The sequence below is a fragment of the Giraffa tippelskirchi genome, chromosome 5 (genome assembly GCF_054371585.1).
Source record: "Giraffa tippelskirchi isolate mGirTip1 chromosome 5, T2T-mGirTip1v1.2.pri, whole genome shotgun sequence".
In the NCBI taxonomy this organism is placed as follows: Eukaryota; Metazoa; Chordata; class Mammalia; order Artiodactyla; family Giraffidae; genus Giraffa; species Giraffa tippelskirchi.
This window is the reverse complement of record NC_137279.1, coordinates 90,923,692-91,146,222: the sequence shown is the minus strand read 5'-3', so window position 1 is coordinate 91,146,222 and position 222,531 is coordinate 90,923,692. Positions and strand designations below refer to the sequence as shown.

General features: G+C 40.9%; 3 protein-coding genes and 4 pseudogenes across 14 annotated transcripts; 5 read left to right on the top strand and 2 right to left on the bottom strand.

Moving 5' to 3' along the window:
• The first annotated feature begins 29,506 nt into the window (after positions 1-29,506).
• Positions 29,507-141,489, top strand: CD1D (CD1d molecule). 12 transcript variants are annotated; one of them, XR_014055242.1, is made up of 12 exons: positions 29,507-30,959; positions 31,102-31,248; positions 32,539-32,600; positions 89,590-89,856; positions 90,150-90,428; positions 91,145-91,423; positions 92,184-92,280; positions 92,377-92,464; positions 95,561-95,623; positions 104,418-104,458; positions 105,698-105,826; positions 108,813-109,125. XR_014055242.1 is itself a non-coding variant. In XM_081495422.1 (7 exons), exons 3-7 carry the CDS (start codon positions 89,841-89,843, stop codon positions 92,396-92,398), a joined length of 693 nt encoding a protein of 230 aa, XP_081351548.1. In that variant the 5' UTR covers positions 30,044-31,248; positions 32,183-32,600; positions 89,590-89,840; the 3' UTR covers positions 92,399-93,880. The 12 variants fall into 12 exon arrangements, 6 of the variants coding, with proteins under 6 accessions (XP_081351548.1, XP_081351547.1, XP_081351549.1 ...); XR_014055245.1 differs by lacking the exons at positions 32,539-32,600; positions 108,813-109,125 and adding an exon at positions 140,262-141,489 and having other exon boundaries at positions 30,874-31,248; XR_014055243.1 differs by lacking the exon at positions 32,539-32,600 and having other exon boundaries at positions 30,874-31,248; positions 108,702-109,125.
• SMIM42 (small integral membrane protein 42) lies at positions 31,928-32,909 on the bottom strand. The gene is given in 3 exon segments (XM_081495426.1): positions 31,928-32,175; positions 32,390-32,531; positions 32,534-32,909. Coding segments are annotated over 2 exon segments (273 nt in total). The 5' UTR covers positions 32,739-32,909; the 3' UTR covers positions 31,928-32,175; positions 32,390-32,463.
• Positions 55,290-55,975, top strand: LOC145507936 (ferritin heavy chain pseudogene; annotated as a pseudogene).
• On the bottom strand, positions 122,733-125,060 carry LOC145505229 (glucosaminyl-phosphatidylinositol-acyltransferase PIGW-like; annotated as a pseudogene).
• A 16,340-nt stretch (positions 141,490-157,829) lies between the features above and the next one.
• On the top strand, positions 157,830-160,749 carry LOC145507933 (T-cell surface glycoprotein CD1a-like). The gene is given in 6 exon segments (XM_081495417.1): positions 157,830-157,911; positions 158,222-158,488; positions 159,105-159,383; positions 159,855-160,133; positions 160,447-160,537; positions 160,707-160,749. Coding segments are annotated over 6 exon segments (1,041 nt in total).
• A 13,358-nt stretch (positions 160,750-174,107) lies between these two features.
• LOC145505228 (T-cell surface glycoprotein CD1a-like) lies at positions 174,108-177,195 on the top strand (annotated as a pseudogene).
• Positions 177,196-198,052: 20,857 nt separating this feature from the next.
• LOC145507790 (large ribosomal subunit protein eL19 pseudogene) lies at positions 198,053-199,944 on the top strand (annotated as a pseudogene).
• Positions 199,945-222,531: the final 22,587 nt, after the last annotated feature.

Below are 222,531 nucleotides of genomic sequence, written 5' to 3'. Positions count from 1 at the left end.
ATCGGATTCCTTCTTCCACTTTCAGTGCCTTGAGTGTCCGGCTTTGGTTGACTGGCCCTGTGTGGGTGGCTGCGCAGGGATCTGGTACTGTCAGCACAAACTCACTGCCAAGTGTTGCAGAGTTTAGGCGATAGATGGGTGAGGGGACCTAGTAAGAGAAAGGGCTGACCCGGTAAAGTCACGTGGAAAGGCACTGCAGGCAGCCGCGGCCCATGAGGCCTCTCACGTCCACCCTCACCTCCATACACACACCTGCACACACGCCCACATACGCATTCCACATTCTCAGCCGCCACCTCCTCACCAAAGAGAACGGGCGCTCCAAAGAGAACTCATTCCTCTGCCCCAGCCTTCCCTTCCCAAGAAGCGTGGTCTGCTCTTCCCTTAGCTCAGCCCTAATGGGAGGGTCCTCTGGTGGAATCCCCAGAATGCGTTTTGCCCTTTCTCGTGGTCGCCATTCATTAGTCATGTTCGCTTTAATGAGTTACATGCTCATCAGCCACGGGCCATCGCCACCTTTGCAGAAGGGTCTGTGGGGTGACATTCCTCGCCATCCCCTGGCAGTAAGGACAGCACATACCCTGTAGCTCCAGTTCTGGCCTCTCAGGCTGCATCTGCATCCTCCTCCACTTCAGCACGGGCAAGTCTCATGGACTGGCCCTTTCAGAGGCCTCATGTAGGTTCACAGCGTTATTCCATCCTTACCCCTGGAAGCTGACTCCTTCCTGCACAGTCCTTTTCTGTGAGTTTGGTGACATGGTCTAATAAGGATGCAGGTTCCTGTGCAAATTCAGGCATATTTTGTTGATTTTCACAGAAGCCATGGGGTCATCTAAACAGTTAAAATGTAAAGATGGTGGCTTTTTAAACAGGAACATTCCAAATGACTTTTGTTTGGGGTTTGGCCGCATTCTCTTGTTTCCTCCTTTTTGGTTTTAGTACTGGATCCATTCTGTTGGTGGAGAGGAGGAGGCCCTGAGGTCATTGGTAACTCAGCTGACACTGCAGGGGCCATGGGTTTCAGAAGCCAGATAGATAAGAGTTATTTCCCTGTTCTCTGTTCCTTAACGCATTACCTGGGTATCAAGTGAGCACCGTGCAAGGCACAGGGAGATGTGAGCATTCAAGAGTGTCTCTACCCTGTGCAGTTTTTACTCTGGGCTGATCAGAATCTGAGTGGGGACCGATCTGTTAAGCCAATGGAATTGCCCTTCTGGGGCCTGGCAGATGCCCTTGAGCTTGGACGATTTTTACCTAAGGCTAGAATCCTCCAGCATGGTGCCTCGGCCCTTGGTGTGGTCACTTTGGTGATCCTGACTGCCTTCGGCATTCTAGTGTTAGTGGGAAGAGCAGGGCATCCGGAGACGTGGGACCCAGTTCTGAAGCTGCCATTTACTGAGTGACCTTAGCCTAACCTCTAGGTTCATTGCCCACTATTTTCTAGTCTTTAAGATGAGGAGGGAGAATTGTACGAACCTCAGATTGTCCGACTCTTGCATATTTTCATCTGTGAGGTGGAGGGGCCTGCCATTCCTGGCAAGGATTTGGTGACAGCAGGTGGATGGGTGGGGGGAAGTTGAAAGGTCCTTCTCTTGAAAGCTTTCACTGTGGACTTCATCCTCTTGTCAGAAGTGTTGTGCATGAGTTTCCACTAAAAACCCCTTGATCTCAAACAGCAGCAAAAAGAATATCCTAAACCTCAGTGAAATTGATGTGGGATTATCCTTTGGACATTGTGCTGCTCCCCACTCAGAATCCTAATGGGTTTGCAAAGGTGTCTCTGGCCAAGGCAGGGCATGGTGAGTTTCCCTCACTGTGCCCCCAGGTTCCAGGTACCCTCTGTGGGGAGAAATGGAAGCAGCCACACTCTGCCCGAGTCCTCTGGAGCACTCCCATGGCCCAAAAAGCTGGTCTCACTGAGCAAGGGGAAGCCTGCAGGCTAAGGCATCTTGAGCTAGAGGGCAAGGTGTGAGAACAGCTGACCTGTCTGTTCAGGAGCAGTTCAGAAGGGCAGGTGGTAGTGAGGAGGGAGTCCAGCAGTTATTGACTTCAGTTCTGCATCTTAAAGAGGTTCTTGTGATTCTGGATGATTCACAGTCTCCTTATGGAGGGTCCAGCTAGCATCCTAAATCTGGGATCCCCTACCAAAGTCTAGCCACAATATTTGCATGAAGCAAAAGTCCAAAGTAAGTCAGAAAGGAAAGCAGCGCTATGCTCTCACAGATCTCTTGCCTGCTTGGGATGAAAGAGGTTAGTTTGATCTCACCCCAACCCTTCTTGTCTCCAAGCACTGTGCCCTCTCCTTGTCCAAGTGCTGTTTTTCTGGTAATTTTGAGGGCAGCCTTTTCTGCTTGACAAGATGGAGCACACTGCCCTGGAGTCTCTTTTGCCCTGGTACCCTCTCACTAAATGGGTGGCTGGCTGTCAGGAGCAACACGTCCTGGGCTTTCTCAGATAGAATCAGATGGTGTCTCAGTGTATTTGGCTCATGTGCATTGCCATTGTGCACGGGCCACTTGGGTTTGGAGAAAGCCATGTTAAAGCCAAGACCTACCCCAGTTATGCTGAACTGGCTCAGTCACATCACTTCCTTCACTCTTTGCTGAGAGAGTGATTCTGTCCCCACTGCTGTATGCAAAGCACCCAGGCCTCAGAAACCCTGGCTTCTCTGCCAGTTTAGCGCTGTGTGCCATGAGCCAGGTCACCCACTCTGTGCCTCTCCAGGCCCTTCTGCATGGCAGGGAATCACTTGAAAGGCATTAGTGAAGCTTCTGACCCTGGTGGGACCAGTAAGGAGGTGATAATAGACCACTGAAGTGCACAGACCAAGGGATGTAATTGGAAAGGCATTTATTTTTGTGAAAAGGCTATAAAATTAGCATTTAAATATCCCATCCCCTTCTCCTGGCCTTCCCCTTACCACTGCTGCTCCTTTCCTGGAGGCCAGCCTCTTTCTGAAAGGCATTGGCCTCACTTATCAGCTGCGTCCTGACACTCCACCTCTGGGCTTCTGGAGAGGATGGAGGGATGTGTGGCTCAGGAGGTTTCGGAATTTAGGGAGATGGGGTGGGGGTGGGGGGGAGGATCACATTTTCTTGCATCACTGTGAGGGAGCTCCAGGCCCTGTCCCTGGAGGAATAATTGCTGCGCAGAAGTCACAGGCCATACTGGGCGATTCTGGTACAAGCTTGCCCTTAAAAATAATAACAGTAATGATAATAATTCTGTTTGCATAGAGCTGTCTGTCACTCATTCCTACCAACCTCCTGTCCCCTAATCCTGGCTTTTTGCTGTCCCCAACCACTGGCCTTTGCAAGTGTTGGTGGGCCAATGGGTTCTTCTCTTCTCATCTGGAGATTTTTAGATGCTGTCTTCTGGGAGTACACCTGACTCTGGGGAGAGAGCAGCCAAGTTGCCAATACAATCAAACTCTGACACAATCTTGCTAGCAATAGTGACCCAGGAGATTTGGCTGCCTCCAATCACACCAGAATGAGGTCCAGGGCTCCCTGTGGTCACATTTTCTAACCCCACTCTTCTTGGGATTACAACCTCCATTTCTGGCTCCAGTTAAATTTTCTCCACCCAAGCCCTGATAATAAATGGGTCCATGATGATAATTAAGAGGAAAAAAATATTATTTTTGTTAGGACAAACCATCGTAGATTTTTAGCAATGTGTATCTGTGTGTCCCTCACACCTTTTCCTATTCTGCCTTTTTTCATTTTCCTTTTTTTTAAATATTATGTACTATATTTTTAGTCTCAAACACACTATATATTATATATATTTAATTTTTTTATATATATAAATATAAATGTTTTAAAAAGTACCATGTTTTGTGGTGTTTAATGCACAAGCAGCACTAGTTACTTAAAAGCTTGCCTGATTTGGGGTGAAATGATCTGAATTGAAGGAGAAGTTCCATTTTTGGATTGAGATGGCAGAGACTATCTATTTGTGTCACCTTCAGGCCGTGGGGCAAACACGTTTTATTCACCAGTTTGTGAGTGTCACAAAAGCCTGAGGCCAGTTATGGCAGTTCAGGGACAAACAGCCAGAGGCTCCCTGCTTTTGGAACACAGCATCCAAATGTTCAGTGCCAAATTTGATTATGGGGATAGGAAGGGGAGACTGAATCTGGGATCCAAATCCCAAAGGATTTGGGAGTGTGAGGGTGAACAGGACTGATTTCATTTATTTAAAAATGCAGTGGTTTGGGTAAAAGTTCAAAATTGCCAGGTCACCAGCCCTTTGAACTTGAAGTGAGACAGAATGAAAACACAGATGGTGCAGCAGTACACACACACAGGCCATCCTGCTGAGAAATTCTGGATTCCCCAAGTTTAGTAGAATTTGCAGAGACTTTACTTTGCTCTTTTCACAGCAGTGTTAGAGGATAACTGGCAAAAAAAAAAAAAAATGTTTTCAGATAATGTTTTTGAGAACTATAAATCACAAAAGAAATACAAGGGTTTATTTCCTTCATCCAGGTTTCCCTGGTGGCTCAGACGGTAGAGAATCTGCCTGCAATGCAGGACACCTGGGTTCAATCCCTGGGTTGGGAAGATCCCCTGGAGGAGGACATGGCAAGCCACTCCAATCTTCTTGCCTAGAGAATCCCATGGACAGAGGATTCTGGCGGGTTGCAGTCCATAGGGTCACAAAGAGTCGGACATGACTGAGCAACTAACACATACACATTTCCCTGATCCTGTTAAGAGTCTGGCAAACTAAAGATGGTCCACAACAGCCAATTTGTACAGAAGGGACACAAGACACAGTCATAGACAGATAGGGATGTAGGGGCTGAAAAAATACTTGAGATATAATGCAACCCATTTCCAAGAAGATTGTAGAGCACAACCAAGAGCTACTACAGAGGGAGGGGCAGGATACAGTGGGGACTGCAGTTTAAGTGTGTCCTGGACCGTGAGCCTGTAGGTAGTCCACAGGGCGTTCAATGATGTTTGCCTGGATGAGAATGAGAGGCCCATGCAGTGTGAATCTTGAGTCTACAGCCAGGTAAGTTGAACTGGCACAGGTAAAATATGGCATGATAGTTGAGATCCAGAAGTAAACAGAAGAGAGTTGAAAAAAAAAAGAAGAAGCAAGTTTATCCAATCGTGGAGGCCCAAGTGAATTCTGTTAGGCCAAGTAGTGTTAGGCAGGGTATCTCCTGTGCTGTGTGTGTGCTTGGGATGCACTTGATTTGTCTCTGCATCCCCAGAGCCCAACCCCAGGGTCAGCAGGCACATGGGGACAAGTCTGAGCTGTATAGGGTGCCACATGCTGCTTGTCACACCAAAGTTCGTGTGCCCTAGGTCCAAATTGAAACGCTGGAGTTTGGAGCAGAGAAAGAAGACACCAACCAAGAAGATGGGAGACGTAGGTTTGTCTCAGATTCATCTTACCAGCCGGCTGAGGTGTAAGATTTGAGGGGAATGAGGGTTGTAGGCGCCATGACTTTCTTTTTGGTTGGTGTTAGAAAACAGTGTGGAGAAGGCAATGGCACCCCACTCCAGTAGTCTTGCCTGGAAAAATCCCATGGACGGAGGAGCCTGGTAGGCTGCAGTCCATGGGGTCGCAAAGAGTCGGACATGACTGAAGCGACTTAGCAGCAGCAGCAGCAGCAGATAACAGTGTGGTGTTTCAGGAATCTTAATCATCAGCTTCCTGGTTCCAACCAGTCTGGGGTCTATGGATTTGTGGTCAGCATGTAGTCACCACCCTCCACCTGGGTGGGGGGTCTTAGTTGCCACAGAACAACTCAGAAAAGTGTGTCCGATTATTAGCTATGTCCCTCAAGAGGAACTAGGACTCTGTTTCATCACTGAACTGTTGTTTCTTGACTGCTTTCCCTGTGTTTCTACATCCCCTCACATCCCTAATTAGTAACTGCTGGAGTCTGCTCTTCGGAACTCAGAGAAGGCCTAGGACAAATAAGAAATGGGGGACACAGGACCCTAGGAGGGTCCTGCAGGGTCCTCTTCAGTTTCAAGTGCCCCTTTTCTTTGATATTCCTCAATCCTTAAGGGAGCAGGGGTGGGTGGGACAAGAAATGGAATAAGGTTTTAGATGGCGAGATTAATCATAAGCTTGGCAGGGGCACTCGGTTTTAGGGGGAATCCATTCATATCTAGGCCACAGGAGCCTGCCTCCTGTATTAGACCTATTCCTGTGCAGGGGCCCAGGCCCTTCTTTAAGTCACTCCCAGCCCGAGGGCAAGTAGTAATGACACCAACAGCCCCTTTACCACCACTCTCTGCAGAGTTTAACAAGTTACTCTCTCCTTGAGAGGTCTCCTGCTTCACAACAGGAGCTCTTGCCCTTGGTACAAACCTGCTCCTGTCTGTACTTTCGCACCGAAAGTGTGAACTTCAAAGTCTTCCACGATCACCTTAGATCACTCAGCCCTCCCTTTCACTCACCCAACATTTCAACACAGTGTAACAGAATCATGTTAGATTCCAATCATTGTTTGGAGTAACCCCTGCACTTTGCCGCCTCTATGCTTTTGTCCAGGCTCCTTTTTTGCCTGGAATGCCCATGTCCTTTGGCTTTCTTATTGCAAATTTTACCTATATTTATGGCCCAGCTCAAAGGCCATCTCTCTCAGGAAGCCCTGCCTGATTTATCATGTACTCACCTTCTCTCCCTCCTGGGAAGTCTCAGGACAGGTGGCTACATCTCACTGATCTCATTTGTGACTGATTGCTTTGATCACAGGGTTTTGTGTATAACACATCAGTATTTTCCTCTTAAAATAAGGGCATTTGAAGGCAGAGATCCTATATCTTTTTGTTTGTTTGTTTGTTTAGTATGCTCATCACCCAACAGAGTCCCTGGCATATAGTTGCTCAATATGTGCTAAAGGAACACAGGGATGGAGAGAAGGGAACCAAGTGCACCAACATAATGCATAAAGGAAATTTACACTGGAGGAGTCCATCCTTGATGAAGTGGGATAGCATGGTGATTAAAACATGGGCTCTCAAGTCAGTCTGCCAGGCTGACAGACATTACCAGTACTCACTAATACTGAGTCCTCTATTTGAGTCCCCTGGCTATTGGGCAAGGCCAGCCTGACTAGTTTTGGCCAGTGTTCTGTAAACAGAAGTGACATGTCACTTCCAGACCAAAGCATTTAATTGCTAGTGAGACCCTCCAGCTCTTTCTTTGCCTGCCATAGCAACGGGAGCTCATTTATTCCAGATGGTATAACTTCAGTGGAAGTCCCTCTCGGCCTGGGTCCCTGAGTGATAATGTGAAGCAGAACCCTTTTGCCAACCCATGATGAGCATGCAGTTTGAAGGAGAAGTGAATCTTTGTTTTGTTAAGATACTGACATTTTGGAGCTCTTTGTTACTGCGACATTGTTGTGTCCTATCCTGATTGACACCCAGCTTCATTGTTTGCTCCTGCTTCATCTTGGATAACGTTGGGGATGAAGAAGTTTTCTTCTACCCTTCTAGGTTCTTCTGACATGTTTAAGAATTAAATTGACATGAGGCAGATTAATAGGAGCAAATCACCCAGAAATTAGTAACATGTATACAGGGTAAAGATCCAGGAAAACTGAGTAGTTTACTTGACCAAAGCCCTTTCCTTAAATACCATCCTAAGCTAAAGACAAAAGAGGAGGTTGAGCATGGGGAGAGTCAGTTATGGGAAGTTATAGACACCCACCAAAGAAGGGTGATTATGATACAGGTTTAAGTTTTTGTCTTCTTCCTTGATAAGAACTTCTAGAGATTTGGTCATCCTACTCTTCCCAGTACGAGGAGGGAGACTCGCTGACAAGTGGAGATTTCTCCTATAAGTGTAAATGTTTCTTGTTGTTGTTCAGCTGCCCAATCAAATCTGACTCTTTGCGACCCCATGGACTGTTTCTTACAATAGGGCAATTCCTACTTCCTTTAGAGCCCTTCCCAAGTCTACTGTTTCACAGAAAATACCCAGATTAAAACAATATGCCAAAAACATATTTTGGGGTGGCAAATTCTGTTCCCCTACAGTAAGCTACTTTATCTCTCTGCATCTCACTTTTCTCCCTGTGAAATGGACTAGTAGTTCCTTTTCCCATATAAAGTACTTAGCAGAGTTCCCAGCAAGTAAGTATTCAGTAAATGTTAGCTTGTATTAGTCTGGAGAAAGGGGAGCAGTGAGCATATACCACTTTCCCCTCTGCCCCTTTTCCTTAGAGACATCACAAAAGATGTCAACAATTGCCAAAGGGTTATGAAAAGACCATGGCCTCTGGAATGAGAAGATTTAGGTTAACATCCCAGCAGTGTCTCCTGGAACTCTGATTCAGGGCAGGTCAGCACATCTTTCCGAGCTGCCTTTTCTTTATCTGTAAAATGTTGTGAACACTCAATGAGATGAGGTACACAAAAGCCCTTTGTAAATTACTAAAAGCTATTCAAATGTGAGTTGATTACTTGGGTCTACTAACACTCTGGCATCGCACTCCCACCCATCGCCACTCTCTGCAGCATGCATGCCACACACCTGGCTCCTACAACCATACCCCAACCCCTACCCTTGCACACAAGATACTGGCAGCTCTAACAGTGACCTGGTATTGATAGAATGTGCCCATCCAGCTGGGACGACAGAGCCTGTCTTTATGGTCCCCAAGGTTCTAAAACCAAAAGACCCACTCTGCAAAGCAGAAACCTAGGGGAAGAGAGAGATCACTTCATGGCACTCACTTTCCCATTTCCTTTACTCATTATAATTAACTACACAGAGGCGACCTCCTGGGGAGAGCAGAGCCATCAGCTCCCAGAACTGAACCAAGAGCTTTGTCTTTTTGTTCCTCTCCACATAATACTGCTCTCTTGGTGGTCGCTATGCAAACACATCCTGCATTCATTTGCAAACTGGGGAATATTTCATATTTTGAGGCTCAGATAAATGTTCCATCTCCCCAGAAGAGACACAGGTTGGGACTTCTTTGCAAATAGTCTCATGTCAATCCTCCTAGTCCAACTGCTCAGTGATATTGTAGCCTGAAGGATGACCAAAACCTTGCTCTTCTCAGAGCCCTCACAAAAATAGATGCTTACCTGTGGAGAAGAGAATCTCAAAAATTGAAGGCATCTCTAGGGCCAACTACGGACCCAAAGGAGGAGCCGCTATTCTGCCTCAGAGACAAGCAGGCTTTGTGTCAAGGCTGTCAGGGGAGTGGAAAACAGGGTGGCTTTTTATGGAGTCTGGGCTTTGGAATCTTAATGTTTGGGCTTCCCTCCAGCTTTTTCAGGCACCAGCTTGATGCCTTTGGGAAAATCATTTGACCTCTTTGGGCCTCGGTTTCCTCGCTGATAAAAATTGTTCCTTCATTCATGCAAAAAATATTTATCAAACATTCCCCATATGTCTGGCATTATTTCAAACCCCGGGGGCTACAGCATGGAACATTGCAAAGTCCCTGCTCTTGTGGCATTTATGTTATAATGATGTGAGAGGGACAATAAACAGATAAGTGTGTGTCAGATAATGGTAAGTACTCTGAAGGGACACAGAGCTGAGTACAGGGGATCATGAGGGATCGACTTTGTGTTGGGTGGTCAGAGAAAGCCTCTATAAGAGGACAGGTAAACTTGGAAAAAGAATATTCTAGGCAGAGGGAACAGCAGCTGTGAAGATCCTGAGGTGAGAAATGAGTTTAAAGGATTTAAGGCTCAGCAAGGAGTCTGTCTAGGGAGAGTAGAGAGAGGTGGTAGGAGATCCTATTAGAGAGAAAGATGGAGTCAAACAGATCCAGGAGAACTTGTAGGACATTGAAAGGACTTTGAAAATTATTCTGAGATGGGAAAATTAAGTAAGTCAAGCCATATATGATTGCTGTTTTCATAGATCAGAAATGGTCGAACATCAGCAATTTTATATGGTTCAACCTAATAGATGTAAACATTGCTGTTGCTGTTTAGTTGCTAAGCCATGTTCCAACTCTTTTCAACCCCAGGCTCCTCGTGCAGTATTGTTAATTTATTATTACTACTTTTTTAAGAAACCAAGTTTTTCTATTATTTCAGCAGGATTAATTAAAAGACATTTCTTCCTTCCACTGAGCACAAATCTGCTTCCTTGCAATTTTCTCCCAATGCTGTAATTCTGCCTTCAGGGCACTGCTGTCTGTAGTCACCACCCCCTTTTCCCAAACAACTCTTTTGATATTGAAATGCAGTTGTCAAGATGTCATGCTTCTTCTGGGGTACCTCTTTTCTGAGTTAAATATTTCTGATTCTTCATTTCTCTTATGATATGGTTTCCTGAGTCTTCTACATCTGCCCTTCTAAGCGAGTTTTGAACAACTGCTAGAAAACAACCTTACCCACTTCACCCTACTAGTCTGAGGGACCATTCCCAACCTCAACCCAGTAAGGTTCTTTATGTTCCTTCACCTCCTTACAGTCAATAAGTACAGACAGTATCTTCTGGCTCTTCCCCCAAAGAGAGTGGAGGCCCCTTAACCTTCCAGTGACCCTGAGTACTACCCTCTTCACTGCAGTGAGAGTACCAGATTCTCAGACAATAATCCCTAGAAGATGGAATAAGAGGGGTTCCCAGCTCTGGCACCTCAACCTAGATTATTCAGGGTCTCCCAAGACTTGGAATGCTCTGTGTAGTGGGCCTACTTGGCATTTTTTAATGGCTAGCATCACAGTGTTTCAGACTTGGCTTCTAGGATTTAAGATCTGTTAGCTTCTGGTTTCGAAACCGTGCAACTCAGATTGGGACTTGAATACATGGCCTCTTAACTGAGATCACACACTTGGTCTCAGGAATTAAAGAAGCACAGATTCTTGATGTCTCCTTACAGAAAGAATTCAGAGGCAAAGTGATAGGTAAGAAGTGGGTTTATTTAGAAACACTCCACAGACAGAGTGTGGGCCACACCATATGGTGAGAGCAGCACCAGGGTATGGGGTTGTGTTTTTATAGGGGTGGGTAATTTCATAGGCTAATGAGTGGGAGGAGTGTTCTAGCTATTTTGGGGAAGGGGTGGGAATTTCCAGGAATTGGGCCACCACCCACTTTTTGACCTTTATGGTCAGTCTTGGAACTGTCCTGGCCCCTGCAGTGTGTCAGCTTGCTGATGTGTTAAAATGAGTATGCACTGAGGCTCAAGGTCTAGTGGAAATTGATTCATCTGCCATCTTAGACCTAGTTGGTTCTAATCAGTTTATGTCATGTCCTTGGGCTATGTCATTTTTTTTTAAAGGTTATACCCTGTCCCCTTCCTTTCTGTGTTCAGTTTGAGAATCAGGCGATATGGGTTCAAGTCTAGTTATGGAAGCTTTCTGAGTCTTAGTTTGCTTATCCATAAAATGGGAATAATGATCCTGTGTCATCAGCTGAAGGAAGAGCTAGCACAATGGAATATCAAGTGAGCATGTTTCCCCAAACCCACCGTGAGGCCTAGCCTTCACTGCTGTCCCCTAATTGGTCGTTCAGCAATGCCCAGACCCCTGCAGTGCCTAAATGTTTTCTCTGTTCCCATTCGTTGTGTCCCTAGATTCTGTTCTCCACAGCAGGGCATTGATAGTGATTCCCTAGGGAATTGTTACCCTGTGTGCATGCACGTGTGCTCAGTCATGTCCTACTCTTTGCAACCCCATGGAGTGTAGTCTGACAGTCTACTCTGTCCATGGGATTTCCTAGGGAAAAATACTGAAGTGAGTTGCCATTTCCTTCTCCAGGAAGGGATCAAACCCAGGTCTCCTGCATTGCAGGTGGATTCTTTACTACCAAGGAAGCCATTGTTACCCTACTTGGGGAGAAAAAGAATCTCTTCTTAGTTTCACCATCAATACTAAAAAATTAGACTTTAACTAAAATATGCAACCTGAGTAATCATTTTAAATCACATCACTTCACTGCTTTGCCCTGGGCCTTGTGGCTTCTTATTCTACTTAGAATAGAATCCATTCTCATTTCCAATAGGCCCTACCTTACCTGGCTCTTGCCGACCTCCATCTTCAGTTGGTTGCTTACCACTCTAGTTACACCTGCCTTGCTCTCTCGATCCCTGGACCCCTTTCTTCAGTGGAACTACCTGAAATTTGGGGTACGCTTAGGATAGGGAAAGTGTAAGTGTGTTAGTTGCTCAATCATGTACGACTTCTTGTGACCTCATGGACTGTAGCTCACCAGGGATTCCATGGCTTTCTCCAAGAATACTAGAATAGGTAGTTATTCCCTTCTCCAAGGGATCTTCCTGACCGAAGGATCAAACCCTGGTCTCCTGCATTGCAGGCAGATTCTTCATTATCTCAGCTACCAGGGCAGGGAAGAAGCTAACATTTATTAAGTAAATGTGCCAAGCGTTTTCATAAATATGATTACGTGCAAAGTTCAGAAGAATGGGGCTTGGAAGCCAAGCCTTAAAGGGAATTCCCCATTCTCCATCTCAGGTCCCACGGGGCCAGCTCAGAAAAGCTCAGCAAATAAACCCAAGAAACTTCCAGTCTCAGAGCCCCCAGGCCTCCAGCTCTCTCCTTCTAATAACCTAAAGGGCTATTAACAATCTCTTCACTTATTAAAGCAATACTTTTTTTTTGGATGCCTGTCCCTTTGGTCTGGCCACATGTCACAGAATGAAGCTGGAATCCCAGATCATCCTTTGAAAGGGCAGCCCCTCTCTAGGGTAGGATAAGAGAGACAGACCTCATTGTTCAAAACTGCCCTTTTCTTTCTCTTTAAAAAAATATATTTATTTATTTATTTGGCTGTACCAAGTCTTAGCTGCAGCATGAGGGATCTTTGATCTTCATTGTTGCTTGCTGAATTTTTAGTTGAAGCAATTGAACTCCTAGTTGTGATGTGTGGGGTATCATTCCCCGAGCAGGGAGCAAACCTGCATCCCCTGCATTGGGACTGCAGAGTCTTGGCCACTGGACCACCAGGGAAGTCCCAAGAATTGTCCCTTTCTTATGGGAGGGCATAGCCCCCCCACCCAGTGCTGGGCACAGATTTGTCTTGGATTAGAAACTCCATAGGGGGAGGAGAATTCCCTGGTGGTGCAGTGGTTAGGACTCTTCACTGTCACTGCCAAGGGCCCAGGGCTCAATCCCTGGTCAGAAAACTAAAATCCCACAAGCCATGTGGCCAAAAAAAAGAGAGAGAGAGAGAGAAAGAAAAAAGAAAACCCCATGGAGGCAGAAAAACCTTAGGGCAAATATAGATACTTTGGGAATTCTGGTAGGTTGAGGACAAAACGTCTAATATTTGAGTTCAAGCACGTGGGCTGGTTGTGCTCTGAATCAGGGAACTGGGATCTGTCAATGATGATGAACTCCCTGAGGACAGGGAAACATCTTCACACTTTTTGTCTGTCAAAAATCAGGGGGAATTTGGACCACTGAATTGTGAATTTGCTTCTAAGCACTAACAACTAGGATTCCATGATTCTGATATCTTCTAGGGATACCAACCTAGTGGCAATGAAGCAACCTGGATTTTCAGGACAGTACATTTCCAAATGCTCCTCGCCAATTTTCCATTCAGAACACTTGGCTTCTGTGTAATGTTTATGGCAAACTGGTAGCAAGAGGAAGAATGGAAGTTTTTTGACCCTAAGTCTTTCCCACCAGAGCTTGTTTCCTTCATAGTTGGCATAGACTTAGTGCAACATCTCTGACTCTTGGGCCTCCATAATCACAGGAAAGAAAAAGAAAGAAAAGAAAAGAAAAAACAAAAAGACAACTCACTCCTATTTAAAGACTCAAATCAGGAGTTAGCTCTTTTGGGAAGACCTCCACTCCTATGACAAATAAGTGATCCTTGCTTGTCATCCTGAAGCACCTCCCTAATACATTCCCCTCCATTTGTGCCTCTGTCATTGTTATTATACCCAGCACAACTTACCAAAGTATTGACACTTTAAAAAGGAATTGTGGTGCGAGGTGTAAAAAAAAAAAATACTTCTTCCTTTCCATAATATGGTACCCCCCTAATAGCCAACTCTCTCCTTCCATTCCCAGCTAAGTTTCTGGAAATCCAAGGCCTGTGCTTTCCTGTTTTTATCACTTCACCACCTGAACACACTACAGTCTATCTTCTGATCCTGCCAAACCTTCCAAATGGATCTTGCTCTAGTCATCAGATCTAATGGTCACTTTTCAGTTATTTTCTTCTGTTATAGTGTCACTTTAAAAGTTTTATTTATTTGGCAGCACTGGGTCTTATTTTCAGCATTTGGGATCTAGTTCCCTGACCAGGGATCAAACTCCAGCCCATTGCATTGAGAATGTAGAGTCTTAGCAATTGGACCACCAGGGAGGTCCCCAGGATCATTTTTTTTCAATTTGGCTGCCTTGGATCTTAGTTGCAGCACATGAGTTCTTCCTTGTGTCATGTGGGATTTTTTCATGCCACTCTCTAGTTGTGGCTTGCAGATTCAGTGGTCACAACACTTGGGCTGAGTTGCTTCAAGGCATTTGGGATCTTAATTCTCCAACCAGGGATTGAATCCACTCCTGCATAGCAAGGTAGATCCTTAACTACTGGACTACCAGGGAAATCCCACTAGAATCATTTTTTTAAACAAAAATTAATCATGATTTTCATGCAAATATAAAATAAATGTGTCAAAAACTGTATTTAACCATTAATGGGAGATACAGTTAGATGTTTTAACTGGTTCAAAGGAAAATTCAAAATATCACATTTAGATAGGTCAACCAGGACTTCTGAAATGAACTTTTGTCCACAAGGCACTAATCAATTGCACTCTACTATACACAACTTCGGAGAAGGCAATGGCATCCCACTCCAGTACTCTTGCCTGGAGAATCCCATGGATGGAGGAGCCTGGTGGGCTGCAGTCCATGGGGTCGCTAGGAGTCGGAGACGACTAAGCGACTTCACTTTCACTTTTCACTTTCATGCATTGGAGAAGGAAATGGCAACCCACTCCAGTGTTCTTGCCTGGAGAATCCCAGGGACGGCGGAGCCTGGTGGGCTGCTGTCTATGGGGTCGCACAGAGTCGGACACGACTGAAGCGACTTAGCAGCAGCAGCAGCAGCAGCATACACAACTTATTTGCATTTCGATGGACATGAATCATTTGCATTATCAGTTTTCCACAACTTAGAGGGTATAAAATAGCAAATAGACAATGAAGAACAGAGATAACCTTAATGGGGAAGTTAGGCAGGACATCCATCCATCTTTTTTTGTCCCTTTTAAAGCCTTTCCCATTACCTCCTTGACCTGTCTACTAACAACCATGCCTAAAACTCTCCCTTTTGCTCTGCGGTGTCACCTCAAATTCTCCTACACTTGACTACTCCTTCTCAGCAGAAGTAGGCTCTTCCTCTATCTGTCCCTTAAATGCAGGTAGTATCCAGTGTATTGTCTTGGACCCTCTTCTCCCTCTACTCAGGCTTTTGAAGTTAATCTCATCTATTCTTTTGTTTTTAAGTCACTAGAGTTACACTGATGACTCTCAACTTTCCATCTCCAGCATAGCTTCCTTCAGAGTTGCAGGCTCTAGATTTTTAAAGCACTCTCCCAGAACCTCAAATACAACATGCTTTACCTACAAATCCACCTTTTCTTCCTTGGATAAAGTCACTTTTTATCCACTTACTCAATCTAAAACCTTGGGAAGCAAGCTTATCTTTTTCCCCTTCCTCTGCCTCATATCCAATCAGTCACCAAGACCTGCAGATCTTGCTTCCTTGCTGGTGCTAACCCATTCCCATTATGCCTGCCTTGGTTCAGGCTTCCTTCACTTGTCTGGATTAATACGGGAGACTTCTATCTGATCTTTCTGTCTCCAGCCTGATTCTATCTAATCCATATTTGACTTGGTTGCTAAACAATCTTCTAAAATGCAAATCTGATGTGATACTCTTGTCCCTGAAATCATCCCATGCATGGCTCCCTGTCAAGGTCAGAACAAAATTAAGCCCATTAACAAGTCAGTCGAGGGTTCCATGAACTGCCCCTCTCTGTCGAGCCTCATGTCTGGTTCAGTCAGTTTCTAGGGTTTTAGGAGAACACTTGTGAGTCTACTTACAGTTCCTCATCATGTGGGCCGTGCCATTTCCTGCCTCCTTCGAATGGGTTCTCTCTCTTGTTCTTATTCATCCCCCTTCACCTTTTCTAAGCTAACCCCTGGGCTTTGCCTCCTGCCTGGAGATTTTCTCACCTGCACTGTCTTGATACAGGTTCCTCGTAGGTGCTCTTTTCCTGTGCCCCCATCTCTGCACCCAGAGTCACAGACAGGTTTGTGATTGTTGGCTTATCTCAGGAAAAACTCAGGCTCCCCTGCTTTTTTCTTTCTATGCACTCAGCACGCTGGTTTGTCACTGTTTATTTGAGTGGCTTCCTCATGAGACTGGCAGCTCCTTGCAGGCAAGGACTAGGCTCCATAGGTACCTCTTTCCCCTCTCAATGTCTTCTTCCTACACAGTTTCTGAGGATGGCTAATCTCCCCTGGGGAGTTTTGAAATCATGTAACTCAGACTGGGGCTTGAATCCACAGTCTTTTAATTGAGATCACATACCTCATCTCAGGACCTATTGAAACTCGGTTTCTTGATGTCTCATCCCAGAAAGAATTCAGTGAGAGACAAGTGATAGGTAAGAAGTCAATCTATTTAGAGAGAGGCACACTCCATAGATGGAGTGTGCGTCATCAGAAGGTGAGAGGCCCCCAAATACGGGATGGTTAGTTTTTATGGCGGAGAAGGCAATGGCACCCCACTCCAGTACTCTTGCCTGGAAAATCCCATGGACAGAGGAGCCTGGTAGGCTGCAGTCCATGGGGTTGCACAGAGTCGGACACGACTGAAGCGACTTGGCAGCAGCAGCAGCAGCAGTTTTTATGGGCTGGGCAATTTCATAGGCTGGGCTTCCCAGGTGGCACTAGTGGTAAAGAACCTGCCTGCCAATGCAGGAGACATAAGAGCTACGGGTTCAATCCCTGTGTTGGAAAGATCCCCTGGAGGAGGGCATGGCAGCCCACCCCAATATTCTTGCCTGGAGAATTCCATGGACAGAAGAGCCTGGTGGGCTACAGTCCATAGTGTCGCAAAGAGTTGGACATAACTGAAATGACTTAGCATGCACATAATTTCATAGGCTAATAATAGGTGGGAAGATTATTCCAACTATTTCAAGGAAGGGGCAGAGATTTCCAGGAATTGGGCCACTGCTCATGTTTTGATCTTTGATGGTCCTCCTGGTAATTGTCATGGTGCTGGTGGGTGTATCACTTAGCATGCTAATGTATTACAATGAGCATATAATGAGGCTCAAGGTCCACTAGAAGTCAAATCTACCACCTTGGACCTAGTTGGTTCCAACCAGTTTTTGTCATGTTCTGTGGCTATGTCATTCTCCCAAAGATTGTGCCCTGCCCCCTTCCCTCCTGTTTCAGGTTCACCCAATATGTAACATCTATGTACAGTTCCTCTGCCCTATACAGAATCTCAAGGCAGAACAGGAATTGCAGGAAGCCAATAGTAAATGGTGGAGAAGAAACTGTGATTAACTGATTTGGATCTCTAGTTTCATTTCTTACACTCATTCATTGTTTCATTCAGTGACTCAGTGCTAAGTCTCTGGGGTATACAGATAAGTAAATAATGCTTTCTGCCCTTCAGAAATGTGCAGTCAAATCGCAGAGACCTGTATGCACATAAATGTAATATGTGATGTAACTGCTAGATACCAGGAATCTGAACACAGAGCCACCTTAGCAGAAAGAAGAAAGCCATTGCTTGTAACTGTTGGGGGTTCAGAGTGAGAACTGCTGCCCTCTGACAGGGACTGGAAGGATGAGAAAGCTTGCTTTTTCAAAAGCAGAAAGGCATTCCAGGCAGAAGCAAGCGACCCGACAAAGACAGAAGCTCTTGGTGTTGTTTTCCTGGAATCAGCCAACAGTCAAAAACTTGTCTGTGGACTGGATGCAGATGGGCATACGGGTGCACACCGGTATTTAGAGTTTGGAGATTCTCCCAGACTTATCCCCATGTGCCCTTGACCTCTCGGGCACCCGGTGCAGCCACCCACGCAGGGATAGGGACTCCAGGCTCCGGGAGCGGTGGGGGCGGGCGGCGCTGCGGACCCGGTGGGCACCGCGGGGCTGCCTCTGCCCGCCGGCAGCCGGGGCCTCCTCCGTGCGCCTCTCCACGCCTGGTTTATTATGCACGAGGCAGGCAATTTGCCTTCCGCCCCGGGGACCCATCTCGGAGACAAGAAGGTAGTTTGTTCTCTGTAATGGCTTCTGCTGGAGTGTGGCGGGGCCGAAGCGCGAGGCGGGAGCAGGGAGTTCGGGCGGGCGGGGAGCCGGGAGTAGGGAGCGGGGAGCAGGGAGAGGAGAGCGCGGTGCGCAGGGCGCCTCCCAGCGGCCACTTGGAGCCCGAAGCCAGCGCGGAGGAAGCCAATTTGTTTTCTCTACTCTTCTTTCTGCAGCCTTTTTTGTTTCTTAAGCGGTTTCCTTTGTTTCTCCCATTTCCCTCTGTCTTTCGGCTTCATATTCTTTGAGCCTCACTTAGTGTTTCCTTCCTTCTCCCTCGATTCTTCCCTATCACTCTCTTCTTTGTGCTGGGACCGGAGACGACGAGATGGGTAGGAGGGATACAGGGATGATTAAAACAGTCATATCTCCCCGCGTGGAATTCAGCCTCACAGGGAAATTTGGCTCACTCCTTTCCTGGTCTTGGCCCCCTCTGCCTCGCTTTTCCCCTTTGGCATATTCCTTATTAATTTCTTAGCCAATTCTAATCTCTGTCCCTATGCCCACAGGAAGACACCCTCAGGACTCTGCCTATCATTTCCAGGGGGCAAAAAATCAAGATTGATCCCAAGGAACTTCCCTGGTGTTCCAGTGGCTAAGACTGGGGCTCCCACTGCAGGAGTCCCAGGTTCAATCCCTGGTCAGAGAACTAGATCCCACGTGGTGCAACTAAATTTGTGTGCTGCAACTAAAGATTCCCAATGCCAGAGCAAAGATCTGGAGTGCCCCAACTAAGACCTCATGCAGACAAATCAAAAAACAAAATATTAAAAAAAGAAAAAGAAAAAAGACTGATTCCAAGAATGAGCATGTCCTCCTCATTCACCTGAAGTGTTTCTTTCTTGAAGCCAAAAGTCTTCTAGGACAGTGAGAAAGAGAGAGAGTGAAGAAAGAGAGATGGAAATCCAGAGACTGCAGGCTGGCATCTCTTGGGATTATCTTCTCCCAGTGAGGGTTGACTAAATCAGCCACTTGACCATCTTCTCAACTGTAAGTTTCATTCACAAGTCTCAGAAAGAAGCTGGAAGCTGTCTGTCTCTTTCAGAATTACTCCCCTAGATTTCATCACTCCCCACCTCGTTACTGCACCATCAACACCACCAGTTCAGGCAATGGAACTTGTGTCCATACAGGCATCTGCATAGCAGGATATGACCACTGAGTGAGCAGCAAGTGCTTGCTGTTTACATTCAGGTGGATCAGCTGTGTGTTCCTGATGGCTTTCCTCCCCTCTGAACCTCAATTCTCTCATCTGTAAAAATAAAAAGATTGCATTGGATGGGCTTGGAAATCCACAAACGGTGCTAATCCATGACTCTATGTTACAGGTAGAGACTGTCTCTAATATCCCAGGCAGAAGACTGTCTTCTGTGGTCATAGATTCAGGAATGTTCTCTGTACAAGGGGAGCCTGTGAATGGAAGGGAGTGTCAGGGTAGGCAGGGGCAGGGAAGAAGGAGCAGGAGTCATTTGGGGCAAATGTGTTTGAAAGAAGCAGCTGGGCTGAGGAGCTGGGATGGGATGCAAGTGTAGCCTCAGGAAGAGAGTGTGGGGACTGGGAAGGTTGGAAAGTGAAGGGGTGGGGGTTGAAGCCCAGAGCTTGAGGACACCTCAGGAGTGTCAGGAGGAGCCAGAAGGGCCCCAGCAGGCCTGGAGGAAGAGAACAAGAGAGGGCCCAGGCCCAGGGTTGAGCAGGGGCGTGGTCTATGAGCCTCAAGGACATGTGACTTGGAGAGTGAGGAGGAACTGTGTTGTGGGGGACCTGAACCTTCCTGCTGAATCCCTTCCAAGCCTGCTGTCATCTGAGGACCCTGTCCCCTGAGGTTTACTGGACTTTCTTATTTCCAAAGAATTTGTGGGTTTATGCCCAAGGGGTCTCCTCCTCCTTCTCAGGAAAGGATAAGTGGTTTCTTGTGGAAAGGCAGGAAGACCCTGGGTGTGTGTGTTTGTGTGGGGGCAGGTGTATGTACAGGGAGGTCTGTGTAGGGAATGGGGATGCACATATGGACTGGGGTGTGCCTGGATCAGGGTGTGGATGTGTGTGTGTGCACATGCGCCCACAGGAGTGGGGATGCTGCTGGGGCTGCGTGGGGCTTAAGAGCACCTGCCAGAGCCCAGCCACAGCTCTGCGAAAAGAGGGAGGAGCCAAGGGAAGGTTGAGAACCGGGAGAGGAGTGATATAAATCGAGCAGGCCCAGGCTGCATGGCGGAAGGGGAATGAATGGGCCTGACAAGGAGGAGGAACCTTTCCTCAGTTACAGATCTTATGAAAGAGAACAAAGGAGCAGGGAGGAGGCACAGCACCGAGGGAGAGAGGAGCCAAATGGAGGAGGAGGATGGAGAAAAGAGAAGGCAAGAGGAGAGTGACAGAGCTTGTCGGAGACTGATCCGAGAAGGTGAGGCCCATTCCTTGTGTACCTGCCCTGGGCGCTGTGAGGCTGGGGAGGGACAAGGCGGTTCCAGCCTTTAGGGTGGTGGAAGATGCAACCGCAGGTATGCATCTATGAGATGGGGTGGGGGAAGCTGCTAACCTCACCTGGGATGTCAGAGGAGGCTCTAGGGAAGAACGAGCAACATACTGAGATACACTATATAGATACAGCAAGAGGAAGAGTGTGGCAGGCTCTGTGCTAAAGAACGTGGCCCAAGAGAGAACTATCGATCACAGAAGCCTCCTCACTGGAGCTCTCCAGGCCCCTCGATAGAGGACATCAGTCACCCTGTCTTGGTGGGCTGCCCAATATGCCTCACATATTCTGCTCTGCTCTTTGGTGATACATATGTCACACTCGGTGCCAGACATTCCATTGGTACTCAATAGATGCCCCACGAATAAATGACTGAACAAGGACAATATTTTTTTTTAGTTTTATTGATGAAGGATTCGAAGCTGTCCCTCAGCTTTGGAAGAACTGAAAACTAAATTCTTTGTAGATTCCCTGGGCTTAAACAGTCTGTTTTTGTCTTTCTTAAAAAAGAAAAAAAAACCTTAATATGTTCATAGGTTTGATTTATTGTTATTAGCTTTCATGCTGCTCAACATAAAATAATTATAAGAATACAGTGAAAATCACCACCATTTTATTTATTTATTTATTTATTTTAAGTGTAGAAAATTCGTAGGCTATATACATTATCTTCCACGTTTTCTCCTGGGAACATTAAAAAAAAAAATCCTGTCATGCAACAGAAAAAGTTTTAATCGAAAGAGGAAGGAAAAGGGGGAAGATAGGGGAAGGAAAAGGGGGAAGATAGTGGGTGTGGGGAGAATGCAGGCAGGAGTCTGGGAGATGGGGAGACCCTTCCCCTATCCGTGAGAAACTGCAATTCCCACCAGCCCCCAGAGCAGAACCAGGGGCGCCAGTTGGGACCGCTCCAGGCTCTGAGCGGCTTCTCCTCTAGGGGGCGCAGCAGAACACCTTGTGTCCGGTCCGCACGGCCCCCGGGGCTCTGGCATGTGGCCTCTGATAGAGCAACCAGCTTTGGACGAGGCACGGGGAGCGCACTGACTCTCCCTGCGTCTGTCATCGCCTAGGAGAGCCACGACACAGTTCAGAGACGCCTTGGCGCTTCAGCCAGGGCCCGCCCCAGTCCCTCCCGGCTCCACTGTCCGCCCAGCTGTAGATGAGTAATGGGTCAGCCGGGCTCAGCGTCGCCCCCTCCCGCTCTGCCACGCCCCTCCCCCCGCCCCGCCCCCTCCTCCCCTCCAACACGCGCAGTGTCTGGGGGTTGCCATACTCGGGAGAAGGGTAAGGCCGAGCACAATTTGTCTTTGTGTGATTATCTGTCAGGTACAGCTTGTGAAGCCTCGGCCACCTCCCCCCAGCCCTGCAAGAAAATAAATTACACACATGCACTTGGAGACACGGATGGCACGATGTTGCCCTCCACCCCGCAGCGGGCTCATCTCTGGGAGGAATGCGCTGCTCAGGCGAGCCCAGGACTGCTGATACCCGCACTGCGGCCGCCGGACACCCATCCTCCCTCCTCCCGGCCCTGACACTTTTGCTTTCATCTTTTTCAGCCCGAGTGCCTCCCCTGGAAAGAAGGGGAAGACCATTTGGCCGCTAAGGAGTCATGGATGCTGAGAAAGAAGGAAAACAAATTCTTAGCCTTTTCTGATAAGAGGAGTTGGAGATGGGAGAATGGCTTGAATGTTGCCTATAATTTCTAAAATAGACTGTAAGGCAACCGCAATGCAATGACTGAGTCTCTTCTCTGTAACAGCGACGGCGGCCAGTGTACAGTCAGCGGATCTGGGCACCATGCCGAGCTCTTTACACACGTTGTTTCATGGAGCTCTGCCGGGAGACCCTATGGAATGGGGGTTTTTTGTACCCACTGCAGAGATGAGGACTCGGAGACTCAGAGAAGTTGAGTGACTTGCCTTCAGTCACACAGCTGGTTGTGCCTGACTTGAGGCCAAGCTCTTCACTATTATGGAGAGGGGCTCCGCTGAGTTTTAGCCCTTGAAGGCAGAGGGCAGGAGATGGGCTGTTGCTCATTTCTTGTGTGAGCTTTTGTTTCTTCCTCTTTAAAATATGCACAATACGGTCATCTCCGAATTCTTGTAACAGTTAAACAAGATAGCAAGTCTTAGTGTAGGGGCTGGAGAAAGGAGGTACCGCATTCTGCCCTCTCTCCATTGTCTCTCTGTATGCAGGGAGGTTGGTGCTATGAGCCTGGTTGGATACAGACACCCTTGAAGACTCAGAGGAGCATTTGGGATCAGGGGACCTGATCCTTTCTGTGTGCAGGACTCCACTGGCAGTCTGGTGAAGCTGATGTTCCCAAATGCGTACACTGAAATACCTAAGATTATGAAGGAAGCCAATTGTACTGAAATACCGTTATTGAAAGAGTAAAAAAAAAAAAACCACACCAAATTTCTGACAGAATAATCTACCACTTTCTTTAACAATGCATTCAATGACCAGATCTAGCAGCAGATCTAATAACTACCATAATTTCCAAGTTGTGATGAGTGCAAATAATATTTCAAGAGACCTGCAGCAATTGAGAGAATATGAAAGCATCTTGATTTCAATTAGTGACAGGAGCACAGGCACTGCTAATCCTACTGGGGCTTGTAGTAGAGAAATACTAAATTCACTTAGAGGTTAGTGAGATGTATCCCCCTCTCCAATTTGTTCCCAGACCCCATCACCCCCTAAAATCTATCCATGGATCCCAGGTTAAGAGTAGAAGTGATTGGCTGAAATACATGTTAGTGTGAATTCAGTTCAGTTCAGTCGCTCAGTCGTGTCCGACTCTTTGCAATCCCATGAATTGCAGCACGCCAGGCCTCCCTGTCCATCACCAACTCCCGGAGTCCACCCAAACCCATGTCCATCGAGTCGGTGATGCCATCCAACCATCTCATCCTCTGTCGTCCCCTTCTCCTCCCACCCCCAATCCTACCCAGCATTAGGGTCTTTTCCAATGAGTCAACCCTTCGCATGAGGTGGCCAAAGTATTGGAGTTTCAGCTTCAACATCAGACCTTCCAATGAACACCCAGGATTGATCTCCTTTAGGATGGATTGATTGGATCTCCTTGCAGTCCAAGGGACTCTCAAGAGTCTTCTCCAACACCACAGTTCCAAAGCATCAATTCTTCAGCGCTCAGCTTTCTTCACCATCCAACTCTCACATCCATACATGACCACTGGAAAAACCATAGCCTTGACTAGATGGACTTTTGTTGGCAAAGTAATGTCTCTGCTTTTAAATATGCTATCTAGGCTGGCCATAACCTTCCTTCCAAGGAGTACGCGTCTTTTAATTTCATGGCTGCAGTCACCATCAGCAGTGATTCTGGAGCCCCCAAAAATAAAGTCTGACACTGTTTCCACTGTTTCCCCATCTATTTCCCATGAAGTGACGGGACCAGATGCCATGATCTTAGTTTTCTGAACGTTGAGCTTTAAGCCAAATTTTTCACTCTCCTCTTTCACCTTCATCAAGAGGCTCTTTAGTTTTTCTTCACTTTCTGCCATAAGGGTGGTGTCATCCGCATATCTGAGGTTATTGATATTTCTCCCGGCAATCTTGATTCCAGCTTGTGTTTCTTCCAGCCCAGCGTTTCTCATGATGTACTCTGCATATAAGTTAAATAAGCAGGGTGACAATATACAGTCTTGACGTACTCCTTTTCCTATTTGGAACCAGTCTGTTGTTCCATGTCCAGTTCTAACTGTTGCTTCCTGACCTGCATACAGGTTTCTCAAGAGACAGGTCAGATGGTCTGGTATTCCCATCTCTTTCAGAATTTTCCACAGTTTCTTGTGATCCACACAGTCAAAGGCTTTGGCATAGTCAATAAAGCAGAAATAAATGTTTTTCTGGAACTCTCTTGCTTTTTCGATGATCCAGCGGATATTGGCAATTTGATCTCTGGTTCCTCTGCCTTTTCTAAAACCAGCTTGAACATCTGGAAGTTCACGGTTCACATATTGCTGAAGCCTGGCTTGGAGAATTTTGAGCATTACTTTACTAGCATGTGAGATGAGTGCAAGTGTGAATTACAAAGTACAATTTAGGGGTAGACAACTGGGGAGACAGACCTTCCCTGGTGGCTCAGACGGTAAAGAATCTGCCTGCAATGTGGGAGACCTGGGTTCAATCCCTGGGTTGAGAAGATCCCCTGGAGAAGGGAATGGCTACCCACTCCAGTATTCTTGCCTGGAGAATGCCATGGACAGAGGAACTTGGTAGGTTACAGTCCTTGGGGTCTCAAAGAGTTGGACACTACTGAGTGACTTTCACTTTACAGTTGGGGAGATCAAATGAAGCCTTCCATCAGACAGAGAGGTCCGATAGTACTTGGGCCTTCCTTTGACTTGTGTTTATACACAGAATAAAGGTATGTTAGGGAATATACAAGGTGTATCTATGAATGAAGCAACCAAGGACTAGGGCGGTTCAGGGACCTGCTTGAGTGACCTGAGGAATAAGTGGAAGTTAGCTCAAAGTCTTCAGTGCCCCAGATTCTGATCCTAGGTGGTCTCCACCTCACTGTGGCCCCTTTTCCCTCTGCCTTCTGTTGGGTTCTGCTCCCCACTCACCTCCACCCTGCCCTGTGCCCTCAGCTGCCACATGGCTCGTGTGGCTCCACATGGCTCCACATGGCACAGCTGTGGGCTGTGAGGAAACTGCCTGGGAGGGTTTGGGCTGGGTGGTAGGAGGGAGGCGGGCTCAGAACAGTGGTGGCAGGTCCTTAAAACTGAAGAGTAAGGCCATTTTACCATTCAAGAAAAAGCCGCTGGCATTTACTGGAGGTTGAGGAAGTGGGGGCCAGGAGCCCTCAGGCTGGATAAAGTCGGCCTTGCAAAGTGGTTGGTGATGGAGCTGCCAACATGCCATGTCTGAGATGTGAGATGCAAGTAGTGATTCCTTCACCACCCCAGTCTTCTGAGGCTGCACAGTGGAGAGAATGCAAACATTGGACTCAGAGGGTCTGGCTGTACCCCTGACTTGCTTTGAGATCTTGAGCCAAGTGACTTCACTTCTTTGGGCCTGTTTTCTAACTATGAAAGAAGACTAATGAGAATGTCTTCCTCTCTGTTCTCAGGAGGAGTTGGGGGAATGTAAGCAAAACCACTTTGTAATCTATAAAGTGTTACATAGGTGTCAATTCTTATTAATGGGAAAGTACGGTTCTTCTCAGGTCACATTTGTATGGTTGTCTTCTAGAGCCATCTTATTTGGACTGAGCTTTAATTAAATCAGGAGACCCAGAAAACTCTAAGGAACTTGATCTTGCTCAGTCACTGGGCCTTTCTGATCCAAGTCAGGCATATATATATATATTTGGCACACATTAAAAAAAACTTACATATCTATATACATATCTATATATATTTCATGCATGTGTATTAAGTCACTTCAGTTGTGTTCAACTCTTTACAAGCCCATGGAATACAGTCTGTAAGGCTTCTCTGTCCATGGGATTCTCCAAGAAAGAATACTGGAGTGGGTTTGCCATGCCCTTCTCCAGGGGATATTCCCAACCCAGGGATGGAACCCGTGCCTCTTATGTCACTTGCATTGGCAGGCGGGTTATTTACCACTAACATCACCTGGATTTACCTATTTGGCTTTTCCTATGATATTAAATTATTAAAGAGCTTATAGCACCTCAGACTTCACAAAGATTCTTTACATCATTTTCCTTTGAGCCTCATAATCTGTTGAGATGGGTATGCTTTTTTCTTTTTCACTGATGAGGAAACTGGGGCTCACTTATACAGGGAATTAGTGGCCAAGTGGATTCAACAATCCATCTTATGACTCCTAGCATTTGCTTTCATTGAAATTAAAACAGGCTTATGGAAACAGCAGTGACAAGTTGGGGACTTTGGGAAGGTCATGTACAGACTGCTATATTTAAAATTGATAACCAACAAAGAGTTACTGTATAGAACATGGAACTCTGCTCAATGTTATGTGCCAGCCTGGATGGGAGGGGAACTTGGGGGAGAATGAATACATGCATATGTGTGGCTGAGTCCCTTCGCTGTTCACCTGAAACTACCACAACATTGATAGTCGGGTATACCCAACAAAATGTTTTGGGTGTTAAATAAATAAATCAATCACTTAAAAAACAAAAAAGAGGGTGGGGACTGGGGAGGTAATACAACTTTTGAAATCTTTACTTGAAAACAGATCACTGGGACTCTTAAGGGTTGTTTCTCATATTCTTGGTTTATCATCCCTGTTGCCAGGTTGGCTGCCCTTACTGGTTGTTGGAGAATGTCACCGAGGTTTCAGGGGCTTCCCTTGTGGCTCAGCCGGTAAAGAATCCATCTGCAATGCGGGAGACCTGGGTTCGACCCCTGGATTGTGAAGATCCCCTGGAGAAGGGAAAGGCTACCCACTCCAGTATTCTGGCCTGGAGAATTCCATAGACTGTATAGTCCATGGGGTCTCAGAGTCGGACATGATTGAGCAACTATGACTTTCACTTTTCTGGCAGGTCAGCTCCCCTTACTAGTTGTTGGAGGATTGTCACATAGGTTTCAGGGAGACACTCTCTGAAGGGAGGCATTCTCTGAAGTAACGTTTTCTGTTCTGAAAGCGCCAAGCTTCTTTTTTGTCCTGAGTGGGCTCTGTTCTACTTGTGGGGGCATGCTGCCCTCAGGTGGTGACAGAGGTGAACTACAGATGCACAAAGGTTTCTGGGCCCTCTCTGTGGCACAAGGCAATCTAGTACAATTGTCACTCTTTCTTTGCTGACCTTGGTATGGGGATCTGCCTCAGGCAGACAAGGGGCCTTTGTGCCTGCAGACATTGGCTTCCAGTAGCATACCATCTTCATACCCCACCATGCTTCATCCCCCTGACTCTAGGGTCTCTGAAGTGAAAGTGTGGAAGTGTTAGTCACGTCTGACTCTTTGCGACCCCTTGGACTGTAGCCCACCAGGCTTCACTGTCCATGGAATTCTCCTGGCAAGAATACTGGAGTGGGTAGCCATTTCCTTCTCCAGGGGATCTTCCTGACCCAGGGATCGAATGTGGGTCTCCCACATTGCAGGCAGATTCTTTACCTTCCCAGAGAAAGTTAAGAACAGATCTGAGGTGAGGTTGGAGAGGCTATTGTTCAAGAAACACAATACCAGGAGACCTTGGGCAGACATTTTGCATTTTATCTGGAGTACCTTTTTTTAAGTCTCAAACTATCCTGTGAGATAATATGCCCATTTTGTATATAAGGAAATGAAGACCTAGAGAGTTTAAATTCCTACTTCTCAAACTTTTTAGTTTCGTTATCCTCTTGCACTTTTAAGAAGTATGGAGAACCCTAAGGAACTTTTCTTTATGTAGGTTATATTTATCCATGTTTACAATATTAGAAATTAACACTGAACTTTAACTAGAACTTATTGATTTATATAAAATCACAACAACAAACTTATGTGTTAACATAGATAAATTTTAGAAAGGAGGAAGAATAGTACTGTTTCACAGTTTTGTGAATCTCTTTAAATCTTGACTTACTAGAAGACATGTCATGTACCCTCTCAAAAACTCATGAAGGAGTGAGAATGAAAAAGGAAAATAAGAATTGACTGTTGCTATGAAAATAGTTTCAATCTTTCAATTTTCTCAAAGGGTCTTGGGGGAGCCCCAGGGATCCCGGGATCATACTTTGAGAGCCACTGGCTTAAATAATTTGCCTGTGGATGCATAGCTAGTGTGAAGTGGTGGAGCTAAGATTTCACCCTATGCTTGTCTGATCTTATCTGCTCTGGCCTCTCTTCCACACTCACTGTTTCCTTCACTTCCCCTCTGGGCATCAGGGGGCTCTTCTGTAAAATGAGAGTGGGGTTCTGGATGGCCTAAGGCCCTTCTGATACTGACACTTCATGGCTCAGTCCAGACGGTGGCAGCTCTGATTCCCAGGCTGCAGCTGGTTTAGGAAATCCATAGTGTTTGAGCTTCAGTTGGCTGGAACAGTTAGAGCATCTAACGGACTGGGGAAAGAGCAGTGGCGGGGGTGGGGGGGTGAGGGGGCCTACTCTCATCCTCACATCCTCTTGAAAAGGTAGCTCTGAGAGTTTAAGCTTTTCAAGGAAATAGATGTCTCACCCCACCCCCAGCTTGTAGCATCACCTGTTTCAGCCCCTGACACAGTCACTCAACTCTCAGGGCCAGGAGAATGGGAAAAGTCAGAGGTACTCATCTCTATGGCCTGCTTTTAGACCAAGTCCTAGGATGTACCTCTCTGGATTCCACTCTCCCTTAAAAACTGTTGAGCAGAGAAAGGTTTACAAAAGGACATTTAAAGTGGAAGGAATAGAATGAGCAAAGTCATAGAAACAGGAAAGCACCAGAAATTTCATAAAGTTTTGTTACTCAACTGGCACTTTAACTGGTCTTCTTACTCAGTCTCTCTCTCCTCCCATTTGCCTGACTCATTGACTATGTCAGAGTAATCTTGTTTAATGTTTATTTCACTTGTCACTCCCCTTGTCAAAAACCTTCACTGGGTCCCCCTTAGTTGAAATACAGCACTCTCATCTGGCATTCAAGGCCCTTTCCCATTGACTGGTACTCTATTCTAGATCTGATTTCCCATTGTTTCCCTTCATGCATTGTTTGGTTGACTCACTGTCCCTTATGACTATCACATGCTCCTTCCCACTCCTAAATCCAAGCCATATGTTTTCCTAACAATTCCCCTGCTTCAGGAAGCCCCTCACCCCTGATTGATTTAGCCCACAGGGGTTCCCCAGGCTTCAGAATGCTTAAAGCATTCCATTAGTACCCCATCCCTGGCCTTTCTCAGAAAATTCCTTGCACTGTGATTGAGGAAGCCCTCAGTCACAACTGGCTCAGAAACTCCCTGCAAAAGGGAGCAATGTCTTATCTTTTCCCACTACCTTTTCCCTCTGGTTCCGATTACCCACAAGAAAAGATTGAGGGCAGGAGGAGAAGGGGGTGACAGAGAATGAGATGGTTGGATGGCATCATCAACAATAGACATGAGTTTGAGCAAATTCTGGGAGATAGTGAATGACAGGGAAACCTGGAGTGCTGCAGTCTATGAGGTCGCCAAGAGTTGGACATGACTGAGCGACAGAACAACATCACCACCCCCTACAGGATGCACTATGGTGGTTGGTATTTGTTGACTTCATCCCTTCAAGTACAGGACCTGGAGCTGCAGACAGACCTCTCTGAAGGTGCTGGAGAGAAGCCAGAGGAAGTGACAACAGAGGAAGATGCAGGGCACAATATCAACTCATGCTAGCGGCAATTTGGGGCAAAGAGACTTCTGATAGGGAAAGAAGAGATGCCTCTGAGCAGGAGATGTCTTATTCCTCAATGAATGGAGGAGGCAGCAGGGAGAGGAAAGATAATCTGGCCCTGCTGTGAGACACTGGATAGAGAATCAGCCTCTCTGTTTAGGAGTCTCTGAGCCTTACTCAACTTCCCACCTGTGGGCATAACGTCCTTTACATAGAGTAGTTAAACAGAAGAGAGATACTGCTAAGAGCCAGCACATAATTGATACCAAAAAATTATGAAATTTCTAGCCCAGGAGATCTAGATAAGAGATTCCCATTATCATAAATAACCCGATTATCTTCTCTTGGGGACTAACTTTCCTACTGTCATAGGGTGAGGGAGAGAGGCTCGCCCAGCCTAGGGGTTGCCGCAGGGGCCAGGTTTGCTGACCCTTTGCTGCCATCAGGTGGCCATAAGCTCACAATGCAGTCCGCTTGATTTGTCTGCACGTATCCAAATTCGGATAAAACGGAAAAGATTTGGGTGCGTGAGATGTTTGGGGAAGGAGGAGATCCTGGAGGGCAGAAGAAGATGGGAGGAGGGTGACTTCGAGTCCCCGGGGAGCATGGAGTGACCTGGCCCAGGAGTCTCGTAATCAGGCACAGCGCTATTAATTCAAGGATCTTTGGAGGACTGACCCATCCCGCTCACGATCATCCTGACTAGTATTGCTCACTGTGTGGTGAGATCCAGTCCCACAAACTTCTCCAGCTCCGTATGGTTCCGTTCTCGTGCTCCAGAATCACCGTCTTTCTGGCCCATTATTACAACAGGCCTGCTGTTACAGGTCTTTGCACACGCTGACCTCTGTCTAGAAGGCCGTGCCCCTCCGCCCACACCCGTCAGTGTCTAACTTCCGCTCGCTCCTCAGTTCTTAGCTCAGCTGTGAGTGACTTCCTCAGGTAAACCTTCCCCAGTCCACGTCAGTTTCCTTTGATACACTCTGTCACAAAGCCACATTCTCTTCAGAGCACTGTTCTCAGCTGATAATGAAGCTTTCATCCATGAGTAGTTGGTTAACATCCATCTGGCACTGCTGTGTAGGCTCTCCTATCCCGAGCTCCCAGGTCGGAGCCTGATACACAGCAAGAGCTCAGTAACCCTCTGCTGGATGAAGAAAGGCATCGCGGGATGAGAGAGAAAGATCTGGAGCGAGTGAGGAGTGGTGAGGATCTTTCTGCCAACTCTGAGGTATGACTGACCTTTCGTGGACCGTCACTTCCCCAAAAAGAGATGCGTAAGAACCCCACGCATCTCATTTCCCACTCCACTCCATCCTACCTCACCCCCACCTACTTCCCAAGCAGGCAAGGTGGACCGAGAAAAAGTGTGACAGTCATCTTGAAGGGAAGGCTAGCCTGCTCTATATAGGGTCCGCTCTACCACAGGGGAGAAGGATACGGCTTCCTTGGCCTTGGGTCCTCTTGCGGGCCACCTGTAATCAACCCCCAACACACACACCACCACTTCCAGGCACTGGAGGAAGCAGATATGAGGGAGGGGCATGTGGGCTCCCCTTGGGTCTGGTAGCATAGTAACCTCTCCTCAGCAACAAGTGAGCAAGCTCCTTCATTTCTATGGGTTCAAGTGAAAGGGAATGAATGACCCATGGGTTGAGATCCAGAGTACACAACCCAGAAGGCGGGGGTGTGTACTCAAGTCTAGTTTTCTGAGGGTATGGATTTTCAAACCATTGTGGCTTTAATTTAGATTTCATTTGAAAAGGAAGTTAATGTGTTCCAAATTCAGGAAAGATTCTAAAAAATTGAACAAAGTTATGGTTTTAGAATATGATATTTTAAAAGTTTGCCAACCCACAAAGTTGGAGGATGGGGAAGAAAAGAGAAAAAGTACTTGGTGCTTCAAATTGTTTTTTGAGAGGAAATACTCTTTATTCCCAGAATTAGGTAAGGAGGAGGGAAGATTTTACCTAGAATTCAGGGTAGGTGAGCCTTTCAAGGATCTTCTGAAACTGAGCTTCCACTATGGTTTCATTGTAGAGTTTGAGATGCCATGAGTTTCCAATAATTTCAATATCCCAGAGTCAAGACATATCCAATTTTAAAAATTTGGGCTTTGTAAGTGATTTTTAATCCTCCGTGTGTTTTATCCTTTCATCTGTTAGTGCAAAAATGAAAAGCCATTTATAATTTCAGTCTGGAAAGATCCATGGAGAGAAGACATTTAAATTCAGGAGTTGGAGAAGACAAAGATCAGAAGAATGAATGTGAATTATAGCAGAAGTGGTCATAGAGGAGGGAAATGAGGCCAAGGAGAGCATCTGGCATGGGGGGATGGAGTGCCCAAAGCAGCTCTTTTTCCCGCTCTCTACCTTTAAGACAGCTCCTAAGTGGTCCGCCTCCAGGCCTTCACCTCAATGGAGTCTCCACCAAGAACCATAGGTCTTCATGCCTGCAGTGTTGCCTCCTTTCTTTGGTCGGGTTCTCTGTTCTTGTTGCCTTTGTCTTTGGTTACTTCCAGACTAGGATAAGTAGAGTGACCAGAGTCATCAGGAGTGCAAAGAAGAAGAGGACTTTGACTAGGTAAGCAGGATCAGATATGGTAGTGGCGAGTGTATGCTTGTCCCATAAGAAGACTGGAAGCTGTGGGGAAGACACAGGTTTCTCAAAGCAGCTGAGATATGTGGTAGAAGCAGACTGCCCACACGACCAAGAAAACATGAGGAGAATTGGTCTTGCCCTTTGTTATGGCTTAGGAACGAGTGTCAAACGATTGAACTGGTTGCTCACATGGGGCCATTTTCCTTCCGATGTGACTGAACAGGCAGATCAGTTTGCTCAGCAAGGTTGAACAACTGCTTCCAAAGCAAACACAGTCCTGACATGTAGTTCAACTGGCAAGACTTCTGAGGGGTAGGTGGGGTTTCTGAGGCTTTGTGATGTCACTTGAGGATGAGGCGAGGGTCTGACTGAAGGTTCCTGTCCAGAACGCTCCGTCCTCTGGGCACCACCTCCCTTCATGTCTGGCCTCCAGAGTGAAATGGGAACTTCTAAGTGCCTGTGAAGTTGCCCCTTCAATCCTCTTTTAATTAAAATTTTTTCATTTTGAAATTATTTTAGATATATAGGGATTTACAAAGATAATACAGAGAGGTTCCATGTATCCTTTACCCAGTGTTCTCCAGGGTCCTCCAGTGGCTAATCTTGTATAACTATAGTACAAAATCAAAACCAGTAAATGGACTTAGAAACAAATGTGTGCATATAGTATATGTGTGCATATCGTATATGTATAGGCATTTTATCATGCAAGTAGATTCAACCCTGAAATCAAGATACAGAATGATTCCATTACCATGGAGAGCCATTGGTGTTTACATAGTCAGTTGGAGATAAGTGTAGAAAACTCACCTCCTTTTAAGCCCCTTTACCACCTCCATATATAATTTTATTAAATATTTCTTCTACATTCTTTGAAATTAACATTTACGCAGTGTTATAATTTTTGCTTTAATTTTCAAATATAATTTAGAAAACACAAGAGGAGAAGGAAAGTCTATTATTTTTACTCAAATTACTCTTTTTGGATAATTAACTCAACTTGGTTCGTTTATATTGTTCGATCTTCAAGTTCATTGTTCATTGTTTCTTTTCCTCCTTCCCTTCCATTCTGCTGTTGAGCTTATCCATTGAGTTTTTAATTTTGGTATTATATTTTCAAGTTCTAAAATCTCCATTTGGTTCTTCTTTATATCTTCAGTTATTTCACTGAGATTTTCTATTTTAAAGTTGTTTGTTGAGACATTTTTGTGATTCTTCAAAATCCTTGTCAGATTATTTCAATATCTGCATCATCTTGGTTTGGGCCTCTGCCAATTGTCTTTTAAAATTTAAGATGAGATTTTCTTGGTTCTTGGTGTGATTTATGATCTTGATTGCCTGCTGGACATTTTCGGTGTAATGAGACTCCGGATCATATTTAAATCTTCTGTTTTAGCAGGGTTCCTCTGACATCATGCTAGTTGTGGCTAAGGGGCATCACCTCACAAACACTTGGCAGGAATGAATGTCCACATCCTCCACTCAGGCCCACTTGTTCACCCAGGGGAGAAGGGAGAGGTAACTCCTTATTGCAGGGTGGAGGTGGGATTTCAAATTTGCCAGGCGGCCTCCTCTGACACTCTGGCAGAGAAGGGGAGAGGTGTCTTATTACCTCTGGATGGGGAGCTCATTACATCTGGGCAGGAATGAAAGCCCAGGCTCCCCACTCTCTCTTCTCTGATACTGCTCTGATGAGGGATAGGGTGTGGGGAAGGGTACCTCATTATGGCCGGAGCCTAGGGTCTCCACCTTCCTATAGGGTTGGAGGTGGGACCATGATTTTTTTCATGGTGTTTGGCTGGAATAAGGCAGTGATTGTCCAAAGGTTTTTTGTCTTGCCGAATTGCCTTTTTCCTTGTCCTTTGGCAAGCAGGCTTTTCTTGGGACTTCATTTTGTCTGTGCCTGTTGACATTTCCAGATTGTTTTCCAGCATCCAGCCCAGGATATATATGAGGCAAGAAAACCCAAGAACTCTTGTTATGTCAATCTTTGGGTTCCAAGAGCCCTAGCCAGACTGCCTTCTTCTTCCCACCTTTTAGATTTTCATATGTTGGCTTTCTATAAAGTGTCCAGGATTTCCAGCTGTGCTTAGCAGGAAGAATAGGGAGAACTGAATTTACTCCAAGTGCATCTACCCTATCCTGGTCTAGAACCTCTTGATGCTATACCAAGATTCAGGCAGGTGATGGTAGAATGGGTACCAAAGGATGTGGAGGGCAAAGACAAAGGCCGGAGTCCAGCCCTGACACCTTCCAGCGTGGGTGACCTTGGTTAGGTCACTTAATCTTTCTCACCCTCCATTTTCTCATTGAAAATGAAATTATAGTGATAATAACAAATTTATAGGTTTTTATGGGATTGCAATGAGCTGACAAATGCATAATAACTTTTCAAACCATAAAATTCCACACAGATGGAAGTTATTTTAAATATGAACTAGGAAGGAAGGGAAGTGAGGAAGGGGGTGTTTAGAGAATGTAAGGCAGTTAAAATTTTCTCAAGTTTGTTCTCTCAACTCTCCTATAAACTTGCAAAGATCTATATATGAATTACCCCCCTTCCCCCAAGATATCTATGTCAATTACTTGGAACACGTGAATGCTACCATATACGGCAAAAGATGTGATGTAATTAAGGATATTGAGAGGAGGAGTTTATACTGGATTATCCAAGTGGAAAGATAGAGCAGAGAAAGATGCAGACACAAGCCTAGGAACAAACCCAGAAAAGACATGAAATGCGTTCTCACCTAGGGCCTCTGGAGGGAGGATGGTATTGACAATACCTTGATTTCATCCTTATAGCCTCCAGAACTGTGAGAAAATAAATTTCTGTTGTTTTAAGTTTGTGGTAATTTGTTACAACAACTCCAGGAAACTAAGACAGGAACCTTACAGGTCATCTACTCCAATGCCTTCATCTAACAGGTGAGGAAAATGAGGCATGAGAAAGGAAAGTGAACAAAGTCACACAGAATCCACCTGCGACTGTGGGAGATGCATGACAGAGGGTTGAATCCCTGGGTCGGGAAGATCTCCTGGAGTAGAAAATAACACCCCATTCCAGTATTCTTGCCTGGAAAGTTCCATAGGCAGACGAGCCTGGAGGCCAGACAGTTTGAGCTCCTTTCAGTAACTCCAGGGGAAATAGACCATGGGGCTGCAAAGAGTTGAACAGGATTGAGCGACTGAGCGACTGAGCAACTATAAACAAGGTCACACAGTTATTGGCACAGTAAGGAAAGGACTGGAATTCTGGTCTCTCTTCTCCTAGTCCACTGTGGCTAGTGGTCTGTGTCTTTTTTAAAAGAAATTAATCATCTTTATTGACATATAATTCACATACTATAACATTTACCCATTTAAAGTATATAGTTCAGGGGTGTTCCCTGGTGACCTAGTGGTTAGGATTCTGGGATTTCACTGCTGTGGCCCGGGTTCAATCCCTGGTTGGCGAACTGAGATCCCACAAGTCATGTGGCACAGCCAAAAAAAATAAACATAGAGTTCACTTTTTTTTTTGGTAGATTCATGGGATTGTTCAAACATCATCACAATCTAATTTGAGAATATTTTCATCCCTCCCAAAAGAAATTCTGTATCCATTAGCGTTCTTGCCCATGTCTGTTATCCTTCCTTGATTCAGGTATATTGGTCTTATCTCCCCTATCAGACTAGATTTCTCCATCTTTTATCTTTTATGCTCTTTTCTCCTTCTCTAGGCTGATGCTTTATTGGGATTGTGGTTTGATTGCTGACACTAACTCACTTTAAATGAGGTGCTGAGGAGTCTTTGGCGAAGCTCTGGACCTGGCAGTTTCTTTTATGTTCCCCGGTTATGTTGCTGACTTGTAGGAAATGAGTGATCAATTCATCATTCTCTGAACCAACAGCCAAAGATAAGCAGGTTGAATTGTCCTTCATGTATTTCTGGAGAGGTAGGGCCCAGAAATGAGTCACAAAGGCCAGAGAGTTTGAGGTCCTTCCAGGACCTCCAAGGGAAATTCCACTGTGTCACCCACCACAGTGTTGAGGAAGACTGGCCGGGCCACCATCTGATGAGACCCAAATGGTGATGTCTGGAAGCCTAAGGCGAAAAAAGAAACAGTGTGGTATTGCGGGAACACTTTCTAGACATTCCTGATGTTTTCTTTCCTAGGACAGAAGCCTTTTACTAACACTCCTGGCATCTCTCCACTCAGCTTTCACTCCCTTTCTCCCAGGTGCAGGGAGCAGCCACCTGAATCTGCTCCTTTCCATACGTTTCAGAGAGGTACACCCCCACAAGTCAGAAATCTATAGTTTTCCATGGATAATTATGATGGGGTGGTGAGTCATCTAATTCTGAACTTCCTGTTAGGAAAAAACTTTTTTGATAAATGGAGTTTCCTGGAGGCCTGATGGCTAGAATTCTGTGTTTTCAATGCTATTGCCCAGGTTCAATCTCCCGTCAGGGAACTGAGATCCAAAAAGCCACACGGCACAAGCAAAAAAAACCCCAACTTCATGTTAGGAAGCCCATGGTGGCTGCACACCTAAGCCATATCTTCCAGTATGGTCTTTATCAGTTTTAAAGGTGAGCATTGCCATCTGCCTCATTTTTCTGTCTCCACTGGTTCAGAACTTGGGTGGAGAAGAGAGACCTGTTATGTACACAGGTGGGGAAAAGGGGGGTGTTATGCATTGACCACTTGCTGCTGCTGCTGCTAAGTCGCTTCAGTCGTGTCCGACTCTGTGCGACCCCATAGACGGCAGCCCACCAGGCTCCACCGTCCCTGGGATTCTCCAGGCAAGAATACTGGAGTGGGTTGCCATTTCCTTCTCCAGTGCATGAAAGGGAAAAGTGAAAGTGAAGTCGCTCTGTCGTGTCCGACTCTTAGCGACCCCATGGACTGTAGCCTACCAGGCTCCTCCGTCCATGGGATTTTCCAGGCAAGAGTACTGGAGTGGGATGCCATTGCCTTCTCCGACTGACCACTTAGATCCTAACATATGTGTCTTCCATGAATTCTGGAGGTCCTGAGTTGTGATGGTGAATTTTATGTGTCAAATTGACTAGGCTAAGGGATGCCTGTATGTGTATGTGTGCATGCTCAGTGGCTCAGTCATGTTTAATTCTTGGTGACCCCATGGACTGTAGCCCACCAGGCTTCTGTGCATGGAATTTTTCAGACAAGAATACTGGAACGAGTCGCCATTTTCTATTCCAAGGGATCTTCCTGACCCAGGGATCAAACCGTGTCCCCTGTGGCTCTTGCAGTTGGCAGGAGGATTCTTTGGGATGCCTGAAAGTGAAAGTTGCTACCCCATGGACTGGAATTTTCCAGGTCAGAATACTGGAGTAGGTAGCCTTTCTCTTCTCTAGGGGATCTTCCCAACTCAGGGATCAAACTCAGGTCTCCCACACTGTGGGTGGATTTTTTACCAGCTGAGCCACCATGGAAGCCTATGGATACTGGAGTGGGTAGCCTATCCCTTCTCCAGGGAACCTTCCTGACCCAGGAATCTAACTGGGGTCTCCTGCATTGCAGGCAGATTCTTTACCAACTGAGCTATCAGGGAAGCCTCTTAGGATACCTAGATAAAAGTAAACTGTTTCTGAGGAAGTCTGTGAGGGTGTTTCCAGAAAAGATTGCATCTGAATGGGTAGACTAAATAAAGAAGATTGCCTTCACCAATGCAGGTGGACTCATCCAATCCACTGAAGGTCTGGAAAGAGCAAAAAGGTGAAGGAAGAGAGCATTCACTCAGTTTAAGTTGGGGCATCAATTTTCACCTGTCTGTGGACATCAGTGCTTCTAGTTCTCAGATCTTTGGACTTGGGCTGGATTAAACTGCCAGTTTCCCTAGATTAAACCCATCCAGCTTGCAGATGGCAGATCATCAGACTTCTTGGCTTCTGTCATCCAGTGAACCAATTCCTATAGCACATACACTCACACACACACAAAGACACACACAGACACACACACTCCTGTTGGTTCTGTTTCTCTGGACACCCCTGACTACTATATGAATTTTCTCACCTAGATGACGGCAACAGAATCTCAAGAGCGTCCCAGCTTCCAGAGCCTCTCATGCCCTGTTTACAGAGAGCATTTAGTTTAAATTTCTAATATGAAAGAGAGGAAATTAAAGTTCAGTGAGCCTCCGTTAAGACACTATCCTCGGTGCTTTGGCATGTTATTTTATTTAAAACAATAACTCTGGGAGACAGTAATAGCAATAATTTATTGTATTATTATTTCTTTACGTAGCTTCTGGGCTAAGTACTTTACCTGTATCAGCTGGCTTCATCCTCTCAGGCAACTGAAGCGCAAAGAGATTGTGTAATTTGCTCAAGGTCATGCAGAAATTAATTCTAGAACCAGGCATTTAAATTAAAAACAAAAATAGCGTTGTTTTTTTTTTTTTTTTAAATTCCAAGTCTCTTTCTATTGTAGTGCTGTTATTACATCTTTCAGAATCCTAGGGCAATTCTTAGTTTATCTTGTATCGGTGCTAACTCATTCTTGGGGCTTATAATATCCTCTACTGATTACCTGCTCAATCAGCTCAGCCAGCGTTTAAGGAGGGAAACTTGATCCCAACATGCCACCTTGCACTCCCATATTCTTTTCTACCTCTGAAGAATCCTTTCCACCTGTAACACTTCCTATTCTGTTCTTTTGTTTGTTTGTTTGTTTGTTTTTAATATTTATTTTGATTTATTTGGCTGTCCTGGGTCTTAGTTGTGGCGTGTGGGATCCCTTCTGTTCTTTAAGCTCACTCCTTTCAGGCCTTTGTGCAGAAGTCTTCATTGTTGGGAGTTGTGAAGCCCTACCAACCATCTTGATCATCCTAAATCAATATTCTCCCAGTCCTTTAAGTTTGTTAATTTCTTTTTTCATCGGTTCATTTATTTGCTCATTCCCAAATATTTAGTGAGCATCTGTTTTGCAAAAGAGGCTAAGCCAGAAGCTCTGGGTGAAACAATGATCAGTCAGAAGTGAAATTAGGAGGAGCTTACATGACTGCGTGTGGGGGGGCTTGTCAGGCTGAAACAGTGACAAAACAATGGTCCTTCACTGGTGCAGGCACATTTAAAGGAATAAAGGAGAAGAACAAATATGAATTGAACAATATATTAAAATTTTTTGTCATTATCTCACTTAATGTCCATGACCCACAACATTCCTTCCTCCATCTGTGTTCTGGATACAACCCTTTAAGACTAGGGGTTCTTGCTTTCTCTGTCTCTCTCTCAGAGTCTCTCTCTCTCTCCTATGCTTGTAATGTCTTTCTGATGGCTCTATCTCTTCAGCGTATACATTTAAATATTATTATCAGTAATAATATTTTGAGCAACTGCTATGTGCCAAAAGTGATGAGCTGTGAAATGTCTCTTCAAAGATGTTCCATCCTAATCCTCAGGAACATGTGGATATGTTCTCGTACATGGTAAAAGGGACTTTCTGAAGATATGATTAAGTTAAAGATTTTGAAATGGAGAAATTATCCTGAATTATCTGAGCAGGCCAGATGTAGTCACCAGTATCCTTTTAGGAGTCAGACAGAAAGGCAATGTGACAAGAGAAGCAGAGAGAGAAGCAGAGGCCAGTGGGGATGAAGAGACAGAGAAAGAGACAGAGCCAGAGATTGGAAAATGCTACTTTGCTGGCTTTGAATATGGAAGAAGGGGTCACAAACCAAAGAATATAGGCAGCCTCTAGAAGTTAGAAAAGGCAAAGGAATAGATTCTTTCCTAGAACCTTCAAAAGTAACACAGTCTTGCCAAACATTTTAAGACTGCTGATCTCCAGAAGTTAAGACACTAAATTTGGGTACTCCCCCGCCACACCCTGCCTCACTGCACTCTGCCATTTGTGTACTTTTAAGGCATGAGGTTTGTAGTAATTTGTTACAGCAGCAATAGGAAACTAATATACCAAACGAAGTCTCTCTTATCTTTAAAAGAAAGAAAGGAAGGAAAAACCCATTCCGCAATGTTATGTTCTCTCTCCTTTGCATCAGTTTCTTTAAAAGTGCTAATCTCCACCTCCTTTCTCCCACACTTGCTTCTAACCCCACTTTGATCTGGTATCCATCTCTACTACTGAGTCATTTTTCCCCCAGAGTCAATAACAACCTCTTCCTTCCAAATACATAAGCACTTTTGAAATTCTATCCTGATGTTTCAGAATTGACCAATTATTATTTCATGAAACACTTTGCTCCACCTAGCTTTTTCTTTTTTTAATTAAAAAAAATACTGATTTTTGTCTGTACTGGGTCTTTCTTGCTGCAAGAGAGCTTTCTCTAGTTGCAGTGCAAGGGGACTACTCTCTAGTTGTGGCACTTGGACTTCTCACTGTGGTGGCTTCTTTTGTTGCAGAGCATGGGCTTTAGGGTGCTGGGCTTCAGTAGTTGTGGTTCATGGGCTTAGTTGCTCTGCAGCATGTGCAATCAAACACAGTTGCTGTTGTTGTTCAGTTGCTCAGTAGTGTCCGACTCTCTGTGACCCCATGGACTGTAGCATGCTAGGCTTCCCTGTCCTTCACCATCTCCTGAAGCTTGCTCAAACTCAAGTTCATTGAGTCAGTGATGCCATCCAACCATCTCATCCTCTGCCATCCCCTTCTCCTCCTGCCTTCAATCTTTCCCAGCATCAGGGTCTTTTCCAGTGAGTTAGCTCTTCACATCAGGTGGCCAAAGTATTGGAACTTCTGCTTCAGCATCAGTCCTTCCAATGAATATTCAGGATTGATCTCCTTTAGGATTATAACTGGTTTGATCTCCTTGCAGTCCAAAGGACTCTCAAGAGTCTTCTCCAACACCACAGTTTAAAGGCATCATTTCTTCAGCGCTCAGCCTATATTATTGTCCAGTTCTAACATCTGTACATGACTGCTGGAAAAACTATAACCTTGACTCTGCGGACCTTTGTAGGCAAAGTGATGTCTCTGCTTTTTAATATGCTGTCTAGATTTGTCATAGCTTTTCTTCCAAGGAGCAGTTCAGTTCAGTCACTCAGTCGTGTCCAACTCTTTGTGACCCCATGAACCGCAGCATGCCAGGCCTCCCTGTCCATCACCAACTCCCGGAGTCCACCCAAACCCATGTCCATCGAGTCGGTGATGCCATCCAGCCATCTCATCCTCTGTCATCCCATTCTCCTCCTGCCCTCAATCTTTCCCAGCATCAAGGTCTTTTCCAATGAGTCAGATCTTCGCATCAGGTGGCCAAAGTATTGGAGTTTCAGCTTCAACATCAGTCCTTCCAATGAACACCCAGGACTGGTCTCCTTTAGGATGCACTGGTTGGATGTCTTTGCAGTCCAAGGAACTCTCAAGAGTCTTCTCCAACACCACAGTTCAAAAGCATCAATTCTTCGGCACTCAGCTTTCTTTATAGTCCAACTTTCACATCCATACATGACCACTAGAAAAACCATAGCCTTGACTAGACAGACCTTTGTTGGCAAAGTAATGTCTATGCTTTTTAATATGCTGTCTAGATTGGTCATAACTTTCCTTCTAAGGAGTACGCGTCTTTTAATTTCATGGCTGCAGTCACCATCTGCACTGATTTTGGAGCCCAGAAAAATAAAGTCTGACACTGTTTCCACTCTTTCCCCATCTGTTTGCCATGAAGTGATGGGACCAGATGCCGTGATCTTAGTTTTCTGAATGTTGAACTTTAAGCCAACTTTTTCACTCTCCTCTTTCACTTTCATCAAGAGGCTCTTTAGTTCTTCTTCACTTTCTGCCATAAGGGTGGAGTCATCTGCATATCTGAGGTTATTGATATTTCTCCTGGCAATCTTGATTCCAGCTTGTGCTTCCTCCAGCCCAGCATTTCTCATGATGTACTCTGCATATAAGTTAAATAAGCAGGGTGACAATATACAGCCTTGATGTACTCCTTTTCCTATTTGGAACCAGTCTGTTGTTCCATGTCCAGTTGTGTTGCTTCCTGACTTGCAGGAGCAAGCATCTTTTAATTTCATGGCTGCAGTCATCATCTGCAGTGATTTTGGAGTTTAAGAAAATAAAGTCTGTCACTGTTTCCATTGTTTCCCCATCTACCTGCCATGAAGTGATGGGACCGTATGCCATGATCTTAGTTTTTTGAATGTTGAGTTTTAAGCCAGCTTTTTCATTCTTCTCTTTCACCTTCATCAAGAGGCTCTTTAATTCCTCTTCACTTTCTTCATAAAGGTGGTGTCATTTACATATTTGTGGTTATTGATATTTCTCCTGGCAATCTTGATTCCAGGTTGTGCTTCACCCAGCCTGGCATTTTGCATGATGTATTCTTCATAGAAGTTAAATAATCAGGGTGACAATATACAGCCTTGACATTCTCCAGTCCATTGTTCCATGTCTGGTTCTAACTGTTGCTTCTTGACTTGCATACAGGTTTCTCAGGAGGCAGGTAAGGTAGTCTGGTATTCCCATCTCTTTAAGTAAGAATTTTCCACAGTTTGTTGTGATGCACACAGTCAAAGGCTTTAGTGTAGTCAGTGAAGCAGAAGTAGATGTTTTTGTGGAATTCTCTAGCTTTTTGTATGATCCAACGGATGTTGCCAATTTGATCTCTCATTCCTCTGCCTTTTCTAAATCCAGCTTGTACATCTGGAAGCTCTCAGTTCATGTACTGTTGAACCCCAGCTCGGATAATTTTGAGAACCACCTTACTAGCATGTGAAATGAGTGCAATTGTGCAGTAGTTTGAATATTCTTTGGCATTGTCCTTCTTTTGGATTGGAATGAAAACTGACCTTTTCCAGTTCTGTGGCCACTGCTGAGTTTTCCAACTTTGCTGGCATATTGCGTGCAGCACTCTCATAGCATCATCTTTTAGCATTTGAAATAGCTCAACTGGAATTCCATCACCTTCACTAGCTTTGTTCATAATGACGGTTCCTAAAGCCCACTTGACTTCACACTCCAGGATGTCTGGCTCTAGGTGAATGATCACACCATCGTGGTTATGTTGGTCATGAAGATCTTTTTTGTATAGTTCTTCTATGTATTCTTGCCACCTTTTCTTAATACCTTCTGCTTCTGTTAGATCGATACCATTTCTGTTCTTTATTGTGCCCATCTTTGTATGAAATGTTCCCTTGGTATCTCTAAGTTTCTTGAAGAGATTTCTAGTCTTTGCCATTGTATTGCTTTCCTCTATTTCTTTGCATTGATCATTTAGGAAGACTTTCTTATGTCTCCTTGCTATTCTTTGGAACTCTGCATTCAGATGCAGAGTTTTCTTCTTTGCCTTTCATTTCTTTTCTTCTTTGCCTTTCACTTTTCTGATTTCCAAACCACAGACCAGGGTTCAATTCCATGTCCCCTCCATTGGCAGGTGGATTCTGAACTACTGGACCACCAGGGAAGTCCAACTCCCTTAGTTTTGGCAGTGTTAGTCGCTCAGTTGTGTCTGACTCCTTGTGATCCCATCAACTGTAGCCTGTCAGGCTCCTCTGTCCGTGGAATTCTCCAGGCAAGAAGACTGGGGTGGGTGGCCATTCTCTTCTCCAGGGGATCTTCCTGACCCAGGGATTGAACCAGTCTCCCACATTGGAGGCAAATTCATTACCATCTGAGCCACCATGGAAGCCCCAGTTTTGGTAGATGCCTGCACAATCTTCCTCCTACCTTGGCTCCTTCTTAGTCTCTTAGCATCCAATTACCTTCGTGTATGTTTGGTATTTCCTCAGGGTCCACCCTCAGTTTTCTTATCTTCTGAAATCCTCTTTGAGTGATCTCATCTATTCTCATAGTTTCAATAACAACCTGTGTGCTAGTGGTTCTCCAGTTTGTGTCTTTACCCAGATCTCATTCCTTACTCCACACTCCTAAATGTAACTGCTCATTGTCTTGCTTAGTTGACTGTTCAACGGTAACACAAACATCTTAAACCCTCATATCCAAATTCATTTTAAATATCTTTCCTTTCAAGCTTGCTTCTCCTCTATACTTAGTCTCTGAAATAAAATAAGAAATCTGGGAATCATGAGAGAATGCTCTTTCTCCCTGACTTTCTGCACTTAGTATCAATATACTGTCAGTTTCACTTCAGAATCACATTCCCTCCTCTTTATAGTCATTGCTACTACCTTAGTTCAAACTTTTATTTCCTAGTGCTTATTCATTCTTTCCTGCATCACTGCAAGAGCTTCTTCTTTTTTAAAGTGAAGCATAGTTGATTTACAATGTTCTTCTCACTTCTAGTACTCTTATTCCCTTATAATTTATCCTACTTCATGTTAAGAGTAATAAATATAAATAAGTCAGACCACTTTACCCCTCGAAATCCATCATTTGGATCCCTGTTACCTTTAAGATAAAGTCCAAATGTCACCAATGTGGTATATAAAACTCTTCATTCATGTTGTCTTTCCCTGCCTGTGTGGGTGTGTGTGTGCCCAGTCATGTCAAACTCTTTTCAACTTTATGGACTGTAGCCCACCAGGCTCCTCTGTCCATAGGATTTCCCAGGCAAGAATATTTGAGTGGGTTGCCATTTCCTTCTCCAGGGAATCTTCCCAATCCAGGGATTGAACCTATGTCTCCTGCATCTTCTGCATTCACAGGCAGATTCTTTACCACTAGAGCCACCTGAGAAGTGCCTTCCTTGCCTATCTACCTAGTTTATTTTTCAAGTATGCTTTGCCATGAATCTTATACTCCTTTATGAAAGACAACTCATCAACCCCAAGTACCAGGCAAGAAGCTGGTGGAGGGTAGCAGTTCTGGACTCAAACTTTCTGATTTGTGCCTTGGCTTCATCACTTAGTGGCTTCCCAGATGACACAATGGTAAAGAATCTGCCTGCCAATGCCGGAGATGCAAGAGATGTTGGCTCAATCCTGGGGTCGGGAAGATCCCCTGGAGGAGGAAATGACAACCCACTCTAGTGTTCTTACCTGGAAAGGGCAAGAGGAACCTGGCAGGCTGTCATCCATGAGATTACATCACTTATTAAGTGAACTGTGATCTTGTTCAATATATTTACTTTGCCTTTCCATGCCTTATCCATAGCTTATACTTGAACTCCTTCATCTATCAAGTGGGCCTACTATCTATCTCAAAGAGTTGTTGTGACAATCTAATGAGGTAATACTTGTTGAACTCTTAGGGTGGTGTCCAACAGTGCTTAGCATGGGTTTGCTTATGTTATCTCTTGGCCTCTGTACTTGGTGTGTATCCTGCCCGCGATCCTGCATCGCTTCCCTCCTTTTTCCTGCTTGGTTAATTTCTACTTTAAAGCTAAACCAGTGTTATTTCTCTTGGGAAGCTTTCCCTGACTTCCACCACCTCCAGGCCATAGATGCAAAACTCTATCATAGTTCTTAGGGCTGAAATTGGTTTGCCACTCACTAGATTGTAACTTGAGAGCAGGAATTGTGCCTTTACTGTAGTATACACAGAAACAAGCATATAAATACTGCTCCACATATATTTGTTGGATAAATGGGTGAATGTGATATTCTGGATAAATTCATATTTTAGTTAATCCAGGAACTTGGTGCTTCAGATAAAATGCTGCCCCCATTTTAAAAGAGAGAATAGACAATTCAGGGCATAGGATAGTAAGAGGATCTTTTGTCTGGAACTGACTTCCTAAAAAACGAGATCATATTTCATGTCGGGGTTCTGAAAGCCAAGGGGCATTTCCCACAGGCCTGTGGCACAACTTTTCCTTTCTGCTCCATTGCGGGGGCATGGACAGGAAGGGAAAGGGAGAGGAAAGGAATGGCTCAGGCTCTTGAGAACTCTAGGGTCCGAGCATAGGTATATGCTTATCTTGGAAGGCTGTTTATCCTTCATCCTGTTGCCAGTAGCCTGAAGGGCCCTGGTAGGACACACTGTAAAGCTCCCTCAGCTCTTCTAGATCAGTTAAAAATATTTTGCATGAAGGAATGTTGCATCCAGAGACTATAGTGTAGTCATAGGAGAAGCCATCGTTTCCTTCCACCACAGACAAATAGAGGGAAGGGAGCTCCTACTGGGCAGATTCAAACTTCTAAACAACTGAGAAGGGAATTCTGGGCATGTAAGGAATGGAGTCAAAAGTGTAGGGTAACACCCCACCCTTGACTGCCTCACAATTTCCTCTTTTACAAACTTTGCCGATGCTTATGTAGCTGATCAATTGAATAAAACTGATTTATAAAAGTGCAGATTTTAATACAGCACTTTAGATGTTTCAGAGATGTTCCAGCAACACAACTTGATATACAAAGTAGGTGTAGAGCACAGCAGCTCTCAGGGAGGTAGAAGCAGCAGGGACAGAGGCATTATAGCAGGACCCGGGCTCTTTTATATTTTTAAAACTTATTATTTTGGCTGCACTGGGTCTTCATTGTGGTGTGTGGGCTTCTCATTGTGGTGGCTTCTCTTGTTGTGTAGCTTGAGCTCCAGAAAGTGTGGGCTCAATGAGGGCTTAGTTACTCTCTGGCATGTGGGATCCTAGTTCCCTGACCAGGGATTGAATCTGCACCCCCTCACATTGGAAGGTGGCTTCTTAACCACGGGTAATGGAGAAGGAAATGGCAACCCACTCCAGTATTCTTGCCTGGAAAATTCCTTGGACAGAAGGCCTGGCGGGCTACAGTCCATGGGGTCCCAAAGGGTAGGACACGACTGAGCACACATCATTTTTTTAACCACTGGACCACCAGGAAAGTCCCACAACCCTAGGCTCTTTCAAACCACACAGACTCTTCCCCAAAGCCTAGGAATCCTTCGTTTATGTATTTAGTGCTTTCTGTGTGTGAGTGACGATGAGACGAAGATGAACAAAACTGACACGGTCCCAGTCGTTGTCCTTGGGCTCGTGGGGAAGATGTATGGTCAAGAGTCATTTAGAACATAACGTGGTAAGTGTCATGATGAGAGAAGCAAGAGGACCTTTGGAGGTGATAGATCAGTCTGCTGCCTTAGGCTTGGCAGTGTTAGAATTTCTTCTTGGCAGAGTTGATAGTTACATTGATACACTGATAGTAAAAGATGAGAAGAGCTAATCACAGATAAAGGGAAAAAAAGAGAAGGTGTTGAAGTATATGGCAAGTATTCTGGGCAAATGAGACAGCTTTTTTGTTTCAGGATGTTAAGCAGGACTCATTCGGTACCCTGGAATTGTCAGTTTTGCCACAAAAGTAAAAGGTACCATCAAGAGGTGGCAAGTGAGTTCTGCTATATCCCCAGTACCCCATCCTCTACCTCCTCAGGAAATAAATAGAAGATGATGTGGAGGTGGAAAGGGGAAAGGGATTGATGGAATCACGTGTCTATCACCAGTCAGAGGATCAAGTGCTGTGCATTTTGTCCTCACCTCCCTCGAGTGAGGGGTCTCTTAGAAATTGGTGGCTTGGCAAGGAGAGACTGCATCTCAGTCCCTGGTTGGATATCTGCTGATGGGCTTGCTGATCTGTTCTCTGTGATCACTGGAGTAAGGAATGAGGGCTGACTGGCAAAGAGCTGTCACTTGTTCAGTGTGGTTTAGCAGGATGTATGAATTTCCTGTAAGTCAAAAAAACAGTGTGAAGAGTCAATAGAGCTTGAGCCATCTTGCTGGTCCTCCTCCCAAGAAGACTAGTAGCAGAGGAGCTTAGTTATACAGCCAAAGGCAGGACCTGAGGCCTTGTGGGAAGCAGTTAGACTGGAGCAGATTTCCCGTCAGGGGATTGTGCAATGGGGAGAGCTCCCAGGAAACTAATCCATGTGCCCATAAGCACTAGCATTTGGGCATCTTCTAAATGGAAGGTCTCCACCTTCCATCAGTCAGCTTTACCCTGAGAGTCAAACAACAAACAGATGATTACCATGACTTGCCCTTTAGGGAAAGGATATTTTGCCCTTCCTCCTAGACCCTCCCCAATCCTTCCTCCAGGTTCCAACACAACAAGTAACTTCAATTAGCAAAAGAGAGTTCTATTAAAGGACAGGATGTACCAATTCCTCAAATGGCATCCCATGCTGAAGGCTGGCTGGTGCTGAGGGTAAGGAAGCTATGTAAACTTGATGTGAGACTGAAGCTCTAAAATGGACTCATTACACTAGGCTGGACTTCTAATAACTAAACAAACAGAAAGTTACGGAATCTTTCAGAGAGGAAAAGGGAGAATTGACAGAGTATGGTGGAAGGCACTGCTTGAAACCAAGCCAGGACTGTGTTCAGCAGAGTTCAGAATGTTTATTACGTTGTTTCCACACATAAAAAGGCCAGGTGGTAAGAAGCAGCTTCCTGTGTTAAAAGAAGTATTTGAAGGTGATTGGAACATAGAGTAAGAAAAGACTGGGGAGAAGGAAGAGACCAGACAATAAGAGTCTTCTTAAGGTGTTGGCACTTAATTTTAGGGGCAAAGAGAAGTCATGACACATTTTAATGATCATGTTTGCAGTTTAGCATAGTTCAACAGGGGGTGGGGTGGGGACTGGAGACAGAATTTAAGCAAGAGATGATCTTGATCTGTCAATGACAGTAGAGATGGAGAAAAGTCAGATGGGATGATATTTAAATAGAGAATTATCAGGAATTGCTGGTAGAGGGGAAAACCCAACAAAACTTTTCTTTCCCCATTTCTCCTTCCAGCTTGCCCCCCAAATGTCGTCCCATTTCCAGTTCCTTTCTTTTCACTGCATTCGACGATGCTCCACCAATGCTCAGCTCGGTCATTTGGTTTTCTGGCGCACTGCCCTTAGAAGTTTCCAGTGGCCTGGAAACTACAGTCCTACGAGGACCTAGAGGGCTGTGGGCACCAATAGTTTCCATACAGCCCTGCCAGCAGCGCGAATAAATGACCTGCCCAATACCCCAAATCTGGTGTGTTACAAAGTGCATATTTCAAATATAGCTTTAGGGATTTTTTTCAATAACACTTCATTGCTGCTTCCCGATGTTAAACAAGAGAAAGTTAAAAGAAAAAAAAGACAGCATTACCCAAAATACAATGTCCTGAGCATAGCAACGGAAACAACCAGAGACCCCAGACGGCCTGTCAGGTCTTTTTCCAGGTGAGTGTTGTAAGTCCGAGGCCAGTCTCAGCGAATGTGGAGAAGTGCGCATGTGCTAAAGGTCCTAGGCTCGCCCCACCACAGGGGCGGTGAAAGGACAGTGCGCATGTGTTGAAGGTCCGAGGTCCGCCCCGGAAGAGGTGGGGAAGGGGCCTAAAAGCAGAGGTTTGGTGCTATTCGTTAGCCTTAACAGCCTACGTTCTGTTAGCGGAACCCATGCCATGGACCATTCCTTCATTACACCTAGGACCGCTGCCTTACGGCTTCTCCGTAAGCACCACATCTTTGGATTCCCCGAGCGCCAAAGAGAACACGGGACCGGAAGCGCTGACCTCTCCCGTGGTAGTTCCAGGGGCAGAGGAAGATGGCGAAACCCATTGGCTAGTGGGAATCAGAAGAGACCGGTTCACTCGGCCTGCGCGTGGGGAACTATGGGTATTGTAGTTCAGGGCTCCGCAGTCCAACTTGCAGCGAGGAATCTTGGAAGCCATTGGGTCCAAGCTGGTCAGGGAAGCGCCTTGAAAGGGGGAATCAGGTGTGGAGTAGCTGCGGGGGTGTGTCTTCGTTCTGCTATTTCTCTTTCGGGTGAGGCCTCACTCTGTCTCGCCTTCAGGGCCTTTCACTTCATCCCATACTTCAGGCTACTTTTATAAGCCCCAGTCACCTACAGATTATCCCTTACAATTACAAGCTGGTCTTGAGTTCCTCCTCGCGTCTATCTCCCGCACATCCAAGCCCTGGAATTCTTCTCTGTCCTTCTTTCTCCCGTGAGTACCTTTTCTTGTTTCTGGACTAGACAGAGCCTCTCTTAACACTCTGCCCTTAACCCATGAGGCATGTCAACGGCTCCAATAAAAGGCTGTCACGGCAAATGTTTGTAGGCACGAGAAGATCTGAGCCTTCCTCTTCAGCAGCCTTGCAGCTCACTTCTTTTGTGTTTCTCTTATGATCATTGCAATTGCCTTTTTTCTGATTCCATTTCTGTGTAGTCTCTGCCTAAGTCCGGTGGGCAGCCTTGGTCATAGACGGTTCCCCTTTGGTCCTATCAGTTTGGCTCAGGCTGCCACATTTTGGTAATACGACAGAGGGCGCACACGTGGGTTGACTTATAGGACAGAGAGGGAAATGGGAAAAAAAAAAAAAAGCTGAATAGAAACGAAAGAATAAATAGCAGAACTAGGTTTTTATAGAAGTCAGGAAGATATATGGTGAAAGAGGGAAGAGAGAGCAATCCTTTCATTCTCGTACTTCCACAAACAGTTTAGTGCTGAGTGTGAGCAGGGCTCTGTGGGCTCCACGCTGGGAATGCACCACCAGAAACCACCTAGATACTGGGGGATCCAATCCAGGAGGGCACAGACACACAGCTAAACAACAGTGCAGGATGATATCAGTGTGTGTCCTACCTTCCTGTGTATTTCTCTTTTCATTCTCATCCCTCCATCAGTTCATTCCAAAGTACTTTCTCTTTTCACATCTCCTTCTGTTCCATGCTCTTCTTTCCATTCTCAAACCCCTTTCTTTCCGTGTTCTGACCCAAGCTGTTTCTTTTGTATTTTGCTGTTTTGCCACTTTGACACCAGAAAGTGTTGCAGGGAATGTCATGCTCATAGGGGATTTAGTAACACGGAATGCCTGACCTTCATCTTTGTGTGAGAAATATCTATTAATTGTTATCTCATTCCAGGGCAATCTCAGCATTTATACACACTGCTTGTAGTAGAATCAATTGCAGATCTTTTATACCCCTTGTGCCAGAATCATGGAATGTAAATCACAATTGATGTAATTCTTATGCTGCCTGTTGAGTGATCGGAGGAACCTGAGGTTTGGAAGGTTAATCTCATGGGAACAGTAGTCAGGAACGACCCTTGATGTGTGATGAGAAGTAGAACCCTGCATGACTGGAGAAGATAAGCCTTGGCCTTTTTTTTTTTTTTTTTAAAGCATACCTTAGTGGACTGACTAGGATAGAACAGGAATATTACCTTGGCTAGAACAGGAATATTACCTTTTTGAAAGATATTTTTGAACCTTTATTTCAGAAATCTACCCCCTCCCCCAGTCTATTCTAAATTGTCTTATTGGAGGGAATAAGATTCTTAGTGTAGGGTTGTGGTGGATAGATTTCCAAGTAATAAATAATCTAATAATCATGCTTACTTAGTTTAAGAATGCTTTGCCATGCCTTTGAGCAGTAGATTTACCTCTAAGATTTTCTACAACTAATTCTACTTCCTTTGTGTTTCTTGAGAATAGGACTCACCATGAAGAAGTGAAATTTCAGCTTTGATTATACCTAAAGAAATGCATATCCAAGTCCCTACATGATTTGATCCCCAGTCACCTCTCTAATCTCATCGCCTTACCCTCGTCCTTATGGTCCCTCTGCTCTAGCTGCCCTGGCTTTCTTGCTGTTTCATAAACACCCTGTGTATTCTCCTGCCTGGAATACTCTGTTTCAGGTACCTTTGTTATGGGCTTTACTCAAATATTCATCTCATCAGAGAGAACTTCTGTGATCACCTTATCTAAACAAGAGCTTTTATAAGAAAAATTAGAGCCTTCATCACTCTATCCCTATGTGAAGTAGTATCACTTCTTGAAAATATTATGTATTTGTTTACTGTCTGTTTCTCAAACTAGAAGATAAGCTCCATGAGAGTATGGTTCTAATCTGTTTCCTTAGTCCCTAGAACATGTTGTATAGAAAGTTCTCATTTGTAAAATGAAAGGATTTTTTAAAAAGCATGAACAGAGCACTTATGTGTAAGTCACTGTGTGTACAGTGAATAATGAGGGATATACAGATACAAATAAGATATAGTCCTTAACGTTGAACAATCTGAGGTGTAGAAAGACTATAGAATAATCTAAGGATCTTTCATTAAATTGTAGCTGAGCAAAAAAGTCTTAAGTCTGAAGAGCCAGGGTCAGCTGTGCTGTATTTAGAATGTAGAAGCATTTGTCCCTTTTATCATAGTTTTGAACTGGCCTCTGTGCTGCTCTGTTATTTCTGTGACCACTTCCCACTGTGTCCTTGTGTAGGATGAACTTGAGCAATCAGGGACCACACAAAAGGAACTATTGCTTTAATTCTATCTGACCTCCTGGCTGCCAGTCTTACTTCTTTTTCAGGGCATCCAGTTCGTTTCCACCAGTGTGCCTGTCATCAACCACATATCTCATAATGTCTCCCACTTAAAACCCTTCAACTGGCAACTCCTTAGTTGGCATTCCAGGCATCCCCTTCTCCTCTCTCCTACTCTGACTCCTTTTTATCTCAGCATCATTTTTTTCTTTTAAATTATTTATTTATATTTGTTTGTTTATTTGGTTGCACCAGTTCTTAGTCGTAGCATGCAGGATCTTTAGCTGTGGCACATGGGATCTAGTTCCTTGACCAGGGATCAAAGCTGGGCTCCCTGCATTGGGAGCACAGAATCTTAACCACTGGACCACCGGGGAAGTACCTTACCTCTATATCTTTATCTTCGTCAGTGCTCTTCCTGAATGTATGACTCAGAAATGTGAAATTTGCAGTTCCCTATTTGATTTTTCTCTATGTTGTTCTCTTTGCCCAGAATGCCCTTTCCCTTAATTCTTAACTTACTATAGTTGCTGGTCTTCCACAACTTAGCGGAACCAGCCATCTTCCAAGAAGCTTTAGCACTTCTCCTCTCCTATCAAGGATAGGTGAGTTTCCTTCTGCCCCACTCCTTTCCTCAAAATAAAACACATTTCAGTATTGATCGGTCTCTTTTACCTACTAGATTGTTGGTCCTTTGAAGGTAGTCATTTGAAAGGCTGTCTGCATGGTTTTTAAGAGTCCAGGCTTTGGAGTCAATCAGGTCTAGTTTGAATTCCAGCTCTGCCTCTTGTTGGCCAACTGTCTTTGGGCCAGTCATATGACTCATTGAACCCCTTTCCTTTTCAGTAAAATCTAATTGTACTTGCCTTTGTATCCCCAGCCTCTGGTCCCATGCTCAATGTGCTCTACTTGGTTATCTCTCTGTAGATTTCTTTACATTCTCTGCCCATCTCTTGTTTCTACAGGTTTGAGATGCTGACTCTTGGCTATAAGGACAGTAGACCTGACCTGAGTGAGTGATGAATGATTGTGTCTGTGTGTATCTGAGAGAGAGAAGGAGAGACAAAGGAGAATATTAATGTGTGAGTAGGCTGTATCCCACTCAATCTTGCTCTGTTAAAGAGTTAAAAGTGGATAGTGTATATCTACTTAAGGTCAGATGGTGACAGTAGGAAAGAAGAATAGATTTGTTAAGCAAAACAACACTGGAAAAGATTAAACTTTCAAATTACTTATACTTGCTTTTTATGCACTTCCAGTTTAAAACCCACAAAACAAATTAACTTTGAGTATGGTTAATTAAATTAACCTCTTAAACTTTAAAGTGGTTTTTATTTTGATTCATAGTATGGAAACCTGGCCTGCCTCCTGAGAAATCTGTATGCAGGTCAAGAAGCAGTAGACATGGACAACTGGACATGGAATAACAGACTGGATCCAAATTGGGAAAGGAGTACGTCAAGGCTGCATATTGTCACCCTGCTTACTTGACTTATATGCAGAGTACATCATGAGAAATGCTGGACTGGATGAAGCACAAGCTGGAATCAAGATTGCCAGGAGAAATATCAATAATCTCAGATATGCAGATGACACCATCCTTATGGCAGAAAGTGAAGAACTAAAGCGCCTCTTGATGAAGGTGAAAGAGAAGAGTGAAAAAGTTGGCTTAAAGCTCAGCATTCAGAAAACTAAGATCATGGTATCCGGTCCCATCACTTCCTGGCAAATAGATGGGGAAACAATGGAAATAGTGACAGAATATTTTTTTGGGCTCCAAAATCACTGCAGTTGGTGACTGCAGCCATGAAATTAAAAGATGCTTACTCCTTGGAAGAAAAGTTATGACCAACCTAGACAGCATATTAAAAACCAGAGACATTACTTTGCCAACAAAGGTCCATACAGTCAAAGCTATGGTTTTTCCAGTAGTCATGTATGGACGTGAGAGTTGGGCTATAAAGCAAACTTGAGCACCAAAGAATTGATGCTTTTGAACTGTGGTGTTGGAGAAGACTCTCGAGAGTCCCTTGGACTGCAAGGAAATCCAACCAGTCCATTCTAAAGGAAATCAGTCCTGAATCTTTATTGGAAGGACTGATGCTGAAGCTGAAACTCCAATACTTTGTCCACCTGATGCGAAGAACTGACTCATTTGAAAAGATCCTGATGCTGGGAAAGATTGAAGGTGGGAGGAGAAGCGGACAACAGAGGATGAGATGGTTGGATGGCATCATCAACTCGATGGGCATGAGTTTGAGTAAGCTCTGGGAATTGGTGATGGACTGGGAGGCCTGCCGTGCTGCAGTTCATGGGGTTGCAAAGAGTCTGATATGACTGAGCCACTGAACTGAACTGAGCTGAACTGATGGAAACTTTTAGAGAAGGAAATGGCAACCCACTCCAGTATTCTTGCCTGGGAAACTCCGTGGACAAACGAGCCTGATGGGCTACGATCCATGTGGCCTCAAAGAGTCAGACACGACTGAATGACTGAGCATGGCAACTTTAACTTAGTCATTTACTTTTGTTTCAAAAAACCATGAGAGAGGCAATCTTTTTGGAGAATCGCTACAACTTCCTGCTTCAACAGTGCTTGGATGGAACCTGGAGCTTGTCTCTTGCCTTGGCCAGCTGCTCAGAGTTAGCCCTTGCCACCACCCACCCAGAGCCCTCTACCCACCCCAGGCCCCCACCTCCACCTCTCAGCCACCTACCAGGATGACTGCATCCTCTTGCAGATGCTGCCTGGACTACTGCCAGGACTCAGAGGATGCCATCAACTATCCCATCAATCTGGAGCTGTTTGCCTGCTATGTCTGTGTCATACTATTTTGACTGTGATGATGTGGCTTTGAAGAACTTTGCCAAGTACTTTCTTCACCAATCTTGTGATGAGAGGGAACATGCTGAGAAACTAATGAAGCTGCAGAACCAATGAAGTGGCTGAATCTTCCCTTAGGATATTAAGAAACTAGACCTTGATGACTGGGAGAATGGGCGGAATGCAATGGAATGTGTGCTACATTTGGAAAAAAGTGTGAATCAGTCACTACTGGAACTGCACAAACTGGCAGCTGACAGAAATGACCCCCATTTGTGTGACTTCATTGAGACTCATTACCTGAATGAGCAGGTGAAATCCATCAAAGAACTGGGTGACCATACAACCAACCTGTGCAAGATGGGGGTCCCCCAAGTCTGGCATGGCAGAGTATCTCTTTGACAAGCACACACTGGGAAACCATGATAACGAGAGCTAAGCCTTAGGCTGACTTCCCGTGGTCACAGGGATGACTTCCCTGGTCATCAAGGCAGTGCATCTGTGTTTGGGTTATACCTACTTAAGTTCTTTCCTTAGTACCATTCCTTCAAATAAGGTAATTTGGTATGCCACCCTTCCCTCACACCCCAAAAGGAAAAAAAAAAATGTGAGAAAAAGGTTTGAGAAGTCTATGTGCCAAGTCGCTTTAGTCATGTCCGACTCTTTGTGATCCTATGGACTGTAGGCTGCCAGGCTCCTCTGTCCAGGCAAGAGTACTGGAGTGGGTTGCTGTACCCTCTCCAGAGGATCTTCCCGACCCAGGGATTGAACCTACGTCTCTTATGTCTCCTTCATTGGCAAGTGGATTCTTTACCACTAGCACCACCTGGGAAGCCCTTCAGAAGTCTGTGCTTAATCACTCAGTGGTGTCTGACTCTGTGACTCCATGACTATAGCCTGCCAGGCTCCTCTGTCCATGGAATTGTCCAGGCAGGAATATTGGAGTGGGTTGACATGCCCTACTCCAGGGGTTCAATCCAACCCAGGGACTGAAAGGTCTCCTACATTGCAGATGGATTCTTTACCCTCTGAGCCACCAGGGAAACCCTCAGAAGTCTAAAATGTGTCATTTGATAGATGCTCTGGTAGATCTGCTTTAGAGAATGAGTTAATAATATTTCATATTAAAGCCTCACTTCAGCCAAGCTTTTAAAAAACTTGTTGTTGTAGAACTTCTAGAATCTGCTTACTATGTCCTTCAAAGCATGATGTGTGCTTTATTGTGCTTCTCTTAAAAAGAAATGGTTAATGAGAGCTGAAGGTTAACAGTTAAAAGTAGACAGTGATAATGGATAATTGAAAGTTGACCATGGAGAAGGAAATGGCAACCCACTCTAGTATTCTTGCCTAGGAAATCCCATGGATGGAGGAGTCTGGCAGGCTCCAGTCCACAACGTTGCAGAGGAGTCAGACACAACTTAGTGACTAAACAACAACAAATGTGTATGCCATGGATATTAGCACAGCACCACTTTCAACAATGTCATAAAATCTAACATCCTTTGCAGGAAATTGAGTTTCATGCTGCCTTTTATTTACATTGAATTTTTATTTTGAACAATAGGCAACAAATGATTCAGCAATGATATTGATTCAAAGGCCATGAATCAATTCAATGATTTGCTGGTAAATCTTGAACAACCAGTTCTCAGAAAAACAAAGAGATCTGGTTTATAGTGTTTCCCAATTGCCTAGTATAGATTATCCACTATGGTCTATTCCAAGTGACCAAATGTGATGTCACTTAATGTGGAGTTGGAAAGGCACATGTACATCATTTCTGAGAGCCTGTATGAGCCAGCTCCAGGAGCAAACTCCCAGAGATAGTGAAAGACAGGGAAGCCCAGAGTGTTGTAGTCCATGGGGTTGCAAAGAGTCGGACATGACGACTGAACAACAATAATTAAGTAGAAAGTGAGCCTTGAGTGTTCATTAGTGTTTCAACTGGTTAGTTTTTAGTGGGTATTTCCATGTTATAAAGACTTGTCTTCCTTGTAAACCTTGTATAACCTATAGGATTCAATAATTAAGATTCTCATGTATATCATATAGAGTTCCCTAGAGCTGTCCTAAGAAAGTAAATAAAAATCCTAGCAATATTTCATGTTATTTCTAAAGCAGACCCTGATTTACTCTCAGGGGATTCCCTGGTAACTCAGCTGGCAAAGAATCCTCCTGCAATGCAGGAGATCCCAGTTCAATTCCTGGGTCGGGAAGATCCATGGGAGAAAGGATAGGCTACCCACTCCAGTATGCTTGGGCTTTCCTGGTGACTCAGCTGGTAATGAATCTGCCTGTAATTCAGGAGTCCCTGGTTTGATGCCTGGGTTGGGAAGATCCCCTGGAGAAGGGAACAGTTACCCACTCCAGTATTCTGGCCTGGAGAATTCCATGGGCTGTATAGTCCATGGAGTCACAAAGTGTCAGACACGACTGAGCGATTTTCACTTTCCCTATATCTTGGTGAGTTCTCTTTTTCCCCAAAACAGTGCTCCCCTAAACCCACCACCACGCCTACATTCAGGGATTAAATAGCAGGCCCCTCACATCTTTTTAGCAGTATTCTCCAGAAATACAGTGAGACTTGAAATGAGGCCTAAATTCCTCTGTATTTATTTTACCTCCTCCAAAGCACAGGAACTGAATTTTTTTGTACCCCTCCACCCCGCCCCCTGCCCTGATCCAATTCATATGTTGAAGTCCCTTCACCCAATGGGACTTTGTTTTCAGATAGGGCTTTTAAAGAGGTAATTTTGGTTAAGTGAGATTGTAAATGTTGGGTCTTAATCCAATATGACTGATGTTCTCTTTGGAAGAGGAAGTGACACCAGAGAGGCACACACACAGAGAAAAGGCTACTCAATGACACAGCAGGAATGCAGCCATCTCCAAGCCAGGATGAGAGGTCTCTCTAGAAACCCATCCTGCCAGCACCTTGATCTTGTTTGACTTCTAGACTCCAGAATAGTAAGAAAATATCTGTCATTTGTTTATATATATATATATATATATATATATATATATATATAAAGAAAGTTGACCAGACATCATTTTGATTTTCTTCCTTTGTTCTGAATTCTTCAGAAGAGAAATGCTGCATTCTCCTAATAACCAATATTTGAGGCATGTTATTTTTTATTTTTTTTTTCTCAGGCTTATAGTTGTAGAATATTTCCAGGGTATTCAAGTGTACTGAAACAGTACGAGAAAAGTCAATAAATGATGCACAGCATCCAAACTGGAAAAAATTAAGCAATAGGAAGATAGTGAACAATAAAGAAGTCTTCTCACCAACAAAAATGTGTCAGTAATTTCCGCTAATTTATTTTTGTCCTGAAGAAACATTCTCAGGGGAATAGGTGTGAATATGCAGTGCGTTTGGGCTTCGCAGGGCTTCCCTGGTGGCTCAGATGGTAAAGAATCCAACTGCAATTAGGGAGACCTGGGTTCAATCCCTGGGTTGAGAAGATTCCCTGGAGGAGAGCCTGACAAGCTACTCTAGTATTCTGGCCTGGAGAATTCCATGGACAGAGGAGCCTGGTGGGCTACAGTCCATGGGGTCGCAAAGAGTTGGGCACGACTGAGCGACTTTCACTCACTTCACTTTGGGCTCTAGTGGTAAAGAGCCCTCCCGCCAAAGCAGGAGATGTAAGAGATGTGAATTTGATCCCTGGGTCAGAAAGATCCCCTGGAGGAGGGCATGGCAACTCACTCCAGTATTCTTGCCTGGAGAATCCCATGGACAGAGGAGCCTGACAAGCTACAGTCCGTGGGGTCACAACTGAAGCGACTTAGCATGTGGTGAGTTTGAGAAGAGCTTCAGTTGGCATGCTGTCCTTAGAGAATGTACTCGAGGAGAAATCCCATATATATGTGTGTGTGTGTATGTGCACCCAGCGTGGCAGTGCGTCCTTCAGAGCTTTCATTTCATCTAGCACTAGAGTTCTCATTTGTGAAAAAGCCTATAAATGTACTGAGTTTGAGAACATGTTTCACTACATCACACCCTCAGTGAGTACTGGAGAGACCTGTATGTAAAAACAGAGACAGTTTTCATTTGAGTCTCAGATCTCATTGTGTATCAGAGAACACTTTTTTTTTTTTTCTGCCATCTTTCAGGGAGAAGGCAACCTGGCAGAAACACTGAAAAAAGTACTGAAGAGAGAAAATACTTTCTTAGGCCATTGAGAAGGATAGTTGCAAATTGTCTGCTGATGTCGGTTAGTTTACCAAAAAAACGGGGTGGGGTCAGTTTGAAAGAATTCAGAAATTCTTTCTGGCTAAATTAAGAAGTATACGTTGCAAGATTGAGGCAGAGAGAAACCAGTGAAGAGACTATTGCAACAGTCCCCGTGTAAAAAAGAAATGTGATATGGACCAGAGTATTTGTAGTGGTGGTGGTGAGAAGTGGTAGGATGTTGGATATATATTTAAAGGTTAAATTGATGGATTTCCTGATGGGCTGGAAAAAAGAAAGATGTCAAATGGTGATTCCAAAGTTTTTTTTTTTATAAGAACCAAAGTGACATTGATTAAGATGAGAAAACTGGCATAGGATGGGTCTGGGGAGCGGCAAGAAGCAGGAACTTGGCTGTGGGCATGTTAGGTGTTTTTGTCCAGCTGATGATAATGAACCAAATACATGCACCATTATGGTCAAACCAAAGAAACATCACAACTCTGTGAGGAGACATTAATTGTCCCCACTTTTTAGATGAGGAAATTGGGATTCAAGGAAGTGAAGAGCCTTGCCCAAGTTGACACAGCTGGAGCAAGTTAGACTTGGTGTTGAGACTGTAACCGAGCAGGACCCTGTGGGGCCTTCCCAGGACATGCCCTCCCCTACAGCCTCTGCTTTAGCTCTTCTCTGAAGTACCTGCTGCTGCTGCTGCTAAGTCGCTTCAGTCGTGTCTGACTCTGTATGACCCCATAGATGGCAGCCCACCAGGCTCCCCTGTCCCTGGGATTCTCCAGGCAAGAACATTGGAGTGGGTTGCCATTTCCTTCTCCAATGCATGAAAGTGAAAAGTGAAAGTGAAGTTGCTCAGTCGTGTCCGACTCTTTGCGACCCCATGGACTGCAGCCTACCAGGCTCCTCCGTCCATGGGATTCTCCAGGCAAGAGTACTGGAGTGGGGTGCCATTGCCTTCTCCACTGAAGTACCTAGGTAACTTTATTTGATGCACATTTCTTGAATTGTTTTACAGGTGTGACTCCCATACCCCAACAAATGGAAGATGTTAACTACTGGATGACCATGAGCACACAGGCCCAGGCCTCTAGAGCCTAAGGGCTGATAAAGTTAGCCCCTGTGATACCATCCTGTTACCTCACCTTCAGCCAGTCAGAGAATTGTGTATGAGGTGATCACATACCCTGCAACCTCCCTCCCTCACCTGGGTTTTAAATATGCTTTACCAAAACACTTAGGGGAACTTGTGGCTTTTTAGTGGATGAGCCACCAATCTCCTTGCGTGGTCCTGAAATAAACCTTTCTCTTCTCTAAACTCCAAAGTTTAAGTTTTTTTGGACTCACTGTACATTGGGCACATGAACTTGTACTAATAAAACAAGAGTTTCCAGTGTGGTCTTCTAGGTTCTCTTAAGCGTCATGATTGCCTCAGCTCCTCACAATTTGTAGCACAATAGAGCTAAACAGCCAGACAACAGACACATTGCTAATGTCCTCCTTTGGCTCATGGCCTGAATTAGACAATAATTTTTTTTACCTTGTCATAGCTTCTTATAGACTGTTTCTTCTGAATCTACTGCAGCTTTTTGGTTGGTAACCAGAAATTTTAAAACACAGGCTTAATGCTCTTTTTAATATGGAATATGTGTCTCCATTTTTACGATTTACATGTGTAATGCAAATCTGGTTTTTAATATTTATATGTAGCTTTGAAAAAAGCAAAAAGATGATTATTTATACATATTTTGCCCATATATCTATTTTGCTAATCTGTGCTTTGAACGGGAGTGTTGACTTCGTTTGTTATGATCATTTTAACTTCTCATAAGTTTACCCAGACATTAGAAGCTTAAAATATCAGGTAGTTACCAAACAATTATATTAGGTGATAATTCTCCACTTTTCCTATAGTGAATGAACCATTAAGTTCTTTTATACATTTTTTTTCTCTAAATATGAATGTTTGCTTCCAGACCATTAGAAACTTGAGAGAGAAACTGTAAAGCAGCATAACCTAAAGAGAAAATGAAACCTTGCAACTCAAAATCAATATGAAATTCATAATAGCAACATGAGACAGTGTGAAACTAACATTCGATATTCTTTAAGTCATTTTTTACTAAATTTTCTGGGGATATAACTTTTGGTCAACGAGGTGCACTTGTTTTTAAATACCAACTGGTAATTCCATTCAATTAATTTTCTTGTTTGGCCACGCCATGTGGCATGCGGGATGCTAGTTCCCTAACTAAGGTTTGAACCCATGCCCCCTACAGTGGAAGCCCAGAGTTATAACCACTGGACCACCAGGGAAGTCCATCTAATTTTTCAAATCAAAATTCCAGATGCTGTTTTGAATGCTGGGATTTAGAGCAGTGAGAAAAAAAAAAACTGATAAAAAAAAACACCTTCATGGAGCTTAATTTCTAATGAGGAGAGATGTGTTTAGTGACAACAATTATAGCGTCAAGAGTAGGCAAGGCTATCTAGATTAGATGAGGGCTTGTCTGTTGTTGGGATTCTATGGTGGAGAGTTAAAAAAAATGGTGAGGAACAAGAGGGAGTTAAAATGAGAGTTCTGAGGGTGAGTTAGGATGTCAAGGTGGAGGGGAGTCGGTATCTAGGGGTGGAGAAGAACTTCACTTAAGAGCCTTGTTTTGGTGGGAAATGGAACTAAGGGTCTACTCAGTGATCATTAAATATTTATTGAACAAAATTTACCCAATTCTCCATGTCCAGATAACTTATTTTATATAGATTTTTGTTTTATAAAAGGCTTAAACAGAATTGTCTATCAGTTCGGTTCAGTCGCTCAGTCGTGTCCGACTCTTTGTGACCCCAAGTACTGTAGCACACACCAGGCTTCCCTGTCCATCACCAACTCCTGGAGCTTGCTCAGACTCATGTCCATTGAGTTAGTGATGCCATCCAACCATCTTATCCTCTGTCATCCCCTTCTCCTCCTGCCTTCAATCTTCCCCAGCATCAGGGTCTTTTCCAATGAGTCAATTCTTTGTATAAGGTGGCCAAAGTATTGGAGTTTCAGCTTCAGCATCAGTCCTTCCAATGAATATTCAGAACTGATTTCCTTTAGGATTGACTGGTTTGATCTCCTTGCTGTCCAAGGGACTCTCAAGAGTCTTTTCCAACACCACAGTTCAAAAGCATCAATCCTTTGGAGCTCAACTTTCTTTATAGTCCAACTCTCACATCCATACATGACTACTGGAAAAACCATAGTCTTGACTAGATGGACCTTTGTTGGCAAAGTAACGTCTCTGCTTTTTAATATTCTGTCTAGGTTGGTCATAACTTTTCTTCCAAGGAGTAAGCGTCTTTTCATTTCATGGCTGTGTCACTATCTGCAGTGATTTTGGAGCCCCCCAAAGTAAAGTCTGTTACTGTTTCCATTGTTTCCCCATCTACTTGCCATGAAGTGATGGGACTGGATGCCATGATCTTAGTTTTTTGATTGTTGAGTTTTAAGCCACACTCTCCTCTTTCACTTTCATAAAGAGGCTCTTTAGTTCTTCTTTGCTTTCTGCCATATCTGTGGTGTCATCTGCATATCTGAGGTTATTGATATTTCTCCTGGCAATCTTGATTCCAGCTTGTGCTTCATCCAGCCCAGCATTTCACGTGATGTACTCATCATGTGATAATCAGGTTAAATAAGTTAAATAAAAATTGTCTATCAAAGGCTGCTAAAAGATTGAATCCAAAATATTGATGGCTAGTTATATCATAGTAAGGGAGCTGTTTAGAGACACCAAATATAGAGTGGGGGTAAATGCGCACTTTTTTGAATGGAGAAAAGTAGATTTTGGGTTCTCCCAGTGGTCAGAAGAACACAAGATTTTCAGACAAGATCAGGCACGTTCAGGGTGGTATGGCCATAGACAGAAGAACACAAGATTTTCAGAATATAATCCTTCTCCTCTGATGGAGCTAGCAAAAGATGCCTTGGGGAAGTCATGGCACGGAAGGCATTGGTGTCATGTCAGCTGTTCATCACAAGTGAAGTAAGGAGTTCGAAACAGAAGAAAAACCTTGCAAAAATTTGTATGTTACAAAGTGTTAAATAAGCCTTTAAGAGGAGAAATATGAAAGTGGTAAAATTAGGAAAAAATAGTGTAAACTATTGCTAATACTAGACATGTCAAAAATGATATTTGAAATTCTACTAACAAAATTTGAAGAACAGAAAACTCTACATTAAAAAAAATTCTCCCAAAGCTAATTATACAAAGACAAGATTATAGCCATAACCTATACAATCATAAAATTTTAGAGTTGGAGGAATGCAGAGGTTCACTGGTTATCATATTCAAAATGACCAGCCACATAAATGGGAAATGAATAGATTTCAGATTCATTATAGCTGACTTTCTGAAAATGCTTGATTTTGTGCTGCTGCAGCTGAAACAGTGCCAGGAATCATTAGGAATACCACAACTTGAAAGCCAAATAATAAACATAGTTCTATTCTTGGGCAAACCCTGCTTAGACAGATCAGGGGATGGCAGAGCCAGGGAGAGAAGGGAAGCAGGATCTGCATGTAAGATTATAACTTTTCAGTCTCTGAAGAGGGGTACTAAGAAGAATTGAGACCCAAGTGGTTAAAGTTTAAGACCAAGAAGAATCCCAGCCAAGCTTCAGATATTTTTTTTTAAAAAGGTTTTTATTTTGTTTTAGGGTATGTCTGCTCAGTTGTGTCTGACTCTGCAGCCCCATGGACTGTAGCCCACAAGCTCCTCTGCCCATGGAATTTTCTAGGCAAGGATACTGGAGTGGGGTGTCATTTCTTACTCCAGTATTGGGATAGAGCTGATTAACAATGTTGTGATAGTTTCAGGTGAACAGGGAAGGGGCTCAGCCATACATGTACATGTATCCATTCCCCTCCAAACTCCGCTACCTTCCAGGTTGCCACAACATTGAGCAGAGTAAGCCTGGGGTATTTTTAAAGTATCTTGAGAAAGAAAAAGGACACCGAAGGAGGCAGTGTTACTTTAAATAGAAAAGAGCTAGTATATGAATAGAGAATCACAAGAGACTTTCTAGAATCCTCAGGGTTTTTTCTCAGGATGGGGGACAGGCTGATGTATTCCTTCCTTTAATAGCCCCATGGTGCAGCCATCCAGCCTACTTTTCTTGTGCTGAGGAGTTGTCTCTGGTTACTATTATATATATATAACTACCATATATGCTAGTATATCCCATGACCATTTTTCCCAGGAAGTCTGGCTACCCAAATGGGTAAGATTAATGCAATTTCTCCTTTTCTTTCTACTCCAAAAGACAAGAACAGTGAGCCTTCTAGTTTTTTATTTCCATGGGTTTATTCCTATTCACTACAAGGACCTATAGGAAAGTTACAAAGAATCTGGAATCTTACAAAGATCTTACAGTCATGCCTTCTATGCTTTTTTATTTTATTCTTTTATAACAAAATATAGGTATGTGGCAAACTGGTAGCGATGGGACAATGAGGCAACAGGGACAATGCTTAATTTATAGGACTGTTGTAAGGATCCATATGAAAAGTGCATGTAAAGAACTTAATATAATCCTGGCATGTAGAAACTGCCCCCCAAATACTAACAATTGTAGTTTATATATAATAAGATCTGTCCATGGGATTTCTCAGGCAAGAATACTAGTGTGGGTGGCCATTTCCTTCTCCAGAGGATCTTCCCAGCCCAGGAATCAAACCCACACCACCTGCATTGGCAAGCGGATTCTTTACCACTGACCCACCAGGAAAGCCCCATTACTCCATTATGGTCCCTTTTCTTAACACCTAGGCTTTTCTGCAGATGACTTTCAAACTTTTGCCTGGGATTCTCACTAAAAAAAAAACTTCTCCATCTTGTCTTAGTACATACAATTATTTCGTAAGACAAGATTTACTTTTGCTATTTTTGATTCACTCTGATATTTTGTTATATATGTGTATATATATATATCCCAGTCTAGTCTATTTCATTAAAACATAAATACTTGTAGTGACTCAATTAATTTCACAGGTTTTAATGAACTTTTCATTCTACTTGCAAAACACTGTTTTAGAGGAAATCTGGGAAGAGCAAACAAATATTTGCCTTCTGAATTCTTGCAGGCTGGATGAGAAGCATGTGAAAGCAATTGACTCATCCAACCAACTCCTTTCATATTACCACTGAAAACAAAATATGTCTACATACCTAGTAGAATGGCCAAAATCTGGAACACTGATAGCACCAGGTGCTGGCAAGTATATGGAACAGTAGATATCCTCGTTCATTGCTGGTGGGAATGCAAAATGGCATAGCCACTTTGGAGGACAGTTTGGCAGTTCCTTTAAAAATTAGACATACTCTTACCCTATGATCCAGCAGCTGTGCTTCTTGGAATTTACCCAAAGGAGCTAGAAACATATGCCCACACAAAACCCTGCACACGGATCATTAGGGCAGCTTTATTTGTAATTGCCAAAGCTTTAAAACAATAAAGATGTCCTTCAGTAGGTGAATGGCTATGTAAACTGTGGTACATCCAGATGGTGGAATATTATATAGAGCTAAAAAGAAATGGGTTATCAAGACATGCAAAGACTTGGCTTAAATGCACATTACTAAGTGAAGGAAGCCAATTTGAAAAGGTTACATGCTGTGTGATTCCAACGATGTGACATTCTAGAAAAGGCAAAATTAAGCAGACAGTAAAAAGATCAGTGATTACTAGAGGTTGGAAGTGGGGGGAGGGAGGAATAGGCAGAGCACAGAAGAATTTTAGAAGAGTGAAAATACTCTGTATGATAATATAATGATATATTCATGTCTTTATACCTTTGTACAAATCCATAGAATGTGTAACAACAGGAGTAATTCCTAAGGTAAACTATGGACTTTGAGCGATAATGATGTGTCAATGTAGTTTCATCAGTTGTAAGAAATGTATCACTCTTATGGGGGATGTTGATAATGGCTATGCATATGTCGGGGGTAGTAGGTTATGGGAAATCGCTGTACCTTTCTCTCAGTTTTGCTTTAAACCTAAAACCACTCTAAAAGAATAAAGTATTATAACACAAAAAGAAAAGTGTGTTAGGTTCACAGCTGGCGTTTTTGAAAGAGAAGACTTTAATTAAAAAACATTTATTGAACGCTTGTGATGTGCCTGACCTGGCAGTTGTCACTGGGAATATTGAGATAAAGAAAAAGATACCTCTCCTCTAGGAATTCGCAAGACTAGTTTGGGAGCCTGCTAGATAGACAGTGCTTGTGTGATGAGAGCTATAAAAAGGGCACACACACAAGGGTCTACAGGAAAAGCAACTGTCAGTTAACTGAGATTGAGGGGGTAAGAGGTGGTGATGAGAGGCATTTCTGAATTAAGCATTAGAGTTGGTGGATGATTTGGAATTACCTGGAATGGGTCCGCCCATATTGAGGAAGGGAGTATGTTACTAGAAGAAACTGGATTAAGATTCAACTAAAAGATAGCAAGTATCTACTATGTGCTAGAAATGTAAACACTTTATCCAATCTCCAACATAAACTCACATAAGATACTCACTTCATAAACGAGGAACCTGAGACTCAGAGATGTTAAATGACTTTCCCATAAAATGGAGAAGTTGGATTTTAACTCCTCTTCCTAGACTTTCTTAGTTCTCCGTGTTTCTGTTTTTAAAAGTGGTATGTTCTGTGCTTAGTGGCTCAGTGCTGTCCGACTCTGCGACCCCCCTGGACTGTAGCCTGCCAGGCTCCTCTGTCAATGGGGATTCTCCAGGCAAGAATACTGGAGTGAGTTACCATGCCCTCCTCCAGGGAATCTTCCAAACCCAAGGATTGAACCAAGATTTCCTGCATTGCAGGTGAATTCTTTATGAGTTGAGCTACCAGGGAAGCCCAAAGGTGATATAGGGAAAGCTAATCAGATTTTGCTGCCTAATTTCTCTTAGTGTCATTACACAAAATGGGCTGAAAAGCACATTATTGAATGCAGGGGTATGTGGCCTTACTCTGAATATACCAAACCACTTCAAGCAAAGCAATGGATAAGACAAAGGAGTAAAACCCTTCACCACTTCCCTCACCTCTGGTCAAGACTGAATTCTTGAGTAGTTAAGAACCTGGCTCTGGGCTCAAATCCCATCTCTGCCATCTCAAACTGTACAACTTTTAACAAGTTACTCTGCACTTTTCACTGTACAAGGGGATTAAAAAGAGTAACTAATTTATTAGGCTGTTGTGAGATTCAAAAGAGAAAAAAAAATAAAGGTAAAAAGCTTACTGTAGTGATGGTGTGTAGAAACTGCTGAAGAAATATTGCAGTTAAAGCATTAGGAAGAGGCTACTTCACTTCCCTAAATTAGTTTCACTCATTAGTTTGAACCTTGGTTGACATGTCACCTTCCCTAAAGCCTACACTGTGAATAAAACAGAAACTGACCACAGGGGTTACGGCCAGTCATGGGAAAAACACAAAAAGCTTTTCTTTTTAAAAATGCTCCTGGATAGTGCTTTGAATCTCTAGAATATTACAGACACATTTACATTTGGAATGTGGGAGAATAACCGTCTCAGGAGCTGAAGTGCAAGGAAGGGATGAAATGATGGATAGAAAAGAGGAAGGGAGAAGGAAGTAGGAAAGGAAGGAGGAAGGAGATGATTCTGCTGTGTGTGGGTGAAGATGTATAGCAGTCAGAAAGAGAGAAGAGGGGGAAAGATGGGGGAGGGAGAGAGATGGGGTGGGGGAGAAGGAAATGAGAATAATGAAAAATTCAAGTGATATTGGTAACATATGTTAAAAGAAATAACACATGTCAGTTGTAGCTATGTGTCTGTTACATCACGCTTACTTTTCAAAGGCATCTGCTTTGTGAATTGTGAGTCACGGAGGACCCCTTAGAAAAGAGTATGTCCTCCTTTGAAGTCAAAGTCGAGAACTGTGAGAAAGCAGCCATTAACTCATTATTGACCAGTAGATTGTTACAGAAACTAATGTCTGCAATTTATGGATATTTATGTTGTCCAGCCAAAAATTAATTCTGTTGTTTCACTTCCCTAAATTCATTTCACTCATTGCTTTTTAGAACCTTGGTTGACATGTCACCTTCCCTAACACACTTTGCAGGTTATTACATTCAATAGTTTCACCTGACATACCTGTAAAGTCATCTAATTTTTGTGAAATGTTTTCTTCAATCTACTATTCTATAGAAGCAAGCAAGGAGCATTTTCAGCACCGTTTCATTTTCACTTTCTGTATCAGAATTTATCACTAAGGTTTTTTTTGTGTGTCTTTTTGTTGGTCTAATATTCGTGTAGTCTGAATCAGAACTATATTTTGAAGAACTATCGCCTTCTGAGACACTAGTATATATGTCTCTCGAATGATCAAAGAAAGTACCTGCATAATATTCACTGAAAAATTCTTCTTCACTCAAAATTTCACGATGCATCATTTTGAAAAATTTTGTCTTTATAATATGCACAAGGTTGAAACAAAAGCCTAATGGAACAAAATGTGAGTGATAATGACAACCATAAATTTCTTAGTGAACTCTCAATTTTAAGCTCTAACAACTTCTCACGGTGATGTTAATTGCATCACTCTCTAAAAACGTATTTGTATGTCTCCAGTCAATAATGTTTGGGAACAAAATGCATATTAATAGCTCTCTGGTCAATAGCATGTTTTAAGATATCTTTTGGTATTCTATGAGCCTTGTTCAATTTTACTGGGGGTTAATGACTTCTTAATATGTCTAAGCTATAGGCTTAGATATCCAGGCTAATTGAATCACAGACAATGAAAATTGAGGTCACAGGATTAGAATTTTGTCACAAAATCAAAAGACCTTATAATTATAAGACCCCATGCTCACAAAAGTGTTCCCCGGTGGCTCAGACAGTAAAGAAGCTGTCTGCAATGCTGGAGACCCAGGTTCAATCCCTAGGTCAGGAAGCTCTCCTGGAGAGGGAAATGACTACCCACTTCAGTATCCTTACCTGGAGAATCCCATGGATGGAGGAACACTTCTTTTCTTCAGTGACTATGCTAAGTCCTTTGACTGTGTGGATCAAAACAAACTGTGGAGAATTCTTAAAGAGATAGGAATACCAGACCACCTCACCTGCCTCCTGAGAAACCTGTATGCAGGTCAAGAAGCAACAGATAGAAAAGGGCATGGAACAACGGGCTAATTACAGATTGGGAAAGGAATACTTCAAGGCTGTCTGTATATTGTCACTCTACTTATTTAACTTCTATTCAGAGTACATCATGTGAAATGCTGGGCTGGATGAAACACAAGCTGGAATCAATATTGCCAGGAGAAATACCAATAACCTCAGATATGCAGATGACACTATCCTTATGGCAGAAATAGAAGAGGAACTAAAGAGCCTCTTGATGAAGGTGAAAGAGGAGAGTGAAAAAGTTGGCTTAAAACTCAACATTCAAAAAACGAAGATTATAGCATCCAGTCCCATCACTTCCTGGCAAATAGATGGGGAAACAATGGAAGCAGCAACAGACTTTATTTTGGGGACTCCAAAATCACTGCAGATGGTGACTGCAGCATGAAATTAAAAGAGGCTTGCTCCTTGGAAGAAAAGCTATGACCAACCTAGATAGCATATTAAAAAGAAGAGACGTTACTTTGCAGACTAAGGTCCGCCTAGTCAAAGCTATGGTTTTTCCAATAGTCATGTATGGATGTGAGTGAAAGTTGCTCAGTCGTGTCTGACTCTTTGTGACCCCGTGGACTACACAGTCCAGGGAATTCTCCAGGCCAGAATACTGGGGTGGGTAGACTTTCTCTTCTCCAGGGGATCTTCCCAACCCAGAGATTGAACCCAGGTCTTCCTCATTGCAGGAACATTCTTTACCAGCTGAGCCACAAGGGAAGCCCAATGGATGTGAGAGTTGGACCATAAAGAAGGCTGAGTGCCAAAGAATTGATGCTTTTGAACTGTGGTGTTGGAGAAGACTCTTGAGAGTCCCTTGGACAGCAAGGAGATCAAACCAGTCAATTCTAAAGGAACCCTGAATATTCATGGGAAGGACAAATGCTGAAGCTGAAGTTCTAATACTTTGGCCACCTGATGCTGACTCATTGGAAATGACCCTGATGCTGGGAAAGACTGAAAGCAGGAGGAGAAAGGGATGACAGAAGGTGAGATTGGATGGCATCACTGACTTAATGGACATGAGTTTGAGCAAGCTCTCGGAGACGGTGAAGGACAGGGAAGCCTGGTGTGCTGCAGCCCATGGGGTCACAAAGAGTTGGACAAGACTGAGAGACTGAAAAACAAAATGCTCAAAATATCTTCAACATATTCAGTGTATTTGGCAGATGGCCAGCAAGGTCCAGTATGAACATCTTTATTGGCAGAGTTCATTAAAAAAAAAAAACAAAAAAACCCCAGACTATTCTTAATATATTAATGTACAGTTTTCAGTCCTCCAGCAAAAATAAAATCTAGACTGTAAATTAATGGCAAAAGTAAATTCAAAATCAGACTATCCTTATTGGATAATTTTAACAGCTATGAACTTTGCTCATTCTTGCATTGATCTAAATTTTGTCTTCTGCTAACTTTCACATACTGGACCTAATGCCACCCCCAAAGCAACTGAGAACTGAGTGAATTTTCATTTTCTTATGACAGATCTTTAAACATTGGCTAGAGATCCACAGTCCCCTAGATCGTTTTTCATTATGATAATTTCAGACCCTTCCCATTTTGAATGACCTCTTCTGGACAAGATGCAATTGTAAAAACTCCTCTCTTGTCAGGGTGCTCAGAGTAATATCAAACATCATAGTGGACCATTTCTGGTAACAAGGCAGAGTAAGGTAATAGAGACTGCTCACTCATCTCAACACATACTTCAAAGACTTTAAATGCTGAGTGAAATGTAACCTAAAGATTATAGACTATGCAGTCAAGCTCAAGCCTGCCTGTAACAAAGAGAAATGCTAAATCTGTAATAGTAAGAGTGAAGTGACAGAGTGGCAGCTCATTTGTGTCCTGGTCTGGTTATTCCTAGGTGCTGGGGGCTGGGTTTCTCTTACCCATGGGGATCAAACAGTTTGCCTTTGGACCAGTGGGAGGTGGGTCTCTGCAAAAGAGGTCCCCTGAATAAAGCTGTATGCTTTAACAGATGAAAAGCTTATGACTAATGGTCAAGAAAACCCTGCCTACTGGTCCTGAGAAGTGATGAAAAAACTTACTAGGTCTGTGGGTATAATAAAAAAAAATATCCTGGAGAAATTAAAAACCCCAGGCTTGTGATAGGCACTGATTTGAGGCATTGACATTTTGTTGTCTGCATGGAGTGTGAACTACATGCTAAGAATGAACACAAGAACTGATCTGGGACCGTTAACATTTCTGGGACCTTGACAGAGCAAATGCAAAATAGTTCTATAGGATTTTCCCCCTAATCTAGGTCAGATGGGACTTCTGTGGAGAAAAATATATAAAACATTAATTTGAAAAAACCCTCTGTGGCAATGAGGACACAATAAATACAAATCACATTAGTAAAAGAATCAGTAGACATAAAAGAAAACTTACATCCTAATAATTAAAGATAATAAAATAATGTGAAAGATATAATAAAATAAGTATGCCCAAAATGTTTAATAAACTAAAAGAAGGAACAGAAACCGTAATAAAAATAGGACAGCACAATAAAAAGAACAGGATTAAAATAAATCAAGTAAATCTCTGAGAACTGAGAAATTAGTCTCCAATATTAACAAGTCAATGTACAAATTAAATAACAGAACAGAGATGATTGAATGTAAAGTTAGTGAAGTAGAAGGTAGCTCTAAAGAAATTACTCAAAATGCACTAAGAGAATTTAAAAGGGGGGAAAGCATAAAAAAGAGCCATAGAGATATAGAGGTGAGAATAAGAAACCCCAACACATAGCCAATTGAAAGTCTAGAAGAAAACAGCAAAGATAATGGAGAAGGATCCATCAAAAAGATTATTCCAAAATAAAGAAAAATGTAAAGGTTCCATCTAAAGAAGTACAACCACTCTTGTGTTGATAAATTAACACATTTTCAGTTTGGGGTCATTACAAGGGGCTTCGCAGGTGGTGCAGTGGTAAAGAATCCGCCTGCCAAGCAGGAGACCCAGTTCAGTCCCATGGTCGGAAAGATCCCTTGGAGAAGGAAATGGCAACTGGCTCCAGTATTCTTGCCTGGAGAATCTCATAGACAGAGGAGCCTGGCGGGCTAAGGTCTAAGGTCTATGTAAAGAGTGTAAATGCTCTTGAATTGTTAAATGAACACATTTTCAGTTTGGGATCATTACAAACAATACTGCCATGATCATGTCTCATGGTATACCCAAATGAGGCAGGAGGTAGATGAACTCCAGTCTTGGCATTCACATCTAGCCTCCTATTTACATTTCCTGAGTAAGGAAGCAAATGGTCTTTGGGCTAGATATTTACAATCAACCTCCTGTTCCCACTTTGGGACAAAAATAACAACAGGAACTGAGCATTGTCTTCTGTGGACACTTAAAGATAACAAACAGCATGGCAGAGACAGAGAGGTGCTAAACCCTGTTGAGTAAAAGATCAATAAGTCACTTATTTCCCGTCCTTGAGGCAAAGGAGACACTGCATACTTTTTCTCTCCAGCTGTGTATCTCTGCCTTGGCTTCTGTCTTAAACTGTTTCTCTGTGTGCTCTTCCACTTGTTGTACTGTGTTTCTAATAATAAACTTCGAACCTGTTTTTACAATTTTTGTCTCCTTGAGAAATTAATTTTTCAGTGGGGGCAAGAGCGAGGGGAACTCTTCTTCTAGCCTCCAGCCCCTGGTAGACTCGCAGTTAGGATTTCTGGTTTTCACTCAGGCTGGTCAGGTCTAATTCCTGGGCAGAGGACTAAGATCTTGTTTCAAGTCAGTGCTCACTGCTGCCTTTCTGAGATCACAGGCATGCATTTATATTAGGCACCCAGGAGAGGAATTGCTAGGTCAGACTTAGATCTGGATTGCTGTCTGACATACATAATGCTTATTTCAATTTACTGTGCGAGTAGGATACTGTGCACAGTATCCATGCACTGTCGATTTACAGACCTGGTATGGAAATCTTTGAATCTAATTTTTAGATTCTTTGACTCTGCTACATAACCATAACATATAGTGCACAGTTCTTCTCTGCTGAACACAGAGTATATCCACAGTGTCTGCAACTCCCAAGGCGTCTACCTTCTCTAATGATGCTTGCTGGATACACTGCTGCTATGTTAGCCCAAATATTATGTAATGGACGATGCAGTTTCATTCTTATATTCCATTCCATTCTCCCTCACAATATTCTCTATCTCCGTGTCTCTGTCTTTCTTTCTGTCTTTCACCCACACATAGTGCACAATCACCCTCAAACTGCAACAAAAAAATGTTGTCTGCTTTTCCAATAAACAACAATATTGCCTGCCATTAAGCCATGGATTATTGCAGACCCTCCCCCCAACCCCCAGTGGTGCACCCTCAGGGGAATTCAGGATGAAAGAAAACAGAATACTGGCCCTAGACAGTTAAGATGCATATCTAATGAATAATTTCCGTGTGTCTAGATTCTTGCATCTTCCCACACATGGGAAAGCACTGAAATCACTAACTCTAGATGTCTGTTTTTTGTGATTAGCAGTTATCTTTGATGTTTAATTATTTTTGAGCAAAATTCCTATATACCCTGACTTCTTACCTCTTAAGGGCAGTTCCTCAGAGCTATTTGAGAGGTTGTCTTCTGGGCTATAGTTCTCAGTAAAGTTCATAGAACATGTAACTGTTCAGTTCAGTCGCTCAGTCATGTCCAACTCTTTGTGATCCCATGAATTGCAGCACGCCAGGCCTCTCTGTCCATCACCAACTCCTGGAGTCCACCCAAACCCATGTCCATCGAGTCAGTGATGCCATCCAACCATCTCATCCTCTGTCGTCCCCTTCTCCTCCTGCCCCCAATCCTACCCAGCATTAGGGTCTTTTCCAATGAGTCAACTCTTCACATGAGGTGGCCAAAGTATTGGAGTTTCAGCTTCAACATCAGTCCTTCCAATGAACACCCAGGATTGATCTCCTTTAGGATGGATTGATTGGATCTCCTTGCAGTCCAAGGGACTCTCAAGAGTCTTCTCCAACACCACAGTTCCAAAGCATCAATTCTGCAGTGCTCAGCTTTCTTCACCATCCAACTCTCACATCCATACATGACCACTGGAAAAACCATAACCTTGACTAGACGGACTTTTGTTGACAAAGTATGTCTCTGCTTTTAAGTATGCTATCTAGGTTGGTCATAACCTTCCTTCCAAGGCGTAAACGTCTTTTAATTTCATGGCTGCAATCACCATCAGCAGTGATTTTGGAGCTGAAAAAAATAAAATCTGACACTGTTTCCCCATCTATTTCCTATGAAGTGATGGGACCAGATGCCATGATCTTAGTTTTCTGAACGTTGAGCTTTAAGCCAACTTTTTCACTCTCCTCTTTCACTTTCATCAAGAGGCTCTTTAGTTCTTCTTCACTTTCTGCCATAAGGGTGGAGTCATCTGCATATCTGAGGTTATTGATATTTCTCCTGGCAATCTTGATTCCAGCTTGTGCTTCCTCCAGCCCAGCATTTCTCATGATGTACTCTGCATATAAGTTAAATAAGCAGGGTGACAATATACAGCCTTGACGTACTCCTTTTCCTATTTGGAACCAGTCTGTTGTTCCATGTCCAGTTCTAACTGTTGCTTCCTGACCTGCATACAGGTTTCTCAAGAGACAGGTCAGATGATCTGGTATTCCCATCTCTTTCAGAATTTTCCACAGTTTATTGTGATCCACAGAGTCAAAGGCTTTGGCATAGTCAATAAAGCAGAAATAGATGTTTTTCTGGAACTCTCTTGCTTTTTCGATGATCCAGAGGATGTTGGCAATTTGATCTCTGGTTCCTCTGCCTTTTCTAAAACCAGCTTGAACATCTGGAAATTCACGGTTCACATATTGCTGAAGCCTGGCTTGGAGAATTTTGAGCATTACTTTACTAGCATGTGAGATGAGTGCAATTGTGCGGTAGTTTGAGCATTCTTTGGCATTGCCTTTCTTTGAGATTGGAACGAAAACTGACCTTTTCCAGTCCTGTGGCCACTGCTGAGTTTTTCAAATTTGTTGGCATATTGAGTGCAGCACTTTCACAGCATCATCTTTCAGGATTTGAAATAGTTCAACTGGAATTCCATCACTTCCACTAGCTTTGTTCATAGTGATGCTTTCTAAGCATGTAACTGTTAGGTTGTGCATTTTTCTTCAGTCAGCAATACTCTGTCTACATATGCTTTAGGTTGATTCTCTCTTGAGAGCAGGTTTCCCAAGTATCTTTAATCCTGAAGCTCCTGGCTCTCCCTCACTCTAAATTACTTTTTCCCTCTTAACCACCCTCCCACCCTCAGCATACTCAGATGATCCCTGGAGGTAATATGAGGGAAGATAAATAGTACAGTGCAAGGAATATGACATTTGGGAAGACACTTAAGTTAGACTTCTACAGTCAATATTTACAAGCTGATGAGAAGTTATTTAAAATCTCTGTGCTTCAATTTTCCCCCAGAAATAAAATGTGGATTAATACTACTTACCTTCATTTTTTTTTTGGAAAAATACTTGAGTGCTTAACAACTGTTCCAGGGACTATTCTAGGTGAAGAAACCAGTAAGATATCTTATGGATATTTTGTGGATATCTGTGGAAAACTGGCCTAAGGACTATTCTAGGTGAATGAAACCAGTAAGATACCTTGCGGATACCAGTGTCAGGTGAGTATATTCTCCTCGGTTCTGCCTCATCACAACAAAGACTTGGAGTGACGGACATTAAAGCCCTCGGCGTGTCACAGCTCTCGGGTCTTGGACAGACCGTGTTATAGCTCTTAGACAGATTAGTGTTACAGCTCCATGTTACGGCTCTATTTTATCTAGAAAATAGCAGGAAAATCCATCCTCGAGGTATGAGGGCATGTCGACCCAAAGACGTGAAGAGAAGAGAATGGGGGAGTGTGCAAGCGTGAGGGAGGGAGAGAGAGAGAGAGAGAGAACGAGCGTGCGGGAGAGAGCCAGAGCGCGAGAGCGCCAGAGCTAGAGACCCCCGGCCCTTTGGCTCCTCTTTTTATTTGTTTTTCCCTCCCCCTGGGTCTGCCCTATGTAAACTGGGCTAGCGGGGAGTGCTGTTTGTTCTACTGAGGTCCTCACTCTGGTCCTCGGACCTTCCTTTGTTCTATTTTCATGGGATTTTCCCTTCTGTATCTTTTAGCCACCGCCATTCTGGACTCTCGTTTCTTATTCTAATTACCTAACACCAGGATTAAGTAAGACAATGACTGTAAAGTACTTAGAATAGTTGCAGACCTAGAAAATTTGCTTGGTAATTTTTTTTTTTTAACTTAACAGATATTTATTGAGTATCTACAGTATTCTAGTCCGTGGTGTACCCAGTGGGGATACAGTACTGAGAAAGACAGGGAAAACCGATCCTGAAAATATACAAGCAAAATAAATGAGTCAGTTTCAGATCGTGATATGTGTATGTGATTCACATAAATCAGTAAGAATAAATGAAAGTACTATTGAGATCAGTGGGAAAATTTTATTCAGAAACTTAAAACAAGCCAGCCTACTGAACAATAATGCTAAGAGTAAAAAGAGAATCAAAAAGTACTTTCAGGAGTAAAAAGAGAACTAAGGAAATCAACATGTGGTGATCAGAACCAATCAGGATACATCAGAGAGAGAGAGAGCTGACTTTGAAGCAAACAGTGTGGTAAAATCAACAGCAAGCAGGAAGTTTCCATTATATATCTCACTGGGAAGAGGGCTGGAGTGGGGAGGTGAAAGAGGGATCTCACAAACCCTTCATGATACTTGGGCTTCTGATTACTTAATCCATAACCAATTATATTTGTGTCTATTTTCAGTCAAATCACCCTTGATTCTTGAATTCTAGGCCAACCTCACTTCCATCCAAGAAATCCCTATTCCATTCTCTAGCTGTGATGACCTTGGATCGTGGACTCTCAAGGTTAGCAGAAACAACATTAGTCATATCACTTAACCACATCCTTAGAATAGGAGATGCAACCTCAGAAAGCAACCATGAGAGACAAAGAAACAGGAGTTAGAAGATTGAGTTCTATGGCAGACTTTGAATCATTATTGTGTGTTGCATCATTCTCTCTTTGACTTGGTTTCTTCATTTACAAAATAAGAATAATGATCTCTATTTCTCACAGCTGTTACCAGGATTAAACAAAATGGTATATATGAAAGCTCTTTGGAAGCCAGAAACACTCTAGGAATCAGAGACATGACTAATCTAGGTGCATGGATTGCAGCCAGTTCCTGGGCAACATGCAAGATACTATGGTTGACTTCTCCCTACCATGGGCTGATTTTGAGGTGGGCTCAGTAAATCACCACCTCATTATGCTCTGATTTTCTGATCTCTAGTATGTGAGGGTAGGTCTTGCCCCTAAAAGGTTCTTCCATGATTCCATGAGTCTATTCCCAGAGGAAAGCAGTGAAACCTGGAATAGCTAAAAACTATCTGACTCAACTGACTTTTGGAAAAATGTATTTATTTCCAATCCTAACTACTGAATGCCATGCTGTCTGCTTTGTTGTTGTTGTTGTTGTTGTTGTTGTTGATAAAAAACAGTTCTTGTATTTATTTCTGAAAGGATGATAGCACTTGCAAATTTTAAGATACAGGTAAACTAAATAGAACTGTGCAAATTCTAAAAGGAAGGTTGGAAACTTCAAGAATGCAAAGTTGGATATTGTTCCATGATTCATACATAACCATTTTTCCTTTTACTTCCGGCTTCATAGCTTCCCTCCCCTCCAGGCTTCTATCCATTTGCACAATTTTGTATCTTACTTCAAATAACACAAATAATTTTTCCACTTGATTGCAAACAGTTTTGGGGCAACATTAAGCATCATAAGATAGGCTGGGAAAGGCTAGCTCCAAGATGCCAGCAGGAGCAGAAGTCTATTCTCTCTAGGGCTCTTACTATTGCAGAGTGAGGGAAGATAGAAACGTTAATGTTGGCAGAATGGGAAGAAAACATGATCTTTGAATTCTGGACACTCTCTAGTGGATTAAGGAAAAGACATAGAGAGACAGATGTGTGAACACTTCTATAATTACAAGCTCTGGTATGCACTGGGAGGAAAAGTTTACAAAGCTAGCTGGTGTACAAGGAGTGGAGGTGGGGCTGACCTAGTTCTTCTGCCTTTGTTCACACAGCCTGGGAGAATTGGAGAACTCCCCTGAGAAAAGAACTTTCTAGCTGAGATCTGAGCAGGAAGGAAAAAACTAGGCATTGTAAGGGGATGTGGGAAGGAGGGGGCCAAGAGCTTTCCAAGCAGAGAGAACTATTTGTGCAAAGACCTTGTGCAGGAAGAGGTTTTGCATATTAGAGGAACTGAAAGTATGTCAACTGGGTTAAGGTCAAAATTAGTGAGACTAGAGTGAGAGATGATGCTGAAAGGCAGACCAAAGTCAGACTGCACACAATCTTGTATCCTGAGAAAGCTATTTCAGAAGATGAGGCAAAATAATGGATGGTGGTAGAGGTGGAAATGTAGACGAGTGGGCACATGCAAGAGATATTTCAAAAGAGGTAAAATAGAGGAGAGTTGTGATGGACTAGATAAAAGAAGGGGGCAGGAGGTGCCAGGTGCTGCCCTGGTTCTGATTCATCAAAGAGGGGACTTTCTTTCTCACTGTGATCTGAAGTTCTGAACCGCTAGGTCTCATTGCTCTTATTTTCAGCATGATAACTGGAGAGCTGGCCGCTCAGGAACACATCATAATCTTGTCTCTGTTCTTTAAAACAGAAGCTCATATTTGGAGAGTGAATGAGTGAAGAGGCAGAGGAGAAAATGAGCAGGCAGAGACCAGGAGGGAGAAGGAATGAGAGGAAGAGAGTCTCCCAGAAGGAGGCAGGGAAGACAGAGAGACTGGAGGAGTGGATTCAGGGACCATGACAGGAGGAAAGAGAGGTTGGGGACGGTGACAGTGAGATGGAAGGATCTTGGGATATTAAAGCTTGAAAATTTTTAGCAAGCCCAGTCCAGTGCTGTCAATGTAGAGCTGAGAAAATCAGGGCTTATGTTAATATTTTATTTATTTATTTGGCCATGTGCATCGGATCTTACTTGCAGCACATTGGGTCTTCGTTGTGAGGTGGGATCTTTCATTGCAGTGCAAGGATTCTCTAGTTGTGTCTTGTGGGCTCCAGACCTCGTGTGACTCATTCAGTAGTTGTAGCATGAGGGCTTGTCCCCCTGAGGTAGCGGGTAGATAACCTTCCCCTGCCTGCTGGGATAAAGTGATTGGAGATTCATTCCTTGTGAACTGAAACTCCAAGACAAGAATAGCAGGTGTTTTGCCTAAAGTTTTCACTTTCGTATTGTTATAGCCACGCATTCCGGGAAACAAGCTCACTCAGAAGGACGATGCAGATAGTGAAGTGCAGTTTATTACACCGGCGGGCCCAAGGCAGAGTCTCCTCTTAGCCAAGGACCCCAACCAGCATTTGTGAAAATCTTTTATACCCCATGTGTATGTGTCTGAACCCACCACCCAATTTCCTTGTGACTTACATAAACAAAGGAAAGGTAAATACAATCACAATAACCCTATCATTCATGTGTTATGTGTTCAAACAGTCAATAATCAATAAGCCCGAGGTTACATTCCAAACAGTCAATAATCAATAAGCCCAAGGTTACAGAAAAAACCTTCTATTGTGGTTTCCACAGGCACTAAGCACGGAGTTCAGAGCCCATTAGAGAGGAGGCCGAACATGATTAGCACGAACAGGCCTAAGATGGAGTCCAGGCCCTATGAATTCCTTCTTCATTCCCCCCTCTTGATGCTCCTAGTTATCCTAACGAGCATCATTCATTGAGTTATATTGTACTTTAGCCCTCTGGCCACCCACCTGAGAGAACGCTATCAACCTCTGGGTTACAAAGTTCATGAGACATTGTAAGAAGCAGGGCCCACAAAGCAGTATGATTAGAACTATTATGACAACAGTAACAATAGTTTTCCACCAATCTCCCTTTACCCAGGACAGGACCGAAGTCCAAAAGGGAATATTTTCATCAGACATGGCTTTCACTTGATTTTGCATATCTTCCAAGGCAGTAGATACATTTTTAGACAGGTCAGGGATGTATACACAATATTCGACTTTAATTATGGCACAAGTCCCTCCCTGGGCTGCTGTGAGTATGTCTAATGCCATCCTATTTTGAATTACTGCCTTCCTCATCTGAATTTGTTTTTTGTTCAAGGCTTGACTGGCTTTTGTACTGTCTAAGAGGGCCTGTTTAGTGAAATTAGTTAAGGCCTCCACCTTAATCATGATATCAGTTGTCCCTACAGACGGTACAAACAAAGCAGCAAGATAGTCATATCATTGGAACACAGATCTTGTCCATCTTGTGTGCAGATAGGGCAGGTTTACTGGAGGTTGGTGTAGGCTAGGCTTAATACTGCCATGGGCGAAAGCAAATCCCTGTGTGTAACATCCTACCCAGCCAACTGGTAACCATGGCCATAAGTTAAGCCCACAGAGCCACTGGGTCCCGTTGGGGGCTACCCAATGGATTCCAGGATTATATTTCCAGTCGGAACTGGGCCACTGAACTGACTGATTGGGGTGATAGGTAACTTCTATGATTTGTTTACATTGTTCAGGAGACAAATGACCCATATATTCTAATTCTTTTGGGTCTAGGTGGCGGTCTCCAAATCCAACTTTGTGTTTGCTTTTTTTTTGTTCCCAGAAAATAGTAGCGGGAGCAATCAACTGTCCTTTCTCAGGAGTCATCCAGAAATATTCATCCCAGACCTGGTAGTATTGCTCAAGGTACTGGGAGGCCTGTCCCCCTTGTAAGGGAGCCCTTCTCTCTTTTTTTTTTTTTTTCCATATATGAGGTATAAGCTCTTGTTACCTCCATAAGACTAGTGTTCATATTAAATGTAACCCCATGTCCCTGGCCCATTAATGGCTTTTTTTTACACCAGGAGAGCAAAGAAAGGTTATGATTGGTGAGAGAAAGGAAAGTTCCCTTTTGTTGTTCCAAGAAGGAGCACAGTGGTATAAAGTCTCCATAACGAACTGGCAACACCCACTAGGGGAGTCCGTCCATAACTGACGGGGGCATAGCCCCACATACCCAACAGTCGGAGGAGTTGTGGAAGTCCACGTAGGAATGTGCCCATGAGATGAAGACGTTGTCCTGTGCAGGAACAGTGGTCAGGTTCAGAACTGTGTTGGTGAAGCCGAGTAGCAGGAGTCGTTTACCCAGCTCCATCCTAGAGAGGGCTTGTCTGGGACCTCGTTTTCTTCTTCCTCTTCAGAATGATCTTGGTTTCCCGTGGGTGGTGGGGTCTTTCTGGGTGGTCAACTAGGCGTCTTCCAGGTCAGCGTGGTATGCCTTCTTCGCTCTGGTGTGATGGATCCAAGGGACAATGCCTGCAATTTTAACTGCGGTAGGGGTGGTTAAAACAACAGTTTAAGGACCTTTCCATCAGGGGGCCAGTGAGTCATGTTTCCAGTCTTTCACCCATACCTGGTCCCCTGGTATAAACTCATGCATCTGCTCCCCCAAGGGGAATGGTATTCTTTCTTGCACAAACTTAGTTACTTGATTAATTACCTTACCTAGTTGTTCCATCTGCTGTGATATCCCGTCTCCCCTTACCTGAAGTATATCAGTTGTTACCTGTCTTATTATGGGAGGAGGCCTCCCATACACAATTTCATAGAGAGAGTAGCTGTGGGAACGTGGGGTCATCCTGAGCTTGAGCAAGGCCATGGGAAGTAAATCTACCCGGGAATAGTCAGTTTCTATAATCCATTTGGAAAGTGTCTCCTTTAGTGTCCGGTTAGTTCATTCTACCATTCCGGAGCTCTGAGGCCGGTAGGCGGTGTGTAACTTCCATTTTATATTCATGGCTTTACTTACTTGTTGTATCAGATCTGATATGAAGGCTGGGCCGTTATCTGATCCTATGCTGGTGGGGAATCCAAATCGGGGAACTATTTCCCTAAGCAGGCTCCGAGCTACTTCTGATGCTCTCTCAGTTTGGGTGGGGAAGGCCTCCACCCATCCCGAGATTGTACATACCAGGATCAACAGGTAGCGAAAATGGCGATATGGTTTCATCTCAGTGAAGTCCACTTCCAGATGTTCAAAAGGAAGAGTACCTTTTAATTGGATACCTGGAGGTTTTGGTCTGCACCCTGGAGTGGCGTTAATCTGAGAGCAGGCGTTGCAATTTTGGGATTCTGTTCATCCGGTAGTTCCCACCATCCTTTTTCTGTCTTGGTGGCTCCCTCTGCTTCAGCTAGTTGGTTTTGAGCCTCAGTGTACGTTGGGGAGTCTAGGGCCAGCTCGGGTAGCTCATCTAGGACAAAAGTTCTCATGGGGATTTCCCCGGATTCTTTTTTGTCCTCAGCTGCTCGTCTGGCGGTCTCGTCAGTCAGCCTATTCCCTCGAGCCTGTAGGCTGTCTTCCTTCTGGTGCCCACGGCAGTGCATGACTGCTACCTCCGTGGGACTCCAGACAGCGTCTAGCAGAGTCAGGATCTCCTCCTTATTCTTAATGTCCTTTCTATTGGCTGTTAGAAGGCCTCTCTTCCGGTATAGCGCACCATGTACGCAGAGCGTAGCAAAAGCACGCCGGGAGTCGGTGTAGATGTTCACCTTCTTACCCTTTGACAATTGCAGTGCCTGGACTAAGGCCCATAATTCAGCTCGTTGGGCTGACCAGTGTAGTGGTAAGGAGCCAGCCTCGATAACAGCCCTCTCTGTGACTACAGCATAGCCTGACATTCGCTGTCCTAGCTATACCAGGCTGGTGCCATCAGTATACAGAGTCCAGTCAGGATTTGAAATTGGCCTGTCTCGGAGATCTGGACGGCTAGCATAGACCTCCTCTAAGACTTCCTTGCAATCGCGAGTGGGTCCACCTTCTCCTGTTGGGAGAAGCGTTGCCAGGTTTAAACCCTGGCAAGGCTCGATACGGAGGTTGGGGTTTTCACATAGCAGTCCCTGGTATTGAATAATCCGGGAACTGGACAGCCATTTGTGGGGATCTCCTCAAAGGAGGGTGTTGACTTCATGTGGGACCTTTACGATCAGGTCCTGACCGAAAGTTAATTTTGTGGCTTCATGTACCAGTAAGGCGACCGCGGCTACTGCCCACAGACAGCTAGGCCAGCCGGTGGCAACGTTATCAAGTCGCTTTGAAAGGTAAACTATCGGCCTGTCCCACATTCCCAAGGTTTGAGTCAAAACCCCCATGGTTGTTTTATCTTTCTCGGTCACATATAAGGTGAATGGTTTGGTGAGGTCTGGCAATCCCAAGGTGGGGCAGAGGTGATTGCTAGTCTTAGCTCCTCAAAAGCTTTTTGCTGTTTCTCAGTCCAACTTACTGGATTTTCTTCAGGCCCTGTCAGCAGCTCAAATAGGGGTTGGGCTATTTGAGAATACCTTGGAATCCAAATCCTGCAGAATCCAGTGGCTCCTAGGAACTCCCTGACTTGTTGCCGAGTCTTAGGCGTGGGGAGCCTCAGAATTACCTCTTTTCTAGATTGATCTAGCAATCTTGTGCCTTATTCTTCCCTCTGGCTCTTTGGCAGAACGGAGCCTTTGTTTAATTCCAGTGGTTCTTCCCCCTTGTCCGGGAGTACTTACCAGGAGTGGAGGGTAGAGTTTAGGGAACGTAGAGGCAGCATCCGGGGTGGTAGAGTCCGGTGGGCTCATTGTCCCTCCATCTGAGGCTGGAGCCTGCTGAGTGGGCGGCTCTACAACCTGTGGAGCTGTTGAGACCCCTGAGGAGTCCAGGAATCTTACTGGTCTCTGGCTGGTTCCTCCGGTTGGGCCTCTGGCAGCCGCGGTGATACTAGTTGGCAGGACCATCATCCAATACGGTGGTGGGGGAAGTTCATCTCTTTCAGGGTACTGTAAAATTTCCTCCTCGTCCTTGGTTACCTTTTGGGCCATCAAGATTTTTCCTTCCCCACCATGAGCATAAAAACGGGCCCATTTGGGGGGGTCTTGGGCTATTCCCAGCCAAGAGTCTATGTACGGGAACTGATCGGGGTGTCCAGGCTTTCCCGTAACTATAGCATAGACTGCCTTTATGAGATTTAAGTCCATAGTTCCCTCTGGTGTCCAGCCAACTCCCATGGAAGGCATTCAACTTCACAAAGGGTACGGAGCCAGCCTGGTGTCATTTTCTTCCCATAGTCTCTATCGAACCCTTTCTTAAAATTCTTAATCATATTCTCCAATACAGTGGCCTTAGATCCGCTTCCTCCCATTTTCTTACCTCTGGATTTCCCTGTCCCAGGGCCTTCCCGAGAAGCCAATCTACCTGTTTCCACTGGTAGGGAAGATGATGGATCACATAGCAGATGGGTACCTCCTGGGGGAGGGCAGAATACGAGCACACGGAATTCAATATCTCCTTTTTAAAACCCTGTGGCGACCATTCGGCATGTTCTCTAAGACGGCGTGGACACACCTCCTAACTGGCTTTCTTATACCCTAAGTTCCCTTTCTTTATCCCTGGCACGGCCGTCGACCCGAGTGCCGAGTAGCTATTGTCGCCAACCTAAACCAGTTTCCTATGTGTCTCCCTTCTGGTCCCTCCCAGGGGGGTGAGCAGGCCCCCTCTTCCACCCTACCGGGTGGGTTCCTCCGCACCTGAGCGCTCAGTTCCCTTGCTGCCGTTCACTACCTGCCAAAACGAAGAAACCGGGAGTTGAAAGGCCGAGTTCTTCCAGAGGGGCGAGGCGCCTTCCCCCCTCTAGGAGATTCAAGCTACAAAGCCTCGGGGTGGCCTCAAACGAGACCTGTCTCCTCAAAGTGAGGAGTTTTCCGGCCAATGTACCAAATGTTATAGCCACGCATTCCGGGAAACAAGCTCACTCAGAAGGACGATGCAGATAGTGAAGTGCAGTTTATTACACCGGTGGGCCCAAGGCAGAGTCTCCTCTTAGCCAAGGACCCCAACCAGCATTTGTGAAAATCTTTTATACCCCATGTGTACATGTCTGAACCCACCACCCAATTTCCTTGTGACTTACATAAACAAAGGAAAGGTAAATACAATCACAATAACCCTATCATTCATGTGTTATGTGTTCAAACAGTCAATAATCAATAAGCCTGAGGTTACAGAAAAAACCTTCTATTGTGGTTTCCACAGGCACTAAGCACAGAGTTCAGAGTCCATTAGAGAGGTGGCCGAACATGATTAGCACGAACAGACCTAAGATGGAGTCCAGGCCCTATGAATTCCTTCTTCAGTCTCTGGTTCAAAGAATTTGTTAACAAAATCAGCCACTCTTTATATACAAATAAGTAATACAAATATTTATCAGAGAATTATCTAGCTTACTTTCAATATACTAAACTTAAGAGAAAAGAGAAATAGAAACAGCAGAGGATACACCACCAAATTGGATTTTGACCAACATCCAGACTCAAACAGCACTAGGAAGTCCCATGACACAGCACATCTGGAGTCCCAATCAGCAAAAAGTCACAGGTAAAGAGTCCTCTCCATGGGTGAGGCTTCAAAGATTGCAGTTGGGGGGGGGGCGGTTCCTGCATATAATCCCTGGACGAAAACTGATATCATCACCAATCTGTGAGCAAATTGCAGCTCTGGTTTCATGTTAATGCTGTTTGTTTTGTCATGTAAAACTTGGAATTGGGGCTTGATTGGCCAGGCCCCCTCCAGGGGCTCAACAATCTCAAGGTTATCCCTCATCTTATCTACGGTTCTGCAAGACTTGCACTCACTGCAGGCAGTCACCTCCAGTCACTTCCAGACACACTTAGTCAGGGCAGTGTCCAGGCAGGTTAGAAGCAAGGTCAGAGGCCTGCCCTCCTTTGTCTCTGAAGCCTAACTCAGTTCAGTTCAGTTCAGTTCGGTTCAGTCACTCAGTCATGTCCGACTCTTTGCAACCCCATGGACTGCAGCATGCCAGGCCTCCCAGTCCATCACCAGCTCCAGGAGTTTACTCAAATTCATGTCCATTGAGTCGGTGATGCCATCCAACCATCTCATCCTTTGTCGTCCCCTTCTCCTCCTGCCTTCAATCTTTCCTAGCATTAGGGTCTTTGCAAATGAGTCAGTTCTTCGCATCAGGTGGACAAAGTATTGGAGTTTCAGCTTCAGCATCAGTCCTTCCAATGAATATTCGAACTGATTTCCTTTAGGATGGACTGGTTGGATCTCCTTGCAGTCCAAGGGACTCTCAAGAGTCTTCTCCAACACCACAGTTCAAAAGCATCAATTCTTCAGTGCTCAGTTTTCTTTATAGTCCAACTCTCACGTCCATACGTGACTACTGGAAAAACCATAGCTTTGACTACACGGACCTTTGTTGGCAAAGTAATACCTCTGCTTTTAAATATACTGTCTACGCTGGTCATAGCTTTTCTTCCAAGGAGCAAGCATCTTTTAATTTCATGGCTGCAGTCACCATCTGCAATGATTTTGGAGCCCCCCAAAAAATAGTCTGTCACTGTTTCCATTGTTTCCCCACCTATTTGCCATGAAGTGATGAGACCAGATACCATGATCTTAGTTTTCTGACTGTTGAAGCCAACTTTTCACTCTTCTCTTTCACTTTCATCAAAAGGTTCTTCAGGTCTTCTTTGCTTTCTGTCCTAAGTGTGGTGTCATCTGCAAATCTGAGGTTATTGATATTTCTCTCCGCAATCTTGATTCCAGCTTGTGCTTCATCCAGTCCAGCATTTCACATGATGTACTCTGCTTATAAGTTAAATAAGCCAGGTGACAATATACAGCCTAAGACTATTTACTTAATTTCCCTAACAGCAGAACAATTAAGAGATGATGCTGGGCCCTGCCCAGAGCACATATTTCTCAAAGTCAGGAGACCTCCTAGACCATACATGTGCAGAAAAGGCTCCTTGGAGGCCAAAGGAGACTTATGTCAAGGGATCTTCTATCCAGACGCCTTTTCAGTAAAATCCATCTTGGCTAAGAGATGCATACACACACATGGGAGGATCTTGAAATATACCAAATATGGACTCTGAAACAGGCAAACTAAAATGATTGGCCAAAGGAAAACTGGAAGAAATGCCCTATAAAAGTAATTCAAACTGCCAGGAGGGTGTGACTCAGTGACTCTCTCCTTGAGTGATGCTCTCCCTGTTGTACTGTCCTTTTTTACTCTCAATAAATACCTTACTTGCTTCACTACTTTCTTTCTTTGTGGGAATTCTTTTATGCAAAGCTGAAGGCCAGGGCCCTTGTCACTGACCACTAGTCTACTGGCTAGGATCTGGTGTTCTCACCACTGCACCCCAACCTCAATTTCTGGTCGAGAACCCAAGCTCTTTTGGGAGCTATTGCAGGCTGCGATCACCCTAGATCACTCTGACCGGGGATCCAACCAACACCTCCTGCATTGCAAGGTGGATTCTTAACCACTGGACCACCAGAGAAGTCCCTTATTATTTTATCATTAACATGATGTTTGCACTCCTAGACATTTTGGAAAACAAAAAATGTAAAACAAATTAAAATCTTCCATAATCTCTTTGCCTAGAGACATCCGTTGCTTGCCTCCCACTCAAAAACTTTGTTTTATGGACTCTGAGGGAGAAGGTGAGGGTGGGACGTTCTGGGAGAATAGCATTGAAACATGTATATTATCATATGTGAAACAGAACACCATTCCATGTTCGATGCATGTGACAAGGGCTCAGGGCCGGGACAATGGGATGATCCAGAAGGATGGGATGGGGAGGGAGGTGGGTGGGGGGTCCAGGAAGGGGAACACATGTAATCCCATGGCTGATTCATGTCAATGTATGGCAAAAACTATTACAATATTGTAAAGTAATTAGCCCCCAACTAAAATAAAGAAATTTATAAAAAAAAAAAAAATAAAAATAAAAATAAAAAACATGGTAGACGTTATACCATAGATACAATTTTATGTCCTGTTTTTAACACTTAAATAGTAGTTGTAAAGTTTTTTCTACATACTATCTGTAACTCTACGTTGGAAAAAGAGATTTAGACAAGCCGGTTGTGAGAAACATGATACTTAAGTGAGTGGCTGTGAACACGGCTCTTTGCAGCTCAGATACCTAACGAGAGGGATCATCTGGCAGATGAAAAAGGGATCTCTGGACTGGAGGGGGTTGGAAGCAAGTCCCGGGAGAGCCAGAATGGGAGTCCTGCCGGCCTTCAGGCTTAAGAATTGGCCAGCAACAGGGTCAAGTTCAGGCTTTGGCAGCACCGGAAACCCGGGGTGTGTGGGCGGGCTTTGGGGGAAGGACCGAGGAGGGAGGGTTGCGGGGACGCGGAGATTCGAGGTCCGAGAGCAGAGCTAGGACGTGGGGTTCTTGCTGTTTCTGTTCTTCTGGGAGCTTCCCCAGATTTGGGGGAGTTTTGAGGATGAGTGGAACTGGGGCTCCCGGGCAGAGGGCGGCGAGAGGGAGCCGAGCAGGGAAAAGGGCCGACGCTCGCGGCGGGCAGGCGGAGACTGATACACCTCGGGAAGCCGGGAGCTTGATCCACCAGCCCGAACACCTGTTACTCCCTGCCTCCAGCTGCATGGCCGCTGGATACCGAGCTCGATTGAGAGCCAGCAGACATCACCCTTTCTTCCCAAACCTAACTGTTTGTTTGTTTCTTTTTTTCTTCCTTCTCTCTTCTGTGCTCTCCCTCCCGTGCCCCCGCCGCCTCCGATCTGTATTCTCTCCAGCTCTGCAAACGCCTTTCCCCTTCCACGGCGTCCAGATCTCCTCCTTCACCAACCGCAGCTGGACGCGCACGGACGGCCTGGGGTGGCTGGGGGAGCTGCAGCTCTATACTTGGCGCAATGAGTCGGATACTATCCGCTTCCTGAAGCCTTGGTCTCATGGCACATTCAGCGACCAGCAGTGGGAGCAGCTGCAGCATACATTTCAGGTTTATCGCAGCAGCTTCACCAGGGACATCTGGGAATTCGTCAAAATGCTGCATACCACCTGTGAGCTGAGGGATGGGATCGTAGACAGCTGCCTAGGGGGAGACAGTGGATGCTGAAGACCAACTGGGAGGTTCTGGCCCCACGTGATTCTCTCCTCTCTCCCTTTTGAGTTCCACTTCTGCCTGAGAGGTCCCAGCTTGAGTCCTCAAAATACCCCTTGTTCATCCCGCTGCAGGTCACCCATTCTCATTTACATGAACTTTGGGGTCCCCAGAATAACCCTCACACCAATTTCTTCAACTCCTTTCAGTCTTCTAAGCTCTTCACAGATCTCTTTCTATTCCTCTCCTCAGATCCTCTTGAGATCCAGTTATCTGGAGGATGTGAGTTGCTCCCGAGGAACACCTCAGAAAGCTTCTTACGTGCAGCATTTCAAGGAAAGGATGTCCTGAGTTTCCAAGGAATGTCTTGGGTGTCAGCCCCAGATGCCCCCTCTTGGAGCCAGCTGGTCTGCACGGTGCTCAATGGGGACCAAGGGACCAAGGAGACAGTGCACTGGCTCCTCTATGACATCTGCCCCGAGTTGGTCAGAGGCCTCTTGGAGACCGGGAAGTCCGAGCTGCAGAAGCAAGGTCAGCCTGCCTTTGTTACCTCCTGCCCTCCACTCCACTCTGGGGCTCCATCTAGGGTTTTCATTCCAGGGTTCACATCCCTTTAAGCATCATGGGAAGAGGAGGGGATGGATAAGGTGTGAGGGTATTTAAGCATTCCACAGACATTAACTAGGTACCTTTTGGGGTCCATGAATTGAATTAAATAAACCCTGGGGGTCAATCAGGATCTATACTTGAGGAGGGAGAGGAGAAGGCAGATGAACAGTTAAAGCAGTGTCCTGGTGGCTCAGATGGTAAAGAGTCTGCCCACAATGCAGGAGACCCGGGTTTGACTCGTGGGTTGTGAAGATGCCCTGGAGAAGGAAATGGCAATCCCCTCCAGTATTCTTGCCTGAAAAATTCCGTGGACAGAGGAGCCTGGTGGGCTACAGTCCATGGGGTTGCAAAGAGTAGGGCATGACTGAGTGACTAACACTTAGAAGCATGCTACATATGTTACAACTGAACACAGGGTGCTCTGGGAGTACAGAGTAGGGGCATTTACAGGAGACTGGATCAGGGAAGGGAATGGGGATCAGGGAAGGCTTTCCCGGAGAAGCTAATACAAACAGATTGAAATGGTGGGGGTTTATCTCCAGAGGTAGAAATGTAGGACTGATGAGCCTGCCGTGAAGTCCAGAGCCTATGATGAGGAGTCTTCACTTTAATATCCCTCATTCTCCTGTTGAATACAGTGAAGCCAGAGGCCTGGCTGTCCAGTGGCCCCAGTCCTGGGCCTGGCCGTCTGCTGCTGGTGTGCCATGTCTCAGGATTCTACCCAAAACCTGTGAAGGTGATGTGGATGAGGGGCGAGCAGGAGCAGCCTGGCACTCAGCAAGGAGACATCATGCCCAATGCCGACTCGACTTGGTATCTGCAAGTAACCCTGGATGTGGCGGCTGGAGAGGCGGCTGGCCTGAGTTGCCGAGTGAGGCACAGCAGTCTAGAAGACCAGGACATCATCCTGTACTGGGGTGAGAAGGAACTGGGGCCCAGCTGGGGATGGGAGGTGATGGTCCTCAGGCACAGAGGGAGGGCCCAGGGAAGGGGAGGGAAATGACACACCTAGGATGGAGGAAATGAAGCCCCAGCCCGGAGTGATGGAAGGAGGGGATTCTCAAAGGGGAGGAATAAAGATCTGAACTCAAAAAGGATTGAGACAAGGTGTTCCATATACAAGAAAGAACAGACTAAAATCCCTACAGATCCAGAAATAGGTGGCAAGTACAGAATCCCAGGAAGATTTGTTCCCCAGAAGATGGAACTGGGGACTTTGAAAGGCAGGGTAACAAAGATAGCTGTGGTTTATTGAGTGCTTTCTTGGTGTGAGCCGAACACTCTGCATACAGCGGAGTATGTATGAACAGTCATCCCAACTCTCCTTTGAGCAGTTACTATTGTTTTCATGTTACAGATGAGAAATTGAGGCTAAGCTAGGTCAGACTACCCTGAGTCTCATCATTAGAAAGCGGAAGAGCTGGATTTAGACTCAGGTTTGGACTAGCTGTGAAACTAGTACCTTCCTCCATATGTGTACTAGCATATGCTGAAGTGAACCGAATTATAGATGCCCAGACCCCAAGAAAAGATGGGGCATCTAAAAACTTCAGAGGAATACAAGTGGGCACATTAAATAGGACAAGAGATAAGCATCTGGCGTGCTCACATGTGCTTATAGTAGGGGACCTGATGCGGATTCCTGGACTGAGACACATGCTGTGTTCCCCCACACAGATGGGAACCATGTATCCAGGGGCTTGACTGTCATCCTGGTAATACTGGTGTTCATCCTGTTTGTTGGAGGCTTAGTCTTCTGGTTTAGGAAGCACCGGTAAGTCTCTCCTTTCCATCTCCTCCCTACCTCAACCCCTCTGCCCACGTTTTCTCCTCTTCCCTTTTCCTTAATGGTCTCTGTTTTCTCTGACAGCCACTATCAAGATATCCTGTGACTGTCCTCACCACACCTATCTGTCTGGACTTCAGGATCTCAGGGCTTTAGCCCTCAGAATTTGAAGGTGAAAGAGAGCTACCTTGAAGAAGCAGAGAACAGGCAGCTCTTGTCACACACTTTGAACATTTTATCTAAGAGGATTTAAGTTTTTTTCTTTCAGTATACTACAAGTGTGTAAGTCCAAGTAGTTCTGTAAAAAACAGAAGTGCAAACTCAGATACCTCTCAGGGACAAGCAGATAAAGGCTGCAGTGTAACTGTGTGTGGTCATTAATTGAATGATGGAATATGCAGTCACCTGGAAGATACTTTTTCTGTTCCAAGGAAGCAAGTCCAACTGTTCCTTGTGAAGTATAAAATAAGACCCTGGCTTGGCTGTAACCCACCTTTTTTCAAGAAAAACAGAAGTCTAGCATTGTACGTGAACAAGCCTATATTAATGTGTTGACAGAAACCTTTACATATTTGGGGTGTTGTTGTTCAGTTGCTCAGCCGTGTCTGACTCTTTGCAACCCCATTAATTCAGTTCAGTTGCTCAGCATACCAGGCTTCCTTGTCCTTCGCCATCTTCTGGAGCTTACTCAAACTCATGTCCATTGAGTCAATGATGCCATTCAGCCATCTTATCCTCTGTCATTCCCTTCTCCTGCCTTCAATCTTTCCTAGCATCAGGATTTTTTCTAATGAGTCAGCCAAAATATTGGAGCTTCAGCTTCAGCATCATCCTTCCAATGAATATTTCGGGTTGATTTCCTTTAGGATTGACTGGTTTGATCTCTTTGCAGTCCAAGGGACTCTCAAGAGTCTTCTCCAACACCACAGTTCAAAAACATCAATTCTTCGGCACTTACCCTTCTTTATGATCCAACTCTCACATCCATACATGACTACTGGAAAAACCATAGCTTTGACTAGATGGACCTCTGTTGGCAAAGTAATGTCTTTACTTTTTAATATACTGTCTAGGTTTGTCATAGCTTTTCTTCCAAAGAGCAAGCATCTTTTGATTTCATGGCTGCAGTCACCATCTGCAGTGATTTTGTGTGGGAACCATGTTTTACTGATTTCTCATAAATATCTCCTGGAATTTAATACTCATTCCCTCTTCCTTGCTTGCTCTCCCCCACCCTTAATTTAGACTTTCCGACTGACACGTCAGCATTAGCTAGATGCTGTTCTGTACACAGAACAAGCTCCCTTATCTTCAAAGACCTTTCCTTACGACTCTTACATGATTACCTCCAGACCTCCAGGAGGAAGCCTCCTTAATCCCTGAATTCTAGTCTCTGTCTTGCTTTACTGCTCTTAGTTAAAGATTACAAGATAAATTACCAATAAAATATGTGCTCAGCAAGTTCTTGGGGAGTTGCTTCTCTGAACGCTCTGCCTGTGCTGTCTGTCATAATACTGTGTGTTTATATTATTCAGTGTGAAACCACCACAATTTTGGAGCCCAAGAAAATAAAGTCTGTCACTCTTTCCACTGTTTCCTCATCTATTTGCCATGAAGTAATTGGACCAGATGCCGTGATCTTAGTCTTTTGAATGTTGAGTTTTAAATCAGCTTTTTTGGGGATGTGGGATACTCCAAATACACCTCTGCTTGATGACCCTAGGCCTCCCAGTTTGTGTCTGTGATATAAAAAGTTTGTCCTGAATGATACATTGAGAATTTCAGAAGCTTCTCTGGTAGTTCAGATGGTAAGGAGTCTTCCTACAATGCATGAGACCTGGGTTTGATCCCTGGGTCAGGAAGATTCCCTGGAGAATGGAATGGCAGCTCACTCCAGTATTCTTGCCTGGAGAATCCCATGGACAGAGGAGACAATCCATGGAATCACATAGAGTTGGTCATGACTGAGCAACTAATGCTTTCACTTTCAGAACCTAGTTTCTATTTTGAACCTGAATTTACAAAGAGAAACATTTTAAAAGAAAGTTAGGTTGTGGGAAACAGAGGTGTCTCAAGCTTTTTACTTCATGTAACTGGATTAAAAGAGGAGAAATCATAGTGTAGGTATATAATGTAGAAAAAGCTACCTTTTGGTAGTGACATTTCTCTCACATGGCCAGTTATTTTTTTCAAACTGGATGGAGACAGATTCTCCCACTTATAGCTATTAAACGAGACTACACATGAGTTGGGCTGAACCCATTTGGGCAGGCATGAGCACTAGTGGATGGCCCAGCTGTCTGCTCTATTCTTAGCCTAGATAAAAGAAGCAGGAGATGTAGAGGAACAGCAGCTCTTCCTGATGCCAAGAAATTTGAAGGTCAAGATAAAATCATCTGTTAGCTACCAGGGAAGTAGGCACTTGGCACTCAAGGCCCTTGAACATCCAGAAAAAAAGACTAAGCTTTTGAAGTCTTTGCTTGAGAAAATGAAGATTTGGCATCTTCTGTGTTGGACTTGCAGATAAAACCTAGGATGTGTGTGGAAATGCAGCTAGTTTCTAAATCCATGGTTTCCAAACTGGTTTCCTAACCTGTAGTCTCATCACCTGGAAAGTTGCAAATTATGCTGGGCCACCCCCTGCCAATGAGCCCTACAAAATGAGAAATCATAAGAGTGGGGCCCAATCATCTGTGTTTTATCAAGCCCCCAGGTGATTCTGGGGGCTTCACAAGTGGTCAGTGGCAAAGAATCTACCTGCCAATGCAGGAGGTGCAAGAGACGTGGGTTCGATCCCTGGGTCAGGAAAATCCCCTGGAGTAGGAAATGGCAACCCACTCCAGTATTCTTGCCTAGAAAATTCATTGGACAGAAGATCCTGGTGGGCTACAGTCCATGGGGTCACAAACAGTCATACGTGACTGAAAGACTTGGCGTGCGCGTGCGCATACACACACACACACACACACACACACACACAGGTGATTCTGATGTTCAGTTAAAGTTAGAGAATCACTGTTTGTAAGTACTGTACATTGCTATGAAACAGATTCCTCAGAATGCTAAATGAAATGTTGGCTTGAGGTTAGTTAGGGAAGGCATCCTAGGGGCCTCCCCTCATTTCCTCCTAGGGGAAATTGAAGCAGGAAATAGAGATACACTGAAGTGAACCAACAAGTGCACTGGATCAGGAGACAAGGATCTCCTCTGACTCACTTTATACCTGTGCCAAAAGGAGATACTAATGTCTGTTTTGTTCATGCTACAGATTGAATGTCTATGTCCTGTGTCCTCTGTTGAAAACCGAAACCCAAGGTGATGGTTTTAGATGGTGAGTTCTTTGGGAGAAGATTAAACCATGAGGTCTGAGCTCTCATGAATGGGATTAGTGACCTTATAAAAAGGGTCCTTATCTATATATAGCACAGGGAACTCTATTCAATACACTGTTGTAATGTATATGGGAAAAGATCTCAAAAAGAATAATATGTATATGTATAACTAAATCACTTTGCTGTACACCTGAAGCTAATGCAACATTGTAAATCAGCTATACTCCAGTATAAATAATTAAAAAAAATCTTTGTCTCCTCCACCACTTGAGAAGCAAGATATGGCAGAATATGCTGCCTACGAACCAGGAAGGGGACTCAGTTGATCTGGTAGTTCTCAGCCTCCAGAACTGTGAGAAAAAAATTTCTGTTGCTTTTAAGCCACCCAGTTGATGGTATTTTGTTATAGTAGCCAAGTGGACAAAGATAGATAATCTTATAAATGCCGTGGTAAGCAATGTGTACAAATGTGTGGCAGTCCACAATGCTTTTAAAAATGTAGCGCCTGTTAACAGTTTTTAGCACCACGTTAACCTCAGGGGATGCTCTTCAGCTTAGCTTCCTTGAGTAGTGTCTAGCTTCTGAACAATCCCATTGGTTTTCTACAGTTTTCAGGCATGTGTGTTAATGTCCTTTCTGAAATCTTTTTTCGGAATGCTTCAGCATGAATTTACCATAACTCTGGTTCATTTTTGTAAGTAAATTAAATTAACTAATTAATTAATTTTACTTTTTGGCTGCACTGGGTCTTCTTTGCTGTGTGCAGGCTTTCTCTAGTTGTGGGGAGCAGGGGCTACTCTTCCTTGTGGTGCAGTGGTTTCTCATTGCCGTGGCTTCTCTTCTTGTGGACCACAGGCTCTAGTGCTTGGGCTTGTAGTTGTGGGGCATGGGCTTAGTCGCTCCATGGCATGTGGAATCTTTCTGGAATGAACCTGTGACCCTCGCATTCACAGGCAGATTCTTAACCACTGGACCACCCTGGAAGTCCCTCTCTGGTTCATTTTTAAGCAACTTTGGTTTGTTTTGGAAGTAAATGTTTATTTCTCCAGGAAATTTTGTCTCCTTCCTTGAAATACTCAGTTCAAAGTATCTCAGAAAATCCTTAGAATTCATTTCAGAATGTCTATTCTCTTTATGGATATTGTGTTCCTTATTGAGTGCTGTGCTGAAAGTCAATTTATTGACCCTTAAGTCATGCTTCATTTTACACTCTGATGAAATTCCTCTAATCATTTCTTCTTCAGAGTTAGTACAATGTTAAACACTCTTTCAGTAGAAGACCCTGGAGAGGTAATGTTGGAGGGAGGCACTCTCCTGTAGTTTCCATCTTCTGTAGGTCAGGTAAGCAGAGTGGGTGAGAAGGCATCCTGTGGGGTGCTGCCCCAGCCATGTGCCCAGAGCTCATGGACACATGGTAACCTCGCAGCTTTGGCCTGGCAATTACCTTCCCATGGAAACCAGCACTCTGAAGGCTTCCTGCCCCTCCCAGTGCCGCATCCTCTCTTAGGATGCTCACATGGCCTATGCTAAGTTCATCTTGAGCTTTCTGCTGAGTCTCACTCTCTCTGCCTGCCCTCACCTGTGATCTGGAGAAAGGATTTCAGCTTGTCCAGTGACTGCAGACCAGATATGCCTGAACAAACCTGTGAACTTCTTTGTTACCCAAGGGGATAAACTGCACCTTCTCCAAGGAGATCTATACTCCAGCCTGTTGTTGTTGTTGTTCATTCTCTTAGTCATGTCTGACTCTTTTAGGACCTCATGGACTGCAACACACCAGACCCTCACTATCTCCCAGAGTTTGTCCAAGTTCATGTCCATTGAGTCGGTGATGCCATCCAACCATCTCATCCTCTGCGGCCCCTTCTCCTTTTGCCTTCAACCTTTCCCAGCATCAGGGTCTTTTCTAATGAGTACTCCAGCCTTAGGGAGGGATAATCCTTCCAACTTTATTCTGCGTTAGATATTCTCCTTCAGCCCTAGAGTTCCATGTGGAGTTTTCTTAATCTTTCCCATTATAGTTTAATAATTCTATCAAAGTTCATCTGTTTAGCTCATTGTGTGGTTTCTATTTCCAAACTGAACTCAGGTCACACATGTGCCTACTCTTGACCATACACAGGAAATCTGAACTTTCCAAGGATATTTCTTGAATTTTCTTTTGCCAATAAGTCTATGGCATGGAGTTGGCCCACTTTGCTCTGTGGTTTAGCACTTCCTCCAAGAGCTCAGATTTCATGTTCTCCTCTGCAAAACCATCCTCAGGGGTCATTAGCTGTCCCACTTTTAGTGCACCTGCTTTTTAGTGCACCAACCTGCAGTTGCTCAAACTACCGCACAATTGCACTCATCTCACACGCTAGTAAAGTAATGCTCAAAATTCTCCAAGCCAGGCTTCAGCAATACGTGAACTGTGAATTTCCAGATGTCCAAGCTGGATTTAGAAAAGGCGGAGGAACCAGAGATCAAATTGCCAACATCTGCTGGATCATCGAAAGAGCAAGAGAGTTCCAGAAAAACATCTATTTCTGCTTTATTGACTATGCCAAAGCCTTTGACTATGTGGATCACAATAAACTGTGGAAAATCCTGAAAGAGATGGGAATACCAAACCACCTGACCTGCCTCTTGAGAAATCTGTATGCAGGTCAGGAAGCAACAGTTAGAACTGGACATGGAACAACAGACTTGTTCCAAATAGGAAAAGGAGTACATCAATGCTGTATATTGTCACCCTGCTTATTTAACTTATATGCAGAGTACATCATGAGAAACGCTGTGCTGGAGGAAGCACAAGCTGGAATCAAGATTGCCGGGAGAAATATCAATAACCTCAGATATGCAGATGACTCCACCCTTATGGCAGAAAGTGAAGAAGAACTAAAGAGCATCTTGATGAAAGTGAAAGTGGAGAGTGAAAAAGTTGGCTTAAAATTCAACATTCAGAAAACTAAGATCATGGCATCTGGTTCCATCTCTTCATGGCAAATAGATGGGGAAACAGTGGAAACAGTGGCAGACTTTATTTTTCTGGGCTCCAAAATCACTGCTGATGATGCTTGCAGCCATGAAATTAAAAGACGCTTACTCCTTGGAAGGAAAGTTATGACCGACCTAGATAACATATTAAAAAGCAGAGACATTACTTTGCCAACAAAGGGCCATCTAGTCATGGCTATGGTTTTTCCAGTGGTCATGTATTGATGTGAGAGTTGGACTATAAAGAAAGCTGAGTGCCAAAGAATTGATGCTTTTGAACTGTGCTCTTGAGAGTCCCTTGGACTGCAAGGACATCCAACCAGTCCATCCTAAAGGAGATCAGTCCTGGGTGTTCATTGGAAGGACTGATGTTGAAGCTGAAACTCCAATACTTTGGCCACCTGATGCGAAGAGCTGACTCATTAGAAAAGACCTTGATGCTGGGAAAGATTGAGGGCAGGAGGAGAAGGGGACGACAGAGGATGAGATGGTTGGATGGCATCACCGGCTCAATGGACATGAGTTTGGGTGGACTCTGGGAGTTGGTGATGGACAGGGAGGCCTGGTGTGCTACGATTCATGGGGTCACAAGGAGTCGGACAGGACTGAGTGACTGAACTGAACTGAACTGAGTGGTTCAACCCTGGCTCTTCTGGTTTTCTTCTTGGGACTGGCCTCTACCCTCAGGTTACATAAATCTTCCCACTTCCATGGCCCATTCCTCAATTCTCTTGCCCCTCTGATCTTCCTTTGTCTTCTGTATTCATTATTGTCCCTCATTTTCAGCTGAGATGCAGTGATGGGAAAGTCTTTATTCTCTGAAACTTCTTTTACTACCTTTGGCTGAATCTTCACAAGAATTGCCTTCTTCTTTTACTGACGTTATTGAACCATCTCTGTGGCAGTGTTCCCCCATGTTTGTCCCTGCTTTTCACTCTGCAGAACCATCTTTCCTATTTTCTTGTGAAAATCAGGATTATCCAATAACACCTCCCTCATCTTTGCTCCCTGGTTTATACAGGACCTTTGTACAGCTTTCCACCTTCCCCAAACACATAGAAACTTTCCAGCTCTCCAAAAATCCTCTTGTCACTTTGTTAACAGTACCTCATACCCTTGGTCTCATGCAACCACTGCTCTGTTTTCTGTCTCTATAGATTTGTTTCACCAACCTGAGAATTTCATATAAATGGAACTGTGCTTATTGTTTTGAAAATCATCCATATCATCACATGTATCAGTAGTTCATTCCTTTTCATGTTTATGTAGTACAGTATTTTCTTGTCTGAACATACCATGACCATCCATTGACCTACTGATGAAAATTTTGGGATTCTTAGGAATAAGACTGCTGTGATTAGATGTGTATTTTTTTTTGTGGACTTAGGTTTTTATTTATTTTGGGTAAATACGTAAGAATGGATTGCTGGGTTGAACAGTAAGCGTATTTAACTTTTTGACCCACTGGTTATTTAAAAGTGTTTAATTTCCAAATATTTGGAGATTTTCCATGTGCCTTTTAGTTATTAACTTTTAATTTGATTCCCTTTGGTCAGAAAACACACTCCGTGTGATGTCAATCCTTTAAAATCAGCTGAGACATTTTTTAGGCCCAGTATGTAGTCGATCTTGGTGAATGTTCTATGTGCATTTGAGAAGAATGTGTAGCCTGCTGTTGTTGGATGGACTGTTCTATAAATGTCAGTTAGGTTGTTGGCTGATATTGTTCTACAAATCTTCTAGATTCTTTTTAACTTTCTATCTGATCTGTTACTGAGATTGTTGCTGTTCAGTTGCTCAGTTGTGTCTGACTCTTTGCAACCTCATGGACTGCAGCATGGCAGGCTTCCCTGTCCTTCATCGTTTCCCAGAGCTTGCTCAAACTCATGTCCATTGAGTCAGTGATACCATCCAAGCATCTCATCCTCTGTTGTCCCCTTCTCCTCCTGCCTTCTATCTTTCCCAGGGTCTTTTCCAATGAGTCACCTCTTCATATCATGTGGCCAAAGTACTGGAGTTTCAGCTTCAGCATCTGTCCTTCCAATGAATATTCGGGATTTATTTCCTTTAGGATTGATTGGTTTGGCCTCCTTGTAGTCTAAGGGACTCTCAAGAGCCTTCTCTAATACCACAGTTCAAAAGCATCAATTCTTCGATGCCCAGCCTTCTTTATGGTCCAACTCTCATATTCATACACGACTACTGGAAGAAACATAGCTTTGACTATATGGACCTTTATTGGCAAAATAATGTCTCTGCTTTTTAATATGCTGTCTAGGTTGGTCATAACTTTTCTTCCAAGGAGCAAGCATCTTTTAATTTCATGGCTGCAGTCACCATCTGCAGTGAAATCTCCAACTGTAATTAGGGATTTATCTATTTCCCCTGTATTTCTGTACATTTTTACTTATTGAGTTTGAAATTCTATTTTTAGGTGCAGACACATTTAAGATTGTTTTCTTAATGAGTTGACTTTGTTTTTTTTTTTTTGGCCAAGCAGCTTGCAGGATCTTAGCTTTCCGACCAGGGATTGAATCCAGACCTTACAGTGACAGCACTGGGTCTTAACCGCTAGATCTCCAGGGAATTCCCATGATTGACATTTTTACCATTATTAAATACTCTTTTATTTCTGATATTCCTTATCCTGAATTCTACTTTGTCTGACGTTGAAATAGTCACTCTTACTTTCTTATTACTAGGGTTTACTTGGTATATCTTCTTCCAGTTTCTGTTTTTAACCTATATGTGTCTTTAAAGTATGTTTTCTGTGGCAAGCAAATAGTTGGGTTTTGCTTTTTAATTCATTATGACAATTTCTGCTTATTGACTAGAGTGTTTTGACCATTTTAAGGTAATGATTAAATTTTTGACATAGGTTAAGTCTAGTTTCTTTCCATTTGTTTTCTATTTGTCCCATCTGTTGTTATTCATTCACTAAGTCATGTCCGACTCTTTGAGACCCCATGGACTGCGGCATGCCAGACTTCCTTGGCTTTCACTGTCTCCCAGAGGTTGCTCAAACTCATGTCCATTGAATCAGTTGATGCTATCCCACTGTCTCATCCTCTGTTCCCTCCTTCTCCTCCTGCCCTCAATCTTTCCCAGCATCAAGGTCTTCCCCACTAAGTCAGCTCTTCACATCAGGTGGCCAGAGTATTGGGGCTTTAGTTTCAGCATCAGACCTTCCAATTCAGTTTAGTTCAGGAATTATTTCCTTCAGTATTGATTGGTTTGATTGCCTTGCAGTCCAAAGGACTCTCAAGAGTCTTCTCCAGCACCACAATTCAAAAGCATCAATTCTTTGGCACTCAGCCTTCTTTATGGTTCCACTGTCACATCCATACATGATTCCTGGAAAAACCATAGCTTTGACTATGCAGACCTTTGTTGGCAAAGTGATATCTCTGCTTTTTAACATGCTGTTTAGGTTTGTCACAGCTTTTCTTCCAAGGAGCAAGTGTCTTTTAATTTTGCGGCTACAGTCACCATCCACAGTGATTTTGGAGCCCAAGAAAATAAAATCTGCCACTGTTTCAACTTTTTTCCCTTTCTATTTGCCATGAAGTGATGGGACCAGATGCCATGATCTTCATTTTTTGAATCTTGAGTTTTAGGCCAGCATTTTAACTCTCCTCTTTTACCCTCATTAACAGGCTCTTTAGTTTCTTTTTGTTTTCTGCCATTAGAGTGCCATTAGAGTGCTATCTTCTGCATGTCTGAAGTTGTTGATATTTCTCTCAGCAGTCTTGATTCTAGCTTGTGATTCATCCAGCTTAGCATTTCCCGTATGCTTTGCATAGATGTTAAATAAGTAGTGTGTCAATGTAAGCCTTGATGTACTCCTTTCCCAATTTGGAACCAGTCCATTGTTTCATGTCCAGTTCTAACTGTTGCTTCTTGACCCTCAAACATGTTTCTCAGGAGGCAGGTTAAGTGGTCTGGTATCGTCTCTTTAAGAATTTTCCACAGTTTATTGTGATCCACACAGTCAAAGGCTTTATCATAGTCAGTGAAGCAGAAGTAGATTTTTTTTTTTGGAATTCCCTTTCTCTCTCTATGATTCAATGAATGTTGGCAATTTGATCTCTGTTCCTCTGACTTTTCTAAATCTAGCTTGAACATCTGAAAGTTCTCAGTTTTTGTGCTGTTGAAACCTAGCTTGAAGGGTTTTGAGCATGACCTTACTAACATGTGAAATGAGAGCAGTTGTACAGGAGTTTGAACATTGTTTGGCATTGCCCTTTTTTGCACTTGGAATGAAAACTGATCTTTTCCAGTCCTGTGACCACTACTGAGGTTTCCAAATTTGCTGACATATTGAGTGCAGCACTTTAACAGCTTCACCTTTTAGGATTTGAAATAGCTCAGCTGGAATTCCATCACCTCCACTGGCTTTGTTCATAGTAATGGTTCCTAAGGCCCACTTGACTTCACACTCTAGGATGTCTGACTCTAGATGAGTGACCACAGCATCATGGTTATCTGGGTCATTAAGAAACATTTTTGTGTAGTTCTTCTGTGTGTTCTTGCTACCTCTCCTTACTCCCTTCTGCTTCTGTTAGGTCCTTACCATTTCTTTGCTTTATCATGCCCATCCTTGCATGAAATGTTCCTTTGATATCTCCAAGTTTTTTGAAGAAATTGTTAGTCTTACCCCTTCTATTGTTCTCCTCTATTTCTTTGCATTGTTCACTTAATAAGACTTTCTTACCTCTCCTTGCTATCCTTGGAACTCTGCATTCAGTTGGGTATAACTTTCCCTTTCTCCTTTGCCTTTCACTTGCTGTATCTGTAGATTTTCCTTTTTAGGATTCTGTTTTTTATCCACTAGTGCCTTACAGGCATGCCTCTTTTTAAACCTTTTTAAAGGCATTTCTCTAGGATTTACAGTTTTTTTCAGTGTATTGCTGGCTACCTTTAAATAATATTATATTACTTCCCATATACAGTTCCCAGGTGGCTCAGTTGTAAAGAATCTGCTTGCCAATGCAGGAGATGTGGGAGATATGGGTTCGATCCCTGGGTTGAGACGATCCCCTGGAGTAAGAAATGGCAACCCTCTCCAGTATTCTTGCCTGGGAAGTCCCATGAACAGAGGAGTCTGGTGGGCTATAACGCATAGGATCACAGAGTTGGACATGACTGAGCACGCATGCATGCCCTTCTTATATATTGTAAGGACTATGCACAAGATATTTTCACTTCTCCCTTCCTGTTCTTTGTTGTCATAAAATTTACATTTTTTTTGCTTTTCTGCATGGTATGTGGAATTCTAGTCCATGAAATCTAGTCCAAGGAATCAAACCTGAACCCCTTGAATTTGAAGCGCTGAGTCTTAACCACTGGACTGCCATGGAATTCCCAAGGTTTATTTTTTTCTTTTTGAAGAAACATAAACCTATTATCTTTATTTTTTTGACATTTAGTATTTTAAGTTTATTTTAGTTTCTTTAAAAAATTTTTATTACAGTATAGTTGTTTTACAATGCTGTGTTAGTTTTTAATGTACAGTGAAGTGAATCAGCTATAGATATACATATGTCCCCTCTTTTTTGGATTTCTATCCCATTTAGGTCACCAAAGTTTACTTTTAAAAAAAAAATTATTTATTTGTAGTTGAAAGATAATTGCTTTACAATATTGTGCTGGTTTCTGCCATACATCAACATCAAGGTTTACTTTTATATATGAATTTAACCCCACAATACATTGTCTTTGTTTTTATTTTTAAAATTAAAAACAAGAAATGTTTTTGAGTATTTACTGATGTATTTATTAATACCATTTCCTGATCTTCATTCTTATTTATAGATCCAAGTTTTCGTCTATTGTCTTCTTTTTCTTCAAAGAGAGTAAGTATCTTTCATATTTCTTACAGTTCAGATCTATTGTCAACAGATTCATTCAGCTTTTATTTTCTGAAACAACCTTCATTTTGCTTTCATTTTTGAAAACTATTTGCAGGATATAGAATTCTGACTTGAGTTCTAAAGCACCATAAAAGTGTTGTTCCACTGCCTTCTGGTTTGCATTGTTACTGACCAAAGTCTGTGTTTATTCTAATTTCCCCCCACATATATAGCATATGCCTTCCCCCTGGTTTCATTAAATTTTTTTCTTTATGTCTCTTCTTCTTTAATTTTGGTGCCCCAGTGTATGTGTGTGTATGTGTGAGATATGAGAAAGAGAAAAAGTTCATTGAGCTACTTGAACTTGGGATGTCAGCTGCAGGTGTTAGATCCTTTTTAGATGAGTCACCGAGACTGAACTTCAATCTCTTGTCTCCTCAAGTTAGTGAGATATCCATGCTCTGCTTGAGTTTCCTGATGGAAAGACAGGGAGCAATTGTAGATTTAACTGTAATCATAGCATATTTCTTTTATCAAACCAGATTTAGTACTGTACCTTTTATCTTTAGTAGCTTGTTTTCAGAACTTACAGGAAACATTTACAACCTCCTTGATCCATTTGGCAGAAATGCAAATCAACTAGAGGACTTGTTTGTGAAAAGCTATTTTAGGAGTTGGACGGCTGAGGGTTGTGGCAGGAGTAGAACAGAGATGAACAATTAAACAACTTGGTGTTGCCAGTACATGTAGAGCAGTAGTAAGGGGCTACAAGGTCAGTCAACCAAAACAGAAAAAGAACCAGGTAACATTACCAAAAATCTCTTCTGCAAAAGTGAAAACGATGCATTTTGCAAATGAGAACATGAGGCAGAAAGTCCAAGTGGGATTGCTAAGAATTGTACTCCATGTCTGCATCCTGCATAAATTATAACCCCTATTACTGGAGTCACTGTACTTCGAGACACTTGCTATGACTGTATTGGAAAATTTATCTAAAATTCTCAAACAGACTTAGAATTTAATAGTGACTTCTGATATTCCCATGAACTATAATGAGCTCAGCTGGAAAGACTACAGAATGACTTATAGTCCATAAGTCAACATATGGTTGTTGGAAGTTGGAAGAGACCCAGGCTAAAAGCGAGTTAAAAAGATTAATCTGAGATTACTTTCTGCTAAGTGTAAACATAATAACTAGAAATGGAAGAAAGTGTAAAGTTGCATATATGGCCTCTATTTCAGATTCTAAATTTCAACAACAGCAATGCCATGACAGCAATGTCAGCTTGACATCGTTTTGTGAGAAAAGGACACTGACCTGGAGAAATTTCAGCGAACAAATGTGACTATGACTTATGGTAAATGTTTCTGGTAGGTGCAAAACTACATGTTCTGTTATATATTTTAGACTTTCAAAATGGTAAAGGAGAGGCAGGTATTGGAGTTGATTCTCACCATCATGATCAAGGGGAACCTCACACAAATAATTCAATCAGCTGAATAAGCCTAGACAGGGTGAGTAATATAAAGATCGAACAGCTGAGATAGTCTATAGACTTTGCAGCCTTTGGGAAGCTAAGTGAAAGTATCGTTCTGTTGGGCCTGAGCTGCTAAGGCAAAGGGACCCTCATACCCCCTACACATGTGAAAAGAAGAGATAAACTTATGATAAACTTTCACTGATGATAAGATCAGAGAAGGCAATGGCAACCCACTCCAGTGTTCTTGCCTGGAGAATCCCAGGGACGGTGGAGCCTGGTGGGCTGCCGTCTATGGGGTCTCACAGATTCGGACACAACTGAAGCGACTTAGCAGCAGCAGCAGATAAGACATACACCCACAAAACTCAAAGACCCCTATATGAAAACACTAAAGAACTACTTGGTTTATAAGGGGATTTTTTCTCTTTTTCTTGTAGATAAATATATGAAATATATGAAAATCAAAGATACTCTATTCTCGATAATTTCCTCTATTAGTAACTGGAAATGGAAATAAACAGCATTCATTCAAAAAGCGACAAAAATATATAAAATACTTGGGAATAAATTTTACAAGGATGATATAGACCTCCATATGAAGAAAACCTTATATGTAGAGTCCTCTGAATGACAAAAGACATATTCTGAGTTAATGAAAAGATACATTCTATTCTTTTTTTAGAAGATTTAACTTAAATATCAATTAACTCCCATGATGTATAAATTAAATTAAATAATTTAAATAAAATAAAATGAATTAAATGAGACCTAAGTAATATTACTATTAAAATGGCCAAAAACATGAAAAAATAAAATGGTGAGGTATAGGATTTGCCCTTCTGGATGTTAAAACTGAGTCACTGTCAGCATAATATTAAGGTAATAAAATCAACAAACAGTTGAATAGAGGAGTAGAATAGAAAGGTAAGAAGTAGATCTCAGTTTATTTGGGAATATATGAGATATTATTTTATATCACTGGAAAAAATAATGAGCAGGCTGGCTACTCATCTACAAAAGATCATATTGGAACTCCACCTCATAAAATAAATATAAATAAATTCCAGATGTGTTAAAGACTGAGGTTTTGAAGATTTTTTTAAATCAAAATATGAATTCAGAAACTATAAAATATACACATGTTAAAAAATAAAAATTTTGTATGGCAGTAGATATAAATCAATTTTAGGTTGGGGGATTATCTAAATGCAAAATACAAGTAACATTAGCTAACATAAATACTGAGAAAAATATAAGTTTATGAGAAAACGTTCAACACTCAAGCAATAAATTGGCAAAGACTGGATAGATAAATCATAAAGAGCAAATCTAAAATGGCTAATAAACATATGAAAAGATAATCATCCTTATTAATAGTCATGGAAAAGGAAATTAAAGTAAAAATGAAATATCCATTCTATCATAGCAGACTGACAACAATGAAGGAGAGCACCACATATATGATTTTTAAAAGTAGCCTTTTGGGAAGCTATTTGACAAAATCTCTTCATATAAAAATTTGCAGACTTCTCAATTCAGAAATTGTACTCTTGAGACTGTATTTTATTAAAATAAGAGCATCAGAATGTGAGGCTGTATGTCCAAGAATGATTGTTGCAGCTCTTTCATAGGCATGTAGGTGTATACTCATTTTGTTGCGGCAAAAAACAGAAGCAAACATTAATTAGGATTAGGTGTACTTGGTTAAAGCATAAACAATTCAAATAAATGGAGCTGAAACAAAGTAAAAGTTTATTTCTCTTTATATGTATTTTGTTGTGGTAAAAACCTGAAGTAAGCATTAATTAGGATTTGGTACAGTTGCTTAAAGCATAAACAGCTCAAATAATGTGGACTGAAACAAAGTAAAGGTTTATTTGTCTTTCACATAATAGAAGTCCAGAAATAGGCACTCAAAGGTAGCTACATGAAGTTAACAGAGACTCAGGCTTCTTCCATCTCATTGCTCTACTTACGTTTAGGCTTCAACATGAAATGCTACTGTTTTATCATGACACATTTCTGGGTAGCCTCCTGGAGGAAGGGAAAGACCTCTTTCCTTCTCCCCACTTTAAGGTGAATTCTCAGAAGACACATCAATGACCCTTTTGCTGCTTCTTGGTAAGTAGTTACAGAAGCACACCAACCAAATGTACAAGCGAAGCTGGGGCATGTATTTAGCTTGGTGATAATGTGCCTAGCAAAATATCCGGTTTTGTTATTAATGAATTTGGAGAGGCACCTAGAAGCCTTTGTTAAGGGCAAACCATAGAACAACATATGGCTTCCCTGATAGCTCAGTTGGTAAAGAATCTGCCTGTAATGCAAGAGACCCGGGTTCCATTCCCTGGTCAGGAAGATCTGCTGTAGAAGGGATAGGCTACCCACTCTAGTGTAGCATTTCATGTTGAAGCCTGACAGTAAGTAACAGAGCAATGAGGTGGAAGAAGCCTGAGTCTCTGTTAACTTCATGTAGCTATATAGGCTACTGTATAGTCCACAGGGTCGCAACGAGTCGGACATGACTGAGCGACTTTTACTTTCACAGAACAACAAGGAGTTAATGAATAAAATCAGTTCAGTTCAGTTCAGTCGCTCAGTCGTGTCTGACTCTTTGCGACCCCATGAGTTGCAGCACGCCAGGCCTCTCTGTCTATCACCAACTCCCGGAGTCTACCCAAACCCATGTCCATCGAGTTGGTTATGCCATCCAACCATCTCATCCTCTGTCGTCCCCTTCTCCTCCCGCCCCCAATCCTACCCAGCATTAGGGTCTTTTCCAATGAGTCAACCCTTCGCATGAGGTGCCCAAAGTATTGGAGTTTCAGCTTCAACATCAGACCTTCCAATGAACACCCAGGATTGATCTCTTTTAGGATGGATTGATTGGATCTCCTTGCAATCCAAGGGACTCTCAAGAGTCTTATCCAACACCACAGTTCAAAAGCATCAATTCTTCGGCACTCAGCTTTCTTCACCGTCCAACTCTCACATCCATACATGACCACTGGAAAAACCATAGCCTTGACTAGACGTACTTTTGTTGGCAAAGTAATGTCTCTGCTTTTAAATATGCTATCTAGGTTGGCCATAACCTTCCTTCCAAGGAGTAAGCGTCTTTTAATTTCATGGCTGCAATCACCATCAGCAGTGATTTTGGAGCCCGAAAAAATAAAGTCTGGCACTGTTTCCACTGTTTTATTTTATTTTTATTTTCCAATGAATAAAACAAATCATATATATTAAAGTTACTAGGAAGAGCTAAAACAACTTTATGAAGCTTTAAGAATCCTTTATCTTAAATGTTTTTGTTTATTGACAAGAATAAATAATATCTGTGTGTAAAGAGATTTAAAAGAAATAAAAAATAAAAGTTAGAATATGAAATGATAAAAATACTGTGTTCATTTGGCAGTGTTTTTCCTTTCCTTGTGGTACCTAAAATATTGGTGTACTTACAATTGATAACATCTTTTGTAATAGTATGATGAACTATGATAACAATAACAAGTTAATATGAAATAGTATTATATAAAATAAGACAACAGCATATAAATCTGGTAATAACTACCCAAAATTTTGCATAATTTTCCTCTTGGTCATTATCCTAAACAACTCATCTTTTTTACTCCCGGTATCTAACTCTTTGGACTATTTGGGCAGCTCCATTCCTCAGCTTCCTGGGACCCATTGTTAGCTTCCCTGGTGTGTGTGTGTGTGTTGGCTCCCTTGCTCCAAAATCTAATGATCAATTGCAGTTCACTCAAGAGTTTTTCAAAGTGTGAAAGTGAAAGTTGCTCATTCATGTCTGACTCTTTACGACTCTGTGGACTGTAGCCTGTTCATGGAATTCTCCAGGCAGGAATACTGGAGTGAGTAGCAATTCCCTTCTCCAGCATACCTTCCAGACCCAGGGATTGAACCCAGGTCCCCTGCATTGCAGTCAGATGCTTTACCACTTGAGCCAGCAGGGAAGTGTTAGAAAAATACATATATATTTGGGGGAGGGGTACAAATGCTATTTTTTCTTTTGTTTTCCCTATTATTGGAATCTAGCGAAAAAACCCCCCACTTTATCCAAAATGCAGAGTTGCTTGCTAAATTCTTCTTTGATACCTTCTTTTAAGGCAAAGTCTAGAAAGGCAAAAACTACATTTCTTAAACTTTTTCGCAGCTAGAGTTCGTAAATTAGGTTTCACCAATTAGATGTACTCATGTGACACTTGTGGGAAGGTTTTTTATCTACTTTTGTAGCTAAACTTTCTTTGATAGAAATAAACTTATTCAGCTGATCTCTTTCATTTTAAGTGAACTTTGGTGGTCTTTGGTTTTTCAAGGAGTCTATTCATTTCTTCAGAGTTGTTAAATTTTATGACATAAAGTAATTTGTAATATTCCATTATTGATCTTTTAGCATCTATAAGGTCTGTAGTTATGTCATCTTTTTCCTCTCTGTTATTATTAATTTGTATCTTTCCTCTTTTTTTTTTTCCTTTTTTTACTGGCTAGTCAGGCTAGAGTTTTATCAATTTTATTGATCTGTTCATTAATGTCCTTTTTTTATTTACTTCATTTGAACTTTGTTTTGATTAAAACTAAGTTACTTGGAAAATTTTCTGATCATTTAGAGGTTTGATTTTTAGTGTTGTTAGGTAAGATCAGTACAAACTTTGGGGTTCATTTTGACTCACTACTTTAAATAATAGCATCTTGAACACTTTACTGAAGTACTGTTGTTCATTTGCTAAGTTGTGTCTAACTCCACAATCCCATGGATGACAACCAGCCAAGGTTCCTCTGTTCTTGGAATTTTTCAGGCAAGAATACTGCAATGGATTGCCATTTCCTTCTGCAGAAGTACTGAAGTACTAGAGGGGTTCCAAATCTGTGGACTTCTCTGTGCAGCTTTTTCCTGTATGCAACTCTGCCCTGTGAAATATGACCACCTTGTTGCAACCATATGGACTATGGAGTCCATGGAGTTCTTTAGGCCAGAATACTGGAGTGGGTACCTTTTCCTTCTCCAAAGGATCTTCCCAACCCAGGGATCAAACCCAGGACTCCCGTATTGCGGGCAGATTCGTCACCAGCTGAGCCACAAGGGGAGCCCTTGGCCTTTCTGAATTCTAACTCTTTATCTTCAATTCAGGGAGATTGCCAGGCTTTATATATAACCCTTTCCCTGGATGCAGCTTAAAAGCTCTCTTCAAACAGTGAACTGGGGGTAATTGACTCACCTTGCTTAGTCCCCTCTCTCAGAGATCGCTGCCCTGTGCTGCCTGATGGTCACTGTCCAAACATTGTTGTTTCATATAGATTGCCCACTTTTTTATATTTTATTTTTAATTGTAAGATTATCACTTTACAATATTATGATGGTTTTTGCCATATATCAACATGAAACAGCCATAGGTATACATATGTCCTCTCCCTCTTATACCCTCCTCCCACCTCCCTCCCCTGTCCACTTTTTTTAGTTGTGTCAGGCCAGAATAAATATGGTTTTTGTTTTTCCATCTTGTCTGGAAGAGGAGTTCCACTTATGTGACCTTTGGAAGTCAGGAATAAATAAAGAACTTTTCCTACTTCATTTCTGTTCACTGGCAAATAGAGTTGTGGATATGTAAGGCTTTTCTGTATTCTAGTTTCCATTCTCCGGACCTTTGTATTCATAGACAGTAGCTGTGGTTAGCAGTGATAGAAGAATCTCTCTAACTCCAGCTTCCCTGGATTACAACCACTGCACTGAACTTGGATTTGAATTCAATAGATTAAGGATCCCTCCTTCCCTTAATCACCACCATGACTCAGTTGTAAAGTGTCCTGTGTGCCAATCGCATTTTTAAAATTTTCTATATTTTATAATGCTTTGGCATCTTGAGGTCCTTACCTGCCAAGGAAAGACTGCCCCTCCCAGGGATAACTAATTCCTTAAGATAGTAAACTCTCCTTTAAGCAAACCTTTCATATGCAGGTTAACAAATCCAAATTGCATATTGCAACCACCTCCATTACTAACTCTCACATACCAAGTCAATATTTCCCTTACTCTTAATCACCCCAAGACCAGGTACCAAACAACTGGTTGTTCACTGAATCGTGTCCAGTTCTTTGGAACCCTATGGACTGCAGCATGCCAGGCTTCCCTGTCCTTCACTATCTCCCAGACTTTGCTCAAATTCATGTCCATTGAGTCAGTGATGCTATCTGACCATCTCATCCTCTGCTTCTCCCTTCTCCTTTTGCCTTCAATCTTTTCAGTATCAGGGTCATTTCCAATGAGTCAGCTCTTTGCAACAGGTGACCGAAATATTGGCACTTCAGCTTTAGTCCTTCCAATGAATATTCAGGGTTGATATCCTTTAGGATTGACTGGTTTGATCTTCTTGCTCTGCAAGGAGCTCTCAACAGTCTTCTCAAGCACCATAATTAGAAAGCATCAATTTTTTGGCTCTCAGCCTTCTTTATGGTCCAACTCTCACCAAACAACTGGAGACCACCCTTATAACTCATTTTGTTTGTATTGTTGTTAGTAGCTAAGTCATATCCGATTTTTTTGTGACCCCCCCACAGACTATAGCCTGCCAGGATCCTCTGTCCATGGGACTTCCAAGGCAAGAATACTGGAGGAGGTTGCCTTTTCCTTCTGCAGGGGATCTTCACAACCCAGTGATCAAACCTGTGTCTTTTGCATTGGCAAAAGAGTTTGTGACCACTGAGCCACCAGGGAAGCCCATTTACAACTCTTAACCTGCTGAAATTATTCAAATAACCCAATTCTAAATTATTTACTTTGCCCTGTCTTGCCTTTCTTGTGGAAATCACAATAGAGGCTTATGCCCATGCTGTCCCCTTATTCTTTCTCTCTCCTGACTGCTCTTGATTTTATCTGATGTGAACTTGCATGACGTGGTATGCCCCCTTCTCTTGAGAATTGTAAGTAATAATCTCTTCCAGCAGAGGCAATTGTCTCTGTGTCTGTCACATTATCATACCTGATTAAATGAAATCCTGGTCCAAGTTAAAACATCCTGGGAGTCATTTCTGCAATTCTCAGCTTAGACTATTCTCTCTACTTTCCAATAGTTTTGTAACACTCCATTGCTTGTAATGAAATCTCTTATTGCCTAAAACACTTATGTTTTCTCATTCATCACTGACTTCATCATGCAGGCACATGAAGGAGACTCTATAAGAAAAATGTTCTTGCTGTTAAAAGCTATATCCCATGGTAATATTAAAAGTCACATGCTTAAGACTAAATGAGTGGTGACCTCCCTGGTGGTCCAGTGGTTAAGAATCTGCCTTGCAATGATGCAGGGAATGAGGGTTCAGTTTCTGGTTGGGGAACTGAGATCTCACATGCTGATGGGCAACTAAGCTGCAGTTACTGAGCCTGCAATCTGGAGCCTGCGCGCCACAACTAGAGAAGCCCATTCACCTCCAGGAAGCCAAATAAATAAATATTTTTAAAAAAAGACTAAATGAGTAAAGGGAGTCGTAGAATGGAGAGCATAAAAGGGCATAAAAGAGTTCATTGGTAGGAAGCGTCAACTACAAATTGGTCCTTTCCCTCTGCCTCTACAAGTATCATATCACAAGCTGCTGACCTTCAACACACTCGGAACGGAGTTCAGGGTGGAGATCAGGAAAGAAGTACTCTGTGTCCTGGGAAAAGTTGGCATAGCAGGCCTTCAGATAGTTAGACATTTTCAGGAGAAGATTTTATGAGCCCAGTTCTTGCATCTCCTCATATCTAGAAAAGTACTAAAATCTTTCATGGTGATACTGCTACTTGTGACTAGCAACAACTTTCTGCAAAAACATGTGCTTGATTGCATGTATTCTCCCTTCACCAAAATCACACGTATACTGACCTTACTCCTTGCCTCTTTGGGGCAGTCAAAGCTGTCTGAAATATTGCCTCCTGGGCTATAGTCCTCATTTTTGCCACAAATAAAACTTAACTCACAATGCACTCTCACACGCTGCATTTTTTTTTCAGTCAACAAATCTTACGTAGTCACAGAATATTAAGAATAGTGCCGACATGATGTGAGCTCACGTCCAAGGGCTTCAGCTAAGATCGTGCTTCATTTTCCAGGATTAGCCAAGTGACCACTAATTCTCCTCTCTGTCTTTTAAAGTGCTTTCTGGAGTAACAGAGCTTCCTAGTGTTTAGCAAGACAGGGGATTGGGCCAGTTAAGTGTGTAAAACTGTTGAAATTTCAAAAGTTTTTGATATTATAGAATCTATCATCATATGGATATTCAGACAGATTCGTCACTTCTATATGGTAATCAAAAATTCTGGAAATATAGATACTGCTGTAATATTATGTGAATGTTGAAGAGATTGTTAACATAATACTATTAGTAGCTAAAAATGGCCCTGGCCCATCTTTGGACTCAGGACGTGTGTGAGAAGGGTGGACTAGAGTCTTGACTGTCTTGAGTCAAAAATTTAAAAAAAGAGCATTTCCAATCATGAGTACTGTGTGTCCTGGACAGCTGTTGCATCCAGTGGCTGCACAGCCTTTTAGCTGACATCACTATAAAGGTCCTTATCAGCAAGGGCTTCCATCTTGTGGCTTGTGACCACAGATATTAGTCTGCTCCTACTCTAAATAAGGTCATATAATTCCAGGCAGGGCTGCAGCATGAGCAGAGTTCCTTGCAAGGCTGGGAGTGATTGAGATTATAGAATAGGCCAGAGACTGTCAATTATTTTTTTTCTGTAGGGGGCCAGATAGTAAATATTTCAGGCTTTGTGGGCTGTATTGTCTCAGTTGCAATAGCTCAATCCTGCTTCTGTGGCACAAAAGCACCCATAGGAAAGAAATGAATGAGTTCATCTGTGTCCCAATAAAACTTTATTTATAATATTAAAATATGCATTTTGTATACTTTTTTGAATTATGAAATATTATTCTTTTTCCCCCAATCATCTAAAAGCGTAAAAATTATTTTCTTTAACACCCTGGATGTGTAATGGAAGCAGATAATTGTTTATTGTTTTAGGTGTGGTTGTGGTATTGTGATACACTTCAAAATGCCTATAGATAAAAGAATAAGATGGCTGGATTTGGTTCAGAACATGAGGGGCAGGCCAAGCCCAAGGGAGGAGGGAGGTGGGTCCAATTAGGTTCATCATGCCATTCTGCCTCTTTTGTATATGTTCAACTCTCCATAAGAAAGCTTAAAAAATGGGGGAGCAGCAATATTCTGCCAAGTGACTCTAACTTTTTCAAGCTGTCATCTCCCAGGAGTATCATTTAACCCAAGAAAGGCTGGAAAGCTGTGGACTCAAGACCCTGGAGTGCCCCGCAGGCAAGTCATGGTCCTCCTACCCCGGTCTGGATACCATTGTCTTGCACCTTGGGCTGGCCAAGGAGCACCAAATAGAATATGTGGGTGACACTGCTGAGCAAAGGGCCATAAAACCCTTCTTAGTCTATGGGACATTCAAAAAGAGGTGACAGGCTGGAATAAGACCTGTATAAGATGGGCTATAATTTGCTGACCCCTGGAACAAGGTAACTATCTATTTGTTAATTGTAGCTCTCCAGTGCACAGATGATCCAAAGTATGAAGAGAATAAAGAACATTCCTCATTATACCTGTTTTTGGTAAAAATTCTTCATGGTTTACAATTAATGTGGGCTATAGTGATTGAATGTTAGTCTTAGGTGGTGATACAGATGGACTTGTGAATCTTTCTTACCTATTCTGATGGCAAATTTATCATATGATCAGAATTCATATGTGTCTTACTTTCACCAAGAAAGAAAACTCAACCAAATTAGCAGATTTAGAAAATTTTCAGAATAGTATTGAAAAGATAAATCACACTTTGTAGGAGAATATAATTGAAAAAATAAAACCATTTATTTAGGACACAGCTGCTAGTGTTATTACAATGAAGTCTATTTTAAAAAATTTAATTAAGCTAGTTGAGTTGAAAGTCCTTAAATCTAATTTTAATATTTCTCTGTTCATACTTCTTTGAAGTATGAAACTATGAATCTGCACTCAGCCTGCACTTCCTTCATGGTTCCACATATTTATTGCATACCACAGATAGCATAGAAATTCTAGATCCTCTATACATTGCAATTTTTATTCATGGCTTCTGTGACACCTTGCAATTCTTTTATTACAGATTTGTATTTGTCTGTTGGACTTCAGTTACAGATGGTCGAATTAGTTATACTCCTTAGTCAATGGCATATTAGCATGTTTGGTCTGGGAAAGAATTTTTGTTTTGTTTAACTGATTTATTGCCTTTATTCTCGTTAGCCAATTCCATTCCCAATTTCATTCATAGGCAACTATTTTCAAGTGTTTCATGGGTAACTTTTTGTTTATTTATGTCCTTAAGAATTGTCCTGTGTGCATGTGTTTTAGAGAAGGCGAGGGTGGGGTGATTTGAGAGAATAGCACTGAAACATGTATATTACCATTTGTGAAATAGATCACCAGTCCAAGTTCAATGCATGAAACAGGCACTCAAAGCCGGTGCACTGGGACAACCCTGAGGGATGTGATGGGGAGGGAGGAGGAAGGGGGGCTCAGGATGGGGGACACATGTACATCCGTGGCTGCTTCATGTCAATGCATGGTGCAAAAACCACTACAATATTGTAATTAGCCTCCAATTAAATAAATAAATTAAAAAAATTCACAAATGGTGTTTGATATATCTGTCATCTCTATTTACCTTTCTATCTCACACCTTTCTTACCTTTTTTCTCCTAAACATTGTTTTAAGATTTGTCTCTATTGCCATATGCACATCTAATTTGTTGTTTCTAATTGTTGCATAGTAAGATGTATGTCCACAACATAGCACTTATCAGGATAGATGTGTTTTTTATCTAGGTTTTTGGGTGGGCAGGTGTGTTTTCCTAAACCCTCTAAAGCAAATTCTTCAAAGCTGCTGTCATTTGGGCCCTATTTTTTCCCCCAAGGGCACTACATATTATCTTAATTTGGGCCAGATGTTCACATAGGTACATCTGCTCATCCCACTAAGAACACAACAATCATTTATTTGTCCTTCCAGCACACATAGCAGAGAAGAGCGATTGCTGCCATGCAGTGAATGACAGATGCCCTTCTGATGCCCTTCTGTAGAACCACCAGCATCCCAGGAAACCAAGATACAAAAGGGGGGATTATCCTCATTCAATCCATAGACAACAGACCTTTATTTTAAATCCTAAATCAATAGTTTAAATAGATGTAGATTTCGTGTGACAGGAGAGACAGGAAGATTTGAGGCTTTACATTTTTCAGATGTGCACTTTTGCTGTACTGACTGTTAAAAAGTTATGTATAAATTCAAGAAGAAAGGCATCAGGAGTTTCTTAGCAGAGAGTAATCCCAGTCTCCTGGAGATTTAATGAGATGCGGCTCACAGAAACTTCTGGCTCCATCTGCTGTTAATTGAATTAAAGTCAGTAACACTCTTGTGCTTTAGTGTGGATTTCCTGAATGTGAACCTAGCCATATTAAATATGAGCCTCACAGCTGTTGTCTTATCACTATCTTGGTATTTATCAGACATAGAAATAGCTTCCTTTATACTGGCCTGGATGACAAGCACATGCATTCATTACATGGGAACAAGGCAACACACAGTACAGCCTTTCATATCAGTCAAATTCAGACTGTTACACATAGTCACTCCCTTTTTTCAGGAAATTTCACTCAAGCTGGGTTCTCGTGGTTGACCCCCACTCATCCCCCTGTCCGGGACCTGCAAACCTGCAGGTTCCTGTTACCACAACCAAAGCATGCCCAGGCAACTGGCAACGTCTTAAGTCTTTAGCTCATGGAATTTCAGTGTTTCCTTGTTGCAATATAAACATTTTAAAGTTTAGATTTCTCTTGAAATTTCACTTTACTCAAAAAGGATGGACTTTCAAGGGAGGTTTCAATACAACTCTCACAATTATTAGTAAGTACAGTAGCCAAAAAAAAAAAAAATCTGCATAGATATAAAAGATTTGAGCAACAAAAGAAAAATATTAATCTAATTGACCTACATTGAATCTACCTTCAGAAACTGGACAGTAAAACAGTACGTCTCACAGGTTTTGATGTGTAATATTTTTTATTGTTATTCAGTCTTAAGTTTTTTAAAATTTTCAGCATATTTTCTCTTTTGACTAATAAATTCCCTAGAAGTAGGTTTGTAAACCAAGTATATGGAAATTTAAGCACTTACTTTTTTGTTATTAACTTTTAGGTTAGTGATGCTATGGTCAGAGAATGTGAACAGAGTTTATAAGCTACCTACCTGTTCATTGAAAAGTATTGGGACTTTATGCCTTGGAACATAGCCATTTATATATTTGATTCTTGTATGCTTGAGAAGCCCATGTACTTTCTAATTTTTAGATGTAGAATTTTATACAGACCCAAATAACTTTTTTCAGGTTCACTGAGCTTTGATTGACAAAATTATAAATATTTAAAGTGTAAAACATGATGATTTGATATACAAACATATTGTGAAAATCTTCCCACAACTGAGTTGACTAACACATACATCACCTCACATTTTGATCTTTTTATGTAAGAGAGCTAAGTTCTACTATCTTAGCAAATTTCAATTATGCAATAGAGTATTATCAACTCTAGTCACCATACACTGCCTTAGATCCTTAGACTTTATTTATCTTATAATTCAAAGGTTGTACCCTTTTACCAACTTCTCATTCCCCCATCCCATAGTTACTGGTAACCACCATTTTATACTCTGTTCCTAATAACTTTTGCTATGAACTTGACTTTTATAAAAAAATATTCCACATATGAATGATACCATTCAGTGTTTGTTTTGTTTTTATCTAGCTTATTTAGCATAATGCTCTCTGTACTCACCTATGCTGTCACAGATGGAAGGATTTCCTTCTTTTTAAAGGCTGAATATGTTCCATTATATGTATTTTGTTATGATTTTTTTAAGTTTGCAGTTGTCAAGTGGAGCATAAGGTGAGCTGAAGTTCAACAACAGATCAGGAGAGGAATTGAAAGAGAGATTTATTACTCATAGGTCCTGGAGGTATTTGGCAAGCCTAGACACTTTCACTTTTCACTTGCATGCATTGGAGAAGGAAATGGCAACCCACTCCAGTGTTCTTGTCTGGAGAATCCCAGGGACGGGGGAGCCTGGTGGGCTACTGTCTATGGGGTCGCACAGAGTCGGACACGACTGAAGTGACTTAGCAGCAGCAGCAGCAGAGGGACCACATCAGGAGGTAAAGTGCAGACAGAGAGATAGATGTGGGGTACATGCCTTTATTAGGGTCTTTGGGTGGCATGCTTTGGGGTTCCCAGGTTAAGGCTGACTGGTCAATTAGAACCAAATGAGTGGGAGTCTGGAAAGCCCCTCCAGGGTCATATTAAGGGGAAAACTAGAGGAAGGTTTTTCCAGTAGTCATGTACGGATGTGAAAGCTGGACGATGAAAAAGGCTGAATGTCGAAGAATTGATACTTTCGAATTGTGATGTTGGAGAAGATTCTTGAGAGTCTCTTGGATTGCAAGGAGATCAAACCAGTCAATCTTAAAGGAAATCAACCTTGAATATTCATTGGAAGGACTGATGCTGAAGTTGAATATCAAATATTTTGGTCACCTGATGCAAAGAGCCAACTCACTGGAAAAGACCCTGATGCTGGGAAAGATTGAAGGCAGTAGGAGAGGCGGGTGACAGAGGATGAGATGGTCGAATGGCATCATCAACTTAATGGACATGAGTTTGAGCAAACTCCAGGAGATGGTGAAGGACAGGGAAGCCTGGTGTGCTGTAGTCCACCAGGTGGCAAAGAGTCGGACGTGACTGAGCGACTGAACAACAACAAAGAGGAAGGCACGGGGAAGCAAGCAAAGAGAACTGCTGATCCCAGGCATTGCTGGAGAAGTCATATCAGGAATTTACATGTGACTCTATGGGCTGCAAATCAGGACATGTGCTTTCCTGGGTTTAAGGTTACTGCAAGCCCTGTGGTCAAACAAAATTTAGATTTTCATTTTCTTGATGATAAGTCAAGTTGAGGAACTTTTAAAATACCTGTTTTCTTTGGAAAAATGTATATTTAGGTTCTTTGCCTATTTTTAATTGATTATTATTTTTGCTTATGAGTTGTATGAGTTCTTTGTATATTTTGGATAGTAACTTCTTATTAAATATATCCTTTGCAAATATTTTCTCCCATTCCATAGGCTGTATTTTCATTTAATTGATGGTTTCATTTGCTACTTAGCAACTTTTTAGTTGATGTAATCCCAGTTTATTTTTGTTTATTTTTGCTTTTGTTGCCTTTGCTTTTGGTACCATTGGTGTTGTTCAGTGACTAAGTTGTGCCCAACTCTTTGCAACCCCGTGAACTGCAGCATTCCAAGTTTCCGCATCCTTCACTATCTCTCAGAGTTTGCTCAGATCATGTCCATTGAATTGGTGATGCTATCTCATCCTCTGCTGCCCTCTTCTCCTTTTGTTTTCAATCTTTCCCAGCATCAGAATCTTTTTCAGTGAGTTAGCTCTTCACATTAGGTGGCCAAAGTATTGGAGCTTTAGCTTCAGCATCAGTCCTTCCAATGAATATACCAGATAAATTTCCTTTAGAATTGACTGGTTTGATCTCCTTGCCGTCCAAGGGACTCTCAAGAGTCTTCTCCAGCACCACAATTCAAAGACATCAATTCTTCAGTTCTCAGCCTTCTTAATGGTCCAACTCTCACATGCATACATTACTACTGGAAAAACCTTAGCTTGGACAATATGGACCTTTGTTGGCAAAGTGATGTCTCTGCTTTTTAATACGCTGTCTAGATTTGCCATAGCTTTCCTTTCAAGGAGTTAAGAGTTTTTTAAATTCATGGCTATAGTCACTGTCTGCATTGATTTGGAGCCCAAGAAAATAAAATCTGTCACTGCTTCTACTTTTTTCCCATCTATCTGACATGAAGTGATGGCACCAGATGCCATGATCTTAGTTTTTTGAATGTTGAGTTTTTAGCCAGTTTTTTCACTCTCCTCTTTCACCCTCATCAAGAGGCTCTTTATTTCCTCCTCACTTTCTGCCATTAAGGTGATATCATCCACATATCTGAAGTTATTGATATTTTTACCAGCAATATATTCAAAGAAATTATTGCCAATACCAATGTTAAGGAGCATATCTCTGTTTTATTCTGGGGTTTTAATAGTTTTAGGTCTTATATCCAAATCTTTAATCGATTTTGAGTTGATTTTTATGTGTGGTATAACATAGAAACCTAGTGTCATTCTTTTGCATGTAGATATCCCAGCACCATTTATTGAAGAGACTATCCTTTCTCCATATTCTTGGTGCCTTCATCAAAAATTAATTAACCATATATGCATGAGATTACTACTGGGATTTCTATTCTATTCCACTGATCTATGTGTCTACTTTTATGCCAGTGCCATGCTGTTTTGATTACTAAAACTTTGTAACATAGTTTGAAATCAGGACATGTGATGACTCCAGCTTTGTTCTTTCTGAAGTTTGCTTTGACTACTCAAAGTGTTTTGTGGCTTTATATAAATTTTAGAATTGTTTGTTGTATTCCTATGAAAATTCTAATGAAATTTTGATAGGGATTTCACAGGATCTATTGATTATTTTGGGTAGTATGGATATTTTAACATTATTGATTCTTGAAGTCTATGAATATGGGTTATCATCCCATTTGTTTTTGTCTTCAATTCCTTTTACCAATGTCTTATAATTTTTTTCACAATTCCACAATTGAAAATTTTTAATGTAAATATTATAAAAGTGATTCATACAAAAAAATACAGACTCATAATAGGTAATATAAAATGGAAAGTAAAAATCCTCCTCCCCACTCCTTTAATCTTCTAGTGTCACAACTATAAACACAACAATTTCTTTAAAATATTGAAATTTATATATTCTAACAAGTCACAAGGCTTTGTTTCTTCTGTATTGGTTTGTTTTACATAGTGTTGAGATACATTTAAAATATTAAAAATCATTACTGTTAGAGTAATAATGAAACAATTTTATAATAAATTATAGTTAATATTGGGTTGCCACTGTTTACAATAGCCAGGACATGGAAGCAACCTAGATGTCCATCAGCAGACGAATGGATAAGGAAGCTGTGGTACATATACACAATGGAATATTACTCAGCCATTAAAAAGAATACATTTGAATCAGTTCTATTGAGATGGATGAAACTGGAGCCCATTATACAGAGTGAAGTAAGCCAGAAAGAAAAACACCAATACAGTATACTAATGCATATATATGGAATTTGAAAGGTGGTAACGATAACCCTATATGCGAGACAGAATAAGAGACACAGATGCATAGAACAATTTTATGGACTCTGAGGGAGAAGGTGAGGGTGGGACGTTCTGGGAGAATAGCGTTGAAACATGTATATTGTCATGTGTGAAACAGAACACCATTCCATGTTCGATGCATGAGACAAATGCTCAGGGCCGGGGCAATGGGATGACCCAGAGGCATGGGATGGGGAGGGAGGTGGAAGGGAGGTCCAGGAAGGGGAACACATGTAAACCCATGGCTGATTCATGTCAATGTATGGCAAAAACTACTACAATATTGTAAAGTAAATAGCTCCCAACTAAAATAAATAAATTTATTTAATAAAATAAATAAATAAAAAAACATTGGGTTGCCAAAAGTCCTATTTTCTTCACATTTTATGTTTACTCTTGCTCATTAAAATAATATTGCTCAAAACATATCCTACCCCTGTTGATCACCAAGATTTTATAGTCTTATCTTGCAAGTGTAGTACATATATAATTAAACAGTTGATAAACATACAGAGGTTGAGCACAAATAAAGCACACAATGTACTTCTGTGTAATGTATATACTAACAGGTTGATTTTGTCAGTGTTATATTTGCCAGCAGGAAAAAATTAATTTGTTTTTGTTCATTGTTGTGATTAAACAAAGAGTGGGTTTTCTTTCAGCTTCAGAGAGTAGATATTCTGATTGCTTTTTATTTGCAGCTTGTGATGGAAAAAATTTCAAGAACATGGTAATATTGTACCCTTAATTAGAAATTTGGCAAAACTCAAAATTATATCACCCAGTATTAACTACTAAGGAGGATCAGGTAAGAAGCAATTACCCAAATAAAAAAGGCTAAGCTGTCCATTCTTTAAGATGCCACTTCTACATTTACCTGAACTATGTAAAATGATATGAAGAGGCCAATAGATATCAACAGATTATATGTTACTTTTATCCAGTCTTTGATAAGTGATTTCTTTTTTTAAGCTCATATGACCCTCTTTGAACACTAGCCATGAGTACTGTGATATACCACAAGGTAGAGGTTTTCTTTTTCTCTGTTGACATTTAGTAAACAAACTCCTGTGCCATACAAAATTAATCTCTTCAATGGGGTAAAATCAAGGCTAGTTGGTATAATATAGTAATGCTGATGGCCACAATCGAGGGTTTATTTAGGGGAAAAATAATCAAAAGCAGTGATGCTATCAATTTCACAACTATTAAGGTAAAGGAAATGTCCCATTGAACTCCATACTCAGTTAAGTGTTCCTGATATCCTACAGATCTTATAATAATTAATCACCCCATTCCTAGGAAGACTAATGGCCAGAGTACAGTGACTTTGTAAAATACAATCTGGACTCTTTGTATATTTTCTTCTAATCCTTGGAGAAATTGTTTCAGTCCTCAAAAGAAATCCTCCTATTCCAAAATCCATTGCTTCTATCCCATAGAGCCTGGTTTTGGGAAGTCTTCTAGGAAAATATGGGCAGTCTATAGCCAAAATGGCAACGGCAGTAAATGCACTGTCAATTACATTGAAACAAGAGATGCCTGGAATTTATTCTGATTCCAGACTGACTTTCAAGAATTTTTCAAGAATTTTCCAGACAGGCATTCTGACCTATCAAATTCTCTTTCAGTATATTTTATAGAACAGCCCAGCCCCAAAGATAATTACAAGATGCTCAAGGAGAACAAATGTAGAGAAAATGGTCAAGATTGTCACCAGGGGAACTATCAAGAAAGCAAAGTCAGTGAAGAAGCAAATTCTCCAAGTGTGTGAAGAAAAAGATAAGTGCTATGAGAAAATGATCAGGAGCCCTCTGCTCAGGATAAGGAGCATAGGCAAGCCCAAGCCCTCAAAGATTTCCAGCATGCTTGTTCCATTGTGGTCACTGACAAAAGATTCCTTCATCTGCTTTTGAGAATTTTTCTTCTTCTCCAGGCTTTCAAAGTATTTTGTTCACCAGAGAGCCCCCAATTCTGGATCCTGATGTCCCTGATGAGTCAGGGATGCCCTGCGCTGAATGTGTACTCTGCCCCAGGGGAGGAGCCGTGGGTTCTGGCCACTTGGCCAGAGTGGCAGTTCATGGCTCAAGTGTCTCATGGATCTTAATATACTGATCTTTTACCTCCTTGGTTAAATTTATTCCCAAGTATTTCATTCTTTTTAATGTTATTGTAAATGGGATTGTTTTCTTAATTTCTTTTTCCAAGAGTTCATTGTTAATATTTGGAAATGCAACTGATTTTTTGCATATTGATTTTTGTACCTTTCAATTTTACTGAATTTGTTTATTAGTTCCAGTTTTTTGGTTGAGTTTTTAGGGTTTTCTATATATAAGATTGCCATCTGCAAATAGAAACAGTTTTACTTCTTTTCTAATTCAGATGCCTTTAAATTTTTCCTTATCTAAGTGCTCTGGCCGGAAAACTTCAGGTACTATGTTGACTTAAAATGGCAATAGTGTATATCTCTGTTTTGTACCTAATCACAGAGGAAAAGCTTTCAGTTTTTCAACACCGAACATGATTTTAGCTGTTGATTTGTAATACACTGCCTTTACTATGTTGAGATATATTCCATCTGTATCTAATTTATTGAGAGTTTTTTTCCTTTTCAAGGAAGGTTGTTGAATTTTGTCAAAGGCCTTTTCTGAATCTATTAAGATGATCATACAATTTTCAATTTTTTATTTTGTTAATGTTGTGTATCACATTTATTGATTTGTGTATGTTGAACCATCTTTGCGTTCCAGGAGTCAATCCCACTTGATCATGGTGTAATATTCTTTTTTCAAAAATAATTTTATTTATTTATTTTTGGCTGTGTTGGGTCTTTGTTGCTGCTTGGGCTTTTCTCTAGTAGTGGCTGGTGGGGGGCCACTCTTCGTTTTGGTGCCCCAGCTTTTTATTGCAATGACTTCTCTTGTTGTGGGGCATGGGCTCCAGAGTGTGAGGACTTCAGTAGTTGCAGCACGTGAGCTCAGTAGTTGCAGCTTGCTGGTCTTACAACACAGGCTCAATAGTTGTGGTGCATGGGACAACATGTGGGATCTTCTGGGACCAGGGATCAAGTCCACGTTTCCTGCACTGGCAGGCAGATTCTTTACCATTGAGTCACCAGGGGAGCCCAGGGTAGTATTATTTTAACACACTATTGAATTTTTTTTGTTCTTATTTTGTTGAGGAACTTTGTATTCATGTTCAATAAGAGATATTGGCCTGCAGCTTTCTTTTCTTGTAGTGTCCGTGTCTGCCTTTGGTGTCAGAGTAATGTTGGCCTCATAAAACGAGCTTGGAAGTGTTCCCGCTTCAATTCTTGAGAAGAGTTGGATAAAAATTTGTGTTAATTGTCTTATAAATCTTTGGTAGAATTTATCAGAGTTTTTTTTTGGTGGAGGTTCTTGATTACTGATTCAGTCTCCTTAGTTGTTATTGGTCTGTTCAGATTTTCTATTTTTTATGATTCAGTCTTGGTAGTTGGATGTTTCTAGAAATTTATTTGCTTCTTCCTAGTATCTAATTTTCCCTACTACTATTGTATTGCTATTTTCCCTTCAGCCCTGTTAATATTTGTTTTGAAAATTTTGGTGGTCTTTTGCTAATTTTTTCATTTTCTACACATTTTGTTTGTTTCCATTTGAAGGAGAGGAGTTAGACATATTTTAACTTTTGTGAATCATAGACCCAGAGGATATACCTCATCTGGTTTATATTTTTATCATAGGCTCTTTTAGGCTCATGACAGAAAAATGGAATTTTTGATCTCACACTGAGTTTTAACAGAACTACCTTCTTTTCTTCTTTCTTTTCCTTTTACCCAGGAGGAGATAATTATGGAAAGAACCAGATAAGTTATAGATAAAAGAACTATAATTTCCTTCACTATTTGGCTACAATTTAAATACAATAAATAATTTCCTTACTAGGATATGAGAGGATGTGGAAAATCTTTGTTCACATGGTAACACCAAAAAATTAGATATTATAAAACTTGTGCTTATATATGAAACTATTGAAGAGAAGTGGGTGTAAGAAAACCCCAGATGGACTGATTTTCAGAGAGAAGAGCTCTTTATACATGACTATCAAGAAATGGAAGTTTCTGGAGGCAGCATTGGAGAAGAAAGCCTGCTAAGACTGAGACAGATGAAAGATTAACAATAGTGGGAACATGTTGGAGAGACTGCAGTCTTGAAGACTCTCAAATGTAGCAATAATTTACTTGGACTAACAGTTCTCCCTGGCTGGGTAACGGACAGTGATTGTGGACCTAGTCTAGAGAATACATGAGACTAGAGGATATTCTAGGTGCCTGGAAAAAAGGGCTCTCTACCATGGATTCAAAATGATGAAACTGAAATCTGACTCCCACCAGGCCCCCAGGCTCCAGAGCATGAAGGCTTCAGTAGTTGTGGCCTGTGAGCTCAGTATTGGTGTATTGATAAGATCAAAGAGATTAGACTTAGACAGAAACAGCTCTGGCACTGGGAGGAAGGCTAGCCAGAGATGAAGTCAATATTAAAAATTGCTTCCTTAGGCTAAAATTAACTTGCTACATAGTGATATATGAATAAGATTCACATAGTGATTATATGAATAATAGCCTCTTTAATAGTCGCATGTTGGAAAGAGATTTCACATTCTTGGAAATAAATATAAAGCAAAGAGTTGTATAACTATATCTCCACTGTTAGCTGTAAACCATGTCCAATATATCACAAAGCATTGTGAGATATGTGATAAAAATGGGACACATAAAAACAAACCAAAGAAACATATTCATAGAAATGCAGATGTTGGAATTAACAGATAAGAAGCTTAAAACTAGTATTATAAATATATCTGACTTGTGGCCCTAGCTGGGGCTGGCTCTGTCCCTCAAATAAAGATCATTGCTCCTCTCAAATTGGCCAACTCTGTATGACTTTTTCTCATCTCAGGCTCTAGTAACAATCCCTTCTCCCAGGTCATTAAAGCATTTTGGTAGAAATAATGGCTACAAAAAAAGAAAACCTGATAAAAACAATACTTTTACAGGTAATATTTAACATTTGACTTTACAATTAGTTTTTATCGTGTATAATTTTTTTCATATGAAAAATTTATCCCAATGCATATGCTTCTAATAAATATATAAATAAAATTGGGAAACAATAATTTATTTAACTGTGATTTTAGAATAATGGAATTAAATTGGCTTAAAAGAATTTGCTTGGTATAGTTTCTCATAGATATTTTATTTTATTTTATTTTTTTAAATAAATTTATTTATTTTAGTTGGGGGCCAATTACTTTACAATATTGTAGTGGTTTTTGCCATACATTGACATGAATCAGCCATGGGTTTACATGTGTTCCCCATCCCGAACCCCCCTCCTACCTCCCTCCCCATCCCATCCCCCTGGGTCATCCCACCGCCCCAGCCCTGAGCATCCGTCCCATGCATCGAACCTGGAATGATGTTCTGCTTCACACATGACAATATACATGTTTCAATGCTATTCTCCCAGAACGTCCCACCCTCACCTTCTCCCTCAGAGTCCATAAGACTGTTCTATGCATCTGTGTCTCTTATTCTGTCTCGCATATAGGGTTATCGTTACCATCTTTCAAATTCCATATATATGCATTAGTATACTGTATTGGTGTTTTTCTTTCTGGCTTACTTCACTCTGTATAATGGGCTCCAGTTTCATCCATCTCAATAGAACTGATTCAAATGTATTCTTTTTAATGGCTGAGTAATATTCCATTGTGTATATGTACCACAGTTTCCTTATCCATTCGTCTGCTGATGGACATCTAGGTTGCTTCCATGTCCTGGCTATTGCAAACAGTGCTGTGATGAACATTGGGGTACACGGGTCTCTTTCAATTCTGGTTTCCTCAGTGTGTATGCCCAGCAGTGGGATTGCTGGGTCATATCTCATAGATATTTTAATTTGAAGATTTAACTAGAGTGATTCCCCAAAGCTGGAGAAATTAGGATTTTTTAGATCACAAATGCAATGTAGAGATCACATTTAAGGCTGATTGTAACCATGGGAAAAATATGGGGGGAATTAGCCCAAAGTCAGATAAAAGTCTCCACTTACAGCAAAGTCTTACTACAAAGCTCCCCACATTAATGTACTGATAGTTACTTACAAGGTACCAAAGTGAGTTTGCCTGCTCTTCTTGAAGTGGTGGGTTAAAATAAGGGTCTCAGCAGATGAATAGCTGTCACTGCATGTGTCTCTCTACATCAGGTACTGAGCTTTTGATTCAGAATGAAGTGAAACTAGGCTACATAGAATTTACTGAGGAATTTCCTTTTAGACACCATTAAAAGCTGTAAACTGAATCTTGTGAATGTTCATATTTTACCACTAGATGTCACTGAGAGATTAACAGTTACTGACCAGACTGGTGTATTGGAAGTTTTCCTATGAAAAAAAATTGATTGATCTTGTGAATGTATTTTTTGTTTGCTCAGAAAAATCAGATAGTGTCAGGCACTTCTTATGTTTCACATCTTCTCAGTCCAGTAATTTTCCCTCAGCCATTGCTAAGGTGACGACTGGTTAGAGAACCTAACATCATCTGCATTTTTACACTAAGTTTTTTCTTATGATGTGGTTGGGACATCTGTGAGCAGCTGCTTATCATGTTTGGATGCTCAAAACTGAAAGTGTGGTGGAATTAACACTCCTTGGTACACAGGGGAACATGGCTCTTATGGGACATGAGTCAGGTCATGGATATGTGCTACCCTCGTATCCCTCAGGCTTACAGCACTGAGCCACAATCTGTGGAATTCCTCAGAGGCTCCCAGTGGGATCAGATCCTAGTTTTCCAGAGTGGTGACTACTCTGATAATACATGGACTTTCTCTTCTGTTGTATTTACCAAGTCTCCCACTTCTAATACCTGGTATCATGTCCCTAAGTAAAGTCTTGCCTATAAAGCTTCCTTTGTCATTGCAGTGTCCTTTGACTTTCTCGCCTTTCCTATTTTAGATCTGCTTTCTGGAAGGAACTTGAACACAACCCCCAGCCCTGATAAAGAATATTTTCAGCCCCTCATGGCTCCACTTACAGTCAACATCTTTTCAAAACAACAAATATTCTGATCTCTATGTCCAGAGTTTAATTTTGATTGCTTTTGAACTTCATGTTACTAGAATCATACAGTAAGACCTATTTGTGTCTGCCTTCTATCATTCAACAATTTTTTTGTGAGGTTTATTCTTAGTATGACATTCAGCAGTAACATTATTTTTCACTGCTATATATTATACTACTGTGTGAATATACCAAAATTTATTCATTCTACTGTGGATAGACATTTGAATTATTTTCAGATTTAAACTATGTTGAACAATGCTGTTTTGAACATTTCTTTTACATGTTTGTGAACAAACACTCATGTCTTTTGGGAATACACATGTAGATGAAATTATGCATACTTTTTATATTTAAGAAACACTGGCAAACAGATTTTCATAGTGTTTATCTCAGTCTACCTTCCATCTTATCCACATCTTCACTCATATTTCATATTATTGATCATTTTAATTTTAACCCTTCTTGTGGGGGTATAGAACATTCAATTATTATTTTGGCTCATTTTCTCCTGTTAACTAATGGTACTTAACAAGTTTTCATATGTTTTTGAGTCACTTACGTGTACTCTTTTGAGAAGTACAAGTTTAAGTTTTAGCTATGCGTGTGTGTGTCTGTAGTGTGGTAGGGAGGGCATTTTTCTTATTGAATTGAAATTATTTATAATTTCTGCATACTTCTCCTTTGTTGAATAGGCATTGAGAATATTTCCTACCAGTCTTGGTTTACTTTCCACTCTCTTAAAGTTGAATTATGATTAAAAGGATTTCTTGCTAGTGGGATACAGTCTACTGCTATTTTTCTTAATGGCTATTTTATTCTACTCTTGAAAATTATTTATCCCTACTCCAAGGACTTGAGATATTCTCCTTAATCTATGGTCCTCAAACTTGAGTGGGCATCAGCATCATCTGGAAGGTTTTTTAAAACACATATCTCTGGGAATTGCCTCCAGAGTTTCTAATTCTTTAGGTCAGGGAAGAGGCCCAAGAATCTGCATTTCTTATGGCTTCCAGAAGTTGCTTATTTTTCTGTTTTGAGAATCCTACTTTGCAAGCCACTGTATTCTTATATTTTTGAGAAGCTTAACTATTTTACTTTTTACATTTATATCTACAATATAGATGGATTTGATTTTTGTGTGGTATGAAATGAGGGTTTTTGTTGTTGTTGTTCAGTCTCTCAGTCATCTCTGACTCTTTGCTACCCCATGGACTACAACACGCCAGGCTTTCCTGCCCTTCACTATCTCCTGGAGTTTTCTCAAACTCGTGTCCATTGAGTCATGATGCCATCCAACTATCTCATCTCTTGTCACTCCTATCTTCTCCTGCCTTCACTCTTTCCCAGTATCAAGGTCTTTTCCAGTGAGTCAGTTCTTCGCGTCAGGTGGCCAAAGTCTTGGAGCTTCAACTTCAGCATCAGCCCTCCCAATGAATATTCAATGTTGATTTCCTTTAGGATTGACTAGTTTGATCTCCTTGCAGTCCAAAGGACTCTCTCAAGAGTCTTCTCCAGCATTACACTTCAAAAGCATCAATTCTTCCGCACTCAACCTTCCTTATGGTCCAGCTCTCACATCTGTACCCGACTACTAGAAAAACCGTAGCTTTGACTATATGGACAAATAAGGGTCAAATTGTACTTTTTTCAATGTTGGTTGATTGTTTAATAGCACTCATATGCAGTACAAATGAATTGTGATTTGAGTCCATTTGTATATGTATGGGTCCGAATATGGGTCAGAATAAAGGATATTCTGATACTTTCTTCTATAATTTTTGCCTGTGCCAGTTCAACATAGTAAATTAATCTTAATTATTCTAGGTTTATGATAAACCTTGATAACCACTAGAGTGTGACTCTTTCTACTTTTCTTCTAATGTACCTTGTGAAAAGAGAGGTAAAATATAATGTTGATCTTTACATTTAAATAGACATCTCTGTTTTCTAAAATGTAGTGATGTAGAAAAATATAATGTTGATCTTTGGGCTTAATAAAGAAAAGTCTGACTTATTTCTACATGTTAGAAAATAGAGTTGTTTATTTAGATGTAAATACTAAATTATTAACAAGAAAACAATTGAGAATTATAGACTTTTTGGAAGTTAAAGCTTACTTTCATAAGCCGGAGCAATAGTCTCTTAGGTCTGGATATCTATAGGCCACTTTTGTTAAAAAACACATTTGAAAGCCAACAAGATTTTGAAAAGTGAAAGAGATAAAGTGAACAATATTTTGAAAGTAAATATATCCAGTGTAAGGGCTTCCCAGGTGGCACAGTAGTAAAGAATCTGCCTGTCAATGCAGGAGACACAAGAGATGTGGGTTCTATTACTGGGTCAGAAAGATTCCCTGGAGAAGGAAATGGCATCCCACTCCAGTATTCTTGCCTGGGAAATCCCATGAACAGAGGAGCCTGGTGGGCTACAGTCCATGGTGTCTTAAAGAGTTGGACATGACTGAGAACACACACACACACACATATCCAGTGTGATAGGCTGAATCATGTCTCAGTAAAATTCATATTTTGAATCTCTAATACCCAGGATCTCAGAGCACAGTTATATTTGGAGAGAGCCTTTAAAAAGGTAATTAAATTAAAATGAGGCTGTTAGGGTGTCCCTAATCTAACCTGAATGGTATCCTTATGAGAAGAGGAAATTTGGACACACACAGAGTCAAGAGGGATGTGCACGCACAGATGGTGTGAGGACTTTGATGTGAAAAGATGGCCATCTACAAGCTGAAGAGAGAGACCTTAGGAGAAGTCAAACTGATGACACCTTGATCTTGGACTGCTAGCCTCTAGATCAGTGGGAAATAAATTTTTGTTGTTTGAGTCACCCAGTCTGTGGTAGTTGTTACAGCAACACTAACAAAGTAATGGATCAAGTGTTGGTAAGGTTTTCTTCTAGATGATTGGGCATTAAGCAAGGTAGCCAAATAAAGAAGCATATAACAATTAAACCAGCGTAATAACTAAATTTTTGGCAACATTTTCAGAACATACTAGGGAAAATCAAAGTCTTCTTAAAATAGTTTTTGTAGGATACTCTTAAGGTAAACATTGAGCAAGTGTATAGCAAAGAATGACTTCATCCACTTTCTATCTTATAAAAGTCCTCAGAAAATAAACTGAAAAAAGAAAGGTATAAACACAATTGGTAAGCAAAGAGGCACTTAACAGATGTGGTACTATTATCCTTATTATCTAGTAATTGCTGAAACAGGTAAGAACCATTAAGAAGTATTGCCAAGAAAATGTTGTCTAATTGTCCAAGAATCTCATTAGCTTCTTGTTGAGGAATTAGAAGTAAATCTATAGCACACAAGGAGTTTTAATAGGGAAGAAACTTTGTATTCTATTACAAGCGAAACACTAAAGGTATGTTACCTATAAGCTTCAATTGCACAAAACGACCTATGTCTGGGAACCCCGTTTTTCAGGTTATGAGCATTAGTAAAATAACTTTGTTTACATCACAAGAAACATCCTGACCAGGCCCACCTGTGAAAGAATGCAGAAAGGACTGAATTAACATGTCACTTCCGATTCTCCATCCCCCTACCAAGGCTGACAAGAACCAGGAAATGTTTGACTCGACTCCCTCCCTTTTAGTATAAAGAAGTCTGAATTCTAACTCAAGCAAGATGGTTCTTTGAGACATGAGTCTAGTATTTCTTGGTCTGCCAGCTTTCTGCATAAAGTTGCTATTCCTTGCCCCAACAACTCATCTCTTGATTTATTGGCCTGTCATATGGCGAGCAATATGAGAGGACTCAGTAACAGTGTTAATTGTGGTGCTCATTATTTAGATTCAGTTTCAAATCATCTTCTTGTTGTTGTTTCTGTTGTTTAGTTGCTAAGTCATGTCTGACTCTGAGACGCCATGGACTGTAGACTGCCAGGCTTCTCTATCCATAGGATTTCCCAGGCAAGAACACTGGAGTGGGTGGCCATTTCCTTTCCCAAGGAAACTTCCTGACCCAGGGATGGAACCCGAGTCTCCTGCATTGGCAGGGGGATTCTTTACCACTGAGCCACCAGGGAAGCCCCTCAAATCATCTTACTGTCTTCATAAATTTCTGAATTAAAAACCACTTAAAGTATTCTCAAGGATAGGTAGTCTCACTGTCTCAGTCCTACATGATTATTACAGTCAATATTTTGGGGCTCTGAGTGAGCAGTGCCATGTAAGAAGTGCAAATGTAGATAAAATGGATTTTAAGAGACTCATTGCATCCCTGTGCTTTCTCTCACAAGAGAATTATCACTCTCTACATTAATGGTTGATTCACAACACTCTACATTTATGGTTGGTTTACATGTTTCTTTCTGAAATGTGAGCTTTGAGATGCTTTTTCACTATAAAAATGAACATCATTTTTCAAATTTATTAATTTGCTTTGTAACTTTTGTCTTTCCTGAATCTAAAGATTTATGACTTATTAATTCTGGAAAATTCTCAGGTATTATTTCTTCAAATATTTCCTCTTCTCCTATGTGTTCTCTCTCCTAGTGAAATTCCTATTGGGCTTATATTAGATTTGATTATAGTCTTTACATCTCTTAATTCATACTCAACAGCTCTTTAGTTCTGTATTGCATTATAGGAAATTCTTCAGATCCCCCAATCTACAAGTACTTGCAAATTGCTTTCTCTTTTGTTGCTTAATATATGCATTGAGTTTTAAATTATAGTGCTTAGAATATTTATTTCTAGAGGCTTAATCTGCTTGGTTGTTTTTGATAATGTCTCTTTCTCTTCTTATATTATTCCTTTTTTAATATCTAACCTTTTCAAAGAGAATTTCATGGTTTCCCTGGTGGTTCAGAGAATCCACCTACTAGTGCAGGAGACAGTGTCTCATATGCCCAAGTACTAGTTCCTGTTTGCCTCATTTCTTCTTTGTCTGGTTCTCTATGGGATTTCCCTTATTTCACCATGAATGCAGCTCTGTACAAAAAGGAATTAGAAGAAATATTTAATCTCACAATTCTTTGTTGTTGTTCAGTTGCTCAGTCATGTCCGACTCTACGATCTCATGGATTGCAGCCCGCCAGGCTTCCCTGTCCTTCACCATCTCCCATATCTTGCTCAAACTCATGTCCATTGAGTCATTGATGCCATCCAGCCATCTCATCCTCTGTCATCCCCTTCTCCTCCTGCCTTCAATCTTTCCCAGCATCGGGGTCTTTTCCAGTGAGTCAGCTCTTCGCATCAGGTGGCCAAAGTATTGGAGCTTCATTCTCAGGATCAGCACTTCCAATGAATATTCAGGATTGATTTCCTTTAGGACTGACTGGTTTGATCTCCTTGTTGGCCAAGGGACTCTCAAAAGTCTTCTCCAACACCACAGTTCAAAAGCATCAATTCTTCGGTGCTCAGCTTTCTTTATAGTTTAACTCTCACATCCATACATGACTACTGGAAAAATCATATCTTCGACTACACGGATCTTTGTTGGCAAAGTAATGTCTCTGCTCTTTAATAAGCTGTCTAGGTTGATCATAACTTTTCTTCCAAGGAGCAAGCATCTTTTAATTTCATGGCTGCAGTCACCAACTGCAGCAATTTTGGAGCCCCCAAAATTAAAGTCTGTCACTGTTTGCACTGTTTCCCCATCTATTTGCCATGCAGTGATGGGACTGGATGCCATGACTTTAGTTTTTTGAATGTTGAATTTTAAGCCAACTTTTTCACTCTCCTTTTTCATCAAGAGGCTCTTTAGTTATTCTTCACTTTATGCCATAAGAGTGGTGTCATCTGCATATCTGAGGTTATTGATATTTCTCCCAGCAATCTTGATTCCAGCTTGTGCTTCATCCAGCCCAACATTTCCCACGATGTGCTCTGCATATACATTAAATAAGCAGGGTGACAGTATACAGCCTTGATGTACTCCTTTCCTGATTTGGAATAAATCTGTTGTTCCATGTTGCTTCCTGACCTGCATACAGGGTTCTCAGGGGGCAGTTCAGGTGGTCTAGCATTCCCATCTCTTGAAGAATGTTCCACAGTTGTGATCCACACAGTCAAAGGCTTTGGCATAGTCAATAAAGCATAAGTCGATTTTTTTTGGAACTCTCTTGCTTTTTCGATGATCCAATGGATGTTGGCAATTTGATCTCTGGTTCCTCTTTCTTTTCTAAAACCAGCTTGAACATCTGGAAGTTCACAGTTTATGTACTGTTGAAGCCTGGCTTGGAGAATTTTGAGCATTACTTTACTAGTGTGTGAGATGAGTGCAATTGTATGGTAGTTTGAGCATTCTTTGTCACTGCCTTTCTTTGGGCTTGGAATGAAAACTGATCTTTTCCAGTCCTGTGGCCAGTGCTGAGTTTTCCAAATTTGCTGGCATATTGAGTGCAGCACTTTCACAGCAGCATCTTTAGGATTTGAAATAGCTCAAATTCCATCACCTCCACTAGCTTTGTTCGTAGTGAGGCTTCCTAAGGCCCACTTGACTTCACATTTTAGGATGTCTGGCTCTAGGTGAGTGATCACATCATCGTGATTGTCTGAGTCATGAAGATCTTTTTTGTATAGTTCTTCTGTGTATTCTTACCACCTCTTCTTAATCTCCTATGCTTCTGTTAGGTCCATACCATTTCTGTCCTTTATTGTGCCCATGTTTGCATGAAATTTTCCCTTGGTATCTCTAATTTTCTTGACGAGATCTCTAGTCTTTCCCAGTCTATTGTTTTCCTCTATTTCTTTGCACTGATCACTGAGGAAGGCTTTCTTATCTCTCCTTGCTATTCTTTGGAACTCTGCATTCAAATGGGTATATCTTTCCTTTTCTCCTTTGCCTTTTGCTTCTCTTCTTTTCATTGCTGTTTGTAAGGCTTTCTCAGACAACCATTTTGCCTTTTCGCATTTCTTTTTCTTGGGGATGGTCTTGATCACTGCCTCCTCTACAATGGACCTCAGTCCATAGTTCTTTAGGCACTCTGCTTATCTAATCTAGTAACTTGAATCTATTTGTCACTTTCTGTATAATTGTTAGAGAATTGATTTAGGTCATACCTGAATAGTCTAGTGGTTTTCCTTACTTTCTTCAATTTAAGTCTGAATTTGGCAATAAGTAGTTCATGATCTGAGCCACAGTCAGCTCCCAGTCTTGTTTTTGCTGACTGTATAGAGGTTCTCCATCTTTGGCTACAAAGAATATAATCAATGTGATTTTGTATTGACCATCTGGTGTTGTCCATATATAGAGTCTTCTCTTGTGTTGTTGGAAGAGGGTGTTTGCTATGACCAGTGCATTCTCTTGGCAAAACTCTGTTAGCCTTTGCTCTGCTTCATTCTGTACTCCAAGGCCAAATTTGCCCGTTACTCCAGGTATTTGTTGACTTCCTACATTTGCATTTCTGTCCCCTATAATGAAAAGGACATGTTTTTTGTGTGTTAGCTCTAGAAGATCTTGTAGGTTTTCATAGAACCATTCAACCAAGCTGATGATTAATTTGGTATTTTTGTTTTGTTTGTTGTTTAGCTGAGGTGTCCTGCACAGGGTGTTACTGGTGGTTGGGTGATGCCAGGTCTTGTATTCAAGTGGTTTCTTTTATGTGAATTCTCACTATGTGATATTCCCTAGGGTTAGTTCTCTGGTAGCCTTGGGTCTTGGAGTCAGTGCTCCCATTCCAGAGGCTCAGGGCTTGATTTCTGGTCAGGAATTCCACAAGTGCTTTGTTATGGCATTAAGTGAGATTAAAACAAATACCCCAAAACGAGAAACCAAAGATGAACCCCAGACAAATGGCAGTTACAAAATCAGGCAAATAATAATTAAAATAATGGAATATACACATATACATATACACCCATGGGCAAAATCAAAACAGTCCAACAAAAATAAAGTACAGTATATTGTCCCTATGAACAAAGGAAATCAAAAGTTATATTTTCCAGTTAAGAACAAAACTAACTAAAGCACAAACTAGAAAACAAAACTAAAGCAAAGTGCCAAGTGGGGAATAAAGCAATGAAAAGAAAACTAACAATATGTTGAGAGGAAAGAAAAGAGAGAAAGAATAGTTATGTAAAGTTAAATAGAGGTAAAAGAAGAATATTTATGTACATTAAAGATTAACTTCAAGAGGAAAAGAACAGTAGGAAAAGCAAACAAGGAATAAATGGAGAAAAATATAATATGTTTAAGAAATTAAAAACTAAAATTAAAATAGATAAAATAAAAAATGAAGAAGAAAGAAAAAGAAAAGAAAGGGAAAAAAACAAAAGAAAAAAGAAAAAAAAAAGAAAAATAAAAAGAGGAAAACTCCACAGAACTGCAAAAGCCCAATGTAGAGGCAGAGATTTATAACAACAATAAAAAGTGTGACTGAATATAGATATATACATCTACACCCATAAGCAAAATAAAAACAGTCCAACAAAAATAAAATACAATAGATTGACCTGATGAACAAAGGAAATCAAAAATTATATCTACCAGTTAAGAACAAAACTAACTAAAGCACAGACTGGAAAACAAAACAAAAGCAAGGTGCCAAGTGGAGAATAAAGCAATGAAAACAAAACTAACAAAGATGTTGAGAGGAAAGGAAAGAAAGTAAAGAAAGAAAAAATAGATATGCAAAGTTAAATAGAGGTAGATAAAGAAAATTTATATACATTAAAGATTAACTGCAAGGGGAAAAGAACATTTGGAAAAGCAAACAAAGGAATAAATGTATAAAAAATAATACTAGGTTTTAAAAAATTAAAAATTAAAATTAAAAAAAAGAAAAAAAAGGAAGAAGGAACACTCCACAGAACTGCAAAAGCCCAATGTAGAGGCAGAGGTTTATAACAACAATAAAAAAATGTGACTGAGGCAAAAAAAAAAAAGCTCAGAAGCTTAATTAGATTTCATAGTGCCAATAAAATCGACAACTACAACAAGGGGGTGAAAATGAAAAAAAAAGGAAAAAATCCAAGAGAATCTACAGAACAAATCAAAGCATAAGAATAATAAATGTTTTTCTTGAGTAACTGCTGTCAGAGTCCTTTCCTTCTTTGGGAGTCACAGTCCACCTCACTTCTCTAGGATGCCCTCCAAAACTGTGCTGGTCTCTGGACCTGCCGTGGAGGCAGCTCAAGTTCTAATCGGGTCCTACTCCTGTGTGTTCTTGCATCCAATGTCCGCAGCTATCAGAACTAGTGTGTTTTCTTTTGTGGGGGCTCTCAATGTTCTTTTATATATTCCAGAGACACAGAATCTGCCTAGTTGATCGCATGGATTTAATCTGCAACTTAGGTCTTCTACCTTAGCCACACTGCCCTTGGGTTTCACTTGTGGTTTTATTTCCACCTCTGCATGTGGGTCGTCCACTGGGGTTTGCTCCTGAGGCTGCCCTGGAGGACTTGGATCTGCCCCTGTGAGGGCCAGGTGGGGAGGTTGTGCAGCTGCTTGGGTCGCAGGGGTTCTGGCAGCACCAGGTATTCAGGGGAGTTGGTGGCTAGGGCAGCAGGAAATATAGTGCTCTAGAAGGGTAGGGCAACCAGTATTGGCCAGTATGCTCCAGTATTCTTGTCTTGAGAACGCCTGATAGAGAAGCCTGGCAGGCCACAGTCCACAGGGTTGCAAGGAGTTGGACACGACTGAAGTGACTCTGCACACATAGTTATAAAACTTTTTTTTGCCTGTGTCAGCTCTGCCCCAGTGATGGTTGAGCATGAAGGTGGCGCAGCTGCTTGGCTTGCGGGGACCCTGGCAGTGCCAGGTGCAGGGACACGGACTGCTTCCACCGCAGGAGTTATGACAATATCAGAGTCTTTTTTAAAGCCTCTTATAGCTGGCGATCAAAAGGCATCTTTGGCCTGTCTTCTCCGTATCTCCGCCCATTCAGGTTCAGGCACTTAGAGGGCTCCCTTGTCTGGGGTCCTTCTCTGTTATTCGGTGTATTAGGTATATAGAGGGGCCCCCCTGGCTGGAGTCCTATTCTGTAGTTCAGTGTGTTTGATGGGCAGGCGTTTGATGGGCCAGACTTTCTATTGTTCAGCTGCTGATGCTGGCGTGTGGGTAGAGAGAGGCTATAATGATGGCTGCACCCTCCTACACCTAACTCAGCAGTATCTCCTTGCTTCCATGTCTGCCTGGCATTCCTTCACAGGAATTTCCCACCACAATCTCTTCCCCTCACATCCCCTCCATCCGTTCCTCTGCAGGCAACAACAGCCCTCTCCCTGGAGGTGCTCCACAATCCCTAAACTCTGGCTCCCAGCCGCTGCGCCTTCTACGGCACTTGCATCCCTTTCTGGGGTATGTATGGCTGCGGCAAGGACTGTCTGATTCTCATTTCATTTAGGCTGCCACAGATCAGCTGTTTCACTCTCAGCCTTAAATGTTTCTCCTCTGACTCAGACAATTGCCCTGATGTGGGGATCAGACCTTGCTTCACCTCCCCCACCTGCTGAGGGCAGGTCCAGTCCTGCTAACACTCCTGCTTTTCCCCGTTTCCTTCCTCCTACTGAGATTTTGTGTGGTTCTATATATTCTTTTCCACTGGTCAGATACTCCTGTCTGCTCTCAGCTGGTGTTTTACACGCACTTTTGTGTCTGAAGGTGTGTTCCTGATGTATCCATGGAGAGAGATGTACTCCATGTCCACCTACTCCTCCACCATTTTGTTCCCCCAGAAGGTGGATTCTTACCCACTGGACCACCAACAAATTCCCTATCCTGGATGCTCTGATGTGGGGTATCAAGCTTGAAACAACCAAGCTATTCTCAGATTGGGACTAGAATCGACAACACAATTCCTGACCAAAGGAGGGGACTTGCTTACACAATTTTTAAAATGAAAGTCCTCACTTGGAGTCAGGACTTACTGAAGCTCAGATTTTTCTGTCTTGTTGCAGAAAGAATTCAGGAAGAAGCAAAGTGACAGACAAAGCATGAGTTTATTAAGCATATGATGCTTGTGAGAGATACAACTGAACAGGTGAGAGGGTGCTGCCCAGAGGACTGAGTGGACTTTATAAACAAACATAAAGTGAGGAGGAGTAGAAGACCACCTTCTTCCTCATTCTTGGGCAGATGTCAAAGCTTACATCATTAGTTCCTCCTTTGACCCTATATGGTTTAACCAGGACTGTCATGATACTATTTAAATCATATGTGTAGTAGCAAAAGAATAGTATCTTATACTAAGCATGGTTAATTCATCTCAGGTTTTGGTGTAATGTCCTCTTTCACCAATGTCTTTTCCCTTTCACCTATATTCCTGCCTTGGCTCCATGCAGAGATGCTACTATTTAAGTGCCCTGACATCATGTAACAAGATTCAGACCCCATATCTATTATTATGTGTTTCAACAATCAGAATTTGTGGTTTGAGTGTGCATGGTGCGTGAATGTGCCTGGTCTTCCTTCAAGGTAGTGTAGACTGATGCTAGTTTACTAGCTTCTTTTCTGGAGTGGTTGTTAGCTTACTACAGTCTCCCAAACTCCCTTAGATTTCCTCTCTGAATTTAATCTCCTACTGGGATTCTTTAAACTATTTATTATTTTTTTCTGTGTGTGTTCATGCGCGCTAAGTTGCTTTAGTCCTGTCTGACTCTGTGCAACCCTATAGACTGTATCCCACCAGGCTTATCCATCCATGGGATTCTCCAAGCAAGAATACAGGAGTGGGTTGCCATGCCCTCTTCCAGAGAATCTTCCTGACCCAAGGATCGAACCCCTGTCTCTTATGTCTCCTGCATTGGCAGGCAGATTCTTTACCACCAGCGCCACCTGGGAAGCCCCCTATTCTTTTCTATTTCTATCAGAAAGATATAATACATACAGGGGAATAATAAGAATGAAGTTTACCTTCTCATTAGAAAACTAATCTAAAGAAAAATAGAATGGCATCTTCTCAGTGTTGAAAAAGAACCCAATAAGTATGTCAACTTAGAATCCTATATCAAGCAAAAGTACATTTAAAAAAATAAGATGAGAGAATTCCCTAGTGGTCCAGTTTTTAAAATTCTGTGCTATAGCTGTTGAGAGCATGGTTCAATCCCTGGTTGGGGAACTAAGATCCTGCAACCTGCAAGCTATGTGGCATGGCCAAAAAAAAAAAAAAAAGAAAGAAAAAAGAAAGAAAGATGAAATAAAGATATTTTCTAATAAATGAGAGTTGAGAAGATTTGTTCTCAATAGACTTACTAAGAAATGCTATAGTAAGTTCTTCAGCATGAAGAGAAATGATGCAAGTAGTGTAAACTCAAATAGACAAGAGAGGCTGAAGAAATAGAAATAGTAAATAAGAGGTGTATTTCATAATGATAATGTGATCAGTTTATAAAAATGGCACAAAAATCCTAGTTGCCAATGTACCTGGTAACAGAATTTCAAAATTCATGATATAAAGATTAATAGAATTGAAAGGAAAAAAATTAAAATAAGTCATTGGCAGGAAAACAGAAATATAGATCAATGGAATAGGATAGAAAACCCAGAAACAAACTCATGCACCTATGGTCAATTAATCTATGACAAAGAAAGGAGGCAAGAGTACATAATGTTGGAAAGGCAGTCTCCTCAACAAATGGTGCTGGGAAAACTGGACAGCTACATGTAAAAACTGAAGTTACATCGTTCTTTAACACCACACACAAAAATAAGCTCAAAATGTATTAAAGACCTAAATGTGAAACTGAATACTATAAAACTCCTAGAGGAAAATGTAGGCAGACCACTCTCTAATATAAATTGTGGCAGTATCTTTTTTGATCCCAGAATAATGGAAACAAAAAAAAACCCCAAACAAATAGACCTACTTAAACTCAAAAGCTTTTGTACAGCAAAGGAAACAGTAAACAAAATGAGAAGAAAACCCACAGATTGGGAGAAAATATTTGCAAATGATGTGACTGAAGGGATTAGTCTCCAGAATTTACAAACAGGTCATGATGCTTAACATCATCAGAACAAACAACCCAATCAAAAAATGGGCAGAAGCTCTAAGTAGACGTTTCTCCAAAGAAAACATACAGATGAACAAGAGGCACATGAAAAGATGTTCAACACCACTAGTTTTTAGAGAAATGTAAATCAAAACTATAATCATCTCACACCAGCCAGAATGGCGATCATCAAAAATCCACAAACAATAAATGCTGAACACGGTGTGGAGAGAAGGGAACCCTCTTACACTGTTGGTGGGAATGTAAATTGGTACAGCCACTATGGAGAACAGTATGGAGATTCCTTAAAAAACCAAGAATATAGCTACGATATGACCCTGCAATCCCACTGCTAGGCATATATCCATAGAAAAACATGATCTGAAAGGATACACACACCCCAGTGTTCATTGCAGCACTGTTCACAAAGCTAAGACATAGGAGCAATCTAAATATCAATCAACAGAGGAATGGATAAGGATGTAGTACATATACATGGTGGAATGTTACTCAGTCATTAAAAAGAATGAAATAATGCCATTTATGGCAATGTGGATGTTTCTAGAGATGATCATACTGAATGAAGTAAGTCAGACAGAGAAGGAGAACTCTTGTATGACATCCTTTATATGTGGAATCTAAAAAGAAATGATACAAATGAACTTACAAAACAGAAAGAGACTCACAGACTTAAAGAATGAACTTATGGTTGCCAGAGGAAGGGATAGTTAGGGAGTTTGGGATGGACATTTACACACTTTTATTTTAAACAGATAACCAACAAGGACCTATTGTATAGCACATGGAACTCTGCTCAATGTTATGTGACAGCCTGCGTGGGAGGGCAGTTTGGGGAGAATGGAACATGTATATATATATATGGCTGAGGCCCTTCATTGTTCACCTGAAACTACCACAGCATTGTTAATCATCTATACCCCAATACAAAATAAAAAGTTTAAACCTTGGAAAAATTATACATTAATATTTCTTAAAAACTTAGACACAAAAATCATTAACCATAACTCACTATGTTAACAGAATATGGGAGAATAAACAATGGACACAAATAAAGCTTTTGCAATGTTCAACACCTCTTTATGACAAAAACTCCCAGTAGTTTTTCCCTAAATACTAGGGATTGTTGTTCAGTCACTAAGTCCTGTCTGACTCTTTGCAACCCCATGGACTGCAGCACACCAGCTTTCCCTGTCCTTCACTAGGGAAGGAGTTTGCTTTTCTCCTCTGGGGAAACTTATCCCGGAGTTTGCTCAAATTCATGTCCATTGAGTCAGTGATGCCATCCAACCATATCATTCTCTGTTGTCCCCTTCTCCTCCTGCCTTCAATCTTTCCTAGAATCAAGATCTTTTCCAATGAGTCGACTCTTTACATCAGGTGGCCAAAATATTGAAGCTTCAGCTGCAACATCAATCTTTCGAATGAATATTCAGGGTGGATTTCCTTTAGGATTGGTTGGTTTGACCTCCTTGCTGTCCAAGGGACTCTCAGGAGTCTTTTCCAGCACCAGAGTTCAAAAGCACCAGTTCTTCGATGCTCAGCCTTCTTTATGGTCCAACTTGTAAATAGTTTACTTACAAGGTACCAAAGTGAGTTTGCCTGCTTTTCTTAAAGCAGTGGATTAAGATAAGTGTCCCAACAGATGAACGGCTGTTACTTCAGGTGACTGTCCACATGGGCAGAGAGTTTTTGATTCAGAATGAAGTAAAGCTGAGCTACATAGAATTTTCCATCCTAATGGCAGAAAGTGAAGAGGAACTAAAGAGCATCTTAATGAAGGTGAAAGAAGAGAGTGAAAAAGTTGGCTTAAAACTCAACATTAAAAAAACTAAGATCATGGCATCTGGTCACATCAATTCATGGCAAATGGAAGGGGAATAATTGACAGATTTTATGTTCTTGGGCTCCAGAATCACTGCAGATGGTGACTGCAGCCTTGAAATGAAAAGACACTTGCTCCTTGGAAGAAAAGCTATGACAAACCTAGACAGTGCATTAAAAAGCAAAGACATCACTTTGCTGACAAAGATCCATATAGTCAAAGATATGGTTTTTCCAGTAGTTGTGTAAGGATATGAGAGTTGGACCATAAAGAAGGCTGAGTGTCGAAAAATTGATGCTTACAAATTGTGGTGCTTGAGAAGACTCTTGAGAGTCCCTTGGACAGCAAGGAGATCAAACTAATCAATCTTAAAGGAAATCAACCCTGAATAATCATTGAAAGGACTGATGGTGAAGCTGAAGCTCCAATACTTTGGCCACCTGATGTGAAGAACTTACTCATTTGAAAAGACCTTGATGCTAGGGAAGATTGAGAGCAGCAGAAGAAGGTGGTGACAAGGGATGAGATAGTTGGATGGCCTCACCGAATCAATGGACATGAGTTAGAACAAATTCCAGGAGATAGTGAAGGACAGGAAAGACTGGCGTGCTGCGGTCCATGAGGTAGCAAAGAATCAGACAGGACTTAGTTACTGAACAACAAAAATTGTAACTTGATGCTTGTGAATGTCTGTATTTCACCACTAGAGTTAAGCAGTTATTGACCATACTGTGGCATACTGGAAGTTTCCCTATGGGAAAAAAATTGACTTTATGAATATATTCTCTTCTATTTATTTTCTCACAAAAATGTGATAGTATTACCTCTTATGTTCTACTTCACATCTTCTCAGCCCACGATTTCCCCCCAGCCATTGCTAAGGCAACTGGTTAGAGAGCCTAACATCATCTGCACTGCATATCTTCTGCATTTTTACACTAAGACTTTTCTCATGATGTGGTTGGGACACCTGTGAGCAGCTGCTCATCACATTTGGATGCTCAAAACTGCAAGTGTGGGGGAATTAACACTCCCACACTTGGGGTAATTCCTGACTCTTAGGGGACACGGGTCATGGATATGTGCTCCTCTGCGATCCCTCAGGCTGAGAACACTGATACACATGCTATGTGAGCAGAGGGTTCCAATGGGCCCCCTTCCTAGTTTTCCATAGTGGTGAACACTCTGATAATAAAACATTGTACTGGCTTTCTCTCCTGTTTTACCGAGTCTCCCATTCCTAATAACTGGTATCATGTCCCTAAATAAGGTCTTGCTTATAAACCTTCCTTTGCCATTGCAGTGTATTTTGACTTTCCTATTTTAGATCTACTTTCTGCAAAGTATCTAAGCACAACCCACTGTCCTGACAAAGAATACTTTCAGGCCCAGAAATTTCCCTCATGGCTCCACTTCACAGTCAATGCCCTTTTAAAGACAAAAGAATACTCTGATCTTTATGACCAGAGTTTAGTTTTGATTTTGCTTTTGAGTTTTACGTTACCAGAATCATACAGTGAGATGTATTTTGTGTCTGCCTTCTTTCATCCAACATTATTTTTGTGAGATTTATTCATGTTATTACATGTAGTAGTAATTTATTGTTTTTCATTGCTATGTAGTATTTCATTGTGTGAATATACCACAATTTACCTGTTCTACTATAGATAAACATTTGAATTATTTCTAGATTTTAGCTATATTGAATAATGCTGTTTTGAACACTTTTTTGCACATCTTTTGTGAACATAAACACTCATTTCTCTTGGGAATATACATATAAATGAAATTGCTGGGTCACGGTTATATTCACTTTTCATATTTAATAAATGCTGACAAACAGATTTTCATAGTGTTTATACCAGTCTACCTTCCCTCTTATTAGCATCCTCAATCATATTGATATATTAACATTTTTAATTTTAACCTTCTGATGGATGTGTAGTGCATCCAATTGTTATTTTGTTTCATTTTCCCTGTTGACTAATGGTACTTAACATCTTTTCATATTCCTATTAGCCATTTGGATACACTCTTCTGCGGAGTACCAGTTTAAGGTTTTAGCTCTTTGTGTCTGTGTGTGTTTGTGTGTGTGTGTTGGGGAGGAGACCACACCACCATTTTTTCCCACCATACTGAAAAAAAATTCAGTGTTTAACTTACTGAATTGAAGTTCTTTATAAGTTCTTTATACTAGTTTTTTGTTTGATATGCATTGTGAGTGTATCTACCAGTCTCTGGATACTTTTCACTGTCTTTAAGTTGCATTTTGATGAAAAGTATTCCTTATTAATGGATTTTATCCTACTCTTGTAAATTATTTACCCAAACCTGGTGGTCATGATGAAATAGTCTCCTCAGTCTCTGGTTCTCAAATTTGAGTGGACATCAGAATCATCTAGAAGGCTTTTTAAAGCACATATTGTTGAGACAAACCTCCAGAGTTTTTAATTCTTTAAGTCAGGGAAAAGGCTTAAGAACTTAATTTCTCATGACTTCCAGATGATGCTGATTCTGCTCATCTGGGAATCCCACCTTGCAAACCACTTTACTATTTTATTTCTGAGAAGCTTAATTATTTTACCTTTTATATCTACAATATACCTGGGACTTCTCAGGTGGTGCTCAGTTCAGTTCAGTAGCTCAGTCATGTCTGTTTTTTTACTACCCCATGGACTGCAGCATGCCATGTTTCCCTGTCCATCACTAACTCCTGTAGCTTGCTCAAACTCAGGTCCATCAAATCGGTAATGCCATCCAACTATCTCATCCTCTGTCATCCCCTTGTCCTTCTGCCTTCAATCTTTCCCAGCATCAGGGTCTTTTCCAATGAGTCAGTTCTTCACATCAGATGGCCAAAGTATTGGAGCTTCAGCTTCAGCATCAGTCCTTCCAATGAATATTCAAGGCTAATAACCTTTACAATTAACTGGTTTGATCTCCTCGCAGTTCAAGAGACTCTTAAAGGGTCTTCTCCAACACCACAGGTCAAAAGCATCAATTCTTCAGTACTCAGCTTTCTTTATGGTCCATCTCTCACATTCATCCATGACTGCTGGAAAAACCATAGCTTTGACTAGATAGACTAGTCAAAGCTTAGTGGTAGTGCTAGTGGTAAAGAATCTGCCTGCCAATGCAGGAGGCACAAGAGATGTGGGTTTGATCTCTGGGTCGAGAAGATCCCCTGGAGTAGGAAATGGCACCCACTCCAGTATTCTTGTCTGGAAAATTGCATGGGCAGAGGAGCCTAGTGGGCTACAGTCCACGGGGCCACAGAGAGTTGGATAAGACTGAGCACACAGTACAATATACCTAGACTTGATTTTTGTGTGTGGTGTGAAATAGAGGTAAAATTGCATTTTTCAATGTTAGTTATTGATGAATAACATTGATATGAAGTATTAATTATGGTGTAATTTGTGTCCTTATGTATATATTTTCCTGTTGTGAAGTCGTGTCTGACTCTTTGCAACCCCTTGGAACCCATCTGTATATACGTAGGTCTGTTTTTGGACCCCTTATTCTGATCCTTTCTTCTATAAGTCTATTCTCATGTCAATGCAATGTAGTAATCTTAATTACTCTAGGTTTATTATAAATCTTGCTAACCAATAGAGTGACTCTTTCTACTTTCTACATTTCAAAAAGAAAATGTATTGTTTTCCTTTATGTTTAATGAAGAAAAGTCAGAAAAAGAAATAAAGAAAATTAAGAATTATTTCTACATTTTAGAAAGCGGAGATGTCTATTTAAATGTAAATACTAGGGTAACAATTATTAATAAGAAACAATACAGAGTTATAGACATTTTGGAAGTTACAGGTTACTTTCTTAAGCCATACCAACAGTCTCTGAAGTCTGGATATCTATAAGACACCTTTGTTAAAAAAACACATTTGAAAGTCAATAAGAAGTAAAGTGAAGAAGATTTTGAAAGTGAATGTATCCAGTGTTATGGGCTTAATCGTGTCTTCCTAAAATTCATATATGGAAGCCCTAATGTCTAGCGTCTCATAATGCAGCTGTACTTGGAGAGAGGGCCTCTTAAGAAGGTAACTAAATGAAGATGAGGCTATTAGGGTGTCCCTAATCTAATCTGAATGGTATCTTTACAAGAAGAGGACATTTGCACATACACAGTCAAAAGTGATGTGCATGCTCAGAGAAATGATGGTGTGAAGACACTAATGTGAGAAGATGGCTGTCTATAACCAGAAAAGAGAGACCTCAGGAGAAACCAAACCTGCTGACACCTTGACCTTGGACTTCTGGCCTCTATATCAGTGAGAAAGAAAGTTTTGTTGTTCGAGTCACCCAGTCTGTGGTAACTGTTATGGCAACACTAGCAAACTAATACATGCAGTGTTGGCAAAGTTTTCTTCTAGATGATTAGTCATTAGACAAAGTAGACAAGTAAACAAGCACGTATGCTTTATAGAATAATAGTTAAAAACTTAGAATTTTCAGAACATGCTACGGAAAAATCAACATTGTCTTAAAATAGTTTTTATAGAGGATGCTCTTAAGGAGAATTCTGAGTAAGCATAGAGCAAAAAATATCTTCGCCTACTATCCATCTGATTATGAAAGAGTTAGTCACTCAGTCACGTCCGACTCTTTGCGACCCCATGGACAGTAGCTCGCCAGGCTCTTTAGTCCATGGAATTCTCCAGGCAAGAATACTTGAGTGGGGTGCCATTCCATTCTCCAGGGAGTCTTCCCAACCGAGGGATTGAACCTGGGTCTCTTGCATTGCAGGCAAATTCTTTACTATCTGAGCCACCAGGTAAGTCCCCTATCTGATTATAAGTGTCCTCAAAAATAAGTTGGAAAAAAAAGGTTATTAAATGCAATTGGTATAAGAATAGGCAACTGATAAATGTATTAACTATTATCCATATTACCTAGTGATTGCTGAAACAAGTAAAATCAGTAAGCAGTATGGCCAAGAAAATGTTCTCTGACTGACCAAGAGTCTCATCAGTTTCCTACAGAGAAGTTAGAAGTTGATATCTAACATGACAGATGTTATATACGGTGCTCATTATGTAGGTTCAGTCTCAAATATCTTGATATCTTCATCAGTTTCCAAATTAAAAACCACTTGAAATAGTCTCATGAATGTACAATCTCACTGCTCCTCCTTGATTATTGTAGCCAGTGTTTGGGGCTCTGAATGAACAAGACCATGTAAGCAGTACAAATATAGATAAAATGAGAAGGCAATGGTGCCACTCCAGTACTTTTGCCGGGAGAATCCCATGGACGGAGGAGCCTAGTGGGCTGCCGTCAATGCGGTCGTACAGAGTTGGACACGGCTGAAGCGACTTAGCAGCAGCAGCAGCAACGAGGCTCATTGCAGCCCTGTTCTTTCTCTCACAGTGAAATACTCCCTACATTTATAGTTGGATTACCCGTTTCTTTCTCTAGCGCTTCTGTATTCTCCCATTTCTCATCTTAGTGTTTAGCATGTCCTTTTGTATTTATTAAATACTGATTGAATTAAGACATACAGAAATCTAAAGGAAAGAACTTTGGTTTAAACTGATTTATATTCTAAGTTGCCTACAGCTCTGTGTTGCTCTCTTCACTATTGAAAAATAAACGTTGTTTTTCAAATTTATTAATTTGCTTTGGAGCGTTTGTCTTTCCTGAATCTGAAGATTTATGCCTTTCATTGATTCTGTAAAATTATCAGCCACAGGTTCTTCAAATATTTCCTCTGCTCATTGTTTGTCTCCTAATGAATTTCCTATTAGACTTATATTGGATTTCATATTAGCGTTCATATCTCTTAACTTTTTTGTTTGTACTCAACAGCTATTTAGCTCTGTCTTGTGCTATAAAAAATTCGTCAGCTCTCTCAATTTAGAAATATTCAAAAATTGCTTTCTCTGTTTTTTGCTTAATCCATGATTCAAGTTTTAAATTACGGTGTTTGGAATATTCAGGTCTGGAAGCTTAATCTTCCTGGTGTTTTTTGATGTCTCTTTCTCTTCTGGTGTTTCTCTTCATATCTTTAAGCTTTAAAAATACAATTTCCTCAGTGTGTGATTTGTGATTTCTTGAGGAATCTAGCCTTTATTTGTTTGTCTGTCTACTTTCTTTTATGATGAATTATTTCTCTCCGTATCCTGTAATTTTGGATTATGCACTCATATTAAGAAAGGCTTTATGTGTAGGAATTTTTTAAAGACTGTGTTGAGTGTTCTCAAAATAAACTTTACTTTAAATGTTACCTAGTGCTGGGCATTCCCTGGTAGTCTGGTGGTTAGGACTGTTGCTTTCACTGCCCACGGCCCAGGTTCAATCCTAGGCCTGGGACCTAAGATCCCACAAGCAGGTAGGCCCCCCAAAATTTTCATTCACCAAGTGTCACACAGATATCACAAACTTGGAATCATCTTTTATTTTAATTTTTTGTTTGTGTATTCTAAGATCACACAAGAAGAATATTTTTGAGCTCCAGTCTCAGACTTGTGATTAGTAATTCTCAGAATGAGAAGCAAGCAAACAAGCCAATGCTCAGTGAATTCACAGCCAGGCATACTTCCTTCCCTGACAGGTAGATATTTGTTAGTCCATTTCATCACTGAAACCAGTGTATAGCAGGAAACTTAGTTTCAAATTTCACTTTATTTGAGACAAAGTCTCAAGGCCTTGTCTTCCTTTTTAATTTTTTGGCTATCTGTGCAGCATGTGAGATCTTAGCTCCCCAACAAGGGATCAAACTCATTTCCCCTGTATGGGATCACAGAGTCTCAATCAGTGGACTTCCAGGGAAGTCCAAAAGCCTTGCTTCATGATCCAAGTAACCACAATAGCCAAATCTCTAGGAAATACACAAGATGTCTTGTAGGCCCGAGCGTCATTTCCTGTTTGTATCTCTGGGTTTCCATTTTTTTCTATGTTTGATTCCCTTATTTCATCAAGAGCACAGCTATGTATTCAAAAAAGAATGAGAAGACATTTTTTATCTTGAATTTCTTAGTCTATTCAAGATACACAATGTGCCATCTTGCCAGAAATAGAATCCATAACTGTGGACTTCCCTGGTGACACAATGTATAAGAATTTGCTGTCCAGTGCAGGGGAAATGGGTTTAATCTCTGGTCCTGGAAGATTTCACATGCCATGGAGCAGCTAAGACCATGTGCCACAACTAGTGAGCCTGTGTGCTGCAACTTCTGAAGTCTTCACACCTAGAGCCCATACTCCACGAGAAGAAAAACTACCACAACGAGTAGCCCTCACTCACTGCAACTAGAGAAAGCCCATGCAAAGCAACCAAGACTCAGCACAGTCAAATAAATAAATAAATAAATAAAAATTTAAAAAATAGTACCGGCATTTGTTGAAAAATATTTCTAACAAAAAGAAAAAAGAATTCATAACTGTGTTTCATGTATTTATACACAAATCTAAGAATCATGTGATAAAACAATGCTTTATATTTGAAAGTAAGTTAGAAAGGAATACTGTAATTAGATTGAATGGGTAAGGACAATAAGAAGATGGAGAAGAGGACTGGGGGCTGAGACAAAGACTTAGTGGAGAATGACCAGGAAAACACAGAAGAGTGAGAAAGAAGGAGGGAGTAGAGTGGGGAAAGAGGGGAACACACAGGTGGGAAAGAGCAGGAGTACAGTGGGGAACAAAAATGCTGGAGCCAAATTTCATATTAGAAAACGCTCAGTTCTTTCCACTCAGTCATTTTTACAGATAAGAAAACTGAGCCCAGAATGCTGATATGATTTCTCCAATACACTTTGTCCAGCAGGTATCCATTCAAGAGTTCCTCTTGACTCTCAGTCCAAAGCTCCTTCTGGGAAAATATTTTCTGTGGCGCGGGGTGGGGTGGGTGAGAAGCACACAGATCAAATGCTTGAAGAAAGAAAAAGCAAGGGAAAACTTGATGCAGAGTGGGAGGGAAAATGAGGTCAGTAAAAGATAAACTGGTATAAGAGGCAGTGAATTTCTCTAGAATGGAAGTTGGGGTTTCTTGGGCAGGGAGAAGGATGTAAGATGAGCCTGTGAGACAGTGTGGGGAGAGAAGCTCACATCTGGGTCCTGAGGAGAAGGAATTCAAGAGTTGTGATGGTGTTCAGTGTTTGGAGGAGCACTAAGTAAGAGATGTTAGAAGAACAGGAGAATTCTGATGGCCTAAGCACCAATGAATCAAGAGGGAGGAACCCGGGGAGGTCTGTTCACCCAGGGAAGAATACTTGACTCCCTTGTATCCTGTCAACTTGAATTGTAATCAGGGTTTATCTCACCTAGTCTGGTTTTCTTCTCTGGGGTTTCTTGGTCCAGGGAGCACATAGTTATCAGTGACCTATATGAGTGGAGTCACTCAGTCGTGCCCGACTCTTTGCGACCCCATGGACTGTAGCCCACCAGGCTCCTTCATCCATAGAATTTTCTAGGCAAGAATACTGGAGTGGGTTGCCATTTCCTTCTCCAGGGGATCATCCTGACCCAGGGATCAAAACTGGGTCTCCCGCATTGCGGGGAGACGCTTATACCATCTGAGCCACCAGGGAATCCCATATAGTATGACCACCTTATTTTCTACCAATTCCCCCCCACCCCCAGGGAGGGTCACCTCCCTGGTCACCTTCCAGGGAGGTCACCTTCCCTCTGGCCCCACTTTAGCCCTTGAAGTTGACCTCCAGGTCTGCTTTTCTTCAGCTTCTCTAGTTCTCAGAATTCCTTAGGCAGCTCCTGAGAAGCCCCTGTCCTTTCTCCTCCTTCAGATCTGCCCTTCATCCACCATAGCTGAATTTATGCTCAGGAGTGGAGCTGCCAGGGAAACTGCAGATCCATGGTGGGGCCACGACTCAATTACCAGCTGCTTCCTGATCTCTGACTAGGACCAACTCTACTACAGAAGCTGAGTTGAAGAATCAGTGGCTCTGCTCCACTTCTCTTTCCAGTCCTCTTCCCACTCTTCCAGTTCAACTTCCTCTCCCTCCTCCTCCACTTTTAGCCTCTGCCTCCCTCCTCTCCCCTTCATCTTCTTCCTCTTTTGAGCTTCTTCCTCTCCTCCTCCACCTGTTATGTCCCCTGGTGACTCTGCCCAGCTCGTAACCTGTTGGTCCCAGACTCCATTCCTCAGTTAATTAATTCTTGTTCCTTTTCTACCTATCCAAACTCAAACTGCCTCCTCCATGCTTTTCCCCAGTCCACAGTAAAGGGTATAAGCAATGGTGGCTACACAATTTCGGGGTCCAGTATTCTTGAGAGTCCCTTGGACTGCAAGGAGATCCAACCAGTCCATCCTAAAGGAAATCAATCCTGAGTGTTCATTGGAAGGACTGATGTTGAAGCTGAAACTCCAATGCTTTGGCCACCTGATGTGAAGAGCTGACTCATTTGAAAAGACCCTGATGCTGGGAAAGGTTGAGGGGAGGAGGAGAAGGGGACGACAGAGGATGAGATGGTTGGATGGCATCACCGACTCAATGGACATGAGTTTGGGTAAACTCCAAGGGTTGGTGATAGATAGGGAGGCCTGGTGTGCTGCAGTCCATGAGGTTTCAAAGAATCAGACACAGCAGAGTGACTGAACTGAACTGAACAAAATGTAAATGTGGGGCCTCATATGTAAAAAGCAGGGGGAAAAATGCTTTTAATGGTTCTAAGACATAAATCTTTTCCCTTTCTTTTGAAGTCAACGTCCTTCTCTATCTCTCTTTCTGTCTTTCAAGCTATGTTTGTTTAGTGTTGTTTTTTTGGGTTTGTCGGTCTGTTTTAATTGGCTAGAGTCACTGTCTCTAGGGCAAAGGAAATCTTACGGCAAGTACAGACTATCTTAGTTGCCTGGCTGCTTTACTTTCATGACTCTTTTGTGTGTGTTTAACAACTCCTGGTTAAAATGCAATCATATTGTGTACAAGAGACACTGAAGTAAACAGTGTTTTTGTTTAATTTTTTGGTCTTGAAATGGACTTTTGTGAAACACTGAGTGTGCAGATTTCTGTCAATTAGGTGTTAACTGGATTCATGTTTTGTTGTTGTTTTAACAGTCTTCAAATTCCTCTAGCATTACTTTGTTCAGTGTGGATAGAGAATTTTTTCTTAATATTTGCTACACTCACAGGCTTTGGTATTTCCTTTGTGAGGTGCTTCAAGATTTATGGCCACACTGTTGACTCTTGTGCAGCACTGGAAAGTTCCTACTCCTCTATGCTGGCTCATCTGGTTGGGAGACTGAGTAGGAGCATTGTTTTTCTTCTGACTCAGTCTCATTCTTAGGCAGGTGCCTAGTCTTTCAGTTTTGGGGGTTAGGCCTTCTAAGTGTTCCACCTTGCTCTCAGCAGGATGGAATTAAGGACAGGCTGTTTTAGTGCCACTTCTTCACTTTTCTCCTTCCTCAAGCTGCTGTGTGTCTTCACCTATGTCCTGAAGACAATAGAGCTTTCTGCCCTCTCCTCCCACAGCCCCACTCTCCCCCCTTTTCTGTGTGGGAGATAGTGGGGAAAGATTTGGTTAGGACTTCCTGCCTTTCTCAGATCTCAGTCTTGTACCGTGAGGAAGGATTTCTCTGGCCTATATCCTTGATTCCAGTCTTTCAGGAGCCCCTGGTGAGGTCCATGGAAAAAAGTGAATTTCCCTTATCTGTGTGGAGAAGGAAACGGCAACCCACTCCAGTATTCTTGCCTGGAAAATCCCATGGATGGAGGAGCATGGTAGTCCATTGGGTTGCAGAGTCAGACACGACTGAGTGACTTTCCCTTATCTGTAACTCTCAGTGTGTAGATACTCACTTTAGGAGTATTCCTTTAGGAATTTATAAACAGTTTTATGTGAATTATTCTCACTGGCTTGTGTAGCATCTGACATCTGTCCCAAGTAAGCAAGGATTTGCATCTCGTATTTCCTTGGAGAAATCTGTCTTTCTTTAAATTTTGGGTTAATTGGTGGCCCTGATACTTCAGTGCTGTGATGGTTTCAAGAAAAGTTGTGATTTTGCTTGTTCAGCTTTTAAAAATTCCAAATATTCAAGTGAAGCTCTTTCTAGCTTTTTATTTTCTAATCTTAATTTTCCAAAAAAATCTCTTCCTTGAATTAGCCTGAAATAATTTTTGTTTGCTTATATACTAAGAAATAACAAAATAAATAGCCTAAATACATCTATTCAGGTTATAAGTAGCATAAACAAATATTTAAGAGACTTTAGACAGTTACAAACACCATGAATGAGGGAGATCAGCATTTCCAGCAGAGAGCAGCATATGATAAAGCAAGCATGAAACATTCAGGGAAGACCAATAAGAAAAGAATCTTGGATAAATGACTTCATTATATTTTATTTACTTTACTTCCTATATATTCTCAGTGGTTTCTTATTATGTGTTGACCTAAAACAAGTAGATGACCAGATAGCTCCCCAAACAAGATGGGTTTATTCAGGATGAGCAGAGAATTGCAATTTGGCATCTGCAGTCATGGTGACCCATGTGAAACCTTGAGAGCCCCCACTTTGGGTCTCCCAACTCTATTTATTTGAGGTTTCTGTTTATTATTTTTTTACATCATTTATAAGAGATTTACAGCAGGACCCTTTGTGTAAACTTCATGCTTATTAGCATATACTTTAATCTGAAGTAAAACTAAAGTTTTTCACTTCATCAAGTAGGGGTAAGTAATGTTTTCTGATGTCTTGAATAATTTTATGTTGAAGATCACTATAACGTACAATATCATTTGATGCCTGTATCAAATTATGCCAAAGCTCAAAAATATTCACTGAGCACCTACCACTTGCCAGGCACTCTGTTAGATGTTGGGGATCCAGTACAGTAGGGGTTGTTGAAGAGAAAACCACGGGCCCATAGTGGAGTCACTTGGCTAAAGTGCATGATGCCGGATATAGATTCAATATCTGACTTAACTGCATTTCCAACCTTCACCAGAAATGTAATCTTAATCAACTATTTTGGAATTTTCTGATCAGCACCAATGAGATAATCTCCTGTGAAGCCCTCTCCATCCTCCAGAGGAAGAAGAGGCAATCTACATGATAAAATTCTCGCTATTCCCTTCCCCTCAAAAAGAAGATGTCCTGGTCTAAAATAATCTTTTCTTTTCTTTTGATAAATAGCTCACCTGACCTGCCCTTTTTATAAAAACCTTCCACATTATGCTGTTTCTCTCGTGCCTTTGTAGTTGCTAGATGAGATGTTGTCCAATTCATGAAACATTGAATAAAGCCAGAAGATCTTCAAATTTACTCAGTTAAAACTTTTTTTTTTTTCACATAAGCTATAGATGTAACATCTCATGACAATCTCTGAAGTCAAGATCCTGTTGAGTAAACAAAACAGTTAAGGGTCACCATTTTGGAAAATGTTGTTTCAAGGATGCTTTTTTTTTTTTTTGATCTAGAGTTTATACATTATAATAAGTCTCAGCACAGCAAGATTTACAATTCTTGTTTCAGGTGTTTTATCCCCCAAGGAATCTAAAAGGTCTTTGAATAAGTTTATTGCATGGTGTGTAACATGATTCACAAATGTAACAGATGCTTGTTCTCAGGCAGGTGCTACGTGACTGCTTGATGAGTGAACGTATGTCAATGCAAGTCAGACAGAGGAGGGTTTTCTTTATGTTGCAATGCTCCTGTGGTCTCTGTGATGGCTACTGGCTACTCCCTAAGAATAATGAAGAATGTGTGTCAGTTTATACTGTTTGTCAGGGAAATCATAGGAGATCCTGAAAAAGCTAATAAAGCAATGAGTGAGAACTCAGAGGTGTGAATGAGGTAGGTGGGAGTGAGAAAGGGGGAGAGAATATTTGAGGAAATATTTAAAAAAAGCAAGAGAAAGAGAGTAACAGAAAAGAGCAGTGACATGAGGACATTAAGTAGGTTGCTAGGAAGACATTTAGTTTCATGCTTTTATTTAGTGGTTGAGAAAGTCCTTACTGGTACATTGACTTTTCAATACCACATAAGACTTGGTTCATAACAGTTATTTATTTATTTTTTTAAATAAATTTCTTTATTTTAGATGGGGGCTAATTACTTTACAATATTGTAGTGGTTTTTGCCATACATTGACATGAATCAGCCATGGGTTTACACGTGTTCCCCATCCTGAACCCCCCCCCACCTCCCTTCCCATCCCATCCCTCTGTGTCATCCATTGCCCCAGCCCTGAGCACTTGTCTCATGCATCGAACCTGGACTGGCGTTCTGTTTCACATATGATAATATACATGTTTCAATGCTATTCTCTCAGAACATCCCACCCTCACCTTCTCCCTCAGAGTCCATAAGACTGTTCTATGCATCTGTGTCTCTTATTCTGTCTCGCATATAGGGTTATCATTACCATCTTTCAAATTCCATATATATGCATTAGTATACTGTATTGGTGTTTTTCTTTCTGGTCCATAACAGTTAGATTGGGGAAGATGAACAGGATGGAAGCTGGTGACAGGGAGAGAACTTGGAAGCCAGAGAAGAGAGTCAGAACTGGAAGAGAGATGAGTATTTGGGTAGGCGGTCTGAGGTTTAGGGAAGCAGCAGATTGTTGGGTTTTTTGTTTTTTGTTTCCAGACAGTAAATAAAAGGAAGGTTCGTTGGTAGGAGAAGGAAGTCAGAGTAGAGGTGTTGCGTGGTAGGTTTGCTTAGAACAGAAATCAAAGACCAATTCTTCTGAGAGAAAAAAACATCTGCAAATAAGATGCTGTTTCTGCAACTTCCATTGATCCTGGCTCTTCTCGTGGGTGGAGACAATGAAGAGAATAAGAACTCTGTCTCAGAAGGTAGGTATATGTGTGTGTGTGTGTGTGTGCGTGCGTGTGCGTGCATGCCTGTGTGTATGGGGTGGTTTCCCAAGCCAGAAGATTGAGAGTATCAGCCTAGTTTCATTCTGAGTATCCTTGACTCCAGACCCCTGTGCTCTTTTGAAGAATATATGCATATATAGCACATAGGGCCCTGAGGCAGGCATGTGTCTGCTGAGATATCTTGCATTTCATCTAGATTCTGAGTTTCCTTTCTTTGGCACCTTTCATTCTTCCATCTCTCTCTTTCCAAATGCCCCTCCTCATTGTCTTTGTTCTTTTCCCACAGGCCTTCAGGAGCCCATCTCCTTCAAAGTCATCTGTGTCTTATCTTTTCACAACAGTTCCTGGGTGCAAAGTCTGGGCTCAGGCTGGTTGGGTGAGTTGCAGACTCATGGCTGGAAGAGCAACACTGGAACTATTATTTACCTGTGGCCTTGGTCCAAGGGCAACTTCAGCAATGAGGAGTTGATGGAACTGCAAAATTTTTCTCACATGAACTTCGTTAGATCTGTTCAGGCATTTTACAGCCATGCCAGGAAGTGGCAATTTGAATGTAAGTTTATTTTCCTTAACAGGGATTGGGGATATGGTAGGGTGTGTGTGGGTTTTAATGAGTTTATTTCTCTAAGAAACAGCCTCCAATCAATTCTGATACTTGACTCTCCACACCATAGAATTGCAATTGTATCCTTTCGGGCAGAGGGTATAATCTAGACCCTGATTTCTTAGCAGGTTCAAGACTTCTGCTATTTACAGACTCCCCTCTCACTGACTGCAGACTTGTGCTTTATTATCTTGCATCATTGGTCACTTGCAACAGCCCCTTTCTCCAATTTCCAACTAGGCATCTATGTCTATATATTCAGTGTTATCTATTGCATGTCATTCATCCTGGGTTATTTTAACCCCCACTTTCCCACATTAAGTCCTTCCTTATTCTCTTGCTCACATAATTTACACTGCCTTCTTTAAATATTTTACCCTCCTCCTTATGTCGTTCACCTCTTCCTATATTCCCAACTGCCAATAATTCCCCTTTCTCTGAATATCTGATGAAACCAATCTCGCTTCATTTCCTCAAATCATCTGAAATTCTCCCTTCTGTTTCCATCATCCTTTGATTAATTTTATCTTTTTTATGCCCTCTTTTCTCTAATTTCCTTTGCCAGGTCCCTTTGAGTTACAGATAGCAAACGGCTGTGAGCTGCATGCTGGGAAAGCCCCAGTAGGCTTTCTGCGGGTTGCTTATCAAGGATCAGACTTCTTGAGCTTTCAGAACAAGTCATGGGTGTCCTCTCCAGGGGGTGAAAGGAGGGCTCAGGCCCTCAGAAGACTATACGGTTTGTTCTGAGGAACCCAGGAAATATTACACAAGCTGCTCAGTGATACCTGCCCACGTTTCCTCTTCAGTCTTCTTGATGCTGGGAAGGCATATCTCCAGAGACACGGTTAGTCCCACATCCTCCGTCCATTAATATTTTGTTCTACAATCACACCTTTTCATTTCTTAATAAGGAACTAAGGGGGGGGGTAATGGGTGACAATCCTAGATATGGGAAAATGAAAGTTGTTCAGTTGTATTTGATTCTTTGCAACCCCATGGTCTATTACAGTCCATGGAATTCTCCAGGCCAGAATACTGGAGTGGGTAGCCTTTCCCCTTCTCCAGGGGATTTTCCCAACCCAGGGATCAAACCCAGGTCTCCTGCATTGCAGGTGGATTCTTTACCAGCTGAGCCACAAGGGAAGCCCAAGAATCCTGGAATGGGTAGCCTATCCCTTCTCCAGAAGATCTTCCTGATCCAGGAATCAGACCAGGGTCAATGTGGGAAAGTGTGTCTACCTAAACTGATGTGAAAATCTGAACTTCTGGGTGTGCATTAGAGTCCTCATCTGACTATCTTCCCTGTCCTCTGCAGTACGACCAGAGACCTGGCTGTCCCCCAGCCCCAGTCCTGGCCCTGGCCAACTGATGCTGGTTTGTCATGTCTCTGGCTTCTACCCAAAGCCCATTTGGGTGATGTGGATGCGGGGTGAGCAGGAGCAACAGGGCACTCAGAGAAGTGACATCTTGCCTAATGCTGATGGGACATGGTATCTTTGGATTTCCTTGGATGTGGAAGCCAGTGAGGCATCTGGCCTGAGTTGCTGGGTGAGACACAGCAGTCTAGGAGGCCAGGACATCATTCTCTACTGGGGTGAGGAAAAACTGGGGCCCCACTGGGAATGGGAGTAGGTTGTTCTCAAGCAGAGCAGAAGAGCTAGATGAAAAATCTGGGGATTCTAGGGACTCCAGATCCAAAAGGAATAAAAATAAAATAAAAAATATGGGAGTTGAAAATGAGAACCCTAGAGACATAGGGAAATGTTGAGGTTAGATGAAGGAGGGATGAGAGAAGAAATAGGGAAGAAGGAGGTGGTGAGGTGACGCTCCAATAATAAAGGAAGAGCATAGAAATGCAGTAAAACAGTGGGTAGGTTTGTGAGGACACCTGTGTGTCCCATCCACAGATCATCACAGCTCCGTGGGCTGGATCGCCTTGGCAGTGATTGTGACCCTGGTACTCATGGCAGGTCTTGCATTTTGGCTTAAGAAGTGCTGGTGAGTTCTTTGTGTGTATCCTTCCTGCCCTTTTTCAAGTCCTCACTTGTCTGTCCATCCTTTTTCTTCTCTCTCTCATCAGTTTTCCTCTTCCCAGCCCTCTTCCTTCTTAGCTGTCATTTCTTACCTCTACTCCATGTAGAGTAACTTCCATCTCGGTTCTCATTAGGACACACTGTGAATCCCCAAGCTCTGTTCTCCCTTTAGAATGAGATCCCAGCTGCCCAGGAACTCAAGACACATCTAAACAGACTTAGGTGATGACGGCCTTTCCACTCTCCTTACAGAGAGTTTTTAGTTGTTGTGTTTTTTTGCTTAACGATCGGTTGTCAATTAAGCTAAATGCATTTTTGCAGAATTTGTTATTCTAACCTGTGTTGGGAATTTTAAATTTGGAATGGGATAAGGTCCTAGGATCCTTCACATATTCAAATGTGAGTGCATCATCAAGCTTATTTCAGATGTTACTTCCTCCAGAGGGTCTTCCCTGATTCACAAGTGGAAGCTGTCTCTGCCTTGTCTGAAATACCATTATAATTTAAGTGAACTTTTAAAAATCCTCCTCACTTTAGACCCTTTGTTGTAGCTATTTATTTCCCCTTTCCCTTCTATTTTATAAGCTTCTTGAGAACAAAGTCCTTATCTTTTTACTATTTGTATCTATAGCAAAATGTCTTATCTGTATGTAGTATGTTGTAAGTAAAAATCTGGGTTGAATTTATTCTGAATTTATGATCATTAAAAAAATTTTTTCCTTCCTATCATCTTTGTAGTAGTTGAGACATCTGATGCTCTTCTGGTTAAAAGTCTTTTCAGTTGGCCAAGAGACTGTACTTAGTGATCTTAGTTCTTTAGTGATTTCTCTGAGCCCTTGAGGAGAAACACAGTTTTATATTTGACCATTCTTATTTTTTAACTCTAGAGATTAATTTGAATGAAAATATTTCTTTATACTTAGAGTCCATCGTACAGCAAGGATATCAAACCAGTCAGTACTAAAGGAAATCCATCCTGAATGTTCATTGGAAGGACTGATACTGAAGCTGAAGCGACAATACTTTGGCTACCTGATGCAAAGAGTGTACTCATTGGAAAAGACCTTGATCCTGGGAAAGACTGAAGGCAGGAGGAGAAGGGGATGACAGAGGATGAAATGGATGGATGGCATCACTGACTCAATGAACATGAGTTTGAACAATAGTGAGATAGGGAAGGACTGGGAAGCCTGGGCGTGCTGCAGTCCGTGGAGTCGCAAAGAATTGGACATGACAGCGATTGAACAAATTGATTTATAAGTATTCTAAATAAAAAGCAGAAGGTGGAATGTAGACTCATATTATTTAAAATGTTTCAGTGATAAGGAACAGAGTTATCACCTTGTTAGACATATAGAATCTTGGACCTCAGCTGAGACTTCCTGAAACACAATTTGTATTTCAGCAAAATCAGCAGGGTTTATAAATGCATTAAAATTTGAGAAGCACTGATATGGGTGACATCTGAGAGGTAGTGTGTCCCTGAAGAGAAAAGAAGATGATCAAGAAAAGAGAGCAAGAATGTTGATCCTGAGGTTGAAGTGAGGTCAAGGCAAAGAGATTATATAGAACACATTCTTACGGATTTTTGAGAATACGCTTTGCAAGGCAGAGAACATGGGTTTCATGTGTCCCATCCCTGGTCAGGGAACTAAGATCCCACATGCCATGGAGCAGCTAAGTCCATGCACCACAACCAGAGAGCCTGGGTGTTGCAATGAAGATTCTGCATGCCACAACTAGGACCTGACCCAGCCAAATAAAAACAAACAAACCAAAACTGGTCATCATCTCATGAATCTACAAATCTAGTTTCTTTCTCACATTTTCCACGTCTTCACCTTAGCATTATAGATAGTATGTTATATACAATGTTTCTTGTTTCAATATAGTTTACTTTGATGTTCTCTCCTCTACAGATTTAGGTCTGCTTTCTGAAAGGAATCTAAGCATAATTCACTACCCTGGTATAGAATATTTTCAGCCCCTAGAATTTTTCTCCCTCATGCTTCTACTTCCCAGTCAACATCCATTTTTTAGTCAATATCTTTTTAAAGACAGCAAATATTCTAATTTTTATGACCAGAGTTTAGATTTGTTTTTGAATTTCATGTTACTAGGGTCATTTTGTAAGACCTATTTTGTGTCTGCCTTCTTTCAGTCAATATTATTTTTGTGAGATTTATTCATCTTGTAACATATAGCAGTAATTTGTTATTTTCCATTGCTGTGTAGTATTCCTTTGTGTGACTGTACCACCATTTGGCCATTCTACTGTGGATGGACATTTTCATTGTTTCCAGATTTTAGTTATGTTGAATAATGTTACTTTGAACACTTGTATACAGGTCTTTTTGCAAACATAAACAGCCATTTCTCTTAGAAATACAAATGAAATTGCTGAGCCCAGTTTATATGTATTTTTCACATTTAATAGACAAGTGGCAAACAAGTTTTCAGTGGTTATACTGATCTACCTTTCATCTTCTGAACATTGTCACTCACATTTGATGTATTTACCCTTTAAATTTTAACCTTTCTAATGGGGGTATAGTGTATCCAAATTTTTTGGTTCATGTTTCCATGATGGCTAATGGTACTTGACATATTTTCACATGCCTTTGAGCCACTTATATACACTGCTTTGTGACATACCAGTTTAAGGGTTTAGCTATGTGTGTGTGCGCACGGGAGAGTGTGTAGTGATAGAGAGGGGATTCAGTCTTTTCTTATTTGTAATTTTTTGTGTACTACTCCTTTGTTGGATATGCATATACATGTAATGCAGAATCTTCATTGCAACACCCAGGCTCTCTGGTTGTGGTGCATGGACTTAGCTGCTCCATGGCATGTGGGATCTTAGTTCCCTGACCAGGGATGGTCATAGATTAATTGACCACCATTAATCTATGGTGGTCAAACTCGAGTGGACATTTGCATCATTTGGAAGGCTTTTTAAAGCACATGTCACTCACTTGGACCTACCATCAGAGTTTCTAATTCTTTAGGTCAGGGAAAAGTCCTAAGAATTAATTTTTTTACAATTTCCAGATGATGCTGATTCTGCTGATCTGAGGATTTGACCTTGCAAATCACTGTACTATTGTATCTTTGAGAAGCTTAACTATTTTCCTTTTTACTAAATGTAAATGTGTACACTATAACTGGACTTGATTTTTGTGTGTAGTGTGAAATAGGGGTAAAATTGTATTTTTCAGTGTTATTTAATTGATTAGTAACACTACATGCAGTACCAGTTGTATTGTAATTTAAGTGTCCATATGTATTATGGGTATTTTCTGGACTCCTTATTCTGGTCATTTCTTGCATAAATCTATCCTTTTGTCAGCGCAATGTAGTAAAGTGATCTTGGTTACTCTAGTTTGTAATAAATCTTGATAACCACTAGAGTGAGTCTTCCTACTTTTCTCATCTTCTTTAAGTGCATCTTGTGAAAAGAAAGGAAAATATAACGTTGATCTTTAGGCTTAATAAATAAAAGTCAGATATCTCTACATTTTAGAAAACAGGGTTGTCAATTTGAATGTAAACATAAACACTGGAACAACAATGATGAACAAGAAAACAATAGAAAATTGAAAACTTTTGGAAGTTAGAGGTTACTTTCAGAAGCCTTAGCAACAGTGTCTGAAGTCTGCATATCTATGACCTCTGTTAAAAATTACATTTAAAAGTCAATAAGACTTTGAAAAGTGAAAGAGGTAAAGTGAAGAGGATTTTGAAAGTGAATATAACCAGTGTTATAGGCTGAACCGTGTCTCTAAACACGGTTGAAGCGCTAGTAACTAGTGTTTCAGAAAACAGCTGTATTTGGAGGGAGGGCCTTTACAGAGGCAATTAAATTAAGACAAGGCTGTTAAGGTGGGCCCCAATCAAATCTGAATGGTATCCTTACAAGAAGAGGACATTTGTACACACAAAGAGTCAAGAGGGGTGTGTGTGCATAAAGGAAAGATGGTGTGGGGGCACTGATGTGAGAAGATGGCCATCTACACAGTAAAGAGAGAGCCTGTGGGAGGAACCAAACCTGCTGACATCTTGACCTTGGACTTCTGGCCTCTAGATCAGTGAGAAATAAATATTTGTTGTTTGATATCTTCATCAATTTCTGAATTAAAAACCACTTGAAATATCCTCATGGATATACAGTATCACTGCTTCAGTCCTACATGATTATTGCAGCCAGTGTTGTGGGTTCTGAGTGAGCAGGACCATGTAAGCAGTTCAGATATAGATAAAATGGATTTAATAAAGTTCATTCATTCCTGTACTTTCTCTCATAAGAGAAATATCACTCTCTACATTTATGGTTGGTTTACATGTTTTTTTCTCTAGAGTATGAACTTCTGTATTTTACTCTTTCTCATCTTAGTGTTCAGCACATCCTTTGATATTTATTAAATACTAGTTGACTTATTAAGATATAACTGAAATCTAAAAGAAAGAAACTTTGCTTAAATGGATTTATACTCTCAAGTTGCCTACAATTTTCTGTTGTTTTCTTCACTGTATAAATGAACATCATTTGTCCAGTTCATTAATATGCCTTGGAGCTTTTCTTTTTCCTGAATCTAAAGATTTATCCCTTTCATTAATTCTACAAAACTCTCGGCCATTATTTCTTTAAATATTTCCTCTTCTCATTACTTGTTTTGTGTCTAATGAAATTCCTATTAGACTTATACTGGATTTCATGCTAGTCTTCACCACTCTTAACTTCATTCATATTCAAAATTCTTTAACTCTGCACTGTGCTATAGGAAATTATTTAGCTTTCCCAGTATAGAAATAATTAAAAATTGCTTTTTATATTGGTTGCTGAATTCATGTGTCAATATTTTAATCATAGTGTTTAGAATAGTTATTTTTAGAGGCTTAATATGCCTGGCAGTTTTTGATGTCTCTTTCTCTGCTGATATTACTTCTTTTCATATCTTTAAGCTTTTAAAATATTAATATAATTTATGTGTGATTTCTTGAGGGATCTAACTTATATTTGTTTGCCTGCCAACCTTCCTTCTGCTGAATTATTTCTTTGTGTCTTGTAATTTTGGATTAGGGAAATTAAATGTTGGGAATTCTCTGATGGTCTAGTGGTTAGGATTGGGCCCTTTGAAGCCCAGGGCTCAGGTTTGACCCCTGGCCCAGTAACTAAGATCCTGCAAGAGACACAGCAAAAATTAAAATAAAATAAAATCCACCAAGTGTCACAGAGATAGTACAAACTTGGAACCACATTTTGTTTTAATTGATTGGATTGTGCTTTCTAGAATCACACAAGAGAAATATTTTTTATCTCTAGTATCAGATTTGTGATTAACAATTCTCAGAATGAGAATCAAACAAGTCAGTGTTCAGTGAAGACACAGCCAGGCAAACTTTCTTCCTTGGATTAATTAATGGATTCTTTCTAGTCCATCTTGTCACTTAGAGGACTGTATAGTAGAAAATTCAGTTGCAAATTTCACCTTATTTGTCTGGCCTCAAGGACCTGTTTCCTGATACAAGTAACCACAATAGCCAAATCCTTCCGGAACCTACATGTTGTCTTGTATGCTCAAGCATCATTTCCTGTTTACATCTCTGGGTTTCCATTTCTTCTATGCTTGGTCCCCTTATTTCTTCATAAATATAGCTATGTATTTAAAAAAGAATTAAAAGAGAATTTTTATCCTGAATTCTGGGTCTTTTGGAGCTATGTAGTGTCCTATCTTTCCAGAAATAGAATCCATAATGGTGTTTTATGTATTTATACACCAGAATCCATAGTAGTAGATATAATGGTCATTTGAGCTAAATTCACCCATTCTAGTCCATCTTAGTTCGCTGATTCCTAAAATGTCAATATTTATTCTTGCCATCTCCTGTTTGACCACTTCCAATTTGCCTTGATTCATGGACCTAATATTCCAAGTTCCTATGCAATATTGCTCTTTATAGCACTGGACTTTTACTTCCATTACCAGTCACATCCACAATTGGGTGTTGTCTTTGCTTTGGCTCCGTCTCTTCATTCTTTCTGGAGTTATTTCTCCACTGGTCTCCAGTAGCATGTTGGGAATACCGGCCTCAGGAGTTCATCTTTCAGTGTCCTATCTTTTTGCCTTTTCTTACTGTTCATGGGGTCTTCCCTGGTGAATCAGAGGGTAAAGCGTCTGCCTGCAATGTGGGAGACCCAGGTTCGATCCCTGGGTTGGGAAGATCCCCTGGAGAAGGAAATGGCAACCCACTTCAGTACTCTTGCCTGGAAAATCCCACGGACAAAGAAGCCTGGTAGGCTATAGTCCATGGGATCGCAAAGAGTCGGACACAACTGAGTGACTTCACTTTCGTTTTCACTGTTCATGGGGTTCTCAAGGCAAGAATACTGAAATGGCCTGCCATTCCCTTCTCCAGTGGACCACGTTTTGTCAGAACTCTCCACCATGACTTGTCCGTCTTGGGTGGCCCTACATGGCACTTCTAGATGTTCAAGCTGGATTTTGAAAAGGCAGAGGAACCAGAGATCAAATTGCAAACATACACTGGACCATCGAAAAAGCAAAAGAGTTCCAGAAAAACATCTACTTCTGTTTTATTGACTGTGTCAAAGCATTTGACTTTGTGGGTCACAATAAATTGTGGAAAATTCTGAAAGAGATGGGAATACCAGACCACCTGACCTGCCTCCTGAGAAATCTGTATGCAGGTCAAGAACAATAGTTAGAACTGGACGTGGAACACATGACTGGTTCCAAATCAGGAAAGGAGTCCTTCAAAGCTGTATATTGTCACTCTGCTTATTTAGCTTATATGCAGAGTACATCATGAGAAATGTTGGACTGGATGAAGTACAAGTTGGAATCAAGATTGCCAGAAGAAATATCAATAACCTCAGATAAGCAGAGGACATCACCCTTAGTGGCAGAAAGTGAAGAAGAACTAAAGAGCCTCTTGATGAAAGTGAAAGAGGAGATTGAAAAAGTTGGCTTAAAACTCAATATTCAGAAAACTAAGGTCATGGTTTCTGGTCCCATCACTTCATGGCAAATAGATGGGGAAACAGTGAGAGAATTTATTTTTGGGGGTTCCAAAATCACTGCAATGGTGACTGCAGCCATGAAATTAAAAGATGCTTGCTTCTTGGAAGAAAAGCTATGACAAACCTAGACAGTGCATTAAAAAGCAAAGGCATCACTTTGCTGACAAAGGTCCATATAGTCAAAGATATGGTTTTTCCAGTAGTCATTTAAGGATATGAGAGTTGGACCATAAAAAAGGCTGAGCACCGAAGAATTGATGCTTTTGAACTGTAGTGCTGGAGAAGACTCTTGAGAGTCCCTTGGACAGCAAGGAGATCCAACCAGTCCATCCTAAACGAAATTAGTCCTGAATATTCATTGGAAGGACTGATGCTGAAGCTGAAGCTCCAATACTTTGGCCACCTGATGTGAAGAACTGACTCACTGGAAAAGACTCTGATGCTGGGAAAGTTTGAAGGTGGGAGGAGAAGGGGATGGCAGAAGATGAGATGGTTGTATGGCATCACCAACTTAATGGACATGAGTTGGAATAAACTCCAGGAGTTAGTGATGGACAGGGAGGCTTGGAGTGCTGCAGTCCACGGGGTCACAAAGTGTCGGACACTACTGAGTGACTGAACTGAATACTGGAATCCAAGAATCACATGATAAAATAATGATTTAGATTTGAAAATGAGTCAGAAAGAAAGGTGAGATTAGGTTGTAGGGTAGAGACTATGAAAAGATGGAGAGGAAGACCAAGAGTTGAGATAAACGCTTAGTGGAGAATGAAGGGAAGACATAGAAGAATGAGAGAGGAGGGAGACGCAGAGTAGGGAAAGAGGAGAACACACTGGTCAGAGGGGGTAGGAGCATAGGAAGGCACAAAAATGTTGGAGCCAAAAGTGTTGCTGGGACATGTTCAGTTCTTTTCACTTAATTATGTTACAGATAAGAAAACTAAGACCAGAATACTATGATCGCTCTAATATACTGCTATATCCGGCAAGTGCCTATCCAGGAGTTCATCTTGCTCTCAGTCCAAAGCTCCTTTTGAAGTGTACAGTGACAGTCACTCAGTCATCTCTGACTCTTTGCCATCCTATGGACTGTATCTGGCCAGGTTCCTCTGTCTATGGAATTCTCCAGGCAAGAATACTGGAGTGGGCAGCCATTCCCTTCTCCAGGGGATGTTCCTGACTCAGGGATCAAACTGGGATCTCCCTCACTGAAACCAGATTCTTTACCATCTGAGCCACCAGGAGTGCAAAGTATTTGCTGTGAGGGGTGAGAAGCAAACAGACCAGATGCATGAAGCCAGAAAAGCAAAGGCAAATCTTGAAGCAGAGTGGGAGGGAAAATGAGGCCAGTAAAAGGCACATCATTGTAAGAGGCAGTGGATTTCTCTAGCAGGGAAGGCGAGGTTTCTTTTGGTGGGGAGGAGATGTGGGATAAGCCTGTGAGATAGTGTAGGGAGGGGAGCTCACACCTGGGTCCTGAGGAGGTGGAATTAAAGAGCTGAGATGGTGTATGGAGGAGCACCAAGAGACAATTGTTAGAAAGAATATGAGATTGCTGATGGCCTAAGCACCAATGACTTAAGTCTTAACCAGTGAATCAAGAAGGATCCTCAGGGAGGTCTGGTAACCCAGGGAAGAATACCGGCCTCCCCTAGGATATCCAACCAACTTGATTTATAATCAAGGTATATATCCCAACATGCCCAGATTTCTCTTCTAGGTTTTGCTGGCCCAGGGAGCAGATCTCTTAGTTCTTTTCTTTCTTTTTTCCCCCTCTGGTCACAGTCATCTCACCCCTGCTCCCACCTTATCTCTTGATTTTTGCTTCCAGTTCTGGTTTTTCTCAGCTCCCCCATTTCTCAGTATTTCTCAGTCAGCTCCTGAGAAACCCCTATCCTTTCTCCCCCTTCAGAGCTGTCCTTTATACACCATAGCTGAATGAATGCTCAGGAGTGGAGCTGCCTGGAAAGCTGCAGGTCCACAGTGGGGCCACAACTCAAGTACCAGCTGCTTTTTGCTCCCTGGTTATGACCAGTGTTGCCCACAGAAGCTGAGTTGAAGAATCAGTGGCTCTGCTCCACTTCTCTTTCCAATCTTCTTCCTGCTCCTCCCTCTCAGCTTCCTCTCCTCCCTCCTCCCCTCCTCTTCTTCCTCTTCTGGGCTTCCTCCTTTCCTCCTCCATCTGTTATGCCCTTGGTCTCTCTGCCCTGCTCCCAACCTGTTGTTTCCAGCCTCCACTCCTCAGGTAGATTACTCTTCTTCCTCTTCCTTCCACCCAAACTCAAACTGCCTTCTCCTTGCTTTTCCACAGTCTACAGTGAATCGTATAAGCACTGGTGGCTACACAATTTTGGAGTCCAGCACCAAATATAAATGTGGGACCTCATATTTAAAAAGCAGGGGAAAAGTGCCTTTCATGGTTCTCTTGCAGGCTCGCAGGCTGTGGTATTTCCTTTGTTCTCTTGCATCAGTGGAAAGTTCCTTTGTGAGATTCTTAAAGAAGATTTATGGTCACACTGTTGCCTCTCTTGCATGAGTGGAAAGCTCCTACCACTCCTTGCTCACTCACCTGCTTGGAAGAGGAAGTAGAGGCATTATTTTAATCTGGCTCTGTCTTATTCTTATGGGACTTGGGTCTTCTAAGTGTTCCCACATTGCTGTCAGCAGGATGGAATCTCTAATAGGTGAGGACAGGCTCTTTTAGTGTCCCTTCTCCACTTTTCTCCTTCCTCCAGCTGCTGTGTGTCTTCACCCGTGTTCTGAAGACAATAGAACTTTCTTCCCTTCCCCCTCCCATGCCCCCAGCCTCCCCCTTTTTCTGTGTAGGAGATAGTGGGGAAAGATCTGGTTGGGACTTCCTGCCTTTCTCAGATCTCAGGCTTGTACCGTGAGGAAGGATTTCCCTGGTCTATATAATTGATTCCAATCTTTCAGGAGCCCTTGGTGAGGTACATGGAAAAAGGTGAATTTCCCTTGTCTGTGGATCCTAAGGGTTCTATGTATTCACACTAGCCTTTAGGAATTTATTAACAGTTTTAGCTGAATTATTCTTACTCTCTTGTGCAGCATCTGACATCTGTCCCAAATAAACAAGGATTTGCTTTTCTTATTTCCTTGGAGGAATCTGTCTTTCCTTAAGTTTTGGGTTAATTGATGGTCCTGATACTTCAGTATTGTGATGGTTTCAAGAAAAGTTGTGATTTTGCTTATCCAGCTTTTAAAAATTACAAGTATTCAAGTGAAGCTCTTTCTGGCTTTCTATTTTCTAATCTTAATTTTCCAAAAAGTTTTCTTCCTTGAATTAGCCCAAGATAATTTCTGATTAGTTATATACTAAGAAATTAGAAAATAAATAGCCTAAATGCATTTATCCAGGTGATAAGTAGCATAAACAAATATTTAAGACTTTAAATACTTATAAACACCATGAATGAGGGAGATCAGCATTTCCAGCAGAGAGCAGCATATGATAAAGCAAGCATGGAACATTCAGGAAAGACCAATAAGATGAGAATCTTGTATAAATAACTCCAGAATATTCTATTCACTTTACTTCCCACATATTATTATTAGTTTCTTATTATGTGTTGACCTAAAACAAATAGATGACCAGATATATCCCCAGACAAGATGGGTTTATTCAGGAAGAACAGAGAATTGCAATTTGGCATCTGCAATCATGGTGAGCCATGTAAGTAAAAGCCTGAGAACCCCCACTTCAGGTTTCCTGACTTTATTTAACTGAGGTTTTTGTTTATTAATTTTTACATCATTAATAAGAGAGTTACAGCAGGATCTTTTGTTTAAATATCATACTTATTAGCATATACCTTAGTCCAAAAAAAAAAAAACTTTAAATTTCTCATTTCATCAAGAAAGGTTTTTGTTTTTGTTCAGCTGCTAAGTTGGGTCTGACTTTGGGACCCATGGGCTACAGCACACCAGGCTTCCTGTCCTTCACTATTTCCCAAAGTTTGCTCAAACTCATAACTATTGAGTTGGTGATGCTATTTAACCATCTCATCCTCTTTCACCCCTTCTCCTTTTACCTTCAATCTTTCCCAGCATCAGGGTCTTTTCCAATGAATCAGCCCTTTGCATCAGGTGGCCAAAGTCTTGGAGCTTCAACTTCAGCATCAGTCCATCAAATGAATATTCAGGGTTGATTTCCTTTAGGATTGACTGGTTTTGATCTCTTTGCAGTCCAAAGGACTCTCAGGAGTCTTTTATAGCACCGCAATTTAAAGCACCAATTCTTTGGTGCTCAACCTTCTGTATGGTCCAACTCTCACACCTGTACATGATTACTGGAAAATCCATAGCTTTGACTATATGGACCTTGGTCAGCAAAGTGCTGTCTTCACTTTTTAATATGCTGTGTAGGTTTGTTTTAACTTTCCTTTCAAGGAGCAAGCATCTTTTAATTTCATGACTGCATTCACCATCGACAGTGATTTTGGAGCCCAAGAAAGTAAAATCTGTCACTGCTTCTACTTTTTCCTCTTCTATTTGCCATGAAGTGATAGGACCAGATGCCATGAGTTTAGTTTTTGAGTGTTGAGTTGTAAGCCAGCTTTTTCACTCTCCTCTTTCACCTTCCTCAAGAGGCTCTTTAGTTCCTCTTCACTTTCTGACATTAGGGTGGTGACATCTGCATATCTGAGATTGTTGATATTTCTCCCAGAAATCTTGATTCTGGCATGTGATTCATCTAGCCTGACATTTTGCATGAGGTACTCTGCATATAAGTTAAATAAACTGGGTGACAATGTACAGCCTGTTGTACTCCTTTCCCAGTTTTGAACCAGTCAGCTGTTCCATGTAAAGGTTCTCACTGTTGACCCACATATAAGTGGGCCTTAGGGAGCATTACTACAAAGCTAGTGGAAGTGATGGAATTCCAGCTGGGTTATTAACTAAAAGATGATGCTGTTAAAGTGCTGCACTCAATATGTCAGTAAATTTGAAAAACTCAGCAGTGACCACAGGTCTGGAAAGGATGTTTTCATTACAGTCCCAAAGAAGGGCAGTTGAGAGAATGTTCAAACCTTGATTCAATATCTAACTTAATTGCAGTTTTGCCTTCATCAGAAATGTAATCATAATCAACCATTTGGCAATTTTGAATTGACACTGTGAGATAATCTTCCAGGTAGGCCCTCTCCACCCTCCAGAGGAAGAAGAGGCAATCTACATGATAAAATTCTTGCCATTCCCTTCCCCTCAAAAATATGTCCTGCCTTAAAATAACCCTTTCTTTTCTTTTGAAAATTGTTTCCCTGCACCATCTTTCTTCCTATAAAAACCTTCCATTTTATACTGTTCTTCTGTGTACCTTCCAGCTGCTAGAAAGAATGCTGCCCAATTCATGAATCATTGAATAAAGGCCATTAGATCTTCAAATTTACTCAGTGAAAACAATTTTTTAAACAGGCTATAGATCTAATACCTCAAGGCAACCTCTGAAAACAAGATCCTGTTGGGTAAACAAAACAGTTAAAGGACATCATTTTGGCAAATGTTTCAAGGACGCTGTTTTTTTTTTTCTTTGTTGTTGTTTGTTTAGAGTTTATACTTTATAATAAGTCTCCACACACCAAGATTTATAATTCTTGTTTTAGATGTTTTTTCTCCCAAGGAATTTAAAATGTCCTTGAATAAAGTGATTGTATTTTCAGCCACTACATAACACAATTCACAGGTGTAACAGATGCTTGGTTTCAGGCAGATGCTAAGTGATTCTTTGGTGAGTGAATATATGTCAATACAGGTCAAACAGAGGAGGTTTTTCTTTACATGTTTCAATATTCCTGTGGTCTTTGTGATGGCTACTGGCTATTCTCTAAGAATAATGAAGAATATGTGTCAGTTTATACTGTTTCTCAGAGAATTCATAGGGGATTCTGAAAAACCTAATAAAAGAACCAAGAAAAGTCAAGAGATATGAATGAGGTGGGGTGAACATGAGAAAGAGGAAGAGAATATTTGGAGAAATATTCAGAAAAGCAAGAGAAAGACTAACTGATGGAAAAGAGCAGGGGCATGAGAATATTAGATATGATGCTAAGAAGATGTTTAGTTTCATTCCTTTATTGTATGAATGAGAAAAGAGGCCTTACAGATACATTGACTTTCCAACACCTTTTAAGATTTGGTCCATAGCAGTTAAACTATAGAAAGGTGAGCAGAATGGATGTTGGTGACAAGGAGAGAAACTGGAATCCAGAGAGGAGTATCAGAACTGGAAGGGAAATGAATATCTGAGTATGTGATCCAGGGCTTAGGGAAGGAGCAAGCTTTCTTTTTTTCAGGCAGTGACTAAAGGAAAGTTTTGCCTGTTGGTAGGAAGAGGAAGTCAGAACAGAGGTGTTTTGGGGTAGGTTTGTTTAGAACAGAAATCAAAGACCTACTTTTCTGTGAGAAAGAACATCTGCAAATGAGATGCTGTTTCTGCAACTTTCATTGTTCCTTACTCTCCTCCCAGGTGGTGACAATGAAGAGGGTAAGAGCTCTTATCCAGGAAGGTGTGTGTGTGTGTGTGTGTGTGTGTGTGTGTGTGTGTGTGTGTGTGTGCACGTGCGCGCATGTGTAATGGTTTCCCCAAGCTGGAGATTGAGAGTTATCAGCCCAGTTCCATTCTAAGTATCCCTGACTCCAGGTCTCTGTGCTCTCTTGAAGGTTGCATATAACTAACTCTTGGGATCCTGGGACAGCCAAATGTCCACTGAGATATCTATGGCTTGCCTTTTCTATTATATACCAAATTTCCCCTCTTTGGTACCTTTCTTTCTCCATTCTTTCTCCTTCCCAATGTCCCTTCTCATTCTCTTTGTTCTTTTCCCATAGGCTTCCAGGAGACAATCTCCTTCTAATTCATTTGGATTTTATCATTTTATAACCATTCCTGGGTACAAAATCTGGGCTCAGCTTAGTTGGGTGACTTGCAGACTCATGGCTGGAAAAGCAGCTCTCACACAGTCATTTACCTTTGGCCTTGGTCCAAGGGCAACTTCAACAATGAGGAGTTAATGGAACTGCAAAGTGTATCTCACAAGAGATTCACTATAGTTTTGCAGGTATTTCACAACAATGCCAATCAATGGCAACTTGAATGTAAGTTCAGTTCCCTCAATGGGGATTGGGGATACAGTGTGAGGTGTGTGTATGTGTGTATCTCTGAGTTTCTCATTTCTCTAATATACAGCCTCCACTCAATTTCCACTCAATTCTGAACCTTACCTCTCCCTACCATAGAACAGCAGTTGGGCAAGCAGTTGGAAGACCCTGTCTTCCCATAATTTTCAAGACTTTTGCTACTTACTTATACATTTCCCTCTCATTGACTGCAGGCTCGTGATTTATTATATTCCATCAGTGGTCACCTGTGACAGCCCCTTTCACTGGACTCTGACTAGATACCTTCAGTTTCCTCACTCTATGATGGACTCCTTAAAGTGTGACTTTCTTCCCCATTCAATCTCTTCAGCAATCTCTATTTACACACTCAATATAACCTATTGCATTCAACTCACTCCTGATTATTATACTCCCCACTGTCTCACACTAAGTCCTTCCTTATTATATTATTATCTATCATCCACATCCTTTATATTGCCTTCTTCAAACACTTTTCTCCTTATGCCATTCATCTCTTCCTCAATCTCCAACTACTGCCAATTTCCTTTTCTTTGAACTTTTATCAAGCCAATCTTGCTTCATTTCCTCAAATATTCTAAACTTCTTCTTTCTGCTTCCATCATCTATTGATTCACTTTTTCCTTTTAATGTCCTCTTTTCTCTGATTGGTAACTCCTCTTCCCTAGATCCCTTTGAAATACAGATAACAGAAGGCTGTGAGTTGCATGCTGGTGAAGCCTCAGTAGACTTTGTGTGGTTTGCTTATCAAGGATCAGAAGTGCTGAGCTTCCAGACAAGGCATGTTAGTCAGCAGACTATTCAGCTTTTATGGACACATCTAGGAAATACATAAGCTGCTGAGTGACATCTGCCCATGTTTCCTCTTGGGTCTTCTTGAGGCAGGAAAGGCATATCTCCAGAGATGAGGTCAGTCCTGCACCCTCCCTCCACAAATTTTTTGTTCTAAAATCACACCTTTTCATCTTCCTAACAAGGAGCTAAGTGGGGGAGGGGATAATGGGTGACAGCTGTTAATGGTGGGAAAAGTATGTCCATCCAAACTGTCATGAAGCTCTAAACCTCTGAGTCTGTACTAGAGTCATCATCTGACTATTTTCTCTGTCCCATGCAGTAAGACCAGAGGCTTGGCTCTCCCTTGGCCCCAGTCCTGGCCCTGGCCATCTGATGCTGGTTTGTCACATCTCTGGCTTCTACCCAAAGCCCATTTGGGTGATGTGGATGCGGGGTAATCAGGAGCAACAGGGCACTCCGAGAAGTGATGTCTTGCCTAATGCTGATGGGACGTGGTATCTTTGGGTTTCCTTGGATGTGGAAGCCAGGGAAGTATCTGGCCTGAGCTGCCGGTGAGACACAGCAGTCTAGGAGGCCAGGACATTATCCTCTTCTGGGGTGAGGAAAAACTGGAGCCCCACTGGGAATGGGAGTAAGTGTTCCTCAGGCAGAGCAGGAGAGCCAGGTGAAAAATTGGGGATTCTAGGCAGTCCAGATTCAAAAGGAATAAAAATAAGAAATATGGCAGTTGAAAATGAGAGCCCCATAGATATAAGGTGTGGAGGTTAGATGGAGTCATCTCTGAGGAGGGATAAGAGAGGAAATAGGGAAGAAGGAGATTGTTGAGGCAGATACTTGAATAACAAATGAAGAGCACAGAAATTCAGTGAAAGGACACCCTTGTGTGCACATCCATCCACAGTTCAGCACTGCTCTGTGGGTTGGGTCATCTTGGCAGTGATTGTGCCCCTGGTACTCCTAACAGGTCTTGCATTTGGCTTAGGAAGCACTGGTGAGTTTTTGTGCCCATTTTTCCTGCCCTTTTCCCCAGTCTCCACTTGTTTGCTCATGTTTTTTTCTCTCTCTTTTCTCAGTTTTCCTCCTCCCAGCTCCTTCCTTCTTACCTATCAGCCCCTTCCTTCTCACCTCCATCCCGTGTAGAATGACTTCCATCTCTATCCTCATCAGGACACACTGTGAACCCCCAAGCACTCTTCTCCTTTTGGAAAGAGATCCCAGCAGCTCAAGAGCTCAGGACACATGTAGATATAGGACAGTGATGATGACCTTTCCACTCTCCTTGTAGACCTGTTTTGGTTGTTTATTTCTACTTAATGATCAATATAAGTTAAATGTAATTTTGCAGAATTATTTTTCTATCCTGTGTTATAAGGCTTTAAAATTCATAATTTAAATTCTGAATGGAATTAAGTCCAAGGACCCTTCATGTATTCAAATGTGAATATCATCAGGCTTATTTCAGATGTCACTTCCTGCTGAAGACCTTCCCTGATTCATAAGCGGGAGCTGTCTCTGCCTCATCTAAAGTGCCATCACAATTTAACTGGATTTTGCTAAATCTTCTCCTCACTTTAGACCTCTTGTTGTGGTTATTTAAGTTCCTTTTCTCTTTTAATTTTTAAGCTTTTTGAGAGCAACATCCACGTCTTTTTACTATTAGTATCCATGCCAAATTGTCTTAACCTGCATGCACTGTGCTCTCAGTAAAAGTCTGTGTTGAATTTGCACCATGTTTATAGTCTTCTAAAACTCTTTCCCTTTCTGCCATCTTTGTTGTGTTAAGGTATCTGATGCTTGTCTTGGGCAAGAAACTTTGCACTGTCCTAGTTATTTAGTGATTCTTTGAGTTGAAACAGATGCAATTTTCCTTTGACCTCTCTTTTTTTTAAAACATTTGTTTTACTGAAGTATAGTTGATTTCCAATGTTGTGTGAATTTCTGCTCTAGAGCAGTGTGATTCAGTTATATATATATATGTAAATATATATATATGAATATATAAAATAATATGAAAAGGAATATATATATATTTCATATTCTTTTTCATATTCTTTTCTATCATACTTTATCACATGGAATCATGATCTGTTGAATACAGTTTATATCATTATATCATTTATTCATGGTTTATTGAATATAGTTCCCTATGATATGCAACAAGACCTTGTTTATTCATTCTATAAACAGTAGCTTGCATTTGCTAATCCCAAACTCCCAATCCATCCCTCCATACTCTATCTCCTCCTTGGCAATCACAAATCTATTCTGTATGCTTGAGAGTCTGTTTCTGTTTTGTAGATAAATTCATTTGTGTCAGAGTTTAGACTCCACACATAAGATATATCATATCGTATTTCTCTTTCTCTTTCTGACTTACTTCACTCAGTATGATAAACTGTAGGTCCACCCATGTTGCTGCAAGTTGCATTATTTCATTCTCTTTTTATGGTTGAGTAGTGCTTCATTGTATATATGTACCACATCTTTATTCATTCATCTGTTGATGGACATTTAGGTTGTTTCCATATCTTGGCTATTGTAGGTAGTGCTACTCTGAACATAGAGCTGCATGTGTCTTTTTGAATTAGAGTTTTGTCTGGGTACATGCCCAGGAGTTGGACTGCCAGATCATAAGGCAGAGCTAATTTTAATTTTTGATGAACCTCCAAACTTGCCTCTGACCATTCTTATTATCTAACTCTGGAAGCCTATTGATGTGAAAGTTTTGCCTCAAGTGTTTAAACAGAAAGAAGAAAGTGGACTGTAGGCCCTAATTATTCAGGGTGGTTTAGGGACAGGTAGTAGAACTTGTTAGAAATATCAAGTCTTGTGTCAATGGACTTGATCTAGTAGGTCTACAAGTGTAAAGTAAACACTTTCCAAAGAGGGACAAAAAGAAGACAAATCTAACATTTGGAACACTGGCATCAATGGCAGACACTCCTAGAAAGATCCGTCTGACAAAGCAGAATGATCATCACCCCTTTTCCCCACAAGACTGTGGAACTGACTTTGATAGTGGGTAATTGTTGCAGAGAAGAACTAATTTTGACTCCATGTTGGAAACTGTTTCCTTGACCTGCTTTTCGTTGGTATTGTTACTGAGTTCAGTTCGGTTGCTCAGTTATGTCCGACTCCCTGCAATCCCATGGACTGCAACATGCCAGGCCTCCCTGTCCATCACCAACTCCCGGAGTTTACCCAAACTCATGCCCATTGAGTTGGTGATGCCATCCATCCATCTCATCCTCTGTCATCCCCTTCTCCTCCCACCTTCAATCTTTCCCAGCATCAGGGTCTTTTCAAATGAGCCAGCTCTTTGCATCAGGTGGCCAAAGTATTGGAGTTTCAGCTTCAACATCAGTCCTTCCAATGAACACTCATGACTGATCTCCTTTAGGATGGACTTGTTGGATCTCCTTGCAGTCCAAGGGATTCTCAAGAGTCTTCTCCAATACCACAGATCAAAAGTATCAATTCTTCAGCACTCAGCTTTCCTTATAGTCCAGCTGTCACATCCGTACATGACTACTGGGAAAACCATAGCCTTAACTAGATGGATCTTTGTTGGCAAAGTAACATCTCTGCTTTTTAATATGCTGTCTAAGTTGGTCATAACTTTTCTCCCAAGGAGTAAGCATCTTTTAATTTCAGGGCTGCAGTCACCACTGCAGTGATTTTGGAACTCAAAAAAATAAAGTCTGCCACTGTTTCCATTGTTTCCCCATCTATTTGCAATGAAGTGATGGGACTGGATGCCATGATCTTAGTTTTCTGAATGTTGAGCTTTAAGCCAACTTTTTCACTCTCCTCTTTCACTTTCGTCAAGAGGCTCTTTAGTTCTTCTTCACTTTCTGCCATAAGGGTGGTGTCATCTGCATATCTGAGGTTATTGATATTTCTCTCGGCAATCTTGATTCCAGCTTGTGCTTCCTCCAGCCCAGCGTTTCTCATGATGTACTCTGCATATAAGTTAAATAAGCAGGGTGACAATATACAGCCTTGATGTACTCCTTTTCCTATTTGGAACCAATCTGTTGTTCCATGTCCAATTCTAATTGTTGCTTCCTGACCTGCATGCATATTTCTCAAGAGGCAAGTCAGGTGGTCTGGTATTCCCATCTCCTGAAGAATTTTCCACAGTTTGTTGTGATCCACACAGTCAAAGGCTTTGGCATAGTCAATAAAGCAGAAATAGATGTTTTTCTGGAACCCTCTTGCTTTTTCGATGATCCAGCAGATGTTGACAATTTGATCTCTGGTTCCTCTGCATTTTCTAAATCCAGCTTGAATATCTGGAAGTTCACAGTTCACATACTGTTGAAGCCTGGCTTGGAGAATTTTGAGCATTACTTTACTAGCATGTGAGATGAGTGCAATTGTGCAGTAGTTTGAGTATTCTTTAGCACTGCTTTTCTTTGGGCTTGGAATGAAAACTGATCTTTTCCAGTCCTGTGGTCAGTGCTGAGTTTTCCATATTTGTTGGTATATTGAGTGCAGCACTTTCACAGCGTCATCTTTCAGGATTTGAAATAGCTCTACCGGAATTCCGTCACCTCCACTAGCTTTGTTCATAACAATGCTTCCTAAGGCCCACTTGACTTCATATTCCAGGATGTCTGGCTCTAGGTGAGTGATCACACCATTGTGATTGTCTGGGTCGTGAAGAACTTTTTTGTACAATTCTTCTGTGTATTCTTGCCACCTCTTCTCAATATTTTCTGCTTCTGTTAGGCCCCTACCATTTCTGTCCTTTATTGAGCCCATCTTTGCATGAAATGTTCCTTTGGTATCTCTTCTTGAAGAGATCTCTAGTCTTTTCCATTCTATTGTTTTCCTCTATTTCTTTGCATTGATTGCTGAGGAAGGCTTTCTTATCTCTCCTTGCTGTTCTTTGGAACTCTGTATTCAAATGGGTATATCTTTTCTTTTCTCCTTTGCTTTTCACTTCCAGTCTTTTCACAGCTATTTGTAAGGTCTCCTCAGACAGCCATTTAGCTTTTTTGCATTTCTTTTTCTTGGAGATGGTCTTGATTCCTGTCTCCTGTACAATGTTATGAACCTCCGTCCATAGTTCATCAGGCATTCTATCAGATCTAGTCTTTTAAATCTGTTTCTCACTTCTACTGTATCGTCATAAGGGATTTGATTTAGGTTATACCTGAATGGTAGTGGTTTCTCCACTTTCTTCAATTTCAGTCTGAATTTGGCAAAAAGGAGTTCATGATCTGATCCACAGTCAGCTCCCGGTCTTGTTTTTGCTGACTGTATAGAGCTTCTCCATCTTTGGCTGCAAAGAATATAATCAATCTGATTTCGGTGTTGACCATCTGGTGATGTCCATGTGTAGAGTCTCCTCTTGTGTTGTTGGAACAGGGTGTTTGCTATGACCAGTGTGTTCTCTTGGCAGAACTCTATTAGCCTTTGCCCTGCTTCATTCTGTTCTCCAAGGCCAAATTTGCCTGTTACTCCAGGTGTTTCTTGACTTCCTACTTTTGCATTCCTGTCCCCTATAATGAAAAGGACATCTTTTTTGGGTGTTAGTTCTAGAAGGTCTTGTAAGTCTTCATAGAACTGTTCAACTTCAGCTTCTTTGGCATTACTGGTTGGGGCATAGACTTGGATTACTGTGATATTGAATGGTTTGCCTTGGAAACAAACAGAGGTCATTCTGTCATTTTTGAGATTGCATCCAAGTACTGCATTTCGGACTCTTTTGTTGACTATGATGGCTACTCCATTTCTTCTAAGGGATTCCTGCCCACAGTAGTAGATATAATGGTCATCTGAGTTACATTCACCCATTCCGGTCCATCTTAGTTCACTGATTCCTAGAATGTCGATGTTCACTCTTGTCATCTCCTGTTTGACCACTTCCAATTTGCCTTGATTCATGGACCTAACATTCCAGGTTCCTATGCAGTATTGCATTGAATCTTGCTTCTATCACCAGTCCCATTCACAACTGGGTGTTGTTTTTGTTTTGGCTCCATCCCTTCATTCTTTCTGTAGTTATTTCTCTACTGATCTCCAGTAGCATATTGGGCAGCTACTGACCTGGGGAGTTCATCTTTCAGTGTCCTATCTTTTTGCCTTTTCATACTGTTCATGGGGTTCTCAAGGCAAGAATGCTGAAGTGGTTTGCCATTTCTTCTCCAGTGGACCACATTGTGTCAGACCTCTCCACCATGACCCGTCTGTCTTGGGCGGCCCCACACGGCATGGCCTAGTTTCACTGAGTTGGACAAAGCTGTGGTCCATGTGATCAGATTGGCTAGTTGTCCGTGACTGTAGTTTCAGCCTGTCTGCCCCCGATCCCCTCTCTCAGTGCCTACCATCTTACCTGGGTTCTCTTATCTTGGACCCGGGGTCTCTCTTCACGGCTGCTCCAACAAAGGGCAGCCGCCGCCCCTTACCTCACACGCGAGGTAGCTCCTCTCAGCCGCTGCCCCTGATAGCCATTAGCAAATAAAGGATGTCTGCAATGCTGCTGCGTCAGCCACTGGAGAATAAACCATGTCTGCAGTTCCTATGGTTTCTTACATTTTCTTCCATTTTCCCCACTCATGCCTTGTCTGCCCTGGGTTCGGTGAACAATGAGACATGGGAAGAGAAAGACCATCATTGTCTTCTGAGCTGGAAAGCTTTGCCTTGCTAACTTGATTTCACATTTTACTGTTTTCGTTATTTGTTGTTTCTTAGTTTCTTGGTACTGTAACTTATTTGGGTTGAACTAGGAAAAGCAGCTTAATCCTAAATTGGTTGCTCTAAATTGGTTAGGGGGCTGAGAGAGGAGGCCCAAGGAATGCAGAACATCTGGAGGGACCAAGTGCAGGTAGTTGCTTTTGAAAAACAAAGTTGTGATGTGAGAGGGAGCAAAGGTGAAAAATATGGGGTGGGGGAGGGCAAACAAAGGAGCTGCTGCAATCTTCCTACCTGCATTACAGTGGTTAGTTACTTCTCTATGTTTGAATCTACCTTATCACACTTGCATAGCAGCTGTGTGGTGGTTGGTTTGTTGACTCCACCCTTATCTGTAGTTCTGGACTCTGGTCAGCCTAAGGCCATCCTGAGAAAGCATCCTTGACAATGAATTAAAAGATGGACAGGTAACTTACAGTTTAAGTCAATCATCATATATGTCCATGATTAGAGTGATGGTTCAGGGTGAAGCATTTACTCTGTGAAGCCCAATTCTTGAGTTTGACAGTGGGGTAAAGTTATATTCTCTCTGGTCCTGGATGTTGTGGTGTGGGGTATAAAGTTTGCAACAACTACAACTATTTGTCCAGCACAAGATAAACAAGCCTGAAGAAGAAATAATGCATACAATAAAGCAGATAAATTGTACCACTGAAATTTGCTAGAAGGGTAGGTCTAAAGTGTTCTCACCACAAAAAGAAAAAAAAAAAGAAAATGGTAATTCTGTGAGGTGGTGAATATATTATTTAGCTTAGTAGTATCGATAATTTCACAGTTTATATATATATATATAAAATACCTAGTTGTACACTTTAAATATATACAATCTTCATTTGTCAGTTATACTTCTTTAGAACAGAAAACAACATCTACAACAAAACATTAAGAAAAAGAAGACAGAGACAACTGACCACAGAAGTGTCCAGATTAACCTATAGCTAAAGCCTGAATGACCCTGAGCTTCTCATTTGTGTCATTCAATAAATCCCATTTTGTTTCAGTCTCACCAGTTGGATTTTTCTCTCATTAGTGACCAAAAGCATCCTGTCTGACATATATGAACTTCAGGGGACTCTCAGCTAATTTTTACTCTTACTTGAAAGATTCCTCTTCACTTCCCATCTTTTTTTCCTCTCTATTCTTTAAAATTGATTTCTTAACCTTTTGCCTTTTTTTTTTTAACATGTGTTTTCACCTTGTTAAACTCTTAAACTGTCTTGTTAACTATGACATCTGGGTCAATCCTTCTCCTGGACTCTTCTCATATATTTCTAACAAACCACCAATCAGGAATCAAAGTGCCGGTCCTGCTGCTGTGTGAGTGACTTGGAAAGCCTCCTTGCTCCTCGTTGTGTTCTTTAGTTAAATGGAGACAAAAATTCATACTCTCAGGGTTTTCATAGGGATGAAAAGACAATCTAACACCACTGTTGAATAAATGTGAAATGTCTTGATTATAACAGTTAAATAATCAAAATGCAAGAAATTTCCCCGGATTTACTCTTAACAAAATAAGTTTGTTCGTTTGTTCATTCATTCATTCATCACATACTCAGCTGTTACCATTTATATGTTAAACATATTCATTCAGAATGTTTCTAAAATATGTGAGAATCAACTGGGTCTCTAGGTATTTAAAACACAATAAATAATTTCTTCCTCCAAACTTATTTCTGTTTTTGATGTCTATATTTAATTACCCAGAGTCAAACTTCAGAATGCTTTCTAAAAAATTTAATTAATTTGGTTATGCTGGGTCCTGCAACATACTACAGGAATGAAAGGATTCTTCAATACCTGGAAATCAATTAATGTGATACACCATATTAACAAAATGAAAGACAAAAACCATATGATTGCCTCAATAGGTGCAGAAAAAGCCTTTGACAAAATTCAACACTTGTTTATGATAAAACCTCTCCAGAAAGCAGGTATAGAAGGAACAGACCTCAACATAATTAAAGACATATACGACAAACTTACAGCAAACATTATCTTCAATGCTGAAAAATTGAAAGCATTTCCTCTAAAATCAGGAATAAGACAAGGGTGCCCACTCTCACCACTACTATTCAACATAGTTTTGGAAGTCTTAGCCACAGCAGTCAGAGGAGAAAAAGAAATAAAAGGAATCCAGATTAGAAAAAAGAAGTAAAACTCTCACTGTTTGCAGATGACATGATCCTCTGCACAGAAAACCTTAATGATACCACCAGAAAATTACTAGAGCTAATCAATGAATATAGTAAAATTGCAGGATATAAAATTAATACACAGAAATCCCTTGCATTCTTATAGAGTAACAATGAAAAAACAGAAAGAGAAATTAAGGAAAAAACCCCATTCACCACTGCAACGAAAAGAATAAAATACTTAGGAATAAATTTAGCTAAAGAAACAAAAGACCTATATATAGAAAACTATAAGACACTGGTGAAAGAAATCAAAGATGACACAAATAGATGGAGAATTTTACCATGTTCGTGGATTAGAAGAATCAATATAGTGAAAATAAGTATACTACCCAAAGAAAACTATATATTCAATGCAATCCCTATCAAACTACCAATGGTATTTTTCACAGAAATAGAACAAATAATTTCACAATTTGTATGGAAACACAAAAAAACTCAAATACCCAAAGCAGTCTTGAGAAAGAAGAATGGAACTGGAGGAATCAACCTTCCTGGCTTCAGATTATACTACAAAGCTGAGTCATCAAGACACTATGGTACTGGCACAAAGACAGAAATATAGATCAATGGAACAAAATAGAAAACCCAGAGATAAATCCATGAACCTATGGACACCTTATCTTTGACAAAGGAGGCAAAAATATACTACAATAGAGAAAAGATAGTCTCTTTAACAAATGATGCTGGGAAAACTGGTCAACCACATGTAAAAGAATGAAACCAGAAAACTATTTAACACCACACACAAAAATAAACTCAAAATGGATTAAAGATCTAAATATAAGACCAGAAGCTATGAAACTCTTAGAGGAAAACATAAGCAGAACACTCTCTGACATAAATCACATCAAGATCCTCTATGACCCACCTCCTAGAATAATGGAAATAAAAACCAAAAATAAACAAATGGGATCTAATTAAACTTAAAAGCTTTTGCACAATGAAGGAAACTATAAGCAAGGTGAAATGCAGCCTTCAGAGTGGAAGAAAATAATAGCAAACAAAACAACTGGCAAAGAATTAATCTCCAAAATATACAAGCAACTCATGCAGCTCAATACGAGAAAAATGAACAGCTCAATCAAAAAGTGGGCAAAAGAACTAAACTGACATTTCTCCAAAGAAGACATACAGATGGCTAATAAGCACATGAAAAGATCACTCTTTATTAGGGAAGTGCAAATCAAAACCACAATGAAGTATCATCTTACGCCAGTCAGAATGGCTGTCATCAAAACGTCTCACCCTGGAAGAGCAAATGGCAACCCATTCCAGTATCATCTCATGCCAGTCAGAATGCCTGCCATCAAAAAGCCTACAAACAATTGTTGGGGAGGGTGTGGAGAAAAGAGAACCCTCTTACACTTTTGGTGGGAATGTAAACTGGTATAGTCTTTATGGAGAACAATGTGGATCTTCCTTAAAAAACTGGAAATAGAACTGCCATGTGAGCTAGCAATCCTACCGCTGGGCATGCACACTGAGAAAACCAGAAATGAAAGAGACACATGTACCCCAGTGTTCACTGCAGATTTATAATAGCTAGGATATGGAAGCAACCTAGATGTCTATTGGCAGATGAATGATAAGGAAATTGTGGTACATATACACAATGGAATGTTACTCGGTTATAAAAAGGAATGCATTTTGAGTCAGTTCTAATGAGGTGGATGAAACTGGAGCCTATTACACAGAGTGAAGTAAGTCAGAAAAAGAAATAAAAATACCGTATATTAATGTATATATATGGAATTTAGAAAGATGATAATGACAATCTTTTATGTAAGGCAGCAAAAGAGTCACCAATGTAAATAACAGACTTTTGGAATCTGCGGGAGAAGGCGAAGGTGGGACAGTTTGAGAGAATAGCACTGAAACATGTTTATTACCATATGTAAATAGATGACTGATGCAAGTTCGGTTCATGAAGCAGGGCACTCAAAAGTCAGTGCTCTGGGACAACTCAGAGGGATGGGGTGGTGGGGGGAGGTGGTAAGGGGGTCCAGGATGGGGGGACCCATGTGCCCCCATGGCTGATTCATGTTGGTGTATGGCAAAAACCATCACAGTATTGTAAAGTAATTATCTTCCAATTAAAATAAATTAATTAATTTAAAAAATGTGAGGCAGGTTTATAATTACACTGGGAAGAAAATAGAAGCTGAAAAAAATCCCTGGGATTTCACAATTGGGAAGAGTTGGCTGTATTGTCCACCACAGAAGTGAGTAAGCGAAGGATGACAAATGGGCTCCACTGTGAAAACATGTAAAATTCTGAATTATTGTGGCCCACTCACCTAAGTTATATTTCCTGATTACTTGATAGAAAAGTAACTTGAACAAGTTGGAAGACGAGATATTAAAGTGTGAAATTCTGTTGAATAGTAAAAGTGTATGTTAGTATTTTATTAATTAGAGTTTAATATTGTTCTAAATTTCTTAATGGCATGTATAAGATTCTTTATTTTTTTTAAAGAAAATCCAGACATGTGACCAGATGGCTGTAGTCAGCCTTGTAAATGAGAGAAGATTTAACACATCATGGCATCATCACATTTATAAATATTTATGCTATTTTTTATAATCATTTAATTATGTATTATTTAGTTATTGATTATTTTAATTGTTTGTGGTGATATTAAAAAGTCTTTTTCATATTCACACATGTGAGGAAGCTTAACTGATCAAGTCAACAGCAAGCTGCAAGTTTATTGAAAATATATTAGTGCTGCAAAGAAGGATTAAATAGAATTTGTGAGTGCAGGGATTTATAATTCTGGGAAAAATAGGGAAGAGAATTTTTTCTTAAAAGATCCCTGGAGAAAGCTGCACACAAAAAATATGTTTCATCATAGGTAGGAGTAACAGATTAGGAGGAATTTGAGCAAGAATGAAGGAAAAACCAATGTATATCATGTTTCTAGGAAATTAGTATTAGCCATTCTTGCTTTGAAATCCACTTTCTTATGACTCTAGTTTGGTATCTAGAAACATTCTTTGGTGAATCTGATAATTGTTGTGGTCTATAAGTTTCAGAAGTGATTGATTTATGCTTTGTTCCATTTTCTCTGGTGATTCGTACATTCAGTGCCTCAGTGTTTAATATGTAACTTAAAGATGGACCATCTACACCTTTCTACTTTCTGCTTTTCTGGATTTTTAAACAGTGGTCACTAAGGATTAGTTTTTACAGTCTTATTGCCATGCATTATTTGTGCATAGGTGGGCACACATCTTTTTCTACATGCAAAAAAAAAAAGTTCATGTAGAAGCTCATACATGATTTTAAAGTGATACATATAGAAGGATGAACACATTTAAAGTTATTGATTTGTAAGTAAGACAGACCAAAAGCATATGAGCTAAGATTTTAATTGAGGAAGCTATAGCAACACAATCAATAAAAATTTAACCATAGAAAAGTGAAAACAAAAGAAAAACAAAAAATTGATAAAGGTGGCACAACACTTAAGGAAGACTCCTTGAGAAAATTAATAAAAATATTAAAACCTCTCTCAGAGCTAATGAAAAGAGTAATAAATTTTAAAAAAGTAGACATATAACAGCATAATATAGAAGTTAAAATAAGAAAATGCTATACATAATTTATATCAACATATTTGTTATAGATAAAATTTTATTTTTAAAAACTTCCAGTAAAGGGAGAAAATCTGAAGATATAAGTAACTGCTAAGGAAAATAAACAAGTAGTTAAACTTTTTACTAGTTGTGCAAGCCCTAAATCCAGGCTATAGGGAATGGCAGGTAATTGTACTTCATGTACATTGTTCTAGGTAGAGAAAAAGATGGAAAATAATTGCAACTGAATTTAGGAGGCAATATTTTTGTTATATCAAAGCCAGCAAGAATTTTTCCAGGAAAAAACCAAACAAATATTAAAATAGTAGCTAATAGTAAATCTCATTTATGCACATTTACTTAGAAACTATCTCTATATAGACTCAAATAAAATACTTGCAAACAGGAATCAGCACCATGTGAAATGGCATTTATCCAGAGAATGGAAAAATTGTTTACCAATAGAAATCACTTAATAGAATCCCTTTCTTTAAAAGATTAAGGAAATATAACCATATAATCATCTCCAAAGTTATAGAAAAAGCATTTGATACCTTTAAATGTCCATTCTGATAAAACATTACCAACTCAGAACAAAAGGAAACTTCCATTGTATTGTCAAATGTAGTTATTAATACACATAGCCTACATGAGGTAAATTCAATTGTGAATGTTTAAAAGCATTCCAGTGAAAATCAAATACAAATTGTCTGCCTGCTTTAGTCTTCACCATTCAATAGAATACTGAGTCCTAATTAACCCAGCAAGGTAAGGAAAATAAGGAGGGATTAAAAGAGAAATTAAACAAAAAGTATTATTTCTTCTGGTTCAAGATGATGGAGTAGATGAACATGTACTCATCTCATCCTGCAAGAGCACCAAAATCACAACTAGCTGTTGAACAACCATTGAGAGGAGGATGCCAGATATCCCACGTCCAAAGACAAAGAAGAAGCCGTATTGAGATGGTAGAATGGGCACAATCACAATAAAATCAAATCCCATATCCAATGGGTGGGTGACCCACAAACTGGAGAACAATAATACCAAAGAACTTCTCCCACTGTTGTGAAGGTTGAGATCCCCACGTCAGGCTTCCCAGCCTGAGGACCCAATAAAGGGACTGGGAATCCCTAGAGAATCTGACCTTGAAGCACAGTAGAATTTGATTATAAGACTTCCATAGGACTGGGGGAAACAGACTTCAGGCTTGGAGGGCACAAACAAGTCTCAGAGGAAAGGAGCAGAGACTCCACAAAAAAACTGGAGCAAAACTACTTGTTAGTATTGGAGGGCCTCCTGTAGAAGTGTGGGTCAGCAGGGGCACACTACAGAGACAGGGGAACTGGCAGCAGCTGTCTGGGAAGGTCCCCTTTAGCATAAACACTCTTGGAGATCACCAATAACCTGACCATAAAGCCCATAGACTGAGGGCTCAGTCACCTAAGGAGGGAAAAAAAAAAAAAAAAGAGGGAAGGAGTGCAACCGCACCCATCAGCAGATAATTGGGTTAAAGCTTTACTGAGCAACACCCTTCCCATCAGAGCAAGACCAAGTGTTTCTCATCACCAGTCCCTCCCATCAGGAAGCTTGCATAAGCCTCTTAGCCTCCTCCATCAGAGGGCAGACAGAAGAAGCATGAAAAACCACAATCCCACAGCAACTAAAACAAACCACATTACAGAAAGTTAATCAGCATGAAAAAGCAGAAAGTTACATCCCAGGTGAAGGGACAAGATAAAACTACAGGAAAAAAACTAAATGAAGTGGAGATAGGCAACCTTCCAGAAAAAAAGAATTCAGAATAGTTATCAGTTCAGTTGCTCAGTCATGTCTGACTCTTTGCCACCCAAAGGACTGCAGCACACCAGGCTTCCCTGTCCATCAGCAACTCCAGGAGTTTACTCAAACTCATGTCCATTGCGTCGGTGATGCCATCCAACCATCTCATCCTCTGCTGCCCTCTTCTCCTTTTTCTCTTCAATCTTTACCAGCATCAGGGTCTTTTTCAGAGAGTTGGTTCTTCTCATCTGGTGGCCAAAGTACTGGAGTTTCAGCTTCAGCATCAGTCCTTTCAATCAATATTCAGGGTTGATATCCTTTAGGATTGACTGGTTTGGATCTCTTTGAAGTCCAAGGGACTCTCAATAGTCTTCTCCAACACCACAGTTCAAAAGCATCAATTCTTCTGCGCTCAGCTTTATTTATAGTCCAACTCTTACATCCATACATGACTACTGGAAAAACCATAGCTTTGACTAGATGGACCTTTGTTGGTAAAGTAATGTCTCTGCTTTTTACATGCTATCTCGGTTGGTCATAGCTTTTCTTCCAAGGAGCAAGCGTCTTTTAATTTCATGGCCGCAGTCACCATCTGTAGTGACTCTGGAGCCCCCCAAAATAAAGTCTCTCACTGTTTCCATTGTTTCTCCATCTATTTGCCATGAAGTGATGGGACCAGATGCCATGATCTTAGTTTTCTGAATGCTTAGTTTTAAGCCAACTTTTTCACTCTCCTCTTTCACTTTCATCAAGAGGCTCTTTAGTTCTTCCTCATTTTCTGCCACTAAGGGTGGTGTCATCTGCTTATCTGAGGTTATTGGTATTTCTTCCAGCAATCTTGATTTCAGCTTGTGCTTCATTCAGTCCAGCATTTCTCTTGATGTACTCTACATATAAGTTAAATAAGCAGGGTGACAATATACAGCCTTGATGGACTCCTTCCCCAATTTGGAACCAGTCATGTGTTCCGTATCCAGTTCTAATCGTTACTTCTTTACCTGCATACAGATTTCTCAGGAGGTAGGTCAGGTGGTCTGGTATTCCCATCTCTTGAAGAATGTTCCACAGTTTGTTGTGATCCATACAGTCAAAAGCTTTGGCATAGTCAATAAAGCAACTCTTTTGGAACTCTCTTGCTTTTTCGATGAGCCAGCAGATGTTGGCAATTTAATTTCTGGTTCCTCTGCCTTTTCTAAATCCAGCTTGAACATCTGGAAGTTCACAGTTCACGTTGAAGCCTGGCTTGGAGAATTTTGAGCATTACTTTTCTAGCGTGTGAAATGAGTGCAATTGTGCGGTAGTTTGAGCATTCTTTGGCATTGCCTTTCTTTGGGATTGGAATGAAAACTGACCTTTTCCAGTCCTGTGGCCAGTGCTGAGTTTTCCAAATTTGCTGGCATATTGAGTGCAGCACTTTCACAACGTCATCTTTTAGGATTTGAAATAGCTCAACTGGAATTCCATCACCTCCACTAGCTTTGTTTGCAGTGATGTTTCCTAAGGCCCACTTGACTTCGCATTCCAGGATGTCTGGCTCTAGATGAGTGATCACACCATTGTGATTATTTGGGTCATGAAGATCTTTTTTGAATACTTCTTTTGTGTATTTTTGCCACCTCTTCTTAGTATCTTCTGCTTCTGTTAGGTCCCTACCATTTCTGTCCTTTATTAAGCCTATCTTTGCATGAAATGTTCCCTTGGTATCTCTGATTTTCTTGAAGAGATCTGTAATCTTTTCATTCTATTGTTTTCCTCTATTTCTTTTCATTGATCACTGAGGAAGGCTTTCTTATCTCTCCTTGCTATTCTTTGGAACTCTGCATTCAAATGGGTATATCTTTCCTCTTCTCCTTTGCCTTTTGCTTCTCTTCTTTTCATAGCTGTTTGTAAGGCCTCCTCAGACAACCATTTTGCCTTTTGCATTTCTTTTTCTTGTGGATGGTCTTGATCACTGCCTCCTGTACAATGTCATGGACCTCCATCCATGTTCTTCAGGCACTCTCTCTATCAAATCTAGTCCTTTGAATCTACTTGTCACTTCCACTGTATAGTTGTAAGGGATTTGATTTAGGTCATACCTGAATGATTTAGTGGTTTTCCCTATTTTCTTCAATTTAAGTCTGAATTTGGCAATAAGGAGTTCATGATCTGAGCCACAGTCAGCTCCTGGTCTTAATTTTGCTGACTGTATAGAGCTTCTCCATCCTTGACTGCAAAGAATATAATCAGTCTGATTTTGATGTTGACCATCTGGTGAAGTCCATGTGTAGAGTCTTCTCTTGTGTTGTTGGAAGAGAGTGTTTGCTATGACCAGTGCATTCTCTTGGAAAAACTCTGTTAGCCTTTGACCTGTTTTGTTTTGTCCTCCAAGGTCAAATTCGCCTGTTACTACAGGTTTCTTGACTTCCTACGTTTGCATTCCAGTCTCCTATAATGAAGAGGACATCTTTTTTGGGTGTTAGTTCTAAAAGGTCTTGTAGGTCTTCACGGAACCGTTCAACTTCAGCTTCTTCAGTATTCCTGGTCGGGGTATAGACTTAGATTACTGTGATATTGAATGGTTTGCCTTGGAAACGAACAGAGATCATTCTATCTTTTTTGATTGCATCCAAGTACTGCATTTCAGACTCTTTTGTTGACTATGATGGCTACTCCATTTCTTCTAAGGGATTCTTGCCCATAGTAGTAGATATAATGGTCATCTGAGTTAAATTCACCCATTCCAGTCCATTTTAGTTCACTGATTCCTAAAATGTCGATGTTCACTCTTGCCATCTCCTGGTTGACTGCTTCCAATTTGCCCTGATTCATGAACCTAACATTCCAGGTTCCTATGCAATATTGCTATTCACAGCATCAGACTTTACTTCCATCACTTGTCACAAGCACAACTGTGTATTTTGTTTGCTTTTGCTCTATCTCTTCATTCTTTCTGGAGCTATTTCTCCACTGATTTCCAGTAGCATATTGGACACCTACCGACCTGGGGAGAATAATGATACTGAATTTGATTTAGGATCTCAGAAAAAGAAAGGAAGCCAGGATTTAGAAGATGCAAGAAATGTTTATCAAAGACCTACAAGATCTAAAGAATGAACAGAGATGAATAATACACTAGAAGGAATCCATAGCAAAATAACTGAGGCAGAAGCACAGATAAATGACCTGGAGGACAGAAGGGCAGAAATCACTGCTGCAGAACAGAATATAGAAAAAAGAATGAAAAATAATGAAGACAACCTTAAAGACCTCTTGGGCAACATTAAATGCATGAATATTCACATTGTAGGGATCCCAGAAGCAGAAGAGAGAGAGAAAGGACCTGAGAGAATATTGAAGGGATAATAGCTGAAAAGTTCTCTAACATGGTAAAGGAAATAGTTGACCAAGTCCACGAGGCACAGAGAGTCCCATGCAGGATAAATCGAAGAAGGAACATACCTAGACATATAGTAATCAAACTGACAAAAATTAAAGACAGAGATAAAATATTAAAGCAGCAAAGGAAAAATGACAAATAACATACAAGGGAACTCCCATCAGGCTATCAATTGACTTCTCAACAGAAACTGTACAAACCAGAAGGGAGTGGCATGGTATATTTAAAGTAATGAAAGGGAAGAACCTACAACCAAGAATACTCTACCTAGCAAGACTCTCCTTCAGATTTGATGGAGAAGTCAAAAGCTTACCAGACAAGCAAAAGTTAAGAGAATTCAGCACCACCAAACCAGCTTTACAACAAATGCTAAAGGAACTTCTCTAGGCAGAAAACAATATAAGGAAAAGACCTACCTACAGAAAATGAACCCAAGACAATTAAGAAGATGGTAATAGGATCATACATATTGATAATTACCTTAAATGTAAATGGATTAAATGCACCAACCAAAAGACATAGACTTGGTGAGTAGATGAAAACTGTGCAAGTATGTATTTCCACTTACCACATCACTCTGCTTGACCCCCCAAATTGTATGTAATTATTTATATTGTTAAGCTAATCATGTTCCCATTATGGCTCACAATTGTAATTATCTTTTATTTTTTGTTTTGCTATTGATTGTGAAAACTGATAAACATCTTTTACTATTGTGATTATATAATTATTACTCGCTTAATACCATTGTATCATGGTCAACAGAAAAATTATAGAATTCTATATCACCAAAACTACCATTTAATAGAAAAACCTGTAATCACTTCTCAAAATCCAGACGCATATCAGAATTATCTTGGAATTTTTTAAAAAATACAACTGCCCAGGTATGTTTTTTTTTGCCAGAGCTCCAGATGTTTTCTAGTAAGCAGCCATTTTTAAAAGCAACTGGACTGTATGAGGATCTTTTACCTTTATCTAGTTTGTTTCACTTTTTAAATTTCATATTCAGTGCTCCCATTTCATTTAGTTTATGTTTTCCAATTTATACATCTCTGTTTTTTTTTTAGTGTTCTTTCTTAAGCCTTTATCAAACATAGTAGAAAAGCTTTTGTATGCGTACATATAAATAATACGTATAATACATACATTTTAGAAAACTTATGAATTTTTCCCTAACTAAAAAATTAATGACTTTTGACTCTACTTGTTTGACTTAGTATGATTAGAATACTAGATTTCTACTTCAAAAAAATAGATATGCAGCAAGCAACAAAGGTTTATTGTATGGCACAGGTAACTATAGTCAATATTTTGTAATAACTTATAATGGAAAATAATTTCAAAAATAACAAATGTGTATATGTGTAACTGAATCACACACACACAAATGAATTTTTTTGAAATTTAGTAATGCTTATCTTTTTGCCAGTTTTTCTAAATGTCCTATGTACATCTAATAACAACATATGAGATGCAAAATTTTAAATATATTTGTGTAGGATATGACTAATATAAGTTAATTAAATATAAATCTATTATATTTAAATTATTAATGACATCATTCAAGATGCTTCTATTCTTATCTTTTCTGCACCTGATAAAATATTCTCAGAGAAATGTTAATATCTCACTATGATTATATATTTTTCTTTTCCTGTATGTTTCTTCTGATTTTTGCTTTATGTATCTTTGTTTCTTTGTTGTTAAGGTGTCTAATGGTTTATAATGCTTATCTTCTTTGTGAATTGTACCTTTTATCATTAAAAAATGTTCATATTTGTTTCATTTAAAATAAATAAATTAAAAAAATAAGCTACAAAGATATATTGTACAACACAAAGGATATAGCCACTATTTCATAAATTGAGTTTATACATTTTATAAATGGAATTGTGTAAATTTTGTATATTTTATAAACAGAGTTTAACCTTTAAAATTGTGAATCGCTATATTGAATACCTATTACTCATATGACATTGTACATCAACTATAATTCAATATAAATAAATAAAATTAAAATGAAAAAAGTATTATTTGAAGATTATATGATTGTGTATAAGTAAAATATTGGGAATAAAAGGAACTCAAGAATTATCTAAAAATGAACAAATATAAACTGAAAGGATTTCTAGAGACTGGGTATTCTTTCAGATGATAAAATTTCACCTATAAATCTAATGGAATAAAAAGTGAATCATTAGAGCTAACATGAAAATTTAGCAAAGAATGTAGACACAAAATAAATATTAAAAAATAAACAAACTTTAAAAACATAAATAATAAGCAAATACAATAAGATACTATCCATGGACAGAGAAGCCTGGTAGGCTACAGTTCATGGGGTTGCAAAGAATCGGTGAGCGACCTCACTTTCTCTCTTTACCATTTATAATAATATCAAAAGCGATAAAATAGCTAAAAATCAGATAAAGAGAGAATATAACAGTATTCTGCAGAGAAATTCTAAAAACTATAAAGATCATGAGAGTATTTCCAATTAATAGAAGTTGAATGGAAGAAGTTATTATTACAAGGAATTATAATTTTCTTTAAATTATTCTATAACTTCAGTAAATTCCTAGTTAAAATTCCAGGTAAACTTTTCTAGGTACTTAATAAACTTATTTTTTTATATTGTGTGAAAGAATAAATGACTATGTAGGTCTAAATCATTTTTGAAATAGAAGAGTGAAGTTTTATTCACAATGGAATGAAGTCTTAAATGCAATTGATAATACTAGAAAGTTAATAGTATGTAATATGGCAGAATATTAGTGCCATACTGTTAGTGCAGAATTATTTCTTAAATTAAATTTCCAAACTGGAAACTCGAGAGCCTTGGAAGAACTGGCCTATGGTGGGTTGTTCCTCCCTTGCCCTATATATGACCAGTTAACTAGTGGACACTTAAGGGGGCCTAAGTGCTGGTGTCTCTCCTTCCCAGCCTTGACTCCTAAGGGCTTAGTTTCTACCAGAGCCTGTAACTAACTTAGGTCCTACTGGGCAGTGGTCCTGGGTTCACCATTCTTGGGGGATAGGAATGGGCATGTCCAGGAGGACTAGGGGCAACATAAGTGTTCCACTGTTTGCATATTGTTTATTCTGTGCCACAAGGTATATTGATGTTTCTTGCCAAAAAAAAAAAAAAAACAAGAAAGGATTAATTTAAAAGTAAAGATTGTTGAATTTTGCTTTCTAAAAGTAAGACTTTCTCCTCAATAACATATATACCCAACAAAATTAGTGGGCAAAAACTTGAGGGAAGAATTTGAAATTAAAAAATAAAAATGTGTATATGTATTTTGTACATATATACAGAGAATAATATGGAAAACTTTTTAAAAGAGTACTGAATGAATTACACTAATAAAGAACACATATAATACTTTTTGTTGAAATTAGAGTTGAACTTTAATAGCTACAGAAATGCAAATTAAGACAAGATCTCATTTTATACCATTTAATTTGCAAAATTAAAAAGCTTCAGCAGCCCAGTGTTTGCAGGGGTGTGAAATAATTGAGTTGACTAAAATATTCGTTTGGGTTTTTAATGTCTGGAAAACCTGAAAGAACATTTTGGCCAACCCAGTAAGTGGAAATTCCCATGAATTGATGGTGATGAGGTAATTCTGGAGAGTTTGCAGTAGTAACTTTTCTAATGATGTTCATATCGATCTTGAAATCCTACTTCTGATTATGAGTAATGGAAAATGTTTACCCAGCTCCAAGAGGGAACATATGTAGAGATGTTTATCACAGAGTTTTTATGGTAGTAAGGTGTTGGAAGCATGATAGATATTCATCTCTCTTATGGGATTCTACGTAGCAAGTAGAAACAACAGACTCAACTTTAAAAGAGTGTTGAATGAAATAATATTAATAGGTGAAGTCTATACAGTGTAATACCATTTGTGGAAATTAAAGTTGTACATATCAAATATAATACATTTTATAAGAATACCTAACAGGATAACATATTTATATATCAGAATGTGGGAAAGAGAAGGATATGAGGATAAGCAGATGAATCAGATATTTCACAGAGAAAGACTGCTGGACCAAACGATGTCCATGAGGCCATAACAGGGGAGAATGATTAACTCAACAATCTGTACTTAAGATTTCAAAGGCAAAACACAGCACAGAAAAATAAACATTGGAAAATATTTAATGAAAGAGTTAAGATGATGGATTACACCATGAGTAGCTTCTTCTCAGGGGAAAATATATAATATTGTATAAAGTACTTGTATGTCTAAGAACAGAATCAAAATATCTGCAATATCAAACACTGGTTGAAAATGTCAAGGTTTTTGTAATCAGCAAAGCTACAGATAGAGATAAGTTTCTATATTTGACCACTGGGTGGCAGTAGAGATTAAAACAGCTTCAGCCTCTTAGTTATTCAACAATTAGAAGCGTTAGGCTCAGAGAGTAAAGAATCTGCCTGAAATACAGGAGATCTGGGTTTGATCCCTGCATAAGGAAATTTCCCTGGAGAAGGGAATGGCTACTCGATCCAGTATTCTTGCCTGGAGAATTCCATGGACAGAGGAGCCTGGAAGGCTATAGTCCACAGGGTCACAACGAGTCAGATACGACTGAGCGACTAACACTTGTTTTACTTTCAAGGCCTCCACATCATCAAACAGCTTACAAACTCATGCTTAAATACATAATAACTTTTTATATCTAAAAATAATTGAAAATTACAAAAACATGCACAAAACCTCCTCACCTTTCTTGGCCCTGAGGCCACAAGGAAATTTCTCCCACTAGTTCTCATAGAGGAGAAAATATTTGGTATAGTAAAAGATGTTCTCAAGGAGTATTCTTTGAGTAAATTTCATGAGGTTCACAGGTATGTTTAAGTTTCTTAAAGTAGGGTAATCATGGCAGCCTAAGAAAAAGAAAAAGGGGAAAGTATCTTTACACAACATGCAGGATCTGGTCCATGAGAGCAGCTCTCTGATGTTCTGGAAAACTCAGTGGCAAGTTTTGCATAACCTACATGAGTGAGTAGACTGTAAGTCTCCCATAAATATTGTTTATGTTGAAATAATTTGAATTATGTTTTTTATCAGCACAGACTCTTAGGTTATGTACTCTAACATGCACCTTATGTACGACAGTTTTATGTTATCTGCTAAATGCAGAGAAGTAACATTAATAATCAGTGGAACTACAGATGGAATTTGCAATTGGAAATTTTTGTGGCTTTTGGATACTTACTCCAGGACAGTTGTTTGAATCTCAGGTTTGCTCCCAGGAGACTGATAGTATCTGTAGTTAGGACCAATATTCTTCTCAAGATATAATTTGGTTCTGCTCTAATACAGAGGCTTATCTTGACCTTCCTACAACTCTGTCCAACTCTAATATGCAACCAATTGCACTTCAAAGAGAATGCCAAAGACATTAGAAAGAGAAATATTTAAAATGAGTATGAGCCCTAATTTGGGTATAAATTGTCCTGAGACAAACATCCAAGGTTTTTGAACAATGATATTTCCAGATGACCTAACTATGCATTTATGTACCTAAATAGATAGATATTGCCAAATGGGGTTATATGGAAGAGACTAGTGATTGTCTCCAAGAATCTATTTTGTACTTCCTCTAGAATAAATCACCTCCCAGTTATAGCCAGCAGAATAAGACTGCACCTCTTAGGCAACGTTTTAGCTGGCTGTGGTCATGTGTCTGTGGTCTGTTCAAAGCAGTGTACAGCTACCGCAAAGTGGAACTGAGGCAGTGTGGGGTGAGTGTGCTTGGCTTATTCCTTTTTTCTTATGCTGACCAAAAGGAAAGTTTGATGGAAGAACCTCCTGAATCATTTCAGAAAACAGGATGAGCTTTGGAATGAGGACCAAGCATGGCAAAGACCTAACGAAAACAAAAAAGCAAAACCCCAAGCCCCCCGAACAAAAGAGGAAACTGGAACCAAGTCCCCCCCCACAATGAAATGTCATAACAACACTGAGCTGCCTACTCCTAGTCTTTTCACAAGAAATATAACTACATGTTTTTAAAGATTTTGTTAATCTGAATTTTCTGTCACTTGCAGCCAAACTTGATCCTAACTAATCCAGGATGTTGCCTGAATATCAACGGAAGGTTGATAGCTTTGGCTTTCCTTTTGCCACTGTGACCACAGCCATGATCATGCTCAGGCTTCAGTGTCCTCCAATGCAAGAAAAAGCGCTGGTTGGACCCCATTGAGACTAACGAAATACCCAACGCCAACTCCCGCCAGCAGATCCAGAAGCTGATCCTAGATGGGCTGACTATCCAGAAGCCTGTCACTGTTCATTTCTGGGATTGAAGCTGGAAAAAACACCTTGGGCTGCTGAACGGTTGGGCATATGGGCATAGGTATGTGAAAGGGTATGGCCGATGCTCCAATGCTGAATAAGGTAACCTAGACGAAGAGGATGAGAAGGATGAGAATTGCTCACAGACTACTCAGAAAATACTATGAATCTAAGAATAATGACTGCCATATGTATCACAGCCTCTACCTGAAAGTGAAGGGTAATGTATTCAAAATCAAGTGTGTTTTCGTGGGACATATCCATAAACTGAAGGTGGACAATGCTTGTAAGAAGCTTCAGGCCCACCAGGCTTAAGCCTTTCAGGTCTAAGACGAGAGAAGCAGAAAGGACTGTGAAGAGGGACTCCAGGCCAAGAAGGAGGAAATCATCAAGGTTCTGTCCAAGGAGGAAGAGACCAAGAAATAGGTTCTACCCTTCTTGTCTGTACATAGTGGCCTTGGCAATTATGTAGATCACTTATTCAATAAAACAAGTCTTTGTCTGCCTAAAAAAAAAACAGGTTGATAACTTTGATTTTTTAATTTATTTTTTGCTAAGGCTAAATTAAATTTTTCACAATAACACCTATGTTTCCTGTATTTAATTTTATTTTTATCTGTATGTTTTCTAAGGCAAAGGAGAAAATGCAACTAGCCATTCCAAAATTTATATGAAAAGAAACATGCTAGATATCAGAGTGAACTTCTGGGAAAATGGTAGAGAGAGATATTTCATAATTCATCTCACTGAGATAAATCCAAAATAGAAAAAGGAACTTTCTCTGTGTTGAACTTAGAGAAGAGCTGCAACTTAAAACCAAGGAAAGTCTATAACTTATAAACAAAGTTGGAATAAAGTTTAAGCACACATTTTCACTCATGTTAAATATAATGGAAGGTCAACAGATGTCTATGGTTTAGGATAATAAGTTTAATTCAGACAAGAATTGATGAAGATATCTGGGGCCTTTGTTAAAAGATAAGCATGGAGGAAAAAATCATTATGGAAATGGAGAAAAAATTGGAGTATGAGAAATGTTTGGCTTTAGAAATTAGGGAATGACAGACAACATGAGGTTTTGACCTTGCTAGTATGCAGTGGCTCATGTGGTTTAACATGGAGTTTTTAAGAAATTTTTAGTTAAAAAAATTATTGGAGTATAGTTGATTACAATATTGTGTTAGTTTCAGGTATATCACAGGTGAGTCAGTTGTATGTATACATATAGTCACTCTTTTTTAGACTCTTTTCTCATATAGGTCATTATAGAGTATTAAGTATAGTTTCCTATGCTATCTAGTAGATTCTAATTAATTATCTATCTTATATATAGCAATGTGTATATATTAGTCCCAGTTTCCCAGATTATTCCTTCCCCTTTTCCCTGGTGACAATTAGTTTGTTTTCTACATCTGTGACTCTATTTACATCCTGTAAATATGTTCATTTTTTACCATTTTTTAGATTTCATATACAAGCAACATCATATGCTGTCTTTCTCTGTCTATATTTCACTCAGTATGACAGTCTCAGGTCCATCCCTGTTGCTACAAATGGCAGTATTTGGCCTTTTTTTTTTTTAATAACTGAGCAATATTCCACTATATATATATGTGTGCTACATTTTCTTTATCCATTCCCAACACAGAGATTTTTGTATGCTATGTAGCATTTTTATTGTTGTGGCCTGGACAGGCTCTAGAAGAACTTTGCTTCTAGTGTCCGCTTGAGGGTTACTGTGCTAGGATGCTGCTACTTAGGATGGCTTTGTCCAAGTCAAGTGGCTATTTTTATATGGGTGAGTGTCCTAGGTCAGTTTCTAAGGAAACACACTTAGGTGCATGCAAGAGGATTGCTGGGGGTGCTCTCAGCAACAGCAGGACTGAGAAGAGAGTGAGGCTGAACTGCACTGCAGATTCAGTAGAGATTTAATCAAACTTGCATAGAGTTTTGGAGCTAGGAGGACCCTTCAGAGACTTCCTAAAGCTACGTAATGGGACATACTTTTTACTCACATATTTGATATGTGCTTTCTCCAGGGAAGGGATGTTCCCTTGGACAAACCACCTCTTCCAGTGAAGGCAATTCCTGGAGAGGAGCGTGTCTGTGAGCTGTCAGCAGCCAACACTCTCTGAGACTGAGAAAACGTGCACACTTATCTTGAAGGGGCTACACTGGTGGCTCCATAGCCATTTCTATGGAAGTAGAGGTTTACTTGCTAAGCCTTAAATAAACACACAGACCTCATAAAGTCAGTGTCGAAAACACAGGCCACGAAGCAAATCTTAAGAAAATGTGCATGAGATTCTATAAGAAATGGCCTTCAATTAGGTTGCCTCTGGAGGAATGGCTGAGGAAAAGAATCTGTTAAAGGAATCAGAGACTCTTAGGTATTTTAAAACATTAGTACCAGTTTTTGCCCTGGTTTTCAGTTTGGACTAGGTGGAGAGCTTAGATAAGATTCCCCAAATTTGTTTCCTTTCCTATATTATTTTGAACTGGCTTCACAGTCAAGGAGACTTGTGAAGAAATTCACCTTGAATCCACACATTCTATATACAGGCTCAGGGGTCACTTCCCACTATGGAGTCTCAACTTGTTTGTTTCAGCTCTGTTGTTGCCTTTTCTGAGACAGAAATTGAGGCTTACACATGGAAGGATGGTAGGTTTTATTAATAAACAATTTAAAAGCTTCCCTCTTGGCTCAGACAGTAAAGAATCTGCCTGCAGTGCAGGAAATCTGAGTTCGATCCCTGGGTCAGGAAGATCCTCTGGAAAAAATGGCTACCCAATCCAGCATTCTTGTCTGGAGAATTCCATGAACAGAGGAGCCTGGTAGGCTACAGTGCATAGGGTCACAAAGAATCAGACATGGCTAAGTGACTAACACTTTCACTTTTTTCAGTGGCCTTTTGCTTCTAGAAATGGTGGACTATCCAATTTGAACCAACTCTTCTGTCAAGGACAAGTAGGAAAAGCAAGAAAATATGAAATAAAATCTGCCTCAAGACACTGAGGAACTACCAAAGGAGAAATAAATTACTGGCTTAGTATCTAGGAGAAAACAGAAATTCACAGAATGAGTCTTATAGTTGGGCTACTTTTCCACTAAGAGCATCTTCTGATTCCATGAGAGTTGCTGAAAACACTGAAAAAGCTATATTTTAAGCAGTTGTTTGTTGATGTTAGGCGAATGTTGCTCTTTTTGGTTGAGCAAGTATTTCTGACAATGGGCAATATTTGGTCAATATATAATGCAGATATACAATGCACAGTAGGAGGCAGAGAGGAGGCCAAAAGGCAGAGACAAGTTTTTATGTTTAAATTTCTCTTGTCTTGCCATAAAATATGCATTTTACTCCACAATACTCAGCAAGTATTCACTCTTCTTGATCTTGTAAGGGGTCACATGTCCCACCAGGATGATGCTTAAATCTGGATCATGTAAACTGTCAATAATACATCATTTAATTCACATTCTTTTGCCTCCAAATTTTCTGTAACTGTGCCTTGACTTCTAATGGGTGAAACAGTTCTCCTAACTTTCTGAGAAATTTTTCTGGGTTATAATCCTCAAATTTGGTTTGAACAAAATTTTCTGTTTCTTTCTTAAAAAAACAAACAAAAATCACACTGAGAAACTCATCAAAGCTTTCAATAGACTTGAAAATCTTTAAAGATATCATGGCCTGAACTTTGGGTTACAGTCTTAAAGGGTTGCATCTGAAGTCGGTGTAGAGCAGAAGGAGTGTAACTTTGTAGAGACTGTAACCAAGTTTCAGCTTATTGTAATTTCTGAAATTAATAAAGTGATTTTGTATTGTCAATACCCGCAAATGATTCTAGGGGAGGGTAACATTTTCCTAAGCCCCAAATTATCTGTATATTTTTGAAGTGTAAATGATCAACACTGAAAAACAAAAACAAAATTTAAAACAAAAACAAAACCCAAATACCGAGAAACATAGAGACAAGGCAAAATGAATAAGTTTTTTTAAGGGCAACAGAGAAAAGATACAGGCTTACTAGCATCTTAGATAATGAAGTAATCAGGGCCAGACTTTAAAATGAGTAGGCTTAACACACTCAAGAAGATAAAAACAAGATTGAGAGTTTTGGCAGCTATAGAGAGAGAAGCAAATGAAAATTTTGTGATAGAAAAATAAAATGACAGTAGCTAAAAAATCTAATAATACTAGATAAGACCCCACTAAAGATGGAATTAGTGAACTGGAAGATAGATTAGAAGAATATATCTAGAATGAATTTTGAAGGAACAAAGGGTAGAAAATACAGAAAAGACAAAGTATGCAGCTGAGGAAGTACCATATAAAGGTCAAATATATGCATAGCTGGTCACAAAGTGACTGAAGAGTGAATGGAGAAAAATGGTAGAGATGAAACAATGGGTGAGAACACTCCAAAATAAAAAAATGGGATTAAGAATTCCAATAAAGGAGGAGAAAATGAACAAATAAAGGTCATAACAAGTGTTGTTGTTCTTTCACTAAGTCATGTCCAACTGTTTGTGACCCCATGGACTGTAGTAGTTTCGGCTTCTCTGTCCTCCACTAACTCCTGGAGTTCATTCAAACTCATGTTCATTAAGTCAATGATGCCATCCAACCATCTCATTCTGTGTCACTCCCTTCTCCTCCTGCCCTCAATCTTTCCCAGCATTAGGGTCTTTTCCAATGAGTTGGCTCTTCTCATCAGGTGGCCAAAGTGTTAGAGCTTCAACCTCAGCAACAGTCCTTCCAATGAATATTCAGGGCTGATTTCCTTTAGGATTAACTGGTTTTGACCTCCTTGCAGTCCAAGGGACTCTCACAAGTCTTCTCTAGCACCACAATTTGAAAGCATCAATTTTTCAGCACTCAGTCTTCTTTATGGTCCAACTCTCACATCTGTACGTGACTACTGGAAAAATCATAGCTTTGACTATATATGGACCTTTGTTGGCAGAGTAATGTCTCTGCTTTTCAACACACTGTCCAGATTTGTCATAGCTTTCCTTCCAAGGAGGAAGTGTCTTTTAATTTCATGGTTGTACTCACTGTCTGCAGTGATTTGGAGTCAAAGAAATAAAATCTGTCACTGCTTCCACTTTTCTCCTTTCTATTTGCCCTGAAGAGATACGTCCAGATGCCATGATCTTAGTTTTTTGAAAGTTGAGTTTTAAGCCAGCTTTCTCACTATCTTCTTTCACTTTCATCAAGAGACTCCTTAGTTCCTCTTCATTTTCTGCCATTAGAGTGGTATCATCTGCATATCTGAGGTTGTTGATATTTCCCCTGGAAATCTTGCTTTCAACTTGTGATTCATCCAGCCTGGCATTTAGCATGGTGTACTCTGCATAGAAGTTAAATAAGCAGAGTGATAACATACAGCCTTTTCACGCTCCTTTCACAATTTTGAACCACTCTATTGTTCCATATCGAGTTCTAACTGTTTCTTCTTGATTTGCATACAAATTTCTTTGACATTGCCTTTCTTTGGGATTGGAATGAAAACTGACATTTTCCAGTTATGTGACCACTGCTGAGTTTTCCAAATTTACTGGCATATTGAGTACAGCACTTCCATAGCATCATCTTTGAGGATTTGAAATAGCTCAACTGGAATTCCATCACCTCCACTAGCTTTGTTTGTAGTGATGCTTCCTAAGGCCCACTTGACTTCACATTCCAGGATGTCTGACTGTAGATGAGTGATCACACCATCATGATTGTCTGGGTCATTAAGGTCTTTTTTGTATAGTTCTTCTGTGTATTCTTGTCACCGCTTCTTAATATCTTCTGCTTCTGCTAGGTCCTTATCGTTTCTGTCCTTTATCATGCCAATCCTTGCATGAAATGTTCCCTTGATATCTCCAATTTTCTTGAAGAGATCTCTTATCTTTGTCATTCTATTGTTTCTCTCTATTTTTTGCATTGATCATTTAAGAAGGCCTTCTTATCTCTTTCTGCTTGCTATTCTCTGGAACTCTGCATTTAGTTGAGTATATCTTTCCCTGTATCCCTTGCCTTTCACTTCTCTTCTTGCCTCAGGTATTTGTAAAGCCTCCTTAGACAACCACTTTGCCTTCTTGAATTTCTTTTTCTTTGGGATGGTTTTGGTCTCTGCCTCTGTACAGTGTTCTGTCCAAACTTCTTTGGACACAGTTCTGTCCAAACTTCTTTAGGCACTCTGTCTACCAGATGTAATCTGTGAATCTATTCATCACCTCCTGTGTATAATAATACCAAGTACATCACAGTAAACTACTGAAAACCTAAAACAAAGAGAATATTTTAATAATAGCCAGAGACTAGAGACTAGTTTTCTATCACTAGACTAGCATCTGACTTCTCAAAGAAAACAATGAGGTCCAGAATTTCATACAATACTGTTTTCAGAGTTCTAAGACAATGAAATTGAAAATATAGAATTCTATAGTCAATGAGACTATCCATCAAAACTGAAGGTAAACACCGTTTTTATTTTTAGACAAAAGCAAACTGAAGCAATTTGTTACCAGACAAGGAAATGTTGAAGTGTATTCTTTAGGCAGAAGATACTACAGTGGGATTGAAAAACTAATTATGATGTTAAAAGTCAAAATAGTGATTATGTTTAGGAATGAGAGATGCAGTAAGGAGTGACATATGGAGTCTTCCTAGGTACTGGTGATATTCTACTTGTTAATCTGAATTGTATAATATAGATGTGTTCTGTTTGTGATATATCAATGAGCTATATGATTTGGTATATTTTTGAATGCTCAGTAAAAAAGATTAAGAAAAGATAGGAGTTTTTTTTTTTAATAAAAGCTATTGCTCCTTTTTTTTTAAATTGAAGTATTAGTTGATTTACAATCTTATGTTAATTATTGCTGTTCAATAAAGTGATTTAGTTATATATATATGCAATATTAAAAATATTTTTTATAGGATATTGAATATAGTTCTCTGTGCTATATAGTAGGACCTTATTTTATATATAGAATGGAGAGCTCTATATATAAAAGCTTACATCTGCTAACTCCAATCTCCCACTCCATCTCTCCACCTTGGCAGCTACATTTGTTCCCTGTGTCCACGATTCTGTTCCTGCTTTGTAGATACATTCTTTGAGTCATTTTTAGATTCCACATGTAAGTGATATCATACAATATTTGATTTTCTCTTTCTGACTTACTTCACTTAGTATGGTAATCTCTAGTTCCTTTCATGTTGCTGCAAATGGCATTATTTCATTCCTTTTTATGGCTGAATAGTCTTCATTGTATATATGTATATATATACCACAAAAGAAAAGATAGGAGATTCTGAAACATCAGTTGCACACAAATTTTTCAATTGGTGAAAAATAACTAGATTCTGTTTTCTAAAACCCTGTATATATTATTTTATTGTTATTTTAAAAATTGTACTGAAAATCTTTTAGTGAGGAAAATATTATCTAATAAAGGAAATGAGTAGAAGATCAGCAGAGTTATCATGCTAATACCAAAAGAAATTTAAAACTCCTTAACAATGTTTGAATACATAATAAATATTCAAAAATGAAATATGATCAATTAGGAAACTATGAGCGCTGTGGGACTATGACTATTTTGAAAATATTGACATGCTGTAAATGAATACTTAATATGCCTGATCGAATGCTCGGCAGGACAAAATCAAGCGTTCAGAGCATTATCCAAGAAAATATGTTAGCATTCTCTTCATTTGGCAGATACTACATAAATTATGCCAACACTATCAGTATGATAGAACATTTATGCAGAAGACTAACATTTACAACAAATGATATAGTAACACATTATTTAGGGGATGAAATATGAAGCCATCAATTGAAATTATGGCAGATGTTATAGATCAAGCAATTTTGTTTATTTTTAAAATATTTATTTATTTGACTGCACCAGGTCTTAGTTATGGCATGTGAAATCTAGTTCCCTGACCAGGGATTGAACCCAGGCCCCTTGCATTGGGAGCACAGACTCTTAGCCACTGGAGTACCAGGGAAGTCTGAATCAGGCAATTTTAAATAAGGTAAGAAATGCTAAATATTTCCCAGTAAGATTTGATGATATTGTCTCAGATATGAGCCAGGTAAAACTTAATTATTAGATTTATGTATTTCTAAATGCATATATTTCTACATAAAACATTTTTTTGTGTGTGTAGAATAGTTTTCTTAGTACATGAGATGACTGGAAAGGAATTATACAAATCATACATAGTTACAAAAGCTGAATATAGACTAAAATGATTTGAAACATCAGGTATATGATAGTACTACCATGTGTGGAAAATATAATTGACAAGCATCTTAAAATACTTTAAAAAAATTTGATGGCATTCTATATACTTTGATCTGTGCACATTCTTTTTAAAATTTTGATAGCAAAAGATATAGTAAAAGCTTATTTTTAAATAGCTTTAGAAATATCATGCAAGAATGGTGCTATCACTTTTCAGTTTCCAAAAAGGCATTGAAATGTATTGAAAATATAAATAAATATAAGATTAAAATCATCGCTAAATATAAGATGAGGTGCTAATGTCATCATGGGGTTGATAATTCAATTTGTGGTAATCTTCAATACTTCTTTGGAAATTTTGAAGATATTAATAAAATTATGGGTTTTAGAAAACAGGCCAAATGTATATTTCCAAAAATATCCTTTAAATTGATGGACTTAGTAGTTGTTTGGGTTTATATTTAGTAAATTAATACCACAAAGAGAATGATATTGTAATCCTAATCCAATGTACTTAATTCCTCCCACTTCAGAGGATTAAGGCATTCTTTAAAGAAAAAATAAATTGATATGTCAAAATGAAGATATTATGAATGTCAATAAATTATAATTTTTAAATATTGAGTCTAAATCTTATAAGGTGAAGTCAGTTTTTGCTTTGCATGATAGCATGGGACTCTGAGAAATGATCATGGCAAGGTGAAACCAAGCAAAAAGATTTAAATTATCAATGGGAAAATTAGGATTATTCCATAACCTTTAAAATTTTTTGTCAAAGTGTTCAAAATCTTCTTATTTTGGTTATAAATATACAATTGATCCTTGAACAATGTGGGGGTTGAGGTCATGAAATCTGTGCAAAACTGTGCAGGGGCTGGCCCTCTATATCTGTGGTTCAGTACCTGTGGATTGTGTAGTACTGTAGTACATATAATTGAAAAGAATTCATGTAAAAGTGGACTCACATAGTTTAAAGCCATGGTGTTCAAGGGTCAACTGTATAGAGAAGTTGAAAAAAATAGTAACCCTAGTATTACTTTATCACATTGTCCCTGAAAACACTGAAAGAGAAAAATAGTGAAAACACTGAAAAGAGACTGTGGTGCTGGAGAAGACTCTTGAGAGTTCCATGGACAACAAAGAGATTAAAAGGAAATCCTTTTTGATTTGAAGTCAAAAGTCAAATCCTAAAGGATTTGATCAAAAGTCAATCCTAAAGGAAATCAGTCCTGAATATTCATTGGAAGTACTGATGCTGGTAATAGCAAACACCTTATTCCAACAACACAGGAGAAGACTCTACACGTGGACATCACCAGATGGTCAACACTGAAATCAGATTGATTATATTCTTTGCAGCCAAAGATGGAGAAGCTCTATACAGTCAGCAAAAAACAAGACTGGGAGCAGACTGTGGCTTGGATCATGAACTGCTTATTGACAAATTCAGACTTAAATTGAAGGAAGTAGGGAAAACCACTAGACCATTCAGGTATGACCTAGATCAAATCCCTTATGAGTATACCGTGGAAGTGACAAATAGATTTAAGGGTCTAGACCTGATAGACAGAGTGCCTGATGAACTATGGACAGAGGTTAGTGACATTGTACAGGAGACAGGGATCAAGAAAATCCCCATGGAAAAGAAATGCAAAAAAGAAAAATGGCTGTCTGAGGAGGCCTTACAGATAGCTTGGAATAGAAGAGAAGCGAAAAGCAAAGGAGAAAAGGAACGATATTCCCATCTGAATGCAGAGTTCCAAAGAATAGCAAGGAGAGATAAGAAAGCCTTCCTCAGCGATCAGTGCAAAGAAATAGAGGAAAACAACAGATTGGGAAAGACTAGAGATCTCTTCAAGAAAATTAGAGATACCAAAGGAACATTTCATGCAAAGATGGGCTCGATAAAGGACAGAAATGGTATGGACCTAACAGAAGCAGAAGATATCAAGAAGGGGTGGCAAGAATACACAGAAGAACTGTACAAAAAAGATCTTCACGACCCATATAATCACGATGGTGTGATCACTCACCTAGAGCCAGACATCCTGGAATGTGAAGTCAAGTAGGCCTTAGAAAGCATCTTTACGAACAAAGCTAGTGGAGGTGATGGAATTCCAGTTGAGCTATTTCAAATCCTCAAAGGTGATGCTGTGAAAGCGCTGCACTCGCTATGCCAGCAAATTTGGAAAACTCAGCAGTGGCCACAGGACTGGAAGAGGTCAGTCTTCGTTCCAATCCCAAAGAAAGGCAATGCCAAAGAATGCTCAAACTACCTCACAATTGCACTCATCTCACACTCTAGTAAAGTAATGCTCAAAATTCTCCAAGCCAGGCTTCAGCAATACGTGAACCGTGAACTTCCAGATGTTCAAGCTGGTTTTAGAAAAGGCAGAGGAACCAGAGATCAAATTGCCAATATCTGCTGGATCATTGAAAAAGCAAGAGAGTTCCATAAAAACATCTATTTCTGCTTTATTGACTATGCCAAAGCCTTTGACTGTGTGAATCACAAGAAACTGTGGAAAATTCTGAAACAGGTGGGAATACCAGACCATCTGACCTGTCTCTTGAGAAACCTGTATGCAGGACAGGAAGCAACAGTTAGAACTGGACGTGGAACAACAGACTGGTTCCAAATAGGCAAAGGAGTACATCAAGGCTGTATATTGTCAGCCTGCTTATTTAACTTATATGCAGAGTACATCATGAGAAACACTGGGCTGGAGGAAGCACAAGCTGGAATCAAGATTGCCGGGAGAAATATCAATAACCTCAGATATGCGGATGACACCACCCTTATGGCAGAAAGTGAAGAAGAACTAAAGAGCCTCTTGATGAAGGTGAAGGAGGAGAGTGAAAAAGTTGGCTGAAAGCTCAACGTTCAGAAAACTAAGATCATGGCATCTGGTCCCATCACTCCATGGGAAATAGATGGGGAAACAGTGGAAACAGTGTCAGACTTTACTTTTTTGGGCTCCAGAATCACTGCTGATGGTGACTGCAGCCATGAAATTAAAAGACGCTTACTACTTGGAAGGAAGGTTATGGCCAACCTAGATAGCATGTTTAAAAGCAGAGACATTACTTTGCCAACAAAAGTCCGTCTAGTCAAGACTATGGTTTTTCCAGTGGTCATGTATGGATGTGAGAGTTGGACGGTGAAGAAAGCTGAGCTTCGAAGAATTGATGCTTTTGAACTGTGGTGTTGGAGAAAACTCTTGAGATTCCCTTGGACTGCAAGGAGATCCAATCAATCCATCCTAAAAGAGATCAATCCTGGGTGTTCATTGGAAGGTCTGATGTTGAAGCTGAAACTCCAATACTTTGGGCACCTCATGCGAAGGGTTGACTCATTGGAAAAGACCCTAATGCTGGGTAGGATTGGGGGCGGGAGGAGAAGGGGACGACAGAGGATGAGATGGTTGGATGGCATCACCGACTCGATGGACATAGGTTTGGGTAGACTCCGGGAGTTGGTGATGGACAGAGAGGCCTGGCGTGCTGCAATTCATGGGGTCGCAAAGAGTCAGACACGACTGAGCGACTGAACTGAACTGAACTGATGCTGAAGCTGAAGCTCCAGTACTTTGGCCACCTGATGAGAAGAGCCAGCTCACTGAAAAAGACCCTGATGCTGGTAAAGATTGAAGGGAAAAGGGGAAGAAGGCAGCAGAGGGTGAGATGGTTGGATGGCATCATCAACTCAATGAGCATGAGTCTGAGCAAACTCTGGGATAGAGTGAAGGACAGGGAAGCCTGGCATGCTACAGTCCACGGGGTTTCAAAGAGTTGGACATGACTGAATGACTGGACAACAACAGCAACACTGAAAACAATAGAAATGTCCAGAATTTAAATGTTCTATTTTCTTGTAAATATTTATCTAGAGCGATTTTAGCCATGATTGCCTTATTCTCATCATATCACTTATAGATATGGAACAACTTTTCTAGGCCTTGGTGAAATTTCATAATTCCTTCTAAGAATGGATCAGTTTCCAATTAACACTGACTTTTTGATACATTGAGAGTTTCTCAAATGTGAAATTTTCTGTAGGCATCACTTAATCTGGGACACCTTCATCCTTTTGTCACAATTATTTTCCTCATTTATGTTGATAAGTTTGCCTTCACTAAATTCCTTTAGGTTCATATCTATAATTTCTCAACCAGTGGTAGTATCAATATTCCCCAGGTCTGTTATATCTCCTACGGCTTCATTTAGATTCAATTCAAATCTCACTTCTAGCATTTTCACTTTCATCTATGTTGGCTGATTCCTTTTTTATATTTTTGTCCATCTAAATGTCACATGGATTTATTATTGGAATACAAGGAAATAATGTAGGTACAGTTGACTCCGAAACAACCTGGAGTTAGGGGGCCAACTCTTTCTGCAGTTGAAAATCCATGTATAACTTCACAATTGGCCCTCCAAAACCACAGTTCTACATGTGCAGATTCAACTGACCTCTGATTATGTAGTACTATAGACTGTATTAACTGAAAAAAAAATCACCTATAAGTGGTCTCATGTAGCTCAAACCATATTATTTAAGAGCCAGCTGTACACACTCTGCTATTTGTGCATGGAATTAATAGTCTCCGACAAGCTTTGAAAGAAGTGTTGTGATTGATCACTGATGTCATTGGTTACTGATTGCACATTATTACCACTGTCTTTCATAGAATGAAGAGCTACTAGTAAAGTTTGTGCTTTATTCAATTACTAGTATTTAATATACCGCGGTAACTGAAATTTGAGCCATTTTGTTGGGGATTTGGCATTATTTAAATAAACCATGGTAACCGAAACCTTTATATATTGAAATTGCATAAAGCAAGGACAGCATATATTAGAAAAAAAGAAGATTGTGTAGGTAGTGGATCCCTAGAATTCAGTTCTGTGTTTACTTTTGTCAAGTGAACAGTCTGAAACCTTTTAAAAAATTAGCTACTATGAGATACTTAATATTTAAAAGACACAACAAAAATGACAATAACTTTTTATTTTAAAAAGCTGACAAACAAGGATATATTGTACAACAGAGAAAGTATAGCCAATATCTTATAATAACTACAAATGGAGTATGACATATAAAAATTCTGAATCACTATATCATATGCCTGTGATTTATATACAGTTTTATGTCAACTGTACTTCAGTTTTTTAAAAAAGCTGAAAAAATACAGAAGTAATATATCATCCAAAGAAATAAGAAAATTTAAAAATTATCATCTTACTTACAGAACATGGCAAGGTAATTCAGTCTGTTGTCTAGCATAAGTTGATCAGAATTGATTTTCTTTTTTAATTGGTTGTTTAGAAAAGGTTTTGTGCATTCCGTGTATGCTCAGTCACTTCCATCATGTCCAACTCTTTGCATACCCACGGACTGTAGTCCACCAGGCTCCTCTGTCCATGAGATTCTCCAGGCAAGAAAACTGGAGTGGGTTGCCATGCCCTCCTCCAGGGGATCTTCCCAACCCGGAGATTGAACTTAGATCTCTTACATCTCCTGTACTGGCAGGCAGGTTCTTTACCTCTAGTATCACCTGTGCATTCTGTGGGTTTGCGCAAGTGTATAGTGGCATATGGGCTTCCCAGGTGGCACTAGTGGTAAAGAATCTGCCTGCCAATGTAGGAGACATAAAAGACATGGGTTTGATCTCTGGGTGGGGAAGATATTAAATTCTTAGATTGGGCATTAAAAATTAAGTAGATATTTTCAATGCCAAATTCATGTTAGCAAACCTTTGATTATGAACTTTCATAAGAATAATTTAAAAATTTTCTAGGCAGAGCATAAGGCAACCATAAGTTTTGTTATTATTTCCCTGTTCATATGGGTGGATTTTCTTTTTTCCTAATCCAGTTTCACTGAGGGGGTAGTAAAAAGTCCCATGCATGTGTGCATGCTAAGTTACTTCAGTTGTGTTCAACTCTTTGTGGCCTTATGGACTGTAGCCCGTGAGGTTCCTCTGTCCATGGGATTCTCTAGGCAAGAATACTGGAGTGGGTTGCCATGCCTTCCTCCAGGGGATTTTCCCAACCCAGGGACCAAATGCATGTCTCTTATGTTTTGCACATTAGCAGGCGGGTTCTTTACTACTAGCCCTACCAGCGAAGCCCCCAAAAGTCCCATGACAACTTGCATTTTGGGAGGGGGGTGATCTCAAGACATTACCTCCTCACCCATGTGGCTACTATAGACATAAGTCTTGGGAACCAACTCATGACAATGCCCTGGGAAGCCTAAGTGTCAGCTTCCATTTCTCACTCTTATTTTCAATGTCTTATTTGAGTTCCTTCTTAAAGATTTTATTCATCTTGTGAGGTCAGCATATGCATGTATAAATAATTTACAAAGCTATAGCTTACCTGATGTAGCTCTGTCTTGTGGTAGTTTTTTCTTGTTCATTTCTTGGCTTTTATTTTACAAAAAAGCATTTTGCCTGTTGTTAATATATTTACACAAAGAAAACTTAAGGTCCAGTGATAAGACTATGCTTTAGGTTTCAAAATTTAGCCAAGGTGGTGAGCGGCACTTAGAACGAATGGATAGGGAAGAGTGGTGATAAAAGAAAGAAGAGACCCAGGGGACTCAGGTTAAAGGTAAATAGAGAATATTATAGAACCATAGAAAAGAGGTCCAGGAGGTAGAGAAAGAAAAGACTATGTAATAAAAATCAATGCAAATACAAAGCAAGTCAAAAAATGTTAGAGTTGAAGCAGAATTGGAGAATGTCCAGTTCTTTTAGTGTAGTCATTTTACAGTGGGAGAAACTGAGACCCTGGGCAATAATCAGTGTATTCTAGTAAGAAGTTTATCCTGGATCTCAGGGTGATACCCTTCCCACTGCTGTAGATGTGAGTGGGAGGAGGACCCAGAACAGAAGCAGAGACTGCTGCTGGGAGCCAGGAAGGGGAGAGAATCACTTGAAGAAGTGCTGATGGGGAAATGAAAGACCAGTAAAAGGCATGTGGTTATGGGAGGCAGTGTGGTTTCTTGAGCAGGGAAGTGGTCAGAGGGTGAGGTTTCTGCTGGCAGAGAGGGGGTGATGGGGTACATTGTGACACTGGGGGGTAGGCACACGACAGTGGAGTGCTGAGGACAGTGATCTCTAGGGGGAAACCACCTACTGACGTGAGCTTGGTGGAGGGCCAGGTAAGGGCCCAGGCAAAGGTGAGCGTGAGGACACCAGTGGCCTAGGCACCAATGGGGCAAGAAGAGGGAGCCTGGAAAAGGCTGGTGACAGAGGAAAAGCACTGGGATCCCCCATGATGGGCAAGAACCCTCAGGCAGGATGCATTCTTTTAAATATTTATTTACTTATGTGGCTACCTCAGTTTTTCCTTGTGGCATGTGGGTCTTCATTACATCATGTGGGATACTTTGTTGCTGTGCATGGACTCTCTAGTTGTGGTGTGTGGGCTTAATTGCTCTGTGGGATGTGGGATCTTAGTTTCCTGATCAGGAATTGAACCCATGTCTCCTGCATTGCAAAGTGGACTCTTAACCACTGGACCACCAGGGAAGTCCCACATTGGATTTTAATCAGGATGTCCTACCCATATCAGATTATTCTATGGGGATCATGCGTGTCTAGAGAGCCTATATAACCATCTCCTTCTCTCCCTGTTGCACTTCATACAGATTTCAGACTCTTGGGTATATGTTCATAAATATTCCTTGATATAAATAGTTTGTCAGTTTCCCTTCTTGGACATCGCACTCCTTTCACCTCCTCAACCCTTTTTGTTGGGTAATGATATATTAATATATGAACCTTTGTGTATAAAACTGACATATATAGGAGTTTGGGTTGTTTTTTATGAAAGTAAATGAGCTATTTAAAGCATGAACTTGACATGATGAGGTTTGCTTTTTTTTCTAGCAATGATGACCAGAGTGCTGAAAAGATAGAGAGAGGGTTTGGATTGCATTGTCCAGATAAGGGGTTGTGGCCTTGACCAGGATCAAATATGATGAGAGCAGAACTAAATGATAGTGAGGTTAGAGAGGAAGAGGCATATTTTATAGATTATGGACACAAATGTCGTGGTGACTGTGAGGAGTAAAGGAGAGGTAAGTTTGCAAAAAATGCAGGTTTCTAGGTTTCTGTTTGAATGAGTGGATGGGTATTGTCATGTCAGGGGGAGGAGCTGATACCATCTTATTTTCCCTAAATATTTTTGTTTCTTTTCTTATTCCTATTCTTTCCCATGACAATAGAGAGAATTAGCTCATTAGTGACTCTAGGAGAGAAACTGGGTTTGTGATATGTCTCAACATCTTCTTCCTGCTCTTTGTCTCTGGAGCCAAGCTGCTCTCAGAAGTGTCAGCTCTGGTCTCTCTTCCATCCCCTGACTTGATCAGAAACATACCCTCAGGAGGGGGTGCTTGGAGATTTTCCAGAATTGCCTGGACTAGATGCGTGTATTAGTCTGCCTAGGCTGCACAGCAAAACACACAACCTGGGTTACTTAAAACCACAAACATATTTTTTCACAATTCTTGAGAAGTCTGGTGAAGGTTCTCTTTCTGGCTGCTTATAGACAGCCACCTTTTTGATATGTCCTCATGTGACCCTTCCTCACTGCATGGGGTGAGCGGGGGCTGGGGGATGGGAGAAAGAGAGAGAAAGGGAAAGAGAGAGAGGGAGAGAGAGAAGGTGAGAGCTCCCACACTCAGGACATTATTTAACCTCAATTATCAATACTTTCTTAGAGGCTTCATTTTCAAATATAGCCACACAGGAAGTTAGGGCTTCAACATATGGAAATTGGGGCTTGAACAAAAACAGTCTATAAGAGTGAGTAGGGCCACTTCAATTTTCAGTGCCAGCAAGATTACTTGGATTACACACTTAAGGAAAATTCTCTAGAAAGTTTGTCAGAAATTAAAATGACAATCTGTCCCACATATCTTATCCTCTGTATCTGTATCTCATTTGGTTCTGAATTCAGGAGGAGGGAAAGAATACTAGTTACTGGGTTCTATAATATTGTAACTGAGCAGGACCCTGCAAGATCTTTCTGGGAACAAACCTGGTGTTCTCTGCTTTTTGTCTGTAGAAAAGCTTTCGCCTCTTAGGCCTTCTCTGAATTCCCAAGGGCAAACTTAATTGGAGAAGTGAGGAAATGCAGAAACAAAGGAAAATAGTCAAGCATGACAAGATAATATTATAGTTTAGCTACAAAATGAAGTCAACAACCTTTAATTCCTCCTCAAGGGACATAGATAGTATTCCAAACCATATCCTTGTGCTTTGTAGATGCTAAAACCTTTGTCAGGTGGAAGAAGTTAACTGCAGGCTGACCACCAACAGGTAAATCTCAGACTAGTTGGAACCAGAGGTTGATGATTTTAACTGCTGAAATACCATCCAGTTACCTCACCATCAACCCATCAGAAGGGTGAGCACAAGCTGATCATGTACCTGGAGACCTTCTCCCTCATTCAGTCTTTAAAAAATCTTTACTTGAAAGCCTTCAGGGAGTCCAGGTCTTTCGAGCATGAGTTGCCCATTCTCCTTGCTTGATCCCATACTGGGCATCTTGCAATAAATGCTGTATTTTCCTTCACCGTTACTCAATGTCAGTAGATTAATTTTACTGTGAGATGGACAAGTGGACCCAAGTTTGGTTTGGTAACAATATTAACCAGTAAAGCTAGTTGTGTTGCAGTTGTAAATAAACCTGAGAATCTTAGAGGCTAAAGACAACAAAGTTTATTTCTCATGCAAGCAAACCTCATGTAGGCCCGACAGCCCTTTTTCCTGTATCTGCCATCTGGAACAGGTGACCTCCAGGCTGGCACTACGTGGCAAGATGATCAGCTGCCATTGTCTACATGGTCAGGCCTGGAGGAAGCTACATCTCCAGCACACTGCATTTCATTGCTCAGAACTCAGTAATGTGGCCTTGAGTCAATTACAAGAGAGAAAAACAGAGGCATTTTAAGAATAGGTCACTAGGCAAAAAATATGGTTAACATGTAGCATTATATCAGCTATAGCTTCCTAAAATCGCAAACTAAGTGCTTGCTAATGACAAGAAGATTCAATAAAGATGAGATCTGGTGCTTGTGAGTGATTTGAGTGGGGCTTAAATTGTGTATGGTTCTTAGAGGAGTTTGGAGCTCAAAGAGGTTGCCGAATATCTGTATCCAGAAGTCAAGGAAAGCATGGAAACAACCCCATGTTAAGTTGCCCCCCCCCATTGTTCTTGCTGAGGTTCAGGTTGTTCTTTGAATAGCTTTTGTTCCATATCTTTGGTGATTTTCTAGAAATCTAAAATTGGTTATTTCGAAAATTTTGTCCAACTATTATTATCAATATTTGGAGAAAGGATTTGCTGAGCTCCTAACTCTGACATTCAGGATGTCCTGCTCCACAGAGACATTTAATAACATGATAAATTGAACACACAAGAGTTTCAGTTCCTAAAAATTAAAGCAAAATGCAACAAGGAGCATAACTGCTTAAAAAGTTTGTAACATACCAGAAGTCAGGGTGATTTAAAGCATAAAAATTTATTTGTCTCCAGGGGATACACTGTAGGGTAAGAAAACAAATCTTAAATTACCCCACATCATATTTTTGGTGGTAGGGTTATAACTGTTATTCTAAGACTGTCATGTGTATATAGGCTAGTGAGATAGAGTGTACAGTGGGACAGGTAGATAGTATAGAGAATAGTGTATAGTGAGATTAGGTGAGTACATAATTGTGTTGATTCTCTCGGAACCAGGATTTTCTTTGTGGAGAAGAGCAGTTGATGTGAGATGGATGAATAAAACTCTGTAGTTTTAAATTTAAAGTGTATATAAAAGTATAAAGTATATTTATTGCAAGTATAAATTAAAAAAGTCATAATATTTAGACTTTAGAAAAAGGTCCTAGCCACTTGAAAATCCCCCAAACCAATGCTTAGGACTCAGATTATGGTTTCCACATATTATTTTCCCATTGAAAGTCACCAAAGCATCTTGGAGAAATAGCTAATTTCTAGTTTGGGGTATGAAGTTTCTACGAGTCTGGAACAACTTTGCAGTACCAGAAGGTAAAGGGAAGCTCAATGATAAAGCTGTGCTGAAAGGATTCATAAGTGACTGGCTTTAAAAGGCTCCCATGTCACAGTTGGGACAGTTTGAACCTCAAGAAAAACAATGGCCAAGATAGATTCAAGTATTTTTAAAATGCTGAAATTCATGAGTGTTCAATAATGCAAAAGCTTACCCATTGTTCTCCTAGGAAGTGGTATAAGCAATTCATTCTCTCAAAAACTGGTAAATATATGGAAAGAATCAAGTACTCATTCTGCCTTTGGTTACCTCAGAGTAATGAGATAGTTATTTAAAATGAATCTTTTTAAGAAATATTCTAACTTAGAAGACATGATATCTTCACACATCCCCTAAAGAAGTACCAGATCTAGGTCAGTTGTTCTTGAGGTGTGTTCAGGGACACTTGCCAGCTCCTGACATGAGTTCAAAGTTATTTTTACACCAACACCAAGATGTTATTTTAGTGTATATTGTTTTCCATAGACTATAGGACATCAGATTGTATTTGGGAGCAGATATGAAAATGTAGCTGTGTTATACTAAGTCAGATATTCAAGAGAATTGCAAAAAATATTTAAAAATTCTCTGTTAATATTAGTTTATTTTTATTTTGAATAGTTAATAATGTGTATTTTAAAATGTTAATTTTTACCCCTAATATAGTATGCATCTATTACATATGTATGTATGTATCTATCCACCCATCTAAAATTCCACCCCTCACACATCGCTTGTGGAAATGTAAGATTGTACAGGTGCTATGGAAAACTGAATATTACACAAAATTAGACATTGAGGTAATCATTTCACTCGGCAATTCCACTTCTAGGTGTAATACCCATAATGACTGAAAACAGATGTTCAAACAAATATTTGTACATTGAGGTACATAGAAGCACTATGCACAATAGTGAATAGTAAATAGGAGGAGATAGCCAAATATCTTCTCATTAATGAGTGAATAAAACAAACAATAAACTGTGGAAAATTCTGAAAGAGATGGGAATACCAGATCATCTGACCTGTCTCTTGAGAAACCTGTATGCAGGTCAGGAAGCAACAGTTAGAACTGGACATGGAACAACAGACTGGTTCCAAATAGGCAAAGGAGTACGTCAAGGCTGTATATTGTCAGCCTGCTTATTTAACTTATATGCAGAGTACATCATGAGAAATGCTGGGCTGGAAGAAACACAAGCTGGAATCAAGATTGCCAGGAGAAATATCAATAACCTCAGATATGCGGATGACACCATCCTTATGGCAGAAAGTGAAGAAGAACTAAAGAGCCTCTTGATGAAGGTGAAGGAGGAGAGTGAAAAAGTTGGCTGAAAGCTCAACGTTCAGAAAACTAAGATCATGGCATCTGGTCCCATCACTCCATGGGAAATAGATGGGGAAACAGTGGAAACAGTGTCAGACTTTACTTTTTTGGGCTCCAGAATCACTGCTGATGGTGACTGCAGCCATGAAATTAAAAGACGCTTACTACTTGGAAGGAAGGTTATGGCCAACCTAGATAGCATGTTTAAAAGCAGAGACATTACTTTGCCAACAAAAGTCCGTCTAGTCAAGACTATGGTTTTTCCAGTGGTCATGTATGGATGTGAGAGTTGGACGGTGAAGAAAGCTGAGCGCCGCAGAATTGATGCTTTTGAACTGTGGTGTTGGAGAAGACTCTTGAGAGTCCCTTGGACTGCAAGGAGATCCAATCAATCCATCCTAAAGGAGATCAATCCTGGGTGTTCATTGGAAGGTCTGATGTTGAGGCTGAAGCTCCAATACTTTGGGCACCTCATGCGAAGGGTTGACTCATTGGAAAAGACCCTAATGCTGGGTAGGATTGGGGGCGGGAGGAGAAGGGGACGACAGAGGATGAGATGGTTGGATGGCATCACCGACTCGATGAACATGGGTTTGGGTAGACTCCGGGAGTTGGTGATGCACAGAGAGGCCTGGCGTGCTGCAATTCATGGGGTCGCAGAGAGTCAGACACGACTGAGCGACTGAACTGAACTGAACTGAAAAAAACAAACAAAAAAAGGTATGCACATACAATGGACTATTATTCAGCCAAAAAAGGAATGAAAGAGTAATACATGATGCAGCCTTGATGTACTCCAAAAATATTATGATAAGTGTATTATGCTAAGTGAAAGAAATTAGACACTAAAGGACACATAATATGCGATTCCATTTATAAGAAGTATCTCAAATAGGTAAATCCATAGAGACAGAAAGAAGATTATTGGTAGGGGTTTGAGATGAAGGAAAAATGGGGGGTGGTCACTGTTTAATGGGTACAGGATATTTTTGGGGTGACAAAAATGTTTTGGAAGTTGTTAGAGCTGGTGGTTGCACCACATAGTAATATACTACATGCCACTGAATTGTGCACTTTAAGATTAGTAATTTTTGTTATGTTTCACCTCAGTGAAAAAGGAATAAGCAATTGTGAGATATTCACACTATAATAGAAACTTTAGAGTCTAAGATGGTCCTTTATATAATAATGGAAGAAAAGATAGAAAATCTTTAGAGAGAAAAATTGTTTATAAAGTAGTAACAGGTAGACTAGCAGTAGTTTCCTCATCAATAGCAGATGCAGCAAACAATAAAATAGAATTTGATACTAGAATTTGAAATCCAGATTTACCTGGATCTGTATCTGTTATTCAGCTACAAGGATGATATGGAACTCACTATGTGCAGTCTTAGAAGGCAGGGAACCTTAACTAATCAGTCAATCAGTCTATCTCAGAAGTTTAAATCTTTCTGTGTCCAAGTAACTGGGGAGGCAGGCAAATTTTCACTGAAAAGATGTCCCTTTCAGATCAATTTTGAGGTTTTCTAATACTTAAGAACCTATGGATCCTGAAATATTTGAAGAGAAAATATTTGAAGAAAATCGCTAAAAATGTCTCTAACATGGGAAGTGAAATAGTCAATCAAGTCCAGGAAGCACAGCAAGTCCCAGGCAGGATAAATCCAGGGAAGAACATACCAAGACATATATAATCAAACTGACAAAAACTAAAGACAAGGATAAAACATTAAAAGCAACAAGGGAAAAGTGACAAATAACATGCAAGGGAACTTTCTTCAGGCTATCAGCTGATTTCTCAACAGAAACTCTGCAAGTCAGAAGGGAATGACACAATACATTTAAAGTGATGAAAGAGAAGAAACTACAACCAAGAATACTCTACCCAGCTAGACTCTCATTCAGATTTTATGGAGAAATCAAAAGCTTTCCAGACAAGTAAAAGTTAAGAGAATTCAGTACCACCTAACCGACTTTACAACAAATGCTAAAGGAATTTCTCTAGGCAGGAAACACAAGAGAATGAAAAGACCTACAGAAAATAAACACAAAACAATTAAGAAAATGGTAATAGAATCATACATATCAATAATTACCTTAAATGTAAATGGATTAAATGCACCAACCAAAAGCCATAGACTGGCTGAGCAGATGAAAACATGTGCATGGATGCACTTCCACTTATCACTTCACTCTGCTTGGCCCCCCCAAATTGTATGTAATTATTTTATATTAAGTTAATCATGTTCCCATTATGGCTTGCAATTGTAATTTTGTTTTTTGTCTTCTATTGATTGTGAAAACCTAAACATCTTTTACTATTGTGATTATGTAAGTATTACTCACTTAATACCATTGTATCAT

Bases quoted from the DNA above. Each gene is read 5' to 3' on its own strand.
- CD1D (XM_081495419.1), top strand. From the start codon at position 89,280: ATGAGTGGAACTGGGGCTCCCGGGCAGAGGGCGGCGAGAGGGAGCCGA. The intron at 89,857-90,149 runs GTGAGCTGAGGG...TCCTCTCCTCAG, and splicing joins CAAAATGCTGCATACCACCT to ATCCTCTTGAGATCCAGTTA. The intron at 90,429-91,144 runs GTCAGCCTGCCT...TGTTGAATACAG, and splicing joins GTCCGAGCTGCAGAAGCAAG to TGAAGCCAGAGGCCTGGCTG.